Source organism: Rhinolophus ferrumequinum, chromosome 5, assembly GCF_004115265.2.
Source record: "Rhinolophus ferrumequinum isolate MPI-CBG mRhiFer1 chromosome 5, mRhiFer1_v1.p, whole genome shotgun sequence".
Lineage (NCBI taxonomy): Eukaryota > Metazoa > Chordata > Mammalia > Chiroptera > Rhinolophidae > Rhinolophus > Rhinolophus ferrumequinum.
In genome coordinates, this window is record NC_046288.1 from 61,479,972 (window position 1) to 61,742,375 (window position 262,404).

The 262,404-nt window shown below is 41.3% G+C and overlaps 2 long non-coding RNA genes across 4 annotated transcripts; both read right to left on the minus strand.

The window, feature by feature from the left end:
• Nucleotides 1-65,392: 65,392 nt before the first annotated feature.
• Nucleotides 65,393-92,693, minus strand: LOC117022422 (uncharacterized). 3 transcript variants are annotated; one of them, XR_004423047.1, is made up of 4 exons: nt 91,168-91,316; nt 89,608-89,665; nt 70,379-70,572; nt 65,393-65,451 (listed from the first exon to the last, which is right to left on the minus strand). It is a non-coding gene; the product is annotated as an uncharacterized LOC117022422 (long non-coding RNA). The 3 variants fall into 3 exon arrangements; XR_004423046.1 differs by lacking the exons at nt 65,393-65,451; nt 91,168-91,316 and adding exons at nt 92,177-92,306; nt 92,628-92,693 and having other exon boundaries at nt 70,136-70,572; XR_004423045.1 differs by lacking the exon at nt 65,393-65,451 and having other exon boundaries at nt 70,136-70,572.
• Nucleotides 92,694-116,798: 24,105 nt separating this feature from the next.
• LOC117022424 (uncharacterized) lies at nt 116,799-242,033 on the minus strand. The gene is made up of 4 exons (XR_004423049.1): nt 241,907-242,033; nt 241,444-241,577; nt 238,782-238,907; nt 116,799-117,783 (listed from the first exon to the last, which is right to left on the minus strand). It is a non-coding gene; the product is annotated as an uncharacterized LOC117022424 (long non-coding RNA).
• Between the last annotated feature and the right edge of the window lie 20,371 nt (nt 242,034-262,404).

Sequence of the window (262,404 nt, forward strand, 5' to 3'; positions counted from 1 at the left end):
CTCCATCATGCCCTCAGCACAATCCAACATGTTCTTTTTGTTACAGCCACGCTACAGGCCTTGTGGTTCCTCAAGCATGTCACACTCTCTAGTCTTTTCTCCAGTCTCTTATTTATACTCTTCTTTTGGTCTTCTATTCTTGGATGGCCGAAGACTTGTTAGTTATCTTCAGCTTACGTGTCATTTTCTTAGGGAGTTCTTCATTGACCTGCAATGAGGGAGTTCCTAGATGACCCAGCACTTCCCTTATCTTAGTCCTCATCAGATTTCATATGATTATTCCCTTCACTCCTTCCTTCTGTAAGCTCCAGATGGAAGGCACAGACCACTTCTGTCTGGCTCACAATTTTATTCCCGGCCCTAGCCCATAATTTGGTGGATGCAGGCTGGGATCATGGGTGTGAAACCGGTACAGCTGCCCTGGGCCTCACTCTCAGGAAGGCAAGTTTAATGCTTGGTTTAATGATTTGCTGTCACCATCTTGAAAATTCTGAATAACTTTGAACAAGGGGCCCCCCATTTTTATTTTGCACTGGGCCTCACAAATTGTGGAGCTGATCTTAGCTGGATGAACAAATGAATTAATAAATATATATTAATCCTCACAGTTTGTTGAACCAAGGAAATTAAGTCTGCTAAAGTCCTAATTTTAAAGAAGAAAAAATCCTTTAAAAAGAAATTGCAATGGATGATGCAGACATCTTTATGATCTATTTTGCTATTTTTTACATAGTATTTGTTCATATGAGAAAAGAGAAGCAATGCCTCAGAGAGATGCACTCTCTATTCTTTGAGATGTATTTTCACTTAAAATTACTTTCTATTCAACCACAGCTTTTATGCATTTTTTAAAAATTGAATCCAGAATAATTTACTTGTCTTGTGCCTGATTCATTGTAATTAGAAAAATGGGTACAACTTCTTGAAAAAGAAAGAAAAAGGAGCAGAAAAAATTCTACAAAATGTCAATGCAATTTAGATTTCTACCTCTTTAGGGTGCATAACATCAACAGGAATATCTATTTGGGTAGTAAAAGCAATATTAGAAAAGAATGAATCTCAAAGAAAAATGATGCAAACTGTGTACTTTCCATTCATAAACCCAAGACAAGAGAGACCCTTTCTGGGCTTTGAGCTTTTAGAGCCTACAAAGGACCTCCTGGAAAGCTTTGTGAAGGCATTTGGGGAGTCCTCTGGTTCTTTTATTAAGAGTCTTTCTGAACTTTCACCACCATCTCTAGCAGGGGACACTGGCCATCCTCACTATCATTGATCAATTGTGGAGAACATGGATTCCAACAGAGGGGGGCCTGGACCTCTATACCACTTTGAGAAGGTGATTTCTTCTCACTCCCATAGGTCCAGAGGACCAGCTCCAGGTCCAGCTATGCCAGTCACTTGCTGTACAACCTTAATGATTTCCCATCTGCAGACCTCAGCATCCTTGTCTGCAAAGGCAACGATGGACAAAGGCTTCACATCACCTCCCATCTGTCTTGCCGGTACCCTGAGGCTCCACCAATGAATATTCCTTTCCCAGTCCCTTCGAGTTTGGAACTCACATCTTGACATCATCCTCTGGGTTCACCCTTACCAGATCCCATTTGCCACTTCCTGCCCCTCCATTCTTTCTTGCACACGCTGCTGTCCTTGTCCCTGTGTCCTACTGAATACTTGATATAACTATTTAATGTCTACTCATCTGTCAAGTTAAATTCTACTCGGCCCAAAGCCCTCTCGAGCTTCACCCTCCACTCCACATTCAACACAGTCCTGCACATAGACTGCCATGTTCTCTAGAGCCCCGGGCTCTCCTCTGTTCTAGCTGTCGTCACATGGTGTCATGATTGTCTATTTCCTTGTGTTTCCCTCAGGAGTCCCAGAGTTCTTTGAGGCCTGGATTTTGCCTCTTCAACATCTAGCGTGGTCACTGGGACATATTAGGTGTTCAATCAGTATAGAATGAATGAATGAGCAAACCAATGAAAGAAAGAATGTAGACCTCATTATTAACCGGTTGTCTTTTAGAAAGTGGTATTGCAGTTACCTGTGCTTCCTGGAGACACAGTGCCTTAATGAGGGAAGGTCAAGAGGTAAGGGTTTGGGCTGCTGGATGAAAGGGGTCCCTTTGCCACTCAGCTGACCCTTTTGTTTGGCCTAGGCCTTGTCGGCCCAGCTCACAGTGCAATTATGGGGAGCAGCAACAGGAGGCATCAGGAAGGTCCTGAGTTTTACTCCTTGACCGCATTTGCTTGATGTCCTCACCCCGTCTTAATAGTATTGGCAGAAGGACGTCGGCGAGGGGAATACTTCTCCTCACTCACTGCAGCTCATGCCAGGTTGGCATAATTCCTCCTTCAGAGATACCCAGGAGTGTTACAGACATGACCCCCAGGGTTAGCTAGAAGAGTGAGGTAGCTGATGGAAGTCAGTATTCAGCATCCATGCGGCAGACACTGGGCTGGTGCTGGCACAGGTACAGGAGAACCTGACACGATACCTGGCCTCAAGAAGCTCATAGTCTATTAGGAGAGCCAGACAGTGAACAGAACATTATAGTGGAATGACGATTAGGTAACTTTCTTCCCTCTTCAAGAAGTAAACTGAATAAGCCCAAGTCCCTGCTTTAGAGAAATGGAAACGTCAGGCTGGTATTAGGAAATTGTAATTAGTCAAGTCATCGGATATGCATCATCCTCACAGAAACCTCAGGAGTTAGGTATAATGATTCTCTTCAGATAAGAAAACTGAGGCTTCGAGCAGGTAAGCAATTTGCTTAAAGTCACCCCATTTTCAGGGATGTCCTAGGATCGTACCATTTAGATCAGGGGTGTCCAAACTTTTTTCAACGTTTTTCACCAAGGGCCATATGTGGTAAAAAACAGCCAGGCCACTCACTCGAGGTGAAGTACGTATTGCCTCACCTGGTTTATTTAAGGAAACTAAATATATTTTTGGAATTTGCTGCGGGCCAATTAACAATGGATCGCAGGCCGCACTTGGCCCGAGGGCCGCAGTTTGGACACCCCTGATTTAGATCATTCTCCTGACTCATCATCTTCAAACTCCCTGGCACTCGGGAAGCAGTGTTGAAGGCTCACTAAGATCCCAAAGTGCCTTTGAAACAATCATGAAGATTATTAGACTCTGTATATTTAAGTCATAACTGTTTTTCATTCTTTGAAAATTAGACATCCGTGGAAGGCATGCAACGTATAGGAGCAGGTATGGGCCTGCGGGTGGAAAGTCATTCCCTGGCGTGGAGGGTTTGGTTGGGAGGGAGAGGAGACAAGATGTGGAGCTCCTCTGGGAACCGGGAGGGACCTGGGGTTCTATGCTATCTGCAGAGGCCTGGCTGGAGAAGGAGGCGGGGTGGCCCAAGACATTGTAGTCAAAGAAAAGGGTATACTCAGGCCAAGTCTAGACCTCTGTTAGCACCAACTGGCATCAGTGAATGTAGCCATTGGGAGTCAGCCAGGACACGAGACTGTGGCCCAGAGCATTGCAGCCAGTGCTGCCAAGGCCAAAGCCAAATCTGAACATAGAACTGCCTGATCCTCTTCCCCCAATACAGGCTGAGCGGCAGCCCTCCAAGGGGCTCCAAGGCACCCAGGACACACACCAATTGAATCTGGTTGACTTCACAATTGAATTAAGTCTCTACACCATGGTGCATCTGAGGCCACTTGACCTCTTGCCCCAACCAAAAAATGAGGCATGTCTGGTCTTGCAAGTGGATGGAGCCCGTAGTAGATCTAGCCCAGGCCAAGCAAAACCAGGGAATGAAGGAAGGGCCTGATAGTAAATGTGGTAACTGGCCATGAAGTGGAAGAATAAATTACTCAGAATACCACATTCCTCAACCATTCTGAAACGAATTTACTGTAATTCCAGATAAAAACAAAACCTTCAGAACTGCTACTTAAAGACTTGGGGAAAGAGTGGTTTAGTTTTTTTTTTTTTTTTTTTTTTTTCCTAGTTTCAATATAATTCAGCACTTTCACTTTGCAAAGATAGACCTGACCTTAATGTGGTCTGCACACTGCTGACTCAACATCAGGGCAACCAATGGTGTAATCATGACATGAAACAAGACTGGTGACTGTCAGGGTTTGTAAACCTCCTTACTCAGCCTAGCCCATGATCTCTGAAAACTCTGCCTTTATCAGAAATTAGAGCCCTCATTCAAGAGACTTCTGGATATGCATATGTTCATTTAAAACCTTTTTTACAAGGACTTTTTTCCTAGTTTCTAAGTGGTAGAAGAGTGCTGATTTAGCTTAGGATCCCCCCCCCCCCCCTTCCTCGAGTGGTACAAACTAAAGGGGAAGGAGGAAGAGAGGAAAGAGGAAGAGTGTATGGCAGAAGAGAGAGGGCCCACATGGAAATATTTTGTTCCTTTCCAAAACCCTAACTGAGGTGCTCCTGGAAACGATAAAGGCTCGGGCTCTTTCAAATGTGTTTGCATAATTTTTATCCGGCTTTCCTCTGGAATCAAACTGTGAATTTAATTATTCCTCATTTGAAAATCATACATAAAAGTTCTACCCTCTTCTCCAAAACACAATGCAGCACTTACCCCTTATCCCCACCACACTTCAAAACACCAAATTGACGTTTTTGATATACTTATCGTAATTCAGATCTGCTGTGCACGCCAGTAAGTAGTGCCAGTAAGCCAGGTGTAACTGAATCAGATTTTTTCAGCCTTGACTTCCAATGGTGAGAACAAATATGTGCTGACAGAGAGGAAAAATGATGAGGCATGGGTGCTGTGCACCTACATTTCAGAAGATGTAGAATGCTGGAGTCTGGGATAAGGAGAACCTGGAGCCGGTGAAGATGCAGTGTTCTTCAGGGACAGGCTGCAGAGAAGCCAGATGGGGTCACATCTTCACATTTCACATGGTTTCAGCGTGCTCCTCTGGTGCTCTACATTTTCTCTGCAACAGTGGATGTGAACTCTGGTGCAGATAAAAGGGAAGATCTGAGAAATGACCTGTACTCTTGCTGTTGGGACCCAAGTCCTGGCTGAAGCTGCAAGAAACAGCTCTGATCAAAGTCTTCTGACTTGTGTCTGACGCCCATACCCCAACCTTTGTTCTGGTTCTAGAAACTTGACTCCGCCTTTGTCCTTATTTCATTTCTTGTGTCGAGTTATACCCCACCTACTGACCACTGGGAGCTTTCCTTGAGGTTGACCACAGCTGGTACTTTGATCTTTCTAGTTTTGCCTTCTCCCTAAGTCCCCATTTCTGTGCTGTCTTCCAGCCCCTCACACTGCCCGTAATCAACCTCGGACGTCCCTCCAGCGGAGTCTCTTTAGGGGCACGTACAGGTCTATCATCGCCAGATCCCCCATCATTACTCCTTCCTGTACGGTTCATTGCATTTTCTCCATAAGGAAACTTCAGTCTCCTCAAACATTATATTCCACAATATGATCTGTGAAAATACAACTCGAAAGTCAAATCACGTGATCGCTATCTTTTTCAGATTCTTAATTCATATCAACATATTACAGACACGTTGTTAGTAAAGAAACCGGTTTTGCTGTGGAAGTCTGACTGTAGACTTGTTTTCTGCCGTTACTGCTGGCCACCCGCCGGGCACTCCACAGTCCCCACTTTGGGAACCGTTGCGCTTACTGCTGAGAGGCAGTGTGAAGCAGTGGCTGAGTGCCTCGAGGTGGAACCCCTCTGCCTCTTTCTATGCATGTGACTTTGGGTGAGTTACTTAAGCTCATCTTTGTAAAATCGGGCTGATAATGTATTGTTTTATAAAGAAAAAAATTGAGATAATCGAAGCAAGTTGCTTAGAATAGTAACTACAATATTATGCCCAAGCAATAAGTGACATTTATTACTATTATTTTCCCTATGCTCTTTTGGGCCATCTCGAGTGCTGTAGTTTGCAGTATCCTCAAAATGCACTCTCTTGGCGAGAATTAACTCCCCAAGGCTGGCAAACGTTTTTGATAATTTCCCTATAATTTATGATCTTACACGTATATACATTAAACCCCTTTTGCCATATTGTTACTCACGTCTGCAACCTCAGGAGCTTTTCCTTCCCTTTATTCGGTCGCTTAGGTAGTGCTTCAATTAAAACAAAATCTCCACAATGGTTGGGGGGGAAAAATCTCTTCCACAAAACAGATGGGAAATGATTCAGAACAAGACAGTCTCTAGAGATGCAAACAGTGCCCTTTCTTTTGGGAAAAAGAATGACTTCTTTTTTGTGCCTATGCCAAAGTCTGGGATAAAATTTAATTACTCTGTATTTATTTCCTTTTTCCTACGTTGTTTTCAACTGTCTGACGACTCTGCCCACTCTGCGTGCAGCATCCTTTCTCCACCCAGAGCTCAGAGCTCAAAGGAATAAAAACACCTCTCAGAAATAAACAAAAACAAATAAACTAACAAACAAATGAAAAAACCCCAAACCTCCAAAACAATACATTAAAAACTAACTTTATTTATTTAAATCCTTCTGAGATTTTGATAGGGATTGCAGTGAACTTTTTTTTTTTTAATTTTATTGGGGAATATTGGGGAACAGTGTGTTTTTCCAGGGCCCATCAGCTCCAAATCAAGTCATTGTCCTTCAGTCTAGTTGTGGAGGGCGCAGCTCAGCTCCAAGTCCAGTCACTGTTTTCAGTCTAGTTGCAGGGGGCACAGCCCACCATCCCATGCGGGCATGGAACCGACAACCTTGTTAAGAGCTCGCGCTCTAACCAACTGAGCCATCTAGCTACCCCCTAACTTTATTCTTATTTATAAAATAACACATCAATATATTCTTTTACAGATAAGGCGAAGTCCCATTATTATTGACTCAGAACACTTATCAGTTTGCGCACGTGTATGCGTGTACTCCCCACACACACATTACATATACACATGGGTGCACATACACACCATTGTCTCGTTTGCTTTTACCTAAATTGCATGCCATTTTATTTTTCAGCCTATGGCCTTTAATTTTAAAACATCTTTTATAATTGTTTAAATGATTCATGTAAGTTCATCCAGTAAAAGTCACACTCCGAGTACTTATAATTAATACCATTAATGTCTGTGGCAAATGTTTCTCATTAGGTTGCTTAGGTTAGTGGTTCTCAAACTTTGCTATATATTACACTCACTTGGGAAGATCTTAAAAAGCTTAATACCCAGGCTTCACACAGGCTTCCCCCAGGCCAATGAAATCAGAATGTCTGGGGAAGGGCCCATGCTTCAGTAGTTTTAAAAGATGTTCAGGTAGTTCCAATGTACAGCCAAGTTTGGGAACCAGAGGCTTAGGAGGTGTCTGGATTCTGTCTCCTCTAATCCATTTCCTGGAGACTTCTCATTTGAGTCCATGGTTAGAAAGGTTCTGAATTTGTCACTCATCTGGGCTTCCAGGGATGAAACCTGGTCTGCCCAGGCAGATCAGGGGAACCTGCTCTTCCCTCAAGGCCATGACCAAAAAGAAAAGCTGAGAAGTAGCTTTTTATTGTCATTTCTGAGAATTTGGAAATATTACAACAGGTTCCTTCTGAGCTTCCGTAAAACTTTAAGATATAATTGGGGATGGCTATAGAGGTTTTCTCCCCTTTCAAAATGGCAAAAGAGATTTGTTTACCAAAACTCTGGGATGCATCCACAGCGTGATTCATTTCTACACTGCTGGGACAATTCCAGGGATCAGAAGGTGCCCTCGAGTATGGAATTACAGAAGCCCCTTTCATAGAGGACATAAAGGGGGAAATAACTTAAAATGCTGTAGAAGGCAGAACAGTGAAGAGCAGAAGCAAAGACTTAAATTTAGACAAATCCTTGTTTAAATTGGCACCACCACTTGATCTGCAACCTTGGTAAAATTAGTTCGTCTTTTTGAGGTAATTCTCTTCTCTGTAAACTGAGCATAATGTTGCCTCCCCCATATATTTGTTCTGAGGATTGTTGAAAATTTTGTTAAAGTACCTAACTGTTTTTGGCACATAGAGAAGCATTCAACAAATGCTACCTGACATTTCCATTTCAAAGACTGAAAATAATTCATTATCTAGTTGTTTGGTGGCCTAAATAGAATTTAAATATTGATCCTCCATCCACATTTGCGCATTTGCATTCCACGATTTTAAGAGAGGTGAAATGATCCATGGGGACAGGAGATAGATTCTTTTTCAAGAGAAACTTAAGAGTAAAGGGGTCTTGGCGAAAGTGAAGTATTTAAGCAACGCCAGTCTGTATTGTGCCTGGTTCTAATATGCACAAATTTCAGTTTACCACATTTTAGTTAAACAGCACCAGATCTCAATAACACAGCTTAAACTTCAGTTACATGATATATTAACTGTGAGCAATGGTATAAATACAGCAAATTACAAGCGTGGTTGCTAGCGCTTCCGTGGACAAGTCCCTACATAAATGACAGGTGCAATACGATCATAAACAGTCACATCACATCTTCCAGAGCCTGTTGGTGACTGGTCACTGAGCATCTGCTATTAAGTTCAGATACAGACAGCAATGCCTCTGGTTGTGCTGCTTCCTTGTTTCCCAGCGATAAACTCATGTGACATTTTACAAAAATGGATAAGCGAAAGGAGGAATTGGCCAACAAAAATGAAAGTGAAGCAAGGAAACAAAAAGGAACGTGCTGAAAAGCTGGATGTGAATTGTAATTGAACTTAAGTAGAATAGTTGAATGTGAGAGGTTCTAGATATCCAGCCAGAGAAAATTAAGTTAAGGTGAACTTACTGACGTAAATGAAGAAAGTGATTGTGATGAAAAAGATGGATGCAAATACCCAGAGGAAGTGATACTGGCAAAAAACTTCCCACTAAAGGAATTTTCAGGTATCTTTACAACACTGAAAATGCAAAGGAGAAAATGTTGGAAACCAATTTAAACTTAGAAAGAGTATGACAATTCGCCAAGGCATAAAAATAAACGCTTGCTCCTGTTATAAATTATATGACAAGAAGACAAGCACTGTTCACAGTACTCTTGATACGTTTTTGACAAAGAACTAAAACACTTTGATTTTCAATGTCTCTAATGTTTTAAATTATCATCTACTACACAAATATTAATTTTTACTGCTTTTCATTTCCCTATACATTTATAGTTGACAGTAAGATTTTTAATATTTTGACAAAATATTAAATATCACAAAACCAATGTAATTTATCCATTGATTATTAAGATTGGTTACCATAGTTTGAGCTCGCACGGTCATTTTTATGGTCCCTTGCTATAATGCAAAGCTTGCACTTCCAAGATGTATGAAAGAGAGCTTGTAGTGGAGTGTGTCAGATTAAATGCAATAAACAGGAAACTTGGCTCCTCCCTCTGCTACTTCTGGGGAAAGCAAATACGAACACCTGTGCCCCTCCAAAAGCCACATGTGAGAGGAACCCCACTTGGAGAAAACCCTAAATGGAAAATTAGTTTGATTCTATCTGAAGCTTAATCTTTTCCTAAGAATTTCTTTAAGGTTTGTGCTGTGAACTATTACATCTGCTTCTGCAGAACCATTAACTTCTAGCCTTACAGACAGGATTTGGTGAGAGTGCACCCATAAACACTTGCATTGTGCACGATACGTGGTAAGTGTGCAATAAATCACCATGATGATGATGATGAATCTTGTTTGACTCTAGTGTGACCAACTGTCCCAGTTTGCCCAGGATGGAGGGCTTTCCTGGGATGCAGGATTTTCAGTGCTAAAACTGAGACAAACCCAGGCAAACCAAGATGGTTGGTCACTCTCCCTGACTTTCTAGCTCTGAGCCATACAAAATACTGAAGCTATTGCCAGAGATCCTCTTGGGATTTAGGAAGTGATTGGAAGAGAGAAAATTCTCCAGGCATGGTTTCTAGATTAGAACTTTGGGGATAGAAAAGACATTTGTGGCCTACGCTTCAATGCTGCATGGGACTGTCTATAATCTGGTCCAGGTAGACTCTGTTTTTTAAAGTTTGTAAGGGAAAAAAACAAATGACATACTCATATTCAATTGATAAATATCATGCGCCAATCACTCTGCCAGAGGCTGAGGAAAACACTGGGTAAAGAAGACTCGTTTCCTACCCTAGAGAAGCTTACATTCTAGAAGGGGAGCTCACCAGTTATATGCACTGCACGGTACCAAGACACTACCCTTTACAGAGAGCTGACACTGTGCAAGACACCGTAGACCTGTGATCTCATTTAGTCCTCGTGATAACCCCTGCAAGGGATGATTATTATTCCATGTTACAGATGAGGAAACTGAGGTTCAGAGAGACTGAGTTGTGCAAAGTTGCAAAGCTAGTAGATTAGGTGTGATAATTTATCTCATGACCTTGGGCTATAGTGGCTGAGAGCATGGGCTCTGGAGTCGGCAAATCTATGTTTGAATCCTGATTTCCACTGGTGCTTGCTGTGTGACAAATGCCCATGAGCTGCTGCTTCCTGCTCTGCAAGATGGGACCAACAGTAATATCCACTTTTCAGAGTTGCGAAGATTAAGTGAAAAATGCACTTAGCATGTGCTTGACACACCGTAAATACTCATCATCACCATCATACCAAAGCTGTGTATTTCCCTGATAGCAGATGACCTCTTCCATTTTTAGGCAAATTTTTAGGGGGAAGGAGGAATCAAGGAAATGCTTCAAGAGTTCAGAGGTGAGGAAGAATGTATCAATCTGTGATGATCAATAAAGACCTCTTGCAACACTGGAACTTGGTCTTCATGAATGGATAGACTTTTAATAGGTTGAGGTTGGGACAAGGAGACTATCTCAGGCAGAGGGAAGGATTTCAGCTGAGACAAAGAATCAGGAAACCACTATGAGTCTGGGGAATGATTACTGTTGGTTAGAATATAGGTTTCTTGTAAGGAGACTGGTGGAGATAAGGTGGGAAAGAGTGACATCCTTACAACTCAGGTGATATTTCTAGGAAGCATAAGCATTAGGCAAACCTTTCCTTCATAGGCATAGCTCTGTGTTCTCAATTCTGGACTCCCAAGTGGGCTTAGATCAAAAATTGTTTCACCCATGCTTGCTCCTTCCTAGCGCTGCTCCCCTTGACCCTGAGAATTGCTATCTTGTGTTCATTCCTCTTAAGCAGTGTGTTGGAACCATGGTGTGTGTACTAACTCTTCCAGGGTGTTCTCGGATGAGGTCCCAAACTCTTGCTGACAGACTAACATTAGGGGTGTGGCAAGGGCTGAAAGAGTGTCACAATGGATTAGCCTGCCTGGAGAAAGACAGGAAAGGCGGCGTTTGTTTCCCAAGATGGACAAGTTTCAGGTTTCTTGGCTTTTTCTAGAGGATTAAATCAACTCGAAACAAAACACAACAGCCCAGGGCGTGTATTGGCGGCATGTATTTCTCAGATCTGTTTCTGAAAAGATGGTCCTGAGTGGTCATCGGAAATTTAGAAGGATAGACTTTTGTTTTTGGAAAGGAGATTTTATGGGGAGAAATCTCTGGAAAGTATAGAAGAAAAGGAACAAATGCAGTGTTATGATCTGGAGAACAATAACTGCTTTTCCCAATAACACAGGCAGAAAGAAGTTGCTCTGCATAAATAGTGTTGTGGGCTGAATTGTGTCCCCCTAAAAGTCATATGTTGAAAATATGACTATATTTGGAGAGAGGGTCTTTAAAGAGGGAATTAAGGTTAAATGAGGTCATTCGGGTCGGCCTTCGTTCAATACGACTGTTAGCCTGTAAGAGAAGATTAGAATATAGTCCTACACGGAGGAAAGACCATGTAATGATGAAGGGAGAAGATGGCCATCTACAAGCTAGGGAGGGAGATCTCAGAAGACATCGACCAAGATGACACCTTGATCTTGTACTTCTGGCCTCTAGAATTTTAAGACAATGAACTTCTGTTGCGTCAGCCCTGTAGGCTGAGGATGTTATGGCAGCTCGAGCAAACTGATACAGAGGGTGAGTGAATACTGTTAGCTTGGCTTCCGACAGTGTTTGGTGTATTTCATTGGTCTATAATGTGTCCCCCCCGCCCCCAAAAGCCACATACTTCAAGTATTTATATATTGATTCTTTAGGATTCCTGAGTCCCGCGTTCCTCTTAACCCCTTCCTCAGGCAGCCCTTGGATCTCCTCTTGGTTTTTGTAGTGTAATTTAGCTCTTTAGCTTTGCCGATGATGGAGCCCACTGACCCACAGTCCCTGGAGGCTCAGCCTCTCCACTGGCTTAGCAAAGCCTTGACTCAACCAAAGTGGGTCTTTCCTAGGAGCTTATTCTGCTGCTGAGGAAACTGTCATCTTTCCTGTATGTTTATATCTTCTACTGCACAAATAATTGCCGCCTCTGACTTATCTACGACTTTTCTCAGTAAGAAGTATGGGAAGCAAAAACAAGACACAAGATATAGCTTTACCCAGATGTAGAGGGTTCCTGCCTGGCCAGGCTGCAATGGGGAGGTGCTCACACTGGAAGGACCGTGACCTTTCTGGAATCTGAACACTGGGCTGAGTAAGGTGATAGGATCCCAAGAAGAGTCCACTTAGGAGCAGGAGAGGGAAGGTTAACCATGACTTTAATGAGGGACGAGAGAATATAAAGATCCTGGGATGGGAATAAGCAGGTGTGCTTAACACAGCAAGATGGCCAGGGAGTGACGCACTGACATTAGAAAGGCAGGTAGGGGGGCGGCCCACAGAGCGCTCACCTCCAAGTCTCAGAATCACACCTCAACACTTCCAGTCCTCAAACTCACCTAGGTGCCTCCAAACCGTATTGCTCAGCAGTGACCCCTGAAAGCAACCTTTTCTACCATCCCTCACTTCTTCATCCTGAATTAATTTCATATTAGGGGAGAATCTGGGAGCTTCCCTGTTCCCTGGTGAAGTCTAAGGTTCTTTTGCTACTTTGCTATACACACTCCCTTAGGCCTAATTTTCAAAATTGTTTTTACACAGGTTGCAGTAGCTACAAAGTCTTTTGAGTCTGTCACAAAGGGGTGTTTGGCCTTTCTCTGGATGTGTGGTCAGAAACTTGCCATATAGATCCCAGCAGCTCACCACACCACCGTATGCTATTTGAGGGTCAGCAGGCATTCTACCACAGAGGGGTTTTGTGGCTTGGAGGCCTCATATATTTCCTAATACCAGGACCTTGCAAATTTTCCACTAAGTTGTTCTCCTCCACCCCTGGGGTCGGCCAGGTCTGCAGCATTTCTGCTGCATAGTCAACCCACACCTGGAGGCCTCCTCTGCATTCCTTGGCCTGGTACTCTCCCCAGGTGTCCAGAGCTTTTGGCCAGTTGGAGAGTCAGTCCCACGAAAGGACTCCAGGCTCCAGGAAAACCTGCAGCAGCAGATGAGGCTGGGGCTAGGGAGTAGAATTCATTTCTACAGTGGATCTCCTTCCACCTTCCAGGGCAGAATCCAATTTCTCAAGACTTAGGTGCCTCCATCTTAAACACCATCTTAGGCCGGCTTAAACACCATCTATCAGCCGTCTGGGATTTTACAAGGGAGTTTCTTGGAGAAAGTGCACATAAAATCACATACACTAGCATTTCTCATACGCTGGCACTTGTGGATGACTTTGAAAGGTAGTCACACCAAAGCCAGGATCATTTTATAGCTCCCCTCTGCTGGTGTGGTAGATCTGAGGGTCTTCATGATGGTAGCAGTCTGGCCTTCTCTCTGTCTGGGAGTCAGGTTGAGGCGGCTCCCTAGCTCTCTTTTTGGAGGATGGTTTCATCTGAGCTGAAGCTGGCTCCCCTGCCTTAAAGATCCTGGGTGGGACTGAGAACCACAGCCCAAGTACGGTTGACTTCTTGGTTTCACCCCTAGCCAACCACATATTTTGTCAATACATTTTCCTATCTCCAAAACGAAATATAAAGTAATGCAGATTATATTGAAAATTTAATGAGGAGAAGGAGAAAAGGGCTTGCGTTGTGTACCATGTAGCAAACAACTCAATAAAACTTTCTATTAACTACTTTGGTTTTCCACACCTCCATCAATTTATTACCTCTTCAACCCTCAGCTGCCTGGTCTCCCCACCAACTCCCTAATCTGAACTTTTTTTCGCATGTGTATTCTGCAGTTGTTTGATGCAGTGTTCCATAAATGTTAATAAGTTCAAATTGGTGGGTAGTGCCGTTCAAATCTCCTGTAGTCTTCTTAGAGTCCTTTTCAAGTTGTCTTTTGCTCCCTCTATCCATAGTATCTCGGTTTCTTCTGAGTTCATTTTTTATTTGTTTGTTTGGTTGGTTGGCTTTTGGCCTCTGTCTTTTGTGGTAATTTTCCACAATGTCTGATTATTCATAGTTAAGAGCGAGGTACTAAAAAGCTGATGAAAGCTCTGAGTGTCTGCACAGGATTTGTTGATTTGTGGGCTATACCAAAAGGTGACTAGATAGGACCCAAATGGGGGGACTTATAAATGCCCATTTCTAAGAGTTTTTTATTGAAAGTTCTATTTCTCTGGAGAAGAATTATCTGGGGTTCAGTTTTTTCCCACTCTTTCACTTTCTTCACATTCTTCCTCTTTTTTAGAAAAATAGATTCATTGGTGGATGATGGAGTGGGGAGAAAAAGGAGGCTTTGGAAGGCTTATAAAGGAATTGGCATTTTGACCAGGTCTTGAAGAATCAATTGGATTTTGAGTGTTGGAAGGATTAGCTGGAGTATTAGAATGTATGGAATAAAATTCTAGGTCACAGAAACCACATGTGCAAGCGAGGAGCAAAGTGACTTAGGTTAAATGGTTTCTTTAAGGCAGCCATCAACTTTACCGTCTGTTCTCCATATGCAAACATTTAGACATCTCTGGACCACTTTTGTATCTTTTCCTGTTCTTTTGTCTTTTTCTATTTTTGATCTTTTTAAATACTTTGTCAAGTTAATGAGGCTTAGAGGGGGAGCAGTTATAAATGCATTTGTTTAATCCAAGGTTTTCAGCCTTGGCATTTTTGACATTTGGGGCCAGAGGATTCTTTGTTGAAGGGAAGGAGCTGCCCTGTGCATTTTAGGATGTTTAGCAGCGTCCCTGGCCTCTGCCTGATAGATGCCAATAGCTATGCCCGTCGCTCCCGCCCCCAGTTGTGACAACCAAAAATGTTTCTACTCGTTGGCAAGGGTCCCTTGCTGGGAGGTGGGAAGGAGATCATCCTATTGAGAATCACTGGTTTAATCCATCGTTTTTTATTGGATGTCTAGAAAAATAGATCCATCAGTGGATGATGGAGAGAGGTCAGAAAAGGGGGCTTTGGAAGGCTTATAAAAGAATTGGCATTTTGACTGGGTCTTGAAGAATCAGTTGGATTTTGAGGCTGGAAGATTCACTCGAGTGTTAGAATGTAGGGAAAGAAATTCTAAGTCAAGGAAACCACATGAACACACGGGAGCACAGTAATTTAGGTTAAATGCTTTTCTGTAAGCTGACTGTATGGTACATGGGGTGGGGGAAAGGCTGCAAAGGTAGGAGGCAGGTTGAAGGCCTTGACTGCAAAGGTATGGCATGTGGACCTTATCCTGCAAAGACATTTTTGCTCTATTTCTCGGGAGAAGAATTCTCTGGGGTCAAAGGAGTTAGGGTTCAGCTTTTTGCCCTTTGTTTACATTCTTCATCTCCAGTGAAATAGATCACATCTTTGATTTTGAACAAAAACGCTAACTTTAGAAAGTGAGATCTGAGAGTTAGCAGATGTGTTACACGTCTACTGCAATAATCAGGGATGATGAGGCTTGATTGGGGCCATGGGAATTGAATCCTTTAATTAATTAAAGTTAATTATCCTTTAATTAATTAAAAGGAACTGAAGGGGAACTAGAGGATAAGCAGCAGATGAAGCTCTCTAACATATATTTTTGCATATTAAAAGAAAAACTGTGTCTTCATTCAAGGAAAGTACCTGACCAGTGGGAATTTCAGGGGGTGGATACCCTTATGACCACACCCATGAAACAACAGCCTGCATTATTGTGTGTTGTCAGCCCAGGGTCCAATTATAGTAGTGGCCTGTAACAAATGGCATCCATGCATTGAGGTTAAAAAGGGAACTAATACTTCCTAATGAAGACCGTTTAAATTTGCATTTGAAGACAAGGTGGTCTACAGAAGAGCTGAGACGCTTTCAGAGGGAACATCACCTCTGTCACCCTTGATACCTCAGTTCCTAATCTTAGTAAGAGAAAGGAAACTACACTTTCATCTCAGGTCTGCTTGGAAGATCCACCAATTTGACTTTTTGACAGCTATTGCATTTTTTTTTTAAGGTCATTTTAGAAACTGTCTTTGAATCATTCTATTTTATAAGTAACAAATTCATTAAAAGCAAAGAAGAGAGTGCGAAAGAGAGAAAGAAATTATTCAGAGATCTTGGGCTTGGGGAGGTTAAAGAGGAAATATTTATAGATAGAGACTTCCTAGAGCTAAAATTGTAAATAAATGATAGAGACAGCAGCTGTTCTTCCAGGGGACAGGTGAGATGCCCCTACTATCATACCCCAACTTTCCCCCTCCCTACTTTCAGTTTCTCCTTACGACCCCATCCTTCTCATGAGTGAAATGATGGGGAAGTTTTGGGGTAAAGTAAATACTTCCTGATTTGAGTAAAATAAGAAAAAAGTACAGAAAGGAGATATGGTTTTGAGAGCAAAGGGAAATTGACTAAGCGTGAAATCATTGGTGACTGGGGAGTCTCCAGTGACTGGAGTTCTCCAGCGACAACCTCTTGCTGGTGAAATTTCTTGGAGACACAGGTGCTGAGATCCTCACACCTGGCAGTGGAGTGAGGAGTCAGGCCTGATTTAAGTGTCTCCATGTGACACCTTCATCTTAGATTTTATTTTAGATCTGGCTTCCCACTGGAAGGTGTGTCACACAATTGACTGCTCCAGGGTTAGAAAGTTTTTCTATCCATAGGAAAAATGACAATGAAGTTTGAAGATTCTGGAGGAATAAATAATGCTAGCAATGACTTGTCACTGGAGAGGATAAAACATTAGCTAGTGGAGGATATGTGTTAATTTAATCTCATATCGTCTTCTCTGAATCAAACGGGATGAAACCAGATGCATTTTGACAAATGATTCTCCATCCAAGCTTGTTCTTCCATAGGAAATATCCAAGACAATTGTAAAACAAAAACAAAAAAACAAAAACAAAAAACCAGGTAATTTTCTACAACATCTTTGTCTTAGTCAGAAAAGTTTATTTTTTCTGTCAGCTCAGCAAATGTTTTTATTTTGGTGTGCTAGGCCATAGTAATGGTACAATGCTCTGCTCTTTGCAGGTGGGTGAAGCTAGAGCAGTATACACAGTGTACACTGTAAAGTGCCAAAAGCAAGTTCATTATTCATATAATGAAGGATTATACCCCTTGACATATCTGCTTGCAATAGTAGGTTGCCTGTCAAGAAGGGTGTTCTTTTCTGAAAGCTATTAATAAAAAACTAAAATTTATACAAATCAGACTTGGGAAGAATAGAACAAATGTTGGTAAACTTTATCACAATCAACAAATGCTATTTTAATGGCCTGCCAGTTGCTCAGAAAAAGGGCAGTCATTGGTTAAATAAATAAGTCATAGGATGAAAACCTATGGATTCGAGTTGTGATTTGTTAATCATTGCTAGGCTGTACCTGGGCCAAGGACCATGCCTTTGATCCATCCATACAGCAGAGCGGTGTTGCTAGATGGTCAATTTCTTCTTTTGTTCTTTTATAATTCTCCAAATGTTAATTATTCACTAAAATCAGTAGGCCTCTTGAACTGTTTTCTCATTCTCAGGGTATAGTGGGGTGCCTGGTGGAAACTAGATCTTGACTTCTTGCAACCTGGAAAATGGCCATTTGGAAGATTGAGCACATCAGATGCCTGGGATGCAGCCTGCAATCTGTCTTTGGTGCAGATTGGTTTGGTGAGAGGCTATTTTGTGGGACTATTTGGCAGCCCTAGATGCCAATTAATAATGAGGGCTAGCATTTGTTCACCATCTGCCAGGCACCCTTGTAAGTGCCTTCCATAAGTTAAGTCATTTAATCCTCCAATGACTCTTTGATGTGATAGCCCCATTTTACAGACGAGGAGACTGAGGCATGGGGATATAAAATACTTGACTTCTAGTACACAGTAGAGACAGAATTCTAAACCAGGCTGTCTGATGCCAAAGTCTGAGCTCCAAGTGCCATGCTTCTTCTTGAGATAATGATATCAGGAAAGAGAGAGAAGTATCCGATCAAAGGGACACATGTCAACCAGGACAGGCTTGTGGAATATGGACTCCCAAGGATACTCAGAAATAAGTGGGCAAGGGTGGGGCATGGGGAAGAGAATCTGGCACTCCCAGCAAGATGGCACTTCAGATTATCTTGGGAGAATTAAAGACTGGAGGATTTAAGGGTACCTGAGTTGTATGTGTTTTTATAGTCCAAAAGCTAAACTATGCTACTTATTGTTGAGCTGTGGTCACAGGGAGGGATGGTGATCAATGTAGGAGAAAGACACAACTTATTACTTAATTCATCTACTTCTTCAGCAAATATGTATTGAGTGCCTACTGCCGTAGCCATACTGGCTAGCCACACAAAGCAGAAAGCACTGTAGCATTCCTCTGAAGGGACAAACACCTCTGACCTTCAAATCTGGAAACTCTGGCTTCCTGTGGCGCATAAGAGCAAGCAGTTCAAGTGTGACTCACCTCTGTCTCCCCCCTCTGCTGGGACTTCTGTTCCAAGGAGCATTCTCAGTTCTAGGCTTGGCCACCAGCACAGTGAGTGTGGCTCTTGGCAGAACAGGGAGAGACAGAGAGAACACACAAAGCTGAGGGGACCCTGCCCATGGGAGTGCAAGGGGGAGGGAGTGACGTGGGAAGCAGCACTTTCCACAAAGCCGCCCTTTCCCCAGTTCAGGTCTCAGTTCCTTACCTACACTTCTGATGGGTTTTGGGGGCTCATCTTTATTTGGCAACAGTACCTGACCTGATGAGGGACTGTTTTCTCTCTATTTCACACAGTGTCCATTGTCATATGTTTGACTATAGAAATATTACTGCGTTTGATTATGGGGGCTCTGCCCGATCCCACCAGGTGTGAAAATGTGTGATATGCACCTTAGATGATGGTGCTGGGTGCCTTTGGTTTGCCTAGACCCGCTCTCCATCCTTCTTCACCTTGTTCCGGCCCTGGGAGGCAAACTGTGTGGGGACTTCCATGGGTACCTCTTGCCCTCCAGCTTCTGGTTGGGATGAGCCAATGGGAAGCACCTGGTAAGATGAGAGGCAGGAGGAGAGACAGATGGGGGCATTTATTCCCTGGCAGCCCTGATGCTGGGCCACGAGGTACGGTGGCTCAGTTCCTCTATGAAAGGCTCCAGCTCTTCTCAGACAGCCTGCAGCAGAGCTACAGTTACAGTCCTGTCTGCCTTCCTGTAACCACTACCTTCCCCTCTCCTTTCAGGCCTATGAATTACTAATGTGCTGGGATACTTAAAATATAAGATACAATTATAGAACATAAGGCATCATCTAAAAACTGTTCAGGTTGTTGAAAAACGGTGGAATAAAGAGGAATTATGGCTTGGACTGTGGAGACTGTATTTTATTGTGCTCAGAAGGAAAAGGGAAGGAAGGAAGGGGAGAGCCAATTAAGTTCAGAGGATGATCGTTTATTGGGCATTGTTCATTCGCATGCTATCATGTTATCATCTTGCATAATTCAACCAGTAGCCCTGCTAGATTTGGTATTATTGCTACTAGAGGTTAGGGACTTTGCTGTGGTTACACAGCTAGTAACCATTGCTAGTTTTGTGGGAGAGCCGGCACTTGACTGCATGCCTCAGGAGGGGATAAAAATTCTGCCCTTGGCACCTCTTAGGAATAGAATGGTACTTTTGAGCTAGAAAAGAAATATACAGGAAAAGGGAGGCTGTGATGTTGCAGACAGTGATGGATTCCAGATATCAGATCCTTTCCTATTTTGACAGAGGGTGAGCCAGGTGGAAAGGCCCCAGGAACCAGTACTAGGGGAGAAATCAACTCTGTAAGAGATGGAAAGGTGCAGAAAGTGGGCAAACACTGAAAGCTAACGTCAAGTTCATCTATGTAGTTTTCTCTAGGCTTCACCTGCTAGCTTTCAGCCGTATCAGAAAAATAACAAAGAGGTTCTTTAGGATATTTCACTTAATGGAAACCATGCATGTGAGCAGCTCAGGGAAACTATCAGCCCTATTGATACTTGGGAACGCCATGAAAACTTTATCTTATAGAAGCTTCATACTGAGAGAGTCCTTTAATTGGGAAATCATTATCCTTTCAATCAAGTGTCAAAGAGTGGTCTTATGTTTTGAAAAAAGAATTACAGAAACTTCTATTAAGAATTCATATAGTTCTATTCCATACAGTTTTGTTTGAAACTAATATAATATTGTATGTCAACTATAATTAAAATCAAATTTTTAAAAAATCTTAAATTCCTAAATAATAAAAATTTAATTTTAAAAAACAACAACATTCATACTGTTTCATACTGTTATTCTGATCATAGTACTTAGAACTCTAACTATGTGGTAGAGAAGAGCATTGCTTTAGAATTAGGCAGAACTGGGCTCAAATTCCAGCTCACCTATGAAATAAGTTAGGGGCTAGTTTGGCTATATATAAAAGAAATCCAAAATAACAGAGGTTTCAACAAAGGAGAAGGCTATTTTTTTTTTTCTTTCTTAACAGTCTGAGGTAGGTGGCCCAGGAAGGGTATAGCTGCTCTACTCTACGAAGCTGTCAGGAACCAGACTCCTTCAGTCTTGTTGTTACACCCTCCACAGGATGATGTGAGGCCCAAGATGTCTCACTACTCACCAACACTTCAAGAAGCAACATGGTAGAAGAGGAGAAAGTGGGGGGAACTTAAAGGCAAGTCCAGGAAGTTACCCATACTGTATCATTTCCCTTCATATCCCATTGACTAGATCTTAGTCTATGCCTGTACCTAGCTGCAAGGGAGGCTGGCAAATGATATCTTTATTCTAAAAGGTTATGTGCCCAGAAAATCAGAGGTACTGTTGCTATGGGACCAGCTGTGTCACTTTGGGTTCGCGAAGTAATTTCTGTGTCTCAATTGTTGCATCTGTAAAATGGGATTAAGAAAAGTACTTCATAGAATTGATGTGATGATTAAAGAGGAATGTGTTTAAACACTCGTAAAGATAGCTATGATTATTATTGGTTTACTAAGACTGGAAGCAGTTATGGCACTACCCACCTAGCTTGCCAGGATCCTGACCTTGCCATTCCTTTTCAGTGTAAGCCATACCTGAACCCTCTTAAGAACTTTCTGGTTAGGGTTAGATGACCAAAAAGTTACCTATCAACAATTAAAAAGAAAAAGTAGCTTTCACATAATTTCTAGGAGAAAAGGAGTTTGCCATGGTTGTGATTTCTTTCCCCCATTCACTAGTTCATGGAGGACCATGGATTGGGGGTGGGAGATGGAGGAGAGGAGCAGTTTGGCTTCCTCTTCTGCTGCCCTGTCATGCCCAAGGCTTAGTCTTCACCTCGAAAACCCAGCAATCCAGTTTCAGGCTGAAGTATGCCAGCTCCCCACACAGTGTTTTGCTTCCATTCTCTACAGCCTGGCCCCTGTCCAGCCCACCACTGAGCCAGCCACATTTAGCTTGAAGTTAGCAATGAATTATTATTAGGAAATAATTTTTATAACTGCCCAGTTTGCCTTTTGCTGGCTGTATTTCACAAGACTGGGTAATAACGCAGGTGCTAAATGAGATGGGAGGGAGAAGCTTCTTTCTTCCAGAAGTATGGCTTAGAAGCTTATTTGAGAATGCATTTGCACTATGATGTGGCTAATCCATTTTAAAAGACCATATAAACTATCTGGAGTTAAGAGAAGCTACCTGAGCCTCTCTGAGGGGTAATTTGTGCTCTGGCTTATAAAATACTAGCTCTTCCATACGTGTGTTCTAAAAGACACACTTTTGCTTTCAGGTAGCCACAGTTTTGCTGAACATCCTCAATTAAAAGTCAGCAACTATTTGTTGCAGCCTATTGTGTGCCAAATTCTTTGATAGCCCTTGGGCCTCCCACTTTCTTGTGGTGGCATTTTCATCAGCCTACCTTTGTAGATGAGCGATCTGACCACTTGGCATAGTTCAACCTCAGAGTTCTGTGGTGATTCTTACTGCATTTCAGGACATTGTTTCCTTACCCCATTCCTCCTCACGGAAAGAATTAGCTCCTTAACTTCATCACTACATCTGGCAGCAAAGACTGAGAGCCCAAGGCAGTTGAAAACATGCATATATTTTATTGACAGGGGTTCGAAGTTCTTCTTGGCTGTAAATCATCAAAGAATTCCTCAGCTGCAAGGGTTCCATTGGTAACACACAGAGATGATGATGAAAGATGTTATAAGTCAGCTTTCTTTATTTCTTTCTCTCCTTCTTTTCCTTCCTTTCTTCCTTCCTTCCTTCCTTTCTTCCTTCCTTCCTTCCTTCCTTCCTCCCTTCCTTCCTTTCTTTCTCCCTTCCTTCTTATCTTCCTCCTTCCCTCCCTCCCTCCCTTCCTCCCTCCCTTCCTTCCTTCCTTCCTTCCTTCCTTCCTTCCTTCCTTCCTTCCTTCCTTCCTTCCTTCCTTCCTTCCTTATTTCCTTCCTTTCTCTCTCCCTACCTCCCTCCCTCCCTTTGTTTTTACCTCCCTTCCTTCCTCCCTCCTACCTCCCTTCCCTTCCCTTCTTCTTTCCCTCCTTTCCTTCCTTCTTTCCTTTTCCTTTTTCTCTCCTTCCTTCCTTTCCTTCAGTTCCCTACAATTTTTTTGCTTTCCTTCTTTCTTTGGGTGGATATAAATCACCATGATTGCAGTAAACAGCCTAAAGGTTTTGGGGGTTCAGTGAACCAAGGTTTATGGATCGTAGGTAATCACTAGTTTGTCCACTGAAGTAAACTTACTTTATGCCCTTTGCACAGTTAAGGGAACCAAAATGAATTCAACTCCATACTCTGGTTATCCACAATGAGGACCTATCCCTTGATATGCATAACTTACAGTAAAAACTTTGGTTTCTCAGATTGATTCAATGTCCCTCAATTCCATCTGGATAATAGAAGCTGTAATGTAAAACAAAGGCCACTCTGGTTTCTGCATAGAATAAGGACCATATGCGGAATTGAAACCATTCCTTTTCAACATAGTTTATTTTCCAACAACAGTTTTGGAAATCTCCACTTGTGATAGCAAGGAAAGCTAGCACAAGGCAGAAAATATTTCCCCCTCAAAATCCTTTAATCTTTTTATGTTGATTCTTTGCTACTTAAACCTAAGGAAATAACTTGGCTTAAATGTAATAGTTATGTATTATCATAACCTGTTGCTAGGTGTGGTTTCAAAACAGTTTTTATTTCCAATATATATACTTTGATAGTAAAAGAACATGACCCTTCTAGCAATTAGTAATGCTTTTCAACAATCACTCTCACAGAAGGAATTGGCATAAGTCTGCTAGTATACTTATGTTTCATATTAGTATTTGTACATAGATACAGGGAAGATATTATAGACATGCAGAAATATTATACTTAACAACATACAAATCAATAAAACCCCAGTTGGAAAGCTTCTCATTCTCTTGTGAGCAAAAGCCTAGAAAAGGACAATCTATATTTTTAATGGTTTGCTTATTAAAGAAAAATGTCTTATTTCTTCAAGGAAATATGACGCAGAACATAAAGATTCTGAGTAACTTGGAAGAACTACAAGACTGCTCTTCTAAACTCACTGAAATTGGCTTCAGCTTTTTTCCCTTTTATTCTAGAAAAAAAGAAGACCATTTTCTATGGTGTAGTAGAATAGCCCATAAGGCATTATTCAAGGGATGGGGGAAATATTTCATTTTAGTTGATTTTAATATTGAAAACTTTGTAGGAAATATTCATGATTTAATTTTAAGTGAAAGAAAGGAAAATGTAAAATATCATGAGCCCAATTTTGTGAAAACTGGAAAAATACATGTTAAAAAGATTAAAAGAATATATACTGAAATATTAGCACTTGTTTTCTCTGGATATTGAGATTATTTATTAGTGATATTTACCTTCTTTGTTCTTTTGTGCCACTGACCATTTCTACAGTGATTAGGTTATGTTCTTTTAAGAGAAAAATATGATTTAAAAAAACCCCACAAATTAAAATTCTCCACCAATGGAAATGAAATGGAAAAAAAATGGAAAACAAAATGTTGCTTTGGGAAAGTGGAACTTAGGCCTGCCTGCCTTCCTTCCTTCTTTCCTTCCTTCTTTCCTTCCTTCCTTCCTTCCTTCCTTCCTTTCAATCTTTCTTCCAGAAACTTTTCTGTAAAGGGCCAGATAGTAAATATTTTATGCTTGGTGGGCCATACAGTCTCTGTGGAACCAACTGTACCCTGCATTATAGTGCAAAAGCACTTATAGACAATGCATAAATGAATGGGCATAGCTGGGATCCAAAAAAACTTTATTTATTGACACTGAAATTAGAATTTCATATATTATGAAATATTATTCTGCTTTTCATCTTTTCCCCCTACCATTTCATAGCTAGTGTGTTGTATAAAACCACAAGGCAGGCCAGATTTGGCTTTCAGGCCATGTTTACCAACCATTGTTCTTATTATTCTATGTTTTCCGAAACAATTTAAAATGAAGCTGCATTAAATCTTCCCCCCGTTTTCTTACTTTAGTGATTTTAATGACATTCAGAAATTTTCAAATGACTGTTTAGACTCAGGTAACTCATGTTACAACAGTTTATTCTGGTAGGTAGGACCAAGTTGGGTTCCGCTGCTCCAACTGAAATCCTAGGTCTGAGAGGTCAAGGTTAGAATTGGGAATTGGAGTCACAGCTGGTGCAGTTTCACCATGATGACAAAAGGAAATCCTTTCAATTCTGCAATCTCTGTATTCATTTCCATTTTTATTATTTCTATTTGTCACTATACTTTTAGGGGCAGTATGACCGTCTCTCAATATGCTGCCTTTTAATTTGTGATGATTTAAACTGCATCACGTTCATTAGATTAACCACCACCTCATCATCCTATACATTTCATTGTTTTATGAATTGGTGATATGAATAGTGCCCGGTGCTGAAGTCAATTATGCACAAGTATGAATCGGCGTTTGCTGTTTTTTTAGGTTCTGTAGCTATCTTTTTTCCTCCAGTTTTATTTAATGAGGTATAATTACAAACACAATTGTAAGACATTTTTTTTAAAAAAATCGTTTTTTTCTCAACAAGCTTGGCCACGTCAGAGCTACCAGAAGCCATGCCATTCAAGGTATCTGGCGACGGTTTCGGTGATGTTTCCTGAGGCTTCATCAGAACCTCAGTGTGGAGGAAACAGTAATTCTCCTGTGGTCACCACAGGGCTCAACTGGGGGCACTTTCCCCACTCGGATGACTCAGAAGTAACCCCACACTGGTACCTCACTGGTTCAAAGAGGATGTTGTTTATAGGAAACAGGGGTCTATGAAGCCAGAGGCCAGGACGGTTCAACGTCAGTAATTTTGTGGTCCTTCTAAGTGACTGTTGTTGTAAGCTGTGGTGATTTGGGGGTGGGAGGGAGTAGAGTTAGACCCTACATATTTTTTTCAAGTATTAACAGACTGTTTTATTAAAGGCTTGCTTTTTCCTGGAGTCTTTTGTTATTGTTGCTTTTGCGTTTTTGTGTAAGCCTTTTTTTTTTTTTCTTTAACTGCTTCATTACCTAATCCAGTATAGAACAGACTCATCTTGGCAAGATAACAGTAATTGAGGAGAGAGAGACAGTGGGTGTCTGGGGGACCGGCACGGTTGTGGGAGACTAACTGCCATAAACTCAACATAGAGGATGGATCAAGGAAAGCACAGCATGTATTTCAAATCATCAATCAATAAATCTATCACAAAGCACTCATGAAGTACTTGTTGTGTTCTAGATCTCTATAGGCCTTGGTACATTCTATCTGCTCTCTGTACTTACGATCAGACTGACACAATATGCCTTCATGGCTGGTGGAAGGTCAGGGCAAAAGTACAGGGGACATTTTTTAAAAATACAGCTGTATAACTTACTGAAGACTCAAAATTTTGCTTATCAGAAGGGGGCTTTATTCAGGTAACATTATAGCACTAATTAAGATCCTTTATTTGTGTGAGGAAGTGTTTCTTAATCGTTCATGTTAGATAAATAAAAGCATGTCTGGAGGTTTCCTATTTTATTTCGTAGGGAAAGGTCCCATGGTACAAAGGCACAACTTATACGGGTTCTAACAGGAGAACAGAAGAGTCTGATTCACTTGCTGTGGGAGGAGTCCCCGCGTTCACAACTCCTGAGATCCTGGAAGTGGTTTGTATTAGAGCTTCTCTGCAAATGATCTCCTGACACTTGTCAGAACGCTCTGCGTGTCCCAGAAGGACATCACGACACCACCCTGGCAGGAGATGAGGGCTGGCGTTGACCCCGATGGCCTAGAGAACTGAAAGCATCATAAACGTCCTCCCTCTTTGACAGATCTACTCTTCTATTCCATATTAAACTAGCAAGAGCCAGAAATAATCACTTTAGGGGGAAAAATGTATTTAGGTGGTCAGTCCCCTGCAGGATATGGGCATAAGTGAGGTGGGTGGGCTCTAGGATGGTAAGGACACTTCAGACTTTTTCCTCGTCCTGGCAGAGCATGGTCTCTTGCTGGCTGACAGAGGGCAACACTTTTCAGGGATGAAGGGCATTTCAGCTTTGAACTATATATTTTTTTCTTGAGGTCAAACATTTTATAAGTACGTATCTCTGGAATCACCAGGGAAATTTGACTTGTTTTGCAGAAATTAATTCTACAGTTTTATCAGAGACATTTTATTTTCCTTTAATGTAAATTACCCCTATATTATTGTTCCCATTTTCATGAATTTCGTGCTTTCTGAGATTTTTTTGATTACATGCAAATGAACTGGAAGAGGTAATTAAAAAGAAAGATAGATGTGTGTGTATGCATATGTGTGCAAATGAATGAGAGTCGCTGCTACGTAAGTGGTTAAAATATAGGCCCCGTGAATCAGATAGGCACATGTTAAAATCCTAACTAACTCAAGCATTTATTAACTAAATGATTTGGGGCAAATAAGATGACTTTAGTTTTTCCATCTGTAAAATGGGTATAATCTTAACTGTTTAGCACCAGCACACAGAGGAAGTGCTCAATAAATGACAACTTTCATTATTATAATGAAAGCTCAGAAAAACATTGTACGGAATTCATGGCCATAGTTGCAGAAGTTCTACAGCTTTTGATTGTCTTATCCATCTGGCTAGTGAGTCTCATGCCTGTTAACTTCAGGTTCAGGCCTCCAGATTTTGAAATGTGCGTAGATCTTATGTTACAGGGACTGAAATGGGGAGCCCAGACCCCTGTGTCTTGGACATGAGGGTTGACCAGTCCATTCTGCACATCCCACATCACAGTTCTTAAATTAGCCATTCTTAATGTCTAACAATGCTGCTACGGAAGATAACTTGGAGTTAAAAGTTATACTCATTGGCTAAATTAAATGAGTGAGAAAGAGTATACATTGTCTGACCTTTACTTCCTGGTGGGCGGGGCCCAGGAGTGAGTCCTGGACCAGAGTTATTGGAGTCTAGGCTGAAGAGGCCAAGCTGAGTCACACACACACACACACACACACACACACACACACACACTACCACCTTTATATCAGATTCTATTGGGAAGTAAAGAGCTCTGCAAAAATACATGGTTTTCAGTAGCTGAATTTTATTGTTTAACACCCCAAAATGATGGTTCTCAGCTTTGGCAGCACTCAAGAATCATTTGAGGAGTGCTCATGGAATTTGGTAGGGTGGATCCCAGACGTGATATTTTGAAAAAGCTTCCTTGATGCTCACTCTGTGATCCAGGTTTGAGAACAACTGCCCCCAAACATTTTACATTTAACTTATTTTGAATGAGCTGATCAACAGTTACATGGAACAGTCAGAACTTATCATGCTTTTCTTTGCTATTTAAAATGCTTTCTTTGCTGTTATTGTCAACCATCCTGTCTCCAGGAGCCGTTTGTCCTCCCCCCTCGTCTCCTGGGTTCTAATTTGAATCTCCTAATGATGGTTAGATGATCTGGGGAAGCTGCTAACCAAACTTGTTAGAATTGTGGTTCATGATCATTCTACCCATTTGGCTAGTGGCTTTTTGGTCTCCTGAACTTCCAGTTTCAAGGTCTCCAATTATTAAAATGTCTGTGGTTCTTAGGTTATGGGGATTGACAAGTGGGAGCCCAGAAACATAAATCATGGAGAAGAGGGTAGCCCAGTCCATTCGGTACACTGCAGCCTCACAATTCTGAAATTGTCGAGTTTGAGCAAGAGCCCCAGGCGGTCTACTAGGTATGGAAAGGCAGAACCGAAACAACCTCGAACACTGGAAACCTGTGTTTTAATACTGTCTCTCTCATCAGCCATGTGAGTTGGGGCCAGTTAGTTTACTTTCCTGGACCTGTTTCTTTAACTATAAAATAAGACAGATGGAATAGATAGTTTTAAAAACTAAGATATTTTAAACAGAAATTCATATAGGATAACAGAATAATTATATGCGTACCTACCACTCCCTCCAATATCGCCTATTACTTTGCCATATTTGCTTCTTTCTATGTTTTTAGCTACCTTTGAAGGCTCTTCTAAATCCTCGCCCTAATCCCATTCTCCTCTCTTCATCCCTAGAAATAATCATTACCTCTCAATGGGGTTTACCATTCCCATGTATATTTCTTACGCTATAACTACACCTGCCCACAAACAATGTCTCTCATCATGTTGCTTATTTTCATATTTGAAATGGATGATATGACTATTCTTACCCTTCTTCAATTTGCTTTTTAAAAATTTAATCTCATATGTTGAAGACAATCCCTTTTGATTCCTGTGACTCTGGTTCATTTTTCTATTATGTCCCATTAAATGAATACACAATTTATAACCATCCTTCTGATGATGAATCTAAATTTGTTCAGAATAGAGACATTTTAAGGTGCCTTCCAGTTTCAGCCTTCTAGGATTTGGCATGAAAATATGGTTTTTCTGAAGAGGCTTTGTAGCACTACCTTCGGCTTTTCCCGTTGTTCTCAGGTGCCCACTTTTTCAAAAGGTACCTTGTGGGTGGGTGTGAAATCGCCAGACGCCTGATCTGGGACCAGTGGGGTCATCCCTATGTTTAGTGAGCAGACTGTATTACCAGTGGCTCAAAGTACAGACTTTGGAAACAGTCAGACTTTGTTTTGCATCCTAACTTTGTCATTTGTGAGTTGAATGATCTTGGGCAGATTACATACCTTCTCTGAACCCGAATTTCCTCATCTAGAAAATGGGAAGAACAATTTCTACCGCATATGGTTGTCATGAGGATTCAAAAAGATAATGCATGTAAGTACTGGGCTGCATGCCTGCCCTTGCAAATGCTGGACGTGTGTGTGTGTGTGTGTGTGTGTGTGTGTGTGTGTGTGAGAGAGAGAGAGAGAGAGAGAGAGAGAGAGAGAGCACACTTTGCCAGGACCAGTGCTTATGTTCGCTGTACTCTCCAAGGCATTTCCATTTCCAGCTCAACATAATGCCTAGCACATAGTTTATAGTTAATAAATATTTGCTAAAAAAAAGGGATACGTTTCTTATAAAATTAAGCAGACTCTTACTATATGATCCAGCAATTGCACTACTTGGTATTTACTCAAAAGAGTGGGAAACCTACACTTACACAAGCCTGCTCTGGATGTTTATAGCAGCCTTATTCGTAATTGCCAAAATTTGGAAGCAACCAAGATGACCTCCAGTAGGTGAATGGATAAACTTGGTGCATCCAGACAATGGAATAACTATTCAGCACTAAAAAGAAATGAGCTATCAAGCCATGAAAAGACACAAAAAAAACTAAAATGAATTTTACTTAGTGAAGAAGCCAATCTGAAAAGGCCACATACTGTGTGATTCCAACTATATGACATTTCCACAGTTGGAAAAGGCACAACTGTGAAGACAGTGAAAAGATCAATGATTGCCAGGGTGGGAAGGAAGAACAAATAGGCAGAACACAAAGGATTTTTAGGGCAGTGAAAATACTCTGTATGATACCATAATGATGGGTACATGTCCTCATATATTTGTCAAAACTACAGAATGTACAACACCAAGAGTGAACCCTAATGTAAACTGTGGACTTTGGGTGATTATGACGTGTCCGTGTAGGTTCACCAGTTGTGACAAATATACTCGTCTGGTGAGGAAGCTGATACTAGGGGGGGGGGCTGTGCATCTGTGGGGACAGGAGGTGTGTGGGGACAGGAGGTGTACGGGCAATCTCTTCCCCCTGCAATTTTCCTATGAATCTTAAACTCCTCTAAAATATCGTTTAATTAAAAAAAGGAAAAGAAAACACAGTATGTAAACATATAAGTTAGACTATTGGAAAATATATTTACCAGTGGCATCGAAGGAAGTGTAGACTATGAAATGACACAGAGAAGTTTTTCAGCAGTTCCTATTCGTAAAGGGTGACTCAGAAAAGGTGTGAGAATTTTTCCTGAAGATCGAACATTCTGTCCTACAAACCAGTCACTTCTTTCAGTCCCCCTGAAACAATCCTGTTGAAACTTTGTGCAAATAATCGTCCCAGAAGCAGGCTACAGCTCAGATATTACCTACAATTTCCTATTTGTCACTGTCGCAGCTCCCAGCCCTAATTGCTCCATCCTGTGTGATCAGAGTTCATTCTCTAGACAGCCTGACTTCTTAAGTGAACGTCCACGTTTACACTAGAGCAGCAGGCACTTCCTGGCTGGCTCCTTCCAGACAAGGAGCCTCTGTTCGCCTTGGGACTGGGGAGGAAACAGCCTCTGACTGTCCCAGCTGGTGAGCGACAGACAGCCCCAGCCCTGGGACAGCAGACTTCACATACATATTTTGAGCATGGAAGGCAAGCAAACGAGTAGGTTATGATAGTGCCAGCCTTTTAAAAAGCAGCACTCAGCAATAGGTTTAAAGGCTAGTGTTTAAGAAAACAAAAATGCCTATCTACCAGGAATTCCTTTTAAGTGGTTTGCAAAGGTGTGTCATTTCTAAATAAAGAGCTTTTGACAGGGGCTCCTGCTAAATAATGGTGGAGGATTGTTATGGTTCTGTTTTACTTTGGAGGTTGTGTTTATATCCTGCTTCAAGCCTTTAAAAATACTGTATATACATTTGAGATAGTACTAGTTTACTTGGCTCCTATTTAAAAAGAAAAGAAAAGAAAAAGAAGACGAAGAAAACTCGTGTTTCTATTTGACTTAGAGGTTAGTAAATTGAGTGTGGTAGGTTTGTGGTCGTTGGTTTGCTGTTTAAATTGATTCAGACCCCTGCTTTGAATTAGCTCTGGCCTTGGGGTTCAAATTGGGGCCTTTTGTTAGGGACCATCCTCAGTAGCGGGAGGGCCAGGGAGGTGGAGGAATGACAAGTATTACAGGATTGTCGGTTGCCATTGTCTCACACACAAGCTTGCACAACCAAATGATTTTCTTCTGGGGAGGGGAAGCTGGATAAAGAGAGAGAGAGCTCTGGGGGCAGGGCAGAAGGGAGGAGAGGGGAGGAGAGGCGAGAAGGGTTGGTGCAGCCATTTAGGCCTGGCTGTTCCTCACTGCTCCTAGCCCCCACCCCACTAACCCATGCCTTCTTGCTGACCCAGAGAGAGAATATAAATGACATGCTTTGCCTCTACGGAACACTAACTGGCAGTGGCCTGCTTGAGCTGAGGCCATTTTCTAAGCAACTCACTAATCAGAAGTGACTAAGGCTCTGAGGAGAGAGCAGTCCAGCCTCAGTTCCACCCTCCATGCTAATGAAGAAGGCAGCGAGGTGGATAATTAAGGGCAGTGATGTGAATAATTCCACACTGATAATCCAGAGGTAATGAAATGCATTATGAATTTGGGAGACAGCAGATTTCCTTTACCAGCCAAGGCTGTTTCATGATAAAATGAGCCTGCCTTTTCTAAGCACCGACCAGCTGACTCTGGATTAGGCACTCTGGGAAGGCAGGGGTTGCAGGAGGAGCCACTCTGAGATTAGGAATCCATGCAGCCATTGCAAACAACCTTTAGGAAGCTTGCATACCCACACAGGGAGACACTTGGGGTATGATTTCAAGGAAAAAAATAAGCATGCCCAGCGAATGTTTTGGCCAAACACTGCAATGGATGAAAGAAACAAAACGGATACCAAACAAAACTTTATATACATAGAAGAAAGATTGGAAGGAAATATACCAGAGTGTTAACAGTAGTTATCTGATGAGTGGGACTATAAGTGATTTCTTTTATTTTTTGCTCTATTATTGTTTTCTTAACTTTGTAATATTAATTTGGATGATTTCCACAATGAAAAAAGTGAGTGCACTAAAAAATAAAAGAAGAAGAAGAAGAATTGGGCTTGGCAGAATTCTTCCCCAGAATAGACAGTGGAGAACTGACTGTAATGCTAGCTTCTGACTAATGGACAGGCACGGAGTCCAGGCAGACTAGATTTTACTGCAGCGCTTGTTAGAGGTCCCAGCAGCCCTCTTCTGGATAGAAATGCTTCCTCTGTCAAATTCAGAATCTGTGTGGCTCCCTGGCCCTGCTTCTCTAAGAGCTTAAGAGATGCTTTCAGAGGCAGAAAGTTTTTGGCTCCATGTTCACTTAGGGTATAACCAATTTCTACCACTTTTCGTAGCTCTTAGAACCCCCTCCTAATTATATTTCTTTCCCAAGTCTTATAGTTTTCAAACTAGTTGTGAAAATAACGCTGTCACACTGAATGGACTCCTTGCTTCACTAAGGCACGGCGCTGGCCAGCCTGTGGGCTTTGTATTAGTAGATGTCTTTATAATAGTGGATGTCTGGGAAGAGATGACTGATGAGTTCTCACTCTTAATAATGAGACCAAGGTGGGAGACGCGGGAGCAAATTATTTCCTCCAGATTTTTAATTAATGAAGGTGATCTACCACCTAAAAATAAAAGGTATACTTCCTTCTACAAATGTTTGGGTTTTAAAAGATAAAATTCTTAGGAACTCTTTGAATATTCATTCTCACCGTGTTGCTTTTGGTACTGGATCTGCCAGATGTTTATGCCGTGGCCTTGTTCAGGGTTGGGTGGGAGTTTCATTGTGCTTTGCTGCAGAGTTAAGGTCCCTCTGTCTTTCTGAGTTGAGTTGATTGCTGTACTTACACTGCAATCTTACAATAATCATCCCGGCTTTCATGTCTTGTCCTAATAGCATAACCTACGATTTGTGCTAATGTGTAATCATTTTACAGTCCTATGTACTTGTAACCTAAAAAATGAGAACAACGTCACCTCAGAAATTATGAGGAGAATTAGATGAAACGCGTGTGAATTGATCTGTGTAGTGTTCGACCGCTGAGTTCTGCACTGAACCTGCCGGGCAGGTACTTGTGCGTTACACCGCTCACTTAGCAGAAGCCAGAGGCTGCCTCCAGCACCCACAGCCCCTTCTGAGCTCTTCCTTGTGAAACACCTTATAAAGTTAGGTTCCCAAGAAGTACTGAGACTATTATACAAGGGTGTTTGGTTTATTTGTGTTTTCTTCTTTTTTTTAAGGGAGGGCGGTGATGTTGAGAGATGATTGTCCAAAAACTTCTTTATCAGGGAGAAGTACAAAATTTTGGGCATGTAGAATACAAAATTGGAAAGTGTCAAAAAAGAAAAATTCCAAAATAGAAACTTAAAAGGGCTTTACTGTTTCTTCTTTTGAAACATGTGATCTGATACCGTGTTTGGTGGAAATTCTGTCTTCTGTGTTCTACTACATTTCCCTAGGACAGATGGAGGAGCATGTTAGAGCAAGGCTCTAGTTTTTCCAAATATGCTTTCTTTATACCTTTGAAAACCTAACGTATTAGTATATTCTTAGTTAAATAAGCTAACTGATATTTGCTTTTAAGCAATTTTTTTTTTTTTTTTGAGTATTGAAACTTTTCACTCTAGTGTCGCCAAAATTGACTATGGAAGTAAAAATGTCTGTCCATTTAAAAAGTTTATATAAATTATATGAATTGCAATTTTCATGTAAGTCAAAATGAAATGTTCTGCATAGATATAAAAAGATATGCTTAAAGAACATATCATATTTGCACAAGGCCTCTTCACGTCATGGATATTAACAACAAGTGAAAAACCTTGTCTGTGCCAGACTGAACAAAAATTTCAGTTTGGTATTCTATGAGCCCAAGGTTGTAAATGATTCTTTCTATACAAAAGTTCTAATGAGATAGTTTTTGTGTAGGAATTCTAGTGTTTCTGGTTGGTACATAATCTACTATCTACATGTGAAATTAATACAGTATTTGTGAGAGGTTAGGCAAGACTGTTGTATTTATAAAAAAGGCCCCGAAATAAATTCAACAGTCAGTACACATGCACACTTCATTCACATCTTCAACAACAAAAGGTATGCTGACACTGCAGAACTGCAAAAGAATACTAGCTTCAATGGCAGTTGTTAAATACTAGAGTCACATAAGTTACACCAGAAAAGGCAAATATTGCCAAGTAGAATTCTATTGTTAAAGCTGAGACAGGTACCCATGCAGCCATGCCTGCACTCTGAGGCGTGTCCCCTTGGCTACTGCAGATTGGACTAGAGAGGGCAGTGGACCGAGGGACAGTCATTCTCTAGGTTGCTTAAGACCGTGTTTTCCCGAAAATAAGACCTAGCCAGACAATTAGATCTTTTGGAGCAAAAATTAATATAGGACCCAGTCTTATTTTACTATAATATCACACTGGGTATAATATAATATAATATAATATAATATAATATAATATAATATAAAATATAATACCAGGTCTTAGATTAATTTTTGCTCCAAAAGACGCATTAGAGCTGACTGTCCGGCTGGTCTTATTTTCGGGAAAACGGTAGCTTATGAAGTTATATCCATCTCTGCCCATCTGGAATAAAGCAGCTCCCTTTCCCAGTCAGCTGTCTTGGTGAGCGGGCACTCATGACATACTTGGAGAGTCAGTCAGGCAGCAGGAGCAGTAGAGACCCGGTCAGAGGGTAGCTGAGTCACAGAAGGGGCTACAGCTCGTCCACCCAGCTTTTTTCCCCTCTACCCACTTTCTTCTCAAAACAGACCCCAACTTTATGGCCATAGTTACCCAAGCCAGGTCAAAGGCTTTCCTCAGCTTCTCCTAATTAGGTCCTCTTTTTTTCTGGGGAGGAGACTACATGGATACTGGCTCCACAAGTACATGCCTGCAGGGGCCAGACAGGTAACTTTAGTGAGAAGCAGACAGATGTGAAAAAATGAGGCCAGGGAAGGCCTCTCTGCCAAAAACAATCAAAATAAAAGAGACTTGACACCTGCCCTGGCTAATAAAATAGACAAGGTATTTTTTAAACCAGTTTATTGAGATATAATTGACATGCAGCTCTGTATAGTTGAAGGTGTACGACATAATGATTTGACTTGCATATATTATAAATAAATGAGATCTTAAGGTGGCCCTCACTGGGGGTTTGCTGCCCCCAGATAATGTCAGCTCAGAAGACTAGGCACTGTTCATTCACCCTGTAGATGGACTTTCTCCAAGAAGGGGGACTGTGGCCACAGGTACTTTGTGGAGGGTGTCACAGGCAGAATGTTTATGTCCCTTCCCCCACCACATCCCAAATATCCATACATTGAAATTTTAATTCCCAAGTTGATGGTATTTGGAGTTCGGGCCTTTGGGAAGTAATTAGGTCATGAGGGTGGAGCCCTCATGACTGGGGTTACTGCCCTTATAAAGGTGGCTCCAGGGAGCTCCCTCACCCCTTCCACCATGTGAGGACATGGGGAGAAAGCGTCCTCTATGAACTAGATTCTAACAGATAGCAAATCTGCTCTTGGCCTTTCCCGTCTATGAGAAATACATTTCTGTTGTTTATAAGCTCTTTAGTTTATGATATTTTATTATAGCAACTTGGATAGACGGAGGCAGAGAGGTTACTCTGTGTTTGGTGACTGACTGTCTAAATGGTAGTAAAGATGAAAACCCTAAAAGAAAAGATCCAGATATTTGACCAAATAAAAAAAAAAAAGTAACACTTCTATAAGTTAATAAATAAATTATAAGGCAAATGAGAAACTAAAAAAAGTACTTGTGGTAGATATTTTTGATGCTGCCAACTGTAGCTGAGCACGAATGCTACGTGCTGGGTTTCTTTCTTTCTGCATTTTGTTACCTTATTCAGGCAGGCAGACCCAGACAAATTCTTCTGTGAAGCAACAAGAGTATCGATTAGCCTGTGGGTCTTCTGTTTTATTTCATCTCAGCAACTAATCCCCCAAATTGTCTGGTTCTAAGACTGTGGGGGGAGTTAAGTATTGGGGTTTTGAATTTTTTATTGTCATTTTATGATACGTCACCTCCAAACCGTACTCTCAGATAATGTATATTGAGGGGAACTTTGAAAACATAAATTTGTTTTATATTATTTGCTCTACTTGGGATAATACAAAAACACCTCTTACCAGTGTGGAACGATGACTTCATCTCCCATGTGTGCCAGCTTCGAGTCATATAGGATTGGAAGCTCCGTGCAAAAATGAATGATTCTATACAAGTATATATTTTAAATGAGCTTAGTTCAGAGAAGTTTCCCAAATGTCCTGCTTTGGTTGGTGCTATCTTTTATGCTATGAGAATTAACTAAAACACCTGGGTTTTAAACTGGCAACATCATTTCCCAGCTATGATTTCCTTTGCGACCCAGGAAAGCTTCTAACTTATAGATCTACTCTACCTCATAGAATTAAAAATGCCTGCCAAAAACAAATAATACAAGCCTATTGTTTTACTTTGGAATGTGCTAAACCTTATAACTTCACCCACAACATCACAGAACTTGAGCAGCTTTGGAAAACAAGCTATGAACTAGACAACAGAAACACCGTTTTAAGGAAAGATGGCAGTAGACATCTTTTTTAGATATTTAGAGAAATTCTCGCTGTTGGGGACAGTCAGTTTGGGTACTTATGAAAAAAGATTTTTAGAAGTCATAAAACAAGAAAACTGGAGAGCAAGCAGGGGAAATCATTACTTCTTGTTGATAGATAATGTAGGGTTAATTCATGTTGGAACCCTTAGGATATCCCCTTTGGTTGTGGGGCCCTTAGTGTCAGCATCCAGGAAGGTCCCTAGAAAAGGGAAAAGAGAGCCAATCATTAAGGGGAAAAAACCCCATCATTCTGACCATCTTGTTTGCATAAAATACCTGAAACTTTTCAAAGTTAGTGGCTTAACACAATACATTATTGTCTCTCACAATGACAGGCTGAAATGGCTAGAAGGTCTCGGCATGATCATGGGACATCACTGTCCATGTGATTTTTCCACATGACAGCTCGGGCTTCCTTGCAACATGACAATCTCAGGGTAGCCTGGTTTGTTTGCATGGTGTCTGGCTTCGGCCAGAGCAAGCGTTCCAAGAGGCGAAGGTGGAAATTGCCAGTCATGTTAAAGGTTACATCCCAACCTGGCATAGTATCACTTCTGCCATTCTGTGTTGATCACTGACTAGTCACAGGCCAGCCCAGATCTAAGCGGAGGGGAAATTAATCATACCTTGATGGGAAGAGCGTCAAAGAATTTGTTACCGTCTTTAATCCATATGATCTTGAAGGGCGGAAGAAGGTCATCTTAAAGGATGAAAGAAAGTGGTCTTGAAGGGTGAAAGAAGAACCAAATTAAAAGCTGAAGGAGCTAGTAGAGAATGGCTTTTCCTTTCTACTGTGCTTAGTTTTAGGGTGTGTAGTTCTTACTTCGGTAATTGGAGAGGGACATGAGAAATTTGGAAATGTTTCAAAGAGAGAAAAAAACCCTACAGAGATTATTTTAAATGGTGGGAAGTCAGATCTGTACAAAAGGATAAAAGGAAGTAGGATTGATTTGGCCTGAGGCAGGGAAGGGTGAGGATTAGCTGAATAATTATCTTTAATTACTAGCAGATAATTATGAAAAAATGGATGACCATCAAAAACTGAGCATAAAGGGACTGGGCTGGAAACACTGAAGAGTTTCCCACCAAGAAATGGGCATCTCTGGAACCTGAAAAAAATTACCTTTCCCGAAGCTGTTTGAAAGAGACCTCACTTTCTATGCATGTAAGGGATTTAGGATTACAAGTTGGAAATGGTAGACCAGATCATCTCTTATTTTGGTAGCAGAATCATTGTTTTATGTGAAACTTTATATACAACAGATAAAATGTGCTATTTTTTGTGTTGAAGTGAGGGCGTGGTCAAAGCCATACTTGCTCTCCTCCCGTCCCTAATCTCCCCAGGTGGCCTCGATGGTCACTGCATGAAACACAAGGACCCTGCTAAAGATAGTCTGAAAATAAGTATAATCAGTAAGAGTTTCCTAACTGTTTGGTAAAAGTTGTGGGTGCTTGGAAAAGTTTTTCAAATGGAAGTTAGGCCCTGAGGGTGTTGTGAAATTGCTGAATTCTTTTCATGGCGTAAATTTGTGAGATGATGCTATTTCTGAACTCAGGTTCTGGTTTTTTTGTGTGTGTATTGTCAAATGGCACTCTTATATTCACTCTTTAGTAGCACATTTATTACTAAGTGTACCAAAGTATAAGGAAAGCAATGGTTGAAATTTTTCATCTTTTGGTAAATATATTTCATTTGTCTGAAGTTCCAATAAATGAAATCAACAGTTTCGCTTCATTAATTGTCAATGAAATGAAGGGCTTACTTTGCTCACTCTCAAATATAATCTTTGCCAAAAAAAAAAAAAAATCTTAAAATCAGCAAGGCTGTCATCTTAATTTTACTATCCTAATGGTTTCATTAATAATCCATTTGCTTTGGAATTCTTCCTACACAAAAGGTTAAAATGTATTCTAGCACCATTTTAATGCACACATATTGTTATAACTTTAACTCTTGATAAAGGTTACAGAAAAATTTAAACATGTAAGGATTGTATGGTTGACAAAACTTCTAGTTTTGCCTGGAAAGTAATAACCCTCTCCACCCTCACACCCCACAAATGGTTATCATTATTATTACTGAATGGACCATGTTCCCAGGCCTGGAAAAATCTCTCACATTGGAAAAGGATGTTTTCAGTGCCGTCTCAATTCTACGATCGGTGTGTTGGTGTGTGCTTCTCCTTACCCTCTGAACCTTCAGCTCTCTAACTCCCGTTCACTGCAGCCTTCCACATAATCTTTCCCGTGAGAATCTAGAACTTTGATGTTTCCTTCATCAAAATGGTTTTTGCAGGTAGCCATACTCTCATTTTTGGGGCATCTCATGTGAAAAGCATGAGAAGATGAGGAGAAACCAGCAAAGGAAACTGGGAATGAGTGGTTGATGCAGCAGGAGAGAAACCAGAAGAGTGTTTTACCGTAGAGATTCGCAGAAAAAAACCCACAAAACCAAAACCTTCTCCTTACAAGATGGTGAGTTGAGAACCTGCTGCATCTCTCCCTCTCATACCAAGCCCATATAATTGGTAGAACATATATTTAAAAAGAAAATACATAACTGCACTGAAAATCAAGGACAGTTAGATTAGATTTTGGAAAATCCAGCTATGGTTTTTACAAGAAATATCTTAAAGCAAAATGACACAGAAAAGTTGAAAATACAGGGATGAGGAAACCTTAACTAAGCAAATGCTAACAAAAAAAAGAGACTTTAGCAATATCAGAAAAAATAGACTCAAGGTGAAAAGGACAATGTCAGACAAAAAAGAATTGAAGGATTAAAGGAGTCTTTCATAGTGACAAAACTAAGAGTTCGCTAAAAATAATACGGCATTATGAGCTTATCTGCACTTGATGATGTAGCTCTGACAAGCAGACAGGTTTGCAAACATATGTTGTAGCTTTGTCTATGGTTACAAAACATAAATGAAAACAAAATTGAAAAGAACCTGAAAGCCCATCAACTGGTGATTGGCTGAATAAACAGTGGAATATTGACACTTTGAAATATTTTATAACAGTTACACAGAATGAGGTCAACCTATATAAAGACTGAAAAAGCACCTTTGCAGAAAAATGTGTACAACAGTATGAAACCGCTAAAACCACTTATGTTAACACACACAAAAAAACCGTCTCCACGTATTTTATTTGGAAACAGAAGTCTATATAAGTAAATAAGAAAAAATAAGGAAAGAACACATACAAAAGACATAACTATAGTTACCTCTGGAGAGCGGAAAAGGGCGAGGGCACTTAATCAGGAAGGACTTTAAACTTTGCCTGAAATGCTTTCATTTCTTAATTAGGAAGATTAATTTTTATGACTCATATCATTACATTTTTTAATAATAATGTAATATATTATAAAAAGAGATTCTTTTAAAAAGAGATTCCATGATTTCACAATGTTCCGAAAGCCCTATACTAGTTGATGTTCAAGTTGGATAAACTTTGGATGCAAAATACCAGCAAACCTAGTCTGAACAATGAGACTGGAACAATAAGGGAGTTTATTATCCCATGTAACAGGATGCTCTGCAAAGTAGAGGGCTGATTGATTGCAGAGTTCAGCCATGTCACTGAGGACCCAGATTCTTACTATTTGTCCACTTCAACAAATTTTAAAGAAACTTACTTCAAATTCTCTTTGCATCCTTGGAGCTTGTTTAATCCTAAAATGGTGCCAGTAGTTTTAAGCAAACAACATCCAGAACAAAATAATAATAAGCAACATTTATAGAGTGCTGGCTATGTGCCAGTGTTTTCCATACATTAACTCATTTTTTGGTTCTCATAACTCCTTTTGCAGATGAGAAAACTGAAGCACTGAAAGACTAGGTGATTTGTAGAATGTTATGTAATTAGTAACTGATTGATTCAAATTCAGTCAGTCTGGCACAAGAATATATACAGTTAATCTCTGATTTCTACTCTATACCTGCTTTTCCTTGTGACTTTTTTTTCTTTCTTGTCTTTTCTTGTAGTTCTCTCTAAGGAGTAAGGAACTTTTCCCAGAACCTTCCCAGCAGACAACTTTTGACATCTCATTGTCACATGCCCACTGCTGAACCAATTAGATTACCCTTAGCTCAAACAGACCACCCCAGCAGTTGAGTGGGGTCAGCTTCCCCCCAGGTATATTGCTGTGTGGGAAAGTGTAGATACACGAACCAAACCTGGGTTCTCTTTGGAAAGAAAAGGGGGTGGATGGGGATTGGTGCTGAGAAGAAAACTTATAGTCCCAGTAAAGGTAATTTCTGTTACTTCTCTGTCGCTCAATGACTCATTCATTTGAATGCCTGTTATGTTGGGCACACATGTGAACATTTCCAGGATGCATAAATGGTTCAAATCTTGAGAATTCTCACAGGAGAGTTATAGAGGTTTGAGAGAAGGTGGTCTATAAAAAGATTTAGTGTTTCCATCTTCCATGTTATTAGGTAAAAAGTTTTCTTTTGATTTTTAAAACACTGTAAGCTGTACCTAGTATACTTAACTGTTATTTTTTTAAAAGCCACTCATTCATTCATTTTGTTTGTTTGTTTATTCATTTGTTTAATTTATGCCAAACATCAAGAAGAATCTTGTTCTTCACAAGATTTTGAACAGTCCAATAATCAAACCTTTGTAAGAACAACCTAAAATTGTCCCTGGCTACAAAGGGTGAAGTAATCTCACCCTCGTGATGGGAACAGTTGTGCTCTGGTACATACAGTCTCCCAACTTTGCTTTAGTTGTGTCTCATACTCAGCAATCTGAAGAGATGAGCCTTCAGTGTGTGTTAGCTGGGCTCATCTAACAAGCCCCATAGCTAAGTGACTTAATCCAATAGAAGTTTATTTTTTGTTTACATTGCAGTCTAACATGGGTTGGCAGGGGTTGGTTTCTTTCATCCAGCAGCTCCACCGTGCCCTTGAGTCCTGAAGTCCTCCACTGAATCCTAAGCATTTGACTAGCTGATGAGAGAAGCTAGAAAGAACATGAAGGATTGCATGGGAAGCTTTATGGGCCAAGACTTGGGATGGTAGACATCACTTTTCACCCACATTCCATTAACCAGAACTCACATGGTAAAGGCTTCTTGCAAGGAAGTCTGGGGATTGTGGTCTAGCTGTGTGTCCAGGAAGAAGAGGATAATGGGTTTGGTGAGCATCTGGCAATTCTCTGGCATACATTGAATTGAGTGAAACATTTCCATCATGTTAAAATTTAATGTTCTTATTTGGTATGTTTGCTGTTTTTCTCCAAAATCCTGTTCCCGTTTATAAGAGACTTTTCTTATGCTATATTCTTTCTCACTGAATACAGCTTGGGCATATTAGTATTTCATGTTTCTAATTACTCAGAATCCTCTCAGTTTTGCTCTTGTTATTTATTTCCAGTTATTCCATTCTTTCTTCAAAGTGCTCTTCCTTCCATTTTGCAGACTTGCGTTTCAGTCAGATACCATTTGATCTCTCCTCTCATGCTTTAGTAGAATTTTTTTTCTGGGTTCCTTAGAGTTTTTACATATGGATCAGCTACTTTTATGCATCGTAAAACTTTTAAATTTTGCAATAAATGGACAAACATTCAGCAATATACATTATTTGATTCATTAAATAAAACCTCAGAAATGCATACAACTCTTAGAAACACTTTAATGTATTATGTGAAGTTGAAAGCCGGCAACTTGTATTTAACGTTATGAGTTGAAAAATTATAAACTTAATTTTAAAAGGATTAAGCAAATACATGCTCAGAAACACAACAATTCTTGAGAAACAATCATTATGCACCTATCACTGTTAATGTTTAAAAATTAACCAGCATGGTTTTCATGTGATCCCGGCATGATTAAAAACCACACCCAACTCAACCTTGGAGAAATATCCTTGAACATTTCAGATATATTGATATTATTTCTTCCATTGTTGTCATTACCATCAAGATCAGCAAGGTGCTTAGGGACAAATTAAGCCGCAGCTGTTGCAATTAATTGTACCTTTATAGCCCCAAGAGACAAGCCCCAGCAGTAGTGGCCAACTTAGTCCCAGGGAGTGACAGGTCCTAACAAGAATGCCTTGGCAAGAGTGTTCTTTAGGTCCCTCCCTAAAAAATGATCAGTAGCTTGATTAGGTGGGGCTGGGGCCAAGCCAGCCTTGGGGCAGGGCTGGGGCAGGGCTGGGCTGGGTGGTGGCAGTGTGGGTGGTGCAGGGCTTTCATTGGCTTGGCTGCACCCCCCTCAATTACTCTGGCTAGGTGACTCCACTTTAAGTGAAGTGAGGCAGTGCTGGGAACCACAAAGAAGGCAACTGACAATTAGCTGCCATTTTACAAGAGTGGGTCTTTAGGGTCACCAAGCAGCATTTTACAGGTGAGGCCGACTGGCTCACTGTCAGAGACAGCAGTGATGGTGACTGCAGCTCTTCCCTGGTAGACCAAGTGTGGTAATGTTTGATTTTGCTGAAAATCGTGGCCCTGCCTGAAATTTGATCAACATTTTACTACTCACATCATGTCACACAAATGGTGTGTAATATCTTAGTGTTTTTTACAATTTGTTTAAATGACCTGTTTTATGGCATGCCTTGAAGCCAGAATCAGCCTCTTAAGTGCTGTACGAAAAGAATTCTAGGCAGAATTAAATCTAATCCAGCCATTTGATTAGCTGCTGGATCTCAGTACATCTTCCTCATATTGTTCTTGCCTCAGTGGGATAATTAATGAGTAGTTCCACCATGTGTTTGTGGAAAAACAAGATTTGAGGTGATCCCATGCCAAACAAATCCCCAAAACAAAGATGAAAAGTTGATCATTTTATAACCTCTTGGTAAATGTAAACCTCATTTTAATGTAGTTAAGGAGCTGGGGCAAAGGAGGGAATGTGGGAATCAGATGGAGATGTGAGTAAACAGTTTAACAAGACCAGGCAGAGGGGAGAGAGGGTCAGGGAGTACCCTCCTGCACTTGGACGTTGGTGTTAAACAGGGTTTCTTTGTGCCATTTCTTTCTGAATGGAGTCTGTCTGCTATGACTCTTGATGATATGACATAGTAATTTGGCTCCCATTAAACAGGTCGCCACTGAAAATGAGCAAAAATAGAAATCACTCTTGAAAAGGGTTGAAAAGGGAGAGAGGGGTAGAAAAATCTGAGTTGGTCTCATGGAACTTGAGCTACACCCAATGTCCTCAAATGCCAACTTAGAAAATGTCTTTAAGAAAAATGCTGTGAATATGGGTGTCAAGAATGGCCACTCCTCTGGCTTTCAAGGTACCCAATATACATGATCCAACTTGGCAGAATAACATGCAGAGAAGGAAGAGATGCACCAAAAGATTAAGTGATCTAGTGGCATGTGGAGTAGTTAGGGTTGGGTGGCTCAGGGAAATTCTGTTTTGTTTTGTTTTCTTTTGGGGACAGTGGCATGGAGTTGGAGGGGGCAGAGTATCATGAATCAGGATTTGGCTGAGTAGGCTCTGAGTCACTTGTCTTCTGTAGATAGTGACCTGGGTGCCCGGGAACAGGGAAGCTACATCACCAAAATTTCCAACTGTCAGCGTCACGGTGTTAACTGGTTGTTTTCCCCTTAACACCAATTAAATGTTCACTTGGATATTTTAATTTAGGAATCTTTGGAACTTCTTCTCTTTTAGCATCATCAAGGTAGTAGTTAGCCATTTAGGTGCTATAAGAAACTGGCTGTATTTATGTCTAAAAAGCCTTACCATGTCTTTAAAAATGTTCTCACCAAATCATTCAAGATTGTATCAGCAATAAGTATGTCATCCACATGAATATCCTTAGAGTCTCACCGTGAATAAAGTGATTAACAAGCATAATGTGTGGCCTCCTGGCACATCAGGGAGCTTCATCAGCCTGACTCCTCAGGTAACTTCCTGGGAGGGACCCGCATAAGCGTCCTCCAAGACGGCCTCTGAATCTGGCCTAAGACTTTTTACTGGCAAAGAGAATGAGGCTGAGAGCATGTCAGACCTTAAGACCTACAATGAGGGAGAATTAATCGATTTTAAATATGATTTTATATATATATATATGTATTTTTTTCTTCATAGTGGACTGAAATAAGTGTATCCCTTCAGAGAAGATCTCAGGTGTTGACTGAATCAGTCTTTCCGGCTAGCCTTTCCTTCTCTCCCTCCAGCCACAGAGGAGGAGGTGGTTGGTAGTGGCGGTAGGGGAAAGGATCATAATATCTGCCACCACTTTTTCTAACCTCTGTGCTCACTCTGACCTCCAAGCCATCTTGGTCTAGGAGAAAGCAAATCCCTAGCCCCTGTAAAAATCTATCAAAAGAGACTTTACTAAGCAACCGAAGGTGAAAATTCCAACCTCTTTCCAACTGTCTAGAGCAGAAAGAAAATGTAAACTATAAAGCTGAACTCATTTACAGGGGCCAGATCCTATCTGCTGGCTCAACTCTGTCTGGACAGAGCTCGACTCACCTGGCCCCCTTTACAGAGCCTTTCCTCACAGCCGCACCCAACCCGTTCCTTCATTGTTTCCATCGTCTTCCCCTTCTTCCATCCTTCCTCTCCTTTTCGCTCTCTTCCTTTAACCCTTCCTCCTTCCTCCCCTCATTCTGTCAATTCACTTATCAAGTATTTGTTGAATTCTTACTGTATGCTGATCTGTGCTATGTGCTGGAGATACAGTGGTACACAGAGCAGACGCACAATCCCTTCTGAAGGAACCCACAGTGCAGAAGGCATTGAACAATTATTATGAGGGAGCTGAGTGTAATGACAGGCAACCAACCTAGTGCTGGCATGGAGACATAGCACGGGGATTCAACCAGAGTGAGGGATCACGGACAAGGCCCTCATTTCCTCGTTGTCCTCTACTGTAAATCGTCAGAATCAGAGATAATGTATGTAAAGAATCCAGCACCGTGCTCCATCCGTGATGGTACTGTGACTACTCAAACTAGTTTTGGGATTCTTCTTGGGGAACTGTCATCAGAGTCAGTTTCAAACTCCATTGACGGTCATTTCTTTATTATTCTGCCCTAACTTTGCTTGTGCTAATTATCTTTTCACCCTGGTAGATCTTGCTGCCTCTCTGAGACTGGGGTACCCTGGAGGGCAGGGGCCTCAGTTACCCTCTGAATCTCCAGAACACCTACAACAATGCCCAGTACCTAGTAACTGCTCAGTAAATGTTGCTGGATTAAAGTGAGTTAAATAATGAAAATGAATCCCAGAGAAAGGACACCAAACATTCCAGAGAATGAGAAAATTTTATGGGAAGAAATTAGAACCTATTCAGCTGGTCTGATATTATGTTTACGACCTCTTTGGAAAAGAAAAACCAACACACACACACTCCTTGTCTCATCTTTTTCTCTAATATCAGGCAGAGGGGATTAATAAAAGAAAGAATATTTAGTTGGGGTTTTACTCCAAGGGATCCTTCTTAATTAACTGGTGAGGCATTAATTAAAAATGTAATTAATCATAATAAGCTGTTGCTGTTGCTCTTGGCAGTAAGGTGCAGGATTTCTGAGACCATGAAGCTGCAGGAGCCCTGAGCTGCATGTAACAAAAATGTCCCCCAACCCTCCAACCAGACGCTGAAGCTGAGCAGGGAATCCTCCTGCTGGGCCCGTTTAGGATTACCCACTACAGGGTGATACACAGAGATGAACTCAGCATGGAGCTAAGGAAGCAGAAACTGTGGGCCCCTCACTTGCATAGGCCCTTTCAAGGAATGGTAGGGACCTCAGAGTTTGGAAATACATATATATTATACATGATATAACTTTATTATATATTATGACATATGATATATAATAGTGTATTCAGCTATATAGTTATTTATTTTATTCTTATTTATTATAAAATATTCAATATTATTATATGTGGTGTGATAAAAAAATACAGTGAATGTTTAAATTTAAAAAATTGTTACAGTAAAAGACACACTGCCATTAATCCCCCTCAAAATACTACCCCTCGCTTCAAACATACTTATCCCGTCATTCTTGCCACTTTCTTTTCTTTTCTTTTTTTTTTTTTTTAAAGATTTTACTGGGGAAGGGGAACAGGACTTTATTGGGGAACAGTGTGTACTTCCAGGCCTGTTTTCCAAGTCAAGTTGTTGTCCTTTCAATCTTAGTTGTGAAGGGTGCTGTTCAGCTTCAAGTTGTTGTCCTTTCAGTCTTAGTTGTGTCAGGCGCAGCTCAGCTCCAGGTCCAGTTGCCATTGTTAGTTGCAGGGGGGGCACAGCCCACCGTCTCTTGCGGGAGTTGAACCGGCAACCTTGTGGTTGAGAGGATGCACTCCAACCAACTGAGCCATCCGGGAGCTCAGCGGCAGCTCAGCTCAAGGTGCCGTGTTCAATCTTAGTTGCAGGGGGCAGAGCCCACCATCCCTTGAGGGAGTCGAGGAATCAAACTGGCAACCTTGTGGTTGAGAGCCCCGTGCTCCAACCAATTGAGCCATCCGGGAGGCAGCTCAGCTCAAGATGCCGTGGGAGTCGAGGAATCGAACTGGCAACCTTGTGGTTGAGAGCCCGTGCTCCAACCAACTGAGCCATCTGGGAGGCAGCTCAGCTCAAGGTGCCGTGTTCAGTCTTAGTTGCAGGGGGCGGAGCCCACCATCCCTTGCGGGACTCGAGGAATCGAACTGGCAGCCTTGAGGTTGAGAGCCCACTGTCCCATGTGGGAATCGAACCGGCAGCCTTCGGAGTTAGGAGCATGGAGCTGTAACCGCCTGAGCCACCAGGCCGGCCCCATTCTTGCCACTTTCTAAGCAGTTCTGGAAGTCCTCTTTTGTGAGTGTTTTTAGTTGTGCTGTCATGGCTGCCTCCATGTCCTGAATCATTTTTACTTTGGGGAAGAGCCAGAAGTCGCACGGTGCCAGATCCAGTGAATAAGGTAGATGAGGACACACCATAATGTTTTATTTGACAGAAATTGCCGTACCAGAAGCGATGTGTGACACAAAGCATGTCATGATGGAGGATAAAGTAAAGTCACTCATGAAAGAGGATTTCCAGAACTGCTTCAGAAAGTGTCAGGAATGATGGGATAAGTGTGTTTGAAGCGAGGGGAGTATTTTGAGGGGGATTAATGGCAACGTGTCTTTTACTGTAATAATTTTTTTAATTTAAACATTCACTGTATCTTTTGATCACGCCCCTCATATATTTTATATGTATGATATGATACGATACAATATTAAATATAAATATATATTTCAAAAATCTCCAATGGTAAGATATTTAATATGCTCTTTCTTAAAGAGGGCTCCTTTAAACTTCAAGTCAACAAAATTTGGATTTCCCTTGCTAACAACACGTCTGCTAGAAAAGGCCCAGGGTGTAAGACGGAGCCAGGCTGGCGTGACACAAATGAGAATGATGTTTATGGCGACAATGTATGATTGTACAGAGAGATTAGAAAGAAGAGCTGCCAACAGCCCAGAGAACTTGGTGGAAAATTGTTTTGAATGAAAAATGAAAGAAATGGTATGGGGAAAGTTTCGAAAAGACAATTTATGAAGATCAGAACGCACAGACTAACTCGAGGGTCAGGGTTTTCATCCAGGGTTCCTGGAGGGGCCTGAGGGCTCCATGAGCACCCTGAAATTGTATGCATAGTGTGTGTGTGTGTGTGTGTGTGTGTGTGTGTGCATTTTTTTTCCCTGGGAAGAGAAATTCCACTCACAAAGATGGGAAACTCTGAAATGGACATGATAGAGAATAGATTCTGTGCACTCTAGGGAGTAGAATATACAATGGTAGGAGGAAATACAATTTATAAGCAAAAAAATTATGTGGAATAATCTTGGTTCTGTCTTTACTGTCTCTTGTTTGAGTCCATGTCATGAAGCCATTGCAGTAAGACAGGCAAGAGGCAACCTCCAGCTTGGTGGCAGGGAGGGTATGGGTTGGGGGCTGTGTGGTACTGGAGGTCAGAAGAAAGGCAGCTGACAGCAGCCTCTCAGGCTTCCTCCATTTGAGGGTCAACAGGCTCACAACTCGCCAGAGAGGAGGTCAGAGAAGGGCAGGGGGACAAAGAGAAAGTTGTCCCCTGGGGATCTTTTGTTATGATATGAGCTGATTGAGGATTCTGAGATTTGGGATCCTGGCCAAATCTCCTACATATTATTGCTCTCTATGCATAAAGGCCAGAATCAGGCATTGAAAGGATGAACTGGGAGGAAGATAATTTTTTTAAATATAGGATCCTTGGTAATAAGATAGTACCTACTGCCTAGCGCTTCATCTTAACTAGAGTTTGAAACTAGTCTAGGTTTAGGACCCAAAGAGGAAAGACTTTCACTAGGGTCATTATCAGCCCTATCAAGAACAGGAATAGGATTGATCTTAGACACAGAGGGTGAAGTTAGGACCAGTCCAGGAACTATGGCTAAGCCAAAATCACAAGGGAAAGGCCAGACTGAGAACTGGGCTGGATAGAGTGCTCCTTTGACTCCAAGGAAGAAGCCAGAGAGTTCGTTGTTCATGGATGGGGTCAGGAAGTGGGGTTGGATCAGAACCAGATCTGTAGCCAAAAATCAGGTGCCTGTCTGTAGTTTCCACCTACACACCCCCTTGAGCCAGGTGCAGCCACTTCCCTACCAACACCTTCAAGACCTAGGCTGGCTGGGCCCAGGGTTGGGTCCCATCCCAGTTGAAAGATGGAAGGGAGCTTTTTGCCTAGGGCAAACATCTGGCTCTGAATCACAGTCTCCTTGCTATTTTCCTTTGTCTATCATGCCTAGCCAGCACGACCAGCTCTTTGACCCTTTGCTGCTCAGACTCTTAACTCCTGCCCGGTGATAGAATTCCCCCAACCCAACCCAAGCCCTAACGCGCAAGCTTTGTCATGGCATTGCCAGGCCAAGTCTCTTGCACCTTCCTGTGCAAGAGGTGCACAGGAAGCACTTATATCCAGAAACATGGCCAGTCCCCAGTGCTTTCACTCAGGATAAGGGGGAAAGGGTACCAAAGGTGAAAGCGAACAGGATGAAGGATGTGACTCAGGTAATGTAAGAAATTCTCCTTTCTTTATTCTCCAGTAGTGTCACTAGCAGGTTAATTCAAAATCCAAGAAGCTGAAAAGGTGGAAAAGCCTATCAGGAGGATACATTTTGTCACTCTTGTCCCCTGAGCAAAGAATAAGGGACAGTCATAAAATCTCTATAATGTTCTGAGAGGATGGATCATAAAATCTGATCTACCCAGATCAAGTAAGTTCTGAAGAAAGAGTTATAATTTACCTAAGTACACTCTATTCTCTCTCTTCAATACAGGGAATAAGTGCTAAATCCGGGCAAGGGTTAACCATTTCAGGAGATTATATCAAGCTTGGGTTTACCTTTTACAGAAGATGCTAGAGGGCATGTCTTAACTGTCATGTTGCATTGTGAATTTAGAGTTTGGGTGTGGAAGCTCTGCTTACCTTCTTTATAATCTACACAGGTGTGCAGAGGACTTCAAAGCTAGTTCTAGAAGGAGGTTATTGAGAATTACCTCTGGCAGGGAAAAAAAAGAAAGAAAGCAATCCCACAGAACAGATGCTGAGAGAAGTGAACTAAACCCTCCTTGAGCAATTGCCTTTAAATTAATTTTAAAATTCCAAAATATTTCTCTTGTGCTCTTGCTAAAGAACGGGGACTTTCCCATTCCAATGACTGAGTTCAGATTTGATAACCTCTATTCTTTTCTGAAAGTGATTCTAATAGGAAGTTTACCCAGGGAAACTTTGGTAGCTTTGTCTTCCAGCGTAGTCCTCTGTATGTTCTCAGACACTGCGGTACTTCTTGCTATTGTACTGTCAACTATAATTTCATAATGGAGAACATAAAATGTAGTCACTTTAGAATTTGTTTCTCATCTATAAAAGCAATTAAATTAATGAGCATAGTATCCTTTTTTTTTTTTTTTTTTTTTTTTTTTTTATGAGATGCTCCTGCTGCCTATTTGACTAGTGTTCGATAGGGTATACACTTGGAGTTGTATTTTTCAACTGTGACTTTGGGGCTTGATTGTCATTACCATATGGTAAAAAAAAAATCCCTCCTTCTAAATGTCAATATTTGAGTCCTACTAAAAGCTGAAGGGGGATTTATGCATTTACCCTGAAGCATATTTTACTTCTTGGTATTTTCAGTGATTTGTGGCCCATGAATCATGAAAATGAAATCTTAAAACCTCAAGAAACCACCAGAAACCAAGCTAGACATTAGCATATTTTACAGTAATTATTCCCACCCTACTACTCCAAAATGAAAATGTTTGTTTTCCCCAATTTGTTTGCCTTTTCATTTATTGACATTTTGGGAATTTCCAGATTAAATTGCCCATTCTACTGAGGGTAGGATAACTGAAAATGGAGTTTGGAAAGTCCTGTTTAGTTCAATTGAGCTCACTCTTCCTTAGAGAATGGGAAAGAATATTTTTTCTCATTTCATATTGGTTTCTCACTTTTTATTTCTAGAAAAGATGATTTCTACTAGATTGTTTCATAACTGTACTATATAGGACTTAAAACTTTTAACTTAACTTTCTGGTTAAAAAATCTACCAAGTTTAGTCATTCATTTTCCATGCAATGACAATAATTCAATTATTTAGCCATTTAGCTTGCCACATATCCAAATGATAGATATTCTATTTATTGTTTTCCCCCCTTTTCCTCTTGCAATTTTTACTTATTCTTACTAGTTATTCTTAATTCCTTTTAAGTTTTGAGACTTTCAGTTTGTCATAGTTTCTCATGGAAGTGACTCTTAGTTTTCTTTCTGAGTCCATTTTCCCTTGTTCCTAGTAATAGAACCCATTTCCAGTTTTAGCGAAGTATAGTGTACCACTCTCTTCCCCGCACTCCCAAAGCAGAATTTACATTTCCCAGTCTTCCTCGGACGTGGTGACCATGTGACTAAATTCTCACAAATGGAGTGGAACAGAAGTGATGAGCACAATTTGTGTTCACTTCCATGTAAAAATATTGCTCACCCTCCACTTCCTCTCCAACTTCTTCTCTATAGACTGGTGCTTGACTGTGGCATTGCTAAGCCAGCTGTAATCACACAGATGCAGGCAGCATCCTAGGCGACAGAAAGAGCTTTAAAGTAAAAGAAATCTCAGCACAAACTACACAAGTGCCCTGAACCACTTGCCTATCTTTACACTGTTACAGGAGAGAAAAATCTCTCTTTTTTGAACAATTATGTTTTGAAGTCTTTTTGTTACAGCAGCATAACTAATACCCTAACCCTGACTAATACATTTCTTAAACAGAAGAAAGGAAGTTCCTACAGTATTCTATGCTAGTCAGATCTTATTTGGAGTGTAGTATTCCTATCTGTGAATCACATTTTACAAGACATAAAGCAGATGAGAGCAACAAGAATGGTGAGAAATTCAAAGTCAAAGAAACTGGAAGAGCAGTCCTAAAGTAGGAGTGTTATTTTCAAATGTCTGAAAAGCTGGCATGTGGAAGAATGATTTACCTCATTCTGTGTGGTTTTAGTAGACAGAAGTAGGACTCATGGTGAAAACAGATTTTTGCTTAAGACAAGGAACATTCCTGGCTGTCTACTCTGCAAAGAAATAGAAAACACTACGATAGAAGCATTGAGGTTCCTGCCCATAGAGATGGCTGAACAGAGCCTGGACAACCGTTTGGCTGGATTTCATAATGACTGTGTGTCATCCATGTATGTGACATTGCATTATTATTACATGTATAAATTGTCCCAAGTTCTTAGAACAATACTAAAAATTATATATTTTTATCTCCATTTGATAAAAAGGGAATTTACCATGTTTCCCCCAAAATAAGACCAGATCTTATATAAATTTTTGCTCCAAAAGACACATTAAGGCGTATTTTCAGGGGATGTCTTATTTTTTCATGTACAACAATCTACATTTATTCAAATACAGTCATGTCATCTTCTTCTGGAACATCGTCATAATGTACTAAATGCGTTTGGCTGGCTGACGATCTTAACTGGGCCTTATTTTCAGGATAGGTCTTATTTTTGGGGCTCTACGGTAAGTTTCACACAAGTTAAAACTTGCCAAAGGTTACAGAGCTAGTTAGTAGGAGAGTCCATGTTCTTTCTACCAACCACCGTTGAAGTTGATTTACAAAATGACTTAAAAGGTTTTTTCAAATCTGGAATTCCACGAATCCCCTGGAAAACTGTCTTTCCCAATTCTTTGCTTGAATTCTGAGGCATCAGAGCCAGAGCCATCTCCTAAAGGTTTGTGTGCCTAATCTCCTAAGTTTTAACCCAATAGCAAACTTATTTTGACCCTTTCTTTATGTGTCAGATATTGCCAGCTGATCACCAATCCATTTTCTCTTCTTTCTTGACAAACAATGAGAATACAATTTCCAGCTTCCCTTGCAGTAGAATGTGAGCAAAAATGATGTGGATCACTGTCAGATCTGGCCCATAGAAACCTCCCATACACTTTCTTCTGCTGCTGCAGCTGGCTATTGACACATGGAGTGTGACCTTGAATGTTGACTTATGAAGATGGCAGAACGTCTCCTCCAGGCTTGGTCTTGGACAGCCCGCTGACAACGCAAAACTTCTTGGATTATGTAAGTGAGGGAGGCATAAACTTTTACTGTGTTTAAGCCATTTGATAGTTTAGAGTCTATTGGTAACAACAATCAGACTACCTTCTCTAATACTCTTGATCTTCATCCACTAAATATCAAGAATTATCTAACTTTATCACAGGACTATGTGCAGTTGCTGTATTTATTAACAGCTCTATTAGGCTGAACTTTTTGAAACTGCAGATATTTGACCCTTTTTGACCAACAAAAGATGAACTTTGATACTATTCAACCTAAAATAACAGGAGATAATCTGATTCCTCCCACCTCTCGCTCTGTTGATCCCCCCAGAACCCTGCCCTGTTGATAAAATGGGATCAACTTTATACAACAATGTCAGAGAAGTTTCAAACACAGACTCTCCTGGGTAAAAGTTTGCCAAAAGTTTGTCAAATAGTGGCATATGCTACAGTCCAGTGATATATGCTATTGAATTCTTCATCCTTTTTTTTTTCCACTTTAATATCAGAAAATTTCTCATGAAAGAAAAATCTAGATCTCCAGATTTTCAAATCTAAATTGAAAGACTTCGCAACACTCATATCACAATCAGCTGGCCCTCAGGATATGCTCTTTAGACAGGTCATACCTTCTCTAGGTCTCCTCAGACCCAACACACGCTTTTATCACTAACACTAACATGCATGTCAAATGCCACATACCTTTGTGATGTGGATTTTTATCTACCTGGTCCCACAGGCCATTTGTGCTTGCACTCCTTGTTAACATAGAAGTAAGGTCAATGATTAAGAACTATTACCTTAAAAACTGCTTTGGAAGGCGTTAGACTGCCTTTGGAAGACAGTGAACCCTACCTGGACATTGGCAGGAAGAGGGAGGAAAAGTTTTGGGTACTGGTCATCCTTATGGGGTGTGAATATCAAAGTTTATTTCCTTCAGTGCCCAACTTCCTTTCTGTAACACAAAATGTAGGACATAAACTGAAGCTTTGTAAGAGAGAATAGAATTTTGTCCTTTTGTTTTTCATTGAAAGCCCAAATAGTGATATTGATTGGTTTGAACTCAGCAGATGACTAAGCAATTTCTGCTCTCTAAAGACGCAGTGCTTTCAACTGTTTTGTAAAATATGGAGGTCTCCATTTGGCATAGACTAACTGAACACTTGACAGGGATATACTCGCATCACATGGAGCGTTGGGCCAAATCAGTGTTTTGGTTTGTTTTAACTACAAAACTCTTTCTACACTTGATTGACATCTTAAGTGGAAGACAAATATTTAGAGAAGACAATGAGTTATTTCTTTGAAAAAAGTTGGGGACTCAGAGTCCTGCCTACTTGGCCCTATCTTTTACCTATTGTTATGGCCCTTCAATATCTCCTTTATGTTTGTTCTAACTCTGTTTTCTGTGTGTTCTAACTCTGAAATTCTATAAATGTTTAATTGCTATGGGAGTAATTGACAGCCAGGAATGAGAAGTTTTTGCCCAAACTAGCCCAGTTAGAGCAGAGGTTTGAGGTGAAGGTCTGACCACAACTTAGTCATCTGAGAAAAAGCAGACCCATTTGTAACAGAAAAGGAGGTAGAAACTTTGAGTTATAAAATAAATAAGGTCCAGGGATATAATGTAATGCATAGGGAATACAGTCAATAATATTGTAATACCTTCGTACAGTGACAGATAGTTACTAGACTGATCGTGTTGATCACATTGTAAGGTATATAAATGTTAATTCACTATGCTGCACACCTGAAACTAACATAATATTGTATTTCAACTATATTTTAATAATAAAAAGGTAGTTATATTCTTTTCAAAACAGATCCTATAATTATAATATTGATAATCTTTTTATCCAGAAGAAGTACAATACAGCTCTTATTTATCCAGATGTGCCAAAACTTTTTCCTCTTTACTTTCTGAGAAAGAAAGGGTTTGGTTTCACAACAGTTTGGCCAGTTCTGTTTCTCTTTAGATCTTCCTTTTTTTCTTCCTTTAACCCTGAACATGGCAGTTGAGTTTGACAACAATTGAGTCAATAAGAGAAAAGATGCTCTTTTTTTCATATTAATAAGAATGATAAAAGTAAGCATACTGAGCATTTACTGAGCACTTACTAAGTGCCAAGCACTGCATGATGGTTAATTTTTGTGTGTCAGCTTGGCGAGGTACCTCGATATTTGGTCAAACATTATTCTGGATGTTTCTGGATGTTTTTGGCAGAAATTTACATTTAAATTGGTAGACTTTGAGTGAAGCAGATTGCACTCCAGAATGTGGGTGGGCCTCATCAATCAGTTGAGGGTCTGAATAGAATAAAAGGCAGACCTCCTCCCAGCAAGAAGGATTCTCCAGCAGACCACCTTTGGACTTCATCTGCAACGTCGCTCTATGTTAGACTGCCTGTGGACCCGAGCTGTAACTATTTCCTCAATCGTCAGCCTTCCTGTCAGATTTTGAACTTGCCAAGCCTCCACACTCACATGTGCCAATTCTTTAAAATCTCTCTCTTTTTCTCTCTCTCCCCCTCTGTGTCTCTCTCTCTCTCTCTCTCTCTGTCTGTCTCCCTCTCTCTCTCCATATATATATATATATATATATACACACACACACACACACATCCTGTTGGTTCTGTTTCTCTGGAGAACCCTGACGAATACATATTATGACATGCATTTTAAATGTATTAACTTATCTGATTTTCTCAATAATCCTATGAAGTTTGAACACAATACTTTGAGAGGTATTACTATTTCACAGGTAAAGAAACGAGGCTACTAAGAGAAAGTGATTTGCCCAGGATCTTCCAGCGAGTAGGTGGCAGGGCCATGATCATAACCCAAAGTTTGTGGACTGAGCCACTTTGCTTTACCACACTAGCCAGCCCTTGGCATTTTTTGGTGTCAGTGATATTGAACAGGTCTCAACAGCAATGTCTTTGACCCAGAACTTTCCCCATGTCAGAGGGATCCCAGGAGGCTACCTGGTGTCTGCCTGGAAGCCTGACACGCCTGACCCTCTCCGGTAAACCCAGGCATGATTCTTTACTGGCTAAGCCTCAACTTCCTCTTCTGCAAAAGGAGAGTAAATCACTTCACCAGCTTGTGAAGATTAAATATGAGCATATAGAGACGATCTATCTCACTGCCTGCACACAGTAGGCAGTCAAATGCAGCTGTCCTCCCTTTCCCAGCATGCACTTAAATGGACAGAAATGACACCAGTTCACTACAGACGGATCTCAGACACTCCTGACTCCCCACAGAGTAAGTCCTTCTGTATGCCACCTGTATTAGGCCGGTAGGGTTGTCATAACAGGATACCACAGGCTGATGGCTTAAACCATAGAAATTTGTTTCTCACAGTTCTAAAGGCTGGAAGTCTGAGATCAAGGCGCCAGCAGGTATGGTTTCTTCTGAGGCCTCTCTCTCCTTGGCTTGTACCTAGTGGCCTTCTCGCAGTGTCCTCGCATGGTCTTTTCTAGGGGCACACCCCTGATGTCTCTTTGTGTGTCAAATTTCATCTTTTTATAAAGATACCCATCAGATTGGATTAGTAGGGCCCACCCTAGTGGCCTCATTTTAACTTAGTCACCTCTTTAAAAGACCCTATCTCCAAACACGAGGTGTGATCAAAACATACAGTGACTGCTGCTGCCAAGTGCCATCCAACAGAAAGGAAGGGGTCTTCAATACGGGAAGCAGCACGTCGAAGCTTAGTAACAGTGTGTGGCAAGTTTCAACTTATTCTGTGCAGTCAGTCGAGTTGAGAGAAGGTAGGTTTTAAAGGGTGCTGTAAATTATAGATCATGAACAATGCATTACCATGAAATGGGTGAATGGTTTCATCCTCTATCATGACAATGCTCTGTGTCACACGTTGCTTCTTGGTAGGGCAATTTCTGTCAGGCAAAAACATTACGGTGTGTCCTCACCCACTCTATTCACCGGATCTGGCACCGTGCAACTTCTGGCTCTTCCCTAAAGTCAAAATGACCATGGAAAGTAAATGTTTTGAATTAATTCAGGACATCAAGGCAGCCATCACAGTGCAACTAAAGATACTCAACGAAAGAGGACATCCAGAACTGCTTCAGAAAGTGGCAAGAACGATGGGAGAAATGTGTTAGAAGCAAGGGAGTGTGTGTTGAGAGGTATTAATGGCAATGTATTAAAATGCAATACATTTTTGTTCTATTTCATTTACCTAATTTTTGGATCATACCTCGTACAGTCACATTCTGAGACACTGAGGGTTAGGGCTTCCATATATGAATTTTGCAGCGACACAATCCACGCCTGAATCCCATCTGACTCCAGGTGTCAATGGCCTACTGCTCAGGGCCACCCTTCCTATCCTTCGCTATTGAGATTTACGCACAGGACCTTTCCTGCCTCGTTCAAACTCCCTCAAACTTTCTGCCAATTTGGCACGATTTCTTCACAATGATACAAAGAGACTCACCACGCTGAGCAGAAATTAAAGACAAGCAATTCACTCAAGTTCTCTGAACTTGTCTTGGTCCAATGGAAAGCCAAGCAGAACAAGTGTCAGGCTCATAGAAATAGCTTCATATTCTTAGTCTGTGAACTGCACCCCCTATTGCCGCCACCACCACCACCACCACCAAACACACACACACGCACGCCGCACACACAGCCTACTAGAAAAATCCTTCGGGAGCAGGGAGGCAGTTTGAAGTATACTTCAAACAAGAATTATATGTATATGTACATGTATATGTATTTGTATATATGTGTGTGACAGCCACTGCTCTGGATTTCAGTGACGTTTGCATTCTTTAAATTGGCTCCTATTTGTTTCAGTGACTCTATGAGAGGGCTGCCCCTGCTCATGCCATGGATCCTATCCTGTCCCTTTTATTGTGCTTTAGGTTTCCTCCCCCCCACTCCCAACATCATAAGGTCTCAAGAGAGACTCCGGCTGGGTTGGTCACCCCAACCCACATTGGTGTTCCAATGTGGAACACCCCTACTGGCCAGAGGTTTCAAGCCAAAATGTCTTCATAGACCACAAGTCTTCCCGGTATTTAACCTACTTCTGGTTGCCTTTGGCTGAGGTACTAATACTGGGTCCAGTCTGGGATGCTCAGGGAAGTAGAGTCTCATGATACAAGAAGAGTGACTTATTGCAGGAACCCAAGTGACTCATGTCCTAAGAAGAGGGTGTAGAAAGGCAGGTATCAGACTCTGTGGGTCTTTTCAGGGTTCTCAGAGGCCCATTGTGAAGTTGTACATCATGTCAGCAGAGTAGCCTCCATATTGGCAAATCTCACTTCCTTTGGCTAGTAGCCTGCTCCAAGATATGCATGATTCATTTTAGAGAACAAATGGATTTTCCAGCTCCAAGAATTACATTTTACAAAACTAGATAAAACGTGGACCTCTGTGTTTTTTTTTATGTCATTTGCAATCATTTAATGAAGATATAAAACCAAATTACTAAAGAGTAAAGTGTGTGCAAAGGGGATAATTTGATATTCTAAAGGAAAAACAAATCTATAGGGAAAAGACATTCAGAGTCTGAGAAGTTGTCTCCACCACCAACCCACTTTTTCTTTTTGTCTTTTAAAAAGCATTTAGATACAGTTCAGACTTCTGTAGTTGAACTTAAAGCATAAAAGGAACAGGAAATCAATGGGAATCACGTCGTAATGAAAGCTGTTTTAAAATAGTCCAAGAATCCAGAAGGGACTCATTCTGTATTGGATTTCTGAAACTCAGCAGAAAGGACCCGAGCTTGTAACCCAGCGATTGATGGCTGCCATCAGCAGCACATCCATTCCTTTTCTCCCTTGAAGGCTTAGACAAATCCTGCTTCCTTCAACAAGCTCTCAATCACATTCATGAAGTCAAGACTTCACATGGGGCTTGATTCTAACTTTAATAGTTACTCCAGGTAGAACTGATTCACATGATGTGGGATCTTGGCAGCAGTTGAATTACTTTCGGGTAATGATGCAAACCTCAGAGAGGGGTCCATTTTGGCCTTGCTGGCCATTATGTGCAAGAATTACTATGACTGTGGGCTGTTCTACCAAACTCTTTGATTCCCCTCTCTGTACTAATATTTGGGGCTTGTCTTCTGAAACTATTGTTCCGGTAAAATTTCCTTCCCCTCATTTTCCTCTGTAGGGCAGGGCATATTCCTGCGAACATAATTATCTTCATTTACTGGTAAAAACAGTATCTTCTGGAAACGTTTTGCAGAGATAAAGAGAGGAGGGACTTAGTTGCTTTCTTTGTCATCCTCCTCTTGTCTCCTTCTTTCCGTGCCTGCTTGTTGTTTGTTTTTGCTGCCTTTCCTACTTTGTGTAATTTTAGGACTGTTCAAAATGAAATCAAGTTTCTGAGCACTGAGGCAAAGACTTTAGCCAATATTAATATAGCAACTTTTGTTTGTTGATTGCTTACTCTGTGCCAGGAATTGATGTAAGTGCTTTACTTGTCTTATTTGATCTCATCAAAATAATTGTATGATTTCCATTTTACAGATAATAATACAAAAGTTTATACAGATTAGGCATCTTGTCCATGGTAGTAAAGCTAGTAAGTGATGGCACAGGGAATGAAATCAAGGTGGTCTCTGACCCCTTAGTGGGAGGTTTCCTATACCAACTTCTGCTGAAATCTGCTAGTTGTGCAAATACCTTCTCTCTCTCAAAATAACAGTCATGCCTGCAACTGATATCCTGCAACGTACATATGTTGAGGGTTTATTTTTTGCCTGGACCATGTTGCAGGGCACAAGACACAGCCCCTGGCCGCAAGTCATCATGTCTTTCTGGAGTTAATTACAGTAGCGTGAGATAACTGCTATGGTGGAAAATTGCAGAAAATGTCTTTTACAATAATGTCAATGCAGTAGGTCGGAGGGATTTGATGTGTGCCTGAAAAATCCCAGTTAATTCCAGCCACTAGATTACTTCCTACAAAAGTCTGAAGAAAAGCCAAGGGGTATTACACAGATGATACCCTCACTACCGTTAAACATTAGCAATCATTGACAATATCCTGCCATCAAATGAAAAGCGTACGGATCCTGGAATCACATAGACCTGGCTTCAAGTTTCTGCTGGGTCCCTTATTAGCTGTGTGACCTTAAGCCATTAACTCAAACTCTCTGAACTTCTGTTTCCTCACCTATAGAAACATATAATAACAGATCTTACCTCCTCTGGTTGTTTAGACTGGGAGTTGGCAAACTTTTTCTTAAAGAGACAAATAATAAATATTTTAGTTTTTGCTGACCACATTGTGTCTGTCACAACAACTCAACTCTGCCATTGTAACACAAAAGCAGCCATGGACAATATTTAAATGAATAGGTATGTCTCTGTTCTAATAACACTTTGTTTATAAAAACAGATGGGCTGCACCCTGGTATAGAACATTAAGTGAAATGTTAAAAGGAAACCCCAATATATAAAGAGTCTGTGGTATATTGTACAGATTCAATCATTGTTCATTGTCCTTCCTTCTTGCAACTGATTTCATTAGACTGATGGGTCACGGAGATGCACTCAGACAATGTATCTCTCCTGAGGGTCTCATAGTCCAGATGAGGTGACAAAACATAGGAAATATAGAGATAGAGATCAATACAATTTTGCAAGTGCCAGTTGTGAAGGAAACAGAGCAAACCATAAAGTTATAGGAACTGAGTGAAAGGAATAGTTGCCACAGGAGAATTGTTTATGGTTAAGTGAGGAAAGAAGAAAGAACTTCCAGGTAGGAAGTCCAAAGAAGGGAGAATGCTCTAAGTATTTTCAGAAAAAAATTGAGTGGAACTTTTTGTCTGGAGAAGAGGTGGTGCATATGAGGTGTGAATGGAGGTCAAGTTTATGGGGAGTGGTAGCGGGGCTGAATGTCAGGGTCAGGAGTTTACATCTTATTCCCTAGATGTCAATCAATGTGCTACTGAGGGTTTTGGAAGAGAACAGAGAAGGCGCCCAGCAGATATTTGCTGAATGAATTAATACATTCGAATGAACTTGCATGGTGATTGGGCAGAGTATGGCAGCCAAGAGATCAGGGGATAAGGATTCAGACCAGGGTGATGGCATTTAAAGTCAGCCAGAAAGTCACTATGAAGGAAGAACTGATAAGCCCTGATGACTAAACTCCAGTTAACAGAGGACTAGTTAGAGAGGATGCTGAAGTTTAAGTCTGGTGGCCGAGAGAACAGTGTTGCTGGCAATAGAATAAAGGATGTGAGGAAGGCAACTTTTTGGAAGGAACATCATGAATTAAATCTTCAGTACCTGAAGAACATCCAAGTTTTCTTGATTAGTACAATAAAATAGGCTCAAGAAAGAGATGGAATCTGGAAGCGGAGACTTATGAAGTATTAGCCTCAAAAAGTGATGGCCCCTGAGAATAGATGAAATCTTGATTCTGGATGAGACCAAAAGATCAAAATAACAACCTGGTATAGGGACAGAGTCAGAGACAGGGCTCTCCTTAGAAACCCCAAAACATCTCCCTAGTTCATCCCGAATATTACGGCAATAGAAGCTCTGAGAGATTGGCAAGGTCCCGCAGCATTTTTTTTTTTTTTTTAATCTAAAAGCAAAGATCAGGGGAAAAAATTAGATAAACCCTGGGATTCTGACATCCAGAAACTACTTCCATACAATCCTAAACAAAAGACACTGAATGTGAACTCCTGAATTATTTGAGGTCTGATGTGTTGGCCTAGTATAATTTTATTGAGTTCAGTTAATATAAGATATAGAAATGTGTCACCAATAATAATGATAAAACATTTCTAACATTCTCAGCACTTTTCCAGATGTGGTTAATTCAATCATTACTTAACAAAGCTACGTCCAGATATAGATTCTAATTTGTTGCTGTGTTAAATAAATACAGTTTCCTGGCAAATCTTGAACAACTCTCGGTGGGTCTCAAGAGGATCTATTTCTCTTCTCTTACACCCACTTACTTTTCTTGCTACTCATGTGAGGAAGGGAATTCCCCTTGACTAGAAAGAGAAGTGGTCCATGGAGCAAGAGCAAGAGAAATGGACCCTTCTGGAACAGAGTTGTCATTCTATTTTCTCTAAGTAACATCAGAACACTGTTATCCAGACGCATTACAATCTTCCTTGTTGTTAGACACCAACTCCCTGTTAAATTGGTGAGTTACAGAGAAAGTGTTACCATCTAAACTAGTTTTTGAAGGGAGTTGTTCATTTTTTTGCTTGCTATGGACTTATTTCTTGAAGTCAATGAAATACATAGTATTTACGTCATTGTAAGGGCAACATTCTTTCTCGAATAACAGTGAAAGAATCATAGGATTTGTAAATCTAGCTTCAGAGCTTGCCAAATTCATATTTCTAATTTTTTTTAAAAAAAGAAAAAACTCAGAATCAGCGAGGCTGAATGACAGAAACTGATTCAGCACATAAGCTGGAAAACCAGGTCTAGAATCCCTCGAGCCCTGGCTCCCAGGCCCGGACTTAAAGTATGTCTTTGTCTGAGAGTCACTTTGGCCCTCCATCGGTGGATTCTCATTCTGTTGTGGGCATTTGTAAAGAACATTTAAGCAACTACCACCAGAAACAGTAAAGATGGAGGACTTAGGTTGAGAATGCATCCACCACCCCCATCTCCTAACAACTCTTTTTAAGGGTTGGGACAGCATCAGAAAGCCCTGTTAGAGAACTGGTGACTTCATGGGGTGGCGGGGCAGAAATCCTAAGGAGACCAGGCATAATCCCTTTCACTGGGAACACCAAGGGGACCTGACAGCCAGCCCTGAAATCTTAATATTTAAAGCAGTTGTCTGCAGACATAATGTCCTTAGTTTGATCAAAGGGCCTGACTACACAATCCCTGGGAACAGGAAGGCTGACAAGGGGGGGAAGGGCCCTTTGTCCTCCATGCCTGGAGGCTGGAATCCGGATGCCTTAGGGGGCGGGGCTGCTGGCCATTCGGGAAAGGACTGAGGCCCCGCCTGTCCCCTGCATTCTTCTTCCTGCCCTCTGCTGGTCCCCACACCAGAAGATTTGTCAGGGCCCTGCCCACTCCCCACTCTCAGTCTCCTATCAGTTTTCTTCAGCATATTCATCAAAAAAAAAAAAAAAAAATGTCCCCAGCCTCATAGGCTTTGCTTGAACTTTTGTTGTTTAATTCTGAAATCAGAAAAGGTAAGCACCCGGATTTAACTCTTTAAGTCTTTATCCCACCATGTGGTTTCCTAAACAAATATTTCATGTATCATTCAGGTCACATTCTTGACCTTGTTGTTTCAGGTGCCTGATAATTTGGGGCTAATGACAGCCTGGCGAGCACCCTTCTCCCATGCCGTAGGCTCCCTGCTTCCTCCTGTCCCCCAGCAACTTTTCCCTGGCTCACTTTTGTCCTGGCCTCCTTCCCATGAATTGCTTTTCCCCTGCAGCCTTTCTTTATCAAAGTGTCTACTCTGGAGGCTGATACTTCAGACTCCTGCCCCTGGTGCCCTTGGCCCGTTCATTATTTAATTTTTTTCTTCCCCAATCTCCTGCCTGTCAGGCAACATCTGCAAACTGTGATTGTTTTCATTTTTAAAAATCTCCCAATACAGATTGCAGCCTTGTGGATAAGTTTCTTTTAAAATGATAATGCTCTCTAGTGCACGTGCGCGCACACACAAGTTAGAAAAATGTGCTTTGGACCCACCCACATTCTTAGCAGCACAGAATCTCAGTGATGAAGGGCTTTATGCACCGCTTTCAGGCCTTAGCAGCAGCGCTGCTGCTAAGGCTCACTCCCCTGCATTGCAGGTTGTCAGGAAGGGTATCCAGTCAGTCAAACAAATACGTAGAGACAGAGAGAGAGTAACTTCTAGAGGCTTTTCAGCTGGCTGGAGGCACTTTAGAGATCCAGGCTAGTTGAGGGGAGTGCATTATACAATGAGTGAACACTATCTGATAGTAACTAACATCGTTGTAGTCGTGACGTCAAGCATTCAGAATAGTCAGGAAAGAGCACAGACTTGGTCTCCGAGGATGAGTGACATTGGGCTTCAGGACCATTCTTCCTTTGACCTTTTCTCTAACTCCTGTATTTAACATTGTGTAGGCCAAGTTCTGTCCGCCCAAAATTTATATGTTGAAGTCCTAAGCCCCGGTATCTCAGAATGTGACTATATTTGGAGACAGGATCTTTAAAGAGGTAATTAAGTGAAAATGAGGTGATTAGGGTGGTCCCTAATCCACCTGACTGGCATCCTCATAAGAAGAGGCAATGGGGATGCAGACATGTACAGAGAGCGTCTACAATCCATGGAGAGAAGGCTCAGATGAAACTGATCCTGCCGACACCTTGATGGCAGCCTTCTGCCTTCCAGAACTGTGAGGAAATAAAATTCCATTCTTTAAGCCCCCCAGTCCATGATACTTTATTATGGCAGCCCCAGCAAACGAATACAAACATTGATATTTCAAGATCACATTAGTTCTAGATGGACAATGAAATTAATCAGAGAGCAATTTCTGGACAGGAAGTCGTTATTCTGTCCCAGTGTGCGTTTCCAGGCACTTAGTTCTTGTTTGTTGACAAGCAGTAGATATTCAGCACGTGTTCATTGGCACCCACTTCACGACAGTCGCCGTGCTAAACCAATAAACAGAGACTCAGAAGTCAATGGCTGCCTCTAGGTTCTAGATGAAATTAGTATCTCAAACTGGCAACAGATACATGTTGATGATGGGTTCTCAAGACAATCTCCTCCCTAGGATCTAATGGCTACATTGTAATAAGGCTTTACTTCTTTGGTTATTAGACTGATTCCTAGAGTGTTGGGTTTACACAGGTCAAAAAAGTTGAACTGAATGCAATGCAGTATGCTGGATTGCATCCTGGAACAGAAAAAGGACATTAGTAAAAAAAACTGATGAAATCCAAATGAAGTTGTTAATAGTAATGTATTAATTTAATATTAATTTCTTAGTTTGCCAAGTGTACCATGACCATGTAACATATTAACATTATGAGAATCAGGATGGAAATACACAGAAATATTTTATAAAATCTTTGCAACTTCTCGATAAATCTATAATCATTCCAAAATAAAAAATTTATTTAAAACATGTTTGAATATTGGCAATTTTACTAATAGATTAAAGCCCATAAGCATTGGATACAAAGCAGGCTGACTCATATCGCAACAGGATTTATGTTTGAAATTTAAGTATGTTTTAGCTATAGATGATTTATTAACTATTATATTTGTACTTTGGCAGTCCAGAGTCTGGATACCTGGCCAGTCTAGGTAAGAGTAAAAACTAACTGAGCTGACCCTCAAATGGAGAGAGACCCCAATGACCATTACTGAGGGACACTCTTGAATGAAACCTGCTGATGGAGCTTCTCTCTCTCTCTCTCTCTCTCTCTCTCTCTCTCTCTCTCTCTCTCTCTCTCTCTCTCTCTCTCTCTCGTCTGATTAGACAAGGTTAAACTCAGTTTCTTGAGGACTCTGTGCTATTAGAATGACTGACCCCCTGTGCCCTTCTTCGAAGTCCGTGGACACCAAACATGGCCTCATTCCAAGAGAAATGGTCACTTTCAACCCCTTCGTCAGCTGAGGATCCCTCCTTTATTTCCCACCAGGTCATGAGAAGACAGAAGGAGTGTGCTATAACCATTCTGGGGAGTTTGGAAACTCATTTACTGAAAACAACCTGCTTCCAGTTCTACTCCTGGAACTAGAAAATTCATCTTTAATCAGAACAATATCATATGAGAGATTTATTTTGTTTGGCTGACAAGTGTTTCAAATTTTAAGAATTAGCTGCCATACTCCTAAATTGGGAAGCTTCACAAAAATATCTGGATATTTGCCTTCCCTTGAACGATCACAAGTTCTAGCAACAGAGACCTACGTTCCTACATGGAAACAATTAGCTGGAGCTGAGTAGCCACTGTACGTTTTCAAGGGGCCGTGTGCTCTCCATTTCCTATAGGCCCACACAGCCCTATCCATCCATTTGTGTTACTTGCCCACCAACTTTAAGCATTTTGAATTTACAACCCTGGTCTAAATCCATGTCTTTCTAACTCCAGATCACGAACCCTTTGTGAGTCATGAAATCAGTGTAGTAGATAACCAGCATTAAAGAAGGCAAAGGAGAAGGAAGAGGAAGAAAAAGAAGAGGACGAGCAGGACATAGAAACAGAGTATATCACCTGTGGTAAAGGTTAGTATTACTCTGAAAACTTTGTTTCAAATTGTGTTTGTGTCTGCTTGCCCTAAGTTACAGTGTAAAATATACTTTCTCCTGTGAGTTGCAATAAAAATGTTTCAATGCTAAAACTAATGAAAATTTAAATAATCCAAACTTTGTTAACCAGTTAGTTTGTCATATCTGCTTACTGTTTTTGTTCTGTTTTCCCTTAAATTGCCTGGGGGGGGGTTGGGATGAGGGTGGAGGGGGTATTGTTATAGAAGCATAACCACAGAATTTATACAAACATAATATGGATCTTTATGAATGCTGTAGAAGATGTGTAATAAAAAATTAAAGCATCTAATGGAAATGAAAAAAGAGATAAATCTTGGTGTTTCTAAGACCTATCATCCACCAGGTAGCATAGTTGTATGGTTTTAAGTTAGATCAGATTAAATAATAATTGGATTTATTTACATAGGCTATTTAAGGCAACTAATAGTCTATATTAGATCAGCACTGTCCAATACTACTTTCTGTGATGATGAAAACATTCTACATCTGCCTTGTGTCATATGGTAACCACTATTCATTCACATGTGGCTCTTTAGTATCTGAAATGTGAGTGGTGTGACTGAGGACCTGGATTTTTAATTTTAATTTAAATTAATTTAAACTTAAGTAATCACAAATGGGTAGTGGCTGCCATATTGGACAGCGTAGCTCTAGACTCTGGAAGTAGTGTCTTGAAAGAAGGACGACTCTGCTTCTTTCTTGTTTTCTGCACGAGAATGCCCATTGATTTGATAAAATTATTTTATTCGGGCACTGCACACCAAGGAGTGAGGAAAGCTAGCATCCAGTCTGCCTGGCACAGTTTACTTTTGGGGGGCCAGATTATTGCTAGGGAATAAATGATCCAACTTCTAAATGTGGACCCTCTAAGTTCTTATCCCCACTGATATTTGGTTTTTCAAATTAAAAATTATTGGAGGCAGATTATGTGATTTTGAGTTTTATGGATTAAAAACTATAATAACTGTGATTTAATCATTATAATAGTAATAATGAAAGTAATAAAAACAGTAACAAGAATAGCAGCCGTTTATTAAGTGCCCACTGTGTACCTGGCACTGTGATCAATACATTGTATGCCTTATCACACTTATTCATATTAATCCTACTATGAGATAGGAGGTATTATCCTATATTGGGAAACTGATGCTCGTGAAAGTTATGTAACTTACGAGGTCACTCACGTCGTGAGTGAAAGAGCCTGAATGTGAATCCTAGTTCTGTCTCACAACAAACCCCTTCCTCTCACCACTATGTGTCCTAGAGGATGCGAATCAATTTCTTTTTCCATCAGCCCGTTATTTCCTTGATAAACACTCAGCAAAGATGAATTATTAATGGCTCTTGTGATCCGAGGTGTGGACTCTCCACTGCAACCCCCCTTATCTTAGATACTGCTTTGACTACATTGTAAGAATGTGCCTGTGTCCTTCAAACTGGGACCTAACCATTTGTTTTTTAAACTTTAGGGCCCCCTTCTTCCATAATATTAAAAATATCTTTCTCTGTTGGTCTAAAGACAAATACAGTAATATTCTATATGAAACCATTTTTTCTACCAAAAAGTTCTTTTGTTCTGGTTTTAAAAGAAATTGAAAGATTTTCATGAGCCCCATGGTAGGCAGAAAAATGGTCTCCCAAAAATCGCCACATCCTAATCCCCAGAACCTGTGAATATGTTACTTTATGTGGCCAAAGGAACCTTGCACATATGATTAACTTAAGAATCTTGAGATGAGAAGAGTATCCTGGACTATCTGAGTGGGCCCAGTAGAATCCCAAAGGTCCTCAAAGGAGTGTCAGCAAAGGACATGTGAAGAAACAGAATGTCAGGGTGATGCAGCTGAGCAAGATTCAAGTGGCTTTGAAGACAGAGGGCCCCCGAGCTAAGGAAGGTGGGCAGCACCCGTGTGTAATGAAGGAAAGACAGAAAGCCGGAGAATTCTCTTCACATTTCCAAGGAATCACAGGATTAAAAGTGGCTGTGAAAGAGACTTCAAGCTCAAATACTGAGTGTCCCCTCCTCCTCTGAAATAGTCACCCATCAGTGTCTAGGAGCCCATTTTCCCCCAGAATGCTCAGCGCCAATGAAACTGTCGGCTGGACCTGTTTGTTTTCACCAGTGTTTGTGATTCTGATGCTTTGCAGAACCTACATTAGGAAGAAAGTGAGCAGCATCTGAGGAAGGCGCCTGAGTAAGAAGAGAAATAGAGGAGACTGGAGAAGTAGAGATGCAAGTACATGAACAGGCCTAAGATGCCGAGAGAGAGAGAGGAGAGAGAGAGAGAGAGAGAGAGAGAGAGAGAGAGAGAGAGAGAGAGAGAGAGAGACTGCAAAAATGAAAAGAGATGTTCACAGAAAAGAGGAAGGAAGGAAGGAAGGAAGGAAGGAAGGAAGGGAGGGAGGGAGGGAGGGAGGGAGGGAGGGAGGGAGGGAGGGAGGGAGGGCGGGGGGGGGGGGGGGAGGGAGGGATAGATCTGGGATTCAGGAGGAAAGGAAGGCGAGGAAGAAAGATAAAAAGCACAGCCAGTAGTGGGCCTAACAGTAAACTTCCTTTCTTTCCATAACTGATGCTGAGCACGGAGCAGAACCTTACAGGTCGAGGCCATCTGTGGCCATCAATCCAAGACTCGTACTGCTCGCCATGGTCGGTGGGAGCTGCACACATGGGACCATGGCAGAATGCAGCCTAGAAATGCGGGGGCTCCCATATGGTCAGAGGCTGTGTTTTCCATGTTCCTTTTACACAAAGCTGCTATTGACATCAAAGTGGCTCCTTATGACCCATGATGTTCACGCCCAAGCTTAGAGGCTTCCATTACCGTGTCAGGCCATTTTTGCAAGTATTTACACCAGTTACCTTAAGGAGACTAGGTCCTATGCCCTAATTTGTACATAATTTCTATGTTCGCTAGGATGCGGGTTATCGTTTAAGTTAATACCTATAGCCAGTTGCTTTCAGGTGACTTTTTCACCTCTTAATGTCACTTCATAAAGAACTTAGAAAAGGGAGATATTTCCCTAAAAAAAAAAAAACCAATAAATTAAAAAAAAATAAAATTAAAAAAATATATATATATATACACACACACACACACACACACACACATATGAATATATGAATATAGAAGCATTTTGTGGGTTAAATGCACACACACGTACATATGTATTCATGTATACCCACATGACGCTTCCATATTCAATTTCTAGGAAACCAAGAACAGAGCATTGCAGGGTATTTTTCAATAATCAGATTCCCGCTTTCGTTCCTATTTTTATTTTTTAAAAGAGCATAGCTCCCAGTGAGATGTATTTTACACCTCCCTAGACCATTAACAGGGACCACACTTAGATGGCTCCCCCTCATGGTTTTCAGTTTTACCTCTTTTGGTTGACTTTTGCACAAATAATCATTCATTTCTATAAGCTTTCTCCAGACAATTTTTTAAAAAAAACAAAACAATTTTGCTCATGTGTCTGTTAATTGTCCTCCCCAAAGTGTGTTTGGTATGTTGATATTCCCAGGGTTTGGTTTTCCGCTTACTCGGTTCTTTCTTCCTCGGATGACACTGGGTGGTCTCAGGAACAGCTCTGCTTTATGTTTTTCACACGGTTCACTTTTCCACCTTGGCTTAGGGACGAAGATCTCATTCCTTTCTCCTCCTCCTCCTCCTTCTAAATGGCTTGTTATTTTTCATAGAGGATGGCACTTAAGCTTTGTCACCTTGGGTGTCAAATCTGTGCGTAGAAAAGCAAACAAGGCAGCAAGTTATAGCGCATCTTCAATCTTTTTTTAAAATTTATTTCTATTCCTGCTGCCCTCAAGTTAGAGGACAGAGAGTTGGTACTTTTTAATCTTAGACCATTTATTTAACATGGAGTGATATTGTACTTACCACATATAAGGCAGTAGTGCTCAGAGTTTTCCAAATATTAATTAATTCAATCCCCTAGACAACCTTATGTGGACGGTGCTACGATTCTTCATGTTTTGTAGTTGAGGAGATGGTGGCATAAAGAGGTGAGTCACTTGCACAAAGTCACACCTCTGGTAAGCAGGAGGGTCGGGATTCAAATCCAGACCATCAGGTCCTGTATCCCAGCTGTGGACCACTACATTTGAAACCACTGGGGCATGGGTTTCTTGCTTTAAACTGTGTCTGATGAGTCAGTTCAATGTTCATGGGACTGACACCAATTTTGTCTGTGTTTACACTAGACCCAAGTGCTCCCCCCACCAAAGTCCTTTATAAAAGTATTACAACTCATAGTAAATACAGGTTCTATACTCCTGCTATTTTATTTGCATCTATACTCCAGATATTTTATTTGCATCTTTCCCCTTTTTAGGCCAAGTCAGGTGGGCTGTGGTCATCCTTCTGGGGCGTCTGAGAGCATTTGTGTCTCTTTTCACCACATGACTCCCATCACCTCCCTCTGGTAACTTTTCATGAGTTTTTCAACGTGCAAGGCCTGATTTATGTTCTGGGAGCCACACCCTTTTCAACAAAACACACACAGATGCCCTACAAAATGAAAGGTGACCTTTACCCATGAAAAGAATTTTGATGAATTGCAGGAAGTCATATACTGTGCAGGGAAAATAGTCTTTTGATCTTCTTTTCTATTTTTTTTTTTTAAATATAAATCACTTCCCATGAAGAAAAATCTGAGTTTAATGAGGTTCTTTAAGTGGAGACTACAAAGACCCCCGGAGTATTAGAGCATAATTCCACTTGTGCCAGTCTCTGATTTACTCCTACTAATGGGGTGTGCCTATTGGGGAGACAGAAGGAGGCTGAGGCCTCAGAAGGAATGAGGAAAAGCATTTAGATCAGACAATGAATATTTCTGAGTTCTAGACGTGAGCTGGAGTCTCTATAGCAATGGTTTCAAACTCGGCACTGGGACTCCTCCATGGACTCTGACATCAGTGTTAAAAGAAATAGAAAAATAAAAAGGTGAAGGAGAATAGAAAACATCAGAATACATGACGCAGAGTAAGGATAGACAGTGTTCTGTGAAACTTGACTACATGTACATGTCTACAGAATGTGGAGACTAAGTTGCAATGTAAACTATACCTCTTACTATGTATTCCGTTCAAAAAAAAGTTTGAAAAACTGTGGTCTATAGAATAGAACCAACTGCAGCATTTTCTGAGAACGTACACTACAGGCCAAAAATGACAATTTTTAACATTCTAAAAATATGAGGGGAACTTTATACTGATGATTCTACAGGGAGTACTAAGAGGGACCAGTTGCAATAGGAGTAAGTGACTCTACTCTTCTTGTGAATGGCAGTGTGTTTCTGAGGTGAAGTCAAAGAAGAATTCTCAAGAGAGAGAGGTCAGAATCTAAGGAAACATGAGGCGGTGGTTGTTCCAAACTCATGGGCTGGGAGGATAAGACCCAAGTTGTAAATGGCTGGTGAACGTAAATCGTGAAAATGTTCTCCTGGTAAGAGTGAAAGAAGAGGTACAGCTATGCCCTGCTTTCCAAAAGTTCACAGTACGCCACTTTGCTTTTACGAAAGACCTACATTAGCACCTGTTTTTGCTAACTGCGGAAAAAAAAAAAACAAACACAAAAATCCGAAGAGGATTTTCACTTTTACCAAAAAGGCAAAATGTGAAACTAGCGTTCAGCGTTTGTTTGGCAGTAGCCCTCATAGAGACAGCAGCGAGAGTGGCCCCACCAAGCTCCTACCTCCGGAAACCATACCCGGCATCTCAGCATCAGGCCCCATAGCTTTGAACTGTGTCCGTGAGCACCTGTGCTTCATCTCGGGTTATTTTGTGCATCCCTTAGCAAGATGTGTCCTAAGGTATCAGAGAGGCCTAAAAGAGCTCATAGAGTGTTAGGTTTAGCATAAAACTGGACGTAATTAAGCATTTTGACCATGAAAACAAAATAAAGACACTGTGCATGTGTTGAACTTGCCTTGGTCCACCATTCATACTATTTCCACTCAGAGAGAAAGAAACTTGAAAGCTGCTGAAGTTACTATAGGTCCTATTAGTAGCAAAGTGGTCTCGCCAGTAGGGGATAAAATGGAAAGTCTGTTGCTTGAGTGGATTGATGGGTGTGCAAAGCGGGGTATGTATTTATCATAGAATTCCTGCTTTTACTATATGTTAGGGTTATTTTATGTTTTATGTGTTATTTGGTATGACTTGGTAGGTTATTTGGGGGGATCTGGAAATGCTCAAAAAGTTTTTCATATAAATTATATAACTTGGTAATTGCTTCTTCACTTTATGCCATTTCAGTTTATGAACAGTTTCATAGGAACACTCAACTTTTGGATAGCAGGGGAAACCTACAAACGGGAGAGAACAGGGTAAGGAATTTGGATCAGCACACTGGACTTGGTATCAGCAGATACCTGTTGGCCAAAACCGAACCATACCTGTGTTTGCTTTGACTGGTCTGGTATTTTAAATATTAAGACGTTCCCATAAATATTGGGATTTCCAGTTTCTCTAGGAAAATCAGAAGACCTGGCACCTCTGAGTCTGCTCTCCTGCCTGGCAACAACCGGCAGGAGTGAACAGCGAGCAGGGACTCCCTCCTGTGCTGTTCCGTGGGACAGCCACCAACACATTTGACTCTTTAACTTAAAATTAAATTGAAAGTTTAGTTTCTCGGTTATAGTAGCCACATTTCAAGCATTCAATAGCTACATGTAGCTAGTATTTACCATATTGGACAGGTATAGAGCATTTTCATCATCACAGAAAGTTCTATTAGACAGCCTTCGTTTCAGACCCTGTATCCCCACTAGTCACTGCTTTCTCACCCTGGGCCAGCCCACTCCTTTTTGTTACCTGACTCACTCATCGGGCATTTCTATTTGCAGCTCCCATAACACAATACTTATGTTAGGTTGGCTGAAAATCTCTGTGACTTAATCTTGGAAAACAAAACCTATAGCAATGGACCATAGATTCACTGAAGTATCTTGAACTCGTGCGCGTGTGTGTGTTTTCTTTGCAAAGTAAGGAGTGACATAAGAATTAGAGACCATATATATATATGGTGTCTTATAGAGTTATTAGAATAGAAGAAGAGTTTCAGTTAGAGTTCTTCAGTGCAGGAGAAACTATAGAAAAATAAACCTTATTTCCTGTTGTCTACAAATACAGATACCCAATAAGGTGGGTGGGACAGAACCAAAAGGACCAAATCCGATGAGAGTAACTAACAATAAAACAAGGAATAACTTTTCCATCTGGAAAAAAGTTAATATCCTGTTAGGATATATGCAGATCAGATAACTTCTGGATCTGCCCACACATCACAGAATACAAAGGAGAACTGACAGTGATTGGGTTTATTTGATCAATGTAGGAAGCCGGTTGAGGCAAATCAGATTTGAGAGAAGCATTTGGGTTAAATTGTCTTACAATTCTAAATTAATCATATAATCATAGATATCCATATTATTTGTGCAGGCACTGTCATTAAATATTTATCTTTGAGCTCAGCAAAACATCATACGTGTACACACACACACACACACACGCACCCCTTTAATTTCCAAGATCATAATGCAATTCCCAGGAACCTAAAAGGGAAGCATAGTGCTCTTAGAGCTATTACATGTTAACAAATTTGGGATTCGTGTTGTATTTTACCAAATTTTAAGTGTTATTTCTTCTGTCTTGGTTAACTTACTTTGCCTTAAATTCTTTTGCTGTGGTAATACATGGAAAATATGAGAGGATCCTGAAAGAATTTTTTTGGCAGCCAGAAAATTTTGTTTTTCAACCTGCATTTGTGCATTGTTGTCACTACCTACGTCTTTCCAGGATCACATATGAAAATAATTATTCCTCACTTCAGGAAGTCCAGTTTTAAGAATCAGTTTGGCTTCAAAGGATGCAGCACCCTTGATAGGGTCAGCCCAGCCTAGGAGACAGCTGGGCAGGAGCCCTGGCCTGGGGGTGATCTGTGCTTTCCTGTCTCATTACCTCTTGGAACTTGTGCTGGCATCCTGGATATAGGGACTGTGTCCTACCTAATAGGGGAAATACAAATGTCTTTCCCTAAGAGCTGAGAGAATTGACTCACAAACAGAGGAGCAAAATCTCCAGGCATAGATAGCTCTATCAGTCTTCTGATAGCCAAGACCAAATGCTCCCACCCCAGTGCCTTTTGCAGGGTTGCCCGGGAGGGAGGGAGGACGTGGGAGGGAGGGGGGTGGCGTGAGCAGTAGGAAGAGCCCAGCACAGGGTTAGGGCAGCTACTTTCTTGCCACCAATGTGTGACCTTGGGAAAGTCTTTTAGCATCTATGAGTCTCTGTTTACTCAGGTGAATGGAGGATTTCAAGTGGATCAGTCTCCCTTTTGATAAATATAAAAATCTCAAGTCCTCCTTATTGGATCTATACCATGGTCACTGCAAAATCAATCTTTACCCTAGAGCATCAATAGAATTAAGATCAATGTTTTGCTTTGGTGAATAAAACAAAAAACGTTCACATTTGCCCACATAGTAGGAGTTCAGTTTACTAAAGAGCGCTACACTGGCACTTCTCAAATTGTAGTGAAGAGAAGAATGATCTGGAGGCTCATTTGAAATGCAGATTCCTGGGTCTTTTCCTCAAGATTCTAGAGCAGGTTGGAGGTGGTGCTGGAAACCCGCATTAACAATCACACCAGGTAATTCAGTGTCGAGGGGATGTTTTGAGAAATCCTGACTTTGGCTCTAAGTTTCAAGATGTGCCGCAATCACTTCTGTCTTGCTCAGCTTCACACCCCTTAGCACCTGCAGCGCACAGTAGGGCATTCAGTGTTGCTCATGTGCTTTGTTAACTGAATCCCTCCAAATGCTTTCTCGTCACATCCAGGAAGGCTATGTCAAGCTTTCATTTGGTAGCAAACATTGTTATCTGATTGATTCACTGGTACATGGTCAGCAGTGAAGATGTGCCAGCCACATTGTAGCTCCTCAATAAGTATTTGCTCAAAGAACAGATGGATGTCTATTCCACCATGATTAGAATTGCTTCTCATTTTCCAAATATGAAATTATAAGTTCTGAAATGCCTGCTGCCTAGAGAGGGCGAATGTAGTCTCCACTCTCACCCCAGACTTAGTGAGAACACTGGATTGAGTTTGTTCTTGAAACTGTCTCCCCATCGAAGGTGAAGGTGTCTAAGAGATTCAAGAGCAGCATTACAATGAGGATGGCTCAGCCTTCTTGACTCCCCTCCATTACCAGTACCTCTCCAATGGCCTTCCCACAATCACACAGCCGCACCTGTCCTTACACACTGCGAAACTTAACAAGGAAAGTAAAAAACTGTCCAAGGGAGGACACCCAGCATAATTAGTGGTCCCTTTGCTGCCACTCCTCTATGGTCACACTCCACACTCTGCTGTCAATACCTGCAGACCTGTCTGCCCACCCAACCACCCAGAGAAGCAATTATGGCTTCCTTTTCTGTGTTCCTAGCACCAAACCCAGTGCCTAACGAAGGCTGAGGAAAGGTCAAGGTGCGGGCAACACACAGGCTGTAGGGCAGGAAACGGCTGGGCCAGTTACCCCCTGCCCAGCTCATTCTCTTCCTTCAGGCTCAAAGGACACTTCCTCAGAGAGGTCTTCCTTGCCCCTGAACTAAATTTGCCCACTCCTAGGTTTCTCCCAGAACAAACCGTTCTTTTTCATCATAGCACATCACAATTGGTAACTATAGGTTAATTGGGGTCCCTTCTATTTTATTATCTGTCTGTCCAACTAGATTGTAAACTCCATGGGGACAAATCCATGTCTGTTCTATGCTCCATCCAGAATCTCAAAAAAATGCTTGTAGCTACTCAATACATATTGCATAAATGAATGAGGGAATGACAAAGCATGGCTAGTAATTTTCTTAGTCTAGTATTGCATTTCCCTGTTCTAGGCAGAAAGTCTCGCTTGCTCCAGTCATCCTTTCTCCTCACCTCCTACCCCAGTTCTAACAGCAGTGAGGGAATTCCCATACTAGGTCAGAGTGACAGCCCTGATTATTTATTCCCTGGGGATACCTGCCAATTGATACAAATAAAGTGTTTACTGGCTGACACAGGGTATTTAAAAATGACACTGTGACCCTATACGTAGTAGGTGGAGATGATTTTTATCCTGAGAATTCATTTTTTTACCACTAAATCATCATAACGGCCCTCATTTTTGAGCATTTACTGTGTGCCAAGTACATAATGCCATGCACTCTTTATGGCATATATGTGCCAAGAATTTTAAATGTATTACTTAATTTAAGCCTTGCAAAGCCTAAGACAGGTACTTTATTTTTATCACATTATAGCTAAAACTGAGCTTGGATAAACTGAGTCTTTTGCCCAAGGTCACACAATAAGTGGTCAAGTGGGATTACCTTCCTCTGTGACCCCTAAATCCATGATCTATTCCCTGCTGTCCACGCCCACATCTGCTCTGATGTTGTCATGCAGCTGCCTGCCGTCTGTCCCCTCGTGCCGACCCCTAAAAAGAAAGAAGAGTCTGTGAGACTATTCCTTTCAGGGACTTTGCTTCACCTTTGTGCTTACACTTCATGTCTCTCTGTTTGGCCCCCAACAATGGCTGGTCAGCCAATGACGGGTAAGATGCCTCAAGAGAGGAACAAGTTAAGACAGGCACAGTTACATGGGGACAAACAGGAGAACTCACGGGGTCGATAGAGGTGGGCACAGCCCCCACCTTCCCCCGTCTAGGGAGAGCGTCTACCTATGTGGCTGTATTCCTTCCCACAACCTGCTTGGGAAGTGATTCTAGATGTGATAACATCAGTTCTCCATCTCAGCAAGTTTCAGCATAAAGGTTTTGTCCCCTGGGGAGGTACAAATAACAATTACTAATACATCATGGGACTTTCGGCAGACAAGGGTGATTGGTTTGAACCAGTTTTCTGGTGTGGTGTATGAGACCCACAGACCCTAGGAAAAGCAATGCTACCTCCTTGTGTGTGCATCAATAAAGGCCACAAGGTGGCCCGATTCGGGGCTCTCAGTCCTTTCAGGCTGTGAGACCCTTGGCCCCTGTTTCAAAACTTTCTTGATTTCTGTTTCTTTCTTAACCCTTCGTCGTCCCTTCTCGTTCTCTCACTGCCCGTGTTGTGCTGGACGCGACACTCTGAGATGGAGGAAGGGGTTCACTCATTCCCAAATGGAAATGATGAGCAGTGGAGGTGACAGTAAGGACAGGGTACGGAAACGAATACAGAGCAGGTTCCTACTTTGTGTTAGGCACATATGACCCTCATGGGCAGGAATTATAATCTTCCTTTTATAAGGGAGGAAAGAAAGCCTCAGCCAGGTTGTGACTTACCCCAGAGAGCCTGGGGGGTAGGAGACATGCAAAGTTGCAGATCTAGGCATTCCTAGGTTCTACGTTCAAGTTCAGGTCTACCTGAGTGTGAATCTCTCTGCCTTACGCAGGCCTTAGACACTTTAGGGACAATACTGGGTCTAAATCTCCTCCTCCTTTGCATCCTTGCTTTGACAGAAGTGTGGCTGGGTGATTAACTCTGCTTAACAAAGTGACTGAAAAATATTACAATTCTGACTCTGTCTTTATTGTAGAATAAATTCTTTATTGTGTCTCAAGGAAAGTTGCTCTTACCCAAATATGTTCCAGAATAGGTAGCCTCAGTAATGCTTTTGTTTATCAGAAACCATGGAGGGAGAGATCTCCTGTTAGCTACAGGGATAAACAATGTTTCCTTTGCAGCTGTACTTTAAGTATTGAAGTATAGAATTTTTACATATCTTTTCTTCCCTCCCTTCTTCCTTCCCTCCCTCCCTCCTCCTTTCCTCACTTCTATTTTCCTTCCTTCCTTTTTTTAAAGCAAGCATTAGTAGTTAGACGTAGTTTGCAGAATATTTTAACTTGAAGCTGTCTTGACCTATTGAAAATAGTCATTATGAAATTACTGATTCAACCACGTGTTGATAGAACTTTTGACAAGAGCTTTCGTTGAACATAATTCTCGATGCATTTATTTCTTCCCAGGTGATTTGGCCTAGTGTCTCAGGTAGAGTTCTGAATGTGCCCCAGAACTGTTCCAAAGACTTCTGTCTTAGTCAGTTAGGCTGCTAGAACAAAATACCACAGACTGGGCAGCTTATATAACGGCATACATTTGTTTCTCATAGTTTAGGAGACTAGAAAGTCCAAGAGCAAGGAGCTGGCCAATTCCGTGTCTGGTAGGACCTACTTCCGAGTTCACAGATGACCATCTTTTCACTGTGTCTTCACAAGGCAGAAGGGGCAAGGGAGCTCTCTGGGGTCTCTTTTATAAGGGGACTAATCCCACTGATGAGGACCCTGTCCTTATGACCTAGTCACCTCCCAAAGGCTGCACCTCCAAATACTATCACATTAGGGATTAAGTCTCAACATATGAATTTTGGGGGGACACAAACTTCTAGTCTATAGAAAGTCTATTCCTTCTTAATGATTTCACTTTTCAATATTTCTTCAGTAAGTTCAGTTTTCAGGTTGGGTATCTTGTCCTTCTGCTCAAATATTTCTCTGTGATTTCAGAGGGAACTCAAGCTATGCAAGAGAAACAGCAGGAAAAGGAGACCACCCAAATTCGCTCATCTCAAGCTATCCCTGTACATACCATCCCCAACCCTGTCCAGTGTCTTTCTTCACTGTTGCTTCACTGTCTTCACTACTGCTTCATCAGGCAGTGATATTTCTGTCCTATAGGCTAAATCTGGGAGCAAGGGACCCTCTGACCTTTAATTAGTAGCTAGCAAGGAAGATAATGAGGGAAATAAATAATAATGTCTATTTTACAAAACATTCACAGCGAGTTTCTATGAATACTAATCAAAGCATGCACAAAATCATAGCACCTCATGTTTGAGAAAAAAAATGTGAGTTATAATAAATCTTATTTCCATAATTCTAACATGCTGTAATTCCCCTCTGATGAAATACAGCTATGAGATTAAAAGTGCCATTTTATGTGTGAAAGTTTAAACCTGGACTAAATAAAAGTGGAGGCAGAGATTTTTTAGAGTTTTTAAAAAGAGGGTAGAAATATGGTAGAAATAGGAAACATTCTCTTGAAATTTATTAACAATTTAGGAGGTGCAGTAAGAAAAGCAGCCAAAACTTTGCATGATCTCTAAGAGAAAAAAAGGCATTACAGATGTTACCATAGCTCCAGCCTCTACAACAGTGCCTGTCACATTGTAGGGCCTTAATACATACTTATTGAATTGTTGTTATTATTGTTATTGTAGGGCCTTAATACATACTTATTGAATTGTTGTTATTATTATTATTTTAGCAAAAGTTGGAGAGAAGGCCATAGGGAAAGAGCAGGGCAGCTGAATTACTCCAATCTCTCCCTTTGTCATCGTGTGCCCTTCTCCCTGTGTGTCTTTGTGTCTTCACATGACTATCTTCTTATAAGGGCACCAGTCATATTGGATTAGGGCTCCATCCTACTCCAGTATGACCTCATCTTAACTAATTACATCTGCAATGACCCTATTTCTAAATAAGATCACTGAGGGTTAAGCTATAAGGTCAATATTAAAAAAATCAATTTTGTTTCTGTTTACTAACAACAAACATTAGGAAATGATGTTTTTAAAATACCTAGGATAGCATCAGAAAACATAAAGTACTTAGAAATAAATGAATGCAAGATGTACAGTTGCTCTACATTGAAAATGAAAAAAAAAATAGTGCTGAAATTAAAGGAGATCTAAATAAATAAAGAAAAATACTATGTTCACATACCGAAAGTCTCAAAATTGATAAAATGTTAACACTCCCCAAACTGATTATAGATGCAATGCCATCCCAGTGAAAATCCCAGCACGATACTTTTGGAAATCAACAAGCTTATTCTAAAATTTATATGAAAATGCGAAAGATCTAGAGTAGCCGAACTATCTTGAAAAAGAAAACCAAGTAAGATGAACTTACACCACATGATTTCAAGATTGTAACCAGCCTACAAGATGGCCCCCACTTAACCCCACTTCCTAGTATTAGTTTCTTGTGTAGTCTCTTCCCACGTGGTATCAGGGTTGGTCTGTGTGGCCAAAAGAATATGACAGAAGTCTAATCTAAGATTAAGCTATAAAAGACATTCTCTCTCTCTCTCTCTCTCTCTCTCTCTCTCTCTCTCTCTCTCTCTCTGTCTCTGTCTCATCACTTGTTCTGAGGAAACCCAGTCACTCCATCATGAACAGTCCTAAGGAGAGGACCACATGGTGAGAAACTGAGGCCCGTCACCAGTAGCCAGGTCTCTGTCAACGGTTACCTTGGTGAACTTGGGAGTAGACTCTCCAGCCCCAGTCTGCCTTCAGATGACTGATACACTGACCAACAGCTTGACTGCAACCTCATATGAGATCCTGAGAAATAACCACCCAGCTTAGTAGCTCTTAGATTTCCAACTTTCAAAAACAGTGTGGAAACAATAAGTGTTTATTGTTTTACATTGCTAAATTTTGGGATGATTTGATATGCAGAATAGATAATGAATATAAAGACTTACTTTTGACAAATAGATCAATGGAACACAATAGGATCCAGAAATAGACCCACACATATACAGAAGGTGCCAAAAGAAATGTATACACATTTTAAGAAAGGAAAAAACTGTTTTAAAATCAATATATACTGATAACAAAAGATGAATACCAGTTATGTGTATACATTTTTTTTAACACCCCCGGTATATATGGTCAATTGTTTTTTGACAAATGCACTGATATAATTCAAAGATGATAATCTTGCCAGAAAATAATGCTAGAAGGCTCTATATCATACAAATCACCAAAAGTATTTCAAGGTTGAACATAGAGGACATCTTGGGGTAGGCAAAGATTTTTTAGACAGGATGATGGATGAATGGATAAGGAAGATACACACACACACACACATACACACACACTATGGTATATTATTTGACTATGAGAAAGAAGGAAATTCTATCATTGGTGACAACATAAGTGAATCTTGAGGCATTATGCTAAGTGAGATACGAAAGTCAGACAGAGAAAAACAAACACTGTACGATGTCATTTATATATGGGATTTTTAAAAGCCAAATTTATAGAAACGGAGTAGAATAGTGGTTACCAGGGACTGGGAAATGGGGAGCTGTTGGCCTAAAGGTATAAACTTTTAGCTATAAGATAACAAAGTTCTGGGGCTCTAATGCACGGCATGATTGTTATAGCTAACAATACTGTATTATATACTTGAAAGTTGTTAAGAGAGTAGATCTTAAATGTTCTCACCACAAAAATGAATTGGTAATTATGTGAGGTGATGGAAGTATTAACTAACCTTACTGTGGTAATCATTTAAAAATATATATGTATCAAATTATCACGTTGTACAGCTTAAACTTACATAATATTATGTCAATTATAGCTCAAAAAATGTGGGGGTAAGAAACCACATATGTCCACAAAAAGACTTGTACAAGAATGTTTATAACAACTTCATCATTATGCCAAAAACCTGGTAACAAACCAAATGTCCCTCAACAATTGGATGGATAAACAAATTACAGTATATTCATCCAAAGAAATACTACTCAGCAGTAAAGAGAAACACACTCCTGATACATACAACAAAATGGATGAATCTTAAAAGCACTATGTTGCATCAAAGAAGCTAGGCACAAAAGAGTACATACAGTATCATTCCATTTATATTGAAGATCTACAGGCAAAACTAAGCTACAGTGATAAAATCAGAAGAGCAATTGCCTCTGGATGAGGAGTAATTGAGGGAAGGGAACTGGAGAAAACTTCCTGGGGAATAGAAAACTTCTCTGAATTGACAAGGGTGCATACATTTGTCAAAAACTCATTTAACTGAACATTTAGAATCTGAGCAATTTATTGCATGTAAATAACCATATAAAAATGAATTTGAATACTTTAGATAGGGCATGCACTTTCTAGGTCCTGGCTATTTATAGTGTTGCAAATATGTTAGTTGGTTTACACTAGTCTTGAGAGAGACCTAGAAATCAGGGAGAGGGGTGTGAAAGAGATCCTTAGATGGGAAGGAGGGAGCCAATCAAGTGGAAAAGAGACACAAATGAAAGACGTTGACTATTCACTTGGCATTGGGGCTTACACTGCCTTGGACAATTCCCCCTTTCCATATGTCTCCTCTTTAAGATGAGAATTCAAGGGTCGTGATGTGTCTTATAAGCCTTTGCATTTCCCAAAGCTCCTAGCACTATCTCATACATGCAGACAGACAGAGTTTGGTAAATATCATAGAAAGAGAGAGTTGTGTTTTAGAATATTTTCAAGTGGGTTCTACATGTCTTTCCTGGAATGGCTGACTACAAATTGCGTGACAGCCAAGACTAGTCTGTAATTCCCAGTCTCGCACAGCATCCGGCCCATAGAGTAATAGATTTTCATTGATTAACTGTAGTGTACACTGCAGAGAAACTTAAAGAACCTCCTCTCAAAGGCCTATTGTCTCTCCTCTTCCTCCACCCTCCCACTTGATCTCCCAACAGTAATAGAAATCTTTAAATATGCTTTTTGTTGTTTTGCAGCCGTTTGCATTTAAATTGGGCGTGTCACTATCACATTTTATTAGCTATTCCTCATACCAGCGCTGTGAGGTTAGCGCTGTTATCTGCATTTTACAGGCGAGGGCACTGAGAGGTGAAGCAACTTCCCTGGGCTGGGATCACACAATGAGCTGCTGGAAGAGGCGGGATTTGAGCGCACAGGCTCCATCTTCCCAGCCTGCTCCACTTGTCCATAGAGCTGCGTGGCTTTGAACATGATAATGACATGTGGATTTTCTACCCTGGACTTTGAAGATCGTTTTAAAGGCATTAATTCCAGAGGCATCGTTTGAATTGCAATTCTTTGGCCTGATTATTTCTCCTGAGGAGATTTTTTAGATATTTGACTGGGCTATCTGGATCCAAGAACTTTGAAATGACTCACTCTATCCAGAGACGGGGCACCATTGTCTCCTGTTCAGATACCCCACCTCTCAGAAGGCTCTCTCCCTTCAGCAGCCTCCCAGTAGAGCCCACCCATATACCATAACCCCTAAACAGTATTTTGCAACAAAATAATTTTATAAATTTGAAGGGGATTTAGGACTTATCTAATAAAGAAAAATTTAATGTGGTCCATGAACTTCCCTAAATGTAAAATACATGTGAAATTACAGGTCTGGTGGATATGACTTTATTCTTTTAACTGAGAAAGGCAAGCTTTCAGGTGCTTCTCCTTTAAACGGTGTATGAGCCTAACAGATTGGGAAATTGAAGCTCAGCGAGTTTAAGGAACTTGCCCTAAGCCAGGCGACAATAATCCTGGATCCAGAATCTCAGTCCTCCGTTAAGACAGCAGGACTGATTATTATCTTGGTTCCAGAACATGCATTCAGTTTGAAGAACTACGCCCACAGGCTTTTTAATTTATATAGTTCTCTAAAGAACTGGTTTCCCCCCAAACGGTATCCTTCTTCAAGATAAAACCACTAGTCTGGCCTTTTCTTCATCTGGAAGACACTCGGCTGAGGGAGCTCACGATTTCTGTGTCCTTTTTCTTAATGGCAGATGGGAGGAGTGTCTGCAGTTCCCAGAATTCCCAGTTCTGTTAACTCGGCCCAATGGGATTAAGAACACTATTACCACATCACCCACTAACTCCCGATGTGATACTGGATGATTCAATTAAGACAAATGGTTTTCAACCTTGGCTGTACTTTTGATTTCTCCAGGGGAGCTTTTAAAAATCCCCATGCCCATGGCCAGGCCGCACCCTGGACCAATTAAATACAAATCTCTGGAGGAAAAGCTCAGACAAGTATATTTTTAAAGCTCCTCAAGTGATTGCAATGTGCAGCCAAAGTTGAAAACCACTAATAGGAGCAAGAGAGAGAGATTCATGTTGATCAGGTAACTACTGGGTACCAGTGTTTTACATATGCTGGCCCCTTTACTCCTCCCTAACTCAGAGGGGCTCAATAACTTCTAAATATCACACAGCTGGAAAGTGGCAGAGTCCAGCTTGAAACCCAGGTCATTATAATTCCTGAGGCATGCTTTCAGCACAGGAACAGATGGTTTCCTGAAAGCTATCTGTAAAACATAGATTAGTGATGATTAAATGAGGTGACATCCATTAAGCACCTGGCACATAGTAGGTGGGCCTGACTAATCTCTATGTCTTCATTTCTCAGCCTATTCTTTTATCTAGAATGTTCCTCCTGTCCCATGCTATGATACAACACCAAAATCTTAGGTCAGGGAACTTTGTGTTAACCCCAGCGGCTATGCAGTTATAATCCTCTCTTTATACACTAACGATGTTACATTATAATATCATTGTGTGAGGGTGTTAGGTTTTAGGGAACTTAAGTTAAGGAATATATAACTAAAAATATGTCCTACCTGTTATGTGTTAAGGGCATTTTATAGATACCCTTAGCTTTATATCCTGGGGTGCCATAAAAAAAAAATGTATACGTATGTCTTGTATTCATCTTTTGTTATCAGTACATATTGAGTATTACAATTTTAATACAGTTTTTTTCCTTTCTTAAATGTGTATACATTTTTTTGGCACCCTCTGTATTTTAATGTTCTATAGCCACTATCCTTCTCTTATCATTATGGGGTGGCATGATTCCCCCTTTAACTGATGTTAAAGTTGGCATTGGTGGCATTGCCCTGTCATGCAGTTGAAACCTGATGAAACTAGATCATCCATCCATCCATCCATCACTGTCTTCACAGGACCAGATCTGGTGCCCTCGTAATTCTGAAGGTTTTCCCTTTCTTCTAGTCTATTTGTAAGGCTCACAAATCATTTAAAAAAAAAATTCTGAATTGGTGGCCTTTGGTCAAATAAGGCATGGATGGAGGCAAGGGTTTCAAGACAAGGTGCCTCCTCAAGGTGGGACCAGTGTTGGTGTCTGCCAAGGAGGAGAGGCGGTGATCTGATCCAGAAGGTCTCCGTATGCTGACAGGTACTGAAGGGTTTGACCAAAACAATAACAGTAATAATGGATAATGTTTATAGCAGCACTTAGGCCAGGCATTGTCCCAGGTGCTCTGCAGTAAGTGATCCAGCCAGGATTCCAACCTAGGCGCTCTATATCCAGAGCCTGGTTTCTAACTCCAGTGCTACACTTTGGGAGTCACCCGCTGTGGGGAGTGGGGTTTTATGTCAATCTCAGAGGAGGAAGGAATGAGACATGTGGCTGGTCGTGTCTAAGCCCTTATCCTTCCTTTGTCTCCCTTTTCCTCGAAATCACGGTCCACAACTCCTTCTGAGATAGAAGGAACTGTAGGAGTCAGAGATAGTTCTGGTTGAAGGGAAGAGAGGGGGGGAACCAAACATCTGTCTCTGCTTCTCACTTTATTCTCTTATTCATCGAGCCTGCATTGAGTACCACCCATGTGTCTGACAGTTTTCAGTTCTCTGTACATATTAAGTCAGAGAAGTCAAGTCACCTGCCCAAGGTCCACTGCTCCAAAGGAATGGGACTGGATGTGAACTCAAATCTTATCAAACTGATGGCATGCAGTGCCAGGCCTCTCTCACTTTTGGTACTTTCTATTCATTTTAAGGTATTTTTAAGAGAGATTTTTCATAGAGCATAATATTTTAAGTAAACCAAAATTAAGTTCTCATTAGGGAAAGGACGGTCAAGGGCCTTAGAACTGGGGAGCTCTTTCCTGAGAAGCCTCACTGTGCATTTATTTGTTTCCGTCAATGCTGCTCTGGGTTCTTGTCCAAATATTGCACTAATATGTCTGTTCTTTGTCTTAATTGTGGTACCACTAGATGCTACTGCAAAGAAGCTCTAATATGTCAATGGCTTAATAGCATTCACTTTTATGTTGCATTTCTATAAAGACCCAAGGCAATTCCAAGTCAGGAGGGGTTGGATGGGGTGGGGGCTCAAACATAGACAGACAGGGGCTTTGTCTTTCTCCAAACAGGGATTCTGAGGCTACCCTATTCATTGATACTAAGCTGACAAAAGAGGAAATGGCATTGAGGAATGCACATGAGATATTTTTATATGTCAGGCCTGGAAGTTGCGCCCATCACTTTTGCTCACATTCCATTAGCCAGAACTCAGTCATATCGCCATACCTTAGAGCAAATAGGTTTGGGAAATGTGCCCAGTTCTACCCAAGAAGAAACTGGGATTTTTTTCTTCCCTTTTCTTTGTTTTATTGTGTTTCTGCAGTTCATTATTATTGTTTTATGTACAGTGGTTTGAGAGCTGAGTTGCCAATGGAAAAAAGAATAAGATGAAGAATCTTCTGGAGTGGTGCCTGTACATTAATGGAGTGCTGATTCTAAGTGTGAAAACAATAATAACTCATTTTTATTGAGTACTTACTATGTATCAAACTGTACTAAGCCCTTTCCTGACAAGGTTGCATTTAATCCTGTAGCAGCCTTGAACATGGATTTTAAAAGTGTGTCAACAGTTAGTTGCAGGATGATACACTTCTGCTCTTCTAAAGGTACTAAAGAGCAACTGTGTCCATGTAGGTCCAATACAAACCCTTCAATCCCTTGTCGTGTGTCCCTGAGGTCGGTTTTCCTAGGATTACTCATCCAGGCTTTCTTATCCTCTGGCTTCTGGTTGGATTTGGCTAATGGAAATCATCAGCAGGAGATCAGAGTTGGGTGTGTTACTGTGTCTTGGCTGCTGTGTGTTTTGGCAGTGGTTGTGTGCCCCTATCGATGGCCAGATCTCCTGTCTGTCATCCCCTCTCTCATAGCTATAGACATCAGGTCCCTCTTCCTGCCCCTTCGGGCCTGGGATGACCATAGCTTCCTGCCATTCATAGTCCCTTGGTGCTTCACCAGCCATTGACTGGTCCCTGAACCCTCCCCATAACCTGTGAATAGTTCCTTCCACAAGCTCTCTTCAATTATCTCTTGCAGAGTACTGTGTCTTTCTTACTGGTCCCAGTAGAACTTGAAAACTTATACAATGTCCCACCTCCCTTTTTAAAAAAACTTTGTTTATTCTAGTTTCTGCTTTGGAGGCAGGAAGACCTTGTTATGAAACCCAGTTTAATCCCTTACTAGTTGTGAGACCTGGAGCAAGTTACTTAAGCTCTCTAAGCTGTAGTTTACTCATCCATGAAACAAATGATAATGAGTTTGTGAGGATTAAAAGGAACAACATATGCAAATTACCTATCCCAATGTTTGGCACATAGTAGATGACTAATAGAATTGGAAAAGGCAAATGATATCATGGAAATCTGTCAGAGTCAATAATGAAATTATTAAATTAGTCTCTACATTGCCTGTTAAACTGACAGACACCTTTTAAAAGATGAGAATTCCCATGTTGACGATGATGTGCGGGAGAGGCACACACTGCACGTAAAAGTATAAAATTTGGTAAAAGCTTTCTGAAGGGCATTTTATCTATAGGTATATAAAGCCTAAAAAAACGTGCATTCTCTTTGACTCAGCAGTTCACATCAATTTTAGGACTTTATCCTCAGGAAATAATCCTACGGAAATAATCGGACAAGATGCAGTATGAACATGTTCACACTCTCGTTGTCTACAAGTTAAAAACTGGAAGTAACAAATGTTCAACAAGAGGGAATTGGTTAAATAAACTGTGAGACATTGCTACAGTGACAGTGACAAATAATGACTGATATTGAAAGCACATTGGTAAGGAAAAGAATCAGTTACTGAAGAGCATTTATAGGGCATTATTTCATATTTTTGCACAAAGAGGAAAAATTGAAGAACCAAATACTGAAACATTAATTTGGATTATTTCTGGATTGTGGGATTACAGGTGACACTGTTTTCTCTCTTCTTTTCACCCCCCCCCCCCGTATTTTCTAACTTTTCTACATGAACGTTGTATATAGAACATTGTAAAGATAAGATTGTCTTTGGCTGCAAGTTATAAAAATCCAGACTGTTGTGGTTCAGCAGCTAAACAGGGCCAGTACCAATGTCTGAAATTTGCATGGCTTTTTCTTCATGGCCTTTACGTAGCCACTGCACCTCCAGTCATCATGTATGCATTCAGACAGAAAGGGGGTCAGGAAGGCCAGTGCCTATCTCAGGGAAAACAAGAGCGTTCCCAAGAACCCCATGACAGACAGGCCTAATTGACCCCATTTGTGTCACGTGACCATCCCTAGCTGGGAAGAGAAAGGGAGGAGGGAAAAGGGTGTTGTGTCAGCCCTTTCACAATGTTTACCACACACACATATTGCTTTGTACTTAAAAAAAAAAAGTTATTGAACTTTTAAAGTAAGTTATTTCTTTTCTTCTTGATTACTTTAATGCTTTCCTCCCTCTGCCACGCTCCCATCCACATTCAGGTTGCAGCAGCCGGCAAATTCATATTCACCAGCTGAGGGTGTGAGGAAGAATGAAGAAATCCGAGACAAGGCTGCACCCTCCTAGGCGGTGGGAGTAGAGAGATGGGCAGAGTGCCAAGAGCCTGGGAAGTCGACCTGTTGCTTGTTCAGCCAACCTCATCTAGGTCCCTCTGGTCTGAGGTTGTGACTACGGAAAGCTTATCAACAGAGACTTTTGCAACTTCAATACTTCTAGCTTTGCTGTTATTTTATAGAGTGCGCAGAACTGGCCCTGGTATTTCATTTGGCTGGTTTTGTTCTCAGCGAGGCTTCCCAAATAGAGAACACACTCATGATACATATGAGGGAATGTAGTTGAAGGCCTGGGTTCAAACCCTGGCTGTGCCACTTACCTCGTCTTAGGTGACATTGGACCAGATAGTCAAGCTCTCTGTGTTTCTGCTTCCTCAACTGTAAAATGGAAATAATAATAGCATTCCTTGCATGGTATTGTTATAAAAGATTAGGTGAGTCAGTATTTGTCAAGTGCTTAGAATGTGCCTATCACATGGTAAGTGCTCTGTAAGTATTGTTTAAACAATAAATAAATATGAGAAAGGTGGAAACAGCCATAGGTGTCAGGGCTTTATTTGTTTAGGTCATGTTTTACTTGACATAAACCTGAGAAATCTAAAGCTACAAAGAAGGGCCGAATTTTCTTTTGTTCTCTGCTGGCTGCCCCACGTGGTCTCAGTGGTGAGAAACGAGAACTCACAGAAAGCTGAGCCATGAAACACCTCCTGGGTGACAGGGACTCCCCTAGCACTTTAATGTATAGTGAGCAGCTCCTTTAAATCTTATGAGGCAGGTATTATCATTGCCCTCCTTTTACAGATGGGGAATCTGAGGCCCAGACCAGTGAAGTGACCTTGACCTCAGTCACAGTCTTATGACTGGTGGAGCTGGGATTTGACCCCAGGGACATGCGACTCCAAAGCCTGAATGTTTTCCATATTAATAATGATGTTTGTATAGGGTAGCTTCCCTGTATGTGGTCCTAAATGGTTAACATGCACATCAATCCCTAGTCTAAAGATATTTAAAGAGATTTTATTTAAAAGTCTCCATAACAAATCCTTCTGTAAAAATGCATGATTTCCCTATATTTATTTTGGCAAATTGGAGTTTTCACGTATTATATTTTCTTACAATATAGTGCATTTGTTTTATTCAAAAAAATAAATTCCAGACCTGAAAGTTAGCTAATTTTTTTTCTGGGAGGGGTGCTTTATTTTTTTTTTTTTGAGTATGAAATACAGGATCTAAAAATCTCTGTGTGTGTCCTAAAATAGCTGAAGCTCAATAAGCCCTTCCTAGCAATAAATGATTGTTTTTGTGGCCAATTCCGGACATATTGTCTTGAAGCTCAGAGCCTTGCTCAGGCCAGCTGAAATCATCAATTATTAACATCACGACAGTCTCACAGGTCCAAATTCCTCCATGAGTAGCAGCAGAATTTCTTTCTGCTCTCTGATTTTTGCATGCCACCTTCGCAAATGCCAGTTCCAAAGAGATACAACCAGACATTGCTCAGTGGTTTTATTCATGACTATGATCAAGTTTAAGCAAAGTGTAAATGTTCCAGGAGACTTCCCTGTTCTTTCCCTTTAAGAAAAAAAAGTCACTCAGCCCCACCCAACCCCACCCTGAGCTTCTAAAGTTCTGGAATCAGTGGTGCAAGAGATAGAGCCAAGATAAAAAGAACTGAAAACAAAATGGGCTCTTTTTATTTTTTATTTTTGAAACTTTTGTTCCCATCTCTTATACCTCCCCACCCTAAGTTGCAGAGTCCCAGGATGTGATCCAGTGCCATCACCAACCCCACTGGGTACCTCTCCCTGGCCCTGGGCTGGTCATATGCAGGCTGAGGCCTATCCCAGGTCAGTCCCCATCCCCACCAGAGGAGAACTAACCCTTTCAGGAAAAGACAGTGCTAGCTAGCCTCCAACAGACCCTTCTTACGGGTGCTAATCGTTCCCCCTTTTTTGCTTTTGGATTCATAGTTCTCATTCTTCTTCCAGGGGGTTAGAGGTTGCAAATAGCCCAAGAAGCAGCTGCAAGGAAGCTCTGAAGTGCGTATAGTGTGGGTTGGGCCTGCCGTAGGCAGGAGAGACCAGGAGAGAGATTAGGTGAAACATTAGCCACGGTCTCTTGGATTCAGTCCAGTGTCTTTCAATTATTTCTTTATGTGCTTTTGGTCCTGGGCTTACTTGGCATGGGACAGGCATCCATTAGAAGATTTCACAATGATTTGCCATGTTACAGTTCTAAACAGATGTGAACTCGTCACCAGAAGAAATTTATGTTTTACCATCTTTTCCTCCACCTCTCCCTGGGGAGCTGCAGGGAAAAGCACTCCAAGTGAATTAATCAAAATGACTAGGTAACGCTCTAAAAATAATAAACGTTGTTATAAGTCTGGATCTCTTTCAAGTTTGAGCTCATTTTGTGAGCTTGAAGATCCATACGTCAAATCGCATGTGTATATTTTTTATTAGAGTGGACTATTGCATAGGGACAGATAAGTTATTAAGCCACGTAAGTGCAATTACTCTCACAACACTAGACTGCATTTTAACTAAGTTAATTAAGCAACTTGGCCAAGGAGGGGGCAAAGGATAGGTACCTTAATGATTCCTTAATTTGCCTTCATAAGCCAGCAATGCAATTAGGACATGCTACAAGTTTTGGCTCTGAAATCAAGGGTGGACAGAAACCGAGGTGCAAGGTTAGAATTATAACAAAAAGGGAAAATATATGTTGTATCTCCTTGGGCTTCCCTCACCTACTCATGGAAAATGCACTATTGCTAGACAAAGGCAGAAGAACTAAAATTTTGAAAACTGATTCAAAAAAGTCAGTGGATATTGAAAAAAACAAACAAGCTAGCAACTATTATTATCATATTTTCAAAATACCTACCCAGAGATTGGTTCCAAAAGAATGTTTTTACATGAAAAGAAACTTGTAGCTGTGTCCTGGGTTCTCAAGGCCTTCTTCTATCCTTGGAATGAGATTAGATAAACTTCAGGGTGAGGTTGAGAAGGGAAATCTGTATTGGTAAAAAGGAAAGCATCGATGATAAGGGTAGATTCTTTTCTTATTTTAACTGGTGTAGTTCTCTGATTTTCAGTTGGCCTCTTTCCCTAATATATGTCCCGAGCAATATCCAAGAGCAAGGTGTTCTTTGGAGATCTGGATCCAAACCATCCATAGCCCTCGATGATAATTTACCCATATCAGGCAGGGCTGCTAAGCCAGCAGGACTGTGAGAAAAATAGGAGCAATGACTGCCCAGCTTTATAGTGTATGCCCTTTGTCTCCGAATCTGAGCCCTGCTGTTATTAGGCTAAATCACAAGGATATTTCCAACCTAAGAAATGTCATCTGGTCTCTGAATGCTTCTTAGATAATTCCCACGTCTTCATTTTCCAAAAACGGTTGATTGCTGTGTTACTAATCCCAACCTACTTTAGCCAGCTCCATTAATCATGGCTGGCAGGAAAGACTAGAGGGTCATGGGTAATTGAATTCCAGCCAACCTTCAAACCTAATTTAAGTCAACCCTTTGACCTCTTTCCTGACCAAATCTGCTGCCAGAGCTAGTAGATAAATATTGTTTTTAAATTTAAAGAAGCCTTTTTTGAATGCCTACTATGTGTTAGCCTTGCGAGAGATACATCCATTATCCCACTTCATTCACTCATTCTGTCAACACTTCCATCGGAACCCAGACACAAGAATTAACAGATAGTGGAGATGAGTGTAAAGGTCATCTTGGGGTCAGTCTAGTGGGGGAAATGTGTCCTCTGCACACACCCTGACTTCCTATCTTTGAAAGAAGATAAATCTGTAACACTGACAGGAAGCCTGAAGCCCTTTTGCACACAGAGAAAATGGAATGAGAAACAACTTCCCTTCTTTCCGAGAAAAACCACGTAGGAGGTCAGAACGTCCACTGAAGTCCTCCCTCCACCATATTTGAATTGCCGTGTCAGGTGCTCTGGTTAACCTCTCTGGGCCTCAGGGTCCTTATCTGTAAGAAGCAGCACAGTGTGTGCAGGGCGTAGTAACAGTGCCACCCTGGCAAGGCTATTGTGAGGATTTGGAATTAAGAGGTATCATGTGGAGGGCAGTGCCTTGTAAACTAGTCTTCTCACCATAGGAGAGTATTTTGCTAATTACTCTCACACACTCTTTGTTAAAAGTGCCAACCAGCCATGAGACCAGAAAAAGACAGGGCTTCAGATCAAAGGCTTAGATGGGCAGTTTACATTCATTTTCAATAACGGAAGTTTAGGTGGAATTTCTCATGCAGTTTGCTTCCTTTATTTCCTTTGGTCAATCTCTGGGTCACCATCATGTCTGCTATGTATATACGTGATCTGGATTTGTCGCCAGAATGCGTTTCTGGCATTTCAGTCTTCAGAGACCATCTCACGTGTCCCCTACCAACTTCTCATCCTCAGTTAGAAACCAGGTCACCAGTGACTAGTAATATTCGACACTCACCAACCCTCAAATCCATAATAAACCTAGCACTGAATTGCTACAGGTAATATTCTGGGCAGCAATACATTTTTAGGAAAAACGAGTCAAGGATGTGCTGAGGTTTGTTCAGGTTTGTTCAGGAAAAAAAATGAACGTGCTTGAATAATGTCGTGCGGGGCAGCCTGCAGGGTCTCAGCTCCCGCTCCGCACACAAGAAAGCAGGACACAGTGAGGCCAAAAAGGAACACCCACGGAACCATAGGTAGGGGAGTCACACCACTATATTCTCGCTGGCGGCTGGGTTGGAGACACAGGAAGCAGGAACCACACAATCCACAACCTGCCGTCCACTTCTCTCTATCAACCGACTCCCACTTGCTAGCTGCAATCCACCCTCTAACTGCAATCCGCTCTTGCTACCTCAGCCACCATCTTCTTGCCAGCCCCCATTTTTCTGCTAGCGTAGCCACAGCAGTTATTTTAGTGGCCATTGGCTCACTGGTTACAGCTGATGGCCATCCAATCACAGTTGATGGCCATTTACTACCTGAGCCAGCACCTTTCCATGTGAGACCGAGGGCCTGGAAACTGCACTACTGGCTTTGTCCCCACAAATAACTTACTTTATCTTTTTTAATTCTAAAATTATACAAGGCCCCTAAGATTTCACAAGACCCTGAGCAGCCCGGTGAGGCTGAGTTTAAGTGGTGATGTTAATGGAATTATCCATCGTTGCTGGATAACTGTCTGCTGTGGAGACATAATTACACAGGCAAAGATGAGGTATTATTGAGGATAAACACTGAAGCAGAGACCTCAATATTTACTTTTCACACTACAGCTTAATCTTCGCCACTGTTTAACTTCATCAGCATCCCTGCTAACCCCAGGCCACACAATTTTATTTAAAAAAAAAGAAAAGAAAAGAAAAGAAATTAAATGACCCAAATATACATACAATTGTAAACAAAGTTGCAAGAGATGTGGATTGTGATGTTTTTGCTGCTATAGTTAGTGGCAAACAAGGGTTCTACCTTGTGTGACAAAAATGAGAGTTAAAATTTGTTGAATGTTGGCTGTGGGCCATGCCCTATGTTAAGCATTTCATATACATTGTTCTATTTAATCTTCACACACAACAATTCCATGAGTTAAGTACTAGGAGAGACAACTGGGTGTCAGAGAAGTTAAGTAACTTGCCCAAGGTCATACAACCAATGAGCTGTGGAGCGAAGTTTCAACCCTGGCAGACCAGCTCCAGCTGCTTACAGAAAATCACCAGAACAAGCAGATTCCCCCCATCTCGAGTCTGGTCTTCTTGACTTTATGGATGTGTTCAGGCAGTTTTATTACCGCTACAGCTGCCCTGCTATCTTTATTGGAAAAGCTGCCAAATCTCCCATCCGGTCCTCAGTCCATTTCTGTTGTATTTAGAAAGTATTTGCACTCAACCCTGTGTGGCCAAGCCTGAGCTTTTCAACTCACCCCTGAAAGCTTTTACACTGGCCACGTTCACTGCCTTCTTCAGCCAATCTTAAGCTATCACTGCCTCCTTCCTCTAGGTTCCTTCCCACAAAACTTAGTATTATGAAAATAAGATATAGAAAACCTGAAAGAATATTATAATACACATATGTCTAGCCTCCACCAAATTCAATCATTGTTAACATTTTGCCATATTCGGTTTACTACTCGGGCAATCTTTCTATTTTTCTTTCTGAACTATTGGAAAATTCCTTTTAGAAATCATGACCCTGCACCCCTAAACACTGCATTTAACATGTATCTCCTAAAAATATGGAGCATTTCCTACAAGACTACATTACTATGATCAGACCTGAGAAAATTAACTCTAATTCCTTAATAACATCTATTATCTAGCCCAGTGGTAAATTTCTTAACCACTCCCAACTATCTTTTACAGCTGTTTTCATTTTAATCAAATTTCATGCATTGTATTGGTAGTAATGTCTCTTTAGTCTCTTATAAACTAAAACAGCTTCCCTCTCCATCATTTTTTTTTGTTGTTGTTGTTTGTTTAAATTCCTTCCACCACATTTAGTTTCTGAAGAACCCCTCTAGTTTTTGGACAGTTGAATTGTTTCCTGTTCCAAGGGGTCTCCACTGGTTTCTACCTTCAACTCTCAGTCAGATGTGGTAAGATGATGGCAGCTCTAGAATTTCTATATGGGAGGAGCTTGAGAGGGGGTGCAATCTGGTTATAAGAAGTTGGGGGATGAGAGGACTTTTGCATTAAAAAAAAAATTTAAAAAAACAACTTCAATTGTTAATTTACTTGCCATGGCTACTGCTCTTATATAGAGGTCATCTGTACTATAGGAGAGGTGACAAATGGTAATGATGAGTGCTACAGATTGAATGAACTACCTAGATTCAAACCTCAGTTTTGCTACATAAAAGCTCTGTGACCTGGAACAAGTTACTTAACCTCTCTGTTACTCAGTTATGTTTTGTAAAATGGTGGTGATAATAACAATAGAATCTAATTCACAGAGTAGTGCAGAAATGAATTGATAAGCACAAAGCAGTGAAAATCCTGCCTGGAACAGAATATTATCTATAAATAGTAGCCATTACCATTATTGATATTCTTCTCCCACCTCCTATCAACTTCCTTCTCTAGTCATGTCCTGGAACTAGAGCATCCAGCATTTCTGACTGCCCATTACCTTTTACTTTATGTTCAATTTATTCTGACTGACCTGGGGAACTTCCAGTTTACCCTCAACCTCATCCCCTTTCCTCTCTTTCCAATCCCTTGTTGTTTTTCCAATCAAATTCTTTTAAAAATATCCATTTGGGTCTCCTTTCTTCTATTATCTTGTATGTCTGGCATAAATTCCTCTCTTTTTGCACTGAGGCATTTCATCCTTTGATATAAGATGCAATTACATCTGTTGTTTCTAGTCCAGGAACACTTTCCTGCTTAAGTGAATGTCAAAGCTTCTTGGTTCTCATTCATTCATTCAGTCAGTCCGTCAGTCAGTCAGCCAGTTATTCAACATACTTTTGGACCCCCATCAGGGTCCAGGCACCAGCTAGACACTGGGGATACAGCGATGAACTAAATGTGGTCCTGGCTGTGGACAGATAACCAGCCAATTGCTCGGAGTGAATCTGAACTGCAGTTAGGGGGGTTGAACCAGGTAATTCTGGAATTTCCCTGCACTCAGACCACGTATAAGATTCTAGGAGAATGATTGAAAGAATGTTATTGGATCCCTTCCTCTAAATGTGTATTCTCTATTGTCCTGAAATTCCTACCAGGAGAGTAGCTAGAGTTGCTTCCTGTTTTCCTACCAGTCCTTTAAACATTTCTAGAATCATTGGAAGCTTTAGCTCTTGCTGCCTGTTTCCACAAAAGTACATTTTATCAGAATAACTGTAATAGTACAACTTCCTCATCTGAAGACTGGGGATAATAATAATAGTCCCTCCCTTACAAGGTTGTTATAAACCTTAAGTGAGTTAACAGTAAAAAAGGGTTAGACTGCACTTTGGTTTATATAGTTGCCAAATAAATAAAATAAAGTTAGTTGAAAGATCATGATGAAATCAAAAGAATACGATGCAGAACAGGTGAGCTTTGAGGGGGATTAAGAATAAAAAGGTGGGAAGCATGAGGCCTGAATCAAGCAGCAACTGAAGCAAGAGCACTTGAAGAAATTGTGGAGAGGTCAAAGGGAAATTCAAAGGTTAACTCTGATTACTTTGTAAAAATTTTTTTTTCAAATGTGGCCTCCTGTATTTCCTTTATTCTGAGTTCTGTAGTGAAATCAATGGTTTTCAAACCCTTAAAGAGAGAAGCCCAATATAAGAATACTTGGTTGGAAAAATAAATTATCAAAGGTAGTGTATTCATTTGTATTGCTGTATGACAAGTTACCTTAGTGATTGAAACCAACACACATTTGCTACCTCACAGATTATGTAGGTCAGGAGTCTAGGTCTACCTTAGCTAGGTCTACTGAAAGGTTGCAATCAAAGTGTCAGCCAGGGCTGGGTTCTCATCTGGAGGCTCAAGTGGGAGAAAGGCCTGCTTTTAAGTTAATCCCACTTGTTGGCATTATTCATTTTCTTGCAGCTGTAAGACTCACAGAACTTTGATTATTTAAAACCAGCATAGAGAGACAGATTTCAGAGTACATCTGCTAGCAAGACAGTCTTATTTAAGGTAATGTAATCATGGGAGTGATATCCCATCAACTTTGCCATATAACATAATTTTGAGAGCAGTATCCCATCACTTTTGATTGGAAGTAAGTCACAGGTCCTAACTACACTTAAAGAGACAAACTTGTACAAGGGCAGGAACACCAAGAACAAGGGATCCTGGGAACCACCTTAGAGTCTGTTTATTATAGTGAACAACTCTAAACGCTCTCTCCTTAAAGTACTTTCCTCATGAGGAATCAAGGAAGTCAAAGACTTGAGAAAACGTAAAATATGAAACTCATTGACCTAAAAATATTCATTCTGTGTCTCTTGTTTCAACTGGAGGTGGACACGCAGCATTCTATAAACAACACATGGCCCAAGATAAATGTGGCATCTTCAAAGGTGTACTCTCAGGGTGTGTTTTATGTTTTCCTGGGGATTCAGCTCTGAATCCCTATGACTAAGTTCTTTTCTTCCAATTTTCTCTTGTGGAATGAGGTGGCTTATTCCCAAACCCATGTCATGATGACCACAGTTGAGACATTTTCCATGTGAAATTGTGCTAGCTATTCTTACGTCTCTAATTACTACGTCTCCCCCCACACCTCACCATGAGTCTCCACAGCCCTGTAAAAATGTAAAAAAAGTACAAAGGAACACAGGCAGTTCAAAATATTCTTTAAAAAAGTAATGTAAATCATTTTATTAAAAATGAGCACTGTAAGAGTTCCCTATTGATGTCCACATTTTTAGCTTCCTTTTTAAACCTCTAAGGAGAGTTTATGCTCTATATCTCATATCTTCTCTTTACTTCAATTAATTATTGCCTTAACTGTAAAGCAGCTGTAATACAACGTTTTCTTAGGAAAATGTTGTGTATGTAATGCATCTTTTTATCATTGCTTATAACTAAGCTTATTTGAGATTACATCAAAATCTTGAAAAGGAGGGCGGGAAGAAGATTCCTCTCAGAATACTTAATCCTTTGTCCCCTTCTCTTCCTCTTACTTGTTCTCTTTCTAGATCTACAGTTAGAGAAAAACAAACCATGATGGTCCATGAGAGAGTATAATAAATAACTGGCAAAGAGTGTGAGCTTCACTCACTCAATGAACACTGCAGAAATTTCTAGAAGGCTTGACTTCTATGTAACTGCTTCATTAAACCAAGTAGCCCTTCAGATGGAACAAAAGTTAAATTTTGTGTGTGTGGTAAAGATGGGGAGAACACTGTTTAATGTGTGGTGTTCAGAGCCTACCGGCTTCCCTTCACTTGCTTAGCTTCTTGCCCCACCTCCATTCTATAAGAAAAGAAGCTTTGCAGTCAATTGGGCAGAGAAGCTGTCAGGAAAGTAGAAGTAGGTTCCCCAGGGGACTTGGGGGCAGGAGAGTTGATCTGGCCAGGGACTGTGTTTTTGGAATTGAGCTCTTCATTGATAGGCAAAATGAAAGAGGAACTAAGAAAGGAAATAGTGTGCTCTTGGACAGAAGGATTTGGGGGTCTAGGAATTGGTGTGTGTGGGGGTGATGGTGAAGCTAGCTCTAGACCTTACATGGGACCCCCTTAAATGTTAGAGGAAATTATTAATGAAGACTAGTGTTTCTGTTTAGGCTGAGCTTATTTAAGTGTGATATCACTCTGACCACCCACTCCCTCTCAAACATGTATTATTATGAAACCCTAGCATGTATTTCCTAGGGCTGCCATAACTAAAATACTACAAATCGTGTGGCTTAAAACAACAAAAATGTATTCTCTCACAGTTCAGGAGGCTAGACATCCAAAAGCAAGGTGTCAGCAGGACCATGCTCCCTCGAAACGTGTACGGGAATCCGCCCTTGCTTCTTCCTATCTTCTGGTGGTTGCCGGAAATCCTTGGCATTCCTTAGCTTGCAGACATATCATTTCCATTCTTTGCCTCTGTTATCACATGTGTTTTTCGTGTGTGTGTGTGTGTTTGTGTGTGTGTGTTGTGTGTCATCACCTCTTATTATAAGGACACCAGTCATCTTGGTTTAGGGAGTACTAACTCAGTATGACCTCATCTTAACTAATTACATCTGCAAAGACTCTGTTGCTAAATAAGAGCACATTCTGACGTCCTGGGTGAACATGAATTTGGGGGGACGGACACTATTAAGCCCAGTATAACATAACATAGAGAAATTGACACACATACAATTAAAACTATTAGCCAATTAAATGTAGTATATGTGCTCTAATTAATTAGACTGGGAAACAAAGCCAATGAAATTCTGCTTGGAGAAGGAATTGATCTGAAGCTGTCAACTTCTCTAGTCTTTTCTTGCCAGCAGACGACACCTCAAGCAGTGTGCTGTACTTCTTTCTCTGCTGACCCTGTTCTCCAAACCACCCTTTTTCTATGCATCCTGCTCACATTCACACACACATCACTGCTAACAGGAGAAGAGAGATCTTGATAGTTGTGTACATCTGTCACCCCCAGCACCTACAGACAAAGCACTTCTCTTCCTCTGTTTTGGAGAAGCAGGGCCAGCTCCATCAGTGTCCAGCATCACACAGAGGTAGGGTCTCTGAAAAGCATGTATCTCTGGTTTGGCCAGAAGCGGTGCTGGGTGGACTGGAAGACCAGGGATCACTGGGTATTTTGCTGTGGGAGCACAGGAAGGTGAAATGGGCATAGTGACATTGGACAATTGCTCCAGTAGATGACAGCTCACCCTTTTAGCTGATGAAGTCTTATAAGAACCTCATTCACCACGAGCCAGAAAATGTCTTGTGCCATATTTTGCCCAAGCAAGGGGTCCATATGACTCCGGACAGGTAGAGTCCAGTGTCAGACTTACTCACACCAGGCTCAGATGTGTAAAGAGAATGTTGTTTCTTAACTTTCTATAACTGACCCAATTGTCCTGAAGTGTCCCCTGATCTCCACACCCCTGACTAATGAGGGGTGCGGGTAGAACTAATTTTTAGTCCAATCTGGTAGACTCAGGCTATTCCAGCAAGCAGTCTCTTCCGAATGAGTCAGTTTTTCCAATGTGCATGACTCTCCCGGTTTCTCTCTAAGGTGGAAAGCTTTGGACCATTGACGGAGAGGGAGTTGTGCTGCTCCAAAGCTATGAGCTAGCTGATGTCTGTGGGGGTGGCAGCTGGTCTGCTATTAGCCCAGGCTATTTAGAGGAAGTCCACTGCTGAAGTGTGCAGCTGGGGCACTGGTAGTCTGTTCTCTCCTTGGTTGGATAGGGCTCAAGGTCCTCCCTGCTGACTCAGCCCTCACTGGCACTCATTTGGGACTTCCTCTCAGGCTCCAACTTGGTTCAGGGTCCCACCGCATGTCCCAGCATGGCCCATATCCCCTCTAGGGCAGGTACTGGGGGGCCCTCAAAAAGACAGGGCCTTATGTCTCTAGTTGTTCCATTCTGAGCAACTCCCATCTGTCTTTTTTTTAATTTTTTTTTTATTTTTTATTGGGGAATACTGGGTAACACTGTGTTTCTCCAGGGTCCATCAGCAACAGGACCCATCAGCTCCAAGTCGTTGTCCTTCAACTTCAATCTAGTTGTGGAGGGCGCAGCTCAGCTCCAAATCCAGTCTCCATTTTCAATTTTAGTTGCAGGGGGCGCAGCCCACCATCCCATGCGGGAATCAAACTGGCAACCTTGTTGTTCAGAGCTCATGTTCTAACCAACTGAGCCATCGGCCGCCCCAACTCCATCTGTCTTTAATTATTCTCAGCTATATGCTCTGTCTAGAACCACTGTAGAAGCCTGAGAATGACGTAAAGGAGATAATGCATTGCCATAATTGTCCTGGCTAGCTCAGTTCTCTGGACCATGAAAGGGCACAGACACTGGTGATAGAGTAAAAAACTTAAATGTAAAAAAGGAAAACAGCAAGAATCCTGAGACAAAGCCATTGTGTCCCCAACTCACGCCCACTATTACTGTTTAAAAATGTAGTTTATAATATTGGGGGAGGGGAGGGGTCAAAGTATGGCAGACGTATCAGAAACTAAGCATTAAGCTCTAGACCAGTGCTATCCAATAGGACTTTCTGCAATGATGGCCGTGTCTGTATCTGCACTGTCCACCATGGTAGCCCCTAGCCACATGTGGTTTTTGAGAACTGGAAATGTGGCCGGTGCTACTAAGAATCTAAATTTTTAATTTAATTTAAAGTTACATTTAAATAGCCACATGTGGCTAGTGCGACTATATTGGACAGTCCAGCTCTATACCTTAACATTTATGTGTTCCAAACCTTTCGCTGTTCTGGTGAAGCCAGAAATGAACTTCTTCTCAGACTAATGTTTAAAGTATGTGAGATTATTTCTTCATTGGTTTGTCTTGTTCTTTTGTTGTTTTCAGTTTTATATCCCACATATCAAAAACTCATAGACACAGACAATAGTTTAGTGGTTACCAGAGGTTAAGAGGGGAAGAGGGTGGTAGATCAAGGTAAAATATATGGTGATGGAAAGAGAACTGACTCTGGGTGGTAAACACACTATGTGATATATAGATGATGTAATACAGAATTGTACACCTGAAATCTATGTAACGTTACTAACAATTGTCACCCCAATGAAGTTTAATTACAAAAAAAAGTAAGATTACAATGGAAACTAACTAATTTAATATTTATATTGTTATTTCATTTTTAATTAACATTTTAAATTATTTAATTTTTAAACATTTTGGTGAATACCATGTTTCCCCGAAAAGAAGACCTACCTGGGCAATCAGCTCTTTTGGAGCAAAAATTAATATAAGACCCAGTCTTATTTTACTATACTATAATAACGGATATAATTATAATATAATATAATATAATATAATATAATATAATATAATATAATATAATATAATATATAATACAATAATATAATATTGGGTCTTATATTAATTTTTGCTCCAAAAGACGCGTTAGAGCTGATTGTCCGGCTAGGTCTTATTTTCTGGGAAACATGGTAGTACTCTTTGTACGTCTTTATTAAAGCATTAAATATCAGTCTAGCAGTGAGCTTAATCATCATAATTTTGAAGAGAAATGAGCACAAATAATAGGAGATACTTGGTACAATGTGATGTGATATGAAAATAACTGTGATTTCTATTGGTGATAAAGTCACATGCACTGCTACTACCACTAGAGTTCGGGTTCAGTTAGGAGTCAGTGAAAATAAACATGTAAATGTTTTCCCACCCAAGTTCACAACCCTCCTGAATTCTCTTCATAGACCTGTTTGAGATACATGGACCCAGGCTAAACATTCCTGCTCTAGAGTTATTGAGGTTTGACAATTAAGTTCGTGAACTTGTTGCAATGACGTTGCTAACCTTTTTTGATATAGAGGGTTTATACAGTATGAATTTATACCAATTGGATAGTTAACCATTTTTACTATTTGAAAGTGCTGAAAAAGTTGCATGAAAAAGACGAAAACGACGTGAACTTTTCGCCAACATTTCATGGCTCTTGAATCACAACAATGTACCAGCTCACACGGCACTGTCTGTGAGGGAATTTTTAGCCAGGACACAAATAATTGTATTGGAACACCTTCCCTACTCACCTGATCTGGCCCCCAATGACTTCTTTCTTTACCCAAAAATAAAGAAAACATTGAATGGAAGACATTTTTATGACATTCAGCACATCAAGGGTAATATGACGACAGCTCTGATGGCCATTCCAGAAAAAGAGTTCCAAAATTGCTTTGAAGGATGGACTAGGCGCTGGTGTCCATGCATAGTTTCTCAAGGGGAGTACTTCACAGGTGACCGTAGTGATATTCAGCAACGAGGTATGTCGCACTTTTTCTAGGATGAGTTCGCGACCTTAATTGTCAGATCTTGTATGCAAGACAGGTTGACGAATAAGGTTAATGCATTCAAGAAATATTTATGGAATGTCTACTACCTGCCAAGTACTATTCTAGACACTTGGGTTGCAGTTGTCAATATGACAAAGGTGGAGTTTTCAACAACTTTGTATTTCAGTGGAGGAGGAAGACAAGGAGTCAATGATCAGATAATTGCAGATGGTAGGAAAAGCCATGAAGAAAATGTAACAAAGTGATACAAAGTGACTTAGAGGGAGAGTGCCTTTTTTTCAGGTTGAGTGATCAACGAGGTCATTCAATAAAGTGCTTTGAATTGAGGCTTGAACCACTTGAATGAAAGGATCCAGCCATGAAAAATCTGGAGACCTAGAGCTCGTTTTAGCTGAGTGATTGGGGCCGTATTACTGACAAGAGAGAGCACCACAGAATTGAGGTCAGAGAGTGGGGCGGGCCCAAGTCAAAGCCGGAATTTGTAAGTTGTCCTCAGAGATGGCAGGGAACTTAGACTTTATTCTAAATCTGTTTAGAGTAGAAGGTGGATTACTTGACCCTCCAGGTAAAGAATGTAACAAATGGGGAAGTGGAAGCAGGGAGTTCATGCAGGTGACTGCTTTAGTAATTCAAGTGCAAAGTGATGGTGGCTGGTGACTATGGATACAGTCAAAATGCAGATAAAGAAAAGTGAATGAATTTCGGACACATTTCCTGGTAGAGCTGATAAACTACAATTAGGGAATGTGAAGGAAAGAAAACAGTCCCAGAAAGTCTCAGGGCAATGTGATTTACTGGGGTGAAAGAGTGGGGAGGGGAAGGTAGATTTGGGGCATCGTCAAGACATATTTTAGTTTTATTAATGCCTTTTAGGTATTGAAGTAGAGGTATAGATATATGAATCTGAAGCTCAGTGGAGAAGTTAAGACAAGTGCTATAAATACTTGGTTCATCATCACAGAGATGGTATTTAAGCTATGGTATTGTGTGAGATCAACCACGAACAGCGTTTGCTCAGAAAAAGGGCTGTGTCTGACCCTTAGAGAAATTGAGTATTTCGCGTTCTTTTTTGCTTTTTTAGTCACAGTTGACATTCGATATTATTCTATATTAGTTTCAGGTGTACAGCATAGTGGCTAGACATCTAGATAATTTATGCAGTGATCCCCCCGATTGCCCCAGTACCCTCCCCCGCAACTACACATAGTTGTGACATTATTGACTATATTCCCAATGCTTTACATCTCCATGACTATTTTGTAACTACCTATTTGTATTTCTTAATCCTTTCACCTTTTCCGCCCAGCTCCCCAATCCCCCTTCTCTTGATTATTTATTGTGCCCCGTTTTTGGTCTGTACTTTCAGGTTGGTAGGTGATTCCGAACTCCCTCCAACCAAATATAGCTCCTCTGCTGATCTGGTAAGTTAGGGTTTAACTGTGGGTGAAGATGGTGACCTCACAAAGGCTTCCGGTAAAATACACTTATCCTATGGCAAGGACCCATCCCCATACGTTCCCATAACTAGCGTCGCAATGCTGCTTCGGTGGGGCCTTTACCATTCTTTTTTGTTAGGTCCAGCATTGGAAGAGTTCCCCACTTGGTAAGAACCCCCTTCCTCTATTGATTTCCCAGGGTTCAGGCTGGCGAGCTGGTCTCTGGCAGTCAAATACGCTCCCCCGCAGACCTTGAGCTGGAAGCTGGAATGGCCAAGGGGCAGATACTGAATGCAGTCTGTCCTGGAGAAGGTAGTTGCAGCCACACTCACTCCAAAGTCAGGAGAGGCAGAGGCCATAGCAGTCGCATCCTGTATGCTAGTGGTGTCCATGACATAAACTGAAGTGTCTTTGTAGAAGGTGAAGCAGGACCGTTTCCCCTGGAGTGGCCTATGGAGTCATCTGGAACGTTTTTTCTTAGAACACATTCTCCATGCCTGGCTCGCTGGCCTTCCTGGAGCTCCCTATTATCCTTTAATAAATTCCTTTTCTGCTAAGCCAGTGTTGATGTTTGGGTTTCCCAGGAAACAGACAGAGATTTATGTGCAGGAGGTTTGGGGGTGGAGTGACCTCAGAATCAACATCTGTGAAGAGTAGGGATGTAGGATGGGGCAGAGGAAGAACCTGAACTGTGAGACAGTTATAGTAGAAACTTCATCTGATCCCATGGCGAGCTCTGGAGGTGGGGCGCCCTTCAAAGTTGCACTGAACTGAGGTGAGCCAAGAGACCTGGGATTTTTCTACCCCTACTCGTGCCATTACCCAATCATTGGACACAGGCTGCCCAAGGGAGGGCATGTCCTTAGGCAAGGTGACTCCGAGACTGAGAGCCATTCCTGGCCAGGGATGCAATGGAAATCTGTCAGCCACTAGCATTCCTAATCTCCACAATAAGCTTCACAGTATGCAAAACCATGATTCCCAGGGAATCCAATAAGAATCTGCTTATTTTCTTCATAATTCAAATGAGAAACTGAGGCTGAGAAATATTAAATGAACTGCTGAAAAGTGGTGGGGGTGAAACTCAAACTCTAGTCTTAAGATTTCAAATCCTGTTTCTTTGCCTGAGCTATAGGGAATGTTGCAATAAACAAACCCTCAGGAGTAAACAAACCCTCAGGAATAGAGAAGCTATCCAAAAGCCAGAAGCAAGCCTGGGCGAAGGGTTTAAGATTTTGAGGCTCATAACTTTGAGACATTTTCTCAGGAACTCTTCAATTTAGGTAAGATTTCAGATAATGGAGTCCAGTTGGTACCACCATTTATGAAGGAGAATTATCCTATATACCTGTGCACAAAAGGCCACTAAACAACAAGCAAAGCCCCATTCTAGATATTATGTGTTCACACTACACATCTATTCCTACCTTCACTTTTGTTCCCTCCTGGGGTCTGAAAGGCAGCCATGTTTTGGGTGAGATTTAAGCTCTGCCAGGGAAATGCACTTTCGTGGTATTTGGAAGGCAGAAGAGAGATGGAGACTGTTCTCCTACAACTGGGATGCACTGCAAAAAGTAAATAGCAGCAGGCAGACTTCACATCCACTGCCTGGTCACTGGTTGGCAGGAAAATAAGTGACAGTAGCAGCAACAGTTTCCTGACCTTTGGCTTGTAGCTACAGTGGTTGGTCTTGAAACTAAAAGGCCAGGAGCTGTCTTCTGATTTCTATCCTTCCATCCCTTCCAAAACTTTTGTAAGCACTTAATTTCCTGTTTGAAGCCCTTCTCTTTCTGCTTGAAATATTTACAATGGTTTTCTTTTTTCTGTGCTGAACCTGATACAGCATCCCAAGCCTGAAGCCAGTCACTGACTCTGCTTTCTACACCCACACACATGATACAACCATAACCAGATGGGAAAAAAAAAACAAAACAACAATGCGCTTAACTGGGAGAGCAACATCAAGAATAATACGGAACAAACCAAACCCTAAGTGCAAGAGGACTCTTCAGGGAAACCAGTGACCATGGTACAATTGGCGATTGCTTCTTGAAGCAGAGTCTTCTTGAAGCAAAACAAAGTCTTGCCTTGCTGTCTGGATTGTAATACTCAACCTTCCCAACCATGACAGTTGGTCCCAGAACAGACCCAGCCTCCAGCTTTGTGATCCAACATCCTAGAGTTACAGAGAGGTATGGCATGAACTCCCACCAGCTGGTCAGGACTCTTCCGGGCCCACTGTATCGACAAGATGCTGCTCTAATAAAGCAGATGTGCAGGAACCCATGACCACTGGCACTTAGCCAAGGGTCAGCTGAAGATGGAGGCAGCAAAAGCATAGACTCTATGGCCCCCATGATTCCCACCCCCAAAGGATAGAGAAAAGCAGTACATTTTTGGAAATTAAGAGTCACTTAGGTTTGTAGCCATCAAAAGCAAGAGGATTCTTTTCAAACAAGGATGTCATTTTTAGAGAAGGACAGAGCCCAAGCAGCAAAGTGTTTCACCCCACAAATATTCAAAGACAAGCTGCCCACAAATGCAGAAATCTAGGAAACAAAAGAAGCTATAAAACTATTGGTTGACTGATACACAATGTAAGAAAGGATTAAGGTAGTGTTCAGGCACCTTCATTTTTTTAAACAAGAATCACTAAAATATCCGTTTCGACTTCATAAGGCTGTTTCTATGTTCCAGGCAACAGCTGGTCCCACTTTACTGCTGTGGGTACAGTGAGTTCTAGTAAATCCTGTGTAATAGATGTATTCATATGCTCCATGCTTTTAACAATCTTCTTAATTAGAGTGCTGTCCTTTTAAGCAAAGCATTTATATAGTTACTTTATTGCATTTGAATACAGTTTTAGCTTCAATAGACTTAATATAATTTTATGGGTGTTAAAAAAATGCTTTACAGTGAAAGGAATTTATTTTATCATCAGTATGGAGTTGTTCCCATGGATATTTAAGAACAATTGGTACAGAGGGTTTATGAATATTTGTTGAGAAGGAAAGATTCTGAAGATGTAGTAGATGGTGGTAGTTCAGCTATTTGTTAGCCTAATTTCTTTGAACCTAAATATTTTTATCTATAAAATGGGATCAATATCTTCCCTGCCTACCTCATGGAGGAATTGTGAACAACAGGTAAAATATTATGCATGAAAGGGCTTTTAAAAACATCAGGAGTTATGTGCATTTCTTTTTTTTTTTTTAATTGGGGAACAGTGTGTTTTTTTCAGTTTTGTTTTTTTTCCCCCAGGGCCCATCAGCTCCAAGTCATTGTCCCTCAATCTAGTTGTGGAGGATGCAGCTCAGCTCCAAGTTCAGTCGCCGTTTTTTCAATCTTTAGTTGCAGGGGGCGCAGCCCACCATTCCATGCGGGAATCGAACCGGCAACCTTGTTGTTGAGAGCTCGCGCTCTAACCAACTGAGCCATCCGGCCGCCTCTATGTGCATTTCAAGGGCTGGTATTCTCCTGGAATCTCCTGACCTCATACCCCATATGGAGATGGTGTTGGTGCATGAGATTTAGAGGCATTAGGGTAGAGTTAGACCTTCAGGAAGCATGGGTGACAGACAGCAGAGAGAGCGTGGATTGTTTAGACAAGATGATGGAGGATAAGCACAGCTGACAGCCTCAGGCATTTGAGGCCTGAGGGACAGAGGACAGATTTGGGGTTAACTAGGTGTTAGTTATGGGTACCCACGGATACCTAAATTTGTGCCTCCTCTGCATTATCCCATGTGGTTTTCCAGACCTCCACACATTCAGCCTCTTCTCAAACCTCATTTTACTCAAATCAGAGTCCAAACAAGCAATTCTTCATTTAAGCAAATGAATGTTCTGGAAGTTCATCTCTGTACCCCAGTGCACCAGAATTCCATTTATTGGGGTCAGATGTCCTAATCTCCCTTTAAATGTAGATAAAATTAATCTTGGCTGACATCAGGTTTCAGCGACATGTGCACAAACAGATATATCTTTAGTGTAATTTTTAAATTTGAATGACAAAGATTTATAAAGTAGGCCCTAATGTCTTTAATACTATATCACCAGTATGGAATAATACTATATCACCAGTACACCAATGGAAATCTGTATCATATTCTTTATCATTTTTCATCACAGAACAAAAGGAATGTTAGTCACTTTCCAAATCATGGAGTGCAATCCAGTGTATTATTCACGATATATTCAATTAAAAGATTCAATTATTTCAAGCCCAGCTGTTTTATCTACTTCTTTTTAAAATATCAAAGTTTTCTGTAATCTCAAGTATACAGGCACGGAAGCAGTAGTAGTAAAAAGATCACTGTGCTTGGAGTGAGAAAACATATTAGGTGAGAACCTAATTCTTAATAGCTGGGAGAGTTTGAGCAAGTTATTCTTTCCCTCTGGGCCTCAATTTGCCAAACTCTTAAAATAGGGATGATAGAATCTACTCCACAGGACAGGATCAAATGAGATTATGTAGATAAAGACCTTTGAAATAAATGAATATTAGGACCTTACTTTATTGATTATGTGTTATAATCATGGACAAATGTCCTTATTGATTAATATGTTATTGATGTTGGGAGATCTCAAATGTATTCTTTCCTCAAATACTAATTTGCAAACTTCTTAGCTGCAGATCAAGCTTCGGAGCTATCCTTTCTTTCTTGGCTTTCCTCCCCTCCTCTCTAGATTTAATATTTAATTGTGGCCATGCCTTTCTTGGCTGACCTCTCAATTACAGATCAAAGCACAGAGTCTCATTGCCAATTTCAAGTTCATCTAAGTGCGGTCCACATATATAGGCTTTCATATACCTCGGTATGATCCTGAGAATCTAAGTCCCAGGAACAGTAAGAGGAAAGGTTTTGGAGCTCCGAGCGAATCAAGAGGAATGCACAAGGTCTATAGCAAAGGGTAAAGGCAAATGATTTTTCATAGCACAGTCTCACTGACTCAGAGCGTCCGTTTGCTGGCATCAGTCTAAAACTGAATACCAAGCTCTTTCTTTTAATCTAGTGGATGGTGGAGGAAATGTTAATCTATTGATAAACCTGAAAGGGGAGTAGGAAACTTTTTCTCTCAGATGAAACCTACCACTCGCTAAGTATCTTTTGGGGTTTGAGGGAAACCAATAATTAGCTCCACTTTTTCTTGCCCCCATTCTGAACCAATTGAGAAATAAAACAAGAGGTTTAGGCAGGTAGAGAACCCAAACGTCACTTTTATGATCAACAATGCTAATATGAAGCTAGCAGCGATGAGTCAGTGGGCTCCCTCACCCTTTCTACTATTTAAGAGCATGCCGTCTGTCTACACCTACACACAAGTGGGCTTCCTCCCCTGCAGGCTTATTCCGTGTCTGAGAGCAATGGTGACGTATGCTCTCTGCAGGTGGGCTCCCTCCCAAGAGAAAGAGACGAGGAAGGAGTTCAGGGAAGCATTTCCAGTCCTTCTGTTTCAAACTCACCCTGAGGACGGCTAGGGAATGGAGAACAGAGAAAACCCAACAATGTTGTGCTAGTAGACGGCACTTCATAGGAACAGAAACATCAACTCTGGGGAAAAAAGCATTCCTCTATCACAGATCCACCATTCTTTCAGCCTAAAAGTCAATTTCTGTACGAGGAGTTAACTCTGAAACCCACAATAACGTGCAGTCGAGTTTCTTAAAGACGAGGACTCGGCTGAAACATCCATATTTTAAGAATACTTATATATTGCAAACTATACGGCTGCCACACGTTTCATCTCCCTTCTTACAGTGTTTGCTCCTGTAGGCTATCTACCCTGCTAATTACGAAACCATCCATCAGCCCGAGTCTAGTAAGACAATAGTTGAAGAGCAGTTGGAAATAGAGGACTTGAGCAATGGCTGGTTTCCAGATCACCAAGTCAACACTATGAAACACTTTGAAAGGTGGCATATTTTTTTTTCTCCCTCAGTCTGGATTACTTCTTAGTGTTCTTGATTCTGCTGGCAGGAGTCCTGTTGAATTCAGGAAAACCATATGAAACCCATCCCGAGTGTTGCCAAAATAAATTGTGAATCGTATCAGATGTAGCACCAAAGAGTGTTCCATCATAGTCAATTTTCCGTTTTGTAGCTGTTCCCCTTGGCTTCATTCAGGATCTTCCAAGAGGAAAGGAAGCCCATATTGTAAATACTACATGTTGTTTATCTGCCTGAGAGGAGAGGACAGTGTTGAATGCTCAGGGGGTCAGGGTAAGGGTACTTACTCCTAATACTAATGAGAGATGTTTATTACAGAGCAATTTCAGCTATCCCCCTGGGGATGTAAAGAGTTCAGGGTTCTCTACTATATCCACTGCAGCTTGAGAGTATGAGAACCCCATGAAAGTTCAATTTTCACAGAATGGGAATGACTAACAGGATCTGTGCCCGCATGTCTGAAAAATGGCTTCTTTAGATGCAAAAATTGTATTAAATGACTGCACTTGCTTCCACTATCTGGTTCAATTAAATGGGAACAAGCTCACATGGGCACTTAGTTATCTGAACTATCGTCTATTTCTTAATTATAAGCAAAAGAAAGAAGCCAATGATAACCAGGGGAGCAATGATCCTTTTTTATTTTTAATGGAGCAAAAGCAGAATAGATCAGCAACAACCAACATCTGTCCTAGGACAGATCACATCAGCACATCTAGCCTAATCATAATAGACTCTTGGAAAACAGGTGGAATCACTCTGAATTGAATCTGCACCCCCTCCACATTTGTAGTGTTCTACAGGTGTTAAAATGAATGTGCTAGAGCGCTGTGTGGTTCTTGAACGTTGATTATGGCATAGGACCTTTGTATGTAAGAAGGCAAGAAAATGGACTGACACAATGTAAACAAGAAGGGAATTTTGTCCAGGTCTCAGATCCTCAGATAAACAAATTCAGCCTCCTGGCCTCCTTCGTTGAGCCTCTATTTAACCCAAGTTCAACTGTTTTGCAAAATAAAACACAAAGGTTGCAGTCCTGTCATTCTGAAAACATGTCAGTTCCCACCCTGCTGGTTCCCATGACATCTAGTAGTAGATACACATTTTGAATTCAGTCTTAATAAAGCAGGTTCTATTCACCAAACTTTATTTTCCAGGACTCATTTAAACAGTGATTTATGCATGCTGATTTGTTCCAGTTTTGTCCCTACTCTTCTAAAGTTGGAAATGCATCTTACTTGAGCAGGGATCCTGAGTCCAAGTCTAATGTAGAACCATCATATTAGAAAATCTGACACTCCGTGAAGTCAATCTAAACATATTGGCAGATGCAAAAGCTGGAGATATGACACCCAGAGACAGTTAGCTGTTGTATAAGGAGGAATCTATTTAGCAAAGCCCAAAGGAAAAGACATCTCAGCAGAGAAGTGTGGACCTCACTTGGCTGTACTTTCAACAGGAAACTTCCAAATCTGAAGTTTCAACCCACCAGCACAGGACCAATAATGGTGTTTCTGCGTGTGTGTGTGTGTGTGTGTGTGTGTGTGTGGACATTTTCTATGGAGAAGTTAAAAACAATAATAAAACCAACTAAGAGATGGGCTAATTTTTATTATCACCATGTGCTGAATAATTCTCAGCAATATTAGAGAAAAAATACCTTTCCTCAAAAAATTCTGTTATTGGTCTAAGTTCTACACAAGTGCTGCAGTTACTGTTGAGTTTAATAATACATAGGTGAGCCTCAAATTAGCACATTTTGTTATTTATCTCCTTTAATAAACATTGTATTCTATGGAAGTTATGGAAGTTAATTTGTAGAATGCCTAGGGATACAGTTGCCCTTGACACACCAAATACAGCTGCATACAGTGTTCATTTTGAAAGAAAGTTCTTAATGGTTCAGAGTCACTTTTGATACAGTTCTTTCTCCAGTCCCAATGGTACAAAGTTCATTAAAAGAAAAGTTTCACTGTTTATGTTGCTCTTCTGGCCATTGTTACTATTCATTTCGTTCCTTCATTATCCCTGAAAATAATTTTGTCATATGGGGAGGATGAGTGTGAAAAGATGACCCACTCTGGGTATCAAATACACTCGGTGCATGACTAGGTTCTAGGCAAAAATACAGAGTGTTTCTACTTTTAAAAAGTACACAGAATGATCAAGGGGAAATAATGAGTTATTTGTGGATAAATATATAAATGACAAATCCTGCTTCATTATATGAAGATTTGAAGTAGCTGTTAAGAAATGCCTATAGGAAAATAACAAAACGCAAACAAAACATCAAAACTATGGGAAATGTGAGTTAGAAGAAGGAGGCAGGCTAGGCTATAAAAGAGGGGCACATAGATACAGGCTGTACAATCATCTATGATTGTTAGATACACCTTTACTTTGGCTCTGAGCTTTGTATCCTCAAAGAAAATATGCAAGGGCAAACATACCCACTACACCAGGCTATGACTAACATTATGTCAAGTGACAGAGGCAGAAAGAGCACTGTCTGGAAGTATTCACAAGGAAGTGTGTTCCTTGAGGTCCTAACAGTCATAATTGGTGATGAGAGCTACGGATAATTATAGGTTAATTAATGAATAATTATAATACAATGGGACAAATGTCGCTAGTGGTTCATACAGAATGGTCTGCTGTCCACGGGAGTTTGATAAGTAACCTGATCGTGGAATGAGAAGAAACAGAAGGGTTTGCGAACAAAGGGTACAGCCTATACAAAGGTGCAAAGAAATAAAAGAGCACGCAAGTTAAAACGATACAAACAGTTCATTGTGACTGGAATGGAGCTTATAATTCAGGGTGCAGCAGGGCTTAAGACTGGAGGCAGCGTCCACCTTCTGAATGATAGCAACGTAGGCAATTGGGCTTAATCTGGATCCGGGATTGTTTTTCTAAATAAAGTTTTATTGGAACACAGCCATGCCTATTCTTTGACATATTATTTATGGCTGTTTTCTCATTCATTACCACAGCAAAATTGAGCGGTGGACAGAGACCACATGGCCACCTTAAAATATTTACTATCTGGCCCTTTACAGAAAAAGTTTGCCAACCTCAGATGTAGAACATACTAAGGAGCTTAAATTTTATTCTGTAGTTTAAAGGGAAACAGCGAAGGATTTTTTAAAGTTAGGAGAACTAGCAGGTGCACAAGTTTACTGCACAAATACTAGTCTCCGTTCCTTAAAAGTAAAAATGATTTGATGTGCCACGGAACCCATACACGTCAGGGAAGACAATTTCATAGTAAAATATATTCAAGAGTCGCAAATAAGAGTTACCTGTATAGATCTGCTTTAGGTAATGAAATACGAATACAGTAGCCCTCCTTATCCTCAGTTTCACTTTCCACGGTTTCAGTTATCTGCAGAAAGGTAGTATTTTTTGGACTGTGGTCCAAAAATATTAAAGAGAAAATTCCAGAAATAAACGATTTTAGATTGTGCCCCATAGTGAGTAGCATGATGAAATCTCACACCGTCCGGCTCCATCCCGCCCAGGACGTGACTCATCCCTTTGTCCAGCATCTCTATGCTTTGCAGGCTCCTTGCCTGTTAGTCACTTAGTAACCAGTTATCAGATTGACTGTCATGGTATCTCAGTGTTTGTATTCAAGTAACCCTGATTTTACTTAATAATGGTCCCAAAGCACATAAGTAGTGATGCTGGAATGCAGCTAGGCCAAAGAGAGGCCTCAATGGCTTCATTGGAGTGAAAAGTTATGTGTGTATAGGGGGAAAAAAAATAGATACAAGGTTTGGTATTATCAGTGGTTTCAGGCATCCACTGGGGGTCTTGGCCTGTCCCCATCATCCCCTCATTAAGGGAGGACTCCTGCATTTCGTCATTGACTTCCCAAGCAGGACAGAGTTTAGAGCTTCAAACCTTCCAAGATTCAAACCAGGAGCAAGTTGTCCAGCAGACTCAGTTGAGACAGCCCCAGGTGACCGTGTAAGGACGGCTGAGGAGTAAGAAGAGCAGTTGAGACATTTTATCTGCTCTAAAAGAATCATTTCATGTGTCATCTCCATGGCATACAGCATAGTGGTTAGGAGCATGAGCTGTGGAGTCAGCTTCCCACTCAAAGCCTCACTATGGCCACTTATATACCTTTGGAAGCAAGGCTCTGTTTCCTCATCTGTCAAATGGGGAGAATACAGGGCCAGCCCTATAATAACATTGTTGTGAACATTAATGAATGATTAAACATTAGTTTCTGTCACATAGTAAGCAATCGATAAGTGTTCATCATTTCCATTACCAGAAGCATTTAGATGGAGTTCAATCCTGACTTTAGACATGACATGACATGACATCATATCTCACTACATTACATGCACATGTGAAAGTAAAATGAGGGATTTTCTTCTGTTCCAGCCACTTGGCAGCTATGGAAACAAAAAATGGCAACACCTTCCCCCTGCACCCAGAACAAGGGAGAAACCTGATGTTTGAAAATAACTTATTTTTTTAATTAGTTTCATGTGTACTAAACATTGTACTAGTTAGACATTTATCATTTATACCCCTCACAAAGTGATGACCCCCCCAATCTACTACCCCTCTGACATCGCACACAGCTGTTGCATTTCCAGTGTCTCTATTCCTAATGCTGTACTCCACTTCTTGTAACTATATATATATATATAGAAAATTGTAGTTGACATTTGTTATTATTCAGCTTCAGGTGTACAGTGCAGTAAAATAAATAAATAAATAAAAAATAAATGATCAATCTTTTTTGATCCGAAACCCGGCTCCCAGTATTTGTTAGTTATTATATTAGTTTCTTAGGCTGCCATGAAAATTACCACAAACTTGGTGGCATAAGTCAATAGAAATGTATTCTCTCACGGTTCAGAAGGCTAGATTTTTTAAATCAAGGTTTGGTTGGGCCCTGCTCCCTTTAGGGGAAAAGGCTCTAGAGAAGAATCCTTCCTTCTGGTTTCTGGTGGCTCCAGCAATCACTGGTCTCCGTTGGCTTAGAACTGCATCCCTCCAATCCCTGCCTCTGCTGTCACGTGACCTGCATCCTTATGTGTGTGTCTCTGTGTCTTCACCTGGCCTTCTCATAAAGATACCAGTCACTGGACTTAGGACCCACCCTAATTTAGTATGACCGCATCTTAATTTAATTAATTACATCTGAAAAGACCTTACCTGCTTCCAGATCAGATCATGTTCTGAGGTTCTGGATGGACATAAATTTGGGGGTACCCTATCTAACCAGTACCGTTATTATAGTCACATTTCCCCCCCTGTAGTTTCAGGTCATCATTGTCTTTTGCTTACGAGTCCTCTGATGTCGGCGCCCTGTCTGTTCCTCTAGCTCTTAACTGCACCTTGAAGCATAGCCGCCTCTGTCGCTATAACGGAAAGTTTCAGAGGCCCAATCCCTCATTGTTTCACCTCTTCCTTGGCAAAGCAGAGTGGATAATTCTTTGCCTTGAGGTTCTGTTTTGCCATTTGGAACACTTTCTATTGGAAAACACGGTATTTTCTCCTTAGAAAATACAGTTCAAGTTGCAAGCACTCAATTTACAAACTGTCTTTAGGATTGCCATCAGTCGGTGTTGGGGAATGCCTGCATTGTTAATGAGACACCATGCAGGGTTTGGGACTCTCATCAGAGCCGTAGCGGGAATCCAGCTTTAGTGTAGTCCTTCCAGATAACGCTGTTTGATTTTTTTTTTTAAATGAGTATCATTATCAAATATAAAAATTTTATTTTGGGCAGATTCATATAAAGTCAGCCTATTTATTAGACAAGATTCCAACTTACATACAAAGAATTTCAATGTTTGATCTCTTAGTGTGGGTTCTTCTAAAAGCAGAGCTTAGGGCAAGGTCCCGGGTCCAGGTAGTTTATTTGGGAGGTGATCCCAGGAAGCAGGAGTGAGGGGACAAGGAGAGTGAGAGACCGGCAGAAGGAAAAGCCAAAACGAAGTGCATTATCGAGGGCACCGCTGCATTCAATGGAGACGTGTCCTCTGGGACTTCGGAGGATTGTGGAGAACGTCTCCTCAAAACCATCCACTTGAAAGACTGGAGGCAGGAGCATCCCTCTAGCTCCTTCTCACCATCCAATGAGGACTGCCTATGGGGCATTCACATCTTCACACCCCGACCTGCACCCACCTGGGAGAAGGTGCTGGGGCAGAATGTGCCAAAGAGGAGATGCTGGTGGTGCATGATGAGACTTAACCCACATGAACTTGTCCACCACAGCCGTGGCTTCAATCAGAGGTGGACCGATGGAAGGTGACCCGGGCACGTCTGAAGCGTCTGCTATATTAGACTTCTTTCTTTGCATCAAAGATATGACCTTCCTTGTGGCCATTCCCCAAAGTGAACTGCCCTATGAATTAGGAATGGCATGTTGTAGATATTGTTTCCCAAGGAAAATGCAATTAAGGCATTGTAACCTGAACATAATTTAAGTAATGTTGTATCATCTACCGTGCTTTATGCTGCAAGCACAAGAAGACCCAAGTCAAGATGGTGTAAAGAGAAGAGCAGAATTTGGTATGACATCCTGTGCTGTGAGATATTAATCATTTCAGCCTCAGGCAGCCAGCTGGGATACTTCTGCAGGTTGACTCCTGCTAACAAAGCCTCATCATGCCTGAAACTAATATAAAATAATATTAATGTCAACTCTAATTGAAAAATTAAAAAGGGGGGAAAGATAAAGAAGAATAAGAAGTTCAAATCTCCAGATATAAAACAAATACGTCTTGGGGATGTAATGTACGGCACAGGAAATATAGTCCACAATATTGTAATATCGTGGTACGGTGTCAGATGGTTGCTAGGCTTATCATGGTGATCACTTCTTTAGCATAGGGAATATAATCAATAATGTGGTAATAATTCTGTATAGTGCCAGGGACGTACTGTTGAATAACTATGATGTACACCTGAAACTAACATAATATTGTATGTTAGCTATATTTTAATAAAAATCTTTTTTTAAAAAAAAAAAATCACAGGGTTCATAGTAACGTCAGCATCCTGAACCGGTGCTATATAGAGCATCCCGTGGCATAGTCATGTGTTTGGCAAATAACATCTTTCATCACATTGAATTTAGGTTGTTAGTATAAATGTTACTTTTTATACTTGTGTTTCTGGATACTGTGTAAATTGGTTTGGGTTTTAGAGTTGTTTAAAAGCTAGAGCTGTGAGTATATGAAGTTTATATCTAAATTTTGTAAACACATTTAGATAAAATAACAGTAAAATAAGAAGGAGAAGGAGGAGGAGGAGGAGGAGGAGGAGGAGGAGGAGGAGGAGGAGGAGAAGGAGAAGGAGAAGGAGAAGAAGAAGAAGAAAAAGAAGAAGAAGAAGACTCATCAGAGGCTCCTCACAGGGTGGCCTGAGTGGGAATGGGTTCATGGCATGCCGAGTTAGCCAAGCAGGTTCTCCAGTGAAGCTGCTGGAAAGGTGCCTGTTCTAAGTGCTCAAAGAGTACAGCATGGAATCTATGCTTTGGGGAGGGGGATAGAGAGTAAGGCAGAGGCTCGTAGCAGCACAACACCAAGTGGTGGCCCAAACATTCGTCTTTACATGTACCCAATACTTCTGTCCATTTGTAGTTGATATTACCACTTAGCGGCATCTGAGCTCGCTATTAGGTCTCTGTTTCAACAGTGCATCAATAAATTAGAACTTTGCTTTGTTTTGAAATATTTGACATGAAAAAAATTTCATTAAATGAGAAAACATTTGCACTGATCCAAGAAATTATAGCATTAAATTGTCAATGACAGAAAGATGAGCTGTTGAACTTGTCAAATATAATTGCAGCTACTGTATTTTTCAGTAGTTTTTAAAAGGGTTTTAAATCTTTATCACCTACTTTTGCAACGTTTCTTATTGACAGCCACATTTAAGTACTATATAAAGATTGTCATTATTATAAATGTGGATGAGTAACTTCATGTAGCCATTTCAAGCATGACTCTGATGAAAATAAATGTTATATTCACAAAGGCAAGCTCAAGTTCATCACTAAAATTTTTGAAATGTTATTATTTAGAAATTTCATATAAATTCTGCATTCCACATAGTCCCTAGTAATTTCCATCTTATTTTTCATATCCACAACTTTATATAATGCAAGCTCTCAAAAAGCTCCTATGCCAGAGCACCATGCAAACATTATCATTTTCTATGTGTGCCATGGCATTAGAAACAGGCAAGGCATTTTAACATGGGGCAATTTATTATCTCACATAAGTTTGGAAGAAGTACAGTTCCTGGTTTAATTAAATTATGTGCTCTGACATCATCAAGTGCCTACCGTTCTTTCCATCTTCGACTCTGCCACCCTCTGTGGTTTGGCTTTTGTCCTCAGACTGTCCTTCCTGGATGCATGAATGGTGGTAGCAGACTCAAACATCATATCCTCGTGCAACAATAGCCAAAGGTTGGAAGAAAGGATGTTCTTTACCTGGGCAAGGACGGCTCTCATAGAAGTGTCCTTGCAAAGTTTTCATCACATCTCAACATCCAGAATGTACCCATGTCCCTTCCCCACGTATGTCAGTTAGAATTTTCCATCATAGAAGCTGATTGCAGGTGATAATGCAGGAAAATAGTTTCTTTAAAAGATATTGGCTGTAATTCACCAATCAATCTTAGCACCATTAAAAGGAGGACCAGCCAATGTGCATTGCATCATGTGATGTGGTACAAGACCTAGCACCTCCTGGGAAGGAATCTTGCAAAACCATGAAATTGAACCTGAATCTCACCAACTCACCAAACCTACCTACCAGGTTAAAGGAAATACTAGGGGTAGAGAAACTAGCTAAACAGCACCATGAGGAGAAAATCAGCTAAATCCAGCATATAGGATATTCTATGGAGCAATGATCCAGTTTTTCTAATAAACCAATGGCATGAGAAAACAAAATGGAGCAAGAGAGATAGAATAAAGAGATTTAAGATATGAAAATCACATGCAATAATGTGAACTTTTTGCATTCTGATTCAAGCAAGCTGACCATGAAATGACATATTTGAGATAACCAAGTGAATTCAGATATGAACTGGATATTAAGGACACTAGATGCTGTTAATTCTTGTGGATAATAATGGCATGCTCAGGCATTTATGAGTGAAATGACATGATGCCTGGTATTTGTTTTAAAATACTCTAAGGATCAGGAGAGGATAGGTAAAACACCATTGACAAAATTGTTGATAATTTTTGAAGATGGGAGTGTGTACACAGGAGTTCATTTTACAATACCCTCTACTTTTATATAACTTTCAAAATTTCTGTACTACATTATGTAAAATTAAACAAATGCTGGGTAGCTCACAGTATTTGGGGGAGGGCCTGAGAACTAGGCTTGAAGGTAAGCTGTCAATAACCAATCCTCTGAACTATGCCCCAGAACTGGCGTGACAGGAGACAACCCCAGTGGCTCCACCGCGCTGAGCACCAGAGGAACCGACTTTCCCACTCATGCCTCCTTTGTACCAGGAACTTGTCTTTGAAACCACAGAGAAACTGGTGCTTCTGACACTACTGCCACTGGAAGCCAGATATCTCAATTACTCCTGTGAGCCAGCAAAAGAGAGAAACTCCACACAGACTGTTTGCTCACACTGTTCGCTTTTGAATTGAAGTCTTAACAGGATGGGTGAAGGTCTAGTGTCAGGGGAGCCTGATTTCAGTTGTAGCTTAGACATTAGCAAGGCGGAATTTTTAATACCAGCTGTGGGGACAGAGTCCCAGAGAGCAGTTTTCAGGCTCTCAGCCTCACGTAGAAAGGTGCTGGCTCGGGTAGATGGCCATCAGCTGTGACTAGTTGGCCATCGGCTGTTACTGGTTAGCCATTAGCCACTGATATAACTGCCATGGCTAAGCTAGCAAGCACGGATTGCAGTTAGCAAGTGAGGTTGGTTGACAGAGAAGCGGATGGTAGGTTGTGGATCGTGTGGCTCCTGCTTCTTGTGTCTCCAACCCAGCCACCAGCGAGAATATAGTGGTATGACTCCCCTATCTATGGCTCTATGGGTGTTCCTTTTTGGCCTAGCCATATCCTGTGTTCTTGTGTGGGGAGCGGGACCAGAGACCCCGCATGACACCCTGCATGGCACAAGCACGTAACATGTCTTAACTTTCCCCAGATATAGAAAGGCTATCCAAAAGATGGTGGACCGTCATACCTAGAACAGATATCCACTATTTACTACACCATAATCACCAGACTGATTAAGATTCAATCCTTGGGCCAGAGAGAGATTCAGCCATCCTGAAATTATATGGACAACCCAAACCTGACTAATACAGGGTTCTAATGGCAAGGAAGAAAAGGGCAGTGGCAGAAAGGTCCTTCAGGAGATGCTTATCGGGAAGGTAACCCATAGTGAGGGCCATAGATGTTATCGCGTCAGTATGATGCATATTAAAGTGACTCAGTCTGGAAATCAGATTTATACGCTAGCTGTATAGCTTCGGGTTAGTTACTTAACCTCTCTGCCCTCAGGTAGAATAAGAGAGCTGATTCGGATCAGTGGTCTCCTCCCTACGTCCTTCCCTCCCTTCCTCCTTTCCTCCCTCTCTCTTTTCCTTTCTTCCTTCCTCCCTCCTTCCCTTCCCTTCCCTTCCCTTCCCTTCCCTTCCCTTCCCTTCCCTTCCCTTCCCTTCCCTTCCCTTCCCTTCTTTCCTTCCTTCCTTCCCTCCCTCCATATCTGAGACACCCTAGGGAGCTCCACAGACTTTCTAAAAATCGCTAGACTAGGTGATATTTTAGTTGTTTTTGTTTATTTGTTTGTTTGTTTTTGTTTTTCTCCAGTTTTATTCAGTGACTCCCACTTGGACCAATTTATATTTCACACTTTGTTTTATATTAAGAGAGCAAAGTTTTCTATGAGAAGAGTAAAATAGACTAGGGGTCACAGCAGCTCAATTGTACTCTGTCCTAACACTCTTTGCTACGATGAATCATTTGTCTGTATCTTGTTTTTTTAAGCAATCAGATGTTTAGGTCCCCGAATTACTAGGTGTAGATCTGTATATGCTCTGTTCTAGCTCTCAAATTATAAACTTGGGGAAGAGGTTCTAACCTATTCCTCCTCCTCGCTAATGTCTGTCCATCTCCCACAATGCCCTGCACAGAGAAAGTGCCTAGGAAATGTCAGGGGGTTATTAGATGATATACAAATATAATTTTAATGTTCTGGGCACATATGTCCCCATAAATTGTCACTAGTACAACAGAGACTGACTAGGGAGAGGGTTCCTCTGGGCTATGGGAACAGAGGGAGGGATCTCATTCTAGGCCACTGACGCATAGAAGCATTCTCAACACTCCAGAGGCGGCAAGTGAAGCTGCATCTCTTAGCATCTCCCCTACCTCCTACCCTATCCCTTGGAACGCTGATTTTTAACTCTTCCATCTATTTTCCCAGATTGTTTACTTTCATTCAACCATCTTCCATAAGCAGCCCAGCCTTTGTCCTGTTAGAATCAGTGCAAAATTACATGCCTATAATTCAAAGAGAGACTCTTCATAACCAGTGTTGACACGGTTAGCATTTTTCTTACAAGAATCATACTTATAAAAATAAGAAGACATGATGATGCCATGATGTTTCTTTGATGGTCTTGCCCATCATGAAGAAGTGGTGCAAAAAAAAATTTCCTTTACATTCTGCAACAGGTGGTCCTTTAAAATACAATTAGTTTCACAATTCTTGCATTTGCTAAAAGACCAAGAGGCCTGTTAGCCCATCGTGTCTCTCCTCTGCCTTTCATATCACATTGAGTATTTTAGCAGGAAAAGAGCTAAGCCTCACTCCCTCCTATAAATTGTATAATTGAAAACCAATACATTTAAAAATCTAAAGGGACCAGAATAAAGGAAGTGTCAAACAATGACTTACTGTAATTAATAACCGTTTACATCTCTCATTTGGTAAAGTGCTTTGCAAATATAATCACCTTTTAAAGCATATTCATTTTGTGAGTAGAATATAATTTCATTTGTGAGAATGAGAATTAAATATGGCTTTTAATCAAGCCGGAGCTAGTTAGTATTAGGAACTATTTAGCCCTAGAGGAGCTCTAAAAATCATAGCAGTTTGATGAAGAGTCAATTTGATACAATGGTTTAAAAATCTTATCTTACCATAGAAGCTAACTTTTTACTTATTTCTAATCAGTAGGAAATTAAACTTGGAGAACAAAAGCAAATATATATATTGTTGAAACTGTGACAGTGTTTAAAGTTCTCAAATGTTGAACTATTTTTGAAAGTCATGTCATTAGTCGTGACTTGATTTTTCATGATTTATTGTTTTAAGCAATAAGCTGATCTAATTAGAACTAGCTATACAATTATTGAGTTCCAAGTATAGAAAATTTCTAAAGATATTGCTAACGCTAGTAATTTCACATTAATTATGCTAAATGTTTAGTATGTGTCCCACCAGGGTCAAATGTCATTTTCGTTAAAGGTTAGTGATTTTTCTTCATAAGTCTTGACAAGCTTGTAGAAATCTTCGTTGGAAGTTTATTTTTAAGAGATGTATTCATATACTATGTAAGAGTTGGGAAGAGATGACAGTCTTCATGGAAAGGTCTTTAATTAGATTCTCACTACTAGCATGGTCCAATTGGAAGAATGGAGAAGGGTGGCCTTTTTCCTCCAAGAATTTTATTATGAAAGTTTTTAAACATACAGAGAAAGTTGACAAGAGTTTTACAGTAAATATCTGTATACTCACTTCTACAGTCTACTATTGGTATTTTGCTATATTTTCTTTATCTCATAAGTATCCATCTATTTATCCCTCTGTTCATCCATCAATCCAATTTATTTTTTAAATGAAAATTAAAGTAAGTTGTAAATGTTAGTACACTCTTGTAAATGCTTCACTACCCATATAATTAGCTAGAGTGCTATATTTAATTATAGTTCTTTATGGGGTTTTTGGCAAAATTTATGTACACTAAAATATGTAAGTCTGAAGTATTTCATTTGATAAGTTTTGACAGGTGTCTGTACCTGTGTATCTGAATAGTTATCAACATGCAGAACGTTACCATCCCTCCTGAAGTTTCCCTCTTGTATCTTTCCAGTCAATCTTGCCCCTACTCTCGCACCTCTAGGAAATCACTATTTGGATTTTTTTTCACCATGGAATAGTTTTGCCTGTTCTAGAATTTCATAGAAATAGAATCATCTAGACATACTTTACTGTGTAAGGCTTCTTTCATGCAGCATAATGTTTTTGAGATGAACCCATATTGTTGCCTATTTCACAGTTTGTTTCCTTTTTATTATGTTTTAGTATTTATTTGTACAAATATACTAACTTTATCTCTTCTCCTATTGATGTACATTTAGGTTGTTTCCAGTTTCAGGCTATTATGAGTAAAGCTGTTTATACAAGGTTTTTACTGTTGTTGTTGTGGACATATGCTTTCATTTCGCTTGGTCTCCTTGAGCCTCCAGAAAGAAATGTAACCTTGATTTTCAACACCTTAATTTTATCCCATGAGACCTACAGAACTGTAAGATAATAAATCTGTGTTGTTTTAGCCACTAAATTTGAGGGGATCTGTTAAAGCAGCTGGAGAAAACTAATACAGATTTTGGTACAGGAAAATAGGGGGTGCTGCTACAAGAAATATCTGAAAAGATGTAAGTAGCTATGGAATTGGGCAATGGGCAGAGGCTGGAAGAATTTTTGAGGTTCATGGTAAGAAAGCGTAGATTATTTTCAACAAATTGTTAGTAGAGCTATGGGTGTTAAAGATTCTAACAGTGAAGGCTAAGAGGAAGTAAGAACTATGGTAGAGAAAACATGAATTGCCTTGGGAGTACCTAAATTGTCATGAACAGACTGTTAGCAGAAATATGTTGGGTTGTAAAGGTACTGCTGATGAGTGGTCTGGAGGAATATGTTATTAGAAACTGGAGGAAAGGGGATCTTTATTATATATGGCAGCAATTCTGCCCTATAGTTATATAGAAAGCAGAACTTGTAAGTGATAAAACTGTTTTACATGAGTTTTTCAAGCTGCGTTGAAGGTATAATTTCATTTCTTCTTGATGCTATCAGTAAAATGTGAGAAGAAAGAGATAAATCAAGGGAAAAACTTTTAATAAAAAAAATTAAAAGGAACCAAGACGTAGTGATTTGGGAAATTCTCATCCTATCATGATTGCAAAAGATGCTAAAAATGAGATTCACTATGTATAAAGCATTCTCTAGAGATAAAATGGAGGGTGTGAGAAGACAACTTTTACTACTACCTTAGGAGAAAAAAGGTCAGAGTATTCAATCATATAGAAAAGCTTCTTGAAGAGACTAACATGTGAGTCATAAATCTTCTTAACCATCTCAGCAGAAATCAAAAATATGGATGGGTTATCTAGAAGATATCTGTGGTGGAGGCTTTTGTCTAATGAAGTTAATCTTGTGACATACATAAGAGACCCGCAAAGTTTTTGAGAAAGTTATATGAGCAAACATATTGCCAACTTGGGTGGAAAAGACTGAGAAAATATGAAATGAAAGAAGACTTGTTGGACCCTGAAAATTCTACATACAGGTAACAAACAGGCTACCTTGCATACAAAAGGGAAGGACTCAGTGTGAAGTCTGGAGCCCAGAGGGCAGAGCCGAGTCACAGAGGATAATTCTAAGACCTTGAAATGTAATGGAGTTTGCCCAGCTGGAGTTCTAAATTGCTTGGGACCAGTGACTTCTTTTTTCCTTCCATTTTCTCCCATTTAGAATGGGAGTATCAGTGACTATTATCCTTTACCTGTACCACCATTGTATTTTGGGGAGCAGATAACTTGTTTTCTATCTTCACTGGTATATAGATGGTGAGGAATTTTGCCCTGGAATGGATTACACTCAGAGCCTCACCCATACTCAGTCTAGATGATTTAAATGATAAGATCTGAGACTTCAGAGCTGAAGAAATTTAGATGAGATTTTGGACTTTGTGTTGATACTGTAATTAATTAAAACTTTGGGGGAACTGAAAATGGTTCAAGTGTATTTTGTATGTTGGATGAATATGATTCTTTAGGGGCCTGATGGTAAACTTCTGTAGGCATAATAATGCCCTCCCCAAAGATATCTATACTCTAAATCCTAGAAACTGAATGTGTTACCTTATATAGCAAAAAGGGATTTTGCAGATGTGATTAAATTAAGGATATTGAGATTGAGAGATTATCCTGGATTATTCAGGTAGGTCTAATGTAATCACAAAATTCCTCAAAAATAGATGAGGAAGACAGAAGAGTCAAAAAAGATGTGATAATGGAGGCTGAGATCAATTATTCAGTGTGAGAAGGATTCAATGCACCTATATTAGCTTGAAGAAGAAGGAATAAAGCCGCAAGACAAAGAATACAGAATCCTTTAGAAGCTTGAAAAAGCAAGGATGTATATTCCCTTAGAGACTCCAGAAAGAAATGCAGCCCTACTGACACCAATTTAGTCTGACACCTATGTCAGACTTCTGACCTCCACTATTGTAACATAATAAATTTATGTTGTATTAAGTCACTAACTTTGAGGTAATTTGTCGTGGTTGTCATAGAACACTAATACACATGGGTAAATACCTATGAATGGAATTGCTGGATCATAGAGTAATAATATGTCTACCTTTATAATAAGTGTCAGATTTTTCTGAAGTGTTTGTAGAATTTTACACTCCCACCAACAATGTGTAACAATGTGTATGGGGCTCTACAGCCCTACCAATATCCATTATATTAATTATTTTAATTGGAGCCATTCTGGTGGTTTGCAATGTATCTCACTGTGGTTTTAATTTAAATTTTTCTGATAACAAACCATATTGAGTGCTTTTTCATGTATTTATTGGCCACTTATCATAATTCATTTGCTGAAAGTCTGGGCAAATTTTTCGCCCTTTTTAAATTGGATTGTTTGTCTTATTTTTGAGTTGAAAGAGTTCTTTATGTATTTTAGATACAAGCCCCTTGTCAGATATATGTGTTGTAAACATTTTCTTGGAATTTGTGCAATTTTCATTAATTTTTAAATGATATCTTTGTTGAGCAGAAGTTAAAATTTTTTACCACATGGATATTCAATATTTCTAAGATAACTTATTGAAAATATTTGTCTTTTCTTATTGGGTTGTTTTGGCTTTTTTTTTTTTTTTTAAATCAAATAACCATGTAAGTGTTGGTCCATTTGTGAGATCTTTATTCTTTTCATTAATTTACTTGTCCCAGTTATCACACTGTCTTAATTACTATAGCTTTAAAGATTATCTAAAGTAAGGTAATTAAACTCTCTCATTTTGCTCTTCTTTTTCAAAATTCCTTTGAATATTCTAGGTCTTATATGTTCCATGTACACTTTAGAAATAGCTTGCCAACTTTTGCAAATCTCCAGGTGGGTTTATGTTTGGGATTGAATTGTATCTATAGATAAATTTGGGGGAAACTGATATCTTAAAAATATTGAATTTTCTAGTCCATGAACAAGGCATATCTTTCTGTTCATTTAGATCTTTAATTATTCTCAGCAGTGTATTTTTCTTTAGTTTTTCAGTGCAGATCTTGCATGTCTTTTGCTAAGTTTATTTCTAAGAATACATATTTTTGAAACTATTGGAAATGGAATTTAAAATTTTTTATTTTTAGTTGTGTGCTTTTAAATATATAAAACTACATTGGTTTTTGTATATTGGTACAAATCCCTGTAACTTTGCTAAATTCACCTGTTAGTTCTAGTTGTTGTTTTGTAGATTCTTGAGGATTTGATTGTGAATATTCAGGTCATCTGCAAATACAACCAGTTTAACTGCTTCCTTTCTGATTTGTATGCATCCTATTTCTTTTCATTGTCTTATTGCATTGGCTTCAGCCTCCAGTACTATATTGATTCAGACATAAGGCCAAAAATTCTTGCTTTGTCGCTGATCTTAGACTGAAAATTTTTAGTACTTCAACATCTGGTATGAAATTACATTTAGGTTATTTTGTAGATGTCCTTTATCTGATTTAAGAAGTTCCCTTCTCTTTCTAATTTTTTGAGTTTTTATCATGAATCAGTGTGACTTTTGTTAAACGGTATTTCTACATCTATTGATATTTTTTCTCCTTTATTCTGTTAATATCGTGAATTACACTGATATTAAAAGGTTAAACCAATCTTGCATTCCTGGGATAAACCCAACTTAACCTGTGATAGTTAACTTTATGTATCAACTTGGTTGGGCTAAGGGATACCCAGAGAGCTAGTAAAACATTATTTATCTGTGTGTCTGTAAGGGTATTTCTGGAAGAGATTAGCACTCGAATGGTTGAACCGAGTACAGCAGGTGGTCCTCCCCATTGTGGGTGGCCATCATCCTATCCGTTTGAGCCCCTGAACAGAACAAAAAGGCAGATATCAGCATTCCTGGGACTCAAGCTTTCAGATTGAGATCTGGACTTAACACCATCAGCCTTCTATTTCTCAGGCCTTTGGATTCAGACTGAATTACACCACCAACTTTCCTCGTTTTTCAGATTGCAGAGGACAGGTTGGAGGCACTTCCCAGGCTCTCTAACCACATGAGCCAATTCCTATAATAAATGTCCTCTTATATCCATGTTTATCTTAATAGTTTTGTTTCTCTGGAGAGCTCTGACTTATCCAGGATCATAATGTATTATTCTTTTTTATATGTTGCTTAAATAACTTTGTCGCTATTCTGTTAAGAATATTCATGGAGGATATTGGTCAGTAATTTTATGATATATCTAGTGTTCTTATCAGGCTTTGGTATCAGGGTATGCTAATCTCCTTAAACAAATGTTTAGAAAGGGTTTATCTAAGATTGATATTACTTATTCCTTAAATATTTGAGAGAATTCACCAGCAAAATTATCTGGCCCTGAATTTTTCTTTGTGTAAAGATTTTAGATAAAAATTCAGCTTCTTTAATTGACACAGGCTATTCCAATTTTCTATTTTATTTTGCATCTGTTTGGGAATATTGCACCTCAAGAAATTTTTTTTAATTCTAAATTGTCAAATTTATTGCGAAATTTTCTTTAAAATATCTTTTATTTTTTGCATGTCTATAGGCTTTCTACTGATAATCTCTCTTTAGTTCCTGACATTCATAATTTGTGTTTTTTTTATTCTTGACAAATTTATTATCAATGGTTTTACCAGTTGATAGGAGGCTGAGAAAACAGAGATGATGCACAATTCATAGAGTTTTGGCTTACTTGTGGGCTTAAAACGGAATGGATTGCTTCCCAGAACATTTCAGCTAAAGAGTCACATAATGAAACATTTATTGTATATAAAATCAGACAACTGTTTCACAGTGCTTTTCCATTTACTAACCATAGATAATAATAGAGAGCACCTGAGTTATGTGGTAAAAAAACAATTGAGTTTGACCCAAACCTATCATTGTAGTATCAGGGTTAGGCAGTATATCCTAGTGGTTAAGAGCTAAGCCCCTGGAAATCAGACAGACTTGTGTTCATATCCTGGTTCTAATGACTGCTAGCTTTATTTTATAAAGAATTTACTTTATTTTTCTAATAATCTAATGTTGATTAATAAATAAAATAGTATAGGTAAAGCATTAAGTAGAATTATTGACTCAGTGTGTTCAAAAAAATTTGACTATTATTTCTTTCATTACCACCACTATGACTAGCTTGGTCAGATTTAATTTTAGATAACGGAATTTGGCTTATTTGTGTTTTTTTTCCTCCTGCTGTATTGTCTCAAGAGTTTTTACTTTTTTTACTAAACTAAGCAAAATGCTGCTCAGCGTTTTTTGGGTTTGGTTTTGTGTGTGTGTGTGTGTGTGTGTGTGTGTGTGTTTTGTTGTTGGTTTTTACCAGTATTGTAGGTGTAAATTATCTCCAGAAAAAAACTTTTTTTTCTAATTTCATACCTTTATTCATACTATGCATTGCCTTACCTCATTTTTTTTTATTAGTTTCAGGTGTACAAAACAATGTACTAGTTAGACATTTCACCCCTCACATAGGTTGCAGATTGGTGTAGCCACTATGGAAATCAGTATGGAGGTATCTCAAGAAACTGGAAATGGAACTGCCTTATGACCCAGAGAAAGTTTTGACATCAAATGGAGTGTTGTCCTCGATTGATTAATTAAAGTGATTTCTGTACCATTTTTATTTGCATACTTCCTTGTGGATGAAGGGGTATTGCCAAGACATTTTCCATGTACTCTTGAAAATTACCTAATTAAGACCAAAAAGACATCAAAATGTAACCCTAAGCAAACAGGAAACTGATTTTTTTTTTTTTTGGGAACTTAGTCAAAAGCCTACTTTTGTGGTTTATATGAAGGTTCCTCCCACGAAGTTCAGAAATTCATCTCATATTTTCAGTCTCATACTTTCTTCTTTTTCCAAGCTACCTACAAAGATGCCACTTTGTAGGAGAAAGAAGGAGAAAGAAGCTTCTTTCTCCTTAAAGAAGCTGATTCCAGAGATATCTGCACAGATTGGTTTTTTTTCTTTTTCCTTCTTACAAAACAAAGCTTTTTTTTTTTTTTTCTCCCCTGAAATGAAGACAATCTCAATCTCATAGAAATTCCAGACAGCCACACCGGCTTTAGGCAACTATAAATAATTTCCCCATCCATAACCAAATACAGATACCTAACACACTGTTTATATAGTCTATTAATCATTATTTAGTCAAGGGAGATGTCAAGCAATGGACAAGCCTGGACAGAAGATGCATCTTTTGTGGAGAGATTCTTTTGGCTGATTATATAACTCCTATTTTATAGCCATCATATTTTAGGATAAGACTGTTGAGCTGTCCTTTGAACTCATGGCAAGTTTTTGACTTTAGAAAAATGACACAGCTGGGCAATTTTATTTGGAAGAGAAAGAGATCTTGATGGGCATACACATCTACTTGAGTTTTCATTTCCATTTTCTTTTCCCATCTTGAAATATATGTATCTATATATTTACATGTGATGGTAACCTGGGTGTGTATACTGTTTTGTGTTGTTTTTCATTTGCTAATACATTCTATATACATTTCCATGTAATGGCACAGATTATATACGCGTATGTGCCGTCATTGACTAAAGAACTTTCTGTTATGTTAAGATAATTTAGTGTGCTTAGCTCTTCTCCTATTGTTGAAAATTTGTATTGTTTCTAATTTCTAGCTGCTCTAATAAGTATTGGGCAAATAAGGACTTCACTGTCTGAATTATCTTCCCTCCTTTTGGGGCTACTTCCTTTGTATATATTACCAACAATTCTGTGTATTATATTAAAGCTTTCTTTTGGGAAATGATCAGAAGTGAAGATTTATTCTTAGTTAATTCTTTGTAATTAAATTTTACTTCAAATACTTGAGCAATGGCTACTTTTCATAACCACATTTGTTACCTTTTTTTTTTTTTTCAGCCTATGGGACATTTCAGAATCATGGAGTCAAAACAAGAATTTTGGAAATAACCTATTCAACTAATATTTGTTGTACACTTATACACTAGGTATGATGCTAACCCAAGCCCTCCCCTCCTTTTATAAATCAGAAAAGTGACACCTGTAACAGAAACTCTGAGAGTGAAATATTAGTACTTTGGTCTTGTATTTGAATATGACTTTTTGCTTTTCCAAAATTTTGCCTTTAATTAATACCTATAATTATCCCTTTAGATTGTCTCAATGAAATGAAAGAGGACACATATGCTGTCTGTTGTTTTATTTTGCACTGTTCTACAGATGAGGCACAAAATACTCACAGAAGTGATCCAAAGTCACACAGTTAACTCTAGGTCAAGTCAGAATACAAATTCATTTTAGTGACTTTTCCATGATTCTGTCCTCAATATTATACAAATCTTCCAAAATTAGAAAGGTAAGCCAATGCGCATGTGTGGTAATATAACTTGTATGCTACCTTTTATAACTAGATTGTGAACTCTTAGTCTTTCCAGCGTAGGATCCTATCATTTTCATTAAAAACATTATTTTCTGATAGACAAGTGGGCAAGAATATAATTTTAAAATTCACTTCAAACAGTAACTATTGGGTGTACTGTATATGTCAGGCACTCTTCTCAGCACTAGGGAGTCAGCAACAATCAAAATAGACACAGTCTCTACCCTTGTGTCCAATATATATTGAATTAAAATGGTAGACCTTATTAATGACCAAATATATACATAAAGAAAAATAGCAACTGTGTACATCTTTTATTATTGTATTAGATCAGTTCTTCAAAACAAAAAGAGAAAGAAAGTCAAGGCCTGGACATTTGTATGAAACTGATACTTTCATACATTACAAGAGGAACTGTAATAGTAGAATCCCTTCTGGGAAAGAAATTTTGCAATATATAGAGAGCCTTAGAAATGTCTATACTTTTTGGTTCAAAAGTCTCACTTCTGGAAATCTTTCTTAACAGAAAAAAAGTATGCACAAAAATGTTCCTTTTAGAGTTCTTTATAATAGTTTAAAAAAAAAAAGGAAGAGTGGCGATGGGAACAATGAAGAAAAATATGACGCATCTGTACAATAGAACAAACATCGGCTTTCAAATATAATATTTATAAATAGTTTGTGTAACAAAAGGACTGTATAAAATGATATATTCAGTATGATCTAGGAGAAATACCAAAATGATACAATTATGGATGGTTTATTTTTCTCCTGTTACATTTCTTGGTACTTTCTAGATTTCTACACCAAGATTTTATTACGTTTATAATCAGAAGAAAACTTTAATACTCCCTTCCCACCCCCAATAATGTGTTAGCTGCAGATATATTTGTCTTTGTGGATACACAACACTGAAAACGCCAAAGGGAAAGAAAGAGTACCAGAGGATGTGTGAGAAATGCGTTTTATTATCCTCAATTGTCACCTTGTCTTATGTGTAACTTTGAATAGTTTGCTTTCTCTCTTTCATCATATTCATGCTGGACTTACATATTACAGAGTTCCCAAAAGAGAATTTAAAAATGATTGTTGGATTAAAATTTCATCCGCTTGCCTTACAGACTGGATTACAGCCCACATTTGTTATGTATGTACTTGAGGGTTCCAATTCAAATATCTTTGGGCAACTGGAATTATTCTCTTATTCAACAAGTTTACTGTGTTCCTCATCCCACTTTATTCTACAACCACACCCATCCAGAATTCTGGTAAAGGCCTCAAGAAAACTTGCTAGAAACACAAAAGGAGATTACCTAATTCGGCCTTGTCTTTCCACAGCTTTTCCATGAGCTGCTTGTGGGTTTATCTGGACAGAGCACATGGCAAGGTCAACTCAAGAGTTAAATGTGGCCAGGTCAGGAGCGTGCTGGGGGGAAGAGAAGGAGAGGCAGTGAGGGGTATTGTGACGCTGCCCAGCTGTTCTCAGGGCCTTGAGAGAGCCTTCGGAGGACCTGACCTTCCTCTCCTCCAGTCGCTTCTGCTTGTCCTGATGCCAGATGTCATGTGGCTGTTAGGATCACTGATTTCAACGGAATGGAACAGTGGAACGAATCTTGGCTACTGATAGAACTGCCATCAAGTATCAATTCATTACTGATCCCTGCTGAGTCCTTCAAGAAAAGTCCTTAGGAAGCCATTTTATGTGTAATGCTGCCATTGAGTTAGAAATACTGTATTACTAGGAAAGCTTAGTTCTGAAGGATTTAGATTATATACGTTTATTTCTTTTATTACTAATACATGTTTTTACAGAGGGTGTCAAAAAATGTATATACATTTTAAGAAAGGAAAAAACTGGATTAAAATTGTAACACTCAATACTTACCGATAACAAAAGATGAATACAAGTCACGTTTGACTTCTGCAATTACAAGAGGAGCTGCAAGTGTCCAAACACTTCTGATTATGGTGAACTACTGCTTGAACATAGATAACATCTCTTAAAATGTGTATACATTTTTTTTGGCACCCTTGGTGTGCATTATTTAACAATTAACTTAGAACACAGTATTACACTGTACTATATCATGTTGTGTTATGTTACACTACGTAAAACCTTTAAGGTGAAACTAATCCAGAATGCCCAAATATTTTCCAAAAGAAAATATTTAACTCAACTCAGGAGACTGACACTATACAAAACCTGTGTTCCTTGAATTAACTAAGTTCTACTGAAATGTTTGTATTCAATTGAAAAATGTGCTAGAAAGAGGAGCCGGGAGCCTTGGGTGCAAAGATTCTGGACTGGCTAACCAGCTGTAGATTTTGAGGAAGGCGGTTACTCTCCACCTCTGAGCCTCGGTTTCTGTACCTGTAAAATGAGGGCTTTGAATCAGGAGACCTCAAAGTCCCCTTCCAGCTCTCTGACACAGAGATGACGTGCCAGGCTCCCAGAGATTCATGTGTCATCCATGGTGATTACTAAAGAAAGCAACTTCCGGACCAGGCTCTTGACAGCGCCTCCACCCCAATCTCAAAGAGTGTGCTGTGATTAGGGAAATGTGTATGTCTATGACCAGGCAAACACACTCCAAGAGCTAAGAAGAGCAAGAAACAAGGGAAGGACAGGAACTAGACAGAAAAAATGGTTCTGGTGTTATCAGCAGGGCCGAACATCATGAGGTAGAAACACAGCACCGAGAGGAGCTGCCCTGACCACTGCCATTCCTCTCCCTGAAGCCAGCCTGGGGCAGACCCTAATAGTCATTCCTTAGCAAGGACCACTGTAACCTGCTCTCACTAAGGGTAACCAATCCCTTTATTCTCCACCATTCTGAGGTGGCTCAGGGTAAGAACAGCTTCCAGGATTCACAAGTGGACCTTGAAACTCCGACGGCAAAACACATGTAGCCTTGTAACCACTTATCACAATAGAGTCATTCCTTTGTTGAACCGGCCCTTGCTGGGCATCTTACTAATTGCCAGGAAAGTATCAGGGATGGAGGCATGAAGAGGAGGTAGTCCCTGCCCCCAAGGACATCCATACCAGTAGCAAGAGCCTTCCACATAATTATTAACTGGCTTCTCAGTTCTATAGGATTTACAATGTGTAGAGTCATCAAAGACACGGTCATATCATGTCTACGATGATGTTTTCTTATATCCATACCTTGCCTCCTGGGCCAGTTATTAAGTAATTATCTTTCAGTTTGAAGCCCATCGTTCTCCACTGTGTTTTATGATCCTGCAAACCATATTTCTACTTAGCCATCTGGCTCCGTGTTAGACTCTGCCAAAATGAGGGCTGAGAGGGCCTGTGAGGTCGAGGGAGGAAGAAGAGACTTGCTCTTCCTGTCTGTCTCCCGGTCCTGGGAGTGTCATTCCAGCAGCGACAGTCACTCCCCATAGCAATATCTGGATCCAGCTTGCAGTTTTCGAAACACTTAGACCCCATCATCCTGCAAGACACCAGCACCAGGCCCCTCAGTGCCAGGGCCCCAGACTTTTCTGAGGTCAGCAAGCAGCATCCCCTCCTCAGAGGCCCAAGTTTCAGTTCCACGGGGCCTGCCCTCTCAGTTTCCACGTTTTAATAATTGCAACCTCTTCCCTTTGTTTCCACAGCCCTGGGGTAGTAGCTGCTTCCTGCAGTTGCTACCTGCATGATACTGTAAGACTTCCCTTTTTAACCTTTCAGTTACCTAGTGAATAGCTTCAAATGTGAGGTCTGGTTTCTGTCTCCTGATACCACCCTGTCGACATAAGAGTATCCAAACCTGTAGAGAATTTTTATAAAAATTCACTTGAGCCAAACAGAGGATATGCCTGGAAGCAAGATCTCAACAGACTGCGAAAAAAATGCTTCTCAGAATGACAGTTTGCAGCTTCTTTTACACATTTGCAATCAAGGAGGGAAAGTAAGGAAGATTACGTGAAGGTGGGAGAAAGCAAGGCAGGTATCGGATTACAGGATAATTCATGAGATTGTTTGCTCTCTTGAGGGTGGTTTAGCATCTGAGGGGTCTGAAAGAAGCACATCAAAGGTAACCTAGGTGGTTTTGCTTCTGAGGGGCCTGAAAAGAGGCATTTCAAAGGTGCATTAACCTAGATGCACAGGAACAATGGACAGGGCTTGCTTAAGGCAAAGCTAAGCCTTTTACTAAAGAAGTGATATGACTGGGGTGTGACTATCAACCACGACCTGCCCATTTAGGAATTTATGATTAGATCGTCCTGTGAGGTGACTTTCCATAGAACCCCTTTTTCATCCACCACCCTGAGAAGTCTCCTTGGCTAAACTGACAGGCAGTACAGAGCAGTGGGGAGTGGCGTGAGCTTACAGTCGCCTGCACCTGGATTTGAATTCTGGCTCTTGGGATCTGCTAGCTCTTTGAGGTGGAACAGCTACTTAGTTGCCTCCAGCCTTGGTTTGCTGGTATTAAGCAGGTGTGGTGAGGACAGCTGAAGTGCTTGGCACAAATGCGCTGCTCGGTGATTGGTAGCTATCGTAATTCCCAGACTATTAGGTTCTAGGGCCAAGGCCAACGTCTTGTGTATGTTATTATTCCCAACAGGGAGTATCATAAATCTATGTATATGATATATGCTTAATAAGGATCTGTTAAATAAAAAATACTACTTATAATCATTGTGGCTCAGTAGAATAATTAACTTCTACTGATCTAACATGAAACTCTTTGTGGTGGGTCAGATTTTGTCCTAAAATTGTGATTCAAAACATCTTTTTAAGTTATTTTAAAATGAGTTTATTTTAATGAGTTTACGTGGATGCTAGGGGGGGAAAAATCCATGTCATTCATTCTTTTACCAGCTGACAAGCCTTAGTGACTGGGTGATAGGATGTGGGAACGTACCATCACTTCCAGAAAGAAGCCAAATTTGGTGGGTGAGTGACACATTTGTGGCTTTTCCCAGACATCCAGTAGACACTAGCTTTTTGTTGTTGTTTTTGTTTCATGATACACTTCATAAGGAGAAAAGATTTTTTGACTGCTCTTACACAACGGGTGACATCTCTTCTGGGTGTTAAATTCAGAACTCTAATATAAACCCTGGAAGTGAACAAGGTCCCACGTGTCCTGGGCCTTCACAAGTCACTGTGGATAAAAGTTGTTCCAAAACGGAGGGGAGAACAAAGCATCTATTGTTTTTAGCACAACATATAGATAGCCATCCAATCTGGGTAACGGCTGTGTACACAGGAGGAGGAGGAAGTCAGCCGTGCTTTCTTGTTTCACATTTAGGGTTATGTGGGGCTGGGCCTGATAAAGTTATTTGTGTCTAAGTTTGGAAGGTGTACAGTCCCGGCCAAGACCTTCCCAGTCCAAAAGGCCTGAATGGGAACGTGGAAGGACTCAGTTCATTCCAGAACATTTCCTCCTCACAAAAGCCTAAAACTTTTACAGAGAGAAAACAGCTGCATGTGATCCTAAATCATTCATTTCTCAAACAAACCATGAATCTTACAGCTCGGGGAGGGTGGGGCAGGTTTGAGAGAACCAGATCTCACTATCTTCTTGAGATGGCTTTCCTAGCCTCAAAGTAGCTATTTATTTCTTTGTGAAAGGGTGGCGACTCCTAGACATGGGGAAAGAGACTGGCAGTTTGCAGGAAAAGCCCGAGAAGTAATAATTCAGTTTTAAGAAGACTTTTCTTGTCTCTATACCTGCTAGTTTGGGGGCCCCAGGGCCGTATCCTCCAGGGAGCCTTTTCTGAACATGGCCGTTTCTCCTAGACCAGGAAAGAACTCCTTCTGGGTGTCACAACCAATACAACAATCCCACCCTAGGCTGTGTGCAGCCACTATGTCTGCTCTCCGAGAGAGAGAGAGAGAGAGAGAGAGAGAGAGAGAGAGAGAGAGACTGCATGAAAGAGAAAAAAAGAGAAGACTTTCAAGGAAAAAAAGGGAGGGAGAGAGAGAAAAAAGAAAAAAGGAAGGAAGGGAGGTTGGAATCAAGGGGAGAGGAGAGGAAAAGAGAAGAAGGAAAGAGACATAAAGAGAGGGATAGAGAGAAAGGAAAGGAAGAGGAGGGGAGGGGAGAGGAAGACAAAGAGGAGAGACGGGAAGGAGAGAGAAAGAGAGAGAGAAACAGAGAGAGATAGAGAGAGAGAAATAGAGAGAGGGAAAATCACTGAGAAACCACTGTGCTATCAGCCTTTGTGAGAGCCCGCCTTTTGTTGAGTTCCTTGTTACTGCATACACTAAGATCATCTTCTCTCTGGTTAATCATTCCCCAGGTTGGTGGTGGAATGCCTCGAGAGTCTGCAGAGAGCACCTGGAGAAATAAGCAGGTTCGATAACCTGAGAGGGGAAAAGGCTTTGACTGTGTCTAGAACAATCCATAGGCCAGGGCGCGTCAGTCATCTTTGCTATGCTAATTAGGTGCCAGCCAGAAATTTCCCCTTGGCCCTGACACAGGGCTGGTGGTGGATCACCAGGACCCCAGGCTTACAAACAGGTAGAGGTAGTGGCTTTCAGTGAGTCAGGGCCAGGGCACAAGACGGCAGTGAGAGGAGGCCCACCCACTAGCCTAGATCAAAGCCACATATCTCCTCAGGCTCGAGGGAACCTCTAGCTGATGAATATGTCTCAGGCAAGTTCGAGGACAACTGTTTGAAGGCCAGGCAAGTGTGCCCTTTCAGTGGAGCCTGCACGTCCTCTGTGCTATCCCAGCCCAGCCAGTCCTTGGCTGGGCGTTACTTATCTCAGGACATTAAATCTGTGCTTCTAAGCCCAGCCATTTCGTTACCTTGTGGTTTCTTTTTCTCCTTGGTTTCCTAGCCACACTGATTTTGAAAAATGTTAACTCTTTGTCAGCTGAATTAAGGCATAAAGGGTATGCCTACATCTTAACAAGGAAAAATACAGAGAAAAAAATAGCATTCATAGCCTAGGCATGATGAATGTACAGTCCAATTTCTCCATTCTCTCTCAGGGGGCTTTCAGGCTTAGGAGTCAGCAGAGCAGTATGCAGTCCTCTGCCAACAGCTGTGTGACCTTAGACAAGTTAACCTCACTTAGCCTCAGTTTCCCCGTCCATAAAATGAGGCTATTACTCACATCCAACTCACAGGATGGCAAGATACTCAGGATCAAAGAAGTTGGTAAGATCGTGGCAAAGACGGCTACATGTCTACCTAACTATCTATTTCCTCTTTCTCTTCTAGTAAATGGATTTGCACCTGGGCACATGGCAGCCTGAAGTAAAGACTACATTTCTGAGTACCCCTGCAGCGATTGGTTCCATTTGACTAAATTCTGGTCAATGCAGTGGTCACCTTCGAGGGAAGGTCCTCACACTAAAAAAGAAATGCCTTCTTGCCCACTTCTTTTGTTGCCTGGATAGAGTGTGCAAGTGATGGCTAGAGCTCCAGCAGCCCTCTGGGTCCAGGAGGTAGCACACTAAGCATAGTATTAGGTTGGTGCAAATGTCCCTGCAGTTTTTGCAATTATTTTTGACCTTTGAAACCACAATTACTTTTGCACCAACCTAATAGACGAGCAAGAAGGAAGAAGGCGGGATTCCTGTGGAGTTTGGGGGAGCCACTATACAGCCCTTAAACTGCCTATCTCTGGATTCATTACAAGCAAGAGGAATGAACTAACTTTTGAAAACATTCCATTTTGAGGGAGTTTTTGGTTACTCATTGTTAAACCGAAACCTAAATAGGTCTCTACAACATGTACAGTGTTTAGCATAGTGTAGGTAAGATCTTCTGCTTTTTAAGAAATACATATCAAAGATTTCAAAAACACAGACATAATGCAAAAGGACCAAGAGGGAATATGGGCCCATCCCTTCCTGGCCTCGGTTCCACTCCCTGGGCTCGGTGACCGGGACAAGAACTAGCCTTTGCCAGGCAGAGGCTGTGGCCCACGAGGGCAGGAGGGAGCCCCCAGCCTCCGGGCCTCTCGTTATTTCTTCTAAGCCTGTCCTGCAACCAGCAATATGGTCTGGAGAAGGGGAAACAGGACAAAAAGAGCCCCTATGAAACATGCAAACTTTGGAGTAAGTAGATCTGCGTGAGCCTCCTGGCTTCTTTGTCTACTGGCTGTGTGACATTGGGCTAGTTACTAGTCTGTCTGACTCCCGGTCTCTTCATGTTAGAATGGAACGTGGGATAATACTAACCACGCAGTATTGATGTAGGACTTAAACACCTGTCAGTCAAGGTCTGAACACAGTGCCTGACGCGTTGTAAGTATTTGGTAAATGTTTAGAAATGAAACCTGACCTTCATCTTTTACCATTCCCACCCCTAGCCCCAGGCTTCCTCTAGACCCATTTACTAACTGTGCCCAGGACGGCCTATCTTTTCCCAATGCGGTGCCTTTTGCTCACAAGGTCCGCTGCCCAGAGCTCCATTGCTTCTCTCCGTCTCTCCTTACCTTTCGCAAATTTCCAGGGCAGCTGTAGGCCCTTCTTGACTTCTAGCCCTGGGTGATCTCTCTCCCTCTTCTCTGAACGGTGCCAGCATTCGATATCCAACCACTCGTTAACATTTACTGCTTTGTATCGGTATTTACTCCTGCAGTCATGTCTCATCTTGCCAGCCACGCCGTATGCTCTGCAAGGGTGTGGATTGTGCCTTTTCTCTCTTTATTTCCTTTCAGTCTTTAACTCAGTGCTAGCTATGTTCAGGCCTCAGTAACGACTTGCTGTACAAGGAGATCAAATGTGATTATCCAGAACCCACTGACTAATTTATTTTCCAGAATCCTTTTTGAACACCTAATGTACCTATGGCCTTTCAATGTTCCCCAGAGTTCAAAACACTTTGACAATGGTGCCTTCCTGTAATGTCATCAGGGGTTCAGTTAACTTCCACAGCATCAAGCTTAGGTCCAGTTGCACCGGTAGCTTTGCTGACCGGTCAGTCACCAGGCATCAAGGGAATAGGTGAGAGGCAATTTCATTTAGCAGGAATCCATCACTCCAACCACACACACAAAGAAAAGCAAAGAAAAAATGTTTGATGGGTAGTGAGTCAATATCACTATTTGGTATTTTGGAGCACATGTAAGATATCTTCTGGAAGGGAAATATTGTTAACGCTATTATTTTGCATATGGGAATGGATTTCATTTGTCTTTTTAAACAGATGTGTTGGACTTGTTCTATGTGCATTGCTTAGTTTGCATGCTCCCCCCAATGCCTCAAAGAAGTGAACAGAACAGCAATCGCGCTGACCTGGTCGCCTCTGCCGTGGCTGTTGTCCCCCAGGAATGGAGGCACTGCCAACCTAGCTAGAAAGGCCCACAGGACTGTGAGGTCACTCAAGCTGCACAGTGAGTCAGAATTACTACAAGAGCAAATTTTAATGCCATCACTATTGCTTTTCAGTAGGCAATTTAAGACTCAGATGGGGATGCTTATTAAAAATATAAATTCCCTGGTTTCTAACCCCAGTGATTCAGTAGTTCTAGGGTAGGACCCAGGAATCTGTATTTTTACCAAAACTTCAAGTGATTTTGATGCAAGAGGAGGTACATGGACTACACTTTGAGAAACATAGCTTTAAAGGAAAGACGTGTGTCTTTTTACAGAAGCTGCTACTACCTTCCCCTTTCCAATCTTCCTACTTTAGACATGGTAATAATGAACTAAGAATGAGCTAATAATCTGAGTTAAATGTAGATACTGCAATAATTTGAGTATAATTTTGGAGAGTAGCGATCCTCTGATTCTGGAGAAGCTGGTGGCCAGCTCTGCTAAGAGAGTTTATACTAAAGGATAGATCAAAATGCTTTTTGGGGGGGCGGGGGCAAGGGGTGTGGGAAGGTCCTGGAAGTGCTCCCAAACTGTGGAAGAGAGAAGTATATTGGCCACCAGCTGTTCTGGGAGAGTGACTCATCAGCCTATGTGGCAGTAACCACGGCTGGTGGAATGACGCCCTTGGCTGTGGGGGGCGATGGGGGAGGTGATGGCTGTGGTTGGAGAGAGCTATGCATTCCAGAGGGGAGCCAGACCTCCTGCACAGATGCCAATCTGTGCTGTCAGTCACCTTGGCAGCGATGAAGAGGGAGAGGGAGGGGGCAGATGAACTGTCTCAGCAAGACCACAGAGGCACCATTTAGTCATAGTTTAAAAGCATTAAAAGCCCTGTGTTCTGTATTCGTGGACTCACCCTTGCCTCCTCCTCTTCCTTGCTTCTAAATCCAATTACTAAATCTACCCTTTAATGTCTCCTAGGTATCGCCTTTACCACGACCTGTATTTTACCATTATCACATAGCACGCATTTTTCTCTTTCTACGTGTTCCCACTGCTATGATCCGAGCTCGAGCCCCCGTCATCTCTCATGGACTCAGCAGGCTCCTAACCCATTGTCCTGCCTCCGGTCTCCCTCCCTCCAATCCATCCTGCACAGAGCCACCAATCTGTTCTGTCCCAAAATGAAAATCTAAGTATGTCATTCCCTTACTTAAAATCCCCAAATCCCCCCCTTACCATGGCTCAGTGGTTCTTCAAATTCAGGGAGCATCAGAATCCCCTAGGAAACTTGTTAATACATAATGCTGGGCCCCATCTGGAAGGTTCTTCACCCTTCCACATTTCCCTCCTTTATCTGTTGAATTCCTGACCCCATAGGTCTCAGTAAAGCCTTCTCTATCTCCCCTCCCTCATCCTCACTCCACCTCCACCATCACCAATACACTGAGTTCTTACCATGTCGCATCCCATTGAATCCTCACCAACACACACACACACACACACACACACACACACACACACACACACCTATGATGTAATTACCGTTATTCTTCCCATGTAATATAGCTATTGAAGCTGGGGCTCAAGCAGGCTCAGAAACTTGCCCAGTCACACATCTAGTAAATGGTAGAGCCAGGAATTCGTCCTAGTAGCCTGACTCCAGTCCCAGGGTGCCGAACCCCTGCAAGTACTGCTTCATCCAGATGGAATTCCTTCCTCCATGCTCTCAGAACACACTTCCTGTCACTGACATATGTAAACGCACATGTAACGAAATGTGAGGTCTCACCAGACTCTTATTCGAGGTTGGGTCTTCATCTTTGTTTCCACATGGAGAGCACTCAATCAAGAGTAATTAAACAAATGAACTACTCAAGCTAGAGTGTTTGCATATGTATAAAGGAAATTTTCTGATGGAGTTTTGGGCCGTGAATAATGAGAAACATTCCAGAAGATTATTTAAGCTCCTTATAAAATATACCAACTCAACCTGTAGGCATCATCTTATATTGTAGATCAATACACAGATATCCTTATGATAATAAATATAAATGAAACACAGGTGTCAGTTTGTATTAGAGTAAATCCTGAGAAGACTGGGGATCCAAATAACATTATTGTCATCGGCTCTTCGAGGGTCACTATCTTATCCATTTCCATTTTGGTTACCCCGATTATGTCCCTTTAACTTATTCACAGTGAAGGGAGTTTTTACCCTCCAGAACAGCATGAAGGCAGAGCTGTCTACAGGGTACTCTTACAGAAAATTTTGGTTAATGTCTTGTCTACTGGTCTAGAAAATACCCTAGGAAGTCAATATTAAAAAAAAAAAAAGAAAATTACAGAAGCAGATGCATTAGGGTACAAATTTCATGTGAATTGGAACCAAGACCAAAACAATGTTTTCTGTAAATAACCACCATTAAAAAGATAAAATCATTTATTTTCTATATACAAATCCAAAGTGTAGGCAAACATCAACTTTACTTCGTCTCTGTTTCACTGGGATGGAAATTGTTGCCAGTCAGCTCTCAGGATAGCTCCCTTGCTGCAACTTTTCTTTCCCAGGTTAAGAAATGACAGTTTGGTCCAGAAAGGAAAAATGAGAGAATGTTACACCTCAGAGTAAAAGTGACCTGTCAGCACTCAACGTTATTCCAGAACTTGTGCATGCCTCAGAAGCTTCTCCCCAGTCTTACTCTGGGCTTAGGGTCATCTAATACCAAAGGTATTTGTTTCTTTTCCATCTGAATTCAAGGCCCTTGACAAAAGGCAGCATAAATTAACAGGTCCTTGTAGAGGCACCCTAAGAGCAAAGCCGACCACCTGCACTGTTCTGGAAGGCAGAGATACAGTGAAAAAACAGACAAAATAATCTCTCTCTCCTCCTGCAGTGTACATTTAATTCTCTTATTACCTAACGCACAAATTCCTATCCTCTCAGGCAGGTTTTGGTGGTGCCATCCTTGGACCTAGGATGGCCCATTGTCTGCGCCTCTGTGTCTTCTCTCCTGCCCTCCCCCATGCAAATCTTCAAGGGCCTTCTCTGACCTGTGGAGGCTCAGATCCTGGGGTCCTTCCTCATAGGCAATATGGAGGATTTTACTTCCTTTAACCCAGTGGGCATCGGTGACCTCTTTCTACACCTCCCTGAGGCTGGTTTTTCCCGCCCTCCTGGTCAGTAAGCACAAATCCTTGCAGAGAAGCCTGGGGTTCTAAGCACTCCCGCAGCAAACAAAAATGCTTTTCCATCCCAGGCCTGTTAAGGGCACATGGTCTCAGACACTTCCTGCCTGAGTCTGAGAAGCTTTTCTCCTCTTGCACACATGCTCCCCCTACTGCCTGCCGCTGACAATGCACCCCTGGGTTCCGGGGAACCAGGACCACCCAGCCTGGCCCTGGAACAGCCATGTTGAATGACTGTGGAGGAGTTGCCAAAAAAATGAAACAGAAGATCCTTAAGAATTCTTCTATTGCTCTGGTGAAGGGCCCAAGCTAAGCCTTTTCTTTACATTTCAGGAATAAACTCCATAATAAAGACTGAATAGATAAATCCTCCCTGAATAGAGTTTTACCAAATAAATTAGATTTCCCCCTAAGAGTTAAATAAATGAAAAGAACTTCAGATTTGGATTCAGAATCAGGGACTCAGATTCAGGTTTTGTTCCTTTATTTGATGAGTGACCTTAGACACTGAACTTTTTAAGCCTCAGTTTCTTTACCTGTAATTTGGATTCCCCCTAAGATTAAATAAATGATATTGCTTAACTCCTAGTGTTGTGGAAAGTAAATGAAAAGACATGAATTTTTGAGAAAAGTGTCTTATAACATAAAAGTTTAATGTGAGTTATTATTTCTTTCCCTTCCAATCCAACACAAACACACACACACCCCTTTTCCATATATAAGAGTGGAAATGGCAGTCGGTGGAGGCAACCTAAACCCCAAAAAAGGAAGTAGAGCAAGGAAAGCTCAGTCACAAACAGGAAGTAACAGAAATGCCACCAGAAAAAAAAATGGCTCAGGCAAAAGAAAAAAAAAATTCTAGATTAAGTTTTTAAAGATCAAGTTAGATTTAGTTAATGATTTGGGGTGTTGCCAACATGGCTTGACCCCCTAAGTTAGGGGGTTTTCAGAGATGATTAGGTAATCCTCTTGACCTAGATTTGACCTCACCAGTGGGAATTCTCACTGGGCATTGTAGAATCTGCTGTGGGTAGGTTCCTGCCTTTTTAAATGTAGGTCTCTCCTCCTTTTCCCCTGTGGCAACAGGAGGGGCCCAGCAGAAGCTAGAGGCAGGGAGGAGCTCGCCCCGCCTCGCCTGCGCCTGGGGGAGCCGCCCTGCAGCTCCTCTCAGATTACCACCTCCCTTCCTGGCTTCACTAACTTGCCACTTTGTAGGTTGGCTTCTTGAGGGAATGTAAGAAAAGCACTTCAGTGACAGGCACACAAAGAAGTTTTACAGTTCTGGGGATTATGTAAAACTTTCCTTCCAAATTTCTGTTAAGAGGAGATGATATCCTAGATATTTTTCTGGGGGCAGGGGTAGGGGGGAACGGGGGAACTCAAGGAGAACATATCAACATGTCAGGACACATTGTGCTGTTTATTTTCTTATTTTTTCTGTCTCATTCTTAAAACTTCTTTCAATCATCTTACCACTTTTCTTGCTCTTCCTTAATTTTGTGTGCTTTTAGGATAGGGAAAGGAGAGGAATAGAAGACTAAGAATTTTAAGTCATCACCAAGCATTCCTAAAACTTGTCATTTGTTCGCAGAACCAGAGTTCCTTTTCCGGCCCAGATGAAGAGAAGAGTTTCTGCTTCCATTGCCTACACCTTTTTTTATTACACGACCCCACCAACCTTTAGCAAAACGCTTGGTACAAGTGAGAGTCAGAAAGTAAGGAGACCCACATTCATCCTTTCAATGACTCCAGGCTCTGGACAGTGCCATAGAGACAAATACAAATATTCTAAAGACTGTACCATGTCTCATTTTAGGCTTTATATGTTTTGTAATGGCCTCCAACTCTACAGGGGCCTCCAATTGTACATGTTCAATAGGAAACTATACTGTCAGGATGATGATGGTACTTTAAAAATGGCACCTTTCAAAATGTTTTTACATCTGAGCCTCATAACAACCATGGGAGCACAGTGAAACTGTGGCATTAAGCTGGAGTTACAGATGATCAGGTGAACAGAAAGGTCAAGCCATTAGTCCAAGGCCACTCAGCTGGTTCCCTCTGAAGCCAAAACTAAGAGATCAAGGCCTTCCAAATCTTACTCTAGCATTAAATGCCCATTCTGGGATTATTACCAACAGGTTCCACAGGCTCTCATTTATGCCAAACAAACTGTCACTATTTTTTAAACACAGGGTAACACATGCATTTAAAAAGTAAGATAACTTTTTACAAATAACATAGGGGGTAGTCATAAACAAAAATGGGACTCTGAGGCCCGTTTCAATAGATAGTACATTTTTTAAATTGAAATTTATTTTTAATGGATAATTCATTTACGTGATTCAAAGGTCGCAATTCTAAAGCGCAGTACACCGAGAAGTCTTGCTGCCTCCTCCTGCCCCTTCACCCCGTTTCTCCACTTCCTTCTCGCCGCTGTTGGTAATTATTTTTCCTTTTTTATCCCACCGATGTTTCTTTATGCAAATGCAGATAAATACAAAGGTGTATTCGTATTATGTATTTGTAGTCTTACAAAAAAGAGAGCATACATAGTGCATTCTGAATTGGTTTTCTGGAGGTGGTGGTAGTCTTTGCCAAACCATCCTGCTCTTGCTTGAGAATCCCAGGGATCACAGGCACTGATCAGCAAATAGCACAAGAATCCCAAAGAGTTAAAACTATAGTGGCTTCAATCGGATAGGTTTGCCCCACAAACCTGGGTCCCTCTCTAAACCAGAGCCCCCCATGGCCACTGCAAGTCAAGCCTGGGATTCTATGTCAATCACTGACCAGGTCAGCTAGCAGTTTCACAGGGAGAAAGCAACCTGTCTACATGTCCCAGTAAAACCCTCATGTAGGTAGGGCAAACATTTAAGCACTAATTGTCTGTGTTGCTCAGAGGATGGTTAGTATGATTCCCAGAAAGTGTCCCAGTCTCTTACAGACAGAGGAGTCATCTTCAATGCATTCTCCAAGTAGGATTCTTCCATCCAAGGGGCTTTCACATTCTTTCCATCATCACTGTGCACTGACGGAACACAGAAGATCAAAGGAAATCAAACCCAGGCCACTCCAAGGAGAGAAAGACCAGGAGCTATCTGTGAGCAGAAACACCAGGCTGAGAGACGAGAAAGGCAAGGTCCAGATAAAAAAAATGTACCTCAGATCATCTGGGCCACAACTGCTCTGGACTGAGGAAAGGACACAGATTAGACCAACAGATGCAGAGACTGTCTCCCTAGCCCTGCTAGCTTTGGGTTTACAGTGGGTCTTCACAAGGAGAGACTGGAGAGGAGCTGGGACCCTCCAGGTTCTCCACGCTGCTGACAAGGCAGGTCCTGAGCAGACGGCTGAGAGATGCATCTCAGAATCACCTGTTGTCCCACATGTTCATTTTTTTGAGGGCTGCCATAACAAGGTACCACAAACTGGGTTGCTTAGGCAACAGAATTTTATTGTCTCGTGGTAATTGAGACCAGGAGTCCAGAATCAAGGTATTAGCAGTGTCGGTTCCTTCTGAAGGCGGTAAGGGAAGGGTCGGTTTCAGCCCTCTCTCCTTGGCCTGTGGTGGTCATCTTCTCCCTCTGTCTCCTCTTCATATCGTCTTTCCTCTATGTGGGTCTCTGTCTAAATTTCCCCTTTTTATGAGGAACCAGCCAGACTGGATTAGAGCCCACCCTAACAATCTCATTTTAATTTGATTACCTTGGAAAAGACCCTACCTGCAAATAAGGTCACATTCAGAGGTACAAGGGGATAGAACCCCAACATAACGTTTTTTTTAGATGTTTAAAGAATGTACTTAAATTAAAACTTGCAGGCCGGCCCGATGGCTCAGGCGATTAGAGCGCCATGCTCCTAACTCCGAAGGCTGCTGGTTCGATTCCCACATGGGCCAGTGGGCTCTCAACCACAAGGTTGCCAGTTCGATTCCTCGAGTCCCACAAGGGATGGTGGGCAGCGCCCCCTGCAACTAAAATTGAACACGGCACCTTGAGCTGAGCTGCCGCTGAGCTCCCGGATGGCTCAGTTGGTTGGAGCGCGTCAAGGTTGCTGGTTCAATTCCCACAAAGGATGGTGGGCTGTGCCCCCTACAACTAGAAAACGGCAGCTGGACCTGGAGCTGAGTTGCGTCCTCCACGACTAAGATTTACTTGCCGCTTACTGTCAGCATTAAGCACATACCACTAGTACTTTTAAACTTTTTAAATGAAAATACCAAAAGCCAAGATTTTCGAGGCTTGTTGTTATTATTTTCATAACATCACTTACTATTCATTAATAAAGCTTTCTGAATTGAATGTGAGCAATTTGAAAAAGCCTCTATATTCTACCTTTTTTATTCTCGTGGTATTTACCTGGGACCATAAAATTTTAGAGAAAACTTTTCTTTTTTTTTCAGTATTTTTTATTGTGGTAAAAGACACATAACATAAAACTTAACCATTGCACCCATTTTTTAAGTGTACAGTTTGATGGTATTAAATACATTCATATGCTTATGCAACTATCACCACCTTCCACTTCCAGAACTCCATTTTGTAAAACTGAAACTCTATAACCATTAAACCCCCTTCGCTCAGCCCCTGACAACCACCATTCTACTTTCTGTCTCTATGATTATTACTGCTCTAGGTACCTCACATAAGTGGACATACAGTATTTATCTTTTTGTGACTGGCTTATTTCAATTAGCATAATATCCTAAAGTTTCATCCGTGTTGTAGCAGAATTTCCTTCCTTTCTGAGGCTGAATAATATTCCTGTGTGTGTCTCTGTGTATACATTTATTACATTTTGCTTATCCTTTTTTCTGTTGATGGACACTTAGGTTGCTTCCATATTTTAACTATTGTAAATAATGCCACAATGAATCTGGTGTACAAATATCTCTTTGGGACCCTGCTTTCAATTCTTTTGGGTATATACCCAGAAATGAACTTGCTGAATTATACGGTAATCCTATTTTTAATTTTTTGAAGAATGACCACACTGTTTTCCCAGCGGCTAAACCATGCCATATCATTTTATATTCCTACGAACAGCACACAAGAGTTCCAGTTTCTCCCCATACACACCACCATTTGTTATTGTCTGTGCTTTTGGTGGTAGCCATCCCGATGAGTATGAAGTAGTATTGCATTGAGTTTTGATTTGGATTTCCCTGATGGTTAGTGATGAGCGTCTTTTCACGTGCTTATTGTCCAATTGTATATTTACTTTGGTGAAATGTCTACTCAAGCCTTTTTTACCCACTTTTGTATTGGGTTATTTTTGAGTTCTAGGGGTTCTCTATATATTTTGGATATAAACCCCTTCTAGGATTCCAACATACCTTTTTTGAAGGTTAACCCACAACATCCCTTTTCAGATGTGCTCCCCATTTCCAGAAGTGCTAGCCTCATATTCCACTCTCAAGAACAAAGCCACACAGAGTCTATGGACGTATCATATTATTTGAGCATATTATGGAAAGTGCGAGGCAGTTTGAAACTCCCACTTTATAATTCGTTGCACATGTATTACATGTATTCTGAACCTAACCTGATTCTCACTACGGAGAGTGGGCCCTGTCAGTTTCAATAAATCCCTCTTTGTCTTTATAAAGTCGAAGGCAGAAAAGGAAAGTCTCTCCAACTACTGTGCTATAACCCTCATCACCCCTTCCTCCTTCCTACACATACACGACCGTTGGAGTTGACAGCCTGGTGTCCACATTGCACAAAATCACCTGCTTTTTTAACTCAGAAGTAAAATTTTTCTTTACATAAACTTTGGAAGATATACTAAGCTAAAAGGTATATCACTATAGCTGAGCTTTTGGTGTTGGGGTTGTCAATCATTTTATCTTTGTTTCTGTTAAATCTGGCCTGACGTCTTTGCTGAGAAGATGTGACAAACACTTTGGACCCATGACTTGGCATGACCAGGTGTGGCTTGGCCTGCCCCTTGTCAGGCAGGTGAAAACAGCCAAGCTCAGTTCAAACATGCTCAAGCTATTCGGCACCTGGAAATCCCCACAAAGTTAATTCCATTCCAGATCTTTCTCAACACCCAGAGGAGGGAGCACAGGGCTGTTTGTTTTTACAAGTTTCCCCGCCTGCAATCCTATAGTCTGTGAGGTTCGGGGAGCAGGGTGGAGGTAGAAATGTATATTTATTTGTGTGGAGTCTCAAGTCAGGAAGTAGATCTGACGATTTAGAGGACCCAGTAACCCAATAGCATGCCCTGTGATTCTGAGAGATGATATTTAGAACTGGGTGACCCCAGCTCCTGGGTGTCTACATCAAACCCTTCCACCAGGCTCACACCAAGGACCTGTTTGTTTCCGTAGGGCGACTGCCTTTGTGATTCTGGTCTCTTGTGGCTTCCCATCATTCTTATTTTCCAGATTTCCTGCGTTTCATCCTTGTTTTCCACGTTTTTGGGTTCAATCCAATGCTGAGTAATAATTCAGAGCCAGAAGCTTTGAGGCATTAAGCTGCCACTCCAATGAGGGGAGTAACCACTCCAGGAACCAAACAGGGTCCTCTTACCTGGCCCACAGGCTTATAGCCTCAAGGTGCGTGAAGGGGTAGCCAGGGTGAGGTGCCTTGTTTTCTTTGGCAGAACTGGGAGAAGCAAGGATGTTCGTAGATAAACCTCCATCATTGGTCTTCCTGGGAGTCTCTTACTTCACATACAAACTGTGATACCCTATAGGCTGTTGCTCTCCTTCTTTTCTCCTCCCCTCCCCTTCCACCTCAGGCTAATCTTTGGAAGTATTTTAGTCCAAAATGGCTTTGGGGTGAAGGAAAAATCCGATATGAGGAAGGGTGTAACTCAGTGTATTCCCTTGCATGACCTTGGTCGATGACACATCCACTGGACATGGTTCTGGCCCGAGCTCTTGGTGGGTGGACCCCAAAGCTGGCATGACAATTCAGTAGGTCTAATAGAAAGTCTGAAGTGAGCTGCCAGGCACACAAGTGAGCTCTCAAAGTGCATTGTACAAAATTATGGCAAGGTAACAACAGCCAGCATTTGCTGAAAGCCTTCTGTGTGCCAGGTATTCAGTTTAACCCTCACCACAATCCTACGAGGTAGGTAGTATTAATCTTCCAGTTTTCCCTGTGAGGAAACTGTCCCTGAGAGGTCCATGACCATGCAGTTAATACAAGGCAGAGCCAAGATTTTAACTCTGACGGTCCAGCTCTGGAGTTGGCACTCTTTCATTGCTCTCTTAACAAAAATATTTTACAAATGAGGAAACTGAGGGCACTGCAGTCAAGTGACTTGCCCCACCTCACACTGCCAGGGAGGCCCAGAGCTAAAGGAGGCACCTTCCATCCTGACTCTTCACCACTCCTGGTGTCGTGGGCGGGGAGGCGACGGAGCAGTGGTAGAGTCAGGATGTAACCTCATCCTCCTCGCCCTTCTCCACCCCAAGTTTCTACCTCCCTCCTCAGGCTTCCAGCTCTTATTTCAGGTGACAGGAAGCTACTAGAAAAAGAGCCAGATAGTGAGTGAGCAGGTGAAGAAATCAGAAACCTGCACCTGCCAATCCAGGAATCAGTCTAACACGCCTTATGGAACTGACACCTGCCCACCCAGGTAAAGTGTCCAGATGCCGCAGGCAAAGAGAGGGGAATATTAGAGGAAGTTAGAGTTTCCAGAAAGGCGGACACGGTGTAGGAATGAAAATAAAGAGGGCTAAAATATCATAGAAACAGGTTGGAATCAGATAGTCTTTCAGCTGGAAAGAACCATAGAGATGAACTGGTCCAAACCTCTTACTTTACTAATAAGGAGAGCTAACATGGATTGGGCACTTGTATGTGCCAGGTACTGTGCTAACTGCTTTCCTTGTGCCTTTGAGGCAGGTGCTATTTTTGCCTTCATGGGGAAACTGAATCAAAGATTAATTGGCCGAATAAAAGGTAGATTCAGGCAGTCTCCCTCTCTCCAAAGCCCACATTCTTTTGTGCTCTTTAACTTTTTATGATGGACCATTCCAAACATACACAAAATTAGAGAGAATATTATAACAAACCCCCATAAATCTAGTCACCAGTTGCAATAATGAGCCACATAAGACAGATCTTGTTTCATCATCTGTCCCCACCAACTGTTTCACTACTAGATTATTTTGAAGTAAGTCATTTACTCCATATTATTTTATAATACTATGTAATAAGATTTTACATATTTATTGCATATTATATATAATATATCATATACTACATATACTAATTTCATATTATTTCTGTATCTTCTCATCTTGTCATTAGCTGTACGTACTTTAATATTTCTCCAAGAAAGGACTTTCTTAACATAATTGTAACACCTGTGTTACCTCTAAAGAAAACAATTTCCTACTATCACCAAATGTCAAAACACTGTTCAAATATCTCAGGTTGTCCCATAAATGTATTTTTACAGTTGGTTTATTTGAATTTGAGTCAAAAACAGTTCACACATTGCATGTTGTTGCTAAGTCTCTTAAATCTCTAACACATATGGTTTCCTTCTCCTCCTGCCATTCATTTGTTGAAGAAACAGTGTCATTTCCCTGTCAAATGTCTCACATTTTGGATTTTGCTGATTATACCCATGTGGTGTCATTTACCATGTTCCTCCATCCTCTGTATTTCCTATAAACTGGTAGTTAGATCCAGTAGTTTGATGGGATTCGCATTTAATTGTTTGGGCAAAGATACACCACAGGCAGTACACAGATAAGGCCCTTGTGCTAAGCCGACTTTCTTCCAGAAGATGAAGGATCTCGGCCAAGCTCATAAAGCTGATGAAGGACAGAACCAGAACTGGAACTCAGTCTTCCAATTCCAGCTCCCCCGGCCCCACTCTTCCTCTCCATCACAGGACTTGAATCTAGAATTTTCTCCTTGGAACAGAAGGAGAGTTTGGCTGTTATTTAATCTTCTTACCTCTTCTCCTTCCTTCTGTGAGACAAGCCAAGAGAGAAACAGTGAGCATGTTCGAACCCTTCTTTGCCATATGGCAATATTTTAATTTTAAACAGATGGTGGGAGGGTGGGGTGTCCCCCAAACTGGGTGGGGCTATGCACCTTCTGCTTTTGCCAGAGGGCTGGAAGCACTTAAGCCAGAATTCTGGCACAGAACATTATTCTTATCCCCTCTCTCTCCTTTCAGATATTGAGAACCAATTTACCTGAGTGAGCGCTGACAGGAACATTTCATCCTTTGGACTTACTCATTTTAATTGGGAGGGAAAGAGGTGTGTGCACGCTAGCAGTGCTAATGCCTAAGAGGGGGCAGAGAATTCTACTGGGGAAATAGGAAAGGAATAGCCAGTGAAGGTGGCAACCATTCTGGTGTTTCAGAAGTGGGCAGTTCCTCCCTGCCATTCCTGCTACACTGAGCATGCAAATGTCGAAGCAAGACTCTATGACACAGGTAAATAAAACTATTCCCATCACAAGAGGAAGAAACCCACCCCTTCCCCAAAATTGGACTAGAGGGCACGGGGATGAGGAGGAAAGATGGCTCAAATACACAAGAGCAACGCAAGTCCACATTGATTGAACACTTAAAACACGCTGGGTGCTGCATATGCAGTATCTCATTTAATATTCACAACAGCCTGGCAAGGTACAAGGTAGGTGCTTTTATCTGCCTCTGCAGATGAGGAGGAAAATAAGATCACACAGATATCATCAGTGAAGGCAGCATTCAAATCCACATTTTTCTCATTTAATGTTTGTGGCTTAACCATTAGGTTACAAGGTCAGCTAAATTAAGATAGCTATTTGAGAGGGGGGTAGAAATTTAGAAGAGGAGTTGTAGTGGGGTTTAGGAGGGGCTCAGGTAATGCACATTGGGATCCCCAGCCTGTGGGGACCAGTCCATTAAGTGAATTTCACAGGTGGATCCGAGGGGAAGTTTCCACAAAAAGCTGACTGTGGAGAAACAACAGTCAAGCACTCCCCCGCTCCCTCTCTGTCAAGTTTAAGGCTCCTAAGTGGGAAGAATCATCAGGGTCACATCTGGCACCACAAAGCCTTAGTGTGAATTCGAAAGTGACACCTCTTGTGGGTGGATAAATTGCAAAAGCACGCCCCTGTGGGAGGCCCCTTCTGCAAGGGCGATATCTGCAATAGGGCTTACTGCTTGGGCCAGTCGGGGGTCAGATTTCAGCCCTTTCCTGCCTGCAGCCATGCAAGAAAGTTGGCAGTGGGGCCCTGTAAGAGGCAATCTTCTTTCCCCACCCAACACGCTTTGCACTTATGAAGCCCAAGTCACTCTTGCTGAGTTATTACCATCTTTTGGTGGTTGTTTCATGTGATTGTGGTCTCATGTCAGCTCAGAAGAGAGCAGAACTCAATTACTAGATTACTCAAAATGCTGGTTTTCTTTTTTTCTCTTTCTTTCTTTTTTTTTTTTTTTTTTTTTTTTTTTCACCATATTCAAGGCTGTAGCAGCCAAGTCTTCCCCCTCCTCACTGGTTTGACTCAGGAGGCCAGGCTGACATTAGTGTACATGGGCAGCCCAGAGAATGTGACCATATGATTCTGTCTGTAAGCTGATCAACTTAAATGGCTTATTTTTATTATTGGGTTTTGTAAATAAACATGAAAAATAACGGGCATTTTATAGACATTTTTTAAAACCAGGTTAAAAACTCAAGGTCAATAGGAATCAATATAAACCATAGGTAAATAAATTTGATCATAACTTACACTCACTCCACTTTTGGAAATTTATAGTAAAGAAATGCTAAACACACACACACACACACACACACACACACACACACACACACCCAGCACTTCTATTCACAAAGATACTCGCTGCTATATTATTTATAATGGGGGAAAGAGGAAATAAGTTGTGGTTTATGGGAAAGCATGTAAGTTGGTAAACTATGGCACATACCACCTAATAGTTTCACAGTTTTAAAAATTTGTGTTTGTCAGCTGATATGAAATGCCTATGATGTTAAGTTATGGGGAAAACATCAGAAAACAAATAAATATAGAGTATGATTACAACTGTGTCCAACATGCTTTAAAAAATTCAACAAGATAATATACTAAAAGACGTGTTATTGTGCCTAATGAATAAAAACTAACATTTGTTGAGTTTTTACTATGTGCTGGGTACTGTTCTAAGTGACTTATGTACATTAACTCAGTTTATGCTTGTAGCAGCAACACCTTGAGGTAAGTACAATTATTATGATTCCAGTTTTGCAGATGAAGGAACTAAGGCAGAGCAACATTGCCCAAGTCACATAGAAAATAAGGTAAAAGCTGGGAGATGAATCCAAGAAGCCTTAACAACCACACACCTCGGTATTGATCAGCTAACTGAAACATAGAAAGAGGACACTATAGAGAGATACCGTTTAAAATGTTACATACAACAGAGTGAGACTGGAACATCTATCTGGTCTATAGCATAAAAAGCAAGAAAACTATCAAAGACTAGAGGGATGGTGTCAAAAAACTCAAGAGCTCTCCTCTGCTTAAGAAAATAAATCTGAGAATCAATCATTGCAGTGGATTGAAGCACATCAAGATTTTTAAAACTATAGGTTTAAAATTATTTAGGGAAAACAACCCTCATCGGTCACCTTTAGAGAAGCTAAGCAATAACTCATTATTTTGAAAACTGGCAAAGAGAGGGAAAGAAGCATTTATCCCACTTACACTGTACAGAACTTAGGGTAACTAAATGGTTTATGAGGGCAAATTTCTTTTGATGGAAATATTTCAGATCATGAATGAGGCAAGACTAATAAAAGAGTGCCATTTTTAACCCTTGATAAAATAACGGATTGGGCAATCCCATTACATGAAAGGAAAAGACATAGCCAGACAATATGTACTTCCTGATGGAGTCATCAGATTGTACGTCTAAATGGGATTCCCAATTTTTAAGATAATGGAGAGACAGAGACATGTTTTAAGTGACACCATGGGGGATTAAATCAGTACATTGCCGACTGCGGGAAACTATAGGACCTGGTTTCTCCAACACATAACTTGCAGGGAGAAAAGGGGACAGGGGACTTATAGATTAAAAATCTAACTGTAATGATCTTATTTGGATTCTATGTAGAGGAAAAATCTCTCAAAACATTTTTTGAGACAATCAGCGAAATTCAAACACTGCCTGGATATCTGATTACATTACGGGATTCGCGTACATTGTTTTCAGGTGAGATGATGGGATTGCAGTTATACTTTTTAAAAGAAGTCTTTGTCTCTTAGAGATGCATTCTGATATATTTATGGAAGAAAATACATGATTTCTAAGACTCACTTTACTATATCCCAAGTGCAAATGGGAAGCGAATGGTGGACCCAGGCACTCAAGATGGGCCATCAGTTCATCATTGGTGAAGCTGAGTGATGGGAACACAGGGCTCATGTACTCTTCTCTCTGCTCTTATACAGGCTTTACTGTTTCATAATTTAAAAATGTTAAATTAAGCACAAGCATAGCTTAATTTTGTTCTTTTTAGAACATTTAAATCTCTTGCTGTAGAATTGAGGACTAGTGGAAGGCAATGGCTGAAGGCATGGACTACGGACCAGACTGCCTGCATTTAAATGCCAGCTCCATTGGTTACTAGTTAGACAATCTAGAGGAAGAAACTTCATGTCACTCTATTTCAGTTTCCTAATTTGTAAAATGGGGATGACAATACAACCTACTTACTACGTCACTGAGTTATTATGACAATAAAATGAATAAAATTTCTCATTGTCTAGAACAATCCATAGAGCATCTCCTATGTGAAGCAGTATTCAAGTTTACTATTTTTATTGGGTTTCCTTCTTTCTTTTCTTTTTTCGTCTTTGGACATAAGTCCCCTGATTAAAGTGTCTCCACTCATTTTACATTCATACGTATGATCCCACTTCTGATTCTGACACCAACTAACGATCCTGGTATCAATTCCAACATGTGGGTTTTCTTCCCACACATCCAAGCAATTAACTCCCCAGTACCAGCTGGGTGGCCTATCATTCAACTCAGTGCCGACACTATCTCCCTGGAGACAGTGTCAGATCTCCCAGGATAAGGGCTCAGGCCTACAAGACTGCCTCAACCCCCCTTCAAACACGAGTCACAAGCCTAGGTTGTCACCTGTGCTTCTGACCCACCCCTTACAGATCGGACGTTCCACTAACCCCATCCTTGGGTTTAATTAATTTTCTAGAGCAGCTCATAGAACTCAGAGAAACATTCCACATACTAGGTCACCAGTTTATTAACAAAAGGATGTAACGCAGGCACCGCCGGATGGAAATGACGCACAGGGCAAGCTATGGAGAAAGGGTGCAGTACTTTCCTGCCTTCTCTGAGCACCTCCCCCAAGTCTCCACATGTTTACCAACAAGAGGCTCTCCAAACCCCCTCGTTTGGGGTTTTTGTCGGGGCTTCTTTACAGAGACATGATTATTAAATCATCAGCCATTGATGGTTGAACTCGATCTCTAGCCCCTTGCCTCTTCCCAGAGGTCAGGGGTGGGACTGAAAGTTCCAACCCTCAAATCGCAAGGTTGGTCCTCCCAACCAGCCCCCACACTTAGGGGACCTAGGGGCTTCCCCAAAGGCACCTCATCAACGTAACAAAAGATACCTCTATCAGTTAGGAAATTCCAAGTGTTTTAGGAGCTCTGTGCCAGAAACTCAGAAGAAGACTATATATTTCTTATTATATATCACAACATCACAACACCCAACCTCTCAGTCTTGCACCCTTAACACGTCAGCTACAACTTTCCAGTTTCTTTAAAGTGGAGCAAGACCCAAAAGACATTTGAAGCAATCTGAGGGCAAATCCCGCTAGATTTTAATTATTTACTTTCAGTCTTTTATAGTCGCTTGTCCATACCTAATCTAACAGTTGGGTGTGTGTGTGTGTGTTGTTGTGGTTATTGTTTTTGTTTGGTGTGGTTCATCTTTATCAAGTCTTTTGAAAACAACTTGTTTTTTTTTTTTTAAAGAGTGTTCTTTCTGCACTAAATTTTCATCCATTTATGTACTCACATTACAAATTTTCAGTTGCAACCTTTTAAAATATGGTTGGAAACGAGCAAACTGACTCTTGATAAGCAGAGAACACAACTTGTGGAAGAAGGGCCCAGATGCAGTGTGAAAATGCCACTGGCCCCTGTTAACCTTGCAGACAGGCATCAGACATACACTTTACAGAGAGAGTGGAGAGTGCATAAATTAACCTGGTGGTTTCTTTGGTGGAGATCAATTCGAGAACAAGTCAGCAGTGGTTGTGTTTGCCTAGTGTAGTCTTCCTTTATCCCAATTTGTTGTGATGATCAACAATGTAGGTATCATAACTCCTGTTCACCAAAGGAAAAAAACATCAACACTCCATATCTTTAAAATGACTTAAAAAAAAAAATGAATCCATTCACAGCAGACTAGAATCAAACACAAAGTAAATGCACAATGAATATTGTTGTATGCAAACAAGGTATGCCGGATTCAACAAAACACTTCAGACTGAGCATCACTGGTCACTTGTGGCAAATACAGTGAGTGCTGCTATTAACACGGCATGATTTCCTAAGTGCCACGGCAGTCAGACTTCATACTAAGAAGGTTCACACACTCTAATATTCACATCCTAGTTTCAGTTTGACCATAAAGTTACACAGAAACCAAATGATCAAATCTGCATTTCCTTCTAAATCTACATGCAAATCGTAAGACAGGGATTCCCCTTGTCATTGTCATTCCTTAGCAACAAAGGAATTCAAGACAATCTCTAGCTCTGAAGACGTGAACTGCCTTACCACCAAGCCAATCTTGCTGAATCGGACACTTCCTGTGTTCTGCCAAGTTTCACAGATCTCACTACAAGTTCACTCCTCCGTGGCATACGACTGTTACTTTGCTCTCTGATCAACTGTGAATTCTCACAGTCCTCCTTGAACAGGAGAGAGGAAGTGAGAGAAGTGTGTAGATGTTGCTGCATTCATTTTCATCCCTTGACAGATGGGGAAGCCAAAGTTACAAGGCAGATCTGTTTTTGTCACAATGGGGCATTCCACACCTCTCCTCTGACTCAGAGATTTGACCATAGCGGCACTTCATGGGGTAACGAAGCTCATCTCACTGTAGTGGCTTCGAGAGTGTTTTAAAGTAAGGGTGCAAAATTGTAGCTAGGATCCACCGTCTGTCCCATTTCTCAGCACTTCACGCCATGCTTCTAGATGTTTGGGCCTGGAACGCTTTCAGAAAAGTCCCACCACATACAAATTGTGCAGACCAAATGGAAAGAATCTCGTCCCCAGACTCCTTAAATATGAGGATGTCATTCACAGATAAGACATTCACATCTGATCGCGAATATGTCCGAGTTATAGCAAAGGTCTACCCAATAGCAAGGTCAACCGGAAAATAAAACGCATAGCAGCTCCCTCCGAAGAAACCTCCTCAATCATTTTTCTATGATTGTTTTATTCTGTCATTCTTTTCATTGTTGCACATCACTCTTTTATGGACTGAAAACCTGCTGGCGTTATTCAAAATAACTCTAACCCACAGATATTTACCTAGCATTGAATTCATTTGTTCACTGGACAGTTGTTTAGGGATCAAAAAAAAAAGATTACCCTGGTGGTAATTATATATGCCACCCTGGTGGCAATCAGATACTTTTGAAATTAAATTATTGCTATTCTCATAGGACTCTACATATACAATTATAGTTAGTGTGTGTGTCTGTGTGTGTGTGTGTGTGTGTGTGTGTGTGTGTGTGAGAGAGAGAGAGAGAGAGAGAGAGAGAGAGAGAGAGAGACAGAGTTCCTGCAATACAGAAATCCAATTAAAGGCAGTCTAAAGTTGTAAGAGCACAGAATATTTCTTAGGAATCTAGAGGACACAAAAAATCCAATAGAATCCACAAAAATATAAGTTGCTTTAAGCCAAAGCCTAGAAAAAGTGGTACATTTATCACAAATATGGTCCTCAAATGCTATCTATATTAAACTCAGCTCTTTCAATCCATCATTTGTCTTAGTCTAAAAAATAAAAATCTGATAAAATATACATTAGAAGATGAGAATGAGATAAATGCTACTTGTAGTGATTGTTTTCAAAAATGACTGCAACAATTTCTCTTTGTATGGTATCTTTTCACGGGGACTTTACTACTCCTCCAATTAAGAGGTGACATGTATTTTTCCCTCCTTTAATCAGGCTGGCCTTGCAAGTTGCTTAGATTAGTAGAATGTGGTGAAAGTGATGTTGTGTGAGTTCCAGGCCAAAGCCTCAAAATGTCTTGTAGCTTTCTTAGAATGCTGCCTTGAGATTGTCATGTAAGAAAACCAGTCTAGACTACAAAAATTTGAGGGGCCACATGGAGAACCACTGTCACGCATGTGAGCGAGGCTAGCTTGGACTTTTTATCTATCCAACTTCTGACCTTCCAGCTGAATGAAGACACATGGGTAAGTCCAGGTGGAATCAACACAATAAAAGCCCAGGACGATTCATAAATTATTGTTTCAAGTCACTAAGTTTTTTGTCGTTGTTTTTCCATAACATAAAATTTACCATATTAACCACTTTAAAGTGTACAATTCAGTGGTATTTAGCATATTCACAATGTTGTACTACTATCTAGTTTGAGAATATTTTCCTCACACCAAAGGAAACCTCATACCCATTAAGCAGTCACGCTCCATTACTCCTTCCCTCTAGTCCCTGAAAACAACTCATCTTTTCTGCTGTCTCTATGGATTTTCCTATTCTGGATATTTCGTATAAAGGGAATCACACAGTATGTGGCATTTTGTGTCTGGCTTCTCTCATTTAGCATGACGTTTTCAAGGTTCATCCATGTGGTAGCATATATCAGTAGTTCATTATTTTTTATGGACAAATAATATTTCATTGAATGGGTATACCACATTTTGTCTATCCATTCATTAGTCAATGGACATTTGGATTATTTCTACCTTTTAGCTATTGGGAATAATGCCGCTATGAATATTTATGTATAAATTTTCATTTAAGCACTGTTTTTCAATTGTTTTCAATTCTTTTGGGAATATATCTAGGACTGGATTTGCTGAGTCATATGTGAGTCTATGTTTAATTTATTGAGGAATCACCAAATGGGTTTCCACAGCAGCCACATCATTTTACATTTCTCCTGGCAATGTACAAACGTTCCAATTTTGCCATATCCTCTCTTCACATCCTTGACAACTCTCTCTTTCTCTCTCTCTCTTCATAGCCATCCACATGGGTGTGAAGTGGTGGTATCTTATCATGTTTTTCATTTTTATTTCCCTGATGACTAATGAATCGTGTATCTTTTATTTGCTTGTTGGCTATTTGTATATCTTTGGAGGAATATCTTTGTTTATTCAAGTGCTCTGCCCATTTTAAAATTGGATTTTCTTTCTATTGTTGAGTAGGAAGTGTCCTTCATAAAGTCTGGATATCTAATCAGACATAAGATTTGTAAATATTTTCTGCCATTGCGTAGGTTGGTAGATTGTCTTTTCACTTTCTTGATAGTGTCTTTTGATGCACAAAAGTTTTAATTGTGATGAAGTCCAATTTATTTTTTTCTTGTGTTGCTTGTTCTGTGTTATTATATCAAATAAAATATTGCCAAACCCAAGGTAATGAAGATTTACTCCTGTGTTTTCTTCTAAGACTTATAGTTTTAGCTTTCATGTTAGGTTTTTTATCTAATTTGCAACAATTTTTGTATATGGTATGAGGTAGGGGTTCAATTTCATTCTTTGCATGTGGATATCTAGCTGCCTTAACATTATTTGTTGAAGAGACTACTCTTTCCCCATTGAAAGATCTTAGAACTTTTGTCAAAAATCACTTTACTGAACACTAAATTTTCAGGCCATTGTTACATAGCAATAATTAACTGATACATTTCTTGACCTGGTGAACTTACAATTATACTGTACATCCATTTTCTTTGCTGAAAGTTTACAAATAAAATATGTTAAGAATAATGGAAACCGAAATAACCTTCCCTTGACAAAACAATCATCTGATAAGCCATACATGGACAGTCAGCCTGGATTACAGTTAAAGTAATCCAGATTCTAAGAATGGTCAGTGATGTCTTGAAATCTAAGTTTTCAAAGATGTGGCTGAATTTATAGGCTTTATGTGTATTAGTAATCTTTGGAATGTTGGAAGAACAGCAGAGGAACCTGTGGGCCTAGAGAAGGGTGAGCAAGTGTAAGAGTAGTAACGATGAGGTTAGAGATGGTAAGGGAGGATAAGGCTTTATAGGGAAATGAAAGGGCTTTGGCTTTTGTGCTGAGTGATTTGGGAAACCACTGGAGAGTTGTGAGGGAAAAAAAAGTGACATGATTGTAAATAAGTATTAATAGGATCACTCCAGTTGCTGTGCTGAGAAAAGACTAAGAGGGAACCAAAGACAGGGAATCCCATAAATTAAGCCATGACGATAACAAAGTAGAGAGATTACAGAAAGATTGGACCAGGAAGGTGATGGAGATTGTGAGGTTGGCAGATTATATTTTGTAGGAAGAGCCAATGGGATTTGCTGATGGATTCGATATGAAGTATGAGAAAAGAAAAGGAGTCAGTTATGAGTTTCAGGCGTTGGCCTGAGCAAAGAGAATAACGGAGTTACCTTTTACTAAGATGGGAAAAATAACAGAAGTAGATTGGGAAGCAGTTGTAAATGAAAAGTTCTGTCTTGGAAAAATTCATTTTGAGGTGCCTATTAGACCTACAAGTGGAAATGTTGACTAGGACATTAGACATACAAGTCTGGAATTTGGGGGGGTGGGGAGTAAGTATAGCTAGAGATGAAGTCCAAAGATTAAATCCTAATCACCCCAATGTTAAGAGGTCAGAAGAGGAAGAAGAAGCAAAGGTGACTAACAGATGGTACAGCCAGTGAGATAGGAAGGAAACCAACCTAATGTGAAATTCTGGAAGCAAAATTAAGGAAGGAGTCATTTTTGTCAGGTGCTCCAATAATAAGTCAGGTAAGATAAGGACTAAGAATTGACCACTCTTATTATTTCCCAAGTTGAAACTTAAGTAAACATTTTTTTTTTAAATGATGGAGTGGCTTTTGTATTACCATGCATATGAATATTTTTATATTTAATTTAAATTCTATGTATGGTTAAAAATAAATGTAACTACGTACATAAAACACATACCAAGACATATAATTATTTATAAATATTTCCTCAGCCTTATTCAATGAACCTACCTCATATGCTTCTTATTATAAACTAAAGTGCTCTTTCTCAACTGTAAACCTCAGCCTCCACCCCAATATCACCCAACCTGAAGCAAACTGTGCAATTTATAACAACATTCTTCGAAAGACTAAAACAATCAACTTGAGCACACCGTCACGAAATGAATCAGCACAGTACCATCTGTAGGAAACCAAGCTAAGGATGCGGCCAAGACAGTTAGAGGCACTTTTTGCTGGAGTATTTGGGGGATTAAAGTACCAACCTTATGCATGCTCTGAAAAGTAATACCTGGAACAGCAGGCACGACACCGTGGAGAGGTTCATGCCTTGAGCTCATAATGATTAACGTCTGGAAGAAATGTTATAGGACAAATATTAACCTGGCTGAGGGTAGCCCTTCACTTAGAATTCATGTGATTCATGTGACTTATTTACATCACTTACAAAGTGTGAGTACTAATTCACAAGACTGGATTTTTAGAAACACTCAGAATTGAGATAGTCATTGGAGTTTTGTCTTTCAAGAGAAAAAAATCGATGCTGATTCCAATAGTGCAAGTAGTCAACAATTGGCGTAGCAAAGGTACCTCCCAGTCAAAAGAGAGACTCTCAACCAATAAAAATAGCTGCCCAATCAATTAGAACAGCAGGAGATTCTAAGCAGCCCATGCGTCTATTTTTGGGACAGCCTAGCTGTGATAGCCACCATCATTACAGAGAATGTTTTTGAAACTTTCCATTTGGTGCCTTAGATGCATTCATAACTCAAGGCAGGTTGTCAGTGGTGATATATTAATATACTAGAGGTAGGCGCAGCTTTGATTCTGAACAGTAATTCTCCACTTGATCCTAAACTCAGTTCACCAGAACTGGTCCCAAATGGCCTGGACTTTTTCCTGATCCATTCCAAAGAATGTCCATACGCAATGCAAGTGAGCCTGGAAGAGAGGTTCCTCGAGTGAGGAGATTCTGACAGGGGTCTGCTCTTCCCCAAGCTCACTTCTTCTTCCTTGCAGAGGCAAGGGGAGGGGAGGTGAATCCTGGGAGTTAGGTTGAGTGAAGAGGGCCATCAATGAAGAGATTTCACAAGTGAATCATCCTATTGGAGAGATAAAGCCAACAACTCAGGGAGACAAAGACATGCATCTCTTCAAGGGACCTGAGAAAATGAGGGAGACCAGGGTTTCTCAAGTATGGTCCTAGGGTGCCTGCCACAAAAATTCCTACAGTGTTTCTTAAAAATGCAGAGTCCTGGGGACCATGCCAGACCTAATGAATCAGAATCTTTGAAAGCAAGGCTGGGATCTGTGTTTTACACCAATCCTGCAGGTGATCTTTATGCAGCCTGCAGTTTGACAAGTGAGTCCATGCAGTAAAAATGAGAAGAGGAATGAGACAAGGAGAGAAATATTGGTTGAGTCAGGTGGGGCTGAACACCTGGCACCACCTAACAGGGTCAGTGTAGGGGATTTAGGGGCTTTCTCAAGAACAGAATGCATCTTTCCTTTCAATTCTCATGTGCTACATAAAAACTCCATAAAGTTTCATTATAAATTTGATATAATCTAGCAGTGTGTTCCAAACAGCTTCTTAAAGCAGAAGGCAAGGATAAAAAGCAACATTTGACATCAGCTTTTTAAGGGAAGATAAAAGTGTATTTAACAACATTCTTCCTTTACTCCTGCTGTGCAGGGGAATAGGCTGAAAGGCACATTACAGAGCTACCCCCAAAAGATCACAATGGCTAATACAGAGAATGGAATTAGAAACTGCTCTTTCGTAAGAATTTATAGAGTAGCATAGTCTACACCTACCAGGAGTTGGATAGCCATGCTCTGAATTCCATGTGGTAACCTTATAGATGTGCAACACAGAATACCCTGTGTTATAGGCTAAATGCTTATGATTCCCTAAAATTAATATATTAAATCTTAACGCCCAATATGGTGGCATTTGGAGGTGGGGCCTTTGGAAGGTGATTTGATGGTGAGGGTGGGACCCTCAGGAATGGGATTAGCACTCTTATAAACGAGACCGCAGAGAGCCCTCTTCCCCCTTCCACCATGTGAGGACACAGTGAGAAAAGAGCCATCTATGAACTAGGAAGGAAGCCCTCACTAGACACGGAATCTGCCAGCGCTTGGATCTTGGACTTCCCAGGCTCCAGAACTGTGAGAAATAAATGTGTGTTGTTTATAAGCCACCAGTTTATGGTATTCTGCTATAGCAGCCTGAGTGGACTAAGACACCCTCTTTTTAAGAAAACTACAACCTGACTCGGAATAAACTTAAATCACGTAGAGAAGTGATGTTCTACAAACAAAGAGTGTGGAGCCATGAACAAGACCTCAAAGAGGTTTTCCGAGGCCTGGGCCACTTCATTACAAGAAAAAATTTTTTCCTAACTGTGGATGGTGATGGAGGTTAACTAGACATGTCGTGATCATTTCTCAATATACACAAATATCAAATCATGATGTTGTACACTTGAAACTATTACAATGTTATATGTCAATTATATTGCCATAAAAATACATTATATTTACAATAAAAAAAAGGAAACAATTAAAAAAATTTTAAATGCCAAAACAAGGCTACAAAACTGTGGTATATTTTAAATATACACATGTAACGAATGAGTAAGTGACACAATATAATTGTTCAAACAATTTATTTTAAAAGTATTAATTTATAATGCATCAAAAGTAGCATGGTCTGGTTATACAGTAACAGAACACAGGTTTAAAGTTATATGAAGGACAATTCTAAATCTGTCAGTGTGTTTGCTTTGACTATATAAGTTATAACTTCATTTGAGGGTACAGAAAAGACACTAGAATAGAGGCCCCTTGTGAATGGAATGTCCAAGCCAAATGCCCCAACTCTCACCTTTCAACAGGGCTGGTAGTAATGAGTTCTCTGGGCTGAACGGATTCTTGGGACACTAACTAGAAGTGTGACCTTGGGCCATTCATTTATGTTCTGTTACATGTGTTTCCCAATCTGTAACATGAGGGAAAATGATTACTCAGATTCCTTCCAGCTCTATATGTCTATTATATTTTCATCCATTCTAGTCTGTTTACTCGGCATTTCTACAGTACCTCTCATTTTATACCAGAAGGGTAAGTTGCTAGAATTGCCTTGGTGCCAGTCAACTGTGTAAATCTTGCTCCTTCCTTTAATTGCACTTCAATTCAGTCTCTTTCTGGAGTTCTTTTCTTTGCTAGTGGGCCAGCTCCTTAATAAACATTTCACGAGCTGTCTCAGTCATTAACAACTAATTAACAAGAAGGCCTTGCTGCTTTTAAACAGAAATGAGCAGGAAAGTTGCTTCGGCTTTCTGTATTCACAGGACCATGCCATTGTCATTATAATATGCTGAAGATGGCGGTTCCTTCATACAGCGAACAATCTCATTAAAGATCTCTGTTGGAACAATCAATTCACTGTCAGAGGACCATATCGATCTTCCAGCACTGTCTTTGAGCTCCAGGGTGCTTGTAAAAAATTGACAACCGGAAGTGTGCTTGAGTTTGGGCTATTTGTTTCTCTGAGAAACACATTATAATCAGATGGAATCTAAGTGGCTCCCTCTGTTGCTCCTGCAGGCTGAAAATACTGACAAGGATCTCCCTGACAAAAGTTGTAGCAGGATGCCCGTTCCAAATACACCAGACAGGCATGCAAAGTGCCTGCCAGTTATTCTGTCCCCTTCTGAGATGCCTCTGAATTTCCGTCACAGCCCCTACTTTGAAATTCCTTAATTTGCAAGACTTGAATCATGTGGTCATGCTTCCCCGGTCACATCTGGGAGGACCAGGGATGAGCACCTGACCCAAAGAAACTCATCTATCCAATGATAAAAGAGAGAACCTGGCACAGGAGCTTTGCCCAGTGGAAGCACTAAACATGCACTTAGTTGGAGAGTAGTTTGGCTGAGACAGAAAATATGATGTAGTCACTAGTAGCAAGAATGATGGAAGCAGAGAAGTCACCACAGTAGTGAACCACTAGAGTGAGTAGCATGTGACAAGAGAACAGGTCACTGCGTCCTGAATAGTAAGCCAGTGCTCCACTGACGCCTCTGTGCAGTGAATGGGAGCACAAGCATTTCAAGTCTTCATCATGATGGCCTGGGGGCGGGGGTGGGGGGCAAGCAAGCTGCTGCAGTGTGCAGCCATCACCGTGAAAACCCCGGGCCAGGACTCCACTGCCAGGCAAAACTCCGCCCCCCTGCACTTATTAGAATGAAGAGCTGTGGGTTTTTTCTCTGAAATAATAATACTAAAAATACATGTTAACCAATACATTGGATTTGCATTATTCCACTGATTGATACTGTGGTACTTTTTTGGTAGAGAGAAAAACAAGTTGAAGACTGCACCAGTTCAGTGCAACAGGTTGAGTGGTAAAAATGAAGAATAATGACCCAAATTAAAGCAGAGGCTTAGCATCTGGAAATGGGGCTCCTAACTACATTGCTTTTCATGTTTCTAGGTAGCCAGAGGGTAGATATGGAATGTCACCACTTTCCATATTAGGCTCTTGTAAGGCATACATGTTTGCAGTGAATGAAATGCTGTACAGGAGATGGAAAAGAGGGTATGGTCTGTGGCACTGCTTATAAGAGCGAAGAATCGTACAATAATCTAAATGTACATCATGAAAACGGGTGACTAAATAGTGGTTCATTCATACTACGGCTTTCTACATATCAATTTGAAAGTGAGATTGACCTATAGGTACCGATATAAAATGATTTATAAGTTTGTTAAGTAAAGGAAGACTATGCCATAATCTTCTTTACTTTTAATAAAAATAAAATATACATTTGTGCCTTTACATATATATGTAGATAAACATATAGGAAATGTTCTGGAAGGACCTAACCTAAACTGTTAATGATGGAAAGGAAAGTGGGATTGGTAGTATGGGATATAAGGCAAGATGGACTTTTTCTTTTTACTATATATTTTGCATTGTTGAATATTTATAATGAGAATGTATTCTTATATTTCTAATTTAATACAACAGTTTTTAAATAATTGTTTTTGAAGAAATTTCATTAGTATACTAATCTCTCTCCCAGTTGTGACATAGACGTTTATTTGTCCCAAGAAGGTGTAGGATTATTGTAGCATGAACTCAAGAAAGAGGATGCAGCTTTTGACATTCAAAAGAAATGCAATGGCCAAGACAATACACTTTAAAGCCAGTCTGAATTCCTTTAACTCGCATACATATCAGGTTCAAGCTTGGAAGACTCTATAGTTTTTTCCCCAATGCAGGGAAAATACTCTTTCCACATATGCATCAAGATGAGGTGATAAAAAAGGGAGACGGTGGAAGAGAAAAGAGGTCAGAGCCAACAGTTCAGGAAAGATAACTCAGGACAAGGGTGAGATGCTTTAGAAGCATCCAGAGCATCTTGGGGATGTTGTAGGAGAAGGTAGATGATAACTTGCCCAGGCCTGACGTAAGGAGCTTATGGTTGGGACAATGTCTAACATGCAGGGACAACGATGTGGAGGTGAGGGAAGGCAGCACATCACCAGGAGTCCAAGGCCACGCTTCTGATTCCTCACAACCAGAGAAGCCCTGTGCCCCTGAGAGAGCACCCAGAGTTTCTAAGTAGATAAGGGGACAGGCCTAGAGTTGTCAGGAGAGGTTGCAGTGTGCAGGGACAAACGATCGCGCTATGGGCCCCAGCAAAGGGGTCAGCACAGCAGAATCTGGAAGCCAGAGAGAACCCCACTCAGGAGTCACCAGTCTAGGGAGGTGGTCTGTCCAGGCATACCACGAAGCCAGACAGGCTCCCACTTTCCCACATGGTATAAAGACACCATCTTGGGGAAGAAAAAGGGAAAGACACACTCCAAAAGGCTATTTATCCCAAAGGACAGATTTATGCTAAAGAGACTTTTTACACCACTCTCCATAATGCCCAACTGAACTTGGAATAGACTGTTTAACTGGAGAGGAAGGAGACTGTTTAAACCAGAAGAGACCGGAATATTGTTTATTTTGTCTGAATTTTCGTGGATACCCTGAGGGATGAGATTTATGAGGAGCTATGATCAGTTTCAAGTAAAAGAAGCTACATTTTCTTTGCCCATTTCAGTTGTAGTAAGAGAATTTTGTGAGTCACAAAAATATATATATTTAAAGTTAGAGCCACTCTCAGAAGGCTATTACAATACATAGCCATTTATTCATTATTTTAAATTTTTATTTATTATTTTATGAATCTATATCCCAACATTTTTCAGTGAGCCAATCTGTTTATAACTCCTTTCTTTTCAAGTGTCTGTTTGTTTGTTTGTTTGTTTTCTTCCATTTCTATTGTTCTTGGAAGTGGTCACTTACTCTACTGGAAAACTGTCATCCAAGAAGTCATATGAGTCCTAAATAGCATAGAAATTAAATTTCATCACAACAACTCAAAAAAATTGTCCAAGTTCACTTGGGAATTTAAATTAAATGTATTTTTCTTTTTAACTGGGCTATTGGATAGCTTCTGAAGGACACACACACACAGATTTCTGATAACCTTGTTACCAAATAATTTGATCTATAATAAAATAAATGGATATGATAGAGTCGAAGTTTAAAATACTTCATTGAGAGAAGCAGATCTTGTGTAAGGAAGTGAAAAGTTAACAGCACGTTTAAATATAAGCCAAATAAATACTCAGAAATAAATAAGACGGAATCATTATTGTAAGCCCAACAACATGGTAAAAAGACTCTCTGGATCTAGAGTCACGAGATATGCTTGAATCTTTTTCTATCCACTGATTAGAAGTTATGCATTTGGACTAGTCATTTGACCTCCCAGAGTTTCAATTTCCTCACCAGAAAATGGAGATAACAACCTGTAATCCAGCCTCCCACAGAGTGCGTCTGACTGAGAATCAAATGAGACATTGCACATGTAGGAACGTTGTAGAAGGATGACACCACGCTGCCTGCGACGGTCAGCACCAGCATCATCATCTCAGAAATGCAAGGAGTGTGGCAGAGGTGGAGGAGCGCAGCCAGGTCTCCATGCCTTTACAGCTCTTTCTCCATTTGTTGTTTTTCCCTTCAAAAGGTTGTGAGTATGCTGCAACACTTAAGCTGTCGCTAAACAATTTCAGAACACTGGCAAAATGATGATCATATAGTCAGCGAATAAATTACTTGGCTAAGTGGAGCCAGATCACCCACTTCTTATTTATCACCAAATTGACTCATCACCTTGTTTTCACAGAGCCACGGTGAAGAGGCAGGAGAAAGAAGTTCCCTTTTACTGAGTACTTGCTGGATGCCCGAGGTTTTCCATGCATTATTGTATGTAATATTCACAGTGACATGGCATTATTGCCATGTTGCCGATAAGGGGACTGTGGCTTAAAGAGACTTGGTCAAGATCACAGGTGGTGAGCAGAGATGGCACCTTGAACCTGGAGCTGTCCAGAACACTGTGCTTTTCTCCTACAACAGCATCGTCTGCCCAAATGCCCAGCAGCTAAAATACGGGCAAATCTTCATTTCCCACAGTAACAGGAATGACATGGATGATTAAAATCTCAAACACTTATTGGCCTGTCGTTCCACTCTCTGCTTTCAACCTTAATTAACAACAACTGATAAACTGAGTCTTTTCCTATCCTCTGCTATTCAAAATCACTCTTGAACTTTGGTGAAAGGGGCCAACAAGACATAAACGGGACTGATCGAGAACACAGGAGCCAGCCAAGGACTCGCCTACAACTGGACTGCAGTCCCCAAGTAATCAAGGGTTGATTATGTAATTGGGGTAAAAAGCCAATGAAGGCCAGAATTTGTAAATACCCCAAAGCCGCGGTGGCTAAAATTTAGGTCCCCAGTTGTTTCTTAGCTGAAGTCCCATGGTATCCGGATTTCCACAAGAAAACAAGGCAAGGAGCAATCAGAAATTAATTTAAAGATTTTAGCAAATCTAGCATAATTCACATATCTTAAGTAAAAATAAACAGCATAATATAAATGTCCAAATATCTTTGGGCTGGAGTTTAAGATAAACTTAGATGAAATAACTACCATTACCTTCAACTTACTAAAAACAACCAATATTCACTTTTTCTGTGTTAGGCCCTTTGCCCTCACTGTCTCATCTGGTACTCAGAACAACGCCATAAGGGAGATGACATGCCTCCCCTGCCTTAGATGAGGAAACTGAGGCTCCTGGAGGTTAAATGCCTTGCCTAGGCTGACACAGCTAGGAGCCAAGGTGGGCCAGTTCCAGTTATTTATCTCCTGGTAATCAGAAACAGTGTTTGGCAGATGTTTTTGAATAATACAACATGGGAGGGAAAGGGGGCTTTTATTTTTACTCAGTTAAGGCCGAGGAATAATGAAAAGCAGTTCTTCATGGCAAAACGTTTGTGAAGAGCTGAGTTATGCCATACTGGAAATGACAGTCACTCTCAGAGGCCAGTAGAACCTGAAATAGCTTGGGCACCCAGAAATTTGGCCCATCTGTATTGGAAGAGATCACCAAAGGTGATGCTAAGAAACTGAACCTTGAAATGACCATAATGTCCAGAAAGGACAAGGACACAGATACACACACACACACACACACACACACACACACACACACACAGAGAGAGTTAAATTGATTACACTGCAAAGATTGAAGCATGGTTGGCTTACCTCAATCCTGAGGCTATACTATTGCTGCTATAATTATTCGGATTTCGTCTTACATATCTGTGCAAGGCATTTCACAGATATGACAAGTTTTTTTTCAGTGCAGCTTCCAGATCCTATTTAATGAAAAGTAGTACAGTCAGTACTAGGGTGGTCTCAGAATCCAGACTACCTGGGCCCAAATTCAGGCTCCTTACTAGCTGTATGACCTCAGACAAGTTCCTTCATCTTCTGTGCCTCAGTTTCTCCATCTGTACAACTGGGATAACATTCCTAATGACCACTTGATAATGGTATAGGAATGGAAAGAATTGTATTTGTAAAGCACTTTAAACAAAGGCTGGCACACAGGAAGTACTGGGTAGCTGCTATTACTATTATTGAATAAAGGAGTCTACAGAAACAGTACAGAAATCTGTGTCTGGCTTTTGCACAAAGTGAAAACAATTTAAAAAATCAGGTTAGTGGTTATGGCTAGGGAGATGGAGAATTTATTGTTAGAAAGGGCATCTGGGAAGTTTCTGGAGCTGATAATATTTTGTTTCTTGACCTGGGTGGTAATTATACAGGTATTCATTTTACAAAAATGTATTAAGCTTTTCTTGGGTTTTGAGCACTTTGCTTTGTGTGTGTGAGTGTGTGTGTGTGTGTGTGTGTGTGTGTGTGTGTGTGTGTTTCATGTCATAAAGAAGAGGACAAAAAAGGAATGAGGAGGAGCAAGAACGGGGAGGAGGGAATAGAGGAAAAGGAGGACGGGGAAGGAGAAGAGGAGGAGAAAGAGAAGTTCCGTCCAGTGTAGCTTCTCTGTGATGAAGCACTTTTGTAGCAAATGGCTGCTTCACAGAAAATCTAAGCCCAGGTGTGTCTTTAATTCCTGTTTTTCAGGTGAGAAAACCCTGACATGAAGAGTGGTTAAGTAGCATGTTGTTCAACGTCAATGAGTAGCTGAGTTAACCTTTTCACTGTATTAATTGATTTCACGTTTATTCTCCAAAAATGTGTCAAACATCCACAGAAAATAATGACAGTATTTATATTTTTAAGTAAATACAGTTAAGGTGTTCCATTTTATTAAAATGAATGATAACTCTAAAGTATTACAATTTCCTATTGTTATCCATTCTTGAAAAACACAAAAATACAGAAAAATGCACATCTGCTTTCCTAAACTTCCTTTCTGGAACACTGAGCTCGTGGCATAAAATTGAATGCCGCAGTCAGCGGCATGGAAATATCATTTGACTATAGATGAACGTCGCAGCAAAAATGTTAAAATGCAAGTCCAGGGGGCAGTACATCCTGATGATTGTTTGCTGTCAGGTCTGCAGGGAGGCGGCGAGGCCCGGGTCGGGGTCTAGGCGCTGGATGTTTGTGAGCCCAGCTCCAAAACTAGACAGCAAGTATGTGTGGTTCATGAATCACTATCAGCCCTCCAGAAGAGTTGAGGTCTAGAAGAGATTTAGACACACAGCACCTAGAAGGAGGTTCTAGCAAGTCAATTGGTGGCACATCAAAGAGGAATCAAGAGTCTCAAGATATCTTACTGGCCGACCTGTAAGCAGGAGGACTAACATCTCAGCAGGCCTGGAACATGACCTTGACCACCCGCCCGTCAGCAGAATTGGCAGGGGTAAGGCTTGTGGGGTTGGTGGGACTTCCGACATCATTGGGGAGAGCAAGGGGAGCAATGCAGGTAGGTACAGGTGACACCTTGTAGCTACTTATCATCCTCTGATCCAGCAAAGAAACTCCTGGGAAAGTCCCACTGCTCACTCCTGTCCTGGCAGAGATGCTGGAGAAGCGCTAGGTCTGGCTTTTAGAGCTAGAGAAATCATCCAGACCAGTCAACGGCTTTTACGAGGGCGCTGGTGAGGCTAGGGAGACAAAGGCATTTACTCAAGATTGCTTAAGTAAATTAGAGGCAGAGCCAGAAGCAGAATACAAATTTCATGCTCTGGGGAAAACTGAAAAAGTCAGCGATTCAATGTCATGAAACAGACGGAATCAAAAACTTAAAAGAAGAGTGTTAAAAATATTGGGAAGGGCTACATTGGGCCATAACTCAAAATAAAACTCCTCTGCTCTAAAATAAAAACATCAAATGCACAAGCATTGCAGGACTAAGAAAGATTTCAGGATTCTTCCGCCCACCCCCCACCCCAATTTTAAAAGTGCCACCCGCGTGGGCACATAATTGACTTCTAGAGATAAGCAGTGAGTAAGGCAGAGGAAGCCCTGCCCTTGATGAGCTCACAGGTCAGCAACGGGAGGGAGAAGGAAAAGGGGGGTAGGGAGCGGGAAAGAGAGAGAGAGACAGAGAGATTAATCATCATAAAAATGGAGTGCTTTGAAGAGAAAGCACAGGCTGCTAGGAGAGCAAGCACCAGGTGAATTACACTAGAGGATAAGGAAGCTTGCTCTTGGCTTCGTTTTCCATTCCCAGATGAACTCTCAAGTATAGAATATGCTCTTATAATCAAGTCTGTCACAATCGTGAATACCACACCCTAGAAGCTAGAGACTGGCTGAATCCTCAGCGTGAGTATCACAGCCTCAAGAATAGACTCCTGAAGCCCTAAGGGAAACTGAGACAATCTTTCAAAGACACAGCTACATCTTCCGAATAACCCTAAACCCATAACACACCTCCACAGGGAACACAGTTTTCTAATATCTAGCAACACTTCATTCTGTTCTCTTAGCACAAACGTAAAGATGTTCGTTGGACGCCAGCCTCATGAGGCTGAGGTTTCTCTGTCTTGTTTGCCCCTCTGTTCTCAGCACCTGGGTGGAGGGCGGGGGGCATCTGGCACCCAGGAGGTGCTCAGGCACTACTTTGCAAAATGAATCAGCACATTATCACGAAGAATTCCCCTGTTCTGACAGGATGGTATCAGAAAACCTAAAGTCAGGAATGAAACACTTGCTATGTGCCAGGGAACCAGAAGAAACAGGGGGCAGTCAAATGGAAATTGTGCAACAGAGACACATTTATCAAAGAGCCACTTGGAAATTCCCCCAGCAGCTTTTTTATTATTTTCCAGGCAGGCCAGGTCAGGAGCTCTGTCAAGTCAAGTCAGCCTGCCAGAAGCCCTGTCTCCTGGGACTCTCCAGGCCTGTGGAAAGGAACCATGAGTAGAACCTGGACATTGGCAACCTCCAGCGTGAAGACGCCTGAACAGAGGAGGAGGGACTGCCCCTCCTCTGTGGAACTTACAGTCTGCGGGGCAGACAGACGGTTCGCCAAGAATCAGATAATGACAATTCTGACCAGGGTCCCAGAGGGAAAGCACAGGATGCTCTGGGGATGGGTGTCTCAGAAGGGTCCTCACCTTGCGTATTTGTGGGGGAAGATTACCAGAGGCTTGTAAGTGGAAATTGTACTTAAGTAAGAACATTTGTAGGTCAGTAGGCAGGCAAAGTATTGGGGACAGCTTGGCCTTGGTCCTGAAATGGGGAGACATTGGGCACGTTTGAGGGACAGAGAGAAGGGGGTATGGCCATAAAACAGTGAGCCACGGGAAGAAAGGGAGTCAGAGGCCAGGCTCACAGGGTCATTTGGTCACGGTAAGGAGCAGCGGGGAGCCACTGACGGGTTCACGGAGGGAGGAGGGGGTAGGCTTCACCTCTCAGATGTTTTCTTCAAAACGACCATTTCTTCAAAATGCCTGTGCCTCGTTTAGGATTAGGGATGATGGATACAAAGATGAATATAATACTATATCAGCCCCTGGGAACTCACAGACCACTCTTGGATGTAGATGAAAACACTTACTTACAGCAAGATACATGAACTAATTCAATTCTTTAGCAAGCAGCAGAATCCCCTGGTGTGCTTGATAAAACAAAGACCACGGGGCGCCACCCCTAGTTCGGGTTTCATACTTTGGGGGTTAGAGGTGAGGCCTGAGAATTTACATTTCTAATTAGTTTCCAGATGATGCTGAGGCTTCTGGTCTGGGGACCACACTTTGATAGGGCTTGGCTTGAAGGAACCGCTGAGCTAAAGCCAATCCAGGGGGACCACACGTTGAGAGCCCCTGATGGAATCAAATCATATGCATGGAATTAATTCTGACTGGTGGGGAAGAAGGATTTTGGGAAGCATTAAAGCCGTAGCAGAGTTTTGAGGGATGAATAGAAGTTCATCAGACAGGCCAGACCAAAGGCAGGCTACTCTAGGTACGGTTAAAACTATGAACAGTGAGGCCAGAAGGAGCTTGGTTGGGTCCAAGACACCACAGATGAGAAAAATGACGCTGGCACATGCCCGAGTATGCACAGCAAACAGGATGACGGGGAGGAAGCTGCCACTATCCCCAAGGGAACGAACATCGACTGTACCAACTCTACTTAACAAGAGGACCGGGCATTTCTGGGACCCCAGCCCCAAGCAAAGAGAGAGGCTGGCTCTGGGAATGGCTGGGTCTCTCCATGCCTTTGGGAGTCTGGATCACCTGGGGTAACTGTGGCTGCACACCAGCTTTCCTTTGCTCTCAGAACAAGTTGCAGCTCTATTTTTCCTCAGGTGGCTTAACTTAGGCCCATAGAATGATTTTCGGTATTGACTAGGGCGCTTGACTCTGCCAGCCTGGGAGAAATTAGGTCAGCTTAATCACCACTGATGTCATAAAAGCAGCTTTCTTAATGGGAGGCCTGATGGAGGGTGGGGTACGGAAGGGAGCTGAGGTCACCACAGAGGAGGCTGCACAGGCTAGTAACGAAGGCTCTGGAGAAAGGTGGATCCATGGGCAGTGCCTGCCTAAGACCTTTGAAGTTTCATTTGCAGTGTTTTACAACTACACGGGGAATAAATTGTACCTGCAGGCTGCTGCCCTTGAGCCCTCGCTGGCAAGGGGTGGTGGAATTTACACTAATAATATCTGCTAGCAGATAAGGGCATGGGGTCAGAGAGCAAGGACGGGATGGAGCTAGCCTGTCCCTATCCTTGTAGTGGGGAGCTCCAGGGCCCTGTGCTAAGTTTCTCTTGGCAGCCGTGGCCTATGTCTCGGCCTAAGTCACCCTCTCAGGGCACTTTGGTCCAAACTTTGGAATGCCCAAGGTCTCAGCAAGACGAAGAAGAAAGCATTTTGTGTTTCCAACAATGGCACCGAATCCTTGCAAAATCAGAATGGAGGTAGAGGTGATTTGTCGAGGTATTTGTTTTTGTGGTTTCAAGCAATTGTTTTCAAACACCTGTGCACGAACCAGCTGCCACAGAATTGAGGCAGCTGACGTATGTTCAGTTTCCTGACTGTGCAGGCCTGGGGTGCAGTCCACCCTTGTTGAAATGAACCCAGCTGGGGCTGATGCTTCACCAGATTTTGAAAGCCTTGGCCTGGAGGTCTAAATGCAGAAGAGAACATGAGTGAGGTGGTGGTCTCTGAGGAGACCTTGACAGTTTGCTGCTCAAGTGCAAAAGCACTGCTTGGTATTTACCCAAATGAATCGAAAACTTATGTCTACACAAAAACCTGCACCTGAGTGTTTATAGCAGGTTTATGCTTGATTGCCAAACTTGGAAGTCATCGAGATGTCCGTCAATAGGTAAATGGATAAATAAACTAGTACCTCCAGACAATGGAATATTATTTGGCACTGAAAAAGAAATGAGTTATCAAGCCATGAAAAGACATGAAGGAAATTTAAACGCATATTGCTAAAGGAAAGAGGCCGATCTGAAAATGCTACATATGAACTCGTACCGTATGATTTCAGCTAGCTATATGACATTCTGGAAAAAGCCAAACTTTGGAGACAGTAAAAAGATTAGTGGTTGCGTGGGGTGGGTGGCTGGGAGGCAGGAAACAGGTAGCTCACAGAAGATTTTTAGGATGGTGAAACTATCCTGTATGATACTACAATCATAAATACTATCATTACACATTGGTACAAAGCCACAGAACGTACAACACCAAGAGTGAACCCTAATGTAAACTATGGACTTTGGGTGACAACGATGTATCAGTATAAGTTAATTGATTCTAATAAATGCACCACTCTGGTGGGCGGGGGGGTGTAGATAGTGGGAGAGGTTGTGTCTGTGTCGGGTAATCTGTGGGAAATCTCCGTATCTTCTACTCAATTTTGCTGTGAACTCAAAACTGCTCTAAAAAATAAAGTGTATTAATTATAAAACCAAACTAGGCAGCAGGCTGGATTTGATCTTCTGGCCACCATTTGCCAATCCTTGCTTAATCATATCCACTGACCCCCACTACTGGGGCCAGCATTTTTGCTTTCAAACTTTATTTGGCACTCCGTAGCCACCATCCATACCATGCCGATGGCTTCCAATGTTGGTGCAACCCTAATTCCAGAACAAACCCATTAGCAGATGGTGGCCAGACGCAAGGATGTTGTATGGGATCCTAGAGCTCCTTCCTACTCAAAGCAGGGATTCCTGGTCTTAAGGGAAAATGATTCAAGTGGGCCTCAGACTGCAGAGAAACACCAGGGTTCTTAGCTCCCCATGGGCAGCTCTTCAAGCTTCTCGGCCCTTACACAAATCACTGGGTTGCCATCACTAAGTAGGTCAGTAATGGGTTAACAGTCAAGCCCCAAACTGGTTTTAGTTCCAGTGCACCTTTAAAATAACCTGGGTCTGGATTAACATTCAAGAAAATAACCCCTCAGGAAAGTGTTCTATAATAAAAGGATTCTATTTCCACTCCACCCATCACTTTTTTTTTTTTTTAAGTCTGAAACAAGCTCAGAAGTCTATGAAGCTGAGTGAGTGATGAGTCAGACATTAAAGCAAACAGGTTTGTTCTACTTGTGCTACTCAACACCTGCTTCAGTGCTCGGTGGTGCGGGTGGGGCTCGTGCAGACACTGGCAGACCGAGTTCATCCAAATCAAGGGGGTGGTATCGCCGCTCACAGTATTAGCACTGGCATGGCCCCCATATTTGTTAACTCTTTGATGGAACTCTATAATTGCCGACCCTCCTTACAGTAACTGCTTGTAAAATGTTCGATGCCGCAAGCCAGAGGCTCAGAGACATGCCCTGATTCCTGTGCCTTGAGAGGTCTGAGGTATTTGTGGGCTCATGGAGAGTTTACTCCACATCCCCACTCCTCTGTCAGCTAGAAGCAGTCCTCAAATAGTAAAGCTGAGAGTACAGCAAAGAGGTACCACGTGCTACATTAAACCATATTACATTGAACGTTCACCTTGACTCTATGAGGTGGGTATTACTCTCCCCATTCTACAGAGTAGGAAACTGAGGCTCAGAGAGATGATGTTGTCCAATGAACCAAAACTAGTAAATAACTGAGACAGTGCTTGAACCCATCTCTCTTGTCTTCCAGAGCACTACTCCCTCTACTGTACCAGTTGGGGAGAACCTATACTCTGATCTGGAGCAGCCCATGAGAATCCAGAAGTTTCTAGGAAACTTGGAGGAGGCAGGGATTTGGAGTTATACCCTAGAGTAATTCCAGAGTAGTTGTGGGGATCCCAATCAAATCCGAGTACTGATACCACCCTCCCCTAAATCTAGTCTACCGGGTTGGACCCTAAGCAAAATGGAGTTCTCAGACCCATGTGAGGTAGCTAGGTTGAATTTATTGAGACATGGATAGCAGGGATTCATCTCACAGGCACTGTACTCAAATGAGGCTCCAAATACATATTTCCTATAATTTTACTCATGATTACTCCTAGGGATTTATGCCCAGGTAGAAATGGAGGACCGCCTATTTATACCGAATGACCTGCAGTCATATGGGAGAAAACAGAATTAAAAGAATGAGACTCTCCAGTACGTACTAGGAGTTTTTAAAGGTCTATATCCTTTGACACAAACTTGTAGATTGCTTGCAAACATGGCCCCCAATTCTTGGCCCCTTCCTGTGTCCACGTCTTTGGCAAAGTGACTTTACAGCTGCTCCCATCAAGGGTGGAGTCTGTTTCTCCACTCCTTGAATCTGGGCTGCCCTTGTGACTGGTTGTGGCTGTACCAGAAGTGATTGTGGACCAATTTCAAGTCTTGCACGCTCTGCTCTTTTGGAATCCTGTCCAGCCATCACATGACAAGCTGGGGCTGGCCTGTTTGAGGATGAGACCACGTGAAGCACAAACAAGCTATCCTAGTTGATGGCATCTTAGGCAAGCCGGCCCCCCTATCTAACAGATAACTACAGATGCAGGATTCAGGCCATTCTAGATAATAAGAACCACCTAGATGGAGCCAACCCAAACTGCTGACCCCAAATTCATGAGTTAAACAAATGATGGTTGTTTTTAAGTCATAAGTTTTGGGCTAGTTTGTTTTGCCATAGCTTTATATTCATCCTAGTAACACAGTCAGAAATTGCTAACGAAGTGTCTACATATAGAAAAGCTTATTTTGGTGTTAATTATAATAGCAAAATATTTTTTGTAAAAACAACCAATAATAGGGGATTGGTTAAATAAATCTTGATGTATCCATACAATGCAATTTTATAGTGTAGCCATTAAATACACAAGGACTGAATAGCTTATAGGATAGCCACATTGCAGAGTACTTTGTAGGTATAAAAAGAAACAAAGCATGTCTCATCACTCTGCAGTAATCTCCAGGATACTGGGGGGGAAATAACCAACATTGGAGGAGTATATATATATATATATTTGGGTTGGGGGAAGGGAGGATGAATAGGCATGGCACAGAGGATTTTTAGAGCAGTGGAACTACTCCGTATACTATAGTGGTAGATACAAGTCATTATACATTTGCCAAAATCCACAGAAGGTACAACACCGAGAATGAACACTAATATAAACTATGGACTTTCGGTGGTAATAATTGTTAATGTAGGTTCATTCATTGTAACAAATACACCATGCCGGTAGAGGGTTCACAGTGAGGAAGCGTATGCATGTGTGGGGAGAGGTGGATGAATGGGAACTGTACTTTCCCCTGGATTTTTCTGTGAACCTAAAATTGCTCTATAAAAAGTCTTTTTAAAAAAGTATGCATAAAATAAATAAATAAATAAATAAATAAATAAATAAATAAATAAATAAAGTATGCATAGCTTAACTAGAAAAGGGGAGGACAGCCAATATATGTATTTGCTTTTGGTTTGAAATGCAAGAAAGAACAAAATAATTATTAAATAGTTATGCATAGGAGGCGGGGAATACAAGAGAGCACAGACGGTAGAAACAGAAGCTGGGCTTCTCTGAGTGTCCCATGGTTTGTAGATTTGACTTAGGGACCATGTAAATATTTCACATAATCATGACATAAAGATGTTTTCAATCTCTAAAGATAAAAACCAAAATGAAACGAAAGAACTGAACAGTGTGAAAAATTGGTGGCCTAAATAACCACACAGGAGCCATTTCAAATGACTTTAAAGCATAATAAGTTGACTGGATACCCAAGCAGGATATAAACTAAGACCAAAAAAAAAAAAAAAAGGAAAAGCTGGGAAAACCCCTAAATTGATTTTAGTAATCACATTGTTGATGGCCGTGCTGGCCTAGTGATTTTGAGACCGTTGTGTATGTATTACATGATAAAGCCTCTGGATGAGTATATTGGAGTTGTTCAGGACCAGAAAAGAAGAAGTTGCAGAAAGATCATTGAGGTTAAGTTAAAAGCCCATAGTCCTGCAATTGAATTTGCAAGTATTAGTATGAACTTTGGATGTACTTTATCTTTAATAAAAAAAAGGAGACTCTTAGCTCAGACTACTAAAAAGGCCTTACAATAGTGACTCACCCAACAGCACTGAGCCTCCTTAGTTGTCAGATTGTGGGCTCCGCATACTGCTTTGTACCGAAAGGACTCCTTGAAGAAACGACGAACGAGAGCTGTCTGAGGTAAGTCTAACATCATATCATAATAGAAAAACAAGGAAGCTGTCAGATTGCATGTGTCACATCAATGTGCACAGGAACCAATCAGAGGAGGATCCCACTTGTCAATGCTGACAACATTGGAATATCGGTGAGGATTTTTACTGTAATACACTAAATTTATGAGTTCATAGTGATAATGAATTTTGAAAAGTCAAATTTTGAAAAGTCATTCTTTCTGTTAGCAGGTACTAGGACACCAACTCATTTAAAAAATAGTTGGTAACTAAAGATAAAGAATGAAGCATTTATCTTGCCTTGGCTTACAAAATGTACCCTATTCAGGGTACCAAATAGTTGATGAGAGGAAGTTTATAAAATTATGTCAGCTAATACAAGAAAAAATTATTAAAATACTATTTTAAAACGCCTAACAAATGAATGGATCTAGACACAAATTATGAGCGGGGCTGACACCACAGAAAGAGAGACAACCAGACGTCACGTGCCTCCTTGTGGAAGTTCACAACACTATCTGGGGAGTATTCTTACCAAAAGAATTGAATCTGAATCGGATAGAGTCTCTAGCTCTAATTACCAATTTATAGAAAATACAGGGGAAACAGGAATATGTTAAACGACATCCTAGAAAGTCAATCAGCAAAACCAGACTGAGAGACACTCTCAGAATAGATGACCCTGTAAAGTACAGCATAGTGAATCTAGTCAATAATGTTGCAACAACTACATATAGTGCCGGGGGGTACTAGGCTAACTGGGGGAATCACTGCATAAATTATATAAATATCTGACCACTATGCTGTACACCTGAAAATAATACAAAATAATATTTAATGTCAACTGTAACTGAAAAAAAATTTTTTAAAACAGGTGACCTTGGTTTTTCAAAAAAACATGTTGCAAAGGAAAACAAAATGTAGCAACAGAAGATGGAAGTGGAATCTATAGATTAAAAGAGACTTTAAAGATTTATGAACCAACTTCAATAATAATGATGACTATGAAACCACTGGGAAAACTGGGACCCTAGGTGATAAAGAATTATTATCAAGTTACTATTACCATTTGAAAAAAGAAATAATACACGTTATTATTTATTGAGAATCTACTATGTGTTCAGCATCATGCAAGGCACCAGACATTCAGTATCTCATTTAATTCCCACAGCAACCCCGCAGATAGTAGCTATTGGTCTCATTTTTCACTGAGGCCCCAAAGGCATGAAATACTTTTCCCAAGACCATTCAGCTACTTAGCCACCAGAGATTATGCTCACCTAGGAAACACGCTCATTTAACTCATCTGCTATTATAGCAAAATATTGGTTTCAGCTGGAATGTGTAACAGCCATGGAAACATTTGGTAAATTATGGCAGATTCTCTCAGAGGAGGTTTGTGGAATATCTAAGGTGATACTTATGAAAACTTGGTAGCAATTCAGAAGTATGTTTATGATTAATTAAGGAATCACAAAATTTTACATGTATTCTAACTACGTTTAAAAAAATACATAGGGCCAAATATTGAAAGGGAAGAGTCAAATGACAGAGTGATTGTCTTGGGGTGATGGGATTTGGGTAAACTTGATTTTGACTTTGCAGTTTGCTCTTTAATGTTAAGTTACTGGTACAAAACGTAAACACCCAGTCCAGGTACAGAAAAAAATTTTCTGACCCTTGTTTTATCTCTTCAGGATTCCATTTTCTGTTGAGATAGTATATTTTCTACTGCCATGTGACAAAATGCCACAAATGTTGTGGCTTACAGCTACACATATTTATTGTCTTACAGTTTTGGAGGTCAAAAGTTTCACTGGGCTAAAGTCAAGGTGTCAGCAGGCCTGCATTCCTCCTGGAAGCTCTAGGGGAGAATTTGTTTCCTTGCCTTTTCCAGCTTCTCCGGCTGCCCACATTCCTTGGCTCTGTCCCCTTCCTCCATCCTCAAAGCCAGCAGTGTAATGTTACATCTCCCTCACTGCCTCAGCTTCTGTTGTCACGACTCCTTCTGTGACTCTGCCCTTCCTGCCTCACTCTTATAAGGACCCTTGTGATTACAGAGCCCACCTGGATGATCCAAACTATGCCTCCCATCTCAAGAGCCTTTACATGGTTACATCTGCAAAGTCCCGTTTACCACGTAAGGGAACACAGTCCCAGGTTCAGGGATTAAGACATGGACATCTTTGGGGGGCCATTTTTCACCTCCCACAGGTAGATCTTTCCACCACGTGGCTCACATGTTGCAGAGTACTGTGTGTTCCCACATGCTGCCAAGGTGTCAACGAAATGGAAGAAATGAATAGTGGGAAAAGTAAGTATGTAACAGGGTGGAGGACCCGGAACAGTGTGGAATCCTGGGTTTACATTCAGGGTGCAGTCCGTACTTCCTGGGAAGCAGCAGAAATGGGGCTGCTGGTAAGTGTGGTCGTCATGCAAGGCTGACTCCCATCAGGTGTTTGGGAGTCCTGTCCAGCTCAGCTGAGCATCAGCAGTTGAAAACAAAAACATAACAAACAAAAAAAGCCACCTCCCTGTAACTGCAGGTATAACAACATAAAGGGCCCTTGGGGTTAAGAGAGTGAGGCAGAAACTGGGGTTTTCTTGCAGTTACCTGGTGGCTGACAGAAATCTAAAGAGAGAAGATGAATACTTGAGGCTTGGAAAATAGGGGCCTGGGAGCCCAAAATTCTTCTGTGACAATCAAACCACTGTGATGGGACAACTGTGACAGATATAACAATAATCTAAATGTCAGACAAAGTATTTGTTTGGGGAGCCAATAAAATTGTTCCACTCCATCCTCCACATAGTGGTAGCACCTGAGCCTCCGAGTCCCCTGGATATTGTCCCTGGGTCCCTGGGTCTTCTCATCTTCCCTACCACTTTCTTCTCTGAGCTCGTTTCCCCCAAATTAGTCCTGTGAACGAGCCTTGCTGTCGTCCAGGGGCTGCCCATGTTAGGGCATGATTTCCTTGATTTCTTCCAAAAATACCTCCTACACAAGGCTCAGATTTGAGGCTCATAAAAGAATTATGGCACCAAAATGAAACATCTTCAAGTTGAACACTGGAACTTCCTCTTCTTCGAAGGCCTTCAGGCACATCTTCGGCTGTGGTCATCATCCCCTCAACCTTGCTTTACAATTCCCGTTTCCCCACCATCACCCTTTGGTGTCCTCTCACCTCTAAACGCAATTCCCCTCACTTGGTAATGCAGATGAATTCCTCTTTACCTCCCCTATATGGTTCTGGATCTATCGTTGCATAATTGAAGATTCATTATGTGCCCTGCCCAGGCATTCCACTCCAGGTGCTACCCTCCTAGCGTCAATAAAGAACTAAAAATAGGCTTTGAAATGTGACTTTTCTATTTCCCCTCTAATCTCTGCAAGAGAAAGAAAGCACTTTAGAGGTAGAGTCCCTGTCTGAATTTATGCAGTATCCCTAAGATGCTTTGGGTTTTAAATAGCAATTCTAGTGCTCACATTATGTGGCCAACAAGGTAGGGAAAGCATCAACTTAGGGACCAAAATACCCAGTTTCAAATCCTAATGTTGCCGAGTAACCTTGACTTTACTTTCCTGAGACTCGGTTTCCCTACTGGTATAGAGCCACAATTTTGTCTCACAGAGTTGCTGTGATGCTTAAATAAGAATCTTTAAGAGTGGTACAGACTATAGATAAATAGAGAATTGTTAGTATTGTGAGCCAGCAAACTATTATTTATGCAGTTGGTGATCAATCAATAAATGCAGTTGGTTGGTTGGCTGGCTGGTTGGTTGGTTTTCCCACACTCTGCTTCATACAGTTGAGTGATAAGGAAAACAAGAATGAGTTGACGAAATGGCCAGTTCAGTCGCTATTGGTATGAGACTCAGGCTATCCTGTTGCCAGGTGCAGTCAGACCACCCACAGGCAGGGGGTGATGGGAGCAACTGTGGGAGGTCTTGAAAGGCAACTGGCATTTTTCACAGTTTTAGAAAAAAAGAAGAGAGTGACAGCATCACTGGCTGAACTCGTGTGGGCGCTGACATCATGGGAGCTGGCCAGGCCTTCTTCACATGAAGCCTCTCACTCCTCATGGCAAAGCCAAACACAGCCTAGAAAAATAGAAGGTGGTGTTCCCTTTTAGTTTGGGGTTCCTTTTCACCGACTGCTAAAAAATTTTATTGTTGCCTGTACCTGGGCAACACCAATTTCCAAGATTTCCTGATTTCTTTATTATTACGTCAGTCTTTTTATTTGTTTGTTTTCATCTCCAATCAATAGGTTTTACACCAAAGCAAGTTCTTGGTGATGTAAGTGCTGTGAGATGCTTCTTAAAGTATTGTGGCCACGGCCAACCAAGTTTGGGAAATAGACCATTTCCATTAGAGAACCACAATGTACATTAGCCTTTCAGAGCTCTAAAGAAGTCCTGAAGTTAAGAGATCGGTTTAACTTTATTTAACCTAGGGTTTTCCAACTTATCCTCTCATACAACCCTCTTTTTCATTCCTGAAGAACACTTTGTAACATCCAATGGAGATAGTTGCCAAACAAGAATATTTGGGGAATGCTGCTTCCCTGGACATTTCTGTTTGTCCACAGGTCTATTCTCACCCTTCTTCTTGCTGCCTGTGCTGTCCAGATGCTTGTCTGAGCAGCATCTGGAGCCTCTTGCCTTTGATTTCTATTGGGTCCAACCAATGGGAAGAGATACAAGGATAGGATCTTTTCCCAGAGCATGAGGTCAAGGTATTACTTCCCCAGCTCATTCCTTTCAAGATTGCTGCCTGTTGCTACTTGACAGCCACCGTGACCCTCTATATAAACTTATTCTCTCCAGGTTATAGTAACCAGTTCTTCCTCTTGCCCCTTCAGGCAACGAATGGTTGGTACATTCTCCTCAAGGTGGCTAATCCCAGGTTCCAGCTTCATCCCTGGTCAGTTTCCCTTAACTCTGCCCACGCCTCTTGAAAACTCTCTTCTCAATTACCCCGTTTGCATATACCCCATTTTTCCTGCTAGGACCCTGATGCATATACTTCTTTAAATCAATAAGGGGCTAACAAAAACGTCCAATAGGGTAACATAAGGAAAATATTTTAAAATTTAGTTAACAGCCAGTTACCATTCGAATCCTGTAGGAGATGCAAAACAGAGCCTAGACTGCCAGTGTAACATTTAGATCCCTGAAATGGCTCAGCCTGAGGTCACTGAGCCATTAGATCCTGTCCTGACTCATCGTGCATTACTATCCATAGACTCAAAAAGGCTTTGACAAGGTCACGTCCATGAGTGTCAAACCATATTCCTAGTCGTTCACAAAAGACTTCCAGTACTTTTTTAGGATATTCAGATTTCTAAGTTGGAACACCAGTTATGAAACTTAATTTTTTGAAGAGCAGCTTTGATCCCAGATGCCAGACTAACAAAAGCCATCTGCACTGAGATCTCCTTTACAAATGGGACACCTTCTCATGTGCTTCCTTGCCAGGATTTTTGAAGCCTAATGAAAGAGTAAATTCGGTAGCTAAGTCCCTTGCCCTGTTTGGTTATCAATCACATACTAATGTCTACTGAGTACAAGCACTATATGTGCTAGAGTTGGAGGCATGGAGCGAGGAGAAATAGAAATGAATGAAAATGTTGATCCCTTCCCTTGAGAAATTTACAGTACCATTGAAAGAAAATATATGCTCTCAACATTTGAGCCCAATCATACAAAGCTTAAAAATGGTTATTACAAATAGTATAGACATCTAATGTAGGTATAAATAAAAATCGTTTTCTTTTGCTTAGTGTTGAGGCCAGGTTTTATGTCTGTCTGTCTGTGTCTGTCTATGTTCATGGGGAAAAAAAGGAGGGGGAAAGTTTGGAAGAAGCATGGAATAAGGAAAAGAGTATGAGTTTTAGAGTTATTTGGGTTAATTTGCACAACCATAGGTAAATGGGTTCATCTTTTAAGATTTCCTCATCTGCAAAATAAATAAAATAAATGAAATATACTGAATACATAGGTAGATGGGCACAGCTGTCCTAAAGATTCGATAAAATCAGAAAAACAAAGGAGCCTGAGCGAGCTGGCACTTTGGAGGCCCTCATTAAATTTCAGTTCCCCTCTCTTCCTTCAGAAAATAATAGGCTCTGAAATTTATTTTTAGTTTGTTCGTAAAAGCTTTATGGAGAAGGTAAGACTTTTAAAGGCTTTTGACTAATAAAAGGGAGGGGGCCAATAGAAATTATAACCCTTTCAGGTACTGCCAGAGGGAGAAAATCAGAGAATTGAAATAAAATCAAAGTGGCCACATAAAGATTATGCCATCCATTCTGTTGCATCTAGAGAAAATGAAAACTTAAACCAGTCCACAGAACACTCTCTTTTCTAAAGGAATCTCTAAAAAAGTAGTCCCAGAACCTACCTAGGTAACATGTCCTAGAGCCACTGAAATTTTATCTTCAGCTCTTATATTCAAGCTCTTCTCTCTACATTTCAACATAGATTTTTCACCTACAATCTCAGCTTCATCTCCATCCCCAACCCATGTTCCCTGAGATAGTATCATTTTACTTCATACCATAGCATTCTCCATTTCCTTTCCAGCCATCATTTGTATCTCCTTCCTTCCAGTCTTCGAGAAAGCGTTATGTTGGAACCAGACTAACATGGGAAGGAGACTGGAAATAAATTTAATTTAGGTCCTGTGGTGCCTTAATCCCAGGAAAACCTTAAAAATCAGCTGGAGAAGAAGTATTTTGTTTAGAAGCGCTAGAAAGCCTCCAAAGACAGTCACACATTTTCCATGACTGGTTGTGTGTGTGTGTGTAACATTTGCAAACTACTTGCTTCCTCAAGCACTGCACCCCCTGTAACATCCCATGAGTTACCCAACAGGCGAGGTGACCTCTGATGACTGCAAATACTACCATACCCAGAACTTTAAACATCATCTAAAAAGAGGCAACATTTATTCCCAAACCACAACACAGTTTAAATAGCAGGAAGGGACAGGGCCACTCTCTAAACTGGCAGGAGATTGAGGAAGAGCTGGCAGAGAAGGGCTTCCTTGTTTGTTTCCTGGGGCTGTGCCCTGTGGACTGTGGTAATTAAGGGACAGGGTGGGGCCCTCTAGACGGAAAATGATAGGAAAGGTGCTACCCTAATTACTGGATTTTATTGGGATGATACTTGAGGTGTGGTTATTACCATCTGTTGAACTTCATTAAATAGACCTCATAAATGGCAGGCTAGGGCTCTAAATAGAAAAGGGAATATTACAGACTGCCCTGAAGCATTTAAGTGGATGCCTTTCAAAGGCTAGGTCCAAGTGGTCATCTTAAATTCAGAGATGTGCTGGGTGCTTTTGCAATGAAACCATTTTTGGAAAGCAGATCTCCATGAATGCATGGCCCTCTTTGCTGCATCCAGTGGGCACTGAGCACCAGAATACAGGCATGCATGGCACTGGCCCTCACTGACTTTACTGTGATTGCCCATTGAATTTCCTGTCTGCCCTGCTTGGCTATAAAATGTGGCAGTCTCTGTGACTGCAAACGTGTCAGGTGCTCTGAAATCTCATGGCGAGGACAACTAGTGGAATAGGAAGGTCATGGGAGGAAGAAGGTCACCTCCTTCCCTGAGGAGGTGACATCTCAGCCAACACCCAAGGTGGGACAGTCTATCCAAGCCAAAAGGTAAGGATGGCAATCCCACCTCCAGCATGGCTCACCAGATTGCTGCTTCTCAGACTTGAATGAGTATCCAGATCACCTGAAGATCTTATTTAAATGTAGATTCTGATTCAGTAGGTCTTCAATCGGGGGCACTGAGAGTCTGCATTTCCTAAAAGCTCCCAGGTAATGCTACTGGTCCAAGGATTACACTCTGAGTAGCAAGGTACTAACTAAATCACCTGAAGTACTGAGCTTCTCTATACCTTAGCTTTCTAATCTGTAAAAGGGGCTTCCAAGGATTGGAAAAAACCTGAATATGGATTTATTTGTAGCATATTTTGACCTTAATCACACTACTGACCAAATACTTGCTGATTAATTAACATTGTGTGTGTGTGTGTGTGTGTGTGTGTAAGGATTCCTAAGAGACTTGCCAAATTGCTTTTCCTGTATCTTGTCAGTATTTTCTTCACTTAAAAAAAATTTTTTTTAAATCCCTTTCCTACTTCAGGTTTTATACCATCATTAGCTATAGACGACAGCTCCTAAAGTAGACTATATTGTACAAAGGAACTGAATTAGTCAAGATATTAAAGTTCTTCAGCTAAAAATTTAAAACCTGTTGGTATCTTGTAATTTTGGAGGTTAACTGACTTACTGAGATATGTAATAATTCATGAATAAAAGCGGGGGCCTGTGTCTGCTGATTTTATAACTAAGTGACAAGCATTCACGGTCATACAGCCTTCTTGCTATAATTAGCTTTCATATTAAACAGCATATCATTCACTTCAAAATTGCAAACTTGATACTTGCAATCAAACAGATGTTAAACTCAGGGGCTTCCTGACTAACTATGAAATTCACTGCTTGTTTTTTGACATCTTGGTTTTCCATATTTCACCAAGAGCCTGAGTCAGAGTGCGAATTTTTGAGAAAGCACCCCTGGCTCAGGCAAACCAACATGTGGGCTGGGTTCATCTCAGACATGAAAGTGATAACAAAACATAAGCTAAATTCAGGCCAAGCCGACCTGGTCATTTTTTGAAGGGAAATTATGTATTCCATTGACTGGCTCACCGAAACTATTCTCTTTGAGAATCTCTTGTTAATATCACACTTTTTGTTCCCTTGGGACATTTGGGGTCATTTTAAAAACTCCCGGTTCTTAACGACTACCTCATTGCTCCTTCCATTTAATTCATAGTCAGAATTATTTCTAAAGAACTGTCATATGAGGGTGAGAACATGTGTTATGAACTTCCGTGAGAAGATGCCATCCCTCCTTATTTCTTGAGCTTCAGCTCTATGCTAGGTGCCCTGATGAGCCCTGAGCAACCAGTGGTGGGTAAAACAGATGTGTGTTCTCTCTTAGCCTTTTTAGTCTAGTTCAGGGATGCAGAAACAATGCCAGTTAACAAACAAGTACCTAATATGAACAACGTGCTCCGAAGGAAATGAACAGGGTTCAGGGCTAGAGAACAACAGTGCAGAGGAGAGGGTTCCGATTTATTAGGAGTGGCCGGAAGGACCTCGCTCAGGAGGTAGTATTTAAGCCTGCACTGCAGAATTAGCTGAAGTCACCGTGCAAAGGTCAGGGAAAGTGATCTCAGCTGAAGGAACAGCATGTGCAAAGGCCTGGAGTGTTCAAGAACTGAAATGAGTTAGTGTGTGATTCTTAATATCCAAAACTATTAATGGCTTGCAGAGAAGCTTGATGTTCCTATGTAGGAAACCAATCAAAATGTAGTGTGTAGAGATATTATTAAAGGGAGTTGTGGGGTGTGATGGTTAAGAGCATAAACTCAGAAGACATATTCATTCCTGATTCTGCCGTTCACTAGCTGTGTGTCCTTGTGCCCCGTGACTCAGTTTCCTCATCTGCAAAACAGAGAAGAGCCCCCGCCTCGTAGGGATGATGCAAGAACAAAACGATGAACTAGTTAATATTTTTCTAGCTAACACTTTGTAAGGGTTAGCTCTTATCACAGGCAATTTATTGGGTTATTAGAGAAGTGGGATAGGTGCTAAACAGTGACAAAGTACTACAAGGGAACAGAGGCAGGAAAAAGGATTTCCATTGGGAGACATCAGCAGAAGAAAATCATGGTTGAGGTAGCTTTGGAACTAGATTTTGAAGAATGGAAGAGAATTTCACCTTCTAGAAGTGATGATAGGAAAATCGGCCACCTGGGGATTGTTTTCAGCTGCTCTTTTCTCTCATCTTTCACATTCAATTGATCAAGTCCTTTCTCTGATCACCCACCACTGCCTTTGCACACGGTGCCTTGTCTGCACCATTGCAATGACAATTGTCTCATTACTGGTCTTCCTTTATACCTGTGTCCTGAGTGCAACAGTATATGGAAATCATCCAGGCACATGCCTGTCTTCCCCAGGGGACTGGGCCTGTTCCTGAGCTTTTCATAAATGCCTGTTGAACTGAACTGCTATCTATTGTTGTTCCCCTCTGTATCCATCAGAGTCCAATCAGGGAAACAGAAGCCATTCTAGGTGTTTCCAAAAGTGGGAATGGAACACAGGGAAATGGTTTGCAAGTGATAGAATTACTGAGAGGCCCATAGGAAGTCTTAGGCAATGTAAAGATTAGCATCTGCAGAAAGCTGCTATCACTCCTAGGGCAGGGAGGAAGTGGAGCTGCCAGCACCCAGAGGCTGGGCCCTGTGGCCGGTCTGAAACACAGCAGGAGCTGCCGGCAGGAACAGGGCTGGTGGGGGGAGGGACTCTCCAAGAGAGGAAATGGTGAAATGCAGCCTCTAGAGGAGATGATGCCATAGGCAGGAGTTTAAAATACCCTGGCTTCTCTCCCATTCCCTCCCACCAGGCTTCTGCCTGTGCCTCCCAAAGGCCCCACCTACCAATTGGCAAGAGAGTCTGGGAAATGTAGTTCCCTATAACACAGTGCAGGGCCAGGAGGGTGGGGAGTGGGGATGGGAGCAAGCAGGCAACCTACAGGCACCCCTGATTCTTTCCACACACTGCTGCCACCAATCTTTCTTCCTTCCTTTCCTTACCTTTCCTTTTCTTTCCTTTCCTTTTCTTTCTCTCCTTCTCTCTCTCTCTCTCTCTTTCTCTCTCTCTCTCTCTCTCTCTCTCTCTCTCTCTCTCTCTCTCTCTCTCTCTCTCTCTCTCTCTCTCTCATTATTGAATTGAATTTATTGGAATAACACAGGCATTTAGTTACCACACATAGTGAGAAGTCCAAGTGCAGGTGGTTCCAGATCTGATTCATCCAGGCCCCTGGGTCAACCACTCTGTGCTGTTCTGGCCTCTTCCTTACGACTGTCAAGGTGGCTGCCACAGCACCAAACATCATACCTTCACAGCACAACGTCATAGGAAGGACACAGTAGTAACCAGGCTAGTGAGAGACAGCTCCTCGAGTGCTCTCCTGTTTTCTCAAGTAGGTAGAATGTGATCAGCTGCAAGGAGGTTGGGAAAGCCAGTGGCCCTCTTTTCTAGATTTTTTTTGGGCCCCAAAGTTGTTGACACAGATTCTGGTCACCGAAGATGTTTTTCCCCATCTGTCACTGTCCAGACACATAGTTGTGGAGGTAGAACACTGAAGTGGGTCTCATTGGGCTGAAATCTAAGTGTTTGCAGAGCTGCCTTCCTCCTGGACCAGTCTTCCTTCCAAACTGCAGATGTGATCCTATTACTCCCCCAGCTCCCCTAAATGTAATCAGAACAGTTCCTTGATGTCTACAGAACAAAGACCAGACTCTGCAGGGATGAAAACTAACAGGAATATACCTGAGAGGAGGTCAGAGAGGACCTTTCTTACTGCACCACCTAGGTAAGACTGGACTCTCAGCGAAGGAAGGGATGACCTCACTCATCTCTATAGGGGAGTGGCATCGAGTATCCTGGAGCTCCTGAAACTGGTCCTGTCGGGAAGTTCTCCACGTTATCACAACACGAATAAAAAATAGTAGTAACTATTCAATGCACATTCGAATCACAGTTGATGCTTTTGAGCAATTTTATTGGGTTATTAGAGAAGCAATTTATTGGGTTATTAGAAATGCTTTTGAGGTGCTTTCCGAAGCATTGTCTAATTTTATCCTTGCAACAACAGGTAGAAAGGGCATTATTATGCCTCACTAATAGCAATCAGCGAACACAGGAGGCCACAGGAAGATGAATGGGTAAGACCGTAGTTCAGAACTGGCCGGTGGCAGGACTGACCCTACAACCTGGGCCCCTTGCTCCTGGCCACATGTTGTTTCCACCAGACCCGTGAGCCAAGCTCGGGCTCTCAAACTTCTAAGGTCCTTGAAATCGGGATGGGGCCTCCACAAGGACTTCTCAGTGCACAAAATGTATATCTGAAATCACACATTAGTGTAAGTCTGTGTGATAAATTAAATATGAGGTTGATCTTTTTTACCATTGAACTTCAGTCCCTTTAGGTTGGTAACTAAAATTATCTGTGAGAAAAATGAATTATTAACTAATAAATTAGGAGTTTGGGTGGTAAAATGTAAGCCTAAACACATGGGAAATGAGGTGGGCAGGGGGAGAGAGAAGAGAGGGCTGCGAGCTGTGATGAGACTCTGTTATATGATCTCCTTCCTCTATATGCAGCCCATCCTAAAGGCCTCTTCTGCTTTGTTTCTTGGCTAGAAGTTTTCTGTTAAGAGAGGGAAGAAGAATTTACAAGAAAGGTTGTGAAAAGGGGATAAACTTAAGTAGAGAGAGCTTAAATAGAAATTGGTACAAACTCTCAGCTGGGCAATTTCATGACACCTCTGTCAATGTCCCTAAAAATGTGCCTTTCCTTGAAAACAGCAATATCATACCTAGGAATTTATCCTAAAGACATAAACCATGGTTCTGCACAAATATGCATATACAAATACTTATTACAGCACTATATATGAAAGTGACAAATTATAAATAACCTAACTGTCCGATAATAGAGAATTTGTTAAATAATCTGTGGTATATTAATACAATGGAATGCCATGTGGCCATGGGCCATGATGGTGTAGGAGAAAATGGTAATTTTGAGCTATAAAACTTTATATAAAACAGTGTATATACATAATGTTCTTAACACTAACCACCTGTAGGTGCTGTAATTATGGGTGATTAGTTTCTTTTTTTTGCTTATTATGTATCTTCTAAAATATCTACACTGAATTTCATTTGGTTGTCTCCTTTTTTTAAAAAAATTTAACATTTTTCAAATATTATGGTAAAGCTGGATAATTCTTTTTAATCAGGTTTAAGGTGTATCCTATAGATACAGAAAAAAATTGCCTCTTAGTATGTAGTCCTGTAAGTTTTCACAAACGTATATGACACAATCGAGATAGAGATTTTCTGTTATCATAAACAAATTCCCTTGAGTCTCTCCGTAATTAACCCACTCTGTACTCTCAATCAGGCCCATGGCAATCACTGACCTATTTTCTCATATATATATGGAATCATATAGTGTGTAGTCTTTTAAGTCTTGTTTCTTTAACTTTGCAATAAACTTCTTAAATTAATTCATACTCCTAGAAGAATCAGCAGTTCATCGTATGGATATGCCACAATTTATATATCCATTCATAAGTTGATGGACATTTGGGTTGTTTTTAGTTTGGGGCTGTTATGAATAAAAGTGCTATATATACTCTTGTACAGGTCTTGGTATGGTCATACGTTTTCATTTCATATGTGTTTCATAAATACGTAGAAGTGGGATTGCTGAGTCATATGGTAATTTTATGTTTATAAGAGAACAGCCAGAGTGTTAAAGTGGCTATATCATTCCACATCTTGCCAGCATTTGGGATTGCCAGACATTTTGTTTATTTGTTTGTTTTTTATTTTTTAAAGCCATTCTGCTAGGCATATAGTGGTATTATGTGGTTTTAATTTGCATTGCTTTAATGATTAATGGTATTGGGCATCTTTTCATATACTTACTTGCATCTGTATTTCTTCTTTGATGAAAAAAATCTATTCAAAATTTTCACCCATTTTTGGAGGGATTGTTTTCTTATCACTGTTACAAGACTTCTTTATTTGTTCTAGATACACATCACTTATCAATATGTGATTAGTAACTATTTTCTCGCAATCTGTGGCGTATCTCTGAATAGTATTTTTCAAAGAACAGAAGTTCTTAAGTTTGATGAAATCCAACTTACCGATTTTTTATGAATTGTGCTTTTGTGTCACATGTAAGAAATCTTTGCCTAACCCAAGGTCACAACAATGTTCTATTTTCTTCGAGTTTTATAGCTTTAGTTTTTCATATTTAGGTCTTTAATCAGATATATGTCTGCAAATACTTCCTCCCAAAGGGTGCCCTATTTTTCCATGTTTACCATACCTTTTGAAGGGAAGAGGTTTTTAATTCTGATGAAGTGAAATTAACCATTTTTTATGGTTTCTACGAATGTCCTTACTTTTATATTTATTCAGAAAAAACAAAACATTTTTTTCTTTTTTCACTCTTTCCTAGATTCTCTAACTTCCTTCCTTCTTTCTTTCTTTCCTTCCTTCTTTCCTTCCTTCCTTCCTTCCTCCCTCTATCCCTCCATCCCTCCTTCCCTTCCTTCCCTAGCCAAGGAAGACCTAAGAGGTGTGCAGAGGGCAGTGTAAGATAAAGGTGTGTGAAAGGCCAGCTCCTTCTGAGAGTGTCTGCACAATGGGGTGCTCAGGACATAAGGCAGGTAGATGAGCAAACGTGCATAAGAATCACAGAAAGATACAAATGGCAGCCTTGTGGTTAAGAGGATTATTAAACCCACATACTTCACAGCCACTCTTCAAAAATGAGATGAACACACATTTTTTCCTCTTGTGGCTCAAACTTTAAGTAAAATAGGAATTGCTCTGTGGAAGTGAGCAAATACAAAGGGCATATTTCATCACTCTCAATCCAAGACTTTGACTATGGAAGTTAGTTAAAACATTGGAAGGGATAGCCTCTTTTCCAGGGTAAGGGGATAGGTATCTTATTTCATGGATCAAATAAGACCATAGCCACTTCACAAGTGTTTTATGACTTGCAAGAATTCAAGGTCTTACAATGACCTCTATTTTACATAGTGTTTCATATGAGTTAGGGGCCAATAAAAAAAAGCATGAAAAGTATAATGTGTCTGAACAAAAATAGTTGAAATCAATAATAAACTGGCTGAGAGTAAAATCAAAATGAAAAGCAAAAATCCTTATCCTTATGATATCATTTAAAGACAAAAACTTGAGGTCAATCATAAATTTTCACAGCACTCACATTTCAGGAATCACATATTTTTGTCTCAGAATTGGCATTGGTAAAAAACTTACAGCTTTGAAAGGAAATTATCTTCCAAAGTCTCTTTCCATACCATACATGCCCCATGTGCAAACAGAGACTACCTCAGGACTCCTGGGAAAACAAAGAAATCAAGACACTAAAGTAAAATGTGGCAAAGGGTTTCACGAGCATTGGGGTCAAGGCTTTGAACAAATGTCTCCTACTTTTATTGGGCTGCACTCTTTTTTGATACTTAGAAATCAAGAGTGGGGGATACAGGAAGGGAAGGATCAGTGACATCAAATATCAGTGACACCAAATCAATAAAGTATAGCACAGTTTGCTCCCCGTTTCTCTAGGAAACTTTTGGAGTCTTAGGAAGTGACGCAATGTACAATTCACATTTCTTCTGAATGTCAAACAAAGGAATCTTTAGACAGACAGGACAGGAACCAAATAAATAGGTGTGGGGAGGGATCCAGGACTTTATAATGAGTCCTCTTTATGGTCCCTTTAATGACAGGACTTTAACTATTTTTGTAGGAGGGCAAAAGCATGGGTCAGTCCTTCCTCGGAACTCTGCTGTTCTCAAGGCTGCCGTTAGCACTTGGCATTTACTGCCTTGAGTTACAGTTAGTCGTCCTCATGGAAATGCCTTCTTCCTTCTGACTAAATCTTAAGTTCCCCAAGTTCCCCAAGGAACCCCCACAGTACAGCACAGTAATGTCGTGTATGCAATAAGAATGAGATAAATATTTAGTGATTGACATTTACTGACATAAACACCAAGGGCATATACTGCTTTTAGAAGATTTTTTTAAATGACTGAAATAGTCTCAGACAGCTCCTAGAATAACAATACAAAATATTTGAACCTCTTCTACAATGAAATTTTTAACATGGAATTTTAAAATTTTAGTGCATTTTGCAACATTATCACATACATAACTTTCAGTTTCCTTTGTAACCCTATGAGTATAAGCAAAAACCAATTTGAACTTTTATATTTCCATCCTCCCTGAGGTCATCAAAAATAGGTGTTATTAATTGTAACGTGTTCGTATGTATAAAGTGATTAGAACAGTGCCTGGCATACATATGTGTGTATGTGTTAGCAATTATTACTGAAGGTACCTGTGGCAGATTGGATTAGTACTCAGAGCACTTCACTCTTTCCCTATAATGGAATTATATATGTGTCCACATTCTGTCATGTGTCTTGCTGTGTCTCCCAGAGTAGCTGTGAGAACAATGCAAAAGAGAGTGAGTGTATGTGTGTGTTCATGTCTTGAACATAATAAGTGCCCATTAAGAATTTGTTCAATGGGAGGAGATCCAAAATGGCAGAGAAGATAAATGCTGTGCCTGCTTCCTTCCATGAACAAATTAAAACTACGACTAAATTATAGAACAATCAACCTGGAGAACCATCTGAAGTCTGGCTGAATGGAAGTTTTATACCTAAGGATATAAAGAAGCCATGTCAAGAGTGGTAGGAAAGGTTGAGACGCAGAACTGGCTAACCCCAAACACCTGTGTGGGGTTGAGAACCAGGAGGGATATCTCAGCCACAGAGGTTCCTCCCAGAGGAGCAACGAATCCCAGCCCCCCACTGGTCTCCACAGCCCAGGGTACTAATTCCAGGAAAAGGAGCCCCCACAACATCTGGCTGTGAAAAACAGTGGGGATTCCGGATGGAAGGTGGTGGGAAACTCAGGTGTCCTCTTAAAGGGCCTGCACACAGACTTACTCGCAGGTACTTACCTTGACCTGCAGAGATGGGACAGTACTCGGAGGGTGTGTCAGAGATGTACAGGGGTAGACTGAGTTGTGTTGCTTCACCTTGAGGGCTAGAGGACAATTGCCATTTACCTGTGATGAGGTCCTCCTCCTATGCAGTTGGCAGGCAGGCACCATCTTTCCTGTGTTGAGCCCTCCTCCACACGGCCAAATCTGAATCTGATTGGTCTGAGCTCTGGGGCTCTATCCTGCTGACTCACTGGGACCCCACTCCACTCTACTCTCCCAACGCCAGAGGTACTTTCTCCAAGAGCAGCCAGCCCCAGTTGCATTGCACTCTTTCTTGGAAAACTCTCAGAGTCTGACAGACCCCAGGAAGGTAGTTGTGGGGACAAAGCCAGGAGTGCAGTTTCCAGGCTCTTGGCCTCACGTGGAAAGGTGCTCACTCAGGTAGTAAATGGCCATCAACTATGATTGGATGGCCATCAGCTGGGGCTAGTTGGCCATCAGCTGTAACCAGTGAGCCATTGGCCACTAATATAACTGCCATGGCTATGCTAGCAGCAAATGGGGGCTAGCAAGAAGATGGTGGCTGAGCTAGCAAGAGCAGATTGCAGTTAGCACAGTGGATTGCAGCTAGCAAGTGACGTTGGTTGGCAGAGAGAAGTGGACGGCAGGTTGCGGATAGTGTGGCTCCTACTTCCTGTGTCTCCAACCCAACCTCCAGCGAGACTATAGTGGTATGACTCCCCTATCTATGGTTCTGTGGGTGTTCCTTTTTGGCTTCACCATATCCTGCGTTCTTATGTGGGGAGCAGGAGCTGAAACCCTGCATGAATCCCTGCATGACAGTAGCGACTGGCCTAGGTGTGCTCTGAGACTTTTGCTGAGTAGCTTCAGGCTCAGCACTGGCACCAAACCAGAATGTACATTAACCTGGTGACCACAACCTTTTCCATTCTAGTGACTCCCCGAACCCCTGCCTCACCCAACTTGTGTACCACAGGAGGCTTTATCAGTGGCTGAAACTTAAGGGAGCTGGCAGGTGGCAGCAGGCCTCGGGGTGTCCTGGTATTTTGCAGAGTTACCCCAGGCCCAGAACAGGTAGAGATGTCCTCGGTTCACAGTGTGGCCTCTCCCACATGCCTTCAGCATTAGCAGAGGCAACAAACAACTGCGGATTGCTTTGTAGCTCTTACCAGGTGGTCCCCAGCCGATCACAGGCCTGCACTGGAGCCCCTCACAAGAAGCCCCAGAACCAACATACTTTGAGGTTGGCTTCAAATTACAGCAGAGCACTGCGCAATTAGCCCCACAAGCAGCACACCCAAAGGGCGGTCTCAACAGGCACCAGAGCTCATTGGGGCAAATAGCACTCAGTGGGGTAAGCCCCCCACACAGCAGCCTATAAGCTGTGGATGTGGCCAAACCCCACAGCCAATCAGCCTGAGGGTCAATCCCACTCACTGACATTCCAATAGAAACCAAAGCTCAACTATAACAGAAAGGCACAAACAACCCACACACGGGACATTCCTAGAGCACCTGGTGCAGATGATCAGAGAGACTGTGCCACTGGGACCCCCTAGGCACTTACTACATAAGGCCACCTGCCCAAGACTAGGGGATGTAGCAGAACTACCTAGTACATAGAAATAAACAGAGGCAGACAAAATGAGGAAACAAAGAAATATATCCCAAATGAAAGAACAGGAGAACACGCCAGAAAAAGAAGTAAACAAAATGGAGGCAAGCAACCTACCAGATATAGAGTTCAAAACAATGGTTGCAAGGATGCTCAAGGAACTTAGTGAAAACTTCAACAAAGAGATAGTAAGCATGAAAAAAACATGGAAACCATAAAAAAGAACCAGCCAGAAGTGAAGAATACAATAACTGAAATGGAAAATGCAGTAGAAGGAATCACCTACAGACTAGATGAAGCAGAGGAATGAATCAGCAATTTGGAAGACAAGGTAGCAGAAACCACCCAATCAGAACAGCAAAAGAAAAAAGAAAGAAAATAGAATCCAAAAAAATAAGGATAGTTTAAGAGATTTCTGGGATAATATTTAGTGTGACAACATTTTCATCATAGGGGTACCAGAAGGAGAAGAGAGAAAGCAAGGAATTGAGAACTTAATTGAAGAAATAATGACTAAAAACTTTTCTAACCTGGTGAAGGAAATAGGCATACAAGTCCAGGAAGTGCAAAGAGTCCCAAACAAGATGAACTCAAACAGGCCCACACCAAGACAATTTATAATTAGAATAACAAAGGGTAAAGACCAAAAGAGAATCCCAAAAGCAGCAAGAGAAAGGCAACTAGTAACTCATAAGGAAGCTCCTATAAGATTGTCAGCTGATTTCTCAACAGAAACTTTGTGGGCCAGAAGGGATAGGCACAAAATATTCAAAGTGATGAAAAGCAAAGACCTACAACCAAGACTAGTCTACCCAGGAAAGCTATCATTTAGAATTGAAGGACGGATAGAGTGCTTCCCAGACAAGGAAAAAAACTAAAGGAGTTCGCCACCACCAAACTAGTATTACAAAGAATCTTAGAGGGACTTTTTTAATATGAAAAAATAAAGATCAAAATTATGAATAACAAAATGGCAATAGCTACATATCAAAATTACTTTCAATGTAAATGGATTAAATGCTCCATTCAAAGGACATAGGAGGGCTGAAGAGATAAGAAAACAAGATCCTTACATATGCTGCCTACAAGATATTCACTTCAAATTGAAGGACACACACAGACAGAAATTAAAGGGATGGAAAAACATATTTCATGAAAATGGAATTAACACACACACACACACACACACACACACACACACACACACACACACAAAACAAAAGATGGAGTAGCAATACTTATACCAGACAAAATAGACTTTGAAACAAAGGCTATACCAAGAGACAAAGAGGGACCCAGTAATCCCACCTCAGGGTATTTATCTAAAGAAACCCAAATGCTACTTCAAAAGGATGTGTGCCAAGATGTGGAGGCAGCCTGAGTCTGTTGATGGAAGAATGGATAGAGTAGGTGGTACATATATGCAGTAGTACCTCGGTTTTCGAACATCTCCATTGGTGAACATTTCGGGTTACGAACGCCAAAAATTTTATGGATCTATGGTATCATTAGATAGTAAAATTCATGCTAAATTTGCAGTTTTAGGGGTTGATTTTAAAGGTCTGGAATGGATTAATCCATTTTGCATTATTTCCTATGGGGAAACCGTGCCTCAGCTTTCGAACGTTTTAGAACTGAAACAGTCTTTCGGAACAGATTATGTTAAAAAAAACTGAGGTACAACTGTATAAAGGAATATTGCTCAACCAGGAAAGGGAATGGATTCTTGCCATCTGTGGTGGCATGGATGGATCTGGGGGTATTGTGCTGCGTGGAGTGTCAGGCAGAGAAAGACAGATGCAGTGACATTTCGCTTATATGTGGAATCTGAAGAACAAAATAAACAAAACAGCAACAAACTCATAGATACAGAGAACATATTGATGGTTGCCAGATGGGAGGGAGTTTGGGGGTGAGTGAAAAAGGGAATGGATTAAGAAGTACAAATTGGTCGTTACACAGTAATCATGAGGATGTAGCATAAGGAAAATAGTCAATAATATTGTAATAACTATGTATGGTGCAAATGGGTACTAGATTTTTGGGTGACAGATGGGAGGAGTTTGGGATACAAGGTGAAAAAGGTGAAGGGATTAAGAAGCACAAACTGATGGTTATAAAATAGTCATGGGGATGTAAAGTAAAGCACAGGGAATATAGTCAATAATATGGTAATAACTATGTATAGTGCTAGGTGACTACTAGACTAGTCAGGGAGATCATTTCTTAAATTACACAAATCTCTAACCACTATGCTGTACACCTGAAATTAATATAAAATTATATTGAATATCCACTGTAATTGAAAAATTAAAAAAGGGACGAAAAGGTAAAGGGAATAAGAGATCCAAATTTCCAGGTATAAAACAAATAAGGCATGGGGATGTAATGTACATGGGGAATACAGTCAATAATATTGTGATAGCATAGTACGGTGTCAGATGTTTGCTGGACTTATCATGGTGATCACTTCTTTAGACATATAAATGTTGAATAACTATTGTGTATACCTGAAACTAATATATTATTGTATGTTAGCTATATTTTAATAAAAATCTTAAAAAAATAATTTGTTGGATGAATAAGTGCCTAAACTTGATTTTAAAAAGGACCCTCTCTCTATGTCTTATATATGTCAATACTGTGACCATGTCCTTTTCTTTGAAGAACATGTATTATTAGTCAGCTGTTTCTGTGATACGAGCATATAACAACACTGGATATAACAAACCACATTCTCCCTGCCTAACTTTGGGCTTTATGACTTGCTTGGACTGATGAAATGTTAGCAGATCTGATGCAAGCAGAGGCTTCACAAGTACACTATGGCCTGGTTTGGCCTCTTAAGTTTCTGAATCCACTATGATCAGTATATGCCTCTGGTAGCTGCTGATCTTAAAATGAGAGACTCAAAGAGTAGACTTGAACTCAAATTAAAATAGAGCCACCCAGTCAACCCACAGACCCATGACCCAAAGACCTGGATGTTGTAAGCCACTAACGTTTTTAGAGTTGTTTGTTGTACACTATTATCACAGCAATAGCTGACTGATACATACCCTTCAAAGAAAAGAGCATCGTCACGGTATTGATATATTAATATATGTAAGACATTAAGGGAGGGTTCTTTTTAAAAATCAAGTTTAAGCATTTATTCATCCAATAAAGTCTTAATGAGCACTTATTTTCCAGACATGGAAATAGAGAACAGGGGCCTTATGAGTGCAGAAGATTGTTTTAGCTTGTTCTTCTCCCCCTAGGGACTGGGTGTCCAAATCCTTCTCCTCTAGCTCACTCTCCAAACACCATGTCCACCACATACACAGTGCTCTCAAATCCCTAAGGGCATCCCGTCACTTTCCCAAGACTGGGAGATGTCCAGCTGAGGATGGAAACTCCAGTCTCTTGCATCTTCCCTGGTGTCTGCAGCTGACTGATGAAAGCCTAGTTTGGGGAAACGCAGGACACTCGGCTGCTGCTTGTCCACATACTGCTTACTGCCTTGCCTACCTGGCAGTTCTCTGCACCATGGTGCCATCTCCCACTCCAGCTATGCCAGGGCCTACTGCCACCATTACTGAAATATCTCGCCAGGTGAGCTCTTAAGAACCAAAGGATCTCTTAACATTCAGCTGGCTTTTTTTCAGCTCATCTCTGTCAGGGGGCTTACGGTGCCCAGGCAATGCTTGGGAAGAGGAAGAGAAAGAAAGGTTTGAAGGGTTGCTGTTTGTTCCCCCTTCACCTGGATCTCAATGCTTTCTGGTTGCAAAAACTATGTGAAGCCCAGACTTAGATCAAGGAATACCAGCAAAGGTAAAGGGAGGTAATGCAGAATCATAAAGGGGATCAATTTACCAGGGAGACATAATAATCCTAAATGTGTGTACATCTAACAACAGAGCTTCAAAACATATCTAGCAAATATTAATAAAACAGAAAGGAAAAATAGACAAATCTTCCATGATAACTGGAAATTTCAACATATACCTCCAAGTATTCAACAGAATAAGCAGACTGAAAATCAGTAAGGCTAGAGAAACCCTAAATAACACTATCAACCACCTTGACCTAATCGACATTTGTGGAAAACTCCAAAATGTCAGACTATATATTCTTTTCAAGTACACGTGGAACATTTACCCAGGTAAAAACTGTACTCAGCCATAAAACACACTTCAATAATTTTTTGAGAATTGAAATCATGCAAACAATTTCTAAGACAGCTATAGAATTCAATTAGAAGTCAATATCAGAAACATATCAGGAAAATACCCAAATATTTGGAGATTAAACAACATACTTCTAAGTAACTGATAGATCTGAGAGGATTTCACAAAGTGTATTAGAAAACATTTGAGTTGAATAAAAGTAAAAATGAAGCTTATAAAAATTTGTAGGATGTACCTAAAGCAGAGAGTAGAGTGAAATTTATAAGATTAAATGCTTATATTAGAAGTAAAAGAAATGATGTATATCAATTACCTAAATTTTCACCTTAAGAAACTGTAAAAAGAAGAGCAAATTAAATGCAAAGCAAGCAGAAGGAAGGAAATGATAAAGATCAGAAATCAATGAAACTGAAAACAGAAAAACCAGAGAAAAATCAACAAAACCAAAAGCTGTTTCTTCATAAAGATCAATGAAATTAATAAGCATCTAGCCAGACAGATCAAGAAAAAACAGATAAGACACAAATTACCAGTATCAGGAATAAGAGAGGTGATGTCTCTATGGATCCTATAGACATTAAAAGCAAAGTAAGTGAATATTATGGAAAACCTTCTGCCAATAAATCTGACAGCTTAGATAAAATGAACCAATTCCTTAAAAAAACACAAACCACCAAAACCCACTAAATACAACCTCAATAGCCTTATATCTATTAATGAAAGTGAATTTTTAGCTTAAAAACCTTCTCACAAAGGAAACTCCAAGTACATATGGCTTCACTAGAATTATACCGAACATTTAAGGAAGAAAAATACCAATTCTACAGACTCCTGCAAAAAATAGAAGAGCAGGAAATATTCCCACACTTGTTCTATAAGGCCAACATTACTCTGATACCAAACCCCGAGAAATATATTTTAAGAAACTACAGACCAATATGCCTCGTGAAGATAGATCTAAAAATTCTAAACAAACGTTTAGCAAATCAAATCCAACAATATAAAACATCATAACATAGTGGAGCTTAGCCCAAGAAGGCAAGATTGGTTTAATATTTGAAAACCACTACATAACAAAAGAAAAACCATATGAGCATCTCAATAGACTCAGAAAAAATTTTTTATTAACTCCAGCATCCATTCCTTATAAAAACTCTCAGAAACTAGAAACCTCCTCAACTCGATAAAGAGCAGCTATGAAAAACCTACAGCTAACACCATACATAATGATAAAATAGCAAATATTTTCTCCCTGAGATTAGGAACAAGACAAGAATATTCACTCTCAGTACTTCTGTTCAACATTCTACTGAAAGTTTTAGCCAGTGAAATTAGGCAAGAAAAAGAAAGAAAAGGCATCCGGTTTGGAAAGAAAAAAGTAAAACTGTTTTTATTCATGAATATCACCTATGTAGAAAATCTGAGGGGATCTATTAAAAACTATTCGAACTAATACATGAACTTAGCAAGATTGCAGGATATAAAATCAATGTACAGAAATCAATTATACAGAGGGTGCCAAACAAATGTATACACATTTTAGAAAGGAAAAAACTGTATTAAAATTGTTATACTCAATATATACCGCTACCAAAAGATGGATACAAGTTACGTGTATACGTTTTTTGGCACTCCCGGTATTTCTATATACTAGCTATGAACAATGCAAAATTGAATTAAAAAAAAATTACAATAGCACCAAAATACGAAATAGTTAGGAATAAGCCTGACAAAAGTTGTACAAGACCTATACACTGAAGATTACAAATAGTGCTGAAAACAATGAAATAGCACTCCTAAATAAGTAGAGCATAATACTGTGTGTGATGGGCCAAAAGACTCAATTTTTTTAACATGTCAATTCTGCTCGGATTGATCTATGGATTTAATATATGACCAATCAAAATGCCAACAGACCTTGCTGTAGAAATTGACAAGGTGATTCTAAAATTCACATTGAAGTGCAAAGAACCTGGAATAGCCAAACAACTTTTAAAAAGAAGAGCAAAGTTGGAGGGCTAACATTACTTGATTTCATGACTCATTAAAAAGCTGCAGTAATTGAGACAGTGTGGTATTGCCATCAAAATAGATAAATAGGGGCCCGGCCCGGTGGCTCAGGCGGTTAGAGCTCCATGTTCCTAACGCCGAAGGCTGCCAGTTCGATTCCCACATGGGCCAGTGGGCTCTCAACCACAAGGTTGCGGGTTCGACTCCTGTAAGGGATGGTGGACTGTGCCCCCTGCAACTAACAATGGCAACTGGACCTGGAGCTGAACTGTGCCCTCCACAACTATAATTGAAAGGACAACTTGACCTCGAAAAAGTCCTGGAAGTACACACTGTTCCCCAAAAAAGTCCTGTTCCCCTTTCCCCCAATTATAAAAATCTTTTTAAAAATATAGATAAATAGATTAGTAACAGACAGTACTGATCTAATGATCAGTAACATTCATTAGAGTGTCCAGAAATAGACACACGCATTGATAGGGATGATTGACTTTGACAAACGTGCAGAAGTAATTCAGTTGAGAAAGGATAGTGTTTTCAACAAATGCAAATTTTCTTTATTCGAAAAAAGAAACTTCAATCCATACCTCTCACAATACACAAAAATTAACTCAAAATTATCATAGACCTAAGTATAAAACCTAAAGTTATGAAAACATAGGAGAAAAATCTTTGTGACCTGGAAATGTTAGGCACAGGTTTTTTAGACACAACACCAAAATCCACTAAAGATAAAAAACTGATAAATTGGACTTCATCAAAATTTAAAATTTCTGCTGTTGAAAAGACACTGGTAAAAGAATGAAAAGACAAATCACAGAGTGGGACAAAAATATTTGCAAAGTGTTTATGTGAAAAAAAGATTTATATCCAAAATATATAAAGGATTCTGAAAACTCAATAATAAGAAAACAAAAGCCCAATTTTTAAAAGTAGAAAAGTGATTCGAACTGACACTTTACCAAAAGGACATACAAATAGCAAATAAGCACATGAAAAGATGCTCAACATCAGTGATAATAAGGGAAATTATTATCCATAATAATAATAAAACCATAATGAGATACTACTTCACACCTCTTAGAATGGCAAAAATAAAACAGCTATCAATCTCAAATGCTGGTGAGGACAGAGAGCAAGTAAAAGTCTCATATGTTCCTGGCAGGAATGCAAAGTGGTTCATCATTTTGGAAAACAGTTTGGCAGGTCCTTATAAAGTTAGTTGCCATATGATCCAAGAATTTCACTCTTAGATATTTATCCCAGAGCAGAAAGCATATATATATATGCATATATATGTATATACATATGCATATATATGTATATATATATATGAATATTCATAACAACTTTATTTTTAATAGTCAAAAACTTCAAACAGCCCAATGTCCATTAGTTGGTGTATGGTTAAGCGAATCGCAATACATCTGTATAATGGAAAATTATTCACCAATAAAAAGAGACCCACTACTGACACAGGCAACAACACGGATAAATCTCGAATGTACAATGCTGAGTGACTAAAGCTAGATTCAAAGGCTACACACTGTATTTTCCATTTATCTGATGCCATAACTGAATGTTTGTGCCCCCCCATTCATATATTAAATCCAAACCCCCAAAGTGATAGTATTAGGAGGTGGGACCTTTGGGAAGTACTTGGGATTCAGTGTCCTTATAAAAGAGACCCCAGAGAGCTCCTTTGCCAGGACACAGCAAGACAATGGCCCTCTATGAACCAGGATGCAGGCTGTCACCAGAATCTGCCACCTCCTTGACCTCGGACTCCCCGTCCCTTGAATTGTGAGAAATAAATTTCTGTTCTTGTAAGCTACCCAGTTTATGGTACATTTATTATATACAATATACAGTCCTGAGTGGACTAAGACATATGATGATCTGAAAAAGGCAAAACAATACTGTATAGGGATAAAAACCAGACCAGTGGTTACTGACGTAGGGTGAGGTGAAAAGACTCTCATTTCCTTCTGATTTCCTTCTCCCAATAGTAGGTAGGTCCATACCTAGGCTTCGAATCTCTCTAGGTATCTTTTCTGTCCTCCATTAGATTAGGGTTCCAGTGAAAATCATTTACGCAGTCCAGTGGTTTTGGAGTCAGATAAGCAAGAAATGGACCAAACAGAAAATGCTATTTATATACTGTGATAAAGACTGGTCCAGAGATCCAAAGCAGGGCCCACTCCTGCTGGCCCAGTGTCTTGTTAAAGGGAAATCCTGAAGGAACGCTAAAGTCCAGCAATATTGAGGCCTTATTTTGTGCCTGGCACTGCTGTTAGTGTTTTCGTGTGTTATCTCATTTAATCTTCCCAACAAACCACGTGGTTACCATAGTTAACCAGATTTTGCACACGAGGATCCGAGCTCTGAGAGGTTTAAACCACGCTCCATGGCCCATGTGCTTCCTACTGTCCATCAGCTAAATGTGCATTTTTTTTAAGGTCATAGAAAGATCTACTCTACTGAAAAAAGAAACAAAGGAAGGAAAGGAGTGGAAAAGGGAGGGAGAAAGAAAGGAGAGCAGGAAGTTGGGAAGGCAGATACAAATTAAAATAAAGTAAGATGAATATGAGCATTAGGTTTCTATCAAGGCAGACAGTGGTTCCTTAAAAGAGTCACAAAAGAAGCCCAGGAAATAGAACAAAGGAGAAAGAGTCAAAGGGCTGTGGGGGCCCCAGCCACTCATCCCCACGTTAGCATGCATGCATGCATGTGCACACACACGTGCGCGCGCGCACACACACACACACACACACACACAGTGCCCAAGACCGCTGGACTCCCTGACCTTACTGGCTGCATCCTTCACATCAGACGCCCCTGGCTTGTTTCACTTGTGTGTTTATTTAGTTTTAGGTCTGCGTTATAGGGCTCTCCAAGAAAGGCGGAAAGGGGGGAGAAAAGAAGGGGAAACAGCTCTTTAAAAGAGAACTTAGTGATTAGAAAGGAGCCAAGATTAACAGCTTGAAGAATCCAGCAGCCTGGGAAGCCAGCAGAGTGCTGGAGGTGGCCTCCCTTTATTTCTACCCCCACCACCCTCCACCGCTGCTGTTGAGACTTCCCCTCCATCCTTCCCATCCTCTCTCTGCAGCAGGTGGTGGTCACTCTTAACACGTAGGCTTCTCCTGTCATAGTTGACTTTGTGTTGAGTGAGAAAGTCAAAGCACAAGTCATTATAAAGCAGTGTCTGATGGCAGATAGCATATTGTCTCTACTTTTTCTCCACCCCTTGGGGAGCTTAGCCAGCCAGCATCAGGCACCTTGAGACTCCACCTGGGTACAGACAGATAAATGATGACCAGGAAACCAGGGTTCCAGCCCCAGTTTTTTCACTGTCTAGCCACATGATCTCATGCCATTCAGCTTCTAGGGACTCAGATTTTCTATCTGTATGAGAGTGACATCTGTCCTGCCCACCTCACAAGGTGGCTGGGGGGAAGAAATGAGATGAAGCATATGAAAGTGCTTTCCATAAACTCAAAGGAATGATAGGTGCCCAAGAAAGCTTTTGCTGATTGACTGGCTGCCTGAGTGATTGATAACGCCTGGGGGACAAGGCCTCCCCGCTTTTTATGAAACACTTTTCACCAGAAGCTAAGGGATGATGGATACAGTCCTCAGGGGCAAATACATTATTACAAACATCGGGCTTGTTGAACACTGTTCTGGCCAATGAATTTCCTACTCTCTCCCTCCTCTGATGGAATTCCTGTCCCATTTCATGTGATGTGTCTATGTTGGAGTCTCTAATTAAAGACTCGCAAGAAAGATAAAAGGTCATTATGTCTCACCTTAGGAAGCACTCACATTACTCAGGATTTTCAGTGAGAGGCCCCAGGGAATGTCTGTCCTCTGAGACTTGGCAAACCCACCAGCCTTCCCGGACTTTTCTACACTTGGTTACCAGGATGCAGACATTCAGAGACCCTAATGGCCTCTGTCAGCAACCCTTCCGGGCCGAGGGAGCCTAATCCCAGGCTTCAGAAGGAGCTAGAAGAATCAAGACCCACCGATCTTCTAGTCCTTGTAGCAAGAGCAGGCATGTCACTCCCGGTGACACTGCATTAACATAGGGGTGTGGCAAAAGCAGGAGTGAAGGGGAGAGGGAGGAAGAGCCCCTGTGGCCATGTTTGACTTGTGTCTTAAAGGATAATGTGGTGGGTGTATGGAGAATCGAATTGGGGGTGGGGCTGGGGCAGGGCAGTGGGGTGTGGGAAGGAGATAGTCAGGAAACTATTGGGAGGGTTTGGGAGAGAGATGACAACAGTGTGGACCAACAGCAGCAGTGAAGAAGGGAGAAGCAGGTAGATTCTCCTGGAGCCCTGGGGCACTCTCTGGCAGCTTCCATGTACCAGGCATTCTCCTAAATGCTTTCCCTTTAAAATCGGCAAGTATACCCATTTCTACCACTTATTCAACATTGTATTAGATATCTTAGCTGGTGTGTAAGGGAAAAAAAAAGAAATTAACAAGTCACTGAGAGAGAGAAAGAGAGAGAATTGAAAGAAGGAAGGAAAGAAGGAAGGAAGGAAGGAAGGGAGGAAGGAAGGAAGGAAAAAAGGAAGGAAGGAAGGAAGAAAGGAAGGAAATAAATACATTAAGAAAGAAAAAGAAGAAGTAACATTGTCTTTACTTGCAGACAATATTATCCCGTATGGAAAAAAAATCCTAAGAAATATATGTATTGAATTACTAGAATTAATAAGTGAGTTTAACAAAATCCAGGTAAAAGGTCAATATAAAAATGATATTTCCATATACTTATAGTAAAAAACAATTAGCAGTTGAAGTAAAGCCATCACCTTACAATAGCATCAAAATATATCATATAGAGATAATTTTAACAAAATATGTGCAAGACTAGTAAAATGAGAACTGTAAACATTTGCTGAGAAAAATCAGAGAAACTAAACAAATGCACACATATGCCATGTTCATGAACTGAAAGATTCAATAGTGTTGTCAGTTCCCTCCAAACTGATCTATGGATTCAACAATATGCCAATCAGTATACTAACAGCAATGTTTAGTAGGCATTAACAAGATAACTCTAAAATTTATATGGAAATCCAAGAGATCTAGAATAGCTAAGACTTTTTTTTTTGCAAAGTTGGAGACTTACACTACAAGATTTTAAGACTTACTGTAAAGCTACAGTAATCAAGACAGCCTGGTATCAGCATAAGAAGGGGCATGTAGTTCAATGCAACAGAATAGGGGTCCACAAATAGACCCATACAGATATGGTCAGATTTTCAACAAATCAATTTCCTATGTTGGAAAGAATAGTATTTTAACACACAACACTAGTACAGCCGAAAGCCATATAGAAAAAAATGAACCTTGACCTGTAATCATACCACAGCCTCAAATTAACTAGAAATGCTTGTAGATGCTAAAAAGTATAAGACTTCTAGAAGAAAACAAGGGAGAAAAGCTTTGCAATCCTAGTGTAGGCAAAGATTTCTTAGGACACAAAAGCATGAATCACAGAAGAAAAAAACTGATAAATTGGACTTCATCAAACTTCAAGACTTTTTTTGTTTTGTTTTGTTTTTTTTGCCCCCGATTTTTGTCAGAATAAAAATGGGTCTTGAGGAGCTCCAGTGTCCATGGAGGCATTCTGAAGCTGCAGGGGTCCAGGAAGACTCCCTCCTCAACCCCATGCTCAGCACTGAGAGCAAAACTTTTGCTTCTTGGAGCAGCCGGATGGCTCAGTTGGTGAGAGCGCGAGCTCTCAATAGCAAGGTTGCCGGTTCGATTCCCACATGGGATGGTGGGCTGCGCCACCTGCAACTACAGATTGAAAACAGCAACTGGATTTGGAGCTGAGCTGCGCCCTCCACAGCTGGATTAGGGGACAGCAACTTGGAGCTGATGGGCCCTGGAGAAGCACACTGTTCCCCAATATTCCCCAGTAAAAATTAAAAACAAAAACAAAAAACAGGGCCGGCCCGGTGGCTCAGGCGGTTAGAGCTCCATGCTCCTAACTCCGAAGGCTGCCGGTGCGATTCCCACATGGGCCAGTGGGCTCTCAACCACAAGATTGCCAGTTCAATTCCTCGAGTCCCGCGAGGGATGATGGGCTCCGCCCCCTGCAACTAAGATTGAACACGGCACCTTGAGCTGAGCTGCCGCTGAGCTCCCGGATGGCTCAGTTGGTTGGAGGGCGTCCTCTCAACCACAAGGTTGCCGCTGTGCCCGACACAACTAAGACTGAAAGGACAACAACTTGAAGCTGAACGGCACTCTCCACAACTAAGATTGAAAGGACAACAACTTGACTTGGAAAACAGGCCTGGAAGTACACACTGTTCCCCAATAAAGTCCTGTTCCCCTTCCCCAATAAAATCTTTAAAAAAAAAAACAAAAAACAAAAAAAAAACTTCTGCTTCTTGAAATTCACCATTAATGAAAAAGGAAGCCAAAAATATGGAGAAAATATTTGCAATACATATTTCTGATGAAGGACTTGACTCTGAACTAGACAGAAAGTGCCAAAAAAAATGTATACACATTTTGTAAAAGGAGAAAAACTGTATTAAAATTGTAATACTCAATATATACCAATAACAAAAGATGAATGCAAGTCATTTGTATACTTTTTTTGGCACCCTGGTGTAAAGAAGTATAAAACTAAACAGTAATAAAATAAGCAAACCAGTAAAAAAAAATGGGCAAAAGATTTGACACTGTACAAAACAAAAGAAGATATACAAAAAAATGCCATGTTTTTCCAGTCCTGCCAAGGAGTGCACTGTCCCCCCGGAACACACACGCACACGCACGCACACACACATCCCTTTCCCTGACTGCCAAACGCTCACCTGACTTTCAAGGCTCAGTTTACGTAGTCTTCTTACGTCATACTTTGGGGTTGCATATTACTTTCTATACTCTTTTGTCACAGGACTTGCCTTACTTTATTATAATTGTCTGTTTCTGGGTCTGTTTCCTCCACTTGAATGCAAACCCAAAGGAGGTGATTATATCTTCTTCATCTTATCTCTATCACCAAGCACAAGGCTCGGCCTAAGTGGTCAATAAATGTTTACAAATGAGGGGGAAACATTTCTTCTTTATTTCTTGAAATGCAAATGACACTTCAGTCCTGTCATTTCTCTTAAATGAGGCTCTCTGGGGGAATAAGGAATCCTAGATCCATGAAATCATAGCATTTTAGAGCTCAGGGATCACAGTATTCACAAATTGTATCCTGCAGTCCTGAGGGGGTTCCTCAAAAGCCACGTGCAAGGGCTGAGAGATATTCCTCTGTAACCTTATTTTAAGGGATGCATAGTATTCCATAATCGGGATTTATTAAAAAACTACTTTTAAATCCTCTTTTATTAGAAATTTAGATGTTTGCCAAGGTTTTGCTTCCATATCTGACACAACAGTGGGCCTCTGGTATGATTGACTAATGATTTCTATAATGCTTTTCAGTCCTAACAATCTATTATTAGACACATGTGAACTCCATCCCCCTCCTGCAATTAACTTGGGTATCATTTTATTCAAAGCCAAGTAGTAAATAGTGCATAAGCCAAATGATATTTCAGTAATCCATGGTCTTCCATTGTTTTTCAGATATGCTCCTCAATGTCACAATAAATTACATGATGACATTCTTTGTGCTCCCAGGATGCTCCCTCAATCCTTTGTCCAACGTCCTCTAAGTATCTCTGCACATCTGTCCCTACCCCACTTTACTGATTTGGATATGACACCAGACACCTAACGGGCTGCAGAAGAGACAAGAAAGTCCCCTCTGTGTGTTTAAACAAATAAAATAAAATAAATAAATATCCCACCTTAAAGGGAAAAATACAACATGAGAGATTCTTCGAAATTCTGGAAACTTAACTTGAGAGGTTTAGACGTAAAAAAGGACAGTTTATTATTCTAGTGAAATTTATTTGGTTATGAAAGAGGATATTGAAAATTTGTTCAGATGAATTACCAAGTGGATTGTCATCACTGCAAATGAGATATAGAAACGGCAGAAGGTGGAGAAACTTTTAAAATGGTACATTTTTTAATACATTCTTCGGAGGAAAAACCATATTTCACTAGATGAGAAAAAGAATTGCTTTCATTCATACCATGAAGTAATGTATGTCTATTGCAGAAACTGAGGTATTTTGGATAAGAAAAAAGTACAAATACAATTAGTCTGAATTCCATCCTTTTTAGAGTTAATCAATTTTAATCATTTCACAGAGATCTTTCTAGTGTGTGTGTGTGTGTAATCAAAATTAGATCAAAGTGTTGTAGAGTCTGTTCTTTCTTCTCTAAACTATATATATTGAACATATTCCAATGTCATTAAAAATCTTCTATAACATCTATTCATATTTAGCAAAATTTCTTTCAACAATCCCCTACCATTGAACATAGAGGTTGTTTCTAATTGGAGGTATTATAACAAATCCTACAGTGAACATTCTTGTACCTATAGCCCTAAAAATTGTCTTGATTATTTCTTTCAGGTAAATTCCTTGACGTAGAATTCTGGGTCAAAAGCTATGTAAGAAATGTAAAACAATTCTTTATTCTTATTCCACAAGAGACAGTCTTTTAATTTAATTTTGTGAGAGGCCTCCATGAGCACATATGACTCTTCTTAGACTTAGATCTGTGCGAGTTCTCAGTTAATTAAATGATTTTGGTTGTTGAAGTCGTAGCTGCCACGCTACAAGTATAGTATATGCTGTAAATGAATTGCCCAACACAGATTTTTCCTTCTACCAAAAGCCCCCAGGCAAGTGGCATTTCCTGCAGCCTGTTTCACTCTAACTTAGACATTGTCGGTCGTCTTCCCCTTTCAGTTTTCTGCCTCCTGGTGGATGTGCTTGCTTTGAATCATACTGCCCCCAGATCCCTAAATCTCATTTGGCATGATCCTATCTTCTAAATCCATGGGCATATTCCACTGGTAAGTCATGCATTAGTTTCCCTCTGCCAGAGTTTATAACACCTCATAATTTGGTCACCTTGGCCAATTTCATCAAGGTGTTTATATCTTATAGATCATTAATAAAGATTAAATGGGCAACACCTAAGCTGACCTCCCTGGCCCCACCCAGTGCTCCACCCTGTGTCAGTTTCATCCCTGTATTTTATGACACTTCTGTGCTTTCTAATTCTCTCCCCACGTGACCACACTTTGACTGGAGAAACTGGACTCCACGGTCAGACCACACCCTAGCTTCAAGACTGTACCTCACATTTTATTTTCCCCAGACTCTTAAAGACCCCCTGCACTGGAAATCTTCCGTGTACCTTTCTATCTGTACACTCAACCCTTCTTCAGCGTGCTCTGTATGCCAGAAAGCTGAGCTGTAAGAGTGGCCTCAGGTGATTCCGCAGCCTTCTGGTATCCGGTCGGGTTCAGCCAATAGGGAGAATGGCAGGAGATGGAAAGGAGGCAGCAGCATGAGGTCAGGTATCCATCCACTCTGCTCCCTCCCTTAGTGTTATGGCTGAGTCCTTCCACCAAAAGTCACTGCCTTGTCAGGGAGCCCTCTTCACACAGCTCTCTCTCCAGAGTCCGTCATCTACCCCTCTCCTTGCCCTTTTAGTCTTAGGGGTGATACCGGGTTTCCCCGAAAATAAAACTGGGTCTTATATTAAGGTTTGCTCCAAAAGACACATTAGGGCTTATGTTCAGGGGATGGCATCCTGAAAAATCATGCTAGGGCTTATTTTCCAGTGAGGTCTTATTTTCGGGGAAACACGGTAACAGCCCTGTTGTACCACCCTCCGGCTTCCAACCCACCCCTATGTTTTCCTACACCTTGTCCATCACTTGTAAATAATCTCTTTGTTAAACTCCTCTCACTTACCCAATGTGAGAGTGCCGTTTGTTCTTTCCTGGGACCTGAGTGATGTACCATGTAATATGGCCAACCCTCGGATAATGCTATTATGCAGCTGGGCTGGACATGGCCTGGGTCCATCCCCTCTGCTTTCAGAGACTGCAGTGATACCAATTTTTTTCCAGAGTCCAGTCTCTTATCTTCTTCTCAGATCCATAAATGTGTAGCTCTTTTAAAGTTCTCACATTTTTTAACATAAAAGAATTGTTAAATTCTTTTAACAAGAGCTATTTCAGATGTTACAGAATTTTCTATTTATTTATTTAGCAAGTATTTACTGAGCTCCTCTTGTGTGCCAGACAGTGAGGTAGACACCCAGCACATGTCTGCAAACAAAGCAGACATGCTCAGTGCTGTGGGAGTAACCTGGAGCCGTGAAACCAGTAACCCTGAAGATTTCACAGAGATGCTTCCAGCAAAAAAGAGGTGCCTTTCGTTATATGTTTTTCAACTGTTTGAAGGCCTATACCTCTTCCTTCCGAGGGTTTACATTCAACATGTCAAGATATCCAAAAAAAAATTCAGTCCTGGAAATACAAGAAGATAGGAAGGTAATGCGACCTGCCAAAAGAAATTTCTGGAAGGCAGGAGAGCCTCAGTTTCCTTGTTTTCAAAGATTCCCCTTGAGCACCCATGAGACCGATCAGTCTTGGCAAGGCTACATCAGTGTTGTCACCTTCATGTTGTCTGTCCTGCCTCTGCTCTTCCCATGCCTGTCATGTTCTCACACCTGACCCGCCCCAGCCTGTTAGGCAAGGAGTGCATGTCCCAAGATACTCACAGCGATCACCCCAGAGCCCCTTCCTTCTTCTTGACATGGTCTCACTCCCCGCCCAGTACTTCTGGAGACTGAATGTGGGCTTGGCTGTCTTTACCCCCACCCTCCCTGGGCCTGATAACCTGGTGCTTCCCCTCAGCCTTCCAGGTCTTTCACCCTTGTTTCTTTCTGATTTAGCTCATCCCTCTGGCTTTCCATATCGCGTGCTGCCCTAAGGAACAGCCCTTTCTTGCTTCTGGTCCCTCAAAGCTCAACTCCCAGCCTGAGCTTTGGACTCACTCCTCCTCCCCACGTACTCCCAAATCCCAAGAGCTCTTTTTCCAGCCAATCCTTTTTAACTTCTCTTCTTCAGAGGAGTCAAAAAACCCAGTCCTCCTCCTTCTCTTTCTTCTTTATTCTCCCTTTGTGCCTTCTCTCCTTGTCCATCTCTACATTTTTGCCTCCCACTTTTCCTAAGAAGAGCTACAGGAGTTCCTTGCTTTGAAAAATAAATATTTTCCTGAGTATTTGAACGTAATTAAAGGTTATAACATTTGAAATTTAGTCCATGTGTTTAAAATAATAATGGTAATAGTGAAAATAATCATAGTAATAATAATAGTAGCTTCCAATCACTGTTTTCTTCATACTAGGCACTCTACTGAGAACTCCATACACATCACCTAAGTCAATGCTTTGGGAACTCTTGAAGTAAGTACTATCATTCTGCCAGATTATAGTTGAGGAAACTGAGGCTGAGAGAGGTGTGGTGACTTGCCCAAGGTCACCGAGCAAGTGGTAGACCTGGGACTCCCACATACACCTGCTCGATTCTAAATTCCAAATTCCAGCCTTCTTGCCTTCACCACAGCGCTAGTTAAAGGAATTCTGTTCTAATTTCTCTTGAAAGGAGCAAGCTTGTGCAACAGAAATAGCCCCTCTCCAGCTACCCACTTTGTAAACTTAAACTTTTATATATGCGCATCCCTCAGCAAGGCACACCCATCCTCCTTATTGGGTGGGGAAGGTTCATCAGGTGAAACCTCTTATTTAATCTCTGTCCACTGCTGGTCCCATGCTGGGTGTGGCAACGGGTAGGGAGCCACCCAAACCACCTCTTTACATCGGCTCACTCACAAATCCTCCCAAGGACAACTCTGGCTGCAGATTCTGCCCTACTGACAGCCCCACCACAGAGGACAGCAGCAAACACTCAACTTGGACCAGGAGTAGAGCTAACAGTGACATGCAACCTCTGTATGTTCTGTGTTTCTAAAAGGAATGACTTGTTCCATGATAAACATGCAAATAGAGAAGGCCATGCACCTAGTAAAACTGAGCCAAGACAGTTCAACCATTCATTCAACAAACATGTATAGAGTGTCAATAATGTGCCAGGCAAAGAGCAAGGTATTGGGCTTTCTCTTCCAGGAGTCCATACTTCCACTAGCAGAAGGAATAAAATATTCTAAGTGTCCCTGTGGTAGACTGGATTAAAATTTAGCAATTTTCACTCTATTCTCTCAGTCCGCCATTTTCTGCCACATTAATTTGGAACATGGCTATGTAAATCACTTTGGACAATGAAGTGTGGGTAGAAGTGATGACGTGCCAGTTGCGATCGAAAACTTTAAGTCGCATTATGAATATTGGACGGCTGCCTTGAATTCTTAACCCTCCAATTGCTGGCCAATAAAGGGGTGTTCCTTCAGCCTGGGTCCAAGAATAATAAGCTATATGGCGGTGGCCCTAAAGAACAGCACTAACTCACAGCCACCGACGAACGACATGAACAAAGAATATTTGTTATTGAAGGCCATTAAGACTTTGAGGTTATCACACAGCATTTTCACAATAAAAGTGTCTAATCCAGTCCCATACAAAACTATATTCCAAACCTACCCTCTGCTGTTTTCCTTGCTCTTTGAAATGAAATCTTCGTCATCTTGTAGGTAATGAATTTCACTAGATTCACTTTGACCCATCCAAAGAATTTGCACGGCTACTGCTAGTCAGGTGGGGGAAGCTGTCTGAACAAAACTGACTGATGTACATGTCATATTAAGTACCTGCAGAAACCGCGGATACCCGACACCAGCCCTTCTACAGAAAATATTGTCAATCACTGCTACCCACAGACATCTTATTTTCTATGGTTCATTATCAATTTCTATAGTTAACATCAGCCACATCAAGGGCAAGCACTTGTTTAAATATTGTTAAGGTTCCAAGTGAGTTTAATGCTTAGAACCCAAGACCAAGGCTAACCAGGAAGATGTATGGAAACTGGGACAGTAGTTTTAGAGGCCTCTCCAGTCACCATCTGGTGCACTGTCGGTGTCTAATCATATTCTTTTCATTTCCTTTAGTGCAAAAAATATTTATCGAACACATTCTGTATGTAAGGTGCTAGAATACAAAGCAGAGAGGGCATGGTTCCTGTTGTCAGCTCACTAGCTTGCCACTCGTGGAGAGCATACGATGAGTGCTTACAGCACTATTATTAAAGAAAACACAGGTAAAACATTTTGAGAGCAGTGCGAGGGATGGATTCCAAAAAGAGAAGGATTGTATCCAATCAGAGGGGGTTGAGAAAATAAAGCATTTCAAACAGAAGGAACAAAGTCTCAGAAGCTGGATGGAATAGAATATGAAATATGGAGAGATGCAATGGAAAGATTAGAAAAGGTCCATAGCTTCCAGTGCCAGGCTAGTGATTTTATGGTCAAACCCAAGGATGACCAAGCACTAAATTAAATCCATCACATTCATCTTGACCACACCCTTCACTGGGCCCGGAGTTCAAATACTTCTGAGAACTTCTAGTCACTAATAGCTTGAACCTCCACAGAAACAACTACAGGTAAAAGATGCTGACGAAAAGTGAATATGACAGCAAGACGGTTTCCATGACTACAACAAAGCAGGAGCACTATAAGCAGGTTGTGTATATGGAGAAAGAGGAGAAAGGACTTCTCAGCAACAGGTGCAGCTGGAGGTATTTTGACGTTCTAGGTTACTGTCAGTACGGGCTGAGTGGAGAAGTAAGTAATGCAATGGACAGTCTTCAACCTCACTGCCACCATTGACAATGACAATGGTCTCACCTCTCTCTTCAGGAAGTTGTATCCCTGAAGGCTGTTTATGGCAGGCAGGGCCCTGCACACCACACCCTCCCACATCTGCACACCTCTTCCCCAGGCTGCACCTGGCCACTGGCCTCACCTGCCCCACCTAGTTACACCCATGTCTCCAACCAACCGGAAAACACATCACTATCGGGCAATTACAAAACAAAACGAAGAAATTCAAGTAGTGCCAGGTTCCAGGCTGGACTCAGCGGAGCTCCTCTAGTGCCATCTAAGTGCCTTCTGCTCCCACACCCTATGGAAATGATCTGTTCATTGGCCCAGCTTCCCAATGGGCCATACACTGTACCTGGATGGCGCCATGTCTTTTCATCTTTGTGTCCAATGCCTAGTCCATAGATGGCATATGTTAAATAATAGCAACAGCTTTTCCATGTATTAAATGCTTTCACTTCACCTGCACTCGACATACTATCTCATTGAATCCTTCCAACAACCCAACCCTACAGGGTAGGCATTATTATCACCACTTTATAAGTGAAGAACTCAAAACTCAGAAAGGTTAAGTCATTACTGCAAGACCACGCAGCTAGAAAGTAGAGGAGCTAAGATCTGAGTGTATAGTCCTTCTTACAGAAGCAGGCTTTTGTGCAATGAATGGAACTGATAGCCAGGTTTCCGGAATAGCAAGACTTAGAGTGCCCTTACTAGATCAACCTTTTGAAAGAAAGTTTCCTTCAAGGGTTGATGCTTAGGAAATTCACCCCGGGCTGGTGTTTGGCAGAGACATACAGGAGGGCCTTTGTTTTTTGTCTATAACTCTGTTTGAAACTGAATTTGATTCTCTAGGGAGGGTTTTAGGGAATTTACGGGAGTTGCTCTGTACTTCTTTCACCAGGGTTACACATTCCAGGCTAGGTGAGAGCTTCCCCAAGAAAGCCAAGAGCAGGAGCTGGACAAGTGACAGGGACCTTGCAGACAAGCAGACAGGCCTCAAACACCTGCTGGATGTCCAGCAGTGGCCTTCACCATGTACTCAAGTTCAGAAGACAAGTTCAGCGCCCTGTTGGGAGCAGGGCAGGAGCTGGCTCTGAACAGAAACTTAGAGTGTTGGCTGGGAGGGTAATGGGAATTCACATCAAGAATATTGGCCTACTAAAGCTAACTTGAGTATTCAAAAGGTCCTTTGTCTCAGGGAAGGCTTTTTTAATCCAATGGGGAATGAATTCACAACCTTTCCTGATTTTTCCAAGAAAGAAAATTGTGCCTTTATCACTGCTGAATGATGACTAACATCTGTTTTTTTTTTTCAGAACCACTTTCCACAGTCCAGTGTCCAGACATATCACGAGACATTTCTGAAACAGACGGGTTTAAGGGCACACTGACCCTAGGTCAGGAGACAGAGATAAAGAGTGTGACTCGGGGCTCTCACCTTGGGCTCAGGTAAGACTGAGCAGGGATCCGCCCTGCTGACACCAGTCCTGACCATCTGGTTCATCAGGATGAAATTATTTTTGTTTGCAGCTGCACCCACTGCTCCATCTCAAGAAACAACAGGTGCCAAAGGCACACACTCAGCACAGGTTGGGAGCAAGACCCAAGGGAGCAAACCTTCTCTAGAAATCCAGGAGGTCACAGAGAAGACCTGGACAGAAGAGAGGGGACATTGGGCTTGAAAGCATTTCCTTCTCTCTCTACGTGAAGAGCAGTTAGGGAATTTGTGAATGATTTACAGTGAGACTCTTTATAAAAAGGAGCACATCAACTTTCTGGATCCCTCATCCACAATGAATTCAGCAAACTCTGTTGAAATGCAGGATTCCAGAAGGCTGAAAAGATTTATCAGGCAGTGGGTTAATAACTTCGACTTTTTAAAAACTTTGCCTAAATTCATACTTTAACTGAAGAAATTCACCCTGTTAAATTAAAAGCTTGCAATTTTTCAGACAAGCCTGAAGCTCATTACCATCAGACGCACAGTTTCGAGTAAGAACTCAGATAAGCAGGCAGGGAAGAACTAGATGCCGTATTACCCCAGAATACTGGATCCGCACCTCTTTCCTCTTCCTCTCCCTTCCCATAAAGCAATGGAAGTTGCAAGTCAGGTCACTCATGTGCAAATGATCTTGTTTTAAGAACGCAGGATCAATGTTCAAATGATCAATTAACTTCACAAACACATTAGAAAGAACTTTGTGTTTGTGAGTTTTGCTGAGTTAAACTGTTTTCAATTAACATCATTTTTCAACTACACTGATCTGGAGACAGGCTTGGAATATTTATCTTTCTTTCCCCAGCAGGAACTTCTTCTTGTGCTCATTTCATTAACAAATATGAGTCCAGAGCCAATTGACGAATGCGAAATGTCAGGGGGGAAAATTGGGACCAGTAGGCTGACCCAGCTCTGTGGAATGTGTTCCTAATCTTTAACTAACCAATCACAAAAGGCATAATTTTGGTGATATCCTAGGCCCTATCTGTAGGACAGAAGTGAGGATAGATCGCCTAAGACTAGAACTGATATTCAGCTTATGTGCTCTGATACAGCCAGGCCTGTAGTTGTGCAGTGCACAGCCTGCGCTACCATACAATGCAGGCAGGGCATGGCTTCACCAAATGTTTATATCTAGTATCTTACTGATTGGCTGGTGCCCTTGCTGATTGATAAACATTGTGACTATCACTCTGTCAAGGCCCAGGATGCTGTTGGTTACAGAGGCTCACTCACTGAGGTCTAATTTTTGCTCATTTTCTCTTTGTCACTAGGGCCTTGCTAAAAGTATTTCCTGCCAATTTTGGGGGGATCTGTAACATCAGTATTCAATCTGCATACAGTGATTTCATCCCCTTATTTTGGCCATGGTGCTCATCTACCTGGCATCTCTCAGCAAGAGACCTTCTCTATTACCAGAGAGTAAACCTCCAAATACCCCTCAGGTATATAAGAAATAGACCCCCAGATGCATAGATTGGGGGATGGGGATCTAGATCCAGTAATTTCTCAAATAGGTTTCACTCAACTTCCTGTATTAGCTCCCTCTTCAGGCACAAGAATTATCTATGCCTTTCGTGCAGGTTAGTTAGCATCTTCCCTTACTGTATGCCAGTTTGAGCTATGGCTTTTCCCACTCTGCTCAGTCAGTTACTATGTATGCATCTATTGTCCAGTTTCCTAAATGATGTCGTTCTTGTCTCCTCTCCTGTTCTCCCTGTCCTTGTGAGTTTATGCTTTAAAAAAGTCTTTGCGTGATTTTAGTTTTAGGCTTGGGGACAAAGCTAACTTAGGCAAGGGTGTTGAATTCACCTTCTGAACATGAAGCCAGAATCCATTCAGTTTTTAGGTCTCGCTACACAGCCAAGATTTCCTAATAAGATATTTAGCAGCTGGTTCTCTGAACTAACCTTTAAGGGTTTCAAAAATTATTGCTGCTGTTGTGTTTTGAAGAACATGAGATTCTGGAAAATTTGAAATACAGGTCAGAGTTCCTAAACCATAGGCAAAAACTGTGTTTGGAACGTCCTAAGAACATTGGACCTTTTTTGTAGTACTCAGAACAGACTGTCGGCTTCTTGACTGGGGTGTACGGGTCATTATGATTCTAGCCAGCAGTGAGGTGTGTTTGTATGCCTGACCAAACTCAAATATAGAACAGTTATTCATCCTGACATAGTTGGAAATTGGAAAAGGTCATTAGGATACTACAAACACAGACAGATATGTCAATGGCCTAAATTATTGACCTACTACAAGAAAATACTAACTTGATTAGCCACTGAGGTTTTACCACTCTCTTGAGAAAATAAAACAAAAAAGCTGAAGGAGAAGGACTTAACTCAAAGCTGGGTTTGCCCTAACCTTGCTTTTTTTTTTTTTTTCCGTCTGCAGCCATAGGGTGTGGCTCTGTGGCAGGCAGATACCTGAGATGTCTTCTAAGATTTATGTCCTTTTTATGTCTTTTTCCTGTGTATTCATCTAACTACACTACCTCTTTTTAGTTTTTTTTCAGAATTTTTGAATCCTCCTTTTGTTGACACCATAAATATTTTTCTAGTACATACCTTTGGAGACATACCTTTGCACAAAACCTGTGGTAGGCAGTGTAGAAATACATAAACATATAAACTTCAGAGATATATATAAATAACAGCAACAGAAACACACTGCTTAAAAGAAGCTTCAAAGTTCAGTAGGGGTTTTAGAAGAGGAAAGATTCCTGGGTGAGATCGTCATGGCAGACTTCTCAGAGGAGTGCCCTGTGAGCTGGTCTTCGAGAAATGAGTGGGTTTGCCTCTGGAGAAGATGGAGAGAGAGGAGAGCCACCCAGGTGAGGGAAACTTATATATGAGGAGACTTTATCTTAATATTCCCCAGGCTCTTAAAATTCACGCTTTCTTGGACGGAGGATGGGGAAATGAGACAAATGTGTAGGGAACAAACTTGCAACTAGTAGATAAATCAGCCCTGGAGAACTAATACTCAGTGAATATAGACAACAACATTGTATTATTAGGTTGGTGCAAAAGTAATTGCGATTAAAAGGTTAAAAATAAGTACAAAAAACGCAATTACTTTGCACCAACCTAATATAATCATTACACTGGCTAAGAGACTAGATCTTAACTATTCCCACCACAAAAAAATGAAATGACAATTGTGTGACGTGGTAGAGGGGATAACTAGCCCTATGATGATGATTGTGTTATAATATATAAATGTATGAAATCAACAGATTGTTCACCTTAAATTTATACAGCGTTATATGTCAAATATATTTCAATAAAAATAAATTCATGCTTTCTACCAATAAACATAAAAAAGCCACATCCTCATTTAAAGCTATTTGAAATCTCAAAATAAAATATCAACACTTAAAACAAATTAAACACTTGAAGCAATGAAATGAAACAAAGTCATTAAATTAAATCCTATCCCCTCTCAGCTCTCTCTCCCCCTGCCTGACATTCCCACCCAGTTCTTATTAAGGGAACAGATAATAGAAAGGTGATCCTTTCCAAAGCCAGAGAAGATTATGACCTAAACATTCCTCCTACCTCCTCCCCATTTCCCCATGACATTACAAGCAGTTACACACACACACACACACACACACACACACACACACACACACAAAATTTCAGGCAATACAGTGAAAGCAATTGGGAGAGAAGGGGCAAGGCTCACCATTGTTTCTGGCTGGAAGAAGAGTTCCAGAGAAACTGATAATCAGAGTTTTCATTTTCTTGCTCAAATTTGAGCTGATTTTACCTAAAACGAGTAACTTGGCAAGACGACCCCTACAGACAGCCTCTTTCCCCCGTTAAGTATGGAAAGAGTTTGAAGAGTAAAAAAATGTATAATATTTGCTCTAAGACAAGCAGACAGTTTTAAAGATGCCTGTTTCCACTAGAAGTGTGAAACGGCCTGCGCTGGATCTAGATTTGGCTAACGATGCTCTGGCAGACCATACAATCAAAGGGACTTTTATATGACACACGGAAAGGCCGTGCTCTGACAAGCCTGGGTCATGGAGCAAACAGAGGCTAACAGAACTTCTTCCTCAAATCAGAGGATGGAGGGTAGGCCCCCAAGCCCCATGCTCCTGGAAAAAGCCTGCTGACTACAGAGTTCTCTCACTACAAAGTAAAGCAACAGGTATTGGAACTCCACCACCCAAATAAATACAGGGCTCATTTACGTGTCTAATGGTTAACACAAAGTGCAACTGTTGTAGGTCTCATGGGTTAATTCAGAAAGAAAACACGTGTAATCATGCCATTAATCACTGACTTGGAATCTTAATGCCCACGATAGGCTCAATTCTTAGACTTTCATCTGGAGAACAGTAAAAAAGGAGAAGGGTGCCAGATTGAGCTCCCAGCAGCTTTTTATTGAGAAAAGATTGCCAGGGCCATAGATTTAACGTTGGTAATTAAGGTTCACGGGCTAAATACATGCACTGGCCTGGTATATTTTCCTAAAACTTTATATTTAATAATGCCATAAGTTGAAATTGCACTGTACAAAGGCAGCTGATTCTAACTGTTGTGAAGAAAGTTCACAGAAGTTCACATTGAACTTGGCAGGCCAAGGCAGGGCACTTTGGCAGCTCCACAGATTCGGATTTCAATTCCCTAAACCTGCCCTCAGGATTCCATTCTCTAGAGGATGGGTTGGCAGCAGGAACCCTGCTGTGATTGATTTATTAACTCCCATAACTTATGTAAAAGTTTACAGGGTATTGTACCAGGGAAGAAAAGACAGTTCCGTGGAAATAACTCAAGTCTCCTGTGGTTTGATATTTTCTGCTAATCTTACTAATCTCTCCCCCTCACCCCATGATTTTTTCTGGAGTTTGTATGAGGAAACTCAGGAAGATCTGGTTTGGAGGCTGTAACTGGGTGAGACATCATTTTTTGGTTGTTTTTCAAAATCTCAACTCAAGTTTGTCTTCCAGGCCTTAAAACACATGGGAAGTACAGCCTTTCAAAAAAAAGAAAGAAAGAAAAGAAAAGAAAAAGAAAAGACAGGGTGGGGTTGGGGCACAACTTCAGGGAGTGGTGCAATCTGTGGCACTGAATAGATGCTGAGTAAATATTTGCATCTATAAGCACGGGGTCTGCTCATTTCTTCCAGGACCTGAGGGCACTTTCTAATCATCGGATAAAATGCACTGCTGGCTCCCCGTTTCCATCAGAGTAAAATCTAAGATATTCTACTCCTTGATTCTTATTTAGCTTTCTAGTTTTATCTCCCACTACATCTCCCTGCCCTCAACTTTGTCAACACTACCCACCCATACCCACAGCCCTCCCCACCTCGCAGCTCCCCGCCTTTCTGACCACCAGCAAACATTCTTCTAACACACACACACACACACACACACACACATACACACACACACACACCTCATTTTGAGCATTTACCAAGAACCTCCAATGTGCCAGGTACATTGTATAAACCTATGAAGTAGGTACTTTTTTACCCCAGTCTTTTTGAGGTATAACTGAGATACAACATTGTATTAGTTTAAGCTGCACAACTTAATGATCTGCTATTTGTATATACTGTGAAATGATCACCACAATAAGGTTAGTGAACATCCATTACCTCATACAGCTACAGTTTTTTTTCTTGTGATGAGAACTTTTAAGCTCTATTCTCTTAGCAACTTCCAAATATACAATACAGTATTGTTAGCTATAGTCACCAGGCTGTACATTACATCCCTGGAACTTATTTACCTTGTAACTGGAAGTTTGTACCTTCTGGGGAGGTACTTTTTAATATCCCCACATTATAGGGGAGGAAACAGTCTCAGAGAGATGGAGTGACTTGCCTAAGATCACATAGCTACTGTGTTTCCCCAAAAATAAGACTTAGCCAGACAATCAGCTCTAACGTGTCTTTTGGAGCAAACATTAATTTAAGACTGGGTATTATATTATATTATATTTTATTATATTATATTATATTTATTATATTTATATTATATTATATAAGTCCCAGTCTCATAGTAAAATAAGACGGGGTCTTATGTTAATTTTTGCTCCAAAAGACGCATTAGAGCTGATTGTCTGGCTAGGTCTTATTTTCGGGGAAACACGGTAGTAAGGATTATGGAGTAGAACTCAGGTTTCCTGACTCTGGAATGACGCCACTATCCTCTATTCCCTCCTTCCAACTCCTACAGTGAGTACAAATATGTACTTTTTTATTAATCCATCACCCTAGGATGGTTTCCCCATGCCTCCCATTGAAAATTCCCTCTCCTACACCCCCTTTGTATTTTGATCCACCCTCTAGTAGGACACTTAACAAAATCAATTTTATGTCAAAGTTTTTATGTGTCTGCCTCCCTGAGGATATTGAACACAGATAAAGACTAATGTATTTTTCAGTCCCCAGCCATACCTGCCATCATCCTTTACACATAGTCGATGCTTAAAAATATTTGTTGACTTTACTAGAAGGAAAGAATGTGAGCATGCCCACCGAGAACGGGGAAACCTCAGTCAACACTGTGTTTTGCTTTAGATTTTCCTCTGCACTCTTGAGTGAGGCCACCACAGCTAAAGATCAGCACCCTAACCAACTCTGCTTAATCTGGGATAAATCAGAAGAGTCTGGAAGAACTTCCAGGAGCCCAGCAAACCCCATTTGGAGATGGGTGGCAAATTCCAGAAAGTCTCCATGTCTTCACTTTGTCTGTCACCACAACTTTTCCTTTTGGTTTGGTTTGTTTCTGTAATCTAGAACATCAGCAACTACATGTCATAAGGGCAATTATTTTATCAATAATTAAGGCCTGGCCAAGGGACAATTGCCCACCCAACAAACTCTATTCAACCAAACTCACTGTAGTGGCAGAAAACCTGAAAAATGACATCCTTGGGGGGCAAAGAAACAACTATGTATACTAATAAATATGCCTTACAAAGGATAGAAATCAAAAGGGAGCGAGAGGCAGAGAACTTAGGTCAAAAGGCTGTGTACCACGAGGTTAATTGTATTGGTTTTTGGAGCTCGACTTAGTTTGAATTCACATTCTACCACTTTTTAACCCTGTAATCTTGGATGATGTATTTAATTTCTTTGTGCCTCAGTTTCCTCCTCTAAAAAAAACAGGGAAAATATTAGCTGCAACCTCACACACTGTTGTGAGCAGGAAACATGCTATCACGTGCTAAGTGCTTTGGACAGTGGGGCACATAGTAAGCTTTCAATGATGCCGTTATGATTATTAATATTCTGCAAGAGTCAGGTATATGGAATCTGGCAAAAGCATAAGTCTTTGAGGTAGAACACGTGGTTGACATTCCAGCTCTGCCACTGAATAACCTGTGTGATCTTCGGCCAGTCCTGCACCTCTCTAAGCTTGAATTTTCTTATCAGCACTTGGACTTGGAGCTCTCAAGTCCTACACTACTTCTGAGGAAGGGAAGGGCACTTCATAATCTGTGTCCTCCTCTCATTTAATTCTTTATCTGGGCTCCAGGTCATTCTGTAATGACATCAGTTGTCCTCCCTGGATGTGGTACAGGTCCCAGGTATAACATCATCACTCTGGTCAGTTCTTACTGGATGGGTCCATTCACCTGAAGCAGAGTCACCAGCCAATGTCAGAATTGAGTCTACCCAATCATAAAGCGTAGCTCCTTTTCTCCTCATCATCTAGTATTCAGGTTGGGGACCTTAGTGTAAGTACCTTCCACTCAGTGACTCTGGGGCCTCTTTGATATGACCTAAGCCTAAAAACCTGGCTACCAAACAAACAGCTAGAAGCGGGATTCTTAACCTTCATAGTCTCAAACTTCACATTTGCTCCCAGGGTGCCTATGAAGCTCATGTTTCTGGTTTCTGGAGCTCCTTCTAAAACTTCGCATATCATGGACCTTTTCAAATTCAAGTTTGACAACTCCAAAGATCTCCCCCAATTGTCACAAACGACTGCTCTCTCAAGAAACCTTTTATGTCCTTTCAGAACCCAACATTAAACTATTATGCACAAATATATTTAAAATCAGAATACACTAAAACTAATCATTAAAAATGCATGCCTGAGAGGAAAAGAGAGATAGTCTTTGGCATCAAAACTTTCCAGATAAGTTGGATCGCAGAGTCTGTGCACGCCAGTGCATTTTTTAAAAAATGCCTTGAGGAAGAATAATTTTCAGTCTAAAATTTTATGCTCAGCCCAACTATCATTCAAGTGTGAAGGCAAAATGCTGTTCTTTTCAGACAAGGATTCAAAAAATTTACCTCCCATCTATCTTTTCTGAGAAAATTAGTTAAGACTGTGCTCCAGTGAAAAAAATAATAAAACCATTGAAAAGAAAAACTAAACTAGCAGTCCAACAGAAAGAAGGTCCGGAAATGAGTATGCAGCCGGCCTAGAAATCAGCCAGTTAGGTACAGAAAAGATGGTTTGCTCAAGGTCACAGCCATACTTATGGCAAAGCCAGGATTAAAACCAGGTGGCTGAGCGCTGGTGCCGATGCTCTTATCCACTGCCTATATTTTGACATGAAAATTTTAATATCATAAAATTACCTGCAAAAATTAATAATCATATAAATTTAATGTAGATTTGAATCCAATTTCAAAATAATTTTTCTTGAAATTGTTTAAAGCAATCTCATTACATATATGAAAGAAGAGAAATGGCAGGAAAACCAAAAAATATGAAAAGGAGAAATAGAAAAAGGGGACCTGCCTTATCTGATAACACAGATATCAGATAACATCTGATAGCACATAGTATAGATTCATTATACATGTATTCAGATCATTCAAATATTGGCATAGGCATAGACAAATATATCAGAACAAATAAAAAGAGAACTAGATCCAGCATATATGATAATTTAGTATGCCATGATATATGATACTGACAAAACTGATTATCCCTTTGAAAAAAATAATATTATACTTCCGTCTTAAACTGTATGTATAACAAAATCCCTAATTGAATAGATTCAAATATGAAAACAAAATAATAAAGATCTTACAAGATCATTTAGGAGAATACACATAATCCTAAAGTTGACACATACCTTTCAAATTGAGATTGAAAACCAGAAGAAGTTTGAAAATAAAAAATAAACTTATTTAACTATGTAAACATTTTTATACATATGTGGGTAATGTATAAAAATTTTATACAGAAAGTAACTACCATAAATAACATTTGTAAAAAAATAATAGATTCAGGATAAAATTTGTAACACACTGACAGACCAAATTAATATTTATTATGTAATATAAAAAGAGCATTTACAAGTTGGCAAAAAATAAAAATGCAACTCAGAAAAATATGTAAAGATAGTACATAGACAATTCAGAATAGAGGTAATCCAAATAGCAAAATTATTTAAACTAATTATGGTCAGGAAAATGCAAATTTATGCAACAATGAGATATCAGCTTACTTTGATTATATGCCAAAAGGTTTTTAAATTGAAAGCATCAAGTGACTACAGGATGGAGTGAAAACTATGAGATGCAGAAAAGGTACTCTCAGACAGTGCTGGTAGAAACGTAAATTGTCACAGCCTTTTTAGAAAGCAATCTGAAGTGTTTATTAAAATTTAATAATTATCACATACCCTTCCACCCTACAAGTCCACTCCTGGGAATCCATCCCATAAACATAAAGCCACCAGTAGAAAAAGACATGTTTACAAGGATATTTACTGTAGCCTTGTTTGTAGTGGCAAACCTGGAAATAATGCCCATCAGTAGCAGAATGGTCCAATAAATTATGTATATCCACACAAAAGGAGATTTTATAACCATTAAAGGAATGAATTAAAGCTATATCAGTTGGCTTAGAGCGATTTCTATGAAGCATTTTTGAATGAAGAACACCAGTGTGTACAATATGAACCCATTCTTGTAGAATTAATAATAGTAAATCTTCATTTGTGTGATTGCACGTGCATGGAGAAAAATCTAGAAGTAGGCATCCTGGGCTGTAACATGTGTTACTTAGTGGAGGCTGAGTGATAAACAAGGAGAGCTAGGGAAGAGCTCAGGAGAAGAGAATCAAGCACAAAAATCAAGCACAAAATAATAAAGGGAAAAAGAGACTATGGGATCTATTCACACTTATAAAGAATTATATGTGTGTATGTGTATAATTAAAATAATTTAAACAAATTTTTTTAAGGGAAATGGAGGGTGGGGTGGGGAGAAGGACGGTCTTTGAACAGCTTTGTCTCATCATCAGGAAGAAGTCTGAACTGTAAATTTGATCTAAGATGGGCCCCTCCTATGTGTGTGGAGTAGTATCAGAAATTCTCAGTCTGGAGACTTGTAGGGAGAGAGGATTTTGTTTTACACTCACCTCACTTCAGATATTATGCTCACACTGTCTCTGTTTCTTTACTCTGGAAGGATAGGGGAGTTGAATTTGGGGAGAAAGAAGAAATATGAGGAGAGGTATATGAAGCCACCTTAAAAAATCCATGAGAACCAAGGATCAGACCCTGGAATACGAAGCCAGAAACCTAACAGCAAAAGATACTGGAGAGATGGGGAAGGAAAAGGGGAAAGAATAAACTGGAAGGACTTCTGTTTCTTGCAGTATAATAGATCAGACCCACAGACCCTCCTACTGAAAACAGCTAACATGCTTAATAAAACGTTTCAAAATGTATCTTTGTAAGTATGTCAGTGAGCTGGTTAGAAAAGAACTCCTCAGAGGCCAGAAATAAAGTAAAAATAAGAATTTAGATGAGTCATCTTCTTTTCTTGTGGGCTTAAGCCAAGCCCTGGTGTCGCTGAACTTTTGTTTTGACAGTGAGAACTCAAATGCTAGGTCTCATCCAAGAAAAGAAGTGTAGGGAGCCCTGCCTGGCAGATCTGGAAACTCAATAACCAACACTGTAAGTATAAGCTAGAAACAAATTTACCCCATAGAAGGGGACATAATATTAAGAGCAGGAGTTAATAAATTTACATATAAACATTCAACAGAGAGTATCAATAAATCCAAAATTGGTTCTTTGAAAAGTGTAATAAAGTTGAGAAGCTTCTGGGAATGTCAATCAAAAAGAAAAAGAGCAGCATTTAAAAAAATCATATTATGAATAAATAAATAAACATAACTATGGTTGCTACAGGTATCTTAAAATTGGGTATTATAAATAGATTTATGACAAAAAATTATAAACAGATGCAAAGGAAAAACTCTTAGAAAATATAAAGTACTAAAATGCTGTCAAAAAGAGAAAAAAACTAACAATTTTATGAAAAATTTAAAATTGAGTCCATAATTTAAAATCTTCCTACAAAGTAAACATCACTCCAGTCTTAGATAAATTCTTCCATAGAATAGAAAAATAAGTAGCTTTTTCCAGTTTATAAGGCTGGCATAACCCATACCAACAACCATGAAGAGTTTGGGAAGAAAAACTACAAAACAATTTTACTCATCAACAATGATACAAAATCCTAAACAGAACATTAGCAAACTCAATCCACCAGTAAATAATAAAAAAGACAATAATACAATAGGATGAGTTGACTACACGAACAGATCAAAAGAAAAACATCTCATGATCATCTTAACAGATGCAGAAATGCATTCAGTAAAATTCAACATCTATCATAAGAAAAATTGACTAAACTAGGAAAAGAAAAAAGCACTATTTTAAAAGCCTGCCACAACCATAATAGTAAATGGTGACTGCACAAAACTCAACAGCCAGGAACATTTCCTTCAAGATCAGGGACATGATGACAATCTTCACTGGCACTTGTATTCAGCATCACCCTGGAGATCCAGCCAAAGAAAGTAGGGAAAGAATCATGAACGAGAAAGAATCTCTCAAGGACCCAGCCAACACTGACTGTATATAAAAACAGGTAACTGGAGGCGGGAAATGTATATAAAAACAGGTAACTGGAGGGGGGGAAATGTTTTAAAATATCTTCTGCATGTTATGTAAATTTAGGTCCTGCTAGTTGTAAGACATTTGCACACAATGTAGCATTTTTGGAGGGTAACATCTAAAAGGCCCACATGCCCTGCCAATGTTACAGGTAAAGAAGGACTGATATTGGGGAAGTAAAAAGCTAATAAGAAAGTGTTGAAATGTCACACTGTATCAGCCTTAGCGAGTCACAACACACAGTAGGACCAAGTCAGCTCTGTGAGTGCAGGAACCACATAGCTCTTATTCTTCCAGCAGCCACAGCCTGCCTTGTTTGTAGTACAGAGCTTAGGAAGGACAACTAGTCAAGGTGGAAGACTCCTCTCCTGGCCACACACACACATGACCTCTGCAGTTAATTTCTGCAAACAGTTGCTAGAAACAAACAATCAAAGAAATAACTTTGTGCAAAATAAAACCACTTCTCCGGCAACACGTCTGTTCTCGTGGATATCTGGTCTGATGTTTCTAGCACCCTCCTGAAGTTTAAGCATCTTTATCCAAGATCACGAGATTCCATTAGGGGAGCAAAAAGTTCAGAGAAGAGACCCCCGTGGCCAGAAAACAATTATAAGCCTTTTCATGATGCATGAGATAATGCAAATAAAATTGCTTCTTAAGTTTCAAAACAGTATGCCTGTATAATTGTCTTATTTTTATAACAGTATTTATTTCATTTCAGTGTCCACTTCAAAAATAGAACTTCTCCTTACTCCTCCCAAGTTATGTTTTATTTTTCACCTTAAAAAACATTTACAATTCTAAAATGTCTCCAATTTGACAGTGCCCAGACTCTCGACTAAGCAAGGCTTTCTGTAATAATTAGATTCCCAACTCTGGGGGATTTTGGCACTTCTACCAGTGTAAATTCTGGGACAGCTTGAATTTCCTTCCTCTTTCTCTTCCACATTTTGCTTCCTTGATCTTTGTGTTTGGGGAAGTTTCCTCCTCTCCCTGAGTCGTAAGTCATAGTTTCTCACAGCTCAAAAAACAAGAAATAAACCAATCTCACCCTTCCCTCCACTGCCATCACCTTCACATTGTCTTGCCATTTCCCAGAGTCTTTGCAGTATTCCAAGGAAATAATGGAAAGCACCCTAGACTGGAGTCAGGAGACCATGGTTTCACAACTGCCCCTGTTTTGGGTGTGGAGAAAAGAGACTGGGTTGGGTAGGAAGCGGGGCTTGGGTTAAAGTCTTAGCTCTGGAATTTACCAGTTTATCTCATCTTGGGCAAGACATATCCCTCTTGCCCAAGTCACATCCCATATTCCACCTGGGCCTCAGTTTCCTTACAGATAAAAGTAACGCTGGTTTACAGCAGGCATCCTAGTAGCCAGGCAGCAAATGCAAATGAAGGAAGCTGACTGATACAAGAAAAGTCCTAGTGCAGAAGGCAACAGAGAGTGGTGTGCGTTGCAGAGGTTTGGGGAGCACAGGCTCCTTCTGAAGTGAGGACCTTCTACTGAACTACAGCAGCTCCACTCAGCGACCGTAGGAAGGTGAGCTCTGTGTGGCCAGTCTTCTGATTGTTTAAGAGAGCCCTGCAATGCAGATTTTTGTTTTTCGTTTGTTGATTTTGTTGATTTTTTTTCTTTGCTCAAAATTTCATAAACGCTTGTGAGTCATTTTTGAGTAAACCCCTGGAGTCTCTTTTACGTTTGATGGTGTCTGATCCTAAGAATCGGCCTGGTTGTTCTGCTGCCCTAGAAATTTCAGAGACCCTTTCACAGTCCTCCCTCCAGTTTTGCTGAATGTTCTTGGAGCTTTGTATTGGGGTACCTCCATTTCTGAGGCTTTGCTGCAGATCCAGGAAGTGACTATCTCATCCTGAGGGGGGAAACATTTTGGAGCTAGGATTTCCTCACAGAGACAGGATTCTCCTAATTCTGATTTTTCGGCTGAGAGTAAGCAAGATGGCTGCCTCTCGATTGGTGTCCATCTCTTGGAACAGATCAACAGGACTGTTGGAAAGGTCTCGAGGCAAGTCTCCTCTGACCATCAACCCACTTTTTTAGGAGCAGAATGTGCCTCTTGTTCCCTTATCTGGAATGTGCAAGCTTCGCCTTTCACCTTCTTGGGTGTTGGGATTCTTGGTCTTTCCCTACTCCATTTTCTCATCTGTCACTAATCCTACCCACACTATTCTAAGCCATCCAGCTCACCACCCAGACACCAATGTCTGGTAGGTCTGACCAGCCCCAATCCCTCAAGTTCCTTTCATAGCGGTTCCTGAAGCCCACAAAAGCCTCCCTCCAGCCAACATCGCTTAGCCACTTCTGCTCTGTTTACCCTTATGGTAGCTCATCTGCAAACACTGACTGACTCCTACACGTCAGACCTCTTCAGAGCTACCACACGTCAGGTGATATTAGGACAAAGTAGCTAACAGACCAAGCTTGAAAATACAGAAATACCAGGAGGGTTTGAAAAATTAAAGGCAAAAAATCCTATAGCTGCCACTTACTGGCTCTGTGAGCTCAGTCCAGTTATTTATAGTGTCCAACCGTCCTTTGCCTCATCTGTAAAATGGATATAATAACACATACCTGTGAGGGCTCATTTTATGTGTTAATTTGGCTGGGACATGGGTCAAACCTTGTTGCAGATGTTTCTGTGAAGGGTTTGGGGATGAGATTAATATTTAAATTGGTAGACTTTGAGTAAAGCAGGTTGCCCTTCATAACGTGAGTAGGCCTCATCCAGTCAGGTGAAGGCCTGACAGAACAGAAGACTGCCTCTCCCCTGCAAGAGTTATTTCTGCCAGGAGATTTCTGCCTTCAGACTTCATATGTAACCCCTCTTGAGTCTCCAGTTGCAGGCCCACCCTACAGATTTTGGACTTGCCAGCCTCCACAATTACATAAGCCAATCCCCTAAAATCTCAATTTCTTTCTCTCTCCTTCCTTCCTCTTTCTCTCCACACATACATACGTACATATATAGATATGACATAAATATGTTATATGTGTTATGTATATATAGATATCTATTTATATATATATACATATATATACATATAGTATACACACACGAACACACACACGCACACACACACACACACACACACTCGATTGGTTCTGTTTCTCTAGAGAACCCTGACTGATATAATACCTCATTGGGTTTTTGTAAGGATTACATGAGATAAGGTTTGTAAAAGACCATCACCTAGTACCTGGTACATACAATCTCTCAATAAGTGCTACAAAGGGACAATGATTCTACCTGGCTCCATTTCTACCCTCCTGCTCCCCATTCCCATAGAGTCCAGCGTCCTTGGACTCTGGCTGGCCCTGTCTCACCCCAGTGTTGCTGTCTCGTAGACTGCAGCTGGATGCAGGACTCAGGTTTAGGCTGGAGGAGGATGGAATGACAGGCTACCCTTTCCACAGCATTCTGGGAGCAAAGTCAACTATTTCAGAGATGTGGGTGCAGGTGTCGCCGTGGGGTACCTGCAGGTTGGAGACTATGATGGCCACCTTCAGTCCATTCTCAAACTGGGAAAGCCCCAGGTCAGCCTACGCAAAGCCCACTAGGAGTTAGACTAACCTAGAGCGACCTAGAGGGAACACTAAACAAGAGATCCAAATTCTAAACCTTCTCCACATAGTCAGACTCCCTGACCAGGCAACGCCAGGCCAAAAGTAAAAACTGTCACCGTCTGTGCTAAATCAACAGTCCCTAAGAGGAAGCAAGGAAGATAGAAATACATTTCTGAAAAGTGAGCTCTTACTTTATTTACTCAGAGTCCAGAAATCTGGCCCTGTTGGATATTCAGCCAGACCAAACACCGCCTCCGTGCACGCGGCAGCGCAGCTCTTTCCGCCACAGGCCCCGGTTGAGTGGAAGCGTCTCTGAAGCTTTCTGCCCTTCTCTGGACAAGCTGCTGACTGGGAGGGACAGCTCTCGGTTTCTGCCCCGATTGTTTTTTGCTTGGACAACCTATGCTTTTACAAACAGACCCGACCGCTCTGAAGTTGTGTCTGTCCTGATCTCCATCCGAGGCCGCTGTCCTGTTTTCATTTCCTGAGCTTCTGAACCTCCTTGTCATAATATCACCTTACTTACGTGCACGGCGTTGCTAGTCCGCCGGCAGCGGGACATACCATCACAGGGCATATTTAGAAATTGTCTCGTCTAACTTCTAACCGCCGTCCCATAAGGCACTCCGCAGTAGCTGTTTAGCTGATCAGGAGTGAATGTCAGGACGGTAAGGACTGACTTCAGACATGGTCTATATTTTCTGGGTAGGTGGCCCATACTCAGATGGGTTTGTGAGGAACCTGTACGCCCTGCAAGGAGTCGGGAAGTGGGATGGATGTGTGCCTGCCACTCAGGTGTATGTGGAATCCTGAACCTCCCTTCCGCCGGGGTCTCATCAGTCAGGCAAGTTATCAAGACACCAAGCACACATGGCCACAGACCCGACCCCACCCAAGACTCCTGCCCTCTTCGACAGGCAGCTGCCCACACTGCGTCTCCACATGGTGACCTCATCCTAACCATTGGTACAGACTTGCAGCGTCACTGTGGCACTCATCACACAAGTGCCAAACGTTGGTGAGGTCAATACTCCATATTTCATCTCAAGCCTCCCTGATTCTAAGACTTCAGAGACATTCAAAAGGTTGGGGGGAAACGGCTAATGGTGGCTATGGAACACCATGCATCGAAAGATACATTCTTATTTCAGAAGTGTTAAAAGACAAGGGGTATGTGTCTCAGATGGATAGAACACAATATTATGCACCTGATATTATTTTAGCAGCTAACTTACTTGTTTGGGGTACAAGGCATATATATGATTTTATCTCGTAGTACTAATCATGTTGTACTAGATTACATTTTCATTGTGTTTTACACTTTATAACATGTGTGAAAAGACTCCATACTCACATTTCTTCCTTCATCCAACCAAAGGAAATCCTGAGGTTGCCAACCTGGTTTCCTTCCTCTATCCAGGAAGAATTCTTCCTTGCTCGAAGAGAAGCTCCATTAATTTACATGATGAGAGAAAGGAAGCTGTAGAGAAGAGGAGAAAAACAGTCATACGGGAAGTGGAAAAGAAGAATTTGGTGGGGGCCGGGGGCCTTGAGGAGCCAAAGGTGTGAAGTACATGTACGTGTGAGGACAGGGGCTTTTCAGTATGTTGAGTGCTTAGATCTGCTTTACTGTCCAGGATTTAACCTGAGGATACATAGGTTCTGACTGTCATGTCTTTCTGGCCTCACTTCATCATTTTGGGTGAAATCCCTTCCATAGGAAGCTTTGGTCAATTATTACCTACTGTTGTACAGAATAAATTCATCAGCTTTACAATCTATTCTTCCAGAAGAGTTCAGTTCTTGCCCTAGGTACGTGCTTGGTGTTTGTACAGTTTAAAATATATTGCTTTGAAAATACTTAATTTGGTTTTACTTTTATGATGTATAAAATCATGTGTCTTGTTTAACATACAGTTTTATGGTGCCAAATGAGTAAACTTCTATTGATGAAAACTTCAAATACCAAAAGAAACACCTGGTCACAGTAAGGATTAAAACAAACAGAAGAGAGCAGTAAATTCTAGGCAAACAGTAGCTTCCTTGTATCACCCAGAAGATAGAGGGACTAAGAAAAGACAAAATGCAACACTGAGAAAGAGATTCACAAAGATATTTGCTCCCGACAATTTCTGTGCCTTCCTCCACCCTGACTGTCTTCCCCTCCCCTCTACCAAACCTCCCAAGAAGTGGAGGAAAGGAGGTGAATTAGTTACCCAGTCCATCTGCCTGCCTGAATGAATGACTCTATAAAGGGCAAGTTTCCACCCACTTTCTGTAACATTAGAGGTTTCCCATGAAGTGCAGCAGAACAAACATGGCTGACCATGTGTGGCCATTCTCTAGAAGAATCCACATCTTCTCGATTCCTGAAGCTAGGACTTAGATCCGGAAAGGGTGAGAGCACAGTAACAGTACTCAGAATATCATGGTCATAATCATGCAGCGGCCACAGCTTCCCCACTGTGAAGATGAGCTACAATTCTTTAGGATCTTCTATGAGCCAGATGCTGTGTCAGTGATTTTAGAGGCATCATCTCGAGTAATTCTCATTATATCCTCTAAGATTTGCACCATTCATCTCCCCTCTGGCAGCAAAAGAAACTGAGGCTTGGATGGGTTTAGCTTACTTTCCCACGGGCAAACAACTAATTAGCAGGACCCCTAAGCTCCTGCCTTTTCCATCATCCCACAGGTACCCTCAGCTTTATGAGGAGGGGGTCTCGTTCACGTTTCTGTTCTGCTCCAGGAGGATGAGCTTACCAACAGCCTGGAGGAAGCCAGGCTGGGAAGAGCATATGACCTCTGACAAAGAGTGGGGGCGTGGGCTGCCGTCACAGACCTGGGGACCAGGGGGTGATGGTGAGAGAGGTGCCCGTGGCAGTTGGTACAGCAGGTCTCTCTCCCAACCTGTGCTTGTATGTTGCTAAAAATACGTTTCTATTAATGTTCTCTTTTTTGTTTGGCCCATTCTAAAGGGCCTAGAATTTGGAATTAGAAAAACCAGGATTTAAACCTGGGAGCTCTGTAGCGTAAGCTCGATGATCTTAGGGAATTTATGTAAGGCCTGAGCTTCATCTAAAAGGAAAATACTTGGTCGTGCCTACCACACAGTTGTTCAGACACTTAAATGAGATTATTCTCTAGAGAAGGCCTTTGTAAGGTGCTATACGTGTGAATTATTATTTGATAAACCTTGACCCTCTCATTTTTCGTATTAGCTACTTCCCTTTTGTTGATGCCACCCAGCCATCTTATAAACCAGCCTCTCGTATCTTCATTCAAGTTGTTCAAAGGGAGACAGGGGAGGGCAGAGGAGTGCAGAGCAACCCGGACAGGCTCTGGCTGAGGACAGCGTTCTATCGTTCGACACCTGCAGCCTCCCTCAAGCTGTCAGGAATCAGCACAACTGATTAATGACAGCATCGTTTTGTAATCAGCTAAGAACTAAGCTATTTGTCCTTAATCAGCCTGGGTTTGTTTCCCAACCTCCTAAGAGAGAGCATGAAAAGATGTGTCAAACCCCTTGAAATCCAGGACACTCCTCTTATGACCCTGCCCTCATCTTCCAGTCCAGGTTTTTAACAACAAAAACAAAAATTCAGTGTGCTAGACCCCATTCATACTTACTGAACTCATGCTCCTCCCCAACCCCCATAGATCCCTTTAGAAACACTCACAAGCTACTTGTTCTAAATTTGTTCTAGAATAGTCTAGGGAAGATATCCCTCGTCAGGGTGATAGGACTTTGGAGAATCCTGACAGCCTGCCAGGTGGGTAAGGAGAGCAATGAGTCAGGTGTCAGGCTTTGTCTAAGAGCCATATGAGTGAACAGGAGGAGCCTACGTGGGCACTTAGGCAAACAGTCCTCCAGCCACTCCTGCAAGGACCCAAATGCAAGGTCTGGGGTATAGGCAAGTTGAGAGTTAAGGTAGTTAAGCATTAAAGAGCAGCACGCATCACAAACAGGATGAAAGCAAAACTGAGACCCAAAGGGGTGGCAGACTATTACCCACCTGAGCTGAGAGATTAGCACGAGGACGCTGAGAGGAATTCCACCAGTCTCCTACTCAGGACGAGCCCGATTTATCAGTCCAGACGCAGGAATGCTGGCCTTTCCCCTAGAGGTTTATTGTACAAAGCACCCATCCTGGACACAAAAGGAAACACAAGCTTATATCGTTTCAGGAACCCACTTTCTCCTACTTCTTAAGAATTCATCTGTGTGTGTGTGTCTAGTCTCGGACTCCTTCCCTAACACCCACAGGTTTTCAAAAATGACGGGCAGCTCCTCTCACATCACAGGTGCCAATTCTTTCAATAGAATTGAGTCAGGGCAAAGAATGTGGACTTTGGTGCCAACCAGACCTGAGTATATGTCCCTGCTAGGCCTTTTCCTTTAGTGAAAGCTAAAGCAGCGCATCTCTTTGAGCCTAAATTTTCTCATTGAAAAATAGGTATCACAGTAACCCTACTAACTAGGATCTCTGTATGGCTTCAGTGAAATCATGGCACAGAGCCTGCACGCCACACATGTTCCACACATGTTCCTATGGTCGATCACTTCATTATTCCCCGTTGTTCACTCACTCTTCAGGGGATCAAAATCCTTTGCCCTGTGACTCAGCAGTTCTACCTCTAGAGACAGTGTGTGCCTCCCATCTCATTGGCGTTGAGCTTGGCGGGCATGTGACTTGCTTCAGCCACTGGAATGTGGGCAGAAGGAACAATGTGTCCCTTCTAAGCCGAGGCCTTATGTATTATGTATTTCCACTCATCTTTTTTTGTGTCTGTGCCATTGCCAAAGGAAGGACATGCCCCGGGAGGCCCTCTGGTACCAGCATAATGAAACACTCTTGGAGCAAACCTGGACCCAACCCACAGCTTGGAGTCGTGCCCAGCAGAACTCAGCCTAGATCAGCCAAACTCCAGCCAGCCCACAAACACGTGAACGAGAAATAAGTGCTTATTGTTGTCCACCGGTTTTGGAATGGTTTTGTTAAGCAGCATTATTGTGATAATACTTTCTGCTTACCTTGTCCAGGGCTTGAAGATTTAAGCTTATTGAAAGCAGTGAAATAGGCTCCTTTCTCTTTTACTCCAGTTCCCACCAAGCCTCAATGTAATAGAAAGAGCATGGGTTTTGAAACCAGAAAGACTTCATTCACATCTAGCTTCTGCGTCTTACCGGCTGACTAGCTTAGGGTAAGTCTCTTAACTTCTCTGAGGCTTGTTTGTTTAACTGTAAATCAGGAGTGAGAATACCATCCCCTGTTAGTGGATTAAATGGCATAATTTATGTCACTTGTGCATACATAGCATGGGTTCTCAAGAAAAGTGAGTAACTCTCCCCTTTCTTTTATAAGCTTCTTGTCCATCTGAGAGCCTCCTCTCCAGATCTGCACAGAGCAGACAGAAGTGAATAGAGTTTGGATACCTCCCCCAGAACATGGAGGCTGAGGCATTTGGCTTTGTCTTAGACTTCGGCTCAGTCATTCATTTTAATGTGGCACATGTCAATATGCCCGGCACTGTTCTAGGCCCTGAGAATCTGGTAGCTAGCAAGGCAAGTGAATGTCATTACCGACATTCTAGAAGAGGTCAAAGTAGATCGTGAATAGGAGGACAACAAATAAACCAGATAATTCCAAGCTGTGAAATAAACACAAAATGGTGATGTGACAGAGAGAAACAGAGTGGGGGCCACTGGTCAGGGCAGGCCTTGCTGAGGCAACGGCACCTTCTGTTTTCCAAACAGTAGAAATGTTTCTCTCTAGTCCTCCTTGATTCACACTTACCCAGAGAAGCTCTGCTTGTCTTCCACACTTTAACAAGTTACATTTTGTTTCTTCTGTTAAACACCTGCTCCTACTCCTGGTAGTGATCGAAGCAACTCTTCTAAATTCATGCTGATTGTGTATTCTTCCTTCCTCCATCTGTGCATCTCTGGATTCTATAAGTTACCTTGGGCGGCCACACCTACCTTTTTAGGCATCACCTCTGTTTCTTCCTTACTGGCACCATTTTTTAGTTTCGTACATAGTAGAGGTTCTATATTTGAAGGCTCTCATCTTGTCATGCCATCTGCCCTTAGAGAACCTTGCATGAATCTCATCTTTGAACATTTTGAAATCTGTTCCTCTGTAGCCTAAAATATGTGACTATCCCCCAAGTCCCCATCTTGGCTCTTAAGAACTTCAGGTTAAATGGGATCACCCTAAATGTCCCAGCCCAGGTCAACTTCAATCTCCTTTGTGGTCCAGAAGAGAGTTCACACAAGCCGTATCTCTCACTCCTCATAGAGGAAGTTGTCAGGAACACGTGCCAATAATTTCTTAGATGCTTTCTCTTCCTGTAGCAACACGAATTTTATCTAGAGTAGACTGGTGATCCTCAAAATTAAAAAAAAAAAAATCTCAAAACTCTCATATAAATGATTTGAGTGGCTTGTCAAAAATACTGATTCTGATTCAGTGGGTACAATGCCAGGCCCAAGGTTCTGCATTTCAAACAAGCTCCCAGGTCTACTGGTGCTGATGATTAGCGGAGCACATTTTGAATAGATACTTTCAGCCCTCCATCACGACTGCACAAACCTTGAGGCTGGATTTGTAATAGATGTGAAGAAAACATCATCTCTTGACCTCTAGGTAACCATACCTAGCACGTAGTCTGGGACTCATGCCCACAGCAGCATTTCTTCTCTTTAATATTCTGCCTCCATTTCAGGGCCCCACTCCCCAATTTCCTCCCTTCTACATCGTGTTCTCTACAATTATGTTGATTTTCCCAGTTTCATCTGGATATTTTATTCCAGTATGCTAATCCCAGGGACAGAACTCCAAGCTGACAGCTGACTAGGAAAGGGGAGAAGAGGACAGAAAATCTGCCATCATGATTCAGAGAACATAAAATGACACCTACACCTTAAAGGAGAAAAATGCACAGATAAAATTCTAAAAACCACATTCAAGGGATAATCATTTATTTACATAATCGGAAGAATAGCAGTGAGAAAGTGCACCATAATTTTCAAAAATGAACAGAAAGGTTATGAACAATACTCATTCAATTATTCATTCATTAATCCATTCAATTCAACTGAGACTTGTTGAGCGTTTACCTGAGCCAGGCCCTTCCAGGTGCTGGGTATGTGTGCTGAGGACAGAAGCCTTCCCTTTCCTCAAGAACATGACATCCTGGGGAGAAAGACAGACACTAATCAAGGCACCAGACCAATGGATACGTCAATAGTGATCTGCTACAAAGGAAACAAGACGGAGTGATGAAGAATGAAGGGGCAAGGACCCACTGTACAGAAAGCGGTGCGAGGCCCTTCTGAGTAGGTCGTGTTCAGGCTGAGAGGCCAAAGATGAGAAGCAGTAAGACCTATGAAGAGTCAGAATGGAGGCGGAGGGAAGAAAGGTCATTTCAAGGAGAAGGAACAGTATCTGAAAAGGGCCTGAGGTCGGAAAAAATCTAGTGGGTTGGAGGGACTGAAATGAGTCTGTCTGTCTGGAGCTTAGCACAGTGGGTGAGAAGAGTGACGCGAGAGGACCTTGGAAAGGTGGCTTATTGTCTTGGACATTTGTACATCAATGGACTGACTATGGCTATTAAACAAAATGAACTTGAAATCCTACCATAAGAGGGTAAATCTATAATTTGGTGAGATAGGACTTGTTTAAACAAACACTTGCAGGGTGCCTACTTGTTTCAGGATTGGTATATGGAAATCAACAGTAGATTAAACAAAAAAAAAGGATCTGAAAGAATGGAATGGGGAAGCTCATCAATCACTGTTCAGAAAGCTGTTTATTTGCTTGGATAGATATGAACCCAAGAAAGGAATTTGGTGGAGAGTGTTTGGGTGGGGAGTAGCAGACATCAATGGAGGCCGGCAATGGTCTGGCCTTGGACCATGGAAGGAAGAAGAGGATAAACATACTGTACACGTATTTGTGTGTGTGTGGCAGGGGGGATATATGGGGTAGAGAGCAGGACTGTGCAAAATAAAAGTCTCACAGAAAAAGCAGGTATACTAGAGAAAGGAAATGAAAAACACTCTCACATCCACTCTACAACCAATCCCATGATTCTTGGTAATACAGGTAAATGAGGGCACAGGTGCAAGGACAGGTGTCACAGGAAGGCAGCAAATGTGTGGTGCAGGGAAGTCTGTGTAGTTCACTGATCCTTAGGACCTCACACACCAAACGCAGCAGCTGCTAAATCATTCATTGGATGTAAAGGATCGTTTCCAATGTGGCCTGGACAGGAGTACTTTTTAAAAGTCTCCTTAAAGCCCAAAGTCAGTAGAGAGCTCCCTGAACTCCAGCTAAGGCAGCTCCTGGCACTGCCTCTCCTGGAGCTGGTTCCTTCCTCTTTGAAGCTTCCCCAGGAGAGAAGAGAGAAGACATAATTCAATCCTACCTTTGCAGGGCTTCTTAGACACTCTTGCAGAGAATGAAGGAAGCTGGAGATTTGTTCGCACGTGGGCTTAACACATCCACATAAATCCCCTGGCTAAGAAGGGAACACATTGAGTTGACTAACCATATATTGCCTCCATGTAGACAAACCTTAAGCTAAAATAAGACATTCTCCATGCCCTATAAGAAGCAGTCTCAGTGTATCCTACAAGTTTTAATTACAAATACATCTCAACAAAATTAAAGAAAATTTCAAAAAGGGAAGCCCTCTATAATCTCACCAAGGTCACCTAACATTTTTATTCTTACCACATCTTTTTTCTTGTTCATATACATGAGTGGCTTCCCTTGTTTCAACCACCACACAGGTACCATTTTGTCCCTTCTTAACTGTCACTGTAGCACACATTGCTACACAAATGCAGCTCCCCCTGTCCCCCATGTTTCTGCAGTCTCCACAATTACCATTGTGAAGGGTATCCCACATTTTCCAAGAAAAAATGATTCTCTTCTCCTTTAGTGGTTACGAGGCCATGTTTTCAAGTCAGACCCTCCCTTGACGTTTACTATCCGGGCAACTTTGGTTGAACTGGCCTCTCGAAGTCTGTCTCCTTGTCCATCAAAAAGGGACAGTGAGTGACCCTTGCCTCCCAGAGCAGCTACGAGAATTGAGGTATCAAATATAAAGGAACTTGGAGACGGGCACATAGTAAGTATTGATAAGTGGAAGCCATTTTATTAAAGCACCATTTTTATTCTTTTTTAGAAATTTCAAACAGGATCTGTACAGCGCAGAGAAATCCTGAGGTATGAAAGTTTCTTTGAAGTTTCTCAACAACCAACAAGCTCCATCGCCTCACCCCTTTCAGGGTTTGCGGGGAGGTCTTCACCCCAAATCAGGCTGAAACAGTGCCCAGGCACTCACACCATATAATTCTGCTCCCCACCCCATCTCTCTGCACCTGGTTTCCCTCCCAAACAGGGACCGACCTGCCCTAATCCCACTGCTTTTCCTCAGGGTCCATATATCACCACCTTTTGTAAAACCATGTTAATAACACTTTAGGACACCAAGTCATTAACCAGTCCCCTGAAGAAAAAACACTTACCAGAGCTTAGTTGGCCAGGTTAAAGAATTGATGCAGCTCAGAAATGCAGATCCTTTATAGACAGAAAGCACGGCGCGCACGCGCACACACACAGACACCAGGTGTTCCCTGCTTATTGATATTCTCTTCCTAAAGGCCACTGACGCAGATCAACCCTTAAGGCAAATTTAAGGATGATTGTGCTTCATAAAGTACCCAAATATATTTGATATCTAATATAAAGAGAGGAAGTTATATATGTGTATTAAACAGTCAATCTGACAATTATTTCTGTAGCAAGGAAAAAAAATCAGTCAGTGTAATTCTCTTCAGTAAATCAATTATTAAGCACTCATTCATTTGACCACTTTTTATTGAACATCTATTATGTGTTAGGTGCTGAGGATACAAATACTAACCAGGCATAGAAGCCTATATATATTTATATACATACACAAAGAAGCAATAACACCAGAGGAAAGGTCCAGATAAACTATTATGGGAGTCCAGGTAAGAGACCCATTTAAGCCAGCTGAGGCCTGTCTTGACCATCTTATTTAATATCACAACCTGCCCTAACCCCCAGCCCCCAGTCTCCCTTTTCCTGCTCTCCCACGGCACTTATCACCTTGTAGTATACCATAAAATGTATGAATAATTTGTCCTATTTATCATTTACTTGTCACTCCCACTAGAATGTATGCTCTCTCCATAACGGCAGAGTTTTTTGTCTGCTTTGATGTGTCCCACGTACCTAGAACACAGCCTGGCACATAGTTGGTGCTCAATAAATTTCCCTAAATGCCAGGCAGGCACGACCAGTGTGGTGAGAGACAGCCATTCATCCTCCATTTATTGAGTAAGCATCTATTGAGTATATTCTTCATGCCAAGCATTATCCAGGAGGTATAAAGAAAAGAAAGTTTCCGACCCCTCCAGGGGCTGGCAACCTGGACAGAGGGCAAGGGCTTCCTGCTCAGATATACAGTGTGAACAAAGTCTCTAGGGCCAGAAGCATGAGGCCATGTTTGAGAGAAGGTGCAGAGCTGGGTGTGAGAGGGACTTCCTGGGATAAAACTGGAAGGCACCATGGGCACCAAGCCTGGAGAGCACAGAACCCAGGGCTAAGCAGCTGCTGCTTACTGTTGAATCCTTACAATCCTCAGAGGTCCAAGCTTCATTTTTAAATAACTCCCTTAGATATAGACATACGAGTAAGACTCCATCAAAGCCAATAAATCTGACTTAACCCAAGAGGAGGAAAGTCAGACAGGAGGAACGTACAGAGCTCTCTTCTTTACAGCCCACAGATTTTTGATTCTTCATGCTTTGCCTGTACTCAAGTCACAGAAGCATGGGCTCACACATGCAGACACACACAGAGAACACACTCAGGCGGTTTCCACCTTTGCAGATTATTCCAGCCACAGCGGGAGAAGGCCAGGTGGCGTGAACGTACCTGCCTTACTCTCTGGTTTCTAGGACACCTTGAGCGAAAGAAGTGTGGCTTGTTCAAGCAGCACATTCCTGGAACGACCAGGTGTGGACCACAGCTCCAAGACACGTATAAGAGTACCCCTAGCTCAGGCCTGAGCATAACAACCGGCAGTCAAGATCACTTGTTGGAACTTCTGAGTGCAGAGCCCATGCCAAGCTCTGGGGGAAGTCATAAAAGTACTAGAAGAGAGAGCCTGGAAGAGCTCACGTCTGACCCCAGGAGAGAGACAGGAGATGCTATAAAAATAAATGCTTATAGGCATAATGAAACTGGATGGCTGTTCTGAGCGCTGGAAAACAAATAGCATATAAAAATAATTCTGTTATAAACTGGCTCTTTCCTATATATATAGCAAATACAAAGAGTCATCCACTTCCCCAGATCATCTGTTTGGTGAGTTCCTGTTTTTAAATGTTGGATTCTCTCAAAAGCTCACCTCACAAGCAGAAGTTGTAGTGGCAGCCACAGAGGAATGTCCAACCGTCAGGGTGATCTGGAGGTCCCTGCAGGAGGAGGTGATACGGGAAGGGGCTACTGCAGGAACTGGGGAAACCCACAGGGGAAACCAGGCAACTTGGGCGAGATCCGAAGCAGGCATTTCAGATGGCTGCCACCTGGCTTCCAGCCCTGGTCCCCGGCAGGCTGGAGGAGTCCGCAGGCGAGTGGACCCCAAGGCGCTCTCCACATCTTCCTGCTCCCAACCCTTCACCCCTGTGCTGGAGTTCCTGAACAGCCTCACTCTAAAATGGCCAGAATCGTGGTGGGAGAAACCGCCTACGTTAAGTGGGTATAAAGGTATATAGGAAGCTCCAGGTAGTTATTTGGTCCCAGGTCTGACGTGCTGTTGAGTGTCCCTTTCTCTGTGAGTATAAGTGTGAGTGAAAAACCCCAGTCTCTTTTCCTCTAAGCAGCCCAGCCAAGAAATCGAGCCCCCTACCTAAGTTAGACCCCAGGAAGAGGAGCTAGGAGAAGCTCCCGCTGGGAAAGCGGGAGGGAGGGGTCAGGCTGATGAGAAGGATCACTCTTCCAACTTGCTAACAGACTTCCAAGCGGAGTCTTGTCAGGAAATGCTACTTGGTGGTAAGCCTTATAATTCTACCCATGAAGCCTCATTTCCCATTTCTTTTAAATTGTTTCCTCCCTCTGTCCGCGGGAGCAATTTAAGTCACTCTGATCCTCCACTAACAGCCTACTGGACGACCACAGACCCGAAAAGAGAAGACATTCCAGGATTGGAAACCGCTGTGAAAAATACCTGCTTAGAGTCTCATTAAGCCTTGGGAAGCGAGATCACTCGCTGGTCATTTGTTTGTCATGTAAGGGGATCTGAAATAGCAGTGGAATATATTTTTGGTGGTCTACTGGCTCCAGATGGGGAGTGTGGATCCCGTCATTCCCTCAGCAAGCATGTATTGAGTGCCTATACCGTGTTAGGCGTTTCCAATAGCCAATAGCTGATATTTCGTGGACATGTACAAGCCAGGTACTGGGCTAGTGCTTACTTAGGATATGTTATCTAATTTAACCCACCCAAACATCTATGAATGTCTTGCCATTATGACTTCCAACTTATGATCAAGAAAATAAAGGCACTGAGAAGTTCAGTAATTTTCCTAATCACAGAGTTGAATCATGGAAAAGCCAGGATTGAACCCAGTTCAGGGTCTAGCTGTAACTGCTATACTCCACGGCCCCCACGAGAGATGTCCAAGAAAGATTGTGCAATTTGCCCCAAAAGTCTGCTGCAGGCTTTGCCCTCAGAAAGTCCCTCATAAGAAATTGAACATCATCTACTTCTGTTCCAGTCCATTTCCCCTTGCTCAGCTCCGAGGGGAGCTGGAGAATGAGGTGTGGCAGCTTCTGAGAAGTAGAAGGGGGAGGGGCGGGGACTGCCCTTGAGCCAGCCTGGAAGAGACAGATGCATTCATTCTAGCCGGACCTGAAACACTTCCAGTGGAGGTCACCTGCAGCCCCGGGAAGCCCTATTTACATCCTAGTTGAAGCCCCCAGTCCTCCCCACCCTTGGCGAGCAAAGGTTCATTTGCCTGCTGAGAAGTCAGAATTCTGCCTCTGATGCAACGTCTGGCATTTTGTCAAGGTGACAATGTTCGTGGAAAAGGGCAGATAGTGCTTTTATATCCATTCTGAGAAGAGGCCCTTAGGTAAACAGTGTTTTCCGTGCACCGGAACCCCCATAAACCTAGGGGCTCAGTTCTCTTCATCACAGGTTAACCCCATGACATTAAACAGCCCTCTGGCACAACTGAGCATGCCAGAAACTTGAGTATGCCCAAAGGGCTTGTCCAAACACTAATTGCTGTGTTCTGTAATGCCCTTCCACTGGTTCCACAGGTCTGGGATGGGGCTCAAGAATTTGCATTTCTAACAAGTTCCCAGGTGATGCTGATTCTTGCTGGTCCATGACCCTCCTTTCTGTCTTCAGAGGTTCCTTTGTAGGATCCTTGGTGCTGTGTTAGCATCAGCAGCACCATTCCTATGAATTGCAGCTCAAAACACAATTCCAGCACAACATGAGATTTAAAATCCCAGAAGCACAAATATGTGTGTGAGGGAAGAAGAGGTAGAGGGAATGAAGACATTAGGACAGGGTGGGCTCAGGCTGAATGGCAATTTAAGAATAAACCCCTACAGGATGGGGGTAGGGGGGTGGGATTGAATAAAAAGAAAGCTGGCAGAGAAAGGGCTTGCAGAGAAAGTCTTCTTTATAGTCGGGCTTTCCACCTCATTCGTAAGAGTACCAAAGTTGGTCTGGGCAAAACAGGCCCTGCCCTGCCCTGCCCTGCTCAGCCCAGACCTGCCCAAGGTTCTCTCCTTCCTCAAGAGAGAATAAATTTAACCCCTGGCCATGGCACGTGGTAACGTTTACATTCTCTTCCCTGGGAAAGATGGGGACATCTGCCTGCCTTGCTCTAGCAGCTTTTTAACATATTGTTCCTCAAGGTCTTCGTTGAACTCGAGGATTTCAATATAAATAGTGGAAAGGAAGGGATCCTGACCCTCACTGGAATCCCATACACGTCTAGAAAGCCTGAAGGTCAGGAGCTAGAAAATAGAATAGGGACCTGACACAGTCCACTGAGCGACTGAGCCTTCTCTTGTCTTATCCAAGGTGACTTCCTCCATGGTGTTCCCTCTGAACTGAAACCTCTTTTTCCCTCGGCTTCTTGGTAAACTCCTAGGCGTCTTTCGAAACTCATCTCAGGCGTTTTGTCTCTGGGAGGTGACCGCCATGCTTTTGCAGCACTGCATGCATGTTCCCATATTGTTTATGAGTCTGAGTGACAGGAGAGAAATTATTATTATTATTAAATAGCTCTAACTATCCCCAGCCTGTCTCCTCTCTCCTCACCAGCTAGAAAGTCTCTTCCCACTTGGTTCCCACCACTCTATCACTCTCTGGGGATAGAGGTCTTCCTTGCCAGAATTCTTCTTTTCTCTCCTGTGATATAGAACCAACAGCAGGGGAGAGAAAACTGAAGAGACAGAAGGAAAGAAGGATGTTTAGAAAAGATGAGGGGCACGTGGACCAGGGCCGGAAAGATATTTTCTCTAGGATAGAAAAGGAAAAGTTACATAGATTGGGGCAGTTTTCTGGGGCGGGGTGGGGGGAGGGTTGAAGAAAGAGAGCCCGGGCAGCTCAGGCCAGGCCGTGAGGAAGTGAGTAGAAAAGGGAAGAGGTTGTCCTAAGGGTAGCTACGGACTGTCCAAGAGGATTGTATTTAGAGTTTGAAAATACAAGAAAAGGACTTCCATTATTCTGAAATAGCTCTTGGTCCCTGGGACCCTCTTTGCCGCTGCTCTGGGACTGGACGACATGGGTTATGCTTTCAGTGGGTTACACCTTTGTGCGTCTCCGATCCTTCCCTTTGCTGTTCCCAGTGTCTGGCACAGAGCCTGTTGCATGAGAGATGCTCAGAGATGATTAGCTTTTTCCTCCCCTTTTTCCTTCTGTCAACCTTGAGCAACCCATCACGCTGAAATGATGGCAGAAAGGAGCCGGGCTGACAGGACAGCTCGGGGGAGAGAGGCAAATAAAACATCCCACCAAGTCTCTCTGGACTGAGTACCAGCCGTGCAATGCTGATCTTGGCTGGGAGCCCACCATTTACCAGCCCCGCCGGGCCTCTGGGGTATGGCTAATTAAAGACATGGTTACTCATTTCATTCCCAAGCCGCTATTTAAGGAAGTAAAATCATGCCATTCCTATAAGGCCTCTGACCCTACACTAGAGGCAGACAATGCCAGGGCTTGTCCAAGTGGCTGTTAAGTACAGAGCTGTTCAAAGAGACTTCGAGGGGACAGAGGAGGGTGGAGACGGCAGGCCCTACAGCTGGGCCAGGTGCTGGATTGTCCCTCTTTCAATGCCCTCCTCTCTCCCGTTCCCCAAGGGGCTGGGATCTAGTGACAACCCCTCTCTGAACCCCCTGCCGGGGCAGCTCCTGTGTTTTCTGGACTCACTCAGAGTCATACAGCTGACTCAGAAAAAAACATGAACAATCTCCTTTTGGATTTCAAGTAGCAGCAACTTGGAGCATTTGGCATTTTTCAGTTATTTTTTTAAGAAGTAAAGAAAACATTGCTTTTAATCAACAAACTCTTACTGAGATCTGCTCTATGTCAGGCCCTCTGGTAACCATTGGGAAGAAAAGTGAATCAAAGTAATTCCTGCCCTCAAAGAGTATCCAGTCTTGTAAATAAATAAAAAAGTATCAACAAATAAATTACAGTACCATGGGGTAACATGGAATAGTATAGAGTTATGTACTGTGCGCAGTACAGAGAAAGTGGTGATAACCTCTAACTGGTAGGGAAGCAAAGGTGTGCTGGAAGATGGGGGATGTGAATTGGGTTTTGAGGCCCAAATAGGAGTTCATTGGGTAACCTAGCAAGGAAAGAACATCCCTAGCAGGGGACAGGCATATTCAAAGTTATTTAAATTATGGAGAAAGAGGTTGAATCCACTAGTTTCAAAGGGTCTTGAACTTTTCTAACAGCAGATTAAAGTGAATGGATGGCTGATCCGCAGCATCCAATACAAAAATGAAATTTCTTTAAAAAAATTTTTTTTATTGACATGTAACATTATTAGTTTAGGTAGCATGAAATTTCTTAGATATTTATTTTCATTTTTTAAAGTTGTACAAATTATGCATTATGATTTTTAACAGTCGCATATGTTTTGATATTAAAATCATGTTTTTAATTTCTAGTCAGTGAGATTATCTGACTTTCCAAATATACACTGTCAAATAAAATTGATCCTCCATGGAGAAAGAAGCCCTATGTGGACCCCTTGGGTAGGAGAAAGGCAGTTTGGACCCAACATGAGAACGAGAAAACCTTTAAAAGAAGGTTGGAGACTTTGTCTCTGAATGTACAACTGATTTTTCAGACTCATCTTTAGGCATGTTGACCGAGTTTGACCACAGCTGCAGTATTTTCCAAACACTGTTCTGGAAGTAAGTTTGTCCTGCCTTCCTTTAGCCCTCACTGCCATGTTGGTTGATATGAGGAAAATACCAAGGGTGGGGGGCGGGGGTGCCCTGGGAGCCAATGAAGCATTAATAGCGAGTGGACTGCCCCCCACAAAACCAGCATTTAGAGCAATTCCAAGCTGAGTGTGCAGCTGACTGCCAATCAGATGCAGGACACCACCTGAGATTTTAAAAAGCCACCTCAGCTAAAAGGTAATGACCCCCTAATCCTCAATGCCAGGTCACAGCTCCTGACCAATTAAGTGGGAAACTCTGGGAATGGCATTCAGGTGTTGGAATTTATTAACACCTGTTTGTGAATCAGTGGCTGGTTCACCGTGGATCTCAGCCTTGGCTGCACATTAGAATCCCCTGGGGTGGTTTGGATACATATGGTGGGGGAGCCTGGCCCCCAGCCCAGTGTGCCAGAATCTCCACCGCTGAGGTGTTGACATCCAGATGGCCCTTAGACCTATGAAGGCAGCCAGCATCCCCAGCCCTGCACTTTGAGGTGCCTTCCTCAAAATTTTCCAAGTCCTGCACTGGGTACTTGGACCCACAGGAGCTGTCAAAGTGGTGCCCCGGGGCGCCCTGAGCAGGGACAGGAGGCAGGTGCCCTCAGAGCTCAAAGACTCATGCCTTTGAAGTCTCCAGGACACCTGGCCCAACCGGTTCCTGGAGGGTGGCCTGGGTCACTCCTGATGCCTGGCACCCTGTTCCTTGCAGGAGCGATCAGGCCACCATTGATACTGACACCTGATTTGGGGTGACCACACACATCCAACACAAGGCATGTTGGAGGCTCTGGGCTACGCACCGTCTATCCTCCTCGAGTTGCACACAAGGGCCCCGCGTGGTTCTTGTGCCTCAGCTTTCAGACCATTCAAGTCCACAGCACCGAGGGGGATCTTGGCCTGGTTCTTCCCCTGACAGACACCCAGAACGGCTATCCACCCCCGCAGCAAGCACTGCAGTTTTCCCAGGTGGCTTTCCAGGCTGTTCCTTCTCAATACCAAAGGATCCTACTGGCCAATGTCCTCTCGTCTCCCGCTGGTCCTAACTTCGTGCTCTCCTTGTCATCTTCGGCCATGCCTGATGACGGGGGAGCTTTTTCAGGAATGGGACTGCTCGTCTCACTCTTGCCACAGGCCGTCACCCTCTCTGGTGTGGTGGCCATGTAAGGCCAGGGTGCGGTCCACATCGAAAGACATCACATTCTGAGAAGGCAATGATTACCACGTGATGAGTTCGGAACACAGCGGAAGATAATTCTACATTTGTGGCAGAAAATTTCAAACAGCTATTTAACGTCGCCAAAAAACAATTATCCTCCACATTCTCACATAGCAGGGCACACTGGCATTTAGTGCACAAGACAACCTTTGGAAGGGTCATGGGGAGCCAACCTCCCCCTGGAGCAGTGATGAGCAGCTCACCAGTGACAATGCAACAAACCTTAAACTCATGGTGTTAGGGAAAAGCTGACGCGAGCACACCTACCGTGGTCCCCCCTTTATCTGCAGTGTCACTTGCTGTGGTTTCAGTTACCCCTGAAAATATTAAATGGAAAATTCCAGAACTAAACAAGTCGTAAGTTTTACATTACACGCCGTTCTGTGTAGCATGATGAAATCTCGCAGCGTCCTGCTGCTTCCCACCCCGGAGTGAATCATCCCTTTGTCCAGCAGATCCACACTGTATACGCTACCAAAGCCCAAGAGTAGTGATGCTGGCAATTCCGAGATGCCGAAGAGATGCTGTCAAGTGCTTCCTTTAAGTGAAAAGGTGAAAAGTTCTCAAGTTAAGGAAAGAGAAACAATCGCATGCGGAGGGTGTAACATCTACAGTAAGAGCAAATTTTCTATCCGTTCACATTGTGAAGAAGGCAAAAGAAATTCATGTGCGTTTGCTGAGAGACCACATTCACATTATTTTTATTACAGTATACTATTCATTTTTATTATTGTCGTTGTTAACCTCTCACGGTGCCCAATTTACAAAGTTTATCAGAGGTATATATATATATAGGACAAAAACATAGTATATATAAGGGTTGGTACTATCCGCATTTTCAGGCATCCACTGGGGATCTTAGAATGTATCCCCACGGAGAAGGGTGCACTACTGGATTCTGTTTCAGGCTCTGAGGAGCCCTGGCTTTGTAATAACAATGTTGCTTCCTTCTTACCACCGGGAGATGTGAAATTAACAAGGAATGGTGCATTGGACAATAAAGAACAAGAAGAGAGTGTGTCTGGACCCTACAGAAAATCTCGTGTGCACTGACTTAATACATAAAGTAGCTCTTCTCCACCCATTACTCTAATTTTTCTTCAGTAAATCACTATACCTCATGTGAGCCCATGAATTTTTGTAATACATTTTATAATCAACTTGTTTGATACTCGAAAATAAATCCGTAAGTAGCTCTTCTCTACCCATTCTTCTGATTTTTCTCCAATAAATCACGGTAACTCATTGTGGGCCCATGAATTCTGTAATACACTTTGTAATCAACTTGGTTCATAGACAGGACCCCAATCAAACAACATTTGCCCCAGCTCTGCGTCTGGTAATGGCAATCCTGGTGGGCATCCTGTTTTGTTGTTGTTTTCAAAAGCTCCCCAGGTGACTTCGCAGCACACGGTTCCTGCACCAAAATCAAAGAGGTGGATTTCCACGCCTCTGGTTTCAGCCAGCAATGAATGGAGAGGTGGCTCAGGTGAACTTAGAGGTTGAATTGTGTTCCTCCAGAATCTCTTTGTTGAAGTCCTAACCCCTGGTACTTCCTAATATGGCCTCATTTGGATATTCAGTCATTACAGATGTAATCAGTTAACATGAAGTCATACTGGAGCAGAGTGGGCCCCTAGTACACTATGATGGTGCCCTTATAAAAGGGGGGATTTGGGACGGCCACAGAGCTCAGTTGGTGAGAGCGGGAGCTCTCAACAACAAGGTTGCCAGTTCAATTCCCGCATGGGATGATGGGCTGTGCCCCCTGCAACTACAGATTGAGAACAGCAACTGGACTTGGAGCTGAGCTGCGCCTTCCACTAGATTGAAGGACAACGACTTGGAGCTGATGGGTGCTGGAGAAACACACTGTTCCCCAATATTCCCCAATGAAATTTATAAAAAAATAAAAGGGGGGAGGGGCGGGATTTGAACATAGTCACACAAACAGGGAGAGTGCCATGTGAACATGAAGGCAAAAATCAGGGTAGTGCTTCTACAAGCCAGAGAATGCCAAAGATACCCCCAAACCACTAGAAGCTAAGGGAGAGGCCTGCAGCAGACCCTCCCCTCACCACCCATAGAAGAAATCAACCCTGCTAACACCTTGATCTGGACTTCTAGCTTCCAGAACTGTGAGCCAATAAGTTTCTGTTGTTTATGCCACCCAGTTTGTGGTACCTTGTGACGGCAGCCCTAGGAAACTAATAGGTGGAGATTCCTCAAAGGAACAAAATGGAAGTTCAATACACAAAGATCCAAAATGGATTAAAAAAAGAAAAACAGAAAACGGAAAACAGAATCTCTCTAGGTAGCAAAAGCGTTGGAAACTATTTGGAAACTCAGAGTTTTTTTGATGCACTTAACACCGCCCAGGAAGTATCATAAATCTCCTCTACAAGCATTCCCAATCTGCTGATAGCTGGTGAGAAAATAACTGGCTTGTTTTGTGTAAGCTCCTACACTTCTTTCACCCCCTTGCTCATTTCAGCCTGTCAGACCAAGGAGAGATAATTGCATTAAATCACCTGGAAACTTAAATGCTCTCCTTTTTAGCATCAAAGGAGCCTTTCTCTTTGATCAGTTAAAAACCTGAGGTCTCCCTGGCAAGTAGGAAAGCCTTAGAATTAGGAGTTGGCCAGGAGTTGGATTCACCAGGAGAGCTTCCGGGTCTAAAAGGAAGCTTCTGGTGGGCCCTAATCCCCCAGCAGAGGAACCTGGGGTGTCCAGGGGTACCGGACCACAGTGGCCTGTACATCTCCCACTACACACTAAGTACCTTGAGCGAGAGGGACTGTCCCTCACACCTCACCATAGCCCTGTTTTCATGACTGTTCCATGGAATTCTCCTCCCTGACCCCGTTTTGGGCACAGAGAGGGTGCTTCCCTACCTGATCCCTGTACAGGGACAATGATAACAGCTCACAGACTCTGTGGGATGCAGTGGGGGGAGGGGACAGGAAATGAGCATCTTAACAAGGCATTCATGGCAGTTTTCAGGGTCACACAAGCCAAATTAAAAGATAACAAATGGAAGTTTAATTAGGATCAGCGACAGGAGAATGGGTGTTAAACTTAGAAATGAATTTTTCTTTTTGAAGATGTGAATAGAACCTCAGAGTCCTTTGGTTCTTTTGACTGATGGAAATAGTTTGTTAGTTGAAGAGCTTGAGACACTTCATCTTCCTATATGAGATAAGCAGATCGAGGGAGCTTTAAACAAGGCCCTTTAAAATAAATGCAAAAGGAAGAAATTAGTACCTTCCATCCTGACAGCTCTTCTCAGGTCCCCTCCCACTCCAGGACTTTTTCAGTGGGTACATTTGAAGGAAAAAAGAAACATTCAGACCTGAAATTGATTGTTAAATCCCCAATCAGTTTCATTTTCTACTGTATTTCCCTGAAAATAAGACCTAGCTGGACCATCAGCTCTAATGCATCTTTTGGAGCAAAAATTAACATAAGACCCGGTCTTATTTTAATATAATAGAAGACCAGGTCTAATATAATATAATATAATATAATATAATATAATATAATATAATATAATATAATATAATATAATACAGTACAATACAATACAATACAATACAATACAATACAATACAATACAATACAATACAATACTGGGTCTTATCTAATATAACATAAGACCGGGTCTTATATTAATTTTTGCTCCCAAAGCCGCATTCGAGCTGATGGTCCGGCGAGGTCTTCTTTTCAGGGAAACACAGCAGTCCCTGGCGGGTTGCCTGCCTAATCAATCACTTGTGCTCCAGTTCCCTTGAAATGCCCTTGTTCACAAAGTCACAAACACCAGGTACCATCCGAAGTGGAGCTCTTCCTCCTCTGCTGGCAGCATAGGTCCCTGCTGCTGACAGGCAGTTTGGCCCCTTACAAAGAGCTTCCATTTTAAAGTCCCAGATTTGAATCCCAGGTCGCCTTGCGCAGGTTATTTGACTCTGTCGGACTCGGTTTCCTCGTCCAAGACTGGGGATGAAATGAGTGATGTGAGTGACTCCACAGTCCAGCGAAAGCAGCACAATACATACACGCACCGCCTGATGTCTTGTGTCAGGACAATAATAAATAAGTCTACAAATAGACTAAAATAGCAAATATACATAATATAAACTGACATGAAATCATAAGTATACTATATTGGGAGAATAAGAAATGAATACGGCTGCCCATGTGCTCCAGATAGATAATAAGTACAGCTCCTGATACATTGACGTAGGTGCTTGAGAAAAGCGCCTCGGTTGCACTTTGTCTGGCCTGTAGCTCAGTGGAGGTCCTGGCCCATCCATAAGAAAAAGGAGAGGGGATGGGACCAGTGTTCTCTATTCCCCTGACCCTGACCTCTGACCCTCACCCCCCACAGGTGGCTCAGAGTCCAGGCTCCTGTGCTGTGCCTTATGAGGCAGGTGCTAGTGCTAATAGAGGACGCAAGGTCAGGAGACTCGTCCTTTTCATTTCAGGGAATCAAAGAAAGTCTGTGCCACACTTGAACTCCAATCAGTAAATGTGCTGAGCGCAGACTGCCTGCCGACCCTGCGCTATGGACAAGGGAGGAAGAAACGAGTAAGTCTCAGTCTCTTCCTCAAAGCCCCTCTGCATCTCCCTCTGCAGCTGTTGAAGAATGCAAAACGTCTTTCGATAGCTCTATTTCCCTAAGAAATTGTAGTAATTCCACATTTTATTATCCTACTTTGGCTTATTTTTCCTTTAATAAAAAATTTCACGTGCAAAAGAACACTTTTCCTATCTTAATCCACAAACCTCCTTGGCATCTAAGCTTGAATCCATTTCTAATAATATAAACGGGAAGTGACTTTTTTTTTAAGTTACTAAATAAATATAGCCAATCATATTTTCAGGGAAATAATTTGACAAAACAATTTTTAAGTCCTGGAGAAGAACTCATTCTCTAGTTGACTAATTAAAACCCACTTATTCTAATAAAGTACATTCTCCATGAACGTCCTCTAATAGAGAAAATTGTATTAATCCAAGTTGAATTACAATGTGAACTTAGAAGAAATAAACTACATTTTGCAGGGGGTGGAGGACAAATATACTACAAGTGGGAACTCTTACTCCTCCACACTGGCTCCCCAATGGACTCCACACCCTTTGACAGGTAGTTCTCTTCTCCAGCTGGGAACAAGTAGACCAAATTCCCTTCATTGATGTCTCATGATGTTTTTCCTTTGAGAAGACAGCATTTGCTCTTCTGCTCCTTCTTGCAGCCAGGTCAAACTGATCTTGTTCTGATACTTCCTGTCTTGCCCAAGAGCTTCCTCTTGACAAGTGAGACCATTCTGGTCAACTAGCTTTTCCTGTGACGGCAAAGGGAACCCAGTAGAGAGTAGAGCATGGCATTGTCTGATCGTCCTCCCAAGTGAGAGGATACAGCACAAAAGTCTCTCACCAGGGGCTCTCAGAGGTGTGGCAGACACATGGGTGGATCACCACCTGGGTTATGGGTCCTCTGATTAAGAGCGTGCTACTTAGAAAGTCACAAGTATGTGTAATGTATGTGCGTATCTGCAAAGATACAGCTACAAACAGATCTATTTTCAAGAAAGAAACCTCGACGGAGGCCTATACCCTAGAGGTCTTTAAGGAACTTGCTTTAATTGATAGATCAGAATATTTTGCATTTAACATATCAAATAGAAGATAGATGATAGATAGATAGATAGATAGATAGATAGATAGATAGATAGACAGATAAATTTAGAAGTCAAATATATCTGTTTATACAAATTACTCACTGAAGGAGCCTTGATAAGGTATTAAGTTTTCATGAACCTAAATTGACTTGTCTGTAAAATGGGTTTGATTACCTCTCCAGATGGTTTCAAGACATAAATGAAACAGCGTTGTATGTAAAGTGCTTATTAAAGTGATTGACATAAAGTAAGCCTCAATAAACAGGAACCACTACCACTATAATTCTTGTGGAAGAACAGTTCATTCGGGTGCATCTTGGTGAGTTCAGGATTTCCGAAGTGTAAGGAGACAGAATGTAAGAATGGAAAGGTTCTGATACACGTACATGTAAATAGATACTTTCCGAAACGGTGCACAGTTTAAGTGGGGCTGGTCACCTAGTAGTCAGGTGTGTCCAAAGTCACAGAGGGTGAGACAGTTCTACTGGAGAATCCGGCTTAATTTCCGGGTTCAAAAATCACACCTGTGAAACTTGATCCAGGTGGGAAACTCTTTGGGTTGACTTCGCTGAAACCATGGTTCATTATCAAGTTATTTCTCTGGGTCACTCTGAGGTCGTCTCCTTAATTAATGTAGCAGCCGAGAGAGGCCACAAAATCTAAGTGCTCAGCCTAAAAGCCCATCATAGCCCCTTTCCTTTGTTGAACACTTACATGGTGCCAGGCACCATACAAATAAATACCCATATGTACCTCCGTTTATTTCATCCTTTAACAACCAGGGTTAGGGGCAGCGACAATACCCTCATTTACAGATGAAGAATCTCAGGCTTGCAAAGTCCAGTTACTTGTCCAAGATGTAAGTAGTGGAGCCACGACGACAGGTAAGTGAGTGTCAGGGAAGCTTCTTCCCACCAGGCTACGCTTCACAAAACCCCATTCACCCCTCTTTTCTCACCCCTGTCACGTGTGTCTGTATTGCCTCTGAGAACAAAAGGAAGTTTAAGGTTCTCATTTTTTTCACCTGCTAAAGAGCAGCCCAGCCTGTTGTCACTAACCGGAGTCTACCTTGCTCCAGGCCCTCCAGACAATTCCTCCAATCCTCTTCATACCTCATCTCTGCTTACCCCAGACCCTGCTCAGGATTCTTTCTGGTCTTTCAAAAAACAACTGGCAACAGTTTAGCAACAAGTTTAAATCTCTTTCCTTTGCCTAAGATGCCCCTTTTCGGGGGCACCTGGTTGGAGCAAGAGTGCCACCTGGTGGAATATTTGGTTCACTGCCAACACATATGCCTTGGGCAACGGTGGGCCGGCTGGCTGGTTAAAGCAAAACAGAGATGGACAAGGAGCAGTGTTCATTCTGCCGGGGACCTTTCCTCGACAGCCACAGAAATAACTCAGCAGTGTCCAAGCACTAACTTACTGGAATTCAAAACCTTGCTCAAATACAAATTTGGGACATGCATTCTTGGCCGCAAATCCTAGGGCTGGAATTAGGGTGAGTTGCGTGAGGCAGAGCCATCCAAGCACAGGATTGCATCCTGTTT